Genomic DNA, 218,359 nt, shown 5'->3' with positions numbered 1-218,359 from the left:
TATTACAACCGGAACCGGAAGTAAGCGAGTCGAGCGGCATTGGTCATAGACATCGTAAATATTTTTGAGCCGCGTGCCTACAGTGATGCTAAGCTAATGGGGGCAACATGTTGGCGCATTCCATGTAGCTAAGCTAGTGGGGGCACCCTGCCAGCGCATTACGTGTTTGTGGACGGCACAGTCGAAAATCAGCCTGAACATTGTGCTGTGTACAGTTGCACACGTCGTACAATCACAACAAAGGAAATCTAAACTGGGAATAATCTTTCATAGGAAATGATATTTCTTTACTCTTTTTTTCAAAAGTGCTGGAATGCTTTGGGTGAACCAAATTAGTTTTTCAGAAAGCTAGATTATTGAAGTCTAGCTCGCTGGCAGTAAATTATGTCAAATTTGAGCCTTAACATATAATATTTCCATCACATTTATTTGCCTACTGCCAAAACAAACTGAAAATAGTCATAGATTGCTCATTTTTGACTAGTTTTAGTTAGCCCCCTACCGTTTGGCAGTGGGCAAATTTTCCCTACTACATATCCTCACTAGGGTCGCAGGCGTGCTGGAGCCTATCCCAGCTATCCTCGGGCGAGAGGCGGGGTACACCCTGAACTGGATGCCAGCCAATCGCAGTGCACATCTAAACAAACAACCATTCGCACTCACATTCACACCTACGGGCAACTTTAGAGTTTGTTTTGTCCATTGTTGCCCCCAGAGAAAGCATGCCAATCATCTGGAGGGATACAAAAATCTCACTATATGTATTTTATTTTTGGGTTGAAAAATGTCAATTTACTTTACTTTTTTATTTAAGTACATTTATAAGTGTCTAATTACACACAACCTTATGCAATTTAATTACAAAATTTATGTAACTGTAATCCATGATATTACTGGGAGAAAATGTGTAATATGTGTATTTTTCTCCGGGTACTCCGGTTTCCTCCCACGTCCCAAAAACACGCAGACTCTAAATTGCCCGTAGGTGTGAATGTGAGTGCGAATGTTTTTTTTGTTTCTATGTGCCCTGTGATCAGGTGGCGACCAGTTCAGGGTGTACCCGCCCAAAGACAGCTGGGATAGGCTCCAGCACACCCGCGTGAGGAGAAGCGGTTCGGAAAATGGATGGATGGATGTTTTGTTAGCAGTTTATTATTTGTGTAAAGAACAACTATGTGGTTGTTGCCAAAATAATGATCTATGGTTTTAATCTTTTTTGTTTCTTTCACGGAAACATCCAAGGGTTCTGTTGTTGCATTCATTCAAAATTGATAAAAGTAATCAAAATGTTATCAAATGTATTTAGTTGTTTTTTTTTAACTTTGACAAATTAATTGAAATAGTTACACTACTAACTAACGGGTAACTTATTGTAACATACTACATTTCAAAAGTCATCTACTCAACACTGTCTACAATGAACTACTTTCGTCCACATAGCAACAGCTAGTTCCCTAGCCACTGTTAGCATTGGCATTCTTTTTTTAATAATAAATACGTGTAGACCCTCACAATTTATATGATCGAATGAAGAGGTTACGTCGCCATACGAATGTGATTTAATGACACTGAAAACGTCAAAAAAAGGATTTTATCGCACATGTTCCAGAACGGAGGGGAGCAGCCATCTTGGAAGAGAGTCTCGAGCGCGTTATTAGGATTCCCACGTGGTTTCTAGGTAGGACACGCCCCACTGGAACATGATTAGCTGTGTTGCGGGAAGGGCAGGCTACACAAATGTAACGAGATCACCGTCCCAAATATGTATCACATTTGTACGGAATAAAAACAAAGACGTTTGTTATGGTTAGCTTTAAGGCTAGTGTTAGGGCTTAAGGTGGTTTAGGATGGGTTATGGTTAGGAGTAGGGTGGCTTACGTCTTAGTGTGAAACATTAACGTCGCTATTTCTTATCCAGTCTGGATGCGGTAGCGCGTGTTCTACAGGGATACAACAACCAATCATACAGCAGCGGCGCGTGTCCCCGAGCCAGTAATATTGGAGCAGGGCGTGTCCTCCCTGAGAAACTACGTAGGAATCCTAACACACGTCGCGAGCAGAGACAACGTAGATACGAAAACCGACGTGCCTACGGGGCGGCCATGTTGGGGAGGTCGAAGTTCCCATTCAAGGCAATGCATGGACACAAAGCATAAAAAAATAACGTAAAAGGAGCTCCCGATTCCCTTGTCGTAGTTGTACGACGTTTTACGCAAACGTTTGCAGCACAGTGTACCGGCATCCTTTGGTGTTTTGCTTTTCTTGCCGTCCACACACGTGGAACGCACTGACGACTTTGACATCCTTAGCATAGCGTCGCCGTCGGCACGGAGCTCCAAATGGGCGCGTTCAACCTTCAACTCACCACCGTGAGAGACAAGTCGCGAGACGTTCCGAATATCCGGTGTGAGCCGCCGAGCGAAAGAGGCGTTCCCACTATGACGACTTCCGTTTCCAGCAAATTCTCGGCTCGCCGAGACAACGCTCGCGCAGGGCCGTCCGGCAGAGACTTCTAGAAGCAACGTGTGTGCGACCACACCGGCGACCGGCGACGGCGAACGAGCGTTCTGTCCGTTTGATTTATTTGAGAAATGGCCAAGTGGGGCGAAGGAGACCCTCGCTGGATCGTGGAAGAGCGAGCAGACGCCACGAATGTCAACAACTGGCACTGGTGAGGCGCGAAGAAAGCGGGACGCTAGCGAGCTAGCCGGCTAATGCTAAGAGCACGAAAGGAAAAAAGAGGCTTCTGCGCCTGACGAGAGCTACTAATGTCTCCAGATTAATAGTGTGTGACACAACAGCATACGTAGTAAGGTGTTAATAATAGGAATTGATTTACACGAGTCCAACATTAGCAGACACATTTTTCAAAGACGAGTCTATCGTTTTTCTTAGGCAAAGAAAGAAAGAAAGAAAGAAAGCGGTGTAAATGCACCAATTTTTGGCCAAAGTCTAAATGCACACATAATATGGGTGTGACCGTTTTTGTTGAATCAGATGCAAACTTGAATTACTTCTTCAAAAAGCTGGTATCATTGGAAAAGTTGCCAACACAGAAATAGACAACGTACACTGATGAACTTCAAATAATTATAGGAAGAAAAGGGCCCAGGTTTACAAAAATAGTGGTCAAGGGTCAAACAGAGATTGCACATTGTGGCCAGGTGATGAAACTTGTAATGAATTATTTTTTTCTATGCAAGTTTCAATAATGAATTTTGATTGAAGACCATGATGATGAATTATCTGTGCACAACCATATCTGTGTGAGCACTACAGCAAATGCGAGCCCATTTTGACCATTTTTGTCCCTTGTTATGTCACCAAATGCTTTATTTGTCTTCATGTCACTAAGTGTAAAATTAGAATAATATACTGTAAGTATGAATGGAATACGAAACATTTATATATATAAAATTTTGTATGTTTTGTATGATCGATAATAGCCATAATAACAAAGGTAATAAGGTGTTAATAATAGATGTACTTTATTGGTATCATGAGCACATGTCATCACATGCAAACGTTAATTGAGCTGTCTTCAGTATTCAAATATGTCAGTCGGCATCAAACACCATCAATCCTGCCTGTTTGTCGGTTCTTTATGGCAACCACGCTGCATCGCCATGACGACTTGATGGAACAACTTCTTCTGGAATGTTCTGGCCCAATCCCCAAGAGTTGCTGCATTCCGGGAACCTGGGAACTTGCAGGTTCCAGATGTATTAAAAGTCACAACGCCAACAACTAGGGGCGCCCCAAAACACTGTACAAACATCTCCACGTGAAGGTAGAATGCATTCACAAGCTGAACTCGTTCTTGCTTTACGTTTAACTGGAACGCTCGAGGTGGGCTCCGAGCGAGATGTTTCTTCATCCCGAGCGGCCGTGAATGTAGCGTAAACCGCGCTCTACATTGGACTTGACACAATTGATCATTTCTCCTCAGGACGGAACGAGACGCCACGAGCTGGTCGTCGGACAAGTTAAAAAGTCTTCTGCTGGGCCTGCGGGTGGAGAACGACGAGGGAAGCTGCGAGGTGACCGAGGTGAGCAAGGTGGAGGGCGAAGCGTCCATCAACAACCGCAAAGGGAAACTCATCTTCTTCTACGAGTGGAACCTTAAAGCAACCTGGACAGGTCGGTCAGAGGCCCGAGACGTTGATCCAAAACGTTGTCAACTGGAGAAAATCTTCACTTTTGGACATTTTTGATTTGTTTGTTTTAACAGGAATGTCAAAAGCAGGAATCAAATACCAAGGATCCGTGGAGATTCCTAATCTGTCTGACGAGAACGATATGGACGATCTGGATGTAAGGCCGGGTTTACCGGGTCCGTGGGGAGTGCGTAGGGGTCAAGAGTGGTGACACTTATGTTGGCCTCCTATTTTTCTTGTAGATTAGCGTCTCGCTGAACAAAGACGAACCAGAGACACCGCTGGTCCACCTGATGAAGTCTAAAGGAGCCGAGAACATCCGCCAGGCGCTGGGAAACTACGTGGGTTTCTTGAAATCAGGTCAGACAAAGCCTTTCGAAATAAAGCCTTTACATGGCACAACTTTGCCGTCACTCGCTCCTTATCAACTGCTCGCAGATAGCGCTACAACTCGTGATTATGTTAATAATCGATTCATCTATTGATTAATTTGCCCCCCCCAATTAATCAAAGAATATATATATATATATATATATATATATATATATTTTTTTTCAAATTGACAGTGCAGAAAATGCACAAACATAAACATAAATGAATGATGTTTGCCAATGTCTTATTTTGATTCACTAGATAATCAGTCTGCTTTTTTCGGAGGACTGCAGAAATCTGAGAATATTTAATGTTGAGAGCTTGTAATTCAGAGAATTTGGACAATTTGAAGGTAGAACAAAGTCTCTGCACGCGTAATTGATGATCAAAGTAGTTGTCAATTAATTTGATAATGGGTTAATTGTTTTACCTCTACACTTAGTTTTACGCAAGTTGCCTTTTTAAAATCAAATCAAGACATCAACTTATTATGAAAAAGTTTTCAATTCGATTTCCCCAAAATAAGGCATAAAAATGAAGTGTTAAAAATGTGTCAAAATTAGCTGGTAAGACAAATACTACACAATAAATAATAGAATTTTGTTGATTACCATCAATGTCTATCTGCTACAAACCACATGACAGATGCTACAGATCGCCATCTGATGATGTTGCATTCGAGACTCCCCTTTAAAAAAAAATGGCTTTTGGGTCACTTGCTTCCTAGAAAGTATGCTTTGTTTACAATTCCAATGACGTTGGGACGTTGTTAAACATAAATAAAAACAAAATACAATGATTTGCAGATCATGCTCATCCTATATTTAATTGTAGTAGTCTTTCGCACACTTTTCACGCTAAACACCCAGCAGAGTGGGTGCATTTGCTACAAAGCAAGTTTTCAATGAGATTTCCCAAAATGACACTTACGACCCAAATCCCCTGTTTAAAGATCTTAAAATGTCACTTGGTGTCAAAATCGGCTGACTAAACAATGAATTTTGTGTCATTTGGTACTGATGAGAAGCCAAAATACTCCAAATCTCCAGTCTAATATTTCCAATCCAGACCCCCTTTAAAAACACCAACTTAAAGTTTTACATTGTCCGGCAGTCGCAGTCGCAGCTCAGCTTCACTTAACAGCTGTTAGCCTCATTTGGTTGCTCGGAGGCCGTGGAGACGGCTAACCGAAGCTAACGTTCAATGTCCGCAACTTTCATGCCTTGACGTGACTGAAGTCTTGCTGTCTCAGTGCAGATTGTGTTATTTTCCCGTGCGTGGTCAGAGTTCACTCAGGGGATGATCCTGCCGACGGCCAACGGTGTGGTGCAGCTGCAGTCCTCTCAGTCCAAAGCAAAGACGGACAAAACTCGGGTCGGCTACGTTAATCTCTACATCGTTGATGTCTTTGTGGGTAATCTGTACAAGAAGAGGCGCTAACTCCATTTTGTTTTTGTTTTTTTGGGGACAGATTTCGTCGTCGTCGTCGAGCAGCGCGGCGGCGGTCAACACGGGCGTGAAGATTCCCACGTGCAAGTTCACCATGACTGAAACGTTCCTCACCAGCCCGGCAGACCTCTACAGAGTCTTCGTCAACCAGGAGGTGAGCGACACGCTGAAGTTGGACCGCGTTTCAACAATTCTACTGATACATTTGGAACTTTTTCCATTTTCTTAATCATCAGTTACTCACTTATAAATAGTAGGAGGATGCCTTGAGTTACGAGTTTAAGTCGGTCCATGGCCTCGCTCGTAACGCCAATCTCTCGTTTATCGCTGGGTTTAGGTTCCGGAAAACCCTCACAGTAGATGAAATCCTCAAAGTAGCGACCAAGTATTTTTGTATTGGTTGTATAAATATAAAGGTTTCTCATATGCACTCAATGCCAATGAGGGATACTTTACAGAGGTGCAGGTATTCTATTAGTCCACTTGAGAGCGCCATCCACACACTCTAGATGAGTACATGGACACAAAAGGTGGCGTTACTCTGCTTGAGTGACATAAATGTCATTCCATGAGGACGTAATGGACCTGAATTATTTCCTGCTTCAAGCATTAGGCACTGTGCCTCACACTGACGGTCTTGGCGATGTAGGCAGCGCAAAGCTCCATGGGAAGTAGGCCTGGCATGTCCTGCTTCTTCCGCAAATTCTTTGCTATGCTCTTTTTAACCACAGTACTGTAGTTGGGGGAAATCAACCTAAACGTTGCTCTTTTCTTGCGTTTGTTCCGGTCCACATTGTTACGAGTGTGCGCATTAGCTAGATGTCGGACGAGCTTGGGATTTGTGAATTTATTCCCTAAAACTCTTGACTGTGGCTTGTGTATTAAACAGCGGCATTCCCGTCATGTTCACAGAATCACTGAGCAACATGGTGACTTAACAAAAGTGTGACTTGAGTTTACTTAGTAAGTTTTCTTTTTCTACAAAGTAAAAGAGCCCGTTTGTCCTTATGTGAGTCTTTTCTGCCACACTATCGTCAAATTGCTAACAATGCTAACTGTAGCAGAGATGTTCAGGTGAGTAACCGAACTACATCGCTCAATTAAAAAAAAAAAGAGCAATGCACTGAATTTGCAATAAGTGAAGTGCGACGTAGTGAGGGATTACTAGATATAAAATATCACCTCCCCCATTGAAATGAATAGAAATGCTATCGCGTTGCTAGTTTCCCTAGCCCGTCGATGCCGTTTCCCATTGTTTGTTAGCATTAAAGGGACACATAGCGTTGCTATTGTGCATTGCCTCCAAATGAATAGTGCACTCTAGACCCTCAGTTTTTCAAACACGTATTGTGACAACGGTAGCCGTCGTATATCAAATAACCTCAAACAACGCCTCTGCCTAAAAAAAAAAAAAAAAAAACGAATGGGGGGGGGAAAAGTTGTTGACTATATTGTCCAGGAGAAAGCTTGGCAACTTAAGTTTCAAGATGGCTGACCGTCATGGCGCTCCCCTAGTGGGTCACCACTCTTATGTATAAATAAAACTAAAATTGTATCGATTATTAGCAGAGGGCATCATAAACGCATCCATCTATGTTAGCCAATAAACAAGTGAAAATGTTACACAGCATCCCTTTAAGCTAGCGGACCTTCGGCTGGCCCGTTTGTTCATTTTACAATCAAATGTGTCCTTGAGCACAAACTGTTAACGGTATTGGCATCCACTGAAGTGTTAAGCTGATGTTTACGTGGTGGTGGTCGCCGCTGCAGATGACTCAGGCCTTCACGCACGCGCCGGCCACGGTGGCCGGAGAGAAGGGGGGGATGTTTCGACTGCTGGGCGGAAACGTTCTTGGCCAATTCACGGAGCTGGTGAGACGTGACATCTTCGCGAAGAACACAAAGCTTGTCTTATTGTTGTTATCATTCTGACGTTCTCGACTGTTTGTTGTAGGTGCGAGATCAGAAGATCGTGATGAAGTGGAGGTACAACAACTGGCCCTGTGGTACGTATGTCACCTGACACCAGAACTTTCACTGCTTCCTGGAAGTCAAAGGTTCCTGATAAATTGTACCGGCGGTCCAAACACACGATTGGTCGTCCAAAGTTCCTGAAATAAGTCCAAATGGCACAATAGTTCCACATGACGTTCCATGAACTATTACTTCTTGGTAATTGTAGTTCCTCGGGGTCAAAGTACTACCTGCCCCCAACAGGGACTTCTTTTGGCCTACAAAAACTACATTTAGACTCCTGTGGTCCAAGTCCTACAAAGGTTCCAGTAAAGATCCTATGGTTAACAATGAGCCATGTTACAGTTGCCCAACCCCCCATTTGCGGGGGATAGCTAACAGGCCAGACCGCCAATAGCGAAAATGCGCTGATGATTAACGCTAACCCAATATTAATTGCATTGGGGGGGGAAAACAATCTAATATTTTCCTCTGAGTTTTGTTTTTAACCCCTAAAAATATTTGAATAAGCAGGAATAAACCACCACTAAGCATTGTTCCCTGCCAACAAAAGGAAAAAAACAACCTGGCGGGAAATAAGAAACAAATGACCGCATAGCACCACGTTCGCCCAACTTTCCAGGAACTTCGTTTGTCGTACATTTAGTTTGTAAACGTCTTTTTGGTCGGGGTGTTGCTCATGATCTATTCTGCGGCTCTTGAAAAATGAGTCCAAATGCGTGGAACACGGCCGGCGGCGAATGAGTGACTGTCGTCTGTTTATTGATTGATCGGCGTCCGTCTCAGAGCACTACGCGACGGTGACGCTGACGTTCGTGGACCGCAGCAGCGAGACAGAACTGCGCGTGGACTGTCGCGGCGTTCCCGACGACGACGAGGACTGGACCAAGGACGGCTGGCGCAGGTTTTACTTCGAGGCCATCAAACAGACTTTCGGCTTCGGCGCGCGACTCTTCTGAGACCTCCTTTTTGTTTGTTGCTTTGCTTTTTGACTCATCATCATCATCATCATCATCACCACCACCACGATCGATGACATCTTGGCGTGAAGTCAGCGAGGACTGTTTGTTTGTGTCGTTCTCTTCCTTTAGTTTCGTCCCTCTTGAGTATTTGTTGTTCAGAGGAACCTCACAAGAAGCACTCGGCCAAATTGGCCTCCACTAATGCAGCGCCGGTGCACGTTCATCCTCAAAGCCTCGAGCGCGGCCAGTTCTGTAACGTCCCGGCATTCGCGAAGGCGTCGCGCGGGGAGCCAGCGTTGGCAAGCGGAAACGATGCCATCGCACAGAACAGTTCCACCGCGGGGTTGATCTATTTATACCTTTTCATGCCGACGACGTGATGTCAATAAACCAATCACTGCGTACGCTTTGTGTGCCTTTCATCTTAATTGACATTGGAGTGCCTCTTTTGCACACACCACAAGGTTTGCCGGTTTAAAAATGCCACTAGGTGCTTTACAAATTCAACTCTCCTCGGGTGTCCATGCGCAGCCATTGAAAGGGGGCCTGCGCACAACACTTTTGGTCCGGTCCCGAACCGAACCACTTCAAACATTCATTGATTTACATGAGGCCAGCATTAACAGACAGATCTTTTCAAGACAATTGCAGCAAATGCGCAGTGGAAATTGTCAAATGGGCTTTGAAATGTGAAGCATGTGCACGAGGCTACATTCTAAAACATTTGCGTTTTTGCGCGTGGGTGCAGCACGGCGGCAAAGTTTGACTCGTCATGAAACCAAAAGCTCGGACATAAACACCATGAAAGCCGACATCCTGATGATAATGCGTAATACAATATGAGAGTCGGGAGGAACGAATTTGAGCGTGAATTATTTACGCTAGAGCTGGAGGCGTCGCCTCTTCCACTTTCGCTCTTTTTTCAGGTGCTTTGGTCCCGCAAATCACATCAGTTCCACCTCGGTTGACGAGTTTAGGAATAAAAGAGTGGAAATGGTGTTCGTCAATCCCCTCACGTGTATGCTGGCCACACATTCAGACCTCTGTTGTCCCGTGCGCTCGGCGACGTGAATCTCGCCGCCGCATCCTTAAGGAAGCGGAAGAGCTTCTGCGACTCCATGCACCGCTTTCTACAAACACACACGTGGATTGGCGCTGACCCCAGTTGCCACGGTTACCTAACCCCGGCGACAAGATGCGCACGACTCACACGTGCGCGACGGACACGACGCCGCTGAGGTCGGCCTCGGTGATCGAGCGGGTTTCGGTGAGCAGAGACTTGAGGAACATCTCGAGAACTCGAGCTGGCCTTCGGTTCAGGACGTCAGCGCCTCAACAGTGTTCTTGTGCTCATTAATAATTCATACACTGGCAAGCCCCGAGGTCAAACACAATCCGCTATTCGTCCCCATAGGAAATGGAAATATGCTAGCCGAGGATAAAACAGTGGCCATTTCTTTGTTTTCCCTCCATTTTGCTTACGCTAAATATAATCAATAGTAGCAGTTGGGGATGTCCCGATCCGATTTTCAGCTGACCGGTACGGAGCGAAAAAGATGGCTTTTATTTCTTTTCCAAAGGTACAAAGATTTTGCCAAATAACAGTAATAGCGTCGTTTTATCTTCCACAATATTTGGACGGGAAATATGACTGGGGCCGGAGTCATTTTTGGACATCACGGACGGATGTGTGCTGGCCCTTCTGATTTAGAAAGCGGTGACCCCCGTTTTTAGCCCACAACGCCATCATAAAAGCTTGTTTCGTGTCACATATTCACATTATTAGCTGTCATCCAAGTATAGAAAGAAAACGCAAAAACGGATGATTTCTAGACTTCTTGGGTTCCATTGTAATTCATGCCGAAAGTGTTAAAACGCAGTCAAAGGACGCTAACATAAAGGATACAGATGATCACAGGCACCGCCATGGCAATCCTTCCCACCTCTGTGTTCTTCTGCATAATCTTTTTGATGCGAGCCTGACAACAAAAAAGACAACATTTAATTCATGTGACCACCACATATCACATGAATTATGATTCATACACAGGACCAGGCGTAAAAATGAATTATGCATACACGTGAATGAACCAAATAGCTTTTTTTTTTTCACTTTTGTTATTAGGCAACCTCAAATAAAAAGAAATAATGAATAAAAAAATAGCTTGTTCAATGTGTCTTGAATTATTATTTTTTATTTTTTATTAAGAATAAATGAATGTCATCAAAACTGCACAAATTGCAACTTCGATATCAGTATTATTTTAATAATGTATGATTATTGTTTTTTTCTTAAATAAGATTTCACAGTAATTTTTTTTCTTTGATTTGAAAAATGGGATTCAAAACACATTTTCTAAGACAAAAATATAAATAGCAAATGATGTTAGCGCATCCGCCTCACGGCTGTGAGGTTGCGGGGTTCAAATCCAGGCCCGGCCTGTGTGGAGTTTGTGCCTTGTTTTGTATTCGATTGGTTTTGAAGGAGCCGAAAGTACAAAAGTTCTCACCGCCTGCCACTTTAGGATAGCCAAGTGCTAACAAAACGATATATAACTTAAGGCCATTAAGTATATGTGTTAAACTGCTTTCAAACACTCATATTATTGATCAACTGGTGTGCAGTGTTAAACGATCACTTAACAACTGAACATAATGACTTGAGCGTATGATATAGTGTACAGTAAAAGTGTCATATTAGTCACTCATGGTAGAAGAGGCTAGTTCAAAGGTCATATTAATGAGTCGTCATCACTGCTAAAAGTACTTTTACACTTGTACATTTGTCACTTGCCAAGCAGCAGCATGTGGCCATCATCGTCTGCACTGTTCGCCATCTGGACTTTTCATTTCATTTGGATCACATGTCACGCACCCGGTAAGTACTTCGCTGGAATGTTTTTCCAGGGATTTAAAAAATAATAATAATGTTTGCTGCATTGTAAATGAAATATTGTGTGTGTGTGTGTGTGTGTGTGTGTGCAAGCTTTATAGAAGCAGAGGAGGCCATAAACCAGGTAAAGTGGACAGTTTCTGACTGTTTACTGAACTCCACTTTATTTATAAAGCGCTTTAAATACAGCCACAGCTGAAAACAACGTCTTGCACGCAAATAAGAGACAAACTTTTAGGAAATATAAACAATTCAAACATAAACAAAGAGAAAAACAGAGGCCGAGTCTTCAACTGGGTTGAAAGCCGGAGAATCAAAATGGATTTTAAAAGAGCTTTTTTTTTCAAACCCAAAAACTGTTGGCGACTGTTTACATCACAGGAAGTTGCTTTTTTTCAAGTGTGTCGCACACCTTTTGCCAAAAGTCAACCGGGATGGGCTGCAGCTCAGCCCTATCCATCCCAAATGGAGGTGTGCTTTTTCTTGCAGGAAGATTTCCTGCATCCTCCCTTCAGCTGCCCCGACGCGATGAGTCCCTCTCTCAGCGTTCCCACCTCAGGTCAGACACCGAAACATGACAAATGGAACAATTGTTAGTAACCGGCAACCTCCAATGTTAGTGGACTTCGTCAAAGCCGCTGACGTCAAAGTCATCGCCGCTCTAGGAGACTCGTTGACGGTGAGTTCAATGTCCTTTTGGGGGGGAAGAGTTTCAAAAAAGTGGTCGCTATCATTTCAAGTAGGGATGCTCGATAGCACTTTTTTCCCACACCGATGCCAGTACGTTTTTTTTGCCTTAAGTATCAGAATCAGAATCAGAATCATCTTCAGTGCGGGAAATGAATAGGGCATTCACTAAATATCCCAAAATAAGATGCTGACAAACACAGCAAGATGTTAGAGGAGCTGAATGGCTTAACCAGCATTGTGTCATCTTCTCTAGTAGTGGCTTGGGTGAAAACCAAAAACATTATAGCTTTCAAATACATGAGCGGCGTAGGCCAAATTATTGATCAAAAACGAGACAGGGGTGGTATTCCTAAAGGTGTAATATTACAAGACGAAAGACAGAATTGTCCAAGAACAAAGTCAACATTTTAAGGAGAAGATAAAGTATATGACAAAGTTTTGATGATATGGGAAAAACAACACCACAAGGTGTACAAGAATGAAGTCTCAATACTATGTGGAAAATAAAAAATCAGACTAAAGATTGAATACGCCAAGAATTTGTTTTTTATTAAACAACAATAAAATCTTTATTGCGTGAAACACATTTGCAATTTATGAGAATAAAGTCAAAATATAAGAAAAAATATGTAACTTGACAGTCAACCTGTTGCAAGCAAAAAAATTAAAATATATTGCACATAAAAGGTAAATAAAAATGCTATCTAAATAAAAGTTGAAAAACAAATAGTTCTTGAAGATTAAGCGCAAAAGTATTGAATTTCAAAGGTAAAAAAACCCAACTGAACTGCACTTGGGCAGCGATTCATTGGCGTAGCGCTAGAGGGAGCCCGCGCACCATCGCAGAGGTTCCCCTAATGATCGACACGCCCCATTTTCGATTTCCAGACGGGCATCGGCGCGAACGGCTCGAGCATTCTGTCCATTCCCTTCGAGTTCCGCCAACTTTCTTGGAGGTAAGCGCACATTTCGCTAGCTACACCAGCTCATTGCATTCACTTGGGTTCAAAACAAACCAAAAAATCCTGTTTTTATGAGTATTTTTTTTGACAGCTTTGTTTTTTTTAATATTCTTTTTCTGTTTGTCTGAGTATTTTTCTCAGTTTTTACTGTCTATTTCCCCCCCTGTTTTATGACAATTTTTTCCCGTTTTCTGACTAATTTTTTCTGGGTTTAAGACACTGGGAGATACCCCGGTCTTTGAGTCACATAGATGGTATTGTTATTAGTCATTAGGAAAAAAATGTCAGAAAAATAGGGGGGGGGGGCGGCGTAATTACTCAGAAAAACAGTTACAACATAAAACAGGGGGGGAAATTAGACAGAAAAATAATTAGCCAGAAAAACAGAAAACAATATTCCAAAAAAACAAAGCCCTCAAAAAAATGACTCAGAAAAACAGGATTTTTTTTTTTAAATCCAAGCAAATGCAATACGCTTCCGTACTTCAGTGATAATTCATCAATAAATGACAGCGGGATGTTTTCATTGTGGTCTCTCTGCAGCATCGGAGGATATGGAACTTATCCAAATGTCATCACCTTGGCAAGTATGTCACTTTGAAAAGCATTACAAACACATTTAAGGCTCAGGCTAACATGTGGTGAATACAAACCTAAATATTCATTGTTTTCTCTCTCTCGCTTTTAAGAGCTTAATGTATGTCACAAATGTGTTCTTTGTGGAAGAAATCTAAAAAGCTGTCCGGTGGTTAGCTTCCTTAAGTGACCTAGCTACTTAATCTGTCACATTGAAGACATTTTGAAAGTGTTCAACAAGAATCTTTTGGGCCCGTCGCCGTTCGCCACCTTTCACGGGCGGCCATCCACCGTCAACCAGACGGGCTTCAACTTCGCTGTGACGGGACACAACACGCTGCAAGTACATTTCGTTCATATACACTTGAGACTTGTTCGTTGGAAGTATAGTTAAAGATTTCACTGAAGCGTATTTGGGGGTTTTCTCTGGCAGGATTTGCTTGTTGCTAGGCCGAATTGACAGTTTGCCCTGTTTAAAAAATAAATAAATAAATGAATGAATAAATAATTAAATAAATAAGTGTGTGTGTGTGTGCTAGTGCATACTGTCAATTCTGCCTTGCAACAAGCAGCTGTACAACTGTTTCCACTGCAACACACACACACACACATATATATATATATATATATATATATATATATAAAATAAAATTCAACAAAAATATGAACAACTAAAATTACTATTGTATGTCAAAAATTTATAGTCACTGTATTTGGTGGTGTTTTTTTTAAATTTTTTAATTTATTTTTTATTTTTTTATAGAAGGCTTACTGTGAATAAGTGCCTAGCAAAAAACAGTTCATGATCCTGCCAGAAATACGAATGTTGTCCTTGAAAAGAGAAAATGGATACAATTAAAGGAATGTATATTTAGACATGAATATGTGTGTTTGTGTTTTCTCTGCACGGTAGGAACATGTCAGGTCAGATTCGACACATGATTAAAACCTTCAAGTCGTATCCGGTACGTCTCACATCTTCTATCTGATGGGTTGACAAATATTTTGAATTGTTTTGGAAGGGACTTGGTACTTTTCTTTCAGGGTCTGAGCTTCGACGAGGACTGGAAGGTGGTGACCGTGCTGATCGGCATGAACGACATCTGCGACTACTGCAAAAACAAGGCCAGAGGATCCATTTATTTGACGCTAATGCTCATTTGCTTTGTTGATTGTGTCCAGTCAAAGCGTCCAATCACGTTGCACCGATGTCATGGACCACGCTGCTCAAAGCCACTCGAGGGCACATTTGCAACATTTTCCTTAAATCATTGCGGGAATGGCAAAGGCTCTATTCATTTTATTTCGCCCATTTTTGCCGTTCAACGACATTCATTTCTCGATCGATTCAAACCATTCCAACTTCGAAATAGTCACAACATTCACGCCTCGCGGGCTTCTATTTTTCACATTACCCAAATTCCCACATTTTCCGTAATTGCACATTTTTCACCCCCAAATTTGCCATTCATTCCACATCATTGCCATTCCAAAATCAAAATGTTCATCTCACTCAGAACGTCTTAAAAACACATTTCAAAAAGTCCCACATTACCCAAATTGCATTAGTCCATGTTCAAATTTTCCCACATTAAGATGTATTCTACATGACTCCATCCTCCTTCAACATTTTTTGACCACTTCAGACCATTCCAAATTCCCCAAATTCCACATGAAATGTCCCACATTAAGACAAATTCTACATGATTCCATCTTCCTTCACAAGTTCTTGACAGATTCAAACTCCAAAATATTTTCCACATTCCAAAAATTCTCACATGAGCCTAATTTTCCACTCAAATAGTACATATTTCCACGGTAAAAAAATATTTTATATTATATTTATATTTATATTTTAGAAAATATTTTTCACATTCCTACCTTGGCCAAATTCCACATTCTCCCAGTAAAATTTCCGTTTTCCATATGAAAAAATGCCATATTTCAACATTTCTTGACTGCTTCTCACAAAATATTTCCCACATTGTGAAAACTTCAAAATGGCCCCTTTTCCATTTGATTCCATTCAGCATTTCCACGCAACTTGAGCAGAAATCGCGTCGTCCAGTTGTTGTTATGTTGCTTCTTCAGCGTTTCTGTCCGGTTGTGATGACTCTTGCGGGCCTTACCGAATGTCCTTATTTGGTATTTCAGCGTGATGACATCGTCTCAGCATTTACGCAACGTTTTACAGGTATACAGGTAGTTTTGCAAAAGACATGAAATTTATAATGCAGCATTTTAGAATGTGTTTCAAAAGTGGAATTTGTCCACAGACTCTCTTCTCCGCTGACAATTTCATCCGCTACATGACCGAAGCTCTCGACATGATGATGAACCAGGTCAGATTTTATGAAGAAAAATAATATTGAATGGTTAATAATCTTCTCCCCCGTGCATATTTGAAGACATTTTTTTTCTGTGGCGCAAATGAACGGAATTGCTCAGATCCTGTTGACCCGTTTGTTGCTAGGCAGAATTCCGAAGCCTCGGGTGCTTCGAAACTCTTGGGACAGTGAGACCTTGAACCTTCTTTTTTGCTGGAGCCGACTTGGTTTTGACACGGAAAGATGTTTCAGTATTTTATTTTCCGAGTTTTATTATATTGTATTATATTATATTACACCTCTGAGCGGCATGTTCATGTCTTCACAGGCAAAAACCCAAATGTGAGCATAGCACTATTTCTTGCCGGATAACGAATGTAATTGGCAACGGAAGAAATGTTTTGCGTGTCTGGCTTCATGCAGGTTACATCTCCAACTAGTGGAACTGTCGTCTTCGCAGGATCCGTCCGTCCCTCCGTTTTCGGAATATTCGGTGCTATTTATTGTTTAGGATAATCAAAGTAATAGGCCACAAAAACCCACTTGTCAGTCACATGTTCGAATGGTTTTTAGACAACTCTCAGGTTTCCATGGCGATTACACCTCTAACTAGTTAGTATATCGCATTGAAAATCCCAAGACCAAATCCTTATTGAATAATTCCAAGGGAAAATGGTCTAATATCCCTTATAGATCATGCACATTTAGACTTTGCAATTTCATGACGCCTTAACTATAAAAAAGTCCGGTTTCAATAGCGGCACGACTAACTAGTTTAAATGACGTCTTCGGTTGGAGCAGGAAGTCAGCGAGTCCAAAAACGACACTTTAAGGATTATGAAAGGAGTTTATTTTTAGCACGGCGCCATCGCCCGGATGCTCGAAGATGTCTGCTTATATGGGAGACGTCGTTGTGTTGCTCCAGATTCCGAGGACCATCGTGAACGTGGTGCAGATCCCCCCCATGAAGCCCCTCAGAGACGTCCACAAGCCCACGCTGGGCTGTCGGCTTCAAAGGTAACCGCTTTGTTCGACCGAGCGCTTCCCGTCCTCTGCTGGCGACACGGACGATGACGTGGCGCGCTCGTGTGACGGCAGGCGTTTCTGCTCGTGCCTCGTTCGGCCTGGAGAAAACTCTGCCGAGCTGAAGGAGCTGGTGGAGCTCAACGTCCTTTTCCAGGTCAACATCTCACCACATCACGTTCCGTCACTTAAAAACAAACAACGCCACGGTGAAAAAAAGTGCTGTGAAAGGGGCGACGCGAATCGCGCGTGTACGCGGAAGTCCACGTGACGTCGCGCTGGTCACAAGTTGTGGTCCGATGCTTCCAGACAAAGCTCCAGAAGCTTCTACAGGGCCAGCGCTTCTTCAAGCGGGACTTTGCCGTCATTCTGCAACCTTTCCTGGAGAAGGCGGGACCGCCAAGACTGCCTGTAGGTCACGCACGTACGCGCGCACGCTCGCACACACGCTTTGTGCCGCGTTTGAGTCTCTGATGCTCTTCGACAGGACGGCTCGGTGGACTCGAGCTTCTTCGCGGCCGACTGTTTCCACTTCACGGTCAAAGGTCACGAGGAGCTGGCCAAGGGACTGTGGAACAACATGGTGACCTCTCGCTTCAGCTGAAACGATATCCATTGCACATCACGATTTCGGTGTTAAAATCACAGATCTCAAAACAAAGTCTTTTGGTTTCTTTGCTGTTTCCATACATGTGTATATTAACATTGACTATTATTATGATTGCATATTTGTCACGTTACCCTCGAGCTGAATTGTCTTTTGCCTTCAGTTCCAGCCCGACGGCGAGAAGCAGATGATTGACAGCTTCTCCGAGCCAATTGAACTCATCTGCCCGCCAAAAGTAGGGATGCGCGTTGGATATTTTTGTCTCTGTGAAGGGAAAGGTCGCTTTTGAACATTTTTCTTTTTGTTCCAGGAACATCCTTACATTTACACCGGGCCTCGTGTCAAGAAGTCAGCCGCGCCCATCGTCAAAGCGTCAACGATGTCGCTCATCTTTATTTTGGTCCTTTTTAATTATTAACGTGAAGGCTAATTGTATAGAGACTCTAAATGATTATGAATATTAACACACTAAGTACATTTAAAAATTATTGCGCATTACGTAAGTCACTTTTTGATTTGCCATTTCATAAATGCTGCTAATGTTTTGTTTGGATTCACGTCCATTATGTATTGTGCATCGATTGTGCTTCTCGACCGATATCGAGGGTTCATTTTGTTGTTGTTCTAGCAAAAGCTCGATTTACACTCATCAAGAACTAAAATCCGAAATAAAAAATTTTAAAGTGCACATCATACATCAAAATTCAAAAATGGATATCGATTTTCAAGTATATGTTGACGCAGCTGTTCATCTGTTGCATATTAAATTAATCAACTGTATCTTTGAGCATTGCGGTGGCCTGATTAATTTAGTCCCCATCTTTTAATGTATTTAAGTTGGCTGGCATTCATTTTTCCACAAATAGTTATTGCTTTCTCCCTCAGCATGATCATAATGTGCTCCGAAATACATTTTACACACGTAAATGTGTTTTCAGTGGGTATTCGTATACGTTACGTCTATATGCCTTTTGTCTCTGTGGAAGAAGAAATTATTCTGTGCCAGTCACCGTTTACCAGCGGTTCTCAAACTGGGGTTTTTGCAGCAAAAAAAAAATCTAAATGTGACAAATCTATTCTACTGGTATCATGTAAAATGATAATAGTGCTACAAAATGCAGACTCGCAGACCCCCCCAAAAAAACACTGCACATGATCATTGTTTATGTTTTCCTTCTCTTATTTTGTACCATTCCAATTTTGTTAAGCATTACAATAACAATAAAGGTGATTCAATTTGAACTTCACTACATGACTTGAAGCACTATTTTGACGGTACTTCCACGACAATGAAAAGCTTTATTTAACCAGAAAATAAAAACTCTTCTTCAGGGGTGACCTGGCCAGCGAGGCTTAGCCCAATCACGCCACGATGACGCCACGCAGTCATAAAAGAAGACTATGCGCATAAAAGTAGCCAGAAGGCGACTTCCTTGGGCGTTGGTTTTTCTTCGGGAACTGCCGTCGCCATCTTCCCCAGCTGCGTCCACGTCGGCCCCTCCCTCGCGGCTTCTCGCTCTGTGCTTCCCCTGCAGGTGTTTCCTGTGCAGGTTTCGCTCATCGCAGTTGCGCTCGTGTAGCGTGCCACGTGACCTAATGACCTTAACCCGGCTGCGCTCTCACCTCATCCGCTGAATGGCCACCGTTTCTTGTTTGCCGCGTTCCCGCGGGTCAGTGTTGCTCCTTTTGTTTGAGCAGAAGATCCCAAGTACGAGGCGTGTGAGGCAGCGGTCGATTGAAGGTTTGCAGCGTATCGATGACGTCGTCGCTGGTCCGTTCCAGCCGTACGGTCTTAACATTGGAGTCAAAGATTTTCAGCTCGGTACGGAGCGAGACGTTTTTGGCCTTCCGGACGGATCCTTTTTAACATGAAAGTTGTTCTAGCTTTTTGTGGTCTTCTGTCCCGCCGTCCACAGAGATGCCGCTTCTTAGGCCCAAGTCCATCTGCAGTTGATTCCAGTGGTCGGGATTTGTGCTGCATCTGTTGGTGGGTGTGCGTGAGTGGTGCAATCTCATCCGCAAAGTTGAGCTCAAGTGTGGGTTGTTTCATGTTTCTTAGTATATGTACTTTTTTACGCCTGGTCCTGTTTTCCTGCCGCTTCTCCTCTCTCCTGGGGTTTAACTTAGACTTTTATGGCTGCAACACATTCCCAAAAAGCTGGGACAGGGTCATGTTTACCACTGTGTTACGTCACCTTTTCTTTTAACAACATTCAATAAACGTTTGGGAACTGAGGACACTAATTGTTGAAGCTTTGTAGGTGGAATTCTTTCCCATTCTTGCTCGATGTACAGCTTCAGCTGTTCAACAGTCCGGGGTCTCCGTTGTCGTATTTTACGCTTCATAATGCGCCACACATTTTCAATGGGAGACAGGTCTGGACTGCAGGCAGGCCAGTCTAGTACCTGCACTCTTTTACTACGAAGCCACGCTGTTGTAACACGTGCAGAATGTGGTTTGGCATTGTCTTGATGAAATAAGCAGGGGCGTCCGTGAAAGAGATGTCGCTTGGATGGCAGCATATATTTCTCCAAAACCTGTATGTACCTTTCAGCATTAATGGTGCCTTCACAGATGTGTAACTTACTCATGCCATTGGCACCAACACAGCCCCAAACCATCACAGATGCTGGCTTTTGAACTTTGCGTCCATAACAGTCCGGATGGTTCTTTTCCTCTTTGGCCCGGAGGACACGACGGCCACAATTTCCAAAAACAATTTGAAATGCGGACTCGTCGGACCGCAGAACACTTTTCCACTTTGCGTCGGTCCATCTTAGATGAGCTCGGTCCCAGAGAAGCCGGTGGCGTTTCTGGGTGTTGTTGATAAATGGCTTTTGCTTTGCATAGTAGAGTTTCAAGTTGCACTTACGGATGTAGCGCCGAACTGTATTTACTGACATTGGTTTTCTGAAGTGTTGCTGAGCTCTTGTGGTGATATCGTTTACACACTGATGTCGGTTTTTGATGCAGCGCCGCCCAAGGGGTCGAAGGTCACGGGCATTCAATGTCGGTTTTCGGCCTCACCGCTGACATGCAGTGATTTCTCCAGATTCTCTGAACCTTTTGATGATTATGGACCGTAGATGATGAAATTCCTAAATTCCTTGCAATTGTACATTGAGGAACATTGTCCTTAAACTGTTGAGCTATTTTCTCACGCACTTGTTTGCAAAGAGGTGAACCTCGCCCTATCTTTGCTTGTGAATTCAGGGAAGCAATCATGGCACCCACTTGTTCCCAATGAGCCTGTTCACCTGTGGGATGTTCCAAACACGTGTTTGATGAGCATTCCTCAACTTTCTCACTCTTTTTTTGCCACCTGTCCCAGATTTTTTGGAACGTGTTGCAGCCATAAAATTCTAAGTTAATGATTACTTGCTAAAAACAATCAAGTTTGTCAGTTTGAACATGAAATATCTTGTCTTTGTAGTGTATGCAATTAAATATAGGTTGCAAATCATTGCATTCTGTTTGCATTTATATTTAACACAACGTCCCAACGTCATTGGAATTGGCGTTGCACATCCCCAGACTACGTGTGAAATGTTGCCCAGTCGGCATCAGTTGCTACCCGGTCGACCTGGAAGTGGGATCCCCCACCCAGCTATGGTTCCTTTTTCAAAAGGGTTCTTCTTTTTCCCCAAGGGGAGTTTCTAGTTTTTTTTCTTCGGCCAGTTGGGGGTTTCGATCAGTTAGATGTTTGTTCTCTTTGCTCCTTAAGTGCGGGCCTTGACTTGACTTCGCATTGCCGCCTGCGGGGGGCAGCAGAGTGACTGTTTACAGCGGCCGTGGAGTTCGCAGCACACGCCGCACACGAGTGGCAGACACTGCTAGGAGGAGCTAGGGGGAGTAGTTGGTAGCTCCGTGCTGCCTGGTTGGTGGCGTGGACTTCACTCACTCGGGAACGCGTGGTACTTTCAAGCGCTTCCAAAGTTCTTACGCCAAGTCGAAGGCCGCGCAACCCCCAACTAAACGCCCGGCTGACGGAAACTTTGCACCCGCGGGGGCGAAAAGAGACTTTTCGGGGCTCGCGGGCGTGCGCGGCGTTGAGGCGAGAAAGCTAGCCTGCTCGGTGACTAACAGTTAGCGTCGACTTCGGCTAGGTGGCTAACACGTAGCCGCCTGGAGCCGCTTCGGCTAGCTGGCTAGCGAGCTAGCGAGCTATCGAGCTCCAGCCTCCCCCCACCCCCCAAAAGTTGTTTACCTCGACTTGCGGATGTGCCGGCCCCGCGAGCTTTTGTCCGCTGTTCTCTGGGACCCAAAGTTCACCCTGGACGAAAGCGCGGCGGCTGGAGGGAAACGAGCAGGATGTCGAGCGAGCTTGAAAGCGGCCGCCTCGACTCCAGTTTGACAGCGGCGGCGAGCTCCGCCGCTGGACCCGCGCGGCAGAACCAGAACCAGAACCCCTGCAACAATCCCGCGGAGGAAGGCGAAGCGAGCGACGCGGCCAAGAAAGTCGTGGAGGCTCCGCCGCCCAAAGTCAACGCGTGGACGCGGAGGACGACGGGCAGGGTGCCGCTCCACGGCGGCCACACGGCGGCCTCGCAAGACAGAGGTGAGCCGATTATTCGCCAGTGCCGCTCGCGTGCGCTGCTACTTTGACACTTGGAATAAGAAGAGGACGGCTTGAGATTGTCGGGGTTTGCATTGCAATGCGAGCGTGTCGACATTCGAGACCCCCCGCAGCACCACGTGTTGATTGCAGACAACTGCTAACTTGCAGTTAGCATGTAGCCTCTCCCCTGCCTGGAGAGGTGCCAGCCGGCGGTCGGGCCGGCGGGGGACCGGGCCAGGCGCCGAGGCTGGCACTCCAAAGTCACAAAGTCAAAGGCCATTTTGGCGTGATGAGTGACGATCGGTCGGCAAAGGTTTTCCAACGCCGCCGTTTTTCCGGTCTCGTTGTACTGAAATGAAAGAACAGAACAAATAATGCAAGTCACACGCGAAATCTTGGAATCGATCTATCAAGCTAAATGTATTGGAAACTTTTGAACGCACTCGTGGCATAGTTTTGACAATAGAAATCCATAAACATTATTCAAAGTAACTAGAGCTGTCAAAATGAGTCGACAACTACGTTGATAAGCAATCACACACTTCTTCACTTCAAATTGTCCAAATCCTCCTTATTTCAGCCCCTCAACAGTAAATACTCCGATTTCTGTCGTTCTCCATGAAAGCAGACTGATTGTCTTTTTGGGTTGAATCACAAGAGGACATTTGCAAACATGTGCTTTGAAGAATGATCAACGTTTTTGCCAATTTTCTGACATGTTACGGACCAAACCGGAAACTGAACCATCATTGATTTATGGGAAAAAAATTGCCGGTTAAATCTAATCTATGAAAATAATGGTTGCTTGCGGCCGTAGTATGAATAACCTGTAATTGACGTGTAGGTGAGCTTAAAGCAGTCTTAGAAGTGTCTGTCAAACTCGTCGCAATAATCGGTCCCGTGTTTCAAAAACGTTGAGGAGTACGACGTCACCCCCTCCGTGTGATCTTGCTTAATTGTTGTCCAATTGGTTTTGCTTCATCTTTAAATGATTTTGCATCCATGCATCATCTGAGCGGCTTCTCCCCACAAGGGTCGTGTTGCGTGCTGGCTGGCGCCTATCCCAGCTATCATCGGGCAGGAGGCGGGGTACACCCTGAACTGGTTGCCAGCCAATCGCAGGGCACGTACAAACAACCATTCGCACTCACATTCACACCTACGGGCAATTTAGAGTCTCCCAATTCGTGCATGTTTTTGGGATGTGGGAGGAAACCCACGCAGCGACGTGGAGAACATGCAAACTCCACACAGGCGGGGCCGGGGATTGAACCCCGGACCTCAGAACTGTGAGGCGGACGCTCTAACCAGTCGCTATTTGAAAGTCGCTGCCTTGTATAGTGCCCAGTGTAGCACGTATGCCGCTTCGTAGGGCTGTTGGAATGTGTACCCGCTGTCGTGAGCACGACTTATCCAGACTGAACAATGTCGTCCGCGAGCTCAAAATCCTTCTCTCGTAGGGAATGAGTGAGCGATGCCGCGCTCGGAATCATTCGCTCGTTCCCTACTCCCGAATCGCTACAAAGCGACTTTCAGTGCACAGTTTAAGAACTAACCAAAACAAAAAAACCAATCCCTTTATAGTGTTTAGCGAGTAGAGAATGAGTGAATGATTGTGAGCGACGAGACCGCGACTCATTCTGTATTCCCAAATAACTACAATGTGATTTTTAGTGAACTTTATAAAAAGGAAGTAAGGAATGAGTGAATAATTCCCAACACAGCCTGAATATTGTAGTGCAGACTTGTTGGGGCTGTGGCAAAAAGGGGCTTTGATTACAGTTCACATGAACAAGAAGTTTTGTTGCATAAACGATGCCGTTGTTTCCCTAAAATTGCTCAGTTAAAATGTATTTGTTCCTTTGTTTTTTGTTTGTTTGTTTTTCTTTTTTTTTTTTTTAAACCAATGGTTTAACAGAGCGGCCTCAGTGATGTCACGAGGATGTCGTGAAGGTACAATTTCTGCTTGCAAACCAGCTTGGGTTAAACAGGCAATTCTTTTCAATCTGTACATCAAACGAATGGCTAACTGTATTGGTTTGGTGCTAAATCGGTCAATCGGTTCTTTAATTAGTGATTGATTAAAAAAATGTGCCCCTCTGATCAGCCGGTCGTCTCTTCAGCCAAGCGATTTAAAAAGTCTACGGTAATCGGGTCTTTGTAGGTGGCCATTTTGTGTGTCGTTATGTCCATTCAGAGCATTTGTTGAATCCATATTGAATTGGGAGGGAAATATTGCGATGCATCGATTCATCGACATTTCTGCCCACAGATATTAAATACCGTAAAACAAACGGTAAATAAAATTTTGAATTTTAAAAGGTGTCGTGTAGGGCGGCAAAGATGAATCCAACAACTATTCATTTGATTGCAAAAACGGGTCAAAGCGAAATATTTGTTGTTGTCTTTCAGAATGCAAAATCCATTTTTATCCGATTCATCGGTGGGGCGATCGGTAGAATACTCGATTCTAAAAAGATTCGATAGCTACAGCCCTACGACAGCGTAATATAAATGCGACATTGCTAACTGCCTCACAATTGTAAAGTTACCAGTAAAACATAAACAATGACTTAGAAGCTGGTTATTTTTTTGCAGTGTAAAAAGGGTTAAGCACTTTTAACATCAATAAATCGGTCTTTATGAGTGTAAGCAATTCCTTCTTTTGCAATATGGGAAACCAAAACAAAGAAAAATCAAAACGCACACATTGTGTTATTCTTTTGCTCTCGGCGAGGTTCCAACAGGCAATTTTTGTGCAGTTTTTATAGGCGCGTTTCCCTCAAATAATGCGGGCAAAAATCTTGAGCCAAAGTTCCTCCAGTGCGTTTGACTGAAAGGTCGTCAGTCGAGCGACCGACGCGCACCCAAGTGTTTGTAAGGTTAGCTTCGCTATATTTGACCGCGGTGCCGACGGCGTCGCTTCTCGTTTACGCCCGGCCGGCCCTTTGGCCTTTTATCTCGTCGGCCGGAGTCTGACTGAGTCGGGCGATTGGGCCCCGCTTGCCCCGCACACGCTAAAGCCCCTCAACGAGCCGGTCAGAGGATGTTTGCACTCCCACGGCAGGACACTTTTTAGTTTTTCCTCCCAAATTGAGCAAAGCTGCTCTTTGGAAACGAGAGCATGTGTAACTTATTGATCGTCTGTCCGCAGATCAGCAGAACGCTCTGAAGGTCGTCCGAGCCAACAAACCCAGAACCAGAAAATCCAGCAAGGTAATGACGAGAACTTTTTATTTTTTTGTTTAATTTCCTTTTTTGTCGACAAAGTGATTTATCTTTTTTTTTTAGGAAACAATAGTTCTAAGGTGTTAAAAATGAAAAATAAAAAAATTGTTTGTCAAGTATAAAGTAGATTATTTTTGGTATGGATGAATAAATGCTGCTTTACAATTGCAATAACTCCTTTCATTGTTCATTTATTTATTTTTTTTTATTTTTTTTAATTATTTCGTAGACCCCCTCATATTCACACTTGGGCACCTGCGAATTCACGTAGTTTTTGGGAGAGGGGCAAATCCCTGAAAGCTTATTGATGGTATATCCCGCTTATTTAAGAATGTTTCTGGTTTACATTTGCAATTATAATGGGCGTAAATTTGCGGGGTTTTGCTATTGGCGATTGGGCTCGGACTCGATGCCCCATGAATAGTGGGCTCCACTGTCAACTGGATATCAAAATTAGAAACGAAACATGTCACAAAATATTGTGATCTAATACTGAGCCCATATCACCCACTTTTGGTGGTCGTATTAAGGTCATAAATCTGAGCAAAATGGCCTTAAATGCTCTCAATTTAGTCTTAAAGCTGCAGATGGCCTGCATTTGCCACGTGGTTCTTCCTAACTGGTTGGAATCAGTTAATTTCTAATGGACAATTAAGCAATGTATTGTAGTTGTGCGTGGGCGTGTTGGCTCAGAGTGAAAGCCTTCGTCCTTGTCCAAACTTTGAAAGTCCAAAGTGGACGTCGTGTAAATTCAGCAACTGGTGACCTCGTTCTGCTTCTTTTCTTTCTTTTTTTTTTTTTTTTTTTTTTTTCAGTCCGGAGACTTTGGCGACATCACAAACTGGCCGACGCCCGGTGAACTGGCCAAGGAGGTAACGTCAGTCGTCTCGCTCTTGTTTATTCGAAGAACGCCATAGACGTGTTCAGTTGATGAAAGGTTGTAAAACTTCAGAAAAAAGGAAGATGTTTCTACTGCAACACCAAAAGCACGTCCGTGATGGTGAAGAAATGAAGCAAAAATGCATTTTATGTCAACGTGCACAGTGAATTTCCTTCAGGGATTCAAATAAATATAAAAATAATCAAGCCGCAACATATGAAGTAGGTCACGTGATCACGATGGCAAAGTCTTCTCGCGTGTGTGTCCGGCAGCAACAAAACGTCGTCAACAACAACGTCGACGACAGCGGCGGCGACGCCGGCAACAAGCCCGCGCCGTCTCACCGGGACAAGGAGGAGAAGCGGGAGCGACCCGACGGGAAGCCCGACAGCCGCGGCGGCGGCGAGAGCAAAGAGAACCGCCGGACGCCCCGGCCTCGCGCCGAGCCGCCGCCGCCTCGCACCGAGCCGCCGCCGCCGCCCGACGAGGACGACGAGGCGAGACGCGACGTCAAGAGCGCCGGCCCCAAGAAGAGAGGAGGTGAGAGCGCCGACGCACGTTCGCGGGCGGGGGAAGCTCCTCTTTGTTGGATGAAGAAGGCGGCGTGCGTTCACATTCCGTCGTGCGTTCACATTAACACAAAATTAATTCAGATAAAAAAAAACTAATTTTCTATCACTAAAATGCATCATATTTTACAACTTTATCAAATTAATGTAATTTTACTTTTTTGATAAAATAACAATTGTAATTGGTGAAATACTTGGTGAAATGTAATTTTACTTTTTGTCTAAAATAAAAAATTTAATTGGGGGGTCTGACCAGGCAGCAGTGGATGTGGAGTGGGGAACATTCAGCATGTAGTCTGCCGCGGTCCGATGGTCACTAAGATGGCAAAAGGCGCCGCAGGGTAGTCGGTGGCCTTCGGGAAAGCGGTTCTGCCTCAGGACCTGGCCCGGCCCGGTCGGCCGGAGCAGAATCCTCCGCGACTCCGGGGGGAAGCGGTCCGGCAACAGCCGCAGATTCGGTTCTCGCCACTTAGGGGAGGAGAGAGGACAAGCGGCGAATCAGGATTTCGACGTTTCAGCTGAGGTAGAAGCACTAATCTCCGCGGGGCGGGTATTCCAGAGTACTGGAGCCCGAATAGAAAATGCTCGAGAGCCTGCGGACTTCTTTCTGGCTCTCGGGTGGCTACTTTGTGCACTTTTATTGACAGTTGAACTAAGACAAATATTAAATTATCGGACTCTGACTTTCTTTTAGAAGCCGTAATGCTCAGTATTGCCCAACTTTTGTAGCATTTGTAAACCTTCATATTGACCAATTGAGTTAGAGCGTCAAGCAGGTGTCAAGTTCTTAAGAAGTGAGTCACGACACGCAGTTCAACCATTCAATTGCACTTGAATTATACTTTGCGTTATGACAAGACGCCGATTGAGACGAGGAATCCAAAACATGTCGAGCGTTTGTAAAATGGCGGAAAAGGCCGCCGCCCCGTTGACGTTGATCCAAGATGGCATTTGTTTAGTGGCGTGTCAGCCGTGTGTGTTGCTGTGCAACCGTCGCTAGGCAACAAACGAAAGTGGGTGTCGCTGCCGCTGGATGACGCCGCCCGAGACGACGGCGGCGGCGGGACGCCCGGCGGGGCCCCCGCGCCCTCCGACGCGGAGCCCGGCGGCGACTCGCCCGACCCGACGTCGCCCCGCCACGCGCTGCGTAGCGACGACGACAACAACAACAGAGCGCACGACGGCGGCAGGAGTAAGTGGCTTTCTCACGCTTCGTCTCGCAATCGCTCCCGTCTGTCCGTTCTCCAAATCTTTGGCTTAACCGACCCCTTAACGGAGGAGACCTTTTTCCAAGGGGCCCCGCGTCATCTTAACACCAATTCAATAGAACTACAGTTCAGAGTTATGTTTGGCACTCAGCCGCAGTCAGCGAAAAGCTGCAATTTTGAGGGAGACCACATAGGAAAAACCTTTTCCTCCCTGCTTTAAACTCTCCTTTACACCATCAGGATTTTTGGGGCCGATCACCGATCAGCACGTTTATAAAAAAAAAAAAAAAAAAAAAACGATAACCGATCACAAGATGGAGCAATGTGTCTTTTTACATGACTTGTTCATTTATTGTATATATTTATGTACTGCATACAGTATCCATCCATCCATCCTTCCATTTTCTGTCCAGCTTATCCTCACAAGGGTTGCGGGCGCCGTCCCAGCTCAAATTTTTAAATGTCTTGTGCGGAGCCGATCGAGGACGTCGTTGATCGGATCGGCGACTTATGACACGAAAGCCGATCGGCATAAAATGCTAATTATCGGCCGATACCGATAACACCGATCGCATCGGCGTAAAGTCTACTTTAAACATATTGCAAACATAAGAAACACACTTGCTTAAAATGATGCAAGTACACTTTTTTAAGTATTCTTGGCCTGTTCTCGCTCTCACAGTTCTACAAATTTAATTTTTTTGAAATTTTGCTTCAACTTCATCTATTATCAAAATAGTTGTCGATTAATTTGAGAATCGATTAGTGGATGAATTGTTGCTCCTCAAATACAAGTATACACACCAAGAACAGCTCCTTAAGATACAGATATTAGTTGTTTATTTTGTTTGTTTTGTTTTTTTGCAGAGGATTAAGAATACATGCATATACAGTAATATACCACAATACCACTTGTTGCACCTCTATTATTTGTCACTGCTATAACATCAGAAATAATTAATAAAAGATATATTAAAGATGCAATATTAGGATATTTAAGTCAAAGAATAAGTTAGTCATATTTAAATGAATAACTATATTTAAAAAAAATAAGCCTTTTGTTCCCCCCCCTCCCAAAATGTATGTGATGGTCCATCACAAAATCTGAGCTTTTAATTGGTCCAAAGCTAAGATAGGGAGGAGTACGTCATTTATCAATTTAAAAAAAAAAATTTTGGGGGGGGGTGGGGGGGCCACACCAATCCCCATATGCATACTAATTTATAGAAAATCATTTTGCGCCCCCTCGCCCCGCCCAAAAAAATAACCACAATGCACGGTAATAAGGAATTGCTAATGATTTTGCTAAGCCCCAGCAGTCGGTTTGAGAAGCGCTGTCCTAACGAGCGCGCCATTAATACGCCCGCAAACGTGCGCTCCGCTCGGCAGGTTGGAGGAGGGAGCCCCGCGACCCGGGAGACGACGCGGCCGGCGCGAGGAGCGACCGCGGGGGCGTCCGAGGCCGGGGCAGAGGACGCGGACGCGGCAGAGGTCGCGGCAGAGGTGCGTGGCCGTGCGTCATGTGGAAAGGTTGCCCTTTTCTGTGGACTGGCACAGTGGCAACCGCAGTTGTGTACACATCCCGACACAAGGCTGCCATAAGTGCAATGGGTACGTTGAGGCGAGTGTGGGTGGTTTTAGGCACTATTTGTGGAGTGGTAGAGGGTGTATATATTTTTTTAGTATATGTTTTAATTGCGCTTTGGGTAAAACTGTCAGTGGGTGGTGTGGTTGGGTTTTTGGTAAGTGGGGTAGGGGCGTGGTGGGGGGGTGGGCTTAGGTGTTACGGGGGGCACCGCCCCTTTATGCGGGGATGGAGTGGGAGTGGGTGGGGGGGTATGGGTTTTTCTCGGGGGGCACGGGTGGGGGACAGGGGGAGCGCGGGAACTGGGGTGCAGGGGGAATGGGTTTTTTTTGTTTTGTTTGTTTTTGTTGTTGTTGTTGGCTTATGCCCCGGGGCAGGGGGTTCTTGGGGTGGGGCGGGGGGGGCGAGCGCCGGGCGGAGGGGGGCAGGAGGTGGGGGCAGGGCGCGGGGTTTGGGGGCGTGGGGTGTGGCGGGGAGGCACAATGGTTTGGGGGGGGGGACATGGGGTGGGAGGCAATGCGGGAGGGACAGGGAGTGTCGGGTTGGGAGGCAGGAATAGGGGTGGGTGTGGCACCGGTAGGGGGGCGGGGGTTGGTAGGAGTTGGGGATGGGGGGGGGGGGGGGAAGCGGGGGGGGACTGGGGGAGGGGGGAACAGGATGGGGCGGGGGGAGGGGAGGGGGCGGGCACAGACGGGTGGGGGTGGGCGGGGGGTGGAGTGGAGGAAAGGGAAGGGGGGGCAGGGGTACTGGGGTTGGGCGGGCTTAGTGTCAGGGGGTGGGGGTTAGGTGGGGGGGGGGGGGGGGAGGGCCACACGGGGGGGAATAGGGGACGTTGTGGGATGGGTGGTGGGAGGGGGGAAGGGGAGCCCCTGGGGGGGGGGGCTGGTGGTGACGGTGTTCGGGGATTTCATTTGTATTCTTTCTTCCTTTCCCCTGTTTTTCTTGTTCCAGTTTTATTTCTTTCATCGTTCCTTTTTATTTTGAATTCTTTTTGTTTTTTCTTTCCCCCCTCTTTTTCACTTTTCCTAATTGTCATTTTTATTTCTTTGTTCTTTTCGCCCATTTTTGTTTTTTATATTTTCCTTTTAATTTGTATATTCCCATTCCCCCCCCTCGCCCTTTTCTTTTGTGCTTTTTAAAAATTATCTTTTCTTTTTCCTTTTGCCTTTTGATAAGAGGACGCTCTTAAATGTCGGCCGTTGTCGTCACCGCTCCTTTCAGGTCGCTTCGAGTACTCGCAGGCTTACCGCGACGGAACGGACGGCTCGGACACGGCCGCCGAACGCGGCGGCGGCGGGATGGTTTACTACTACGACGACGGAAACAAAGTACAGATGTACACGGTGGACGAGAAGCTTCTCAAGGAGTACATCAAACGACAAATGTGAGTCGAGGACTCGTTTTTACTTTGTGTGTCTGCACACACTCTTTACTAAGTTTACATCACAACAAAAAATGTGCAATTATCGTAAAGGACGTTGCAAATCCTCAATCACTTATTGAGCGATACGGAGGATCGGTTCCATTTAAATCAACTAGAATATCCTCCACCAAGGAACCGTCATCATTAAGAGCCACAAAATGGAAATGAAAACATGATGTAATCACGGTGTCCGCCGATGCTTAAAGGTTTTCCAAAATAAAGGCCGGAATTATCATGAAGAATAACATTTCTTTGACTTCTGACTTTTGTGATCTTAAAAATGGCCACATATCAAATAAACACGATTGCTCTGCGTGTAGGGATGTAACAATTTCTAGATCTCACAGTTGTGTTTTATCACGGTGTTAATCTCAAGGCGGCACGATAATGATTGCGACATCGTGGGAATGAAAGGTCACGGTATTGCAAGAAGGTTGCCGGTACAGGCGGGGTAAAGAGGCAAAAGCAGGAGAACCCGAAACCTCTTTTTCTTGCTCTTCTTCTTCTTCTTGACTTGCCGAGAGTTGCTATGGTATTTTTTTTAATTTTGTTTATATAGTTTCTGTGCGTTTTCCCACAGGTTTTTATGAAAACGACAACTTCAAATCATGTTTACCGTGCACTTCTATCCCCGCCCATCCAATGTTTACATTCATATCCTCTGCCTCCCTCCCAACGCAGCCTTTCGGTCAGCCAATCGGTGTATTTTGGGTGACGTACCCGCATGGGTTAGGCGTCCAATCGGCTGCCTTTATACTCTGAGCGAGGAAGTGGAGCGCTGTCTTTTTTTTCTTGTTTCTTTCCCCCTTATTTATATTTTTTTCCTTTCCCTCATTGCCCCTTTTTCTTTTGTACACGGTTTCTTTTTCTTTTTTTCTTTGTATTTTTTTTTTTCTTTCCGTTTTCCCTTTGCCATTAATTTTCTTTTGGGCCTGTGAAAGGTGCTGTACACACAAAGTTGGACTTTTGTTTTATTTCTGGTGAATGTAATGTAACATCATGTACAATATGCGTTTTGTTGTTGCAGCGAGTACTACTTCAGCTTGCACAACCTGGAGCGAGACTTTTTTCTGAGGAGGAAAATGGACGCGCAGGGCTTCCTGCCCATCTCGCTCATCGCCAGCTTCCACCGCGTGCAAGCGCTCACTGCCGACGTGGGCCTCATCGCGGAGGTAGGAACGCTCGCGGCTTCCTGTCAGCGTTGCGCCGGCCGGCGGATCGGGTTGACGCATCGACGTGTTTCCAGGCCCTGAAGAACAGTAAGGAGGTGGAGCTGATGGACGACAGGGTCCGCTGCAGAACGGACCCCGAGCGCTGGCCCATCCCCGCGCCGCCGGCGGTGGGATCGCCCAGGACGGACTTCTCGCAGCTGGTCCACTGTCCCGAGTTTGTTCCTCGGCAGACCGTCGCCGTTGCAAACACCGGTCCGTGCTGAGCACCGGCTCTTGACTTATCTCTTTTCTTTTTTTTTTTTTTCGTGCCATTTAGTCCTTTTTCCCCTTTTCATTATTTTTATTATTTTTTTCCCTTTTCGTTTTTTTTTTCTGGTTTCCTTTTATGTTCATTTGTTTCTTTTACTTTGCTATTTTGACTTTTCACATTTTCCTTATTTTGTATTCATTTTTAATTTTCTTTTTTACCTTTTAATATTTACTGCTTTCATTTATCTGTTTGTTCTTTTCTTTTTTCCTTGCTATTTTCACCTTTGTACACTTTTTTCCCCCCAATTGTGCTCTTCTTTTCCTTTTCTTTTTTCACCTCCCCCTCTGCTTCTTTTTTCTCTCTCTTACCTTTTCTTTTATTCCTTTTCCCCCCATTTTAATTCCCCCTCCCTTTTGTTTTTGTTTTCCTTTTCATTCGTCCCTTCATTTTTCACCCAAAACAATAAATGTATAAGGCGCTAGTGGTGTAGGCCATTCAAACAAATATTTTCATATGCACTGCCAGTATAAATACTTAATCTCACATAATAGAAATCTTTGATCTTAAATGCAAATGTTACGGTATTGTCCTTTTATTATCATGCACACGTTTTGTTTTTGTTTGTTTTTTGGACTGGCCCCACGCACACACCGTCCCGTTTTAGGAAGTCTTTACGTACAACGAAGAATGTTTGTTAATGTGTGCGCAAAAAGTAAAAATCCAACTCAAGTGTTTGCGTTCGCAGCTTCATCGCCAGTCAAGGAGACCCCGACTGAATCCGCTGAGCCTCAAGACCCCGTCGAGGGGTCCCGACCTTCCAGCCGGGAGCAGGCCCCCCCTACCGACGCCCCAAAAGACGCCCCCGACGCCTGGATCCAGGTGGAGAAACGTCACCGACACGCCTCCGGGAAAACAAAGGTACGAAAACCGGGCTTGCGTGTTTATCTACTCGACTGCAGACGGAGGAGACCTTTTAGCAATGCTAGCTGTATAATGTGGGGCGGCAACGTGTCCCGGTCCACTGTAACGTAAACACGGTTCCACTTACTTGGCTAACGATGTGGCTGATGATGTGATTAAGGACCGCAGCGAGGCGCCGTACCCCCAACCCCGCCGGCACGCCGAAGCCCCCCCAGAGCCCGACCAGGAGGAGCTGGACTTCATGTTCGACGAGGAGATGGCCCAGATGGCGCCGCGCAAGAACCGCTTCACCGACTGGTCGGACGAGGAGGACTCGGACTACGAGCTGGACGACCGGGACGTCGACAAGATCCTGATCGTCACGCAGACGCCGCCCTACCTGCGCAAGCATCCCGGCGGCGACCGCACCGGCAACCACGAGTCGCGCGCCAAGCTGACCACCGACCTGGTCAAGGCCATCAACGACGGCCTCTACTACTACGAGCAGGACCTGTGGAAGGGAGAGGAGCAGACCGACTGCGCCAAGGTAACGTCTCAACGCCGTCACTACACCCGTGGTCCTCAACTGGTGCCAATATATTTCTTTAGAGCACGCAGTTTTGTGTAAGAGCTTCAAGCATTTTCTTCATTGAAACTGTTAATAAGGAAGTAAAACTTAACTCATTCACTCAACTCACGGAATATTGTGTTCAGTGACAAGAACAGCACGTCAAGCAGAACAGTGACTTTGATGCTAATATTTTTAGCTTTTGTGAAACCACAAACTATAAAACAAGACTGAGAGAGGGCTTTTGGTGGCAAAATAATCATTTATGTACAGTTATACACCTGTGAAATGCGGCGTGAGCCACGCTGACTCACCACGACTCGAGTTAAAAGTCGGACGTCATTCACTCCATCAAGTGCGTCATCTTTTCTCACAATGGCGACACACACGTTTGTCTAGGTACTGCAACCCAGACTCTGTTTATACTATACATATACAGGCTATGTTTGAGTGTGAGTGCCTAAACTAGTCCGATTTCCAACATGTTGGCATTTCTCCCTCTGACAATCGACAGGATATGCCGGAATTTGTACCCTAATCTTTATCTTCTACGCAAAAGCTCTGCTGAGCTCAAATGTAAAGTGCGCCGCCATCTACAGGGAGCTGTTAGTCATTACTACACTGGTTTACAAACTTGATATTCTCAGACCGACTGAGCAAGACCTAATTTTTTGTTGTTGATGGCAATGAGTGGTTGGATTCAGACAATGAGTTAAATGCACACAACAAAAAATTGTCTCATGGGGTCAAATTGTTCTCATGTATGAGTCAATGTAGTTACGAGCTTGGTCACAGAAGGATTTGAACTGGTGAGTCAAGGTACTACTGCACACTGTTTTTCAGACATCAATTGAGTTTTTGGGTGTCGCTATGTTGACTTGTTTTAAGAAGTCTCGCCAAGTCAAATGTTCCTGTTGGCAGGTGATTTAGTTTCAATGAAGTAATGCGGTCCTCAGTTCATGACTTTGTTTGCAGTGTAGGACACGTGGGAACTGTCACGCCTGAACACACACACACGCATGCACGCACGCCAAGGTCACTTTCTCTGCTGAAGTGTAACGTTCAAAGTCCCTCACACATCTGCTGTGTGTCACACACGCCAGTCATGTGACTTCTTATCAGCCTTCTTCGGCCCAATAACTGATTGATCGGACGATTAATTTAAAAAATATATAATGAATACACCTTTTTTTGGGTTCGCTTGGAACAATGAGGATATGAATTACAGGCAGACCTTTAAATCTATAAATGTTTTTGGGAATGTCATTATTTTTGTCTTAAGTTGTAATGTTGAATTTGGGAAGAAAATAAGTGATTTTTGCTAAAGTATAGCCCCAGCCTTTTTACAACATGTTAAAAAAAATAAAAATACATGAAAGGTTCCCTTCTGGTGTTCTCCAGCAGGAAGTGGAGAACTTCAAGAAGCTAAGCGTCATCAGCCAGGATGAGTTTGACACGCTCGCACCCAAAGCACCCGTGGACCCCAACCAGGAAGTGCCATCCTTGCCAGCTGCCGGTGACCTTCGTTGCAAAGCACTCTTGGTAAATTGTTGCCTTGAATTGACACTTAACGTTGTACATTTTCAGTGCCCAGCGAGACCGAAATGGCTCGCTCGTTGCCCAAAACGGTGCCAGAGTCGCCCTGCGCCCACCAACCCAGAACCCCGAGGACACCGCGCACCCCCGGGCGCCAGGACCCCACCAAGGCGCCGCGGTTTTACCCGGTGATGAAGGAGAGCGGCGCCGTGGACGGACAGGTGAGCTCGACGGTTAGGGACCAAGCCGTGATGCGAAAATTCTTACGCCGGTAATAGACCCTGTCAAACTTGTCTTTCAACATTAACCTGAAAAATAAAGATTCGATTCCATAGTTAACTTCTGTTGGCTTCAGCGTTGACGACTGACGTTAATGCCGATCTTCGTTTCTTAAGTTAGCTTCCAATGTTACCTCTGTTAGAGCTTAGCAAGACCAGCGTCAGGTTCCAACATAAACGCCAATATTAGTTGCCAACATTAGCATCTGACGTTAGTTTCCAAAGTTAGCTTCAAAATTAGCTTCCAACATTACATTTCCAAGTTAAGGCTGAATCTGCCTTAACTACTGATGTTGATGCTGATCTTAGTTTATTTGTTCACTTCCAGCCTTACCGCTAATGTTAACGCTAAGGAAGAACAATGTGCACTTCCAACATTAGATTCCGAAGTTAGCTTCTAACGTTACCACTAGACTTTACGCCGATTTGATCGGCCTTATTGGTATCGGCCGATAATTAGCATTTTATGCTGATCGGCTTTAATGTCATAATTCGCAGATCCGATCAATGACGTCATCGATCGGCTCCGCAAAAGACACTTACTCCGCGTCGCCATCGTGCACAGTAAATTTGAATCCAAAAGCTAGTTTATTTTTAGCCTTGTCGCGTGTCTTTTGACGAAGTCCTGTAAATATCTCACGATTGCACTATGTCAGACTACTGCAATAAAATCTTCTATTCCGATACCATTTTATTACGATCATTGGGTTTTATCTTGTCAACTCAAATGCGACCGGATACACTCGTTACTTCGGCGACGACAACAAGAGTGGATCGCGCCAACTTTGTATTTTAAGGACGCGTGTTGGTGGTCACCGGTGCTCAGGACAGGAGAGGACGTTCGTTTAAGGCTTGCTGGAGGTATGGTCACCCGCTTTTAATACGATACGGCTCGCAAGCAGGCAACAAAAACGTTACGTAGCCTATCAAGCTACTGCTAGCGCTAACGGTTGTACGTAAACACGCCGCCGTTCTGTCGAATCATGCTCTCAAGTTTCGGTGTGGGAGAAGTCATTTAAGTAAAAATAAAGTAGTAATTGAATTACAGTAAGTTAGCAGCCATTATTTCTGTCACGTTGTAATGTTAGTTTGACCTGACTGATTAGAATACACGATGTGATTAGAGCAGTGATTTCCAACCTTTATGGAGCCAATGCACATATTTTACAATTTGAAAAATCTCACGGAACACCAACAAACAAAAAGTGGATACATGAATGACTCTATTGACTTCCTGCCATCTAATAGAAGAGCGTTCAATTGTTCTGTCTCTCACTATGCCTCACTGGCATAAATAGACGAACAAAGAAATATCATTTTTTGAGCAATTAAGTACACAAGTATATGCAGTAAATGAACAGGTCATTTAAATTGACACATTCCTCCATCTTGTGATCGGCTATTGTTTTTTTAAACTCGGTGATCTGTGATCGGCCCCAAAAATCCTGATTGTGTAAAGCCTAGTTACCGCCAACGGTAGCTTCTTCAGTTAGAAACGTTAACCCGAACATTAGAGCTGAGGAAAATAGCAAATGGCTTCAAAATTAGCTTTCAATGTTCACCTCTGAAGTTGGCTTCCAAGATCGCATCTATCGTTAGAGAACGTTAAGGAAGCCCGACGTTAGAGCTATGGAAGAGCAACGTTGGCTTCCTACTTTAGCTCCAATGTTATCTTGGAACATTAGATTCTAAAGTTAGCTTCCAACGTTAGCTGTAACGATTGTACTCTAATGTGATGATTTTCTGGCCTCCAGATGCCCAGGAAGAAGAAGACCCGGCACAGTTCCAACCCGCCGCAGGAGGCGCACATCGGCTGGGTGATGGACTCGCGCGAGCACCGACTGCGTTCCGCCTCCATCAGGTATGTCGGACATTGTGTCTGGAGCTGATGGCGTCCTGTTAACCGATTTAATTGATTTGAGTTTTGTTTTAAAATCTTTTTTTGTGGTTTTAGTGTCTTCCATGGTAGTTCCTGCTAGTGCTACCAGCATAACTGGCAACAGAGTGGAGCTAGTTGACAAAAGCAGCAGCTTTTGCGACCACTTGCGAGACAATTTTTCCAAAAAGCGGCAAGTGACTGCTAAGGAATCGACAACATGAGCGGAATCAATTTGACATCGTTTTGTCTATGACAAGAAAGAAAACCGTCATGCTGTATATTGCTCAAGACACCGTGTCCATTCCATACGTTGCAAAAGCAGTCATTTAGTAGCGGTGCAACAAATAATCGATTAAGCAACATCTATAATTGATTATTAAATTAATCTTCAACTATTTTGATAATCGATTGATTGTTTAGAGACATTGTTTAACTTGAAATGGTCCAAATCGCAGGAATTTCAGCGCCTCAACAGTCAATATTCTCCGATTTTTGTAGTCCTCCAGGAAGTCGGACTTATTTTGTGTTGACTCAAAATAAGACATTTGCAAAAATCTGTTTTTACTTTCGAAAATAATGATGAACATTTTTGCAAATTAGATGACGTTACGGACCAAACCAGTTTGTTTTTTCTGCATTGACAATTGGATAATAAAGGGATGGCACCCAAAAGGTTTTTTTTTTGAATCCGATTCATCGATTACTTGAAGAAAATAATCAACAGATGAATCTATTTATTAAAATAATCGTTAGTTGCAATCCTAGTTGTATCTGTTCGAACTATGCAGTTTGATGGCTCATTTTATGTTAAATCATTGGAAACTCAAAATGTTGCTTTATTAAGGATCGTTTACATAGTTTTGAAAAAAAAAAAACAATTCTAAGAGGGTTATTTTATTTAGAGAGCACTTTTCATCCAAGGATATGCATCTCAAAGTGCATTCCAGGGAACCCTGGTTTATCTTTGGAGTTAGGTTCCAGGAGTGGCCGCGATAAGCGAATTTCCGCAAAGCAGCGACACCATATTGATTTAATTATTTAATGTGTATTTTGACCTTTTTTTGACCCTCTCTATCATATTAGTCATAGGATAATCATATCATAGGATATCACATTATTGCACACTACTTAGGAGTAACAGTTACAATTAAATAAAAAAAAAATAAAGATGGGTACTGTACTTACCACGAAAGAAGCTGCAGCCAAACTTGAGTGATGGTGATGAATTTACTGGGCAGTGATGATGATGATGATGACGACGACGACGTTTACTGCACAGCCAACGATACGTTATACGTCTCTTCAGACGGTCGTGCCGTTTCCTGGGGCACCTCTTCCGCGGTTTCCTCTGAAGGTGTAGCAGTAGGAGCAACTGGCTCTTTTTTGGGAGGCCGCAAAAAATCGGAAGTTGCTGCCGCTGCTTCTTTTTCTGAGCCAGGAGCATCTCGTAGGGGGCCGTGACGTCGTTCAGCAGACGTTGCAGAACTGAACTGAACATCGTCCCAATCCTTTGCCATGTTGGAGAGGTGCGGCCAGCCGTTCTAAAGTGAAGCCTTGATCGCTTTCTTGCTGCGTCGCCAGCTGACTTTGTTAACTCTTCCAAGTCTTCATCGGTCAGCGGCCGGGAGGGGCAATCTTGTCGTTCGTCGACGTCCTCTTCGGTCATATCCTTAAAGCCTTTGCAGCCAACTTCACAGCTTTCGCTACTGCCGAGTGATGGATCTCTTCAGGAGATTTTTCCAGAAAAAAGAAAACTGGTTTTGAATAATGTCACTTGTCTTTTCTATAGGTTAAGAGGAAAAAAATGGATTCCAAGTGTAAATCCGATTTTGCGAAATGATGAGCGATTGTATTTTCCCGCCATATGGCCCATTTTGAAATCAGCTGTAAAAGACGCTCTGTGGTCCCGGTTCCCTCAGCAGCTCCAACGCGTCGCCCTCGGAAGGCGCGCCGCTGACGGGGAGTTACGGCTGCACGCCGCAGTCGCTGCCCAACTTCTGGCACCCGTCGCATCAGCTGCTGCGGGACAACGGCTTCACGCAGCAGGGCTACCACAAGTACAGACGGCGATGCCTGAACGGTACCGGAAAGCAGAGCCAGAAACGCTCCGTCCTTTGCGTCACCTCTCGACGTGACGCGGCGTCCGTTTTGTGCTTGTCGTCAGAGCGTAAGCGACTGGGCGTCGGCCAATCGCAGGAGATGAACACCCTGTTCCGGTTCTGGTCCTTCTTCCTGAGGGACAACTTCAACAGGAAGATGTACGAGGAGTTCAAGCAGTTCGCGCTGGAGGACGCCAAAGACAACTACAGGTGAGGATGAGGATGCGGACCGTACTTGCTCAAGTGGAAGAGACGCCGTGGACGACGTGTCCGGGCCTCAACGGAACTTTGAGTAAGAAAATTACGGGCGGCGGCGACCGGATTTGTTGACGTTTGTCGAGACTGCCTTCCAGGTACGGCCTGGAGTGCCTGTTCCGGTACTACAGCTACGGCCTAGAGAAGAGGTTCCGCTTGGACCTGTTCGAGGACTTCCAGGAGGAGACGCTGAGGGACTTTGAGACAGGTAACGGACGCCCGTCCACCAGCTGACGCCATTGAACATTTTTTTAAAAAGAGAAAAAAGTCGGGATTTTGTTTTTCAGGGCGATTCCAATATTTGGCAGAAAATAATCTGATAACCCATTAATTGGCCAATTCGTTAAAAAAGTATGAATAAAATAACCTTAAACCTATAATCCTGAACTATTTTTTGTTCATTTTCACCCAAGCCACGACAAGAGATGATGACAAAATGCTGATTAAGCCTATCAGTTCGCTCCGCAGGGTGTCCGGGCTCCCCCTTAGAGAGAGGGTGAGAAGCTCGGTCATCCGGGAGGATCTCAAGAGTACAGCCGCTGCTCCTCCGCATCGAGAGGAGCCAGACGAGGCGGTGTGCCGGGCCCCCGAGGACGACCCGGGACACGCCGGAGAGACTACGTCTCTCGGCTGGCCCGGGAATGCCCCGGGATCCCCCCGGAAGAGCTGGATGAAGTGGCTGGGGAGAGGGAAGTCTGGGCGTCCCTGCTAAAGCTACTGCCCCCGCCACCCGACCTCGGATAAGCGCTAGAAAATGGATGGATGGATATTTAGTGACTATCCTACACATTCCCACGTTGGACCACGTGGTGGCGCTCTAAGATGACGTATTACGGGCTGGCACATATACTGAGCCACGGAGAAAACGTGCGAGGTTGGGAGGACGAGGTGGAGGCCGGAAAAGCATTTAGCCTGCGTCATGGCCAAGCCACGAAGGCTTTGTTGTAATACTGAATTCCAGCATTAGGGGGCGCCATAAATTGCAGATTATGGATTTAACACTGAAAACAACAGAGGGATTACAGGCAGAACATTTGACTGTTTTACAATCCTTTAGGATTTGTTTAATTTTACAACAGAAAGGGATGATTAAGTACCAAAAAAAAAAGCATTTACTGATCTTTAGATTTAGGGCTGAGAGGTCAGAGCGCCATCTAGTGGACAGACTGCACAAGGACATCGTTCTGCACGACTCTTTGACACTTAACAGCATTTACTGTTTCATGAGAAATTAAGAATATATCTGCATTTAATTGGGAAAACTCCGGGTGATTTTGAAAAGGGTTAAAATGATGAATGGGTCGGGCCCTAATAAGGAGTGTTAAATGGCTGGCTTTCTCCTGCAGGTCAGCTGTATGGACTGGAAAAGTTCTGGGCCTTCCTCAAGTACTCCAAGATGAAGAATCAGTCCATCGACCCCAAACTACAAGAGCACCTCTCCCAGTTCAAGAACCTGGAGGACTTCAGGGTGGTGGTGAGTGACAGGCAAACTGGAGACCAATCCAAAACCTCACGGGAAACCAGTTCGGTCCTTAATCCCTTGATCAGACTACAGGATTTTAGCCCCGATACTCGCCGGATTAGTTATCGCGGGCGATTTCCCAGATCGGGCCCAACATATTTTGTCGGGAACGACAAAACTACTTGGAGTGTGACATATTCCACGACCAGCGATTTGGCCCAACGATAGATAGCGCTATGACGCCAAAATGAAAGTCTAGCATGTTTGATTTTTTTGGGATATCTTCCGTGTAGTGTGACATATCAAGGACAACTCTCCGACAGCGCATCTCAGCGTCAAACAATAGGATTGCGTATAAGGGCGGGGCTTCGCCTCCCGTGGTTGCCATTGTCAACATTTATTCACGCGCACGAACCAATGTTTACCGAAGCTTGAGAGCATCATTGAACAGAACGCCGGCTTGTTTACTTATAAACGTTCATGCTAGCACTAGCTTGCTAGGCTACATAACATTATGTTGCCTGCTTGTGAGCTGTATTGTCTTAAAAGTATGTGAACATACCTCAAGCTCTTCTTGAATGGACAGCCCGCTCCAGAGCACCGGTGACGGCACCATGCGTTTCCTCTTTTTGTTCTCCCGCCCCCTCCCAACACAACACAACACAATACAATACATTAGGGCGATCCATTGTTGTTATCCTCGCCATGGTAACGGGTGTATCCGGCCGCGTCAACCGGTGACACGTTTTCTGGTTCCGCCTCTCGGACACCGTTCGATTTGACAAGATAAAGCCCAGTGATCGTAAAAGACGGGATACGGTGCTGTCGGAAGAAATATGTCGTGTTGCCACCGTCTGCGCGAGATACGGCAAGATTTGATGGCAGCAGTCTGATATAGTGCAATCGGGAAAGACCAAATTTGTCTTGTAGTCAGATCCAGGTATTAGGGACACTGAAAAACCCGTTGGGTCCTGGAAGACCTCGCTAGAAACCAGTCAGGTCTTGAAAGAACTTGTTGGAAAACAGTCAGGTCCTTATTTAAGACACGAGCAACCAAGGACCAGAAAGGTCCTTGAAGGCCACAGAGAAAAGCATTTGGGTATTTTCTGGCTGGTCAGTTCCTGGAAGGTCACACAACAAACCAGTCAGGTCCTGGAAGGTCACATTGGAAAAAAGTGACTGTTTGATGGCCAGCCAGGTCCCAAAATGTCGTTTTGGACACCAATGAGCTCCCGGAAGGCCACATCGGTTCTTTCTCTCCCTGTTTTATCGTCAGATGAGTGTAACGTGTGCGGTAAGAGTGGTAAGCCTGCATGACCCGTGTGCCCGCAGCCCCCCATGGGAGAGGAAGGAGGCCAGAGGAGACGCCAGTCGGCGGCGGGGGACGAGGGACGGCAGCGGCGGCGGCGGCATCCCTCCAACTCTACCTCAAAAGCGCCACCGACGCACCGCAAAGACGGAGGAGCCCACAAGAAGGCGGACGAGTCCAAAGCGGGGAAGAAGGACACGGAATGAAGATGGTGAACGTGCGCGCGTGTTCACCTGACATGTTTGTCGTTTGCGGCATTTCACTTCCAAGCCGGTGTCGGGATAGGCTACGCAAACGTTTACAACCTCAAATGCATTCCCTGCATTTGGATCGTCACCTTTGCCAAACTCGACCCTCGCTTGATCTGTAAACTACCAAGATGGCTGCCTTCCTGTGCCTTAATCTGCTCCGCCCAGTTTTAAGTCTTTTTTTCTTTTGTTTTCAAATTCCATCAGATTAAAAAAAAATCACAAAATAAGCATTTTAATTGTGACAATCAAGTCCTCACTTTTAATTCAAACATTTTATGCCACCTGCAAGCTTTAAAAAGTCCCTTTTGACATAATTTATTTTATTTCTGTTTTTATTGACTTGATTGATGGTGCTGTCATGCCTTTTCGCTTCTTGATTGATTAATTTCTGCTGGAGTGATGGGTTTGAGCTTTGCCACGTAAATAAAACTTTACTCTTTGTACTTTTTTGCTCAAAGTTTACTTGATATTGCGCTTGAGGCTTTTGGGTGCTTTTAGAGCACTTGAATTGCTTTTTATTTTACTTATTACTTCAATGGACTTCAAATGGAGGTTTTAGTTGAATGAAAAGAAAAAATGTAAATACTATAAAAAAAAATCTTTGGCTATTGAGGTATTTGGGGATTTTTAGGAAGTGCTTGATTGTAGTTTGTTTTTTGTGAGCATGTCTTTGGGGGGGGGGGGGGGGATAAAGTATTGCATGTTAGTACCTTGAAATGTACTTTAAAAAATGCCCAAAAAAATGAAATAAAAATGGATTGTATAAATGTACATTTACGATTCAGCTCGTTTGTGCGCCATTGTGTGTTTTTTCCTCAAACCCGATCGACTGAATTTTGTGCCAAAATCCTTCAACAAAACACAATTATGACTTAAGAATTGGATTTGATTCACATTTTTGTCACCAATAAAACGTTAACTGTTGTCAAAATACATTCGAATAGTGTTGGCGTGGACTCAAAAAAATAATAATAATAATTTGTTAAACGTCAATTTGACGATACGGGTAGCAAATGAGGACAAACAGGCGGCTGCAGAAGTGGGCGGGTGACGTGCTGCCTTCAAGACTCTCGTAAAACCGAATGCCGAGTGCGTTTAGCTGTGGCAACAAAACGCGTCCGAATTGTTAAATTTTTTTCATGGCCAATGTGTTTTAGTAGGAAAGTGCCCAATTTGTGACTGTGACGCTGTTATGTTTGGGAAAGAAATTTAGTTTCTATGTTGTTCCATCACTTCACACCTTTCACTCGATAATCATTTCCATCGCTCTAGTTCTAAATCTTGATATTTTAATATCTGTACAAGTCTTTTTCAAAAGTGAAGTGACGTAAGTACCTTAATAACAACGTTTTATCGGTAGAGTCTCCCTTGATTTGAATTTGAATGTAACAACTCGTGAATTTGTGTCCCAAACACCACATTTGTAAGAGAAATTGCATGTGATGGACAAATGCTGAATGAAATCATATGGAATGATACGAAATGACCGAGAATGAGCTGAACAGTTTGAAGTTGGAATCGGTCGAGAAAGGTGGAAGCAGGAGGGAATCTTTGTCTGCATTTGGGAAAATGAGGAAAATATTTTGCGAATAATGTTGATTTTGTATTAATGTGGAAAAGTAATAGAATTTGGGTCATGTGAGAAATAATTTGTCATTGGAATCAAGAAATGTTGAAGGGGGGGAACAATGTAGAATAGGAAAATGAAGAGAAATGATGGAGGAAAATGTGGGTGAAAAATGTGCAATTTGGCTGATGTGGGAATGCGTTTTGAAAAAGTTCTGAATGTGGAATGGGAATTGTGCGACACTATGTTTTGTTTGTTGAACGTCTCCTTGGAAATGAATGGGGAATTTGGGAGTGTAAAATGTGGGCATTTTTGAACGAGAAAACATGTTGAAGATGGAATGGTGTGGATGTGATGAAAAATGCGGAAGTAGTTAGAAGGACAATAACGACAATAACAAAATCATGCAAATGAAGATGCAATCACAACGTGTGAATGCTTTCAGCCCCAAAATGGCAATCGCCTGGCCGTCACTCCATTTTCCGACAGCCCCGAACGCAGCACCGGGCCAGGGGCGGATAGACGCGAAGCGTGCAGCATGGCGGACGATGGAGACAGCTCGAGCGCTCCACTCGACACCAGCGGCGGCCAGGAGGCGGCGGAGGAGTCCGGCGGCGTGGGGGGTGGGATGCTGCTGAACGCGGCCGTGGCGCTGGCCGTGCTGGCGGCGTGCGTGGCGCTCTACCGCCGCTGGGCCAGGCGGCTCGGCGAGGACGGCGCGGCCCGGGGCGGCGAGGCCTCGGTGTTGCCCAAGATGAGGCGGCGGGACTTGACGCTGGAGCAGCTGCGCGAGTACGACGGGCTCCGGAACCCCCGCATCCTCGTGGCCGTCAACATGAAGGTGTTCGACGTGACCAGCGGCAAGAAGTTCTACGGGAAAGGTGCGTCCGTGTCCCCAAGCAGACAATCGGGCGTAAATGAGCTCCGTGAATGGCAAGCTAGCCTCTCGCTTTCGGGGCGGGGGAGCTAGCAGCGCCGACACTTGAAAGCTCACGTTCTCGTTGCAACTCTCTAAAATGTACGCGATCGGACAGTTTACGTGGCAACAATTCGGCGTAACGGAGCTTCGTGAATTGCAAGCTAGCCTCTGGTTTCGTTTCGAATGGGCAATAGCTAGCTGCTAACTAGTTAGCACGACCACCGGCAGACTTTTCTTAACTCTCGTTTCAACACTTTCAAATGTACGACATTGGAGCGTTTACGTGGCAGCAATCGGGCGCAAAGTAGCTTCGCGAATTGGGAGCTATCCTCGTTTTTCTGCTCTGTTTTGAATTAGCTAGCTAGGAGCTAACTGGTTAGCACGACTTTTGTAATGTTCGCTCTTGTTTGGATGTCGGAGATTTGACAAGTTGGAGAGCGGAGGAGGAAGGCTGACGTAAGCACGTTCTTGGTGGTTTCCCCCAATCTTTCTTGAACAATATATCACACAACAAGATTATGATCTACATTATCTTTGTGGGCGTGCGCACTCGGAATCTGCTTGGAACCCTAACGCCCCCTTGACGGCTGACTTTGAAAGCCCCAAAACCTGCTACGAAACCAAACAGCAAACAAATTTGCTGGGAAAGCGTCTTGTGAAACCCTAACCCTGGCTAGAAACCCTACTTTCGACCCTTAACCCTGTCTTATTACCTTACTTTGAAACCTCAGACCTTGCATGAAACATGTGCCTTTAAACCCTATTTTGAAAACCTACTTTGAAACCTTAGCACTGACTTTGAAACAGTAAACTGTTCATGAAACCCTAACACTTGCCTTGAAACCCTATTTTTTAACCATAACCCTACAACTAACTTGAGTGATCTGGAAAACTTGTATTGAAATTGATGCATTTTTTTCCCCAACTTGTATCATTTATTGCGACTTGATTCTCTTCCCAAATGTTGTAACAGGTGCTCAATGTGGAATATGTGAAGCTTTTATTTGGTTTTCTTTTTCCCCTAAAAGAGCAAAGACAACTCGCAGCACAATGCGCTGCCTGCCTGCCGCAGTCAAAGCGTTCTGTTCCTTGTACTTTTTAATCTTATAAATCCCAAACACCGGAGCTGTTATACGTGTTCGTTCGGTATCTCGTCCACAAACGTTTTCTGGTTTTCATCTTAACTAAAGTGAGATGAAATAAAAAAAAAAAAAAAAAAAAAGTATGTGTTTATCTCTCTTGAATGAAAGCATGCAGCTGGAAAACATGTCAGTAAATGTTTATCTAAACACTTGCGGCACATCTAATCTGCACGCTGATAACAACACACTTCGTTGATACTGCGTGCGAGTGTGTGTGCGTGAGTGGCATGTGTGTGCAGGGTCGCGCGTGTGTTCGCAGCCTGTAACGATAAAGTATATCAGGGGTGGGGAAACTCAAATTCACAGCGGGCCAAAATAAAAAATTGTGACACAGTCGCTGGCCAAACTCAATATTGCTTGAAAATTGGCTGCGATCGCTTGACAGCTCCGCCCCTCTCTTCACCCGAGTGTCCGAGACATGCGGTCGCAAGTCCGATGACACGACCGCAAAGTCGTTGGTCGAACTGCGACCCAGGGTGTCCTGGTGCCAAGTGCGCGTGTATGTTGGAGTTCGTCCTGGACTCTCCGTGACAAGAACAGAAGTCCAATAACAGAACACCACACGGGTTCTGGTTTTGGGGGCGGTCCACCCGATCACACCCCTTCAGGTCTCACTGCCGTTGCCTACGTAAGCCCCTCCCGCAGGTGCTGAGCCCATGGGAAGGGGGACGCACGTCGGTGACCCGTGTCCGGGCAAGGGAAAACGAGGTCCATTGATGTTATTCATCATTGGGTGTCTTTTGAGCCGCGCTTTGTCTGTTCCCTCACGTAGGACCCGTTCCCCTCGGGTGACCCTGCCAGGGCCGTAAAGCCCTGGCAGGGTCTTTACGTCCCTGCCGTATCTTTTTGGGGAAGATAACTTAGATGTTTTCACTTGTTGTGATGATGCAACCCTCGTTTCGTTTTGAAGAGTGGACTGACCGATGAGTTGTTGTTGTTGTTGTTTTCCCGGCGTCAGAGGGTCCGTACGGGATCTTCGCGGGTCGCGACGCGTCCCGAGGCCTGGCCACCTTTTGCCTGGAGAAAGACGCCCTGCGGGATGAGTACGACGACCTGTCCGACCTCAGCGCCGTGCAGATGGAGAGCGTCCGCGAGTGGGAGATGCAGTTCATGGGTAAGACGTCCCATTTCACGGGACGGGCGCCGATAACACAAAGTTTTAGTAACGTGAAAGGCGCTTTGAGGTTTGAGTCCCATTCTAAAGATAGTTAACCACTCTTAATATTCAAAAATACAAACAATAAAATACCTTAATGCTTAACAGAAATGACGTTTTCTTCAATCATAAGTTCTTCATTGGAATACAAAACAAATAAAACATTTCAATAATAATTTTCTACATGCAATATGAATGTTTAGTGTGCATAAATTTTTTTGGGGTACAGTAATATTTCTTTCACCTAATGTAAATATTATTTTTGAATAATTTTCTTCCCTTAATTTGTAAAGAATTTTTCCTTAACAATTAAAATATTCTATTTTCTGTTAAATTTTAAGATTCTCTTGTTTGCTTTGTTTTTGCAATAATTAACGTACAATTTTTAAAAATATATATAATTGACGTTTCAAAAAACATTTTTATTCCTTATTAGTATTTTAAGTTATTTGGTGTTATTTAAATGTTCTTTTGTTTTTATGTATAACAAAAAATTTACAATTGTTCATATTGTTTTTTTCACATAAAATACCAATTTTATTTTGACCTTTGTACTCTTTACATTACTTTATTTTCATTTTCAACTCATTAAAATATTCCTTTGTTTTTTTAAATCTAATATACATTATCTATTTTAAATAGTTTTATTTTTATGTAATTTATTTCACTTTTGATGCTTTTTCCCTTGCATAGTTAAATAAATGTCTTGTTTTCCATATAATTTAAACGTTGAGTAATTAAAACGTTAATTTTTTAGTTTTTTTTTTTTTGTATCAGTATATTTCATTAGTTAGTGCACTCCGCTTTCCTCTCACATCCCCCAAAAAACATGCGTGCTAGGTTAAATTGCCCGTAGGTGTGAATGCGAGTGCGAATGGTTGTTTGTTTCTATGTGCCCTGCGATTGGCTGGCGACCGGTTCAGAGTTTACCCCGCCTCCCGCCCGAAGATGGCTGGGATTGGCTCCAGCACGCCCGCGACCCTCGTGTGGAGAAGCGGTACGGACAATGGATGAATATGTAGTTTAATAATTGACCTTGTTAAATTTGATATAACTCAAATGTAGTTATTTTTGGGGATATTTTCTGTATGTTTTGTTTGTTGATTTTTGGAACTGACATTGACATGCTGTTTTTTCATTTGATGAAAGTGTTGTTTTGTTGGGCTTGTGCCATCAGAGAAGTACGACTACGTGGGCCGGTTGCTGAAGCCGGGCGACGAGCCGTCGGAGTACACGGACGAGGAGGACGTCAAAGACATCAAGGAGCACCCCAAACACGACTGACTGCTTCCTTGCTTCCTTACTTCGTCCGTCCGTCCCCCAGCCCCCCAAAAAAACTCGGACCGGCCGCCGCCATCTCAGGCCCCCCGCTTCTTCTTCTGGACGGGCTCCAGGAAAACTTGTTGTTCTTGGTTTTACGATCTGGCTCACACGTGCACTCGCTTGTGACGGCCTCGGCAATCAAGCCGTCGGTCGATCGATCATTTCGCCGTCGGGCACAGGTGTGGCAGTACCAAAGGTGCGAGGCAGGGCGGCGCGCTCCTCTTGCTTGTAGTCCGTGCACTACCGGTCGATGTTCGTTAGCGTGCGGGGGAGGGGGCTTAGCTACATGTTTTGGAATCGGGGGGGGCTAATGGAAGGTGATTGGATTGGTGTTCCTAATCAAGCGACTCAGTTGTTTACAAGCCGGCTATAAGTCTGTGTCGTCCCCCCCGCCCCCCCAAAAAAAAAATCCTCTCGTGGACGGTCCCCTTTTCAAAAAGTAACGGCCCAAGTATTAGTCGTGCCTTATTTGCTTTGTCGTCCCAGGTGGAGTAGACCCCCTCGCCCCCCACCCAACTAAAATAAAAAAACAAGGCACACCAACTTGTAAATAACTAGCGCTTAGGACTCTTTCAGTCATTGTTGCTGCCATATTCATGTAGTCCATTTTTGTTTTTCTTCAGCCAAACCCCCCCCCCCCCCCCCCCCCCCCCCAATGTGGATGTTACTTTTGGGGAAGGTTGCAGACAGTGTACATAAGAAACAATAGCCATCATTCTATTCAAGCATGTGCAACACAACAGTGAGCCGAGCGGCCCCTTTTGTCACCGTGTCGTCGTGTATTTAAACGTCCGCTGAGTGTGTGCGCGTGTGTATGTGTGCGCGCGTGTGCGATAGTGTCTGCGCACACCAGGCAGGAAGGGATTTGTTCATGCATAATAAATGGTTTGGTTAGTAATTGATTCCTTGTCTGATGTTCTTTTGACCTCCCAAAGAAAAAGCACATTTGGTTTGTGAGAATGTTGTGTAACCACAAAGCAGGAAGTGGTCTGTCTGCTCTGTGCAATACAAGAAATTCATTCAATTAAAATCCGTTTCATTTGAGGAAACCAACACTGGGTGGCAGTATTAACTTCCTGTTCCCGCTCCAACTGTGTAGTTAGTTGTACTTTAGTTTCTACATGCACTGAAATGTCAGTTAAGAATTTTAAAACTCCCTGCCATAAAAATGTTTTAATAGATGGCCAACATTTGGAACAGATTAATTTAGAACGTCATTTAATTATGGGGTATGACTTCCAAGTCAGTAACATCAGAATTTTATTCAAAGGTTTTAAGATGGCCTGGCAGAGAACGCTTTACAATTCCAACTTTGGAGGTTCCCATTTTATGATCATGGAAACACTAAAAGAAATAAATTTGCTGTTGCTTGCATAATTGAAAACAAAGAGAAGTTGGAACAAAGTTGTGTGAAGTGGAAAGAAAGGAAGCTAAAGGTTGTTGCTAAGTTAGCACGTGAAACATGTTTTGTATTCAGTAGAATGATTAAACTCCAATACAAGCAAAAAAAACTATCAACAATATAATACAGGGCAGACATCGCCCCCGAGTGGAAAGGAATGGAACAGCAGCAGGTGCTGCTTTTTAAGACTTCTTGTACTCGATTCTTTCGACTTTGACGTCGTCTCCGATCAGCTGGTAGACGTACGTCACCACCGTGGACGCCTGGATGTCCATCAGCACGAACGACGGGATGATGTTGCTACACATAAAAGGAAATTATTTGGATCATGTTGATGGCGGGGGAAAAAACAATCTGCTTTCTACAAACGGACAACAAAAACTTGATCATGTTGTGCAGAGACATCCCAAAAAGACAAATTAAAAAATATATAATCTTGTCAAACGTTTTGCAACAGAGGCCACCAAAAAATGCTCCAGTCAAAATATGCTCATGTTGCTACATACTAGGGATGCACCACTTTTTTTCAGACCGATACCAGTTTATTCCCTTAAGTACTCACTGATACCACTATTACACGATAGAAATTTGCGAACAAAGAACTTTCTGACACGCTTGATTCGCCGGTGTTAAACCACCGCAATGTAGCGCCAACTAGTGGCGACGAGGACTTCGTCTGCCTGATATTTATTTTTGCCTAAAGTTTCAGCAGTGCCCGATACTTGCTATCGGTACTCGCCCATCCCTACTACAAATGGAGACGATAATAAAATGTGATGATGTTGCTACAGACTGAGAAAACTAAAATGTTATCATGTTTTCTCCAAACAGAGCTAAGACGGACACGTTTGTACCTTTCTAGCGCGCTGTAGGCTCCGGTGGCAGATCCGGGGTTGATGTAGAACTTGTTCTCGTTCTCGAAGGCCTCGAACTTGTGCGTGTGTCCCGAGATGAGGATGTCGACGTCCAGCTGCCGCTGCAGCAGCGCCAGGCTGGCCATGTCCCCCCACGGGATCACCTGGTGGCCGTGGATCAGGCCGATCTTGAACTGGCCCACCGTCACCACCTTCTGCTCCGGGTAGTTCAGGTTCTGCAAAGACGTGTGCGTACGGAAACCGTTTGGCAGGTACTTCGGGTTCTGGAAAGCATTTATTTGCTTGCCCCTTTCCACAGAACCCACGGCACTGTTGCGCTTTACTGCATTTAGATAATTAGCGGTGGTAAACTTTACTTCGACTGAATCGAATAGTTTTCATGCAGAACAGCGATGTGGGAAAATGTAACCTGAATGTGCGAAACCACACAGACGTGGCAATGTCCCACTTTGCTGGGTTCTGTGTGAAAGGCACAGCCTGATGAATGCCAGATCTTCGGTCTCTGATGTGGCAATTTTGCAGAAAGGTGCTGTAAAGTGTCAAAAGGGCTGGTTATACTACCTCAAAACCGTGACAATTTGTGACTTTAACCGCATCGGTACCTTTCACGCAGAACACTTGCACAAATGTTACCTGAATGCGCAAAACCGTGTCAGGTAGTCAGATCTTCAGTAACATCTGTGGTGTGCCAATTTTGCCGAAAGATTTGTGGGCCGACTGCAATTGTTCGTGACCTTTCACGCTGAACGGGTACATGAGAGAACAAAATTGACCCAAAATCTGAGTCCAACTGATAAATGACATGTTTATAGACACGTTGCTGTTGCGTACATTTTGAAGAAGTGAAAGGGGTTTGATACTACCTCAGAAGCCTGACAACTTGTGACTCCAACCGTACTGGTACCATTCACACAGAACACCGATGTGGGAAAATCCCACCTAAATGTGCAAAACCATGTCAGGCTGCTGAATGGCAAATCTTCAGTCACTTCTCTGATGTGGCAATTTTGCGGAAGGGTACGGTGAACGAGGTCTGATATTACCTCATTAGCCCGAAAATTAGTGGGCCGAGTGCAACTGTTTGGTACCTTTCATGCAGAACAGTGATGTGGGGGGGAAAGCATTTAACGGGCAGTGTGAACAAGTCACCTTTGAAATGTTAAGAGTTATGTTTAGCCGAGCTTTCTCGCCGTACCGACCTCGTCAAAGTCCCCGCGTACGATGTGGACGTCGCCGGCGAGCGTCTTCAGGTAGTCGTAGCTCTCCTTGGTGCACAGATTTCCCGTGCAGAGGATGTGTTGGATCTTTCCCGGCACCAGAAGCTTCTTGAACTTGGCCGGCAGCGTGTTGCAGCGGTGTGGGATGTGCAGGTCGCCTAACACCAGGACCAACTGCATGAAAAGGAGATGAAAGGGAAAAACATGAGCGGGCTCGGAATGGCTCCCTGATGCACACCCAGGTAGAAACACTTTTTTTTTTTCTTTTTTTTTTTTTTGAGTGAGTGAGTAAAAAGCCAAGTGAATTGACTGTCTGTACTACAACTAGTTTGTTAATTACGCCATTGTTACTTGTGTCTTTGATAGATGGCCAACAGGAGACCAGATGTTACATTTTTCAGGAAGTTTTCACACAAGCCCTGAAGACAAAAGCCCACACAAAACTTGATGGCTCCACACAGATGCGGTCTAAAGAAGCAATGGGAAACTTGTCTTTCCTCAAAGAGTGGCTTTTTACTTGAGAGGAAACCTGTATTTGTACATGTAAACATCCAGTTCCAGGAATTTGTAGTTCTTGGTATTTAAGTTCCAGAAACTGTTCTTTTTTGGGAGATGTAGTTCCTGAAACTTAAAGTTTCCAATTGCCGCTGCAGACCCCTTCCCAAAGTTCCTGGACCTCTCAAAGGTACGACGACTATTTGAGAAGACAAAGCTAATTAATTGGGGAAGCATATTTGCACAAAATGTTTCCCCAACAAATTTGTTGTCATCGCTGCCTCAGTTAGTGTATCGTGAGGAGGATAGCTGTGATGGTGTTTGGGAATGCGTAACGTCCAAAACATTGTGTTGTGCAGCCCCTCCAGACAGTTTTGCGTTAGCGCGCCAGGCGAGAACACGTGGCATCCACCCACGGCGGGGCGGAAAGGGAGGCACTTACCCGGTGAACAGCCTGGTTGATTGGAGACACGAAAGCGGGATGGAAGAAGTGTGGAATGTGCATCGCGGATAGAATGACACAAGGAAGGAATCATTATTACAACAGAAAACAAAAAAAAGGCGTGGAGGGGTTGGATAAAGAGAGAAAAAGGCAAACAGTTGAGACAAGAGGGGGGAAATTCAAATTAGAAATTAAATGTAAACGGGCAGACAAAATAAGTGAAAAATGTGATGTGATTCATTCAGTTGTTAATCGTTAGTGATTGTGGCATAACAGGGATCGACAAACTTTGTTTTTGTTTTTTTAAACAGACAAATGGCCAGCTCACAAAAGACCGATACTAGCACACGTATTCACATTACCGCGAGTACTTTGATGCATCGAATTTCAATGAACACAATGACATTGTCAACAGAGACCTTTCTTGCTGAAGCACGAGTCACCGATTTGTCAAACGGCTGCAGTATAGCGCCAACTACTGGTGAGGAGGATTCGTCAGTTTTGGGGGGTTTTTGTCTCAAGTATCAGTGGCTGGTGTCAGCAGTCTTCACGCGTATCCGATATCTGTCCTATACAGATACCTAGTATCGGTACTCACCTATCCCTAACTTTAATCTTACAATTTCATAAATACATACAATAAGATTATTTACCGAGATACGTGCATACAAATAAAAAAGTGAATAAATACATTTGAATGAACCTGAATAACAACATAACCGGCCATAGTCTGCACACGCGTATTGTCTAGTATTCATATGCGACACTCGAACACGTTAAATCCCAATTAGCAATCAAAATGAGCAGTTAATGAAGGAAATTATGACGTTAGATGACGTCAGTCTGCTGCATTTGCGTCTGTTAGCGTGTTAGCACAGCGAGCTATCCACTTCACCAACACGAAAAAGTCACGTTAGAGTCAATGTTGCGCCACGCACGCAAGACGTTGCGAGAAATACGAACACAAAGACCGCCTCGGTGGCTCACTTAAAGACCTAAAGTGTGTTTATGCCATTCATTTGGTCATTTTGTGCCACTAAAATGCAGAAGCTGTCATGTGATCAGCGAGCCATCTTGGACTACTTGAGGCGTCACCGCCGTTTTACACCCGCCGATAGCACAACGTCGCTCGCGGGTCGTCTACCAACAACGTGCCGGGGACGGTGTTCTAAAACGCCAGTGTCACTTGGCGAAACGGTGTCTTTTTGTGGGTTAGTTCGCACTCACCATCTTCAAATTCGCTGTTTATGCTAGTCAAATTGAGGCAGCGCCTACGTGCGTGCGTAAAGGCATGCGTCCGCGTCACGCCGTCAGCCAATGAGAAACAACAAAATAAGTGTTAATTATTCTTCTAGCGAGGGCGGTTGGCGCATTAACGCCACCTACTGGTATGGAGTGTTGATCACCTATGCCTACGAAGAAAAAAATTATATAAATACAATTAAATACACAAACTATCCATACTGTACAGCATAATAATAGTTTTTACTCATATTCTACTAGTCAGGCCTGATGTCTTTAAAAAAAAAACTGAATTTGGCGAGTTTTACTATTTTTCAACATTTCTACTACAGTACTTCCAAAAACAGGAAAGCACTGTGTTGTAGTGTATAGTTTCTACTTCTTTTTCGGCTATTTCAAAATAAAAATAGTTGAAAGAAAAGATAAGCTTATTCGTATGAGGATGGACTCAATTGTCTCCTGAATTTTGTCTACTTAGCATATAATATAATATATGTAAATTTCTATTTGTATCTTATGTTTACTTGTTCTTCAGCATTCGGAAATGAGTATTATTGTGGCAAACGTTGACGCCGGAAGTAGTGGCACATGCCGCGTAGGCAAGCGCACATAATTTGCTGGTTAAAGCGACTTGTGGAGCGAGTAGCGCTAGTTCCCAGAACATTCTAGAGGTAAGGTGCCAACTAGGGGTTCATCCATTATCCATCTCGGTTCCTCTTCACGCGATCGCAGTTAGACCGATTAAACACGCGGAGCTAAATGCATTTTTCATCAAAATATCTCCATGGAATCAGGGTCAAGTGCGTCTAGCTTCTAAACGACGTCACAGCTCTTCGCCTTGTTAGCATGTGGGTTGCGACTATTTCCTGGCAGTCGATTAGGGCTCCGGCTATTTCCTGGTACACGTTGGCCTATTTGGTGCCAAATGGTGGATGTATGTGAAGGTAATGTTACTGGGTTAATCGTTGATGGTTGCGAGTGGTATAATGTGGAAAAAATCGGGCCGGATGGGATGATGATGAAACACCTTCGACTGGCTTGCGTAAGCGTCATTCCTCCATTTCGAGGCTAACCGCTTCCACCGAGTTTCGGCCACATTTGAACACTGCAATCGGTGTTTTGAGGGGCTCTACGTCGTGGTTTTCCTTTAGTAAATAAAGTAACCTCAATAAAACGCAACGCATTCTGTTTTCCTTGGTGTTCAAAGGTCTCGACACGAGAGAGGACGTGTTCGGATACAGCGGCCCAAGACTTTCGCCTTTTTCATAGTCTTTCTGCGCATTTTTTATTTATATATATATATATATATAAATAAATAAAGAGCGAGAGAGGCCCCCCTCCTCCTTCCTCATCTTCCTCATCCTCCTCGTCGTCACACAGCACCCGAGAAGAAGCCTGCTGCCATCGATACAAGACCAGCGGCACTCATCGACATCGTTCACTGCGCCTCTTGGGACGATCAGCGTTGTGTTTATGTCTTTATTTTGCGAAAACGGTAAGTCGCTCAATGTTGGTTGTGTGCGTTGATAGTACCGCCGTAAGCGAGCGCGTGCGCCGGTTGAACGCGGAGCGCCATCAAAATGGCGCCTTCCAGTCACTGGTGTGCGTTGGCCGAATGACGCACTATGCGCCAAGCTAGCCGGGCTAAGGAGCTAAGCTAACTTTACACTTGTCCTTTATACAAGTAGGCCCATATTGTTCTCTATTTGATATGGTTCCAATTCTGTTGTTATAAGAGGGGAAAAAAACACTCGAAACAACTGCAGCTGTGCATGAAATATAAAAGACAATACATATAAGGGTAGGCATATCTAATCATCATCATAAAAAACAAAATTTGTCATTTCTAATTCAAATCTAAAAGCAAAAGAAAGGAGCGAGGCTAGCCAAAAAAAAAAGCCTAACCTGCCAGCTTCCTGAAATAGCTTCTGGGATCACCTCTAGTGTCGGAATTCATTTGCGTCCAAGTCAAAATAGATGCAAGACGTTCAAAACTCTTTAGGAATAGCCCCCGATGTCGCATTCGCCGAGGCCTGCCCGTTTGTGGCTCAATGGATGGATGGACGCGTGAGGGAAATCACATTGTCACAGCAGCCATATTCAACGTTACACCAACAGAAACGGGAGCAACCAACAAAGTCGAGAGAGAGAGAGAACAAATACAAAAGCAGCATTTGAGGTGGAGCCAATGAATGTTAACATCGAAGGAGGAAGAAAAGGAGACGGCCTGTCTGTGTTGCGCCCTAGCGAGTAATAAATAAGGACCGTATTGACAATCCCAATTGCAACAGCAGTAACTGTACAACTGGTGCAAAAAGGAAAGTATTGGAAGGCGTTCGGTTCCTAACAAGGGCTGGCCTTGTGTGGACTCGTTCCACTAACCCCTCCACGCTTTTGCGCTTGCACAATGAGCGCTCTTTACAAACATTTAACATTTCTTTTCAAAGCCACAGCGGGCATTCACACGTTTGTTTGTTTTTCCTCTTCTGGCCTAATCTGCCCGCGTGTCCGATGCGGGATCGCATAGTGTTTGTTCACTTGGGGTCAGCAGTTTCTTTTGGTGTGAGAGGAGAAGCGTTACCGCGATTCCAAAAGCCACCGAGGTCCCGTGTGCCCATTTAAGGGGGCGTTTGTGGACTCTCAAATGGGAATTGGGACATCTGCTCCAGTTACATTTTTCAATTTTGGCCAAGTCAATCCAGAAAGACCAAACCCAGAGAAATGCATCATGTCCTTTACATTTGACGGATTAAAAATGTCCAAATCTGCCGTTCAAAGGTCTTTAAAAAGCAACATGTGCCATAATGCGCCGATGGGCTTAGGAAGAATTCATTTGCAATTGTTTTTCATCTGAGGAGTCGTACTGCCATCCAAAATAAATTCTCACACAATTGAAAATCAGTGTTGCCAAATGTATCCGTTCAAAAAAGTATATTCAAGAAAATTAGCGCTCCAATCAAATCAATGATCCCGATCTCATTTCAGAACGTGGCAAGCCCAGATTGCAAACCCCTGACGAAATATCAGCATATTTTGTCAATGAGGCCTTTTAAAAACAAAAAAAAAGATTAGAATAATAATCATTTGACTTGATTCCTCTGAGAGTTTGAATGTACAAATGAAGGTAATTGACAATGTGTTTAGAACTAAAGTGCTGATGACAAAATAAAATGATTGAGCGTGAATCCGAAGGCCAATGTTAAACCTTCTCATTCTTGTCGTATCCTACCGCATTTATGGCAAACTAATTCAAGTGAAATGTAATGAAGGTTTTCAAACGAGTGACTAGTGAAAGCAGCCCTTTTCCCGCGAGTAACCGCTGGCCTGACTGGAGTTGTGTCCGTTTGTGTTTCAGAGCTGTTGCGCAGCCGTTGGAACCTGTGTGGTGGAAACTTAGCCTTCAAGCGGGGAGCTTGCGGCCACGGCGGCACGGCGTTTTTCATGTCAGAGACCGAGCGCGCTTGCAGTCGTTTATGTCATCCCCTCTTTTCCAGACAGAAGATCCCGGAAAGTCCCCAATCACGATCCTCTTATCTTGCCGATAGTAGCGCCGCCCGCGTCGTCCCGCCAACATGTCTGTCAACGTCAACCGCAGCGTGTTGGACCAGTTCTACCGCTACAAGATGCCCCGTCTGATCGCCAAGGTGCCGCGACCGGACCGCTGCCGTCGCCATTGTCCCCTCGCCCCCTCCCCTCGCCGTTACATTGAATGGCCGTGTTTGTTTTTTCTTCAGGTGGAAGGCAAAGGGAATGGAATCAAGACGGTCATTGTCAACATGGTCGATGTTGCAAAGGCGCTGAACAGGCCTCCAACATGTATGTGATTTTAGTTTTTTCCAGAAAAGGTCCATACCTCCAAATTTCCTAACATGAATTGACTCCGTTTAAAACAGTTCAACTGGCTCTACTGAAGACAATAGTCGTTGGCGTTTTCTTTTTCCAAATGGGACTTTTATTGCTTTTTTGGGGGGTTTGAACCACTTCAAATATTGAGGAAATTATCTCCATTGAAACTGGGATAAAGTCCCAAGTATTTCATTTGTACGTCCAATCATTTTTTTAACCTCTTATTTCGCATATATTAGTGAATGATGTGTGCGAATTCGTTTAATAGTTGTGCATATATGATGTCCATTTTAGTATTATACATAAAGCTAGATGTTGGCGATATGAAGAAGTGGCTGAATATAATGCGTTGTTTTTGTTTTCAACACGTATATTGGGTTTGGGAAGATGCGGCGTAAAGAACGTCAGGAAATTAGGCAATGGGGATTTTTGCAAATGTTTTTGTGTGCGAGGGTCAGCTTGACGAGCCGTGTTTCCGACACGATTGACCGCGGCGACGATCTCCCATTTTTCTCTTGAGCAGACCCGACCAAGTTTTTTGGCTGTGAACTCGGCGCTCAAACCCAGTTTGATACCAAAAACGACCGCTACATCGTCAACGGCTCGCACGAGGCCAACAAGCTGCAGGACATGCTGGACGGGTTCATCAGAAAGTTTGTGCTGTGCGCCGAGTGCGACAACCCAGAAACTGATCTGGTAAAGCGTTCGCCCGCAGCCGGCGCTCTGACCCCAATTTGAAAACATCCGAAACGTTTTCTTTCCCGTGCGCCCTCGCAGAACGTCAATCCCAAGAAGCAAACCATCGGCACCTCCTGCAAGGCGTGCGGGTACCGCGGCATGCTCGACACCAGACACAAACTCTGCACCTTCATTCTCAAAAACCCACCAGGTGAGGAGACCGTGTTCTTCACAATCACAGCGGAAGTTGCCGTATCGCCAAAGCTGCTGCTCTCACGCCAGAGGCCAGCGACAGCGGCTCTGCCACCGCCAAAAAGGAGAAGGAGAAGAAGAACCGCAAGAAGGACAAGGAGAACGGCTCTGGAAGCGGAGAGGCCGGAAACCAGGAGAACTTCGACGCTCCCGACGCCGTGGTGCGTTCGCCGTGCGCCGCTAGCGTTTGTATGCCCGCCGCTCACGCGCGCGTGCGTGCGTGCGTTTCAGGACGGAGATGACGACGACGAGGACTGGGGGGAGGAGACCACCAAGGAGGCCCAGAGGAGGCGAATGGAGGAGATCAGCGACCACGCCAAGAACATGACGCTCAGCGAAGACCTGGAGAAACCTCTGGAGGAGAGAGTCAACCTCTTCTACAACTTTGTCAAAGTCAGTTTGAAGTCGCGTCTTACTTAAAGCGGCCTGCGTACACATTCATCCAGCTGATAGAGATTTTTTGAAGTACAACTTAAAACACGTACAGTACGCGGTTTTCAATGCCCGAGGTAAGTTTTTGCGTATTCGGGCTCGGGCACCATCTCGTGTCGCAAGCTCGCCCAAAACGCGAACGGCCGCCGATCCTCTGGGCCGACATTTTGCCACGCGTTTGCGTTTGTTCGTCATCCTGACGGCCGTTGTCTCGTGTCCAGCAAAGGAAGGAGAGCGGCGCGGTGGACGCGGCCGACAAGGAGATCCTGGCCGAGGCCGAGCGTCTGGACGTGAAGGCCATGGGCCCGCTCATCCTCAGCGAGCTGCTCTTTGACGACAACATCCGCGAGCAGCTCAAGAAGTACAATCGACACTTCCTGCGGGTGCGTCTCCTCGCATTTTCCGGTCGTCTGCTGGGCCATGTGGCCGGAAAATAACATTTCAAATTCCATTTACAACTTTTTTTGCCCTGGTCCCCCCCTCCACTCCAACACTTATTGGCAATGTGCAAACTTGCAACTTATTTGTTTTAAAAGATAGGGTGCCACCTGAATAGCTGAACAACGTCCGATCTTTTGGTTGAGGGGTTGAACACGAAGTCTGTGCTTGTTGTTGCTTTCGTCAGGGTTTGCACTTCCCGTTCGCTGCCTCGCCAATGGCTAATTGAAACAGGATGTGGTGACGCGAATATTGCCCGCGTTCGCCACGCTGGTGAATCAACTTCGATGATTTTTATTTGTAATTTTTTTTATCGTCAGCGATAAAAAAACAAACTTCGATATACCGAATACACTCATTCGGTTCTTGGCTTCCGGGCCCCGAGGCAATATTTACTTTCACGAAATGGTCCGACACGTTTGCAGTTGTCGAGGAAACGTCCGGTTGGCGGCTTTTCTCCGACGTCCCGCCTTTTCTGACAATTGCGCTTAAAAATGACACCCGCCTTAGCGCCACGTTGGTCAGATCCAATTTTTATGAAGTCAGAAGCAGCCGGCCAAATGTTCTATGCAGGAAAAACCCTGAGCCCGTTAACTTCAATGCAGGTTTTTCCTTTGCGTCCTCAGTTCTGCCACAACAACAAGAAGGCCCAGAAGTACCTGCTGGGAGGCTTCGAGTGCGTGGTGAAGCTGCACCAAGTCCAGCTGCTGCAGAGAGTTCCCATCATCCTCAAAGACTTGTACGACGCAGACCTGCTGGATGAGGACGTCATCTTCGCCTGGGCTGAGAAGGTCCGGCTTACTTCAAACGTTTTCGCTTCGCGAGCCCAAAAACCTCAACGACGACTCGCTCGTAATCGGACGCGACTATCGTCGGTCGCACTAAATGCCGCGGGAGTTGCCCATTTTCAAGAAAGTCCACTTCCGATACATTTGCGGAAAAGAAAGTTGCTATCTCGAGGTTTGACAACTCCTCAACTTTCGCTATTTTGACAATCGATTCATCGTTATGACACCTTGTTGAACTTCAATTTGTCCAAAGCCGTTTGTTCTCCAATGATAGGACTGACTTGCCTTTTGTTAGTCAAAAAAAAGATTTTAACTTCCAACTTGATTCAAGAAAAATAGGAATCGTTATTGCTCGTGGAATTTCTTTATTGGCAGGTTGACGATGTATTGTCATTGTGTAAAACCCCCAAATGTCATTGATTTGGGGGACGATATGACACAATCCTATCAGAAATTTGCTGAGGTCGGGCGTCGGCGTAGTTTGTTTTATTGGCGCGCACGTTTTGGTGCCGGCGGTTTCCGGGCGGCGATTGTGCCCGGCGCCCGACCCGCTGACCGACGGGCTGCCTCTCGCGCAGGTTTCCAAAAAGTATGTCTCCAAGGAGCTGGCCAAAGAGATCCACGCCAAGGCGGCGCCCTTCATCAAGTGGCTGAAGGAGGCCGAGGAGGAGAGCGAGGGCAGCGACGAAGACGACCGCAACGTCGAGGTGATTGCTTCCGTTGAATTGAATGGGCCTCGCTTGTTGTTCCACCTAAATGTTGTTTTGGTGGCAGCCAAAATGAAGCCCTTCATCTTCCTCAGAAAGAAAAAAAAAAACACCTCAAAACTCTCAAACTACTTTTCATCAGAATAATAATTTCATAGTTTTTAATACATTAAAAAAAAAAGATTTGCTTTTGTAATTTTGCAGTATTTTCATTTTATGTCCACCAATGACTTTGCTTCTCACAAAATGTGTACAATGTAATTAACATTTCTTTTAGATGTTCATACCTACATTTTAGTTAAAAAAAATTATTCAAAGATTATTGCCTTTTTATAAAAAGTTTTTTACAAATTCTAAAACCGATTAGATGTTTTTATCTGAAGTCTTGCATTTATTTAAAGTTGTGAACTTAAATATTGAATTGGATTTAAAATGGATTTTAAAAAGACTTAAAAATTGGAAAATGGGTTGGGAAATGTGCAGTTTAATAAATGCTTAATTTAGAAATTCCAACACGGTGTAATACATTAAATGGATTTAAGCAATGTTTACATTGAAGCAGTTTCGAAAAGTATTAGATATTTTTGAGAACGGTAGCGCGGCTGTACAAGCCCCAACTGCCGACTCTCCGGTCATGTTTCACGAAGGAGTCTTCAATGGAGTTTCCGTCCACTTGTGTCGGCAGTGTACTGCTTCGCGGAAGGTTCTATTGATTTATTTATTGTAACATTTGTCCCCGCAATGTGGCCACAGGTGGTTTATTCCCCTTCGGCCCGCGAGCTCAAAGTGGAGGCGGTGAAAGCGGAAAAGCCGGAGAAGGAAGAGGAAGACATCGATATCGACGCCATCTGAGAATAATATTGATGATGCTTTCTTGTTTTTGAGGCTTTGACTCCCAATTTTGAAATGGCTGAACCCCCCTCCTCCTGACCACCCTGTAACCAACCACCTGACCCCCCCCACCAACCTCTTTCCCCCGCTTGGAGGCATGTTCACGTAAGCTAGCGCTAAACTAACCGGCTACACGTTGACGTCGGCGTGCGTCCGAGCCGTGACAAAACGCACCAGTGATGCTGTGCTCGTTGTGGGCGATTTTAATCATGCCTGTTTTTTGGGGATCATTGCAGTGCACTTTTTGTGGTCCCTCATATTTTTCCAATCAATAAAGAAAATGAATGTTTTGCTATCCATAACTACTGCTCGCACTCTTATTGTTCTACACCATGAATATGCAGTCATAGGAAAAAGCATTGCACCAAGATTTGTTTCCATTTCTTGTTCCTCTTAACATACGTGGTTTATTCCCCTTCGGCCAAATCAGTCTCCTTTTGGCGAAATTGTCCATTTACGTGAACCGTATAGCTCCGGGGAGGGCGGGGTTCGCCGTCGTTGAACACTGGCGGAAAGATCCATTCCACGCACACGGAATTGTGAGGGTTGCTCTGCGGCAGACTAATACGGGACCACATCGGCCTGAGGTTCCGCCTGTCACAGGAGTTGACGAGACCCCCCAAGGAAGTGGCAATGATTAGTAAGGGCGAAGTTAGAAAGGCATTAAAGAGGATGAAAAATGGAAAAGCAGTTGGTGCTGATGACATTGCTGTGGAGGTATGGAACCATCTAGGAGAGGTGGCTGTGGAGTTTTGGACCAGCTTGTTCAATAGAATTCTAGCGGGTGAGAAGATGCCTGAGGAATGGAGGAAAAGTGTGCTGGTGCCCATTTTTAAGAACAAGGGTGATGTGGAGAGCTGTGGGAACTAGAGAGGAATAAAGTTGATGAGCCACACAATGAAGTTATGGGAAAGAGTAGTGGAGGCTAGAAAGAAAGGAAAGAAGTGAGTATTTGCGAGCAACAGTATGGTTTCATGCCTAGAAAGGTCTCGAGCTGAGATGCTGGGGACCTGACTGGGACGCGTTTGCGGACTTCTGCTCCGAGACGGAGCCGACGTGGATGCAGAAAGTCTGGAACTTTGGTACGCATCCCAACGTTAAACGCCTAACGGTCTCTGTAGAGCGACTCGTTAGGCGGAATTTCTTGGAACCGAATGAGAGATCCGTCCCCGTCCGCCCTCCGCACACACCGACGACATTTGGACCGGACTCAACGACTAACTCGGCAGTTCGCGGCGTGTTCGCGCGGTCGGACGAGCGCAAGGTGACCTTTACCGACCGGGCCCCGAGAGATCTTCCCGTGCAAGATGCCCAAAGGCATTACCCACGTTCCCCAGTGCAGGAAAGGCCACTCCTCTTCTTTTAATAGAGTCTACTTCTCGTTTCAAATCATACAACAACCACAATGCCCAAAATGATAGACAATCAGCATAAATGCTAACAAAAATTATAGTAGCGCAAAAAATGACTTCCCGTAACTTCATGGTTTCTTTCAACCATCAACCCCTCCAATGTAGTATATTGCTGAGACGTTAAGTGAAGATATCATTTATCAGATATTTAATTTCTGACACAAATTCAACATTTTGTCATCTTGTCTCCAAAAGGACGACGCAATATAACAATGCCCCAAGTGTGTCAGAGACTCTGAAAACAAAAGACACTCATCCCAATCTACCAATTTTCAAATACTTAACATTGTACTTGTTTGTAACAAAAATAATTTGAAAAAAACAATCTTTTGCCCAAAATCGACGACGTCACATTGACTTTGACGCTTTACACTTGAAGTGGTGCAAATTCCCATCTTCTCGATTGGCGCGCGGACGCAACAGTTTTCACGCCGCTTCGCGCGGCTGCTGTCGCTTGGTCGGTAGGGGGCGACGCGGAGACGCCAAGACGAAGAAGAAGAAGCTGAAGAAGAAGAAGCTGACTTCCGCTTGAGTGAAGTGATGACGAGCGGATCGAGCAAGTGGCTGTGACGAAGACTCGCACGACGTCGGCGAGTGGGAGCGTTCCAGGTCAACTTGTCTTTTTCACTTTTGTTTTTGTTCAGTTGGGCTGTGTTCGCCTTGACTGCCGAGCGCAATACACGCGAGCTAGCTGCTTCCGTTAGCATCGGGTAGCTGCGTGCTGTGTTTGTTTGTCTGTCGACTAAGGTGTCAACAACAGCGACTGAAGTGTCACGATAAGACGGCCGAATACAGCGTTTGAGTGCGAATATCCGTTATTTGAAGGTAAATCGGTCGGATGCTAATTTATGCTTGCCGGTCAATAGGATTTTCCATTGACTGCGAACATTAAGCTGGCGATGTTCACGGTTACATTTCGATTAATCGCCCAGCTCGAGTCTGAGAATGAGCACGACGACTGCGAGCAAAATGATGAATGTCTTGGCACTGGTCTCTTCTTTTTAGGAAAGTGCATCATCAAACGTTTGTCGTCTTTTTTAGGAAATAACAAATGAGGACCAAAGCAACTGTAACAGTTTGAACAGGCTGTATTAATCAATTTTTGTAAATAAGTCACTTTGAAAAGGTTGCTCGCGTGCGGGGGTCCGTAGTATAGACAACAGATAGATTGGACGTCAAGTGGCGCTGCAGTTGCCGCGGTGATGTGCAAATGTCTTTAATTCCATTTTCATTAGGAAAAGTGCCGGAGCCCTCATCTTGTCGGCCGATCTTCTGACACGCTCAGTCGAGCGTCCGCCGCCACCCACACGTGACGTGAGTCTATCTGTCTGTCTGTTTTTCAGCCTTTATTGCCATGTTATTTATATTGACTAAATAGTTTTGGATCATTTCCAACGATTACACGTCCGTCTGTGTGTGTGTTTTCTGATCAGCGGCGGAAGCGTGTAAAGTGCAGCATCAAACGTCGCCATGGTGCTCGCCGATTTGGGCCGCAAAATCACGTCGGCGCTGAGGTCGCTCAGCAACGCCACCATCATCAATGAAGAGGTAACGTGCGACAGCACACCAACGTAGCGCCCTCAGCCGCCATCCAAACCGCTCCGCAGACGTCGTTTCGTTAAGGCCGGCTACACGCATGAAGACGGTCGGGCTCTTTTTGTCCCGATTTTGACCGTTTCCGTCCAAGGACAACAAACGTCAAAGTATTTAGTGTCTTACAAGATGAACCTAAAAGATGATCGTGTGGTCTGGGGTGCGTTGCGAGTGGATTTGTCCCAATAATAGGCTCAGAAAGGGGTCGAGGCCAACAAGCGTCAGTATTAAATGTGCTCAACATTTACCACGCAGCGACCGCGTTCAGAATCATTCACTCATTCCCTTCTCCACAATCACGACATGGGGATTTTCATTGGAGATTTTTGGAACTAACTCGATCTGCTATCTCAAAAAAATCACATTGTAGTGATTCAGGTTTCAAGGAGTCGTCAATCGAGCCATTCGCTCATTCCCGACTTGGGAATCACTCCAGTTGGATTTTTAGTCGACTTTTTCGGGAACTGTCTATGTCCATTCCATCAAATCCCGATACAGCAAGTAAGGAATGAGTGAATGATTGCATTTTTGTCTCGCACTAACACGAGCGTCTCCTCCCGCCAGGTCCTCAACTCCATGTTGAAGGAGGTGTGCGCCGCCCTCCTGGAGGCCGACGTCAACATCAAGCTGGTCAAGCAGCTGCGAGAGAATGTCAAGTGAGTGAGAAGTTTTAGGTATTTAGTTTATTTTCCCCCTAAGGCCAGGTACGCACAAGGATTTTTCAAATTCTAAAAGCTGATCTGTGGCAGAACCCATCCATGAAGATACTAAAATCAGGCATTTAATAGTTTTGGTTGTATTGTGTGTGGTGTGCTCCGATAATCTCAAGACCGAACGCCACATGCATCAAGATTCTGTTCTGCCGCCGATCTCAAATCCAAGACCGACATCTCTCGTGATCAAACGTGATCTAACAAAAGCCAAGGAGAAAGTATCGTTATGCTTGCCGACTATTTCCGAAGGAGGCGGCAGTCTCGTAGAATGGTGATTGTTAATTAAAAGGCACTTGTACAAAATATGTTTGGGTTTCTGGCCGGCTCAGTCAGGTGACGGGTTGCGTCCCGATTGGCCACATTCGTGTCACGATTCTCAGAGCCGTCGACGTTGCCCGCACACGGCAAGATTTTGGCCCTGACCCGTTTCGGACCCGATTATCGGGACCGGTCCGCTGTTGACACACACCAGACCAAAGGACCGTCTTATAAAACTTATTGTCGTCTGATGTTTGTCGTCCTGGAATGGGAAGGTGCGCACTCGGGACAAAAAGGGCGTACCGGGCCTTAGCTGCTGCTGGAGTTCCCCTTTGCTGACGCAAACTGCTCGCACTAACAAAACAGCCACCGAATGCATCCGACGAAAGCCTAGCTTCCCATTGGACTCGCGACTTTCTCGTCTTTGTCCCCGCAGGGCTGCCATCGACCTGGAGGAGATGGCGTCGGGTCTGAACAAGAGGAGGATGATACAGCACGCCGTCTTCAAGGAGCTGGTCAAGGTCAGAGTGGTACAAAAACAAGTCGTAGTAGGAGGAGGAGATGAAAAAAAACGCGTGTGGCGCGGTTTTGGTCGTTGTGTTGTCATAGCTGGTTGACCCCGGCGTGAAGGCGTGGACGCCTGTCAAAGGGAAGAACAACGTCATCATGTTTGTCGGCCTGCAGGGCAGCGGCAAAACCACAACCTGCTCAAAGGTGAAGCCTGACAACTGTCATTCATTCATAATAATAATAATGATAATGATGGACACAATCCAGATGGGTTATTGATGTCTGCCTCGCAGCTGGCGTATTACTACCAAAGAAAAGGCTGGAAGACGTGCCTCATCTGTGCCGACACATTCCGCGCCGGTAAACCACTCGACACCGCATCGTGTGACGTGCCGAATGACACGTGACCCTCACTGGGGGGCTTTCCTGTCCGCAGGCGCCTTCGATCAGCTCAAACAAAACGCCACCAAGGCCAGAATACCCTTCTACGGCAGGTGAGTCAGGCGGTCGGCTTCCCCCTTAGGCCTGTCCCCGCAATTACTATATCTACTTATCGCTCGCTAAATAAAATGGATATTTGAACTGGAAATCTACAACATGCTTCATGCTACAGTGCATTCGTAGTATACAGCCTGACCTCGTACAAACGACTCGGGATAATTTTGTGTCCAGCCGCGTCCCTCTGCCGGTCACTTCTTCATTTAACAGCATCTCAGTACGGCAACGTTGCAAACGATGTATTGTGCGGCGCTACTGCGTTGCGTTCAGTTACACAGAGATGGATCCCGTGGTGATCGCAGCGGAAGGCGTGGAGAAGTTCAAAGGCGAGAACTTTGAGATCATCATCGTGGACACCAGCGGACGCCACAAACAGGAGGACTCGCTGTTTGAGGAGATGCTGCAGGTCTCCAACGCCGTGGTGAGTACCCGAACGCAGCGCTCCGCCGCGCCCCCTCCGCCCCAACCGTCAGTCGGCCTCAGAGGCGTTTGCGTGCGTTTCCGCAGCAACCCGACAACGTCGTCTACGTGATGGACGCCTCCGTCGGTCAGGCCTGCGAGTCTCAGGCCAAAGCCTTCAAGGACAAAGTGGACGTGGCGTCGGTCATCGTCACCAAGCTGGACGGACACGCCAAAGGGGGAGGAGCTCTGAGCGCGTAAGCGGCTGCGCGCTCGTCACGTTTTATTCAATTTTATCGCTTATAGAAGATGCTCAGTTCCAGTTGAGACCCAAAAAATCTCAACTCCTGTTGTAAACGTAGCATTCACCAGACCGAGGTTTCTCAAACATTGCTTACATTTGCCAAGTCACACCACCGAACAACAATGTCGCAAGAAGTACATCTTCGCATGTCCAGAATCACAAGGTTTCAGCAAACTAAAAAAAAAAATAAAAATAATAACGCTGCATCGTTCGAGTTAGTATCATACCTTATATTGCCATCGTATACCGTTGCGCAACAACGTCGACACGACAGAAACCCAAGATCATGTTCGATCGCTAATTTAATATGCTAATTCGTAGATTACGTTGCCGGTAAAATCCGCGCTCGTACCGAACAAAAGCCTTCAATACCAGGGCCCGACCGATATGGATTTTTTTGAGACCAAAGCCGATTTCGGTAGCAAAAGAACATTGCGATAAACGATTCATCGGCCGATCCATTTTAAAAAATACATAATGAATCAAATAAAACTTCTTTTTGGATCCCTTACGGCTTACAGCAACAAATACATGAATTTCAGGCACATCATTTGACTGTTTGACAATACTTTGTCCTTTAGCATTTGTTTAGCTTGACAACAGAGAGGAATTTTCAAGTACACCAATGTCCCCAAAATGCATTCTGTGATGAATTTAATGATAGATTTCAACCAGAGATGAATGCAACATAATAAGTGAAGTTACTGATGCACGATGCAGTTGAAACTTAAATCCCATTTCTTCTACTCCATTCTTTTCTTTGCCATGAAGTGTTGACTTCCCCCAAAAATCCACACCCTTTCCAGATGTCAAAACGTCATCTTGAACAGAGTTGCGTTTTAAATGTGTGATATACAGACGTAGCGTTAAACTGAATCTTTTTGTGTGCATTTGTTTTGGTGATTATCAATTTTTGCATTATTCTGTATTTCCTGTAACATTGTCTGTTTAAATATCTTTGTCTTATGTTGTAATGTGGTCAAAAGAAAAACTCAACCAATTTTTGCAGATTTCAAACGGACCAATATCGGCCGATAAAATCAGCTGGGCGTTTAATCGGTCGGGCCATATACAATACTTGACAAAAGTATACTTGACTGACTCAGCAGTTAAATAGGCATAAATATATCTGCACGCGCTGACCTTCGCGGCTGACTAATTCCTTCTGCGCCGAAGCATTACGGTGATCCAATTTGAACCAAACAGGCTTACTCAAATCTATTCAACGTCACTATTTTCACTCGTTATTGTCCCCAAAAAAGAAAAAAAAAAAAACCCTCCAGACTTTCAATCTTGATAATACATTGCACTGTGGAAAAGTTGTGAAAAACAAACAAAGTAATATTTGGGGTGCGGGGGTTTGGGTGAAAAGTTTAAAACAATTGACCGTACACAGGAGTGCTTAGAACATCTTGTTGCATCAGAAAATCAGGGCTTATGTGCTATTTGATATTAACACCCCCCTTATTTGCAACACTTCATGGGAGTTAAGTTGCTCTCAAGCTATTTGGAACACTTTAAATTGGTTGATAATGCGTAAAAATAACAGACGACACTGGGGCGGATCAATCGTATCGATTTGTGGAAAGATCGGAAACTGACCGTAGTTGGACATACGGGGTTTCTGCACAACGGCGGCGATGAATTAATGACCGTCTTTCCTTATCATCATATTCAATATCATACTCACGCGCGGCATTTGCTGGATGAGGGAAAAGACGGCAAGTGGTTGACTATTGAGCTGTGAAAGTTGGTCAACGTAGACATGAGCGATATGCCTCCTTGGACGCCGTGAACAGGGAGGAACAGCGCTCGACATTCAATAAGTTTGGTCCGTTTTGGAGCGACGCCGCCATCTTCTGTAAGCTTTTTTTGTCCGATTGGGCGGCTGTTTCCTGTCAGAGTGGCGGCCACCCGGAGTCCTATCGTCTTCATCGGAACTGGCGAGCACATCGACGACTTGGAACCCTTCAAGACGCAGCCGTTCGTCAGCAAACTGCTCGGTATGCCATCATGCCGCCGCCAAGGTGGTTTAAAAGAAAGAAAGAAAAGAAAGCACGCTTCCCTTCTTACGACTTTGTCTTCCTGTCAGGCATGGGCGACATCGAGGGCCTGATCGACCGAGTCAACGAGCTGAAGCTGGACGACAACGAGGAGCTGATTGACAAGCTCAAACACGGTGAGATGCGTTCAGGTTCCGGCTGCGTGTTGTGTTCAGGTTCCTGCCGTCTGCTGCGCTCAATTTTCTGCTCTTGTTATGTAACAGTGCTACAAAACATGGCAGCCCAGGTGATGGCCATATTGTAATTTCTGTTTAATATTTCAATATTTCCCAGGTAGTGTTTTTTTTTTTTTTATTAATGCACGCAAATATTTTATTTTTCATACTTTTCCCAAATATGGTTCTTTCAGTTGTTTTGTCTGATACTTTAAATACATTTCTAATATTTTTGCCCAAATAGGTTGTATATTTTGACAAATCCAGTAATTTTCCTTTTTCTATAAAATTTTTCTGATACTTTTGTTTTCTCCAATCGTATTTTTTCAAATTGTTTTCTTATGTCTCCTCATATATTTTTCAAATTCATTACACTTATAGCGCTTTCCAATTGTGCACGTTATTCATTGACTCCACAGTCACACCCTGTGGCGGCAAGCTACTTGTGTAGCCATAGTCTGACAGAAGCCTGGCTGCCATTCTGCGCCTACGGCCCCTCCGACCACCAAACATCCAACCGCATTCTTTCGTAGGCAATGCGGGTTAAGACGACCAGTTATGGTGTAGTTATTTGGCTAATATTTTGTATTTTCTGCATAATATCGGCCTCATTTGTAGGTTTTCTTTTTTAACATATATATTGCAAAATATTTAAGTTTTGTGAATTTTTCTCTATATTTGTGTATTTTAATTTCTAACGAATGTGTCTGTTTTTAGCTAATATTCTTCTTTTTTGTTTTATTTTGTTCCATTTGTAGTAATGTTTTCATTTTTTCATGTCATATTTGAAATGTTTTCATCATTTTCCAAAGAAGAATGTTTGTTTGTATTTTTCATCAAATGCTGCGTCGTCTACGTGGTGCGTTCGGGTTGCTCCTCCCCCTGCTGCGTTGTGGCTTTGACGTGTGCCTTCTGACCCTCAGGCCAGTTCACGCTCAGAGACATGTACGAGCAGTTCCAGAACATCATGAAGATGGGACCCTTCGGACAGATCATGGTAACCCCCCGCTCACGGGACCCTCCGCTGCCATCTTGCGCTTCAACTAAATGTATGCGCGTGTGTAGGGTATGATTCCAGGCTTCGGAACGGACTTCATGAGTAAAGGAAACGAGCAGGAATCCATGGCCAGACTGAAGAAGCTCATGACCATCATGGACAGCATGAACGACCAAGGTAACGTACCGCGATCGGCGTGGAATTGCCAACCGGCTAAAGGTAAATGGGATTGTAAAATAGAAGTGGGATTCTTTCACGCCATCTGGCTGAAGGTACAGTGGAACCTCGCTAAGATGGACCCCGATATAACGGATTTCTGATCAAACGGACCGTCGGGACTGAACAATGTATCCAAAAACAGTTTCCATTTGTCACTTAAACTGCATCGGGACTGACGTATTTCCCGGGATCACAGATATACAATATGACTAGATCCTCCCGTGCCTACGTGGCGGCCATGTTGAATGTAGGCAATGTGACGATGGTTCTATCTATTGTCTATTGTACATAGAGCAGAGAGTGTCTCATTGCAGCAGTGTTAACTCTCTACAAAACTCTGGATTCTGGAACATGCTATTTCTGGTACAGATGCATGTTTTTTTTTTTGCAGCTGAACTCGAGGACGCAGGGCACTCGCCAACAAATTATGACGGGTTGGCTCTTCCTTGGTACAACCGCATGTCATTTTATTTTGGGGGGGGATCATGTGATATAACCTGTCCTTTTTCTATAACTTTACTGATGAACGTGTTGAACGCTATTGGCAGGGATACGTCAGTACATCCACCATATTGAATGTGTCAGTTCCAACAACGCCCCGGGTTTCCTAAAGTTCCGGGGAGCAAAGGCCGCACCCGGAGGCAACTTCCCAACATACCCTCTGTTGATATTTTGCGCGTTTGTTGTGTCGGTGCGACTATATGTTTATAAGGAGATCTGGGTGTGTGTATGTAGTGGGGATGTAAGCGTGTAGCCAGGAATTTCTATCATCGCCATGACGACTTGAGGTGGCCGCCCACTTTTGTGTGTGCGCGTCTTTCTGCTTGTAGAGTTGGACAGCAAAGACGGCGCCAAGCTGTTCAGCAAGCAGACCAACCGCATCCAGCGCGTCGCTCGCGGAGCGGGCGTGGCCACCCGGGACGTCCAAGAACTTCTGACCCAGTACACCAAGTTTGCCCAGATGGTCAAGAAGATGGGCGGCATCAAAGGCCTGTTCAAAGGTGACGCGTCAGTCACCGGCGCCTGCCGAGTTTGTCACGTGCGCGTCGTCGTCTTACGCGTGTCGTCTTTGTGTGCGCGGTCAGGAGGAGACATGTCCAAGAATGTCAACCCTTCTCAGATGGCCAAACTCAACCAGCAGATGGCCAAGATGATGGACCCCCGTGTGCTCCACCACATGGGTAACACTCACACACGTGCACGCAGACACACTCGGGGAAACGGCCTCCTCTTGGTGCACTCATCAAAATGGAATTAATTATATGACTTTGATCCAATAATTGAAAGACTTACTCCGCTATTACATTTTCAACAGGGTAACTTGTAATTGTAACAAAGTACATTTCCTCAGTCATCTTCCCAACACTGCTCAAAACAATATGGTGAGGAACAAAAGCATGTAAAGAGCAACGTTTAGCTTGATTTTCTACAGCTTACAGTACTGTTGTTGAAAAGAGCACTGCAAAGAACTCTGGAAGCAGGAGGATCTGCCGGCCCAAACTCCCATGATGCTTTGTGCTGCCTTCCCCGCCGGGACCGTCGATGCGGTGGATAGTGCCTAATGCTTTGGCCAGGAAATCGGCCATCTTTAGCATGTCCGCATGGGTTGAGGTTCATATCACTCAAGCCGAGCACACCTCCCTTTTGTGTCGAGTGAGTGGATGGCGACCAAGTGGACAAGTAGAATGCCTGCAAAACTCTAAAGTCTCCAATTGTAGACATTGAATTGCAGCTATGAAACTTTTAAATCGATATAAATACTGTCTTTGTTTCTCTCTCCCTTCTAGAAACTTTGTTCGGTTCGACAGATCAAGTCTGATTCTCAATAAACCTCAATTAGAATACTAAGAAACCACAGCGGAAGCTTAAAAACGCCACTGTGACGCAGTAAAACTGTTCCGGCATAAAAGGGATACATTTACCATTCTGCTTGACCTAATAGCCGAACAGGACAAAAATAAAATTAAAATAAATAATCTGTCACTACTTTGCCGATTTCGTCTTTTGCGGGGAGTTTGTGGATTGTAACCCCCGCAATAAACGAGGGCTTACTGTATGATGTGACTTGAAGGTTAACAGTTGTGACTTGCACTGATGTGACCTCTGATGGGCACGCACACATGCTGACCTTGCGGTTTGTGCACACAGGCGGCATGCAAGGCCTGCAGTCGATGATGCGCCAGTTCCAGCAGGGCGCGGCGGGAAACATGAAAGGCATGATGGGATTCAACAACATGTGAGCGACACGGAGCCGCAGGAAAACCCCCGCATGAGCTTCCTCTGGAGGGAGGAGCTCGCTTTTTTCCTTCTTTTTTTCCCCTGGATGAAGACGCTGCGTCCTGATTGGACGAGGCGGGACGATCGGCGCCCCAAACGAGCAAAAGTTTCTATTTGTCCATTTTTAATCAGAATCGCAGGTGATATGTGCTGAGTGATGTTATCACTCGTGAAACTTTTCAGAATTAAATATATACAGTTCACGTTCTGAGACTCTTGTTTGTATTGAATTATTCTATCGCCACATTTGATTTGTCGTGACATTTCCTCACCTTGCTCCAAAGATACACAAAAAATAAACACTGCATAAAAATGTAAGTAATCAGTCGCAGTTACTATTTTAGCTTTGATTGATTTTTATTTCATATAAACCAAGTTTGAATGTTGGAACAAACATGAGCGGTGTTAGCCACAACATTAGCTCTTGCTAGCTTAGCTGAGTTGAGCACGGCAGCGAGTTTCAGTGCTCATACACACTTTGACCGTTTATTACTATTTAATGATGATTTATGGAGACTTTGTGATTGATGTGAGAAATATAAACTATAGGCACTTTTAAACCTTTTTGGGGGGAGGGCATCAACTACGTGCAGATTTTGGAATAATTTTAAAACCAGACCGGGGTTATGTATCATGACGTCACAAAATCGCACCTGGCTCAGTGATCTTGTACTGACAGATGACTGGATCAACGAAGACGAATGTTTAAATAACTTGCAACGAATTTGACTTGTTGATAAGTCAACTTAAAACAACATTGACTATTTATAACTCTCCAATAATCCCATAGACTTTTGTCTTTATTTCTTTGGGATGATAGGATATTGCCAAACATAACAGTGCAGTGTCCATGTAATAAAATGGGTAAACGTTACAAAACAGATGAAAAGGACAAAATAGAAACATGCTATAGGGGTCAGGGGTAAAAATTAAAAAAGGTTAAAGATACCTCAAGTTTTTGATAGTTTTATTTTTAACACCAGATATTGTTTGATAGTTTTATTTTTAACACCAGATATTGACATTAAATACGGTTCGGTACTATATTACAGCAAAATAAAAGAAAGTCCCAAAAATTGTGTGTGTGTGTGTGGGGGGGGGGGGGCTAAAAACGGTGGGGAACGGTTTTTTCGTGACGTCACGTCCGACCCCTGAAAAAACGCCCTAGGGTGAAAATCTCTGTACAGGCAAGATTCCTCACTCTCACCTCCGAACGAAGAACAGTGAAGTTAAAATAACAACGAATTTGACATTTTGACGATAAATCCTATATTGTGTCACAGCGTATTACGTTTTTAAACGGTTATGGGCATCATTTTACGTTAAATTAAAGCGGTGGTGGTTGGGGTCCCGAATAGCGCTTGGAGCGAGCCCTCTCGGTCTGTTGCTGTCGCTGCAATCTGTGCCTTGACGTGGCGCCGCCGCCGCCATGTTGTTTTGCTTCGTTGTCAAGCACGCACACGCCATCGCAGCCTAAACTTCTTCACGCCCACAGCAGCCAACGGACTTCAGGCGTCGACGGCGAACACAGTCGAGCGGTGAGTGTGTTTTTGTCCAAGTGTGTCTGTTTTTGGTTCACAGCTCGCGACGCGAGTGAGCTAGCCGTTAGCATGCCGGCTGCTAACTCACCTGTCACGTCAGCCGGGGAACGTTTCCAAAGTGTCAGCTAAAAAGACGTTTCGGTTCTGAAAGGTGCCTGGAGATGAACGTGATTTCAATAATGTAGTAATGACACGTCTTGCCAATATGGTTGCCACCCGCCCCTTATTTGCCCAGTCAATGTTCAATACGGGAGGCGATTTGCTCCGTAGTTTCACCAATATCCAACACAAATGTCCGTCACACACTAACATGACAATAATGAGCAAAACAAACAGGAAATGCTGAGGGCGAGACACGCAAAGACCCCGCTCTGGTGGTGGGAACGTGGCAGCACAGAGAAAATATCAAATGAAATACAAATAGCGCAAACCGCCCCATTGCCTGTAGCCCCGCCGAGGTGTTCCTAATCAAGTGGCCATTCGGGCTGCCCGTCTCCTCTGCGCAGTGTGACCCCAAGGCTGCGTTGCCATGGCGACCTTCCCCGAGTACATCGCCCAGAACGAGGAGCGCGACGGCGTGCGCTTCAGCTGGAACGTGTGGCCGTCCAGCCGGCTGGAGGCCACGCGCATGGTGGTGCCCGTCGCCGCCCTTTTCACGCCCCTCAAGGAGAGACTCGACCTGCCGCCCATCCAGTACGAGCCGGTGCTGTGCAGCCGGGCCACCTGCCGCGCCGTGCTCAACCCGCTCTGGTACGCGCACGCGCACACGCAGCACCCCCACACACACTGTACTTGATATGAAGTAGTTAGTGTTGGTACAAAAAGTCCACACGCCCCCAGAAATAAACAACTGAAATAACGTGGCGACGAAATTGCGCACACCCCCTCTTATATCAGAGGGTGTGGCTGTGTTCGGAATGAACCAATCGCATTCAAAGCCATGTTAAGTCCGCAAACACCTGCCACTATTTAAGGTGCCGCTGATGGCCCCCAAATGGTGTTTTCGTAGGCTTTTTCTGCCATTTTTGTCGCCACATCTTCGAGCTTCCACAACAGCAGAGGGACGTCTTCCACTTGTGCTCGGTTTTCAGGGCAACTTTCAACTGTTTCCGACTGTTTCTGATCCAGCACGAACAGATTTCATGACGTCTGAGCTTTTGGCTGCAACCTGAAATTAGGCAAAGACGCTCACCTCCACGTTTTCGACTCAGGAAAAACCCCGCGAAGTCGTGTCGACCGGGCTTTCGGTCAAGTCACGTGATGTTCTTGTCTTGTAGCCAAGTGGACTACCGGGCCAAGCTGTGGGCGTGTAACTTCTGCTACCAGAGGAATCAGGTACCGCTCGGGTTCCGACGCGTGCTCGCCACGCTGCCGCCGCTCGGGATGGGCTTCACCCTCCCCCGTCTCTCTGCTCCTCGCAGTTCCCGCCTTCCTACTCGGGAATCTCAGAAGTCAACCAGCCGGCCGAGCTGCTGCCTCTGTTCTCCACCATCGAGTACGTGGTCCAGGTGAGCCGCACCAGAACCGACCCCTCGGCGACAGTAGTCGGAACCACCAGTCCGACGAGTTCTTCTGTGGACTTCGAAATACTTAGAAAGTATAGTAATAAGTCTTTGGTGCCCTGTAAGAGCCAACTCACACCAACATAACTTGCACAATAGAAATTCAAAAAAGAGAGAAGATGAGAAATAATCCATAGTCCCAAAAAGTCCACGGCACCCACCCTTGGGCACGCACGTACATGTGACGTCCAACAACTGTAATGCACATCCACGGCTGGATGTGGAAAAGACCTCAGTAAAAGTAAACACTAGGGTGCATCACAACCTCAACGTTTATTAGGGTTGAGCATCATTTGAATTGCAGCCATTCCCGATTCCGGTTCCTCATTTCGATTCCGGTTCCAAACGATTCACGATTCCGATTCTTTTAGGGGGCTGGGTCAAAAAAGTTTGCATGGTTTAATTAAAGGGTGTCCAAATTATGAACATCCATTTTCTTAGCAGCCCGCAGCATAGACTAAAATGAACATTTGATTCGGGGTTCTTTATAACCAGTATCAATATCAAACCTATTAACTAAATGGCAATGTGTCTGGAACTAACCCAATTGACTTAATACTCATTACTTAATGTTTCAGCTAAAAATGAAATTTAGCATTGTTAAAATCGTTATCTGGGACTGTTTTATCACGTCAAATGGTTTGTATGTGCAAGTTTCAACTTGACTTCCTGTTTTAAGCTTGACGCCTTTTATTTTGAAGGGTACACACGGGAATTCAGCATTTGGGCACGAAAAGTAACATCACGCAGCACCGGTGATTTCTTTGTTTAAATGCATGGAACCAAATTCTATAAAAAGCTGATTCCTTTCCTTACCCACCGATGAGGCACAAGGTTAGTGTTTGTGATACTGTGAGACGTTTATGTGGATTTTGTCCCAATTCATTGTGATGTAAAATTGCTACGGTGAAGTTTTAGCTCAATGTTAAGCTTTTTTTCCTGTCATCGGCGCTTACGTTAGTTTGAAGACTAAAATTTTGTTGTATACTGAAGACATTTGGGTTTCAGATCAAGAGATGAATACGAGACAAAAGGTTCAGAATTCCAGCTTTTATTTCATGGTATTTACATCTACAACCCCAATTCCAATGAAGTTGGGACGTTGTGTTAAACATAAATAAAAACAGAATACAGTGATTTACAAATCATACATCCATTTTCTACTGCTTATCCGAGGTCGGGTCGCGGGGGCAGTAGCTTCAGCAGGGACGCCCAGACTTCCCTCTCCCCAGCCGCTTCATCCATCTCTTCCGATGATTTACAAATCATGTTCAACCTATATTTAATTGCATCCACTACAAAGACAAGATATTTCATGTTCAAACTGATCAACTTGATTGTTTTGAGCAAATAATCATTAACTTGGACTTTTACGGCTGCAACACGTTCCCATAAAGCTGGGACAGGCTCATGTTTACCACTGTGTTGCGTCACCTTTTCTTTTACCAACATTCAATAAACGTTTGGGAACTGAGGACATGAATTGTTGAAGCTTTGTAGGTGGAATTCTTTCTCATTCTTGACCGTAGATGATGAAATCCCTCAATTCCTTGCAATTGTACGTTGAGGAACATTGTCCTTAAATTGTTGGACTATTTTCTCACGCACTTGTTCGCAAAGAGGCGAACCTCGCCCCATCTTTGCTTGTGAATGACTGAGCAATTCAGGGACGCAATCATGGCACCCACCTGTTCCCAATGAGCCTGTTCACCTGTGGGATGTTCCAAACACGTGTTTTGATGAGCATTCCTCAACTTTTTTGCCACCCGTCCCAGCTTTTTGGGAACGTGTTGCAGCCAGAAAATTCAAAGTTCATGAGTATTTGCTAAAAACAATCAGGTTTATCAGTTTGAACATGAATTATCTTGTCTTTGTAGTGTGTTCAATTAAATATAAGTTGAACATGATTTGCAAATCATTGTATTCTGTTTGTATATGTTTAACACATCGTCCCAACTTCATTGGAATTGAGGTTGTAGATGTGTGCACCTTTTTGTTTGAAGCCACCCAAAACAAAGGACTTGACCTTATCGTTCCAATACTTTTGGAGGGGACTGTAAAAAAAACAGTATGACGAGAAATAATCAATATAGGAAAATAAAAAGTCTACAGTTCCAATAACCATGCCCTATAACTAAGGCAGTTGTCACTCTCACCAGGTACTCATAATAACTGCCGTTGCATACAATAGAAATAAAAGACTAGAAAATACTTGAAATAATGCATCAAGTAAAAGAAATGGTCCGTGGCATGCTCAGCCTCATGCACACACAACATACTGCCATAAGATTATTATTGCATTATTGCAAGATTATCCCCTTTTGTCACTTTATTTATTCATGACAACCGCTACGCTGCCCACGAGAAATAAAGGGAAGGCTTTGAAATAATCCACAAAGTAACAAGTCTTATGTCACGGCGTGGGTGTCGGCCAGCGCGGCCCCCAGATGCCGCTGGTCTTCCTGTACGTGGTGGACACGTGCATGGAGGAGGAGGACCTGAAGGCCCTGAAGGAGTCTTTGCAGATGTCCTTGTCTTTGCTGCCCCCGACGGCCCTGGTGGGTCTGATCACCTTCGGCCGCATCGTCCACGTGCACGAGCTCGGCTGCGAGGGGATCTCCAAGAGTTACGTCTTCAAAGGGACCAAAGACCTCAGCGCCAAGCAGCTGCAGGTACGTGCGCGCCAGAAGAAGCGCCGCGGCTAGCGGGGTGATGCTAATCACTGACTTAACCAGATGTTGGTATTCATTTGGTACTAGCCTTCTTATGCTAATCATTGATATAAACAGATGATTCTAATTGGATGGTACTCAATAAATGACACGAACTGGTTGATGCTAACTATATAATGCTAATTATTGTTTGTGCTAGCTTGATGATGCAAACCCTCGATAGTAATCATTGAAGATACCAATCAGATGTTGCTAGTCATTGACGATAAGTGGCAAGCCGAAGCCAAAAGGACAAGATGATGATGCTAATCCTGCTAATCCTTGATGAGAATAATAGTTGAGGTACCGAGATGCAGCTGAGCTCTGACGCTCCGAAGGGAGAGGACCTTCTCCGTCGCTGGTCCCACGTGATTCAATGACACATCAGACAAGCCACTAAGTCTATTTTTAAAACTCGTTTTTATTCTCTTGCTTTCAACCTGGCATAAGACTCAGCATCTGTTTTAGTGCTTTTATAGTTTTTATGTTTGTTTCAGTTTTTGTTCATTTTAAATTGTTTTAATTTCATAAAGTTGGATACTTATCCGTGTACAGCACTTTGTTTTCAGCTGTGATTGTGTTTAAAGTGCTTTATAGATAAAGTTGAGTTGGGTTGAGATGACAACTAAGTGGTGCTAATCATTGATGCTAACTAGACAATGCTAATCACGTATGCTAACCAGATGATCAAAATCATTGATGCTAATCATTTCTGCTGACCAGATGATGCTAATCCTCGATGACAATCAGAAATGCGGATGCAAATCATTGATGGTAACCGGATGATCGAAATTATTGACGCTAACTAGATGTTCCTAGTCGTTGATGCTAACTGTCTTATTCTAATCATTGATGCTCATGAGATCATGATTCTAACCGGAGTATGCTTAATCGAGGACGGTAACTTGGTACCGATCAAATGATGCTACTCATTGATGTTAAGCAGATGCTACTAACATTAGTGCTTAACATGGGTGCTAACTATATGATACTCATCATTGATGCTAATCAGATGCCACCTACAGTAATCCTAAACAATAATACCAGCTATGTGATGCCCACCAGAAGATGCTCACCATTAATGGTACTCAAATGCTGCTAATCAGTGGAAGCTAAAGAGTTTCACACTCCACCTGTCGTCTACTAGCAGTGTTGAGTTCCTCACCTCACAGGTCCTCTGACATGGCTAATGCTACATGCCACGTGTGGTAACGTACTGTGCATTGTGGGTAACTTGCAGGAGATGCTGGGTCTGGCCAAACCTGTGGCCTCCTCCCAGGGACGAGGACCGCAAGCCCCCCAACAGCCGCAGTGCAACAGGTGCCTTCTGCCGGACCTTTACGCCAGCACCATGTGAGAACGAGACCGTCCCGGTTGTCCTAACGGTCCCTGTTGACCTTGCAGGTTCCTGCAGCCTGTCCAGAAGGTGGACATGAACTTGACTGACCTGCTGGGGGAGCTGCAGCGCGACTCCTGGCCTGTGGTCCAGGGCAAGAGGCCCCTGCGCTCCCTGGGCGTGGCCATGTCCATCGCTGTCGGCCTGCTGGAGGTGAGCGCCGCTCCCTCTCACTTCCTTTCATCTTCAAAGCGAGCTCTCATTGGCCGCTTTCCCCCGTTGTTGATGGGATGTAAGCTTTCCATGACGCCATTTTATTGACGTTCGTTGATGTTGACTGTGTGGATGAGGTGTGTTGACTTGTCTGATGAAATGTCATTTGTTGACATTGTGTTTCCCGCATGTGCGTGACCTGCAGGTTTCCTGGGCGGAACTTGTCCTGATAGTTGCCAAAATCTCTGTTGTTTGCTGTTTTTTTGACAGTAAGAGTAGTCGTGCTTTGCCGCCATCTGGTGACATCTTGGTGGTCAAGAACTATATTAGAGTGAGTTTAGGAGCTTCATTTCAAATCAAATGAAGGGTTCCATGAATGCGTGTATGAAACTTCCAGTGTTCAGTATCTCTAACAAGGCTAAGAACATCTGATTTAGACAAAAGTAGTGTTTTGCCACTATCTTGTGGCATCTTGGTGGCAAGGAAATATGTTGGTGAGTTGTGGAGCTTCATTTTGAATAAAGGAATGCTTTTGCTGCCATCTAGTAGCAAGGAACCATGTTGGCGTGAGTTTAGGAACTTCATTTCGACAAAAGTAGCGCATTGCCGCAATCTGGTGGCATCTTGGTGGCAAGGAACTATGAAGTGATTTGAGGACCTTCCTTTAGACGTAGTTGGTCGCTATGTACTGTAGTTGACTCTTGTTAACATTATGCATATGTTTGACTTTTAAAAAAAAATGTTTGCCCTTGTCGTGCCAGTGCACCTTCCCCAACACGGGCGCACGCATCATGACCTTCATCGGGGGTCCGGCCACGCAGGGTCCCGGCATGGTGGTGGGGGACGAGCTCAAGACCCCCATCAGGTCTTGGCACGACATTGAAAAAGACAACGCCAAGTTCATGAAGAAGGCCGCCAAGGTGAGACCGCAGGCGAGTTAGATTAGCATCGTCCACATCATGGATGACGCGTGTGTGCGTGCGTGCGTGTGTGTTAGCATTACGAGTCGCTGGCTAGCAGGGCATCCGCTAGCGGTCATGTGATGGACATCTACGCCTGTGCGCTAGACCAGACCGGACTTCTGGAGATGAAGTGTTGTGCCAACAACACGGGGTAAAAAACAACAACAACACACACACACAAATTACATCATAATTTTGCAAGTGAACCCTGTCAAATGCAATGAACCTTTACTCCACGTCAGTATTTTTTTTTACCATTGTAATTTGAATGTGAAAAACTTTAAAATATCCTAAATGAATAAGAAAAACAAACAAAGACTGTCTTTGCTAGCAAAAATTGCACATGAATAAAAATCACAACCAAAAACAACAAAATAGACCCTGTCTCTGATGAAAACGATCCCTCAAACCTAAAATGGTTGATTTCCTTTAATATGGCATCTTTCAGTCTGCGGCGAACTTGTGGGATTGCCATTTGTGATGGGTTTCCTCACAGGCGATTCCAATTTTGCAATGTAGCGAAGTACACTTTCTGTGGGCCAACACCGTTTGTGTTTATTTTGTCGTCCAAAAACGCCTCAGGAGTGTGTGTGTTTACTGTCGGGACGAAAACAAATTTGGCAGACTGGCTTGTCCTCACCTTGGGTTTCATTCAGTTTGAATTTTTACCAGTCCCTCTTTTAAAATAAATTGAACCTTTTTTTTTTTACTATCTTCCGATTTCAAAGCTAGTTATCCATTAAAACACATTGACTGCCATTTGTTGTGTATATGTAAGAATATGAGGCGATGATACGTTTATGGGTTCACAGTCAGAAAGGCCCACTGAGGGAAACTACGATGTGACTTGCGACAGAAATGAGTTTGACACCTGATTTATTGAGACAATATTGCTTCAGATGACAACCCAGATAAGTCCAAAATGATAAAGATGAAACTTTTTAAAAGTTCTTTATGTTCAAAAGTGTAACTATAAGTCGAACCTTTTCAAAATTTCAAATAAACTAATAGCTTGCACCACAAGGTGGCGCTTTGTGGTCATATTTGGAAAAATGTCTTGTTGAGACTAAGCCAGAATGGCACATGGCCAGAGAGAGCCAATCACAAGCCTAAGCTTTAGAAAGGAGGAAGTGATATGGAAAACAAAAAATCTGAGCTTTTGCGCCTATTTTTCCAACCGTAACTAAAACTGGAATCATGCAAATTTCCAGAAGCAACAGTAATATAATGACACATTTTATAATTAAATTAGGTAATCTCGTGCCATGTAATTAGTTCCTCTCCAACACTGATTGGTATGTGCGTGTGTGTAGCGGCTACATGGTGATGGCTGACTCGTTCAACACGTCGTTGTTCCAGCAAACCTTCCAGAGAGTTTTCTCCAAAGACGTTCAAGGCTCCTTCAAGATGGCCTTCGCCGCCATGCTAGAAGTCAAGGTACGCTAGTGGCGAGGCGCGACAAGACTTCCTCCATTTTAGCTCCTTCGTGGAACCTCGCCGCGTGATCCCCATTTAGGACAATTGAGGTGCTCCTTAAAGGGGAAAGAAATGCAAAAACATTTTGGGCAAGAATATGTTGTCTGTGCCCCCACCACTCTAAACACGGTATTGTGATTAATGATGTGCTTGCGGAATAAGAATTAAACTCATTTTTAGTACTTCGCCAACGCTCTTCAAAATAAAAGCCCCACCACTAATACTTTGGACATTAATGCCGTGTCAGGCTTTTATTTTGAAGTTCGCCCCTGCGGCGCGTTGGATTCCGGCACCAGCAGTCGCCGCCGCGGCCGGCTGGACCTCGGCTCCTCGGCTAGATGCTGTCCTGTCCGCAGTTTATATTGCCATCGTATACTGTTGCCACCGACATCAACACAACACCATCCCCAAATCATTATCAATCGGTAATTTAAGACGCAATAAAAAAAATCGCTAATTTATTACGCTGTCATTGATTAAATGGTAGAATACGGCGCTAGCTTGCCGGCGTCAGCAGCTAGCAGCCCGAGCGCCCGGTAGGCTAGCGACAGCCGGGGGTTTAATACGCAAATGGGATCTGCACACTTATCGTTGATGCTGACAGCCTGACACAGTTGCAGTTCCTACCGATCCATTTTTAACAAACTGGGCTAGCTCAAATGTAAGGCACGCAGCTAGCTGGCTCGTAGCTACATTAACTGTAACGTCACTTCCTCCCTTTTGCCAGAAGGAGGGGCGATGTTACGTCACATTCTCGCAACTTTTGTCCACGTAATGGTGTAAAAATGCTTCATAGATTTAAGTCAACAGCATCAGGTAAAGAAGTACAACAGGAAGTTTTGACATCCAGGGCTTAGTTCCCCTTTAATATGATCGCGGTCGAAGCATCGAGAGGAGCGAGGAGCTTCCAACGCTGACACGAAGGCAAATGATGTCGTGCCTGTGTTTTTTCTTTCAGACTTCCAGGGAGGTGAAAGTGTCCGGTGCCATCGGACCTTGCGTGTCCCTCAACGCCAAAGGACCCTGCGTATCCGAAAATGTACGTTGATCTTGTTTCTTGTTATTTTATCAATGAATTTGAACATATTTGTCAGAATGTCCAACACTCACCCAATCTTTACGCTACAAAAAAGGCAATCATAATTATTAGTCAAGCAGGCCATATAGAACCAACCAACACATTAACTTAAATACACTCAAAATGTACGCGTTGGTTGAATTCAAAAGAGCCCAGGTAAAGTACGAAATGCACAACAATTTACTTTGCCACAGTACTCAGAAGATGTTACAATCTGAGGGGAATGGGGGGGGGATTTAAAAATCGAAAAGTAATACAGACGTGTCTCTGTTAGAAGAGTTATCTTGACGAGTGACTGATACTGAACTGAAAACATGTACAGCAGCTCCCTTGTTCTCTTCAAAAAGAATATAAAAAGATATCAATCCGGTATAAACAAAACTTTGATGTTATTTTTGAATACCTTGAGTACATTTTAAATGAATAGCTTCCTATTTCATTATTCTTCTCAAAGTCAAATCTGTACTCTGGTTAAGGGGGAGGTACTGGTAAATTTACAGGTACATTGGTATCTACTGCTGCTGTCTACTAATGTTTTTGTTTTGTTTACATTTTGTTTTATTTTTTTGTTTATTTATAGCAACCAGTCTTGTGTGGAAATGTTTGTATAATCGTTCAATAAAAAGAAAAAAAGGTTTTCAAAAATCGTTTCTCCATGTTACCAACTTAGCCACCTGTTTGCTTTATTCAGCTACCATTCGTGCGATTATTTTTCAAAGAAATCCCACGGAGCAACAGACAACATGAGCGCAATCCTTTTCACCTTTCCAACCTGATAGTGCGCGTTGGTCTGTTGCCAAAGCAGCCATTTAGCCACACGATGGAAGCTTTTGACCCGAGCTCGGTGCTTCCAGGCTGCCTCACCTGGACAAAAGCGTCTGAGAGACGTTGACTAGGTGCGGTTTCACTGCTCCTTTTATGATATTAAATTGTTGAACTTTTTATATGTTCATTTATTAAGGATCATGTTGACGTGCGCGGTTTAACAAAAGGTCCAGTGACACTTAAAAGGAAGTATTTAGTTTCACATTATCTGTAAAAAAAAAATACAATATTTCTATTATTTTTGTGCAACTGGATCTAAGTTTAAGCAAATCCCAGGAAGGAAAAACTGCAAAAATAATCATTATAATTTTAAATAATGTCATTGTCTTTTATTTTTTCTATAAGTCAAATGAATAACTCAATTAAAATAGAAAATTCTTATATATAATATGTGTGTGTATTTATATAGTTTGAAGTTTTTTGACGTTGGCACGTTAGCTGATGTCGATGTTCTAATGTTTGTTGACTTTGCCGCAGGAGATCGGCAGCGGCGGAACGTGTCAGTGGAAGATGTGCGCGTTGGACCCCAGCACCACACTGGCGCTCTACTTTGAGGTGGTCAATCAGGTACACGCCGGCAACAACTTCCTGCTGTCAACAGACGCACGACACGTATAGCGGGTTTAAAAAGCCTACCAGAACAGCTGAACATTTTGGATGGGTTAATCGGAGGCACTTCAAACGGTGGGAGCCGTTGGGTGACTCACATTTGACATCCGTTTGAATGTGATCGTTTCATCTGAAGGCGCCCACATCTCCAGTTCCAAAAGGGTGTGCACACTTGTGCAAGCACTTTATCTCACTTGTTTATTGTAGTTCTGTTTCTAAAAGATGATTTTTTTTTTTTCAATTGACTTGTACAGGTCCCATAAATGGTGGGAAAAAGCATGGTGGATTTATCTTGGTCTCATTTTTGATATCACAAATATCTGGCATTTGAACAACTTTTCATACGCGCTGTCAAAAAAAAATAAAATCATTGTTGGTGTTGCGTGTGTTGTCAGCACAACGCTCCTATCCCTCAAGGCGGCCGTGGAGCTCTGCAGTTCGTCACGCAGTACCAGCACGCATCAGGACAGAGACGCATACGAGTGACCACCATCGCCAGGAAGTAAGACGCGCGCTGCACACACACACACACACGCACACACTGCACAGGAAGTTCCCAGTTACAATCATCACACTTAAAGGTCCCGTATTTTGCCAAACCAATTTTTGTAGTGTAAGAGATGTAATATTGTCTCTCTAGTGCCTCACTAAACATGTGCAATATGAATTGAAATGGTTCACGAGTTCCTGACGTTTTTCTGCCGAGAGGCCTGAAATCAGCTCGTTGGAATTGCTCAAGCTTATCGACGTCACTCGCCAAGATCTCCGCCTACCTCTCCGCGCCCGAGCCAGCGCTGTCGACACAACGAACACGTGTGCTCTCACCGATCAGAGGAAAGGGGGCAGTCTTAGCCAAATATGGACAAAGCATCCTTTTCTGAACACACACGTGACAAAACCAAGGTGTTTTTGGAAATGAAATTGACACTTTTATACTAAAGTCCATGTTAGAGATTGAGGTTGAAATAGCCAAAGTACGGGACCTTTAAATGTTACAGATCATCAAGCCAGTTTTCATATCTCTCCAAGACAAAGCAAGTAATATAAAATGCATCTTCTAAATGATGATTTTTTTTATTATTGTTTGGTTTTCCCGTAGCTTGTTTGTTCCTTGCTACTTTTCAAACTTTTCACTTCTTGTCATTAGTATAAAATAGCCAATCATTTATATTTTTCTTTGCTCAATGCACAATTTGTAAAGCCACCTTAAAAGTGACGAATCAGCGACGCTTGCGACAAGTATCGTTATCTCAAAGGGAGGGCGAAGAGAAAGGCGGGGACGCTATGCTAATTGCTAAGCTATCGAAAATAAGTGATTGGCTGATTCAGTACAGTTACAGTTGTCAATTAGCCAATGAAATCAAATGAAGGAAACCTATTTTAAGACTTATTTATCATTGTACAAATGCTTCACCTCAAAATGTCATTATTCTGCTACATTTTCATAATGACCGAGGGAGTCACAGAACGACACCAGAGGCACGTTATATAATAAATATAGTAAAATATATAAAATTTCATGGAAACAGTATATATGCTGTGATATAATATATTATTGCTATATTTAAAGAGCTAACGTTGGAAATGACCAAATCAGAAAAAAGAAGAACAAAAGAAGTAACGAAAGGAGCAGAATCCTTTTTCACGCCACTTGTAGCGCTTTCAAATCAAGTGTCACCACCACGCTCGTGTCGCAGCTGGGCGGACGCGCAGACGCAGATCCAGAGCATCGCCGCCTCCTTCGATCAAGAGGCGGCGGCCGTCTTGATGGCCAGGCTGGCGGTGTACCGCGCCGAGACGGAGGAGGGGCCGGACGTCCTCAGGTGGTTGGACCGGCAGCTCATCAGACTGGTGAGCGCTCCGTGACGATCGGTCGCTTTGCTTTCCGGCCCCGACGCGTCCGTGCCTTGGAAAAACAGCACCGCAAAAAAATTCAAATACAGTGGTGCCTTGACTGTTCTCATTGGAATGAATGGAAACGCCATTAGTTTCATCCAAAAACACTCAACACAATTTTTTAAATGTTTTTAATAAGAAAATTGGCCCTCTACAGTATTGTACATTATTAAAGCATACGAAAATAACAGAAGTAAATAGAATGTGAAGAAATACAGTCGGTGCATCATGATAATAGAATGTGCATTGTGCTTCTCTTGCTGGTGTGTGCGCCTTGGCCACCAGTGGCCAGTAAAATACGAATATGCAGAAAACGTGTAGAAGAGTTTCACAACAAAGAGAGTAAGTTGCAGTCATATTAGTTGTTTTTAGCAGAGGATGAAGAATATGTGCAAGTGAGTATCGTTATATTTCCCGCCTACATGTGTTGCTGCACTGTTTGCATTCAAATATTCATTGCACGAAGGGTAGCAACTGCCGCAACATTGATGCTAGTTCTGTTAGCTTGGCTATGGTGGTGTTCGTGTGTTAGCATTAAGCTAGCAAACTTGTGTCAATTGTGGATTGTTTAAGTTTAAATTTCAACTGGCAGTGACGACAAAGAGCTTGTTTTTTTTTTTTTACCCACAAATGACATTTCAGCCATTTGAATGAACCCACACACACACACACACACGTACACACACGTACGTACGTGTTCTACCTGCTCACTGGAAATCTTTTTTCTGCATTACTTGTTAAAAGTTGAAGGAAAGGGTGAGTGACTGTCCAATGCTCTCCCTTCAGTGTCAGAAGTTTGGCGATTACCACAAAGACGATCCCAACTCCTTCAGGTTTTCTGAGACGTTCTCGCTGTATCCTCAGGTGAGACGTGTCACGGCGCCCCCTTCTGGACCGCCTGAGTCCTGACACCACCTGTTCTGCGTTTCAGTTCATGTTCCACCTGAGGCGCTCGCCCTTCCTGCAGGTGTTCAACAACAGTCCGGATGAGAGCTCGTACTACCGACACCAGTTCAACCGGCACGAGCTGACGCAGGCGCTCATCATGATCCAGCCCGTCCTCTACTCATACTCCTTCCAGGGACCGCCAGAGGTCAGTCTCGTACGGACCGGGACGGCAATGGGCTCCGATCGCTGATCCTATTATTTAAGGAGAGGGAATGACCATTATGAAAAGATCATTTGAAAAAAGGTCCATAAAGGTATACAAAGTAGGTGGGCTCCGATCAGGGTTTCATGCTGCCGATTGTGATAGCAATCATCGATTGCCGATCACTGCCGATACCGTTCATATGGATTAGCTGGAAATCTTTCAACGTATTTATGCTAAGTGGCATTGGCTATTTGACCCCACATACTTTTTTGATTGACACTGAAATCACGATTCAGTAACACGATTATTTATTTACACTGTAGAGTTTCATTCGTTCTTAAACAAAATTGTTTGTGAAGCAAGATTCTGCTGTAACTGACAAGTGTTGAACAGGTTATTGAAGCAGTTGCCAAACGATTGACAAGTAATTGATGAGTTATGGATTTTATTTTGGGATGCAGCCGGTGTTGTTGGACAGCAGCAGCATTCTTCCAGATCGTATCCTGCTCATGGACACTTTCTTCCAGATCCTCATCTACCACGGAGAGGTACGCACACGCACACGCACACGCACACACACACGCACGCACACACGCAGTATGTTTCTGAGGGCGACCGTGGGTGCGCACGTCAGACGGTGGCCCAGTGGAGGAAGGCGGGCTACCAGGAGATGGCGGAGTACGAGAACTTCCGGCACCTTCTTCAGGCTCCGGTGGACGACGCCCAGGAGCTGCTGCACTCGCGCTTCCCCATGCCCAGATACATCGACACCGAGCACGGCGGCAGCCAGGTGGGGGCGCTATCGCACACGCTTGACGCTTGCGCAAAATGGTAACACTCGTAAGCGGTGTCGGGGACTAGTGAAATACATCATTGAATTACAAAAATTCACATAATTCTAATCCGTTACATTACTGGGACAAAATATGTTGTTAAATTCAAGTTGATATGGGAAATGTCCACGTCTACAATTTTTTTCATATCACTTCCTCCTTGTAAATCCGACGCTTGTGATTGGCTCTCTCTGGTCGTGTCGTTCTGCCGTAGTCACAAACGTGACATATTTTTCCAAATATGGCCTCCACACTCCAATCTATTAGTTGGGCTGAAATGTTGAAAAGGTTTGACTCAAAATGTATCGTTACATTTTGGAATACAAAAGAAAATAGACGAAGAGATTTTTGGACTTTTTTATGGAACATTCACATACCTGGTTTTTCATATGAAGCAATAGTCTACATTTTTTTATTACATATTTAATTTTCATCATGTTATGTTATCAATATATTATTTGTGTGAAGAAAAAATTTCAAAATAACAATCTATGGTTTTATGTTTTTTTTTTTGAGAAAACATCCAAGGGTTTCATTACTTTGAGAAAGTAGTTGAAATAGTTACATTACTATTACATTTCCAACAGCGTAACTTGTAATTGGAGGCAACTGCTGGTTGGTCAAGGTAGCACTGTATTTGTAAGACTTTTTTATTTGAAGGTTGAAGATGATGATGATGATGATGATGATTGTGATTGTCAGGCTCGCTTCCTGCTCTCCAAAGTCAACCCCTCCCAGACGCACAACAACATGTACGCCTGGGGGCAGGTGAGCCGTCAACACGACCACATTTGATCACGGATTGATTTGGGATTGACGTATTGCTGGACGTTCATTTTGCCGGCAGGAGTCGGGGGCGCCCATCCTGACGGACGACGTCAGCCTGCAGGTCTTCATGGACCACCTGAAGAAGCTCGCCGTGTCCAGCGCTGCCTAATGTGTGCGCGCGCGCGCACACACACACACACGTTCCATTGCGTGCGCTGCCTGAAGCAACAAGACTGATGTGTGCGACATCTTATTGTTTGATCGATGGTCACGTGATCACCTGTTATGAACAGTTAAAAGAAGCGGGCCATTTTGCCTCCATCTTGTTTCCATTTTCTTTGTTGTAATAAACGTTTTGGAACTCGCAACCGCTGGACTTTCGTGGGTTTTCATGGAGCTTCGTGAACCTTTTATAGACTTTCATGGACCTGTGTAGACCCGTTATGGACCATAATATACCTTCATGGACCTTTTTCTGGACCTTCTTGGTCCTTTTTCTCGACCTTGAAACTTTAAGAGCACTTTATGGACCATCCATAGGGTCCATTGTGGACATTAATATACATTTATGCATTATATATGTGTATGGAGCTTTCTTGGTTCTTTTTAGACCTTCATGGAGCCTTCTAGAGCTTTATGGAGCTTTTTTAGCCCACCATGGACCTTTTATGCAGCTTTATAAACCTTTAGAGACCCATCATGGACCATAATATATATTTATGGACCTTTTTCTAGACCTTTACAGCACTTTATGGACCGGATATAGATGTACATGAACCTTGATAGCTTTCTGGAGCTTCCTGTAACTTTCATAGAGCTTTATGCACCATTTATAGATCTTTTGTGGACCTTAATATACCTTTATGGACCCTTATATGAACCATAATGTGCCTTTATGGTCTTTTCTACTCGAGCCCTTTGTTGACATCAAGGACCTTTTTAAGTCCTCTATGGACCTTCATTGAACTTTAAGGGCCATGAGAGATCCATTATTGACCTTAATATAACTTTATAAACCTTTATGTACATTTCATATAGCTTTATGAACCTTCATGGGGCTTTTTCCAGCACAATAATGATCTTTTCTAGACCTTCATGAACCTTTCTACAAGTTCACGGACTTTAATAGAGCCTTATTGACCTTTCATACTTATTCTGAATCTTAATTTATAGGCCTTCACAGGCCCTTATAAAACTTTAATGACCTTTATAAACACATCATGGGCTCTTTTCAGTACCTTTATTGACCTATAGAGCTTAATGATGCTTTGGATCCCCGTTATGGACCGTAATCTACTTTATAGACCTTTTTTCTAGACCTTTATATTAGCGGTGCTCCGATCGATCGGCCACAGATCATCATCGGCCGATTTATGTGGAAAACGTTGATCGGTGCTGGTCTATCGATGCCTTTCATTCCCGATCACAAAAAGTGATCGCCCGCGGCTCGTACTTTGCAGCCTGCAGAGAATGTGTGCAGTGTAGCACAGGGCTGGGCAATTAATCCAAATTTGAGCGCGCAAGTTTAAGATGTTTACTGACACCCCAGTTGGAGTTTACAGTAAAACTAAACGGACAACAAAAATAATTACCCTCATTTTATATTAAAATACAAGACGCGTCGTTTTACAAATCGCCAGCTTATGCTAACAGTCAATGGAAAATCCTATTGATGGGCTAGCTAAAATTTGCATTTGATCATCAGAGGCATTTACCTTCAAATAATTATTTACCCACAAACTCTGTAGTAATACATAGACATATATATATTCTTTCTAATCTGTGAAAGTTAAAAACTTCAAGTGTTTTTTCAAGCTTACAGTAAACAAGTAGCTCCATGCAAGCATCGCACCACACTGCCCCTAAGAGGCCAATGCGCGCACAACAGGGACTGCAGATAGTCACTGACCCGTATAAAATGTTTTGTTTTTTTTCCCTGATTGACATGAAATCAGAATAAACTTCCCGTTTTAGGTCAACTTGGATTACCAAAAATATTTCTTTTTGTTGAATGTCTAAGGCCTATGTAGTTTTAATGGGGCCCACATCGTTAAATGCTTATCGGCTTCCCAGTGACGAGGACTGGCTACGTGCGGCTCGTGGTTTAGCAACATAAGTACGTCTGATGTCGTGGCTAACTACACACAAGTGTGGCTGCGAGATTTGGATACCGTTTAGCCGCATTATCTAAGCGGTGTCATGAGCCGGTGCCAACCCTGACTTGTCAGCTATTGATTCATTTGTCAATTGCTCGTCAATCCCACTTCAAGCATTATCGGCACAATGATGAGAACGGGTGCGACGATAAACGAGGTCGAGCGATCAGCGATCGGAGGCCATTGCCGTCCCGGTCCGTACGAGACTGACCTCTGGCGGTCCCTGGAAGGAGTACGAGTAGAGGACGGGCTGGATCATGATGAGCGCCTGCGTCAGCTCGTGCCGGTTGAACTGGTGTCGGTAGTACGAGCTCTCATCCGGACTGTTGTTGAACACCTGCAGGAAGGGCGAGCGTCTCAGGTGGAACATGAACTGAAACGCAGAACAGGTGGTGTCAGGACTCAGGGGGTCCAGAAGGGGGCGCCGTGACACGTCTCACCTGAGGATACAGCGAGAACGTCTCAGAAAACCTGAAGGAGTTGGGATCGTCTTTGTGGTAATCGCCAAACTTCTGACACTGAAGGGAGAGCATTGGACAGTCACTCACCCTTTCCTTCAACTTTTAACAAGTAATGCAGAAAAAAGATTTCCAGTGAGCAGGTAGAACACGTACGTACTTGTGTGTGTGTGTGTGTGTGTGTGTTCGTGTTCAAATGGCTGAAATGTCATTTGTGGGTAAAAAAAAAAAAACAAGCTCTTTGTCATCACTGCCAGTTGAAGTTTAAACTTAAACAATCCACAATTGACACAAGTTTGCTAGCTTAATGCTAACACACGAACACCACCATAGCCAAGCTAACAGAACTAGCATCAATGTTGCGGCAGTTGCTACCCTTCGTGCAATGAATATTTGAATGCAAACAGTGCAGCAACACATGTAGGCGGGAAATATAACGATACTCACTTGCACATATTCTTCATCCTCTGCTAAAAACAACTAATATGACTGCAACTTACTCTCTTTGTTGTGAAACTCTTCTACACGTTTTCTGCGTGTTCGTATTTTACTGGCCACTGGTGGCCAAGGCGCACACACCAGCAAGAGAAGCACAATGCACATTCTATTATCATGATGCACCGACTGTATTTCTTCACATTCTATTTACTTCTGTTATTTTCGTATGCTTTAATAATGTACAATACTGTAGAGGGCCAATTTTCTTTTATAGCGCTTCTTTACTTAATTCCCCCCACAAAAAAACAAGACCAACAACAAACTCTGGCATCATACTGGCTATAGATCTTGTGTCGATAGGTAGACTTATGAGCTAGTGTATCAAGATAGAGAAAAGTAGATAGACAAGTATAGATTGACAAACTTGGAGCTGGCAAAACTAGATGGACAAACGTGTCCGTTGATAGAGCAGTGGAAGCTGACACTCAGAAAGGTGTAGAAAAACATAGCGCCCCGCCATAATCAAATCTGCAGCGTTACTATGACGACACTCCAAAGCGACCTTCGGCTTCCTGCTATTCTTTCGACTCTTCCTCCGGGAAACAGGAAGCATCTGCGTTGCCATAACAACAGTTGGACGTGTGAGTAGAATGTCAGTGAGTCGCGCGCGCGCGCACACGTACTTGCTGTCAGGGGTTCAAGGATTTTCATGGAGTCATTAAGATCAATTAGAGACGAGCAAGATCATCTACATCCTTCCTGTGTGTGTGTGTGTGTGTGTGTTTGTTTGTAAAGAAGCGCTTTGATTGGTTGGCATCAGCATTGGGGAAATGGCAACAAAATCCGCAATGTCTTGCCCCCGACTGACTTCACGCCACCCCTGAAGAAAAAAAAACCGATTTTGGGAAAGTAGCTCTCCGTATCAAGACACCGCACACTTCCTGTCCCGGCAGGAAGCGGGGGCACGGAGGGGCGGGGGGGGGCGTTCGGCGCTGAGGGCGAGGTCGCCAGTCGCCGTGAGACAACGACCGAGACACAAGCAAGAAAAGGAACACAATTCCAAGGTAACAATTTTCTCCTTTTCTTACAAATATAATGCAAACACAGCTGATCTGTTCCAGGGTCAAACCGTCCACAGGCAACGTTAAGTGAACCGCCGCTTCACTTTTCGCTTACCTCAGCTCTCGCGGTCAAAGTACAAATAGCGCGATGTCATTAGCGCTCTATGCTGATTAGCGTGTGTGTACCTGTGAGACGTTAGCTAGCACGTGTTATGGTAGCATTTAGAAAGAAATTCCCCTAAGTGCTAACATGAGTAAGATGGCATCCTGAGTATAAAAAGCGCCGAGGCACACTGACAAGAATTTGAAGTTACGTGCTAGCATAAAGCTAACAAGGTAGCGGTAAATTTAGACAAACATTTAGCATGACTCATTGGGTGCTGTGTGTCTCTATGTCTACCCTGTGCGCTACAAGGTAAGCTAATGTGGTTTTTACCTCCACAGGTCAGTGGGAGGACTCAGACATGTTTCCGCCGCCACGTCACCGCTGTCTTCATCTTCTGTTGGCATTCACCCTCACGCTGACGTCCGCCGCCCCCGCTTCGGGCCCGCGCTACATGCCGCATCACACCGCGGCCCCCTTTGAGCAAGCGCAAGAGGCGTGCCGCCCCCACGGCCTGGCCTCCTTCGCCACGGCCCGGGACCTGGCCCGAGTTCTCGGGGTTATCGCAGAGTCTCCATCGGGAGTGCCGCCCGCTGGGTCACCCGCCTTCTGGGTGGGGCTGAAGAAGGCCAAAAACCAGTGTGTGGTCCCCTCACTACCCCTCAGAGGCTTCAAGTGGACCCGCGGGGGCGAGGAGGCGACGGAGACCTTCTGGGCCCAGGAGCCAGAACAGACCTGTACCTCGGTTCTGTGTGCAGGACTGGTCGCCAAGTTGGACGGGTCCACAGTCACCAGCTGGGGTCTGGTACCACTCAGCTGCAAGACCAGGAACCACTTCATATGCAACCTTGAGTCAGAGGATGGAGGACCTGCTGGACCTGAATCGGCAGAACCTGAGCTGTTAGGACCTAAACCTGCTGAACCAAAATTTGCTGGACCTGAACCAACGCAACCTGAACCCACTGGATTTGAACCTGCGGGACCTCAACCTGCGGGAGCTCAACCTGCGGGAGCTCAACCTGCGGGAACTCAACCTGCGGGAACTCAACCTGCGGGAACTCAACCTGTGGAACCGGAATCTGCTGAACCTGAACCAGAAGGACCGGAACTGTCCGAGCAAAAGCCTGAACTACCAGTGCCACCGACACTTGAACCTGCTGGACCCGAATCTGCTAGACCTGAACCTGCTGAACCTGAACTAAGGGAACCCGCTGAGCAGGACCCCGACGTCGGTCGAGAATCTGTGTCTGACTCGTGCCCCCACCCCGTGGTGGCCGGAGCACGCTTCCTCAGTCTAGACCCCGACAACAGCAGTAGGATCCAAGTGGACTGCTGGTCCAAAGTGCGTCTGGATTTGCACTGCCGGAGCGGGGCCGGCGGGTGGCGTCTGCCGGGGGGTGCACCCGCTAACCTGAGCTCCGTGTGCACCCCGTGCGGAACCGGGTACCGTAAGGACGCGTCGGGGGACTGCGCGGACGTGGACGAGTGCTCTGGTGCGCACGGGTGCCCCCACAGCTGCGTGAACACGGCGGGCTCGTTCGCGTGCGTATGCGTCGCCGACCCCGCGGGGGCCGAGGACGGGGCGGCCTGCGAGCCCACCGACAACCGCACCCCCGGACCCTTCTCGGGGGCCCTGGTGCCGGCCCTGGTCGGGGTGGCGGTGGCGCTGGTGGTTCTGCTGGTCGTCGCCTTAGTGACGCTCAAGTGCTGCCTGAGGAGGCGGAGCAAGAAGAAGGAGGAGGTGGAGCAAAGACCCACATGAGTGATGATGTCATCAACTTATTCATGACATCATGATGATGTCACAGTGTTTTTTTTTCCCGCAATGAAATGATTGCGCACATACGCACGTAACACACACACATGCACAAATACACAAACACACTTGCTAACATGCGGACATAAAAGAAACTGACACGCGCAGAGGACACGTACACGCGCTCAGACATGCGCGCGTGCGCACGCACGCTGCTGGCTTGCAGAAGACAAAAAGAAGAGGACGGCTCCCCCTGGTGGTAGCAGTAGGGACGTGTGCTGAAGCGTTCTGGGTAATGTAGTGCGCAGTCACATGCGCGCCGCAGTTCCTACGTTGGCCAGCAGGTGGCAGCCTCGTCGTCGTCATCTTCATGCACACGGCGGGTCAAGGCCACGAATTAATCAGGGGGCGTGGCTTTGAGTAGCTTCGCGTATGTGTGTGTCACGTGACCGTCCACAAAATGATTGACAGCTGATTAGCTTGTTAATGACGAAAACCTTTTCATATTTTCATAATTTTCATGATCGTATTGTTGACGTTTGGTCATATTTAGTAATTATTTGTTTATATCACGTTTATTTTTTTAAATATACTTTTGTCAGAAGAAAGCACAAATGTACATTGAAAACATTAACCATCTCTTTTTTTAATTTAATAGTTAAACCATTTTTAGTTTTTTCTTCCTTCAAATGAAAAGTTGACAAATGAAGTCAAACCAGCCGTCGCTTCTTCTTCTTGTCGCGTGTTCAAAATATTGGCCCTGTTTTTATTCCGCCAATAAATCCTCCTCCTGGTTTGTGTTCGTCAATCAAGTTTTTTTGAAGACGTCGCCATTTTCCAACAGAACCGTTTCCTTATTTGCATAATTGCGTATTTTGTGTCGTTTTTGCGCTTGTTTTTCACGAAAAGGTGTTTCTTAATCACGCGTGAATGAAAGTTGTCACTCCGATTCTTCTTATTATTATGGGATGGACGATCTCAGGCGCGCGTGGAGGAGGAAGAGGAGGAGGGGGGGGCAGGAGGGGGGCTGGACCTCGGTCTTCCTCTTCCTCACGAGGACATGGTCTCGCTCCTCTTCTGGCCACCTCACCTCACTGACTCGGACCGGCACCGGGAGCGGCACCGGGAGCGGAACCGGGAGCGGCGGCGGCGGCGGAGATGCTGAGCTCGGTGAAGATGGAGGGTCAGGAGGCTCCGGACTGGACTTGCTTCTACAGCGACGAGGTGCAGCACGAAGCGATGACGCGGCGCGCGCGTTCCACTTGCTCGTTTTCCTTTTTTCAAGACATTTCGCCAACACGCGCAATTACGCACAACAAAAGTTTCCAACTCCGCGCAAATATTTCGTAGCGAGGAAAAATAAACTTTGGAATCAGCAAGATGATTTGTTTTTCTAAATTTCCTTTCATTTTCATCACATTCTTGTCATTGTTATCTTATTATTATTATTATTATTAATTGTTGTGTACTCGGCGGCGGCGTCCATGAGATGAAAGAACAAAAGCGTGACTAAAAAGTGAAAATGTCTTTAAATGTCAAACGAAAACGTGTAATGGAAATCAATCACCTTCACAAGACATCATTTATAATAATAACGGTGATGATGACGACGACATAATATTGAAGACAAAAGAATCGCAGGATTTTGTTTCTTGGCTGTTAATTCAACTGACGTTGTTGGGTTATAAAAATCGGAGTTTTATTCAAATGTGGAAGGAGAACAAATGATTGAACGCACGTTTTTAATCAACAAGATTTTCGATCAATTCTGGAGAAACAAATGAAAAGGAGCGCAATTCAATACAAATGGAAAATCACGCGGTGCATTTGAACAATTAAAAAGTCCTTTTTAAATTGATCGCGATTGTTTCGTCCGCACGTGTGACTCAAACATTTTTCAGTGCGGCTCAGATTTTACAACATGTAAATAGAAATAGGCGGGAAAAGCATTTATACGCAACACACTCAAATTAGTCAAGCAAAGTTCACAGAGCAAAATTCGGTTGTGAATAATAATTAATGATTAATTATTAAAATCAACTCGAATCAAAAGTCATTCGAAGGACAATTTACACACACACAAAATCAACATTGGGGGAAAAAAAATACAAAATGAAATATGAATAGCGTTTAAAAAAATACACACTAAAAACAAGTCTATAGAAAATACACAAAATCAGCAGTGTTCGAAAATCCCACACAAAATTAAGCTTTTTAATAACATCAATAGTTCAAAATCACACACACACACAAAAAAACTCAACCGTGCCAAAATCAAAGAGTGTTTATAGTTTAAAAGTCACATTCAAAATCAAGAGTGCAAAAGGAGCAGCGTGGGAAAATCATCGGTGTCAAAATAGCAAACATTAAAAATGAACTCTTGAAAATATAGCACTTTAAAAAATGAAGAATGCTTTAAAGAGCCCGCAAAAAAAATAAAAAAATAAAATTCGAGTTCGAAAATAATGCATTAATTGAAGATTCTAAATTGCCCGTAGGTGTGAACGCCAGCGCGAATGGCGGTTTGTTTCTCTGTGCCCTGCGATTGGCTGGCGACCGGTTCAGGGTGTCGCCGGGGTGGGCGCCAGCAGCCCGCGACCCGCGTGAGGAGGAGCGGGACGGAAGATGAACGAATGAATGGAGATAGAAAATCCAAAACGAAATCAAAAACAACGTTTGAAAAGTTATCGAGCACGTGGAAATTGGCCTCACGGGGGCGCCAACACAAACTGCACAACAATTGCTTTCAAAACCCTCCCAACACGCGCACGCAAATAATGTTCCTAATTGATCTTGTTGTTCTAAACTACACAGGGGAAAAAATCATTTGAAGGAAGCTAACGGAACATCGGTCGCACATGATGCAAATGAGTTGAACTATCTCAATTTTATGACGTGATTCATTTTTAGAAGAGCGGAAATTACGTCAGTTTGGCACATTTGACTCTTGTGCAACTGAAGAGGAATTTATATATTTTTTTTGTTTAGTTCATACGCAGTATTGTTCATTATCGATTTTTTCCCAAACAATTTTTGTCGTCTGATGTTGAAAAATCTTCATTGATGGCAATCAGGCCACATTTGTTTTGATCCCCTTGGACGCACAAGTGTTATGATTATTTTTCGTAATTATTCATTATGATTCATATCAACAAGATGTATGAATTTGTCCTTTTGATCACATTTCGATACGACTTTCCCAAATAGAAAGGACCTGATCGCATTTACAAATACAATGGGAAGATGGTTAGAGCGTCAGCCTCACAGTTCAATCCCCGGCCCCGCCTGTGTGGACTTTGCATGTTCTCCCCGTGCCTGCGTGGCTTTTCTCCAGGCACTCCGGTTTCCTCCCACATCCCAAAAACATCCATTAATTGGTGACTCTAAATTGCCCGTAGGTGTAACTGTGAGTGCGAATGGTTGTTTGTTTGTATGTGCCCTGCGATTGGCTGGCAACCAGTTCAGGGTGTACCCCGCCTCCTGCCCGATGACAGCTGGGATAGGCTCCTAGTGAGGAGAAGCAGCTCAGAAGATGGATGGATGGACGGGAATAACTGGAGCAAATATGAATATGACTAAAAATAACAATGATAATAATAATGATCTGAATGATTATTTATTTTATTATTATTATTTTTTTTTTCTTGATCAGTGAACGCAACTTGTCAGAACTGCTCCTTCCGTGACGTCATCACGTCCCAGGCTGTCAATCAATCACATCACGGCAATCCATCGATGACATTCATTCTATCCAAATCAAAACTGTAACGCAAAAGCCTCAACTTGGCTTGAAATCCAAACGCCCCTGCTTGAAACCCTAATTTGGAACGTTACTACAAAACTCTAACCTCGGCCTGAAACCTTCATTTGGAATTCTAACCCGAGCTCAATCAATCACGTTTGTGTCACTCGATCAAAATCCTGACTTAAAACCCCTAACCTTGGCTTCAAACCCTTCTAAAGCAAGGTCTAAAAACCTCACTTGGAACCCTAGACGAGATTTCAAACCCTAATCTTGCTTTTAAACCAGAATTTAAAACGTCAGTGTCAATCAATCAATCAATCAATCAATCAATCAATTCGAGATCAGCGAGCACCAATAGCGGTCTTACTTCAAGGTATCGGCTACTCGTGAAGGCCGCCGATATCAGCCGCAGATACAGAGGGCAAAAAAAGAAATCTGACAGGGAGCAAGTCCTCCTCGCCAGTAGTTGGCGCTACACTGCGGCGGTTAACCGTAACGTGCAGCAGAAAGAAAGAAAGAAAGAAAGGGAGGCCCTTGTTCACAATTATGTCATTTACCATTGTTTTAATTGAACTTTTATTGATCAAAAGTACGAGCGGTATCTGTACTCGCTATTCGTATCGATAAGTACTCAAGAGTGATTAGTCGCGCTCGTATCGGTCTGAAAAAAGTGATATCAAACCTCCATAATTACGTCCACGTCAGTTAAGCACTCATCCATTTATTCAGTTCATTCGTCGCATTACAGTAGTTGTAGTGCGCGTTGCACACGATGAAAAAGGGTTCAACTGACACATGACAAGAAAAAAACGTCACTTTACCGTAGTCGAATCGTCCGCAACCAAAAATGAAGTTTGTTTTTTCCTTGTCGTACCCGACTGGTGTGACTTGCTTGTACTCGCTGTCGTGCAGGTGTACTCCCCGATGGCGGCGGGCCTGGGGATGGGTTCGGTGGCGGGCTACATGTCGGGCGGCGGCGGGGCGGGGGCGGCGGCCTCCTTCAACGTGGCTTACGGCGGGCCCAGCATAAGCCCCGCCCCCGTATCCGGGATGGGCGTGTCCTGCCTAAGTACCGGCGGGATGGGCGGAGCCATGAGCCCGTGCGGCGGCAGCGGCGGGGCCCAGGCGGCGCAACACCATCATCATCATCATCATCACGCGTACGGCGCCGTCAGTCCCGGAACCCAGTACGGCGGCGGCGGGGGCCCGAGCCTGAACCGAGGCCGCGAGGCCAAGCCGCTGAGACGCAGCTACCCGCACGCCAAGCCGCCGTACTCGTACATCTCGCTCATCACCATGGCCATCCAGCAGGCGCCCGGGAAAATGCTCACCCTCAGCGAGATCTACCAGTGGATCATGGAGCTGTTCCCCTTCTACCGGAACAACCAGCAACGCTGGCAGAACTCCATCCGACACTCGCTGTCCTTCAACGACTGCTTCGTCAAAGTGTCCCGCTCGCCCGACAAACCCGGCAAAGGCTCCTACTGGACGCTGCACCCCGACTCCGGGAACATGTTCGAGAACGGCTGCTATCTGCGCCGCCAGAAGCGCTTCAAGTGCGACAGGAAGAGCCCGGCGGAGGGCGGGAAAGAGCGCGGGGCCGGGGGCTCGCACTACGCCGACGGCCTCAAACCTCCGGGACTCGCCGTGGCGTCCCCGCCGCCCTCGTCCGGCCGCCGCTCGCCGCCCGGCCCCGAGGGCGCCAAATTAGCGGGCCCCCAGCTGCTTTCGTCCCTGTGCCTGCCCCCGCACGGCATGGAGCTGAAGGGGGACGCCCACTACGCTTTCGACCACCCCTTCTCCATCAACAACCTTATGTCATCCCCCGAGCACCACAAACTGGACCTGAGGGCCTACGACCCCCTGCAGTACTCAAGCTACGGCGCCGGCAGGGGCGGCGACCCGCTGGAGGGACCCTACTACCAGGGAGCCTGCGCCAGGGCGCTGCTCAACACCTCGTAGGGCAATCCGGTGCCGGAAAATTTGCCGGTCGACTTCGAACCCCCACCCTGCATCGGTACCTCCCACACAGGACAGCGAGCTGTGAAAAAAGATGGGGAAAATGTTGGGGGAAAGGGGCCAACTGGCGAGCAACGAAAAAAAATCCCCCACCCCTTCCTCCTCACATTCCAGGACTTTCCCAACCTTCAGTCAGGCTCGGGACCCGATATGACGGGGGCGGCGGCGGAGTGTCCCCACGTGAGCGCCCTTAAGCCTCCGGACTGACGGACACTTCCCTGCCGCCCTCGTCCAGTCCACCCGGCGCTCGCCATCTGGCCCTGAGGGCGCCGCCGAGTTGCCCCCCTGACATTGAGCCTCGAACCGCCCCTTCTCCATCAACGACCTCATGTCGTCCGCGAGCTCCACAAACGGGAGCTGAGGGCCTACGATGTCCCAGCGGGGCGGGCGACCGGTTGCCACCGCCTCGCATGTGACAAACTTCTCACTCGCTCCTTTCACACCGTCTCACGAGCGTAACGGCACAGCTGTGACATTGGCCCGACCGGCTGTTGCGGCTTCACGCCTTCAGATAATTCCGTGCGTCAGCCTCCGGGAAAAAAAATATTCAACCCAAAAACGGGGTGTCGCCAGCAAGTCTCATTTGCCGAGCCGGCTTTCATTTGCCCTGTCCGTAGTGTACGTTCACATAGCTGTTGCGGCTTCCCGCAATGAGATCATTAGACGCGTGGGGGTGCGGCCGGTGAGTGTCAGTGGTTCAACGTCACTCGCCGCTCACGCCTTCCCGCCAATTAGACGCCAGAAAATCTGTGGCCCCTCTGAACCCTCCTGTTCTGTGGCGGGTCAAATTGAAAACTTCCCCCCACCCACAAATTGTTTTTAAAATGTTCAAGAAAATGTTTTTAATATGATGGCCCCATTCTTGTCTTCTTTTTATAGTAAATGTGTTATGATGAGTTTTATTTACATAAGACATCAAATGTAGGGCCAAACTAATTTATACACTTTTTTAAAGGAAATATTTTACAACTCATTTCATATATATATAAAATTGTATCATGTTTCTGAGAATAGACTAGCGCTCTCAATATTAAAAGGGGTCAATTTGACCCACAACATAACAGGAGGGTCGCAAACAGGACGGAAAGATCTTGCTGTACTTAGTTTAAGTCAGTTTTGAAAGACCCACACAGGCACCGGGAGAACACGCAAACTCAGACGGATTTGAACCCGCAGCCGCACAACGGCGAGGCAGATGTGCTAACCGGTCTTGTGCCGTGCCGCCAAAGTGAAGCTGTTTCCACTGGAAATAAGATCAATTCACTTGGATTTGGATTGTGATGAGCTGAGAAACTTGTCAATTTTCTTACCTGGTTAAACAAAGGAAATTCGTTCCCAAAGTTTGGGGAAAATGTTGGGAAACGGCAGGAAAACAGTGGGGGCCAGGGGTTGCAGGGGGGAGGGGGGCAAGCACACAATTTTCAGACATTTCCCAACCTTTCTCCTCGGCTCGCTGTGGAACGTCAACATGAAAATGGTGGCAAAAATTCGGGAAATTCAATCAATAGGAAACATTTTGGGAAAAGGCACATTTTTTATTCTGTTTTTAAAAAAAAGGGTCATTTTTATGCAGTATGCAATGGGCTACAAAACTTCCCCAAAAGGTTCAAAGGTCAGCCTTTCTGATGTAAAAAAAAAAAATGTGCATGACATTTGAAAAGGTGAAAGGTGAAGAGGTTGCTGTGGACTGAGCAGGGGTCGCGACCGCTGCGCACGATGACGACGACGATGGCTCAACAACGTGAAGATCAAATAGTGTGCATGACGTTGACAAAAAAAACAATTCCAGCAGAAAATAAAAAGCAGGTTTGTGTGTTTTATGCATGTTTTAACTTATTCTTTCCAAAATAAATCATCCAAGCTTGAAATCATTGATTTATGACATCATCAATACAAGACCAATGAGGTCATCCATTGAGAAAACCTTCAATCATTATACGACTTTTTTTGTCATTAGGCCAACTGAAAATGTTCACACACACATTATACATATATATATATATATATGGTGCATATACACAATGGAGTATGTAGCATACTCTATATACACACTTTCCATACAGAGGATGGATGGATGCATTTACACACAAACACATTTCGGTGGCACTCAAAAAGATTCCATCCACACTGTGAATAACATTTATTTGTATAAAGTAGACATTTACTTGACTATAATATAAATGAATACAATGTACTACAATATGGTATAATTACATTAGTTGTGCTGAGCTACTTGAAATTATTTTCGGTTCTGTGGAAATAATACAAAATGAATTACATTTGAATTAAAGGACCACGAAATATTTACACATCCGCACTTCTCCTTGAATTTGACTCGATAACATTTATGGGGTTTATTTAGACTTTAATTCAATTTGTCAAACATTAACAAATAAAGAACCCCAAAAATTACGTTTATGGAATTGTTTTATTTTCTATTTAAAATGTTGAAATGGTCTTTTATGGGGGGGGGAATGCAATTGCGAATTTGCCATTTTTATTAGTTTTTATTCGCAAGAATATTCTGGGATGTCGACTTGTAATTGTTTTCATAATCATAAAAAAAAAAAAAAAAGAAAAGAAATCGTATTCCTAATAAGTGGTGCAGATGGAAAGCGAAGGTACAAGTGTGGACTAATAAATGGATGGATGGTTGGGGGGGGTGGGGGCTGCGGCGATTGTCTGAGGGGGCTGCGGCCTTAAAAGCGAGCATATGGTCCCGTCGGGGCCCGGGCGGCGGCCCCCGGCGTCGTTTAAGAAAAGGCCGCATGCACCTTCTGGACGCAAACTTTGAAGGAGCCGCCGAGGGCGGGCGGGGGTGGGGGGTCCCCGGGGGGGCTTTGATGGGGACTGGAATGAATGTCGTGCAATAAGACAACAATCGCAGCATTGTGAACAAACCCCAAAAGAGCAAAGAAACCTTTCACAATAAAAGAGCCTCCTTTCGCAATAACACGCACACACATATATTTGAAACCGTAACGCAGGCTTCAAACCCGAAGTTCAAATCTTATCTTTTGATAGATGAGAGGCTTGAAACCCTAATTTGAAATCTTCACCCTGACTTGAAATCCAAATTGAAAACTAAGCAAACAACGTTCAAAGCCCGAAACCTGGCTTGAGTTCAAACCCTAACCTTATCTTGAAACTGTAATTTAAAACCTTCTACTGGTTTTAAACCTCAGTGTGAAAAAGGAATTAAATAAAAACCATAAATGGTCATGTTTGAATTTTTAACGCTTTTTTAAAAGCTTCACCGAGGTTTGAAACGGTAACGCAGGCTTCAAATCCTAATTTCAAACCCTAAACTGGGTTTCAAACTCTGCTTAGAAACCTTAACCCTTTTTTCAACTGGAACCCCAATTTTGAAACCCTGACCTTTGCTTTACAGCCTCATTTGAAACCTTATCCCCTTTTTTAACCCCTTTACCTAGTCTTGAAACCCTATTTTGAAACCCTACCCTTGGCTTCAAAGCCTAATTTAAAATGCTGACCCACGTTTGAAACCTTAACCCTTCCTTGAAACCCTAACTCTGGCTTGAAACGCACGCAAGTACGTTCACGCGCGGGTGGCGGCCGTCCAAAGTGCGCGTGAACAAAGGTGGTCTTTGTTGTCAACAAGCAGATTAGGGGTGCGGCGGGATTAGGAGCGTGGGGACACCCAAGTTGAGCGCGAGCTGGCCAGCATCGCCATGGAGACCACAAAAAATGGCGGGGTGGGGGTCCATTTTCTTTTTCTTCACAACCCAGAGTTTTATTACGACGGAATCAAAATGTTGATGAACAACATTAGTCACATGATGATGATGATGATCACGGTGACAAAAGATGACATCGTCGGATCGAGCGTCTCCAACCCATCAGACGACGGCGCGCAGACTCCCCGCGCCCACTTTTTTCCTCAAAACGTCCACCAGACGCTCCAACCTGAAACACAACATTGGCAAACTCAAATTCTAATCAGCTCCGTTTGATTTCCTCCACGCCACTGCATCGATTTAGACGCGCACATACACCGTCAAATTCGTATACTTCTGCATAGTTTCCCAACTAACGGCTGTTAAAGATCATCCAACAAGGTAACTACCAGGTGAAGATAACCCAAGTAAACAGAAAAAGCTGATTTTATTTATGAAAGGAAAACAAACAAAAGTGAGCTAATGCTGTGAAAAAGTATTGGGCGCGCTTCTCAAATTCTTCGATTTTTGCATAGTTTCACCACTTTCATGTCAAAGATCATCCGACAAATGTAAATATCAGACCAATATTATAACCCAAGTGGATTTAAAATGCTCTTTTTAAATGATTACATTTAGCTTTTTAAGTTCACTTGGGTTATAATATTGGTCTGATATTAACATTTGTCGGATGATCTTAAAGCGTAAAGTGGGAAAAGTTTCAAACCGGAAGAAATTGGTTTTTTTTTTCGTTTTTGAATAGAAGTACATGTATGCTAATAGTTGAGTGCATGAGGTGATGAAGTTGGCGAAAGTTGTAATAAGGAGAAGATTCCAGCACTCATCCCCCTGCCCCCTCCCGAGCAAACACTCGTCTCGATTCAGCGAGTCGCCTCCTTTGGCAGTGGCCCCGCCCCCCCGCTGGCAGCCAAATTAGAGCAGAAAGCCTCGGGTTTGAGCCCGGACGACTTAATCTGTTTTCATCTCCGTCTCATCCCTTCATCTTGGGCCCGATGAGACGGCAAGTCTCGTTACGCCGGCGGCGGGCGAGGTCGCGTGCGCACCGAAGCTCGGCGACGTCGCTCTGAATATTAACGGCGACCTTCGCATCGATAAAGCCGCGGGCGCGAAAGTAAGCGCACCCCCGCGATCGGCCGTGCGGACGGGCGCCATCGGTGTTTGACGCCGCGTTCGCAGAATGTCGCGCTTGATGGGAAGAGTTAAGGAAGAGCGACGACGTTGTGGAAGCTAAACTTTTTAAAGGGTTGTTGAGTCCAGGACGAAGATACCTGCGCCCTCTCTCGCGGGCGTCTCGCTCCGCCTCCCGGCAGCGCAGAAGCTCCGCCTCCATACGAAGCTTGTCCTCGCTCAGCTGCTGCAGCTGAGCCAGAAGGGGCGGAGTCCGGGGCTGCCCATCAACACGGTGCGGAGCCTTCACGATCTGCTGGGTGCTAAAAGAAGGCAAGTCGATGCGTCTCACTGCGCCCCCTACGGGTCCGTGCGTTACGATCGCATTACAACGCGTGACGTGATGAGCGTCTGACCTGCGATTGGCTCGCAGCATCTGTAGCTCCGCCTCCGGCCGCTTCCCGTCAGGCGAGGCCGCGTCTCGCTCCCGCCGAAGTCGGATCGGCTCTTCCTGAGCGGACAAAAGCCAGACAATCGGCCAATCGGGCTTCATTCGCGCGCGTGCCGTCGCTTTCGATCGGCTTACTCGGCTCGTCCGGAAGGTTCCGCGGACCTCGGCGAAGGCGTCGAACGTCGACGGCGAGCAAACAACGGAAGGTCGCTTTGGAAAAGGATTGGACGAAGGCTAGATTACGAGACTCATGACTTGTGCGCGCAATCGAGCGGCGTTCGACTTCTACATCCGCAACGCTCCGGTTTGCACGCACGCTCGCTCATTAATTCGAGGCTTGGTGTGCTAGCTTTCCTAGCTTCTTGTTTCCTGACACCTAATCCCTTGTCTCCCATTTCCTAGCCTCTTCTTTGCTGTTTTCTGGCCTCCAGTTTCACGTATTCCAAATCTCATTTCCTGTTTCCTCACCTTTTGTTTCCTGGTGTCTGCTAGCCACTTGCGCACTGGCTCCTCTCCTCCCGTCTGTTATTTGCAAATCTGGTTTCCTGTCTCCTGGCCGCCGGGTTCGCATTTCCTGCTTCTTCGCATCTAGTTTGCCACCTTCGGGTTCGCTCTCCCAGCCTCTCGTTCCCGGTTTCCTCTTTCCCCGTCTCCAGTTTCCCATTTGCGAGCGTCTCGTTCTCCGAGGAGGTGGCCCGGCCTCCAGTCGGGATGACAGAGACGCCCCCCTCCCTCCAACCACGCTAATGACCCCCGCGCCCCCGAGAGGAAGGAAACGGAGGGTCAGTGCGCGTCTTCTCCAGCAGAGTCAGACGAGCGTCTTCAAACGACGAGCCGCTCATTAACGGGACTAATATGTAAACGAGGCCATCGGCGCGCCGGCGAGCCGACCTTTAACGTGACGGCTGAAGGTCGCGCGGCGGATGAGGAAGAAACCGCGGCGACCCGACGCCACCTTCGGCGTGAGCCCGTCCTGACAAACTCACGCAAAGCACAAGATCGATAACCCGCTTAAACGGCCGCAAGAGGCCAATTAAACAACTGACAATGAAACAAACAGTCGACTTTGACAAACAACTGAAAGAAGGACTTAACGGACAGACAAAACAGACTTAAACAATCTCCAACCGAGATTAAATAATAGTTGTTGGCTTTCAGAAAATAACGGACTCAATCAACAAATGACACTCGCTGCCGATGGAACGTCAGCTGTTAAATGAATCGCTAATCCCGCCCCTCGTTAAGCGCTACATTTCCAACAACGCGTCATATATTTCGCCAGCCGAAGAGCCGAGCGCTCCCGGCCAAAAGACGACATCGGTCGCGTGCGAAGATGACGACGACGACGAAGAAGACTGTCGTGAGTGTGTACCTCGTTCGCCGTCCGCTCACTCTCCCGCGTGACTTCCTGTCGCAGACGTCGACACTGCAAATCAAACGGTAATGACGTGTTAGTTACACGTTAGTGACACACTGAGGTGGGGATTTTTAACTCCCACACTTGACCCACAAATGACTTCAACTACTTCATGAACATCAATTGAACCTAAACAATCAATGTTGGTAAATGAAAACTACACATGAATGCTCAAACTAAACGACCCACTTTGACAAAAGCCGAAAGAGTTGACTTCAAGGAGCCCCCGATAAAAAATGTCTCAACCAGTTATTCCCAACCAGTCTGTTGCGGGAAATGATCCAATTTCACTTAATTGACCTGAAAATGATTTTGTCTGAATTACAAATGATGTCTTTCTGTTCAGCCATCTATGCCAGCAACGTATAGTGACAAGCTACCGCCACAGATCGGCATTATTATAGTATACGGCTACATCTTAATAAATGACAATATGTTGAACGAGATGCCACACCTAAATCGATTGTGCAACAGAAGGTACAGACGTGAGCGATTGTTCTCCAATTTGAAGGAGCGGAATTGTCCCGTTTGCATTTTCCAGCGAATATGTCACACCTGCGGGCCTCTGTGGGCATCTGTGGGCATCTGCGGGCATCTGCGGGCTCTTCCACTTCCACTTCTTGGACTCTTCCCATTGAGTCATTTGGAACCAACCATTTCCAAGAAGGATCGAAACAATTGAATTTCACTCAAACAAAGGACTTGGAAAACAGCCAGCGGATCGGCGCCGACCGGCGGGGAATGGAACTGGCAACCCTGCAGCAGCTGCCCACATTTAATAAGCTTGTAATGACCTGACATTAGCTCAATAAAGGCGTGCCGCCCCCTTCCCGGCGGCCCTCCGCCCCCCTCTTTTCTAATATTTCCCACAAGTCTCGGCAGCGGCGTCAGATAATCCCTGAGAGATGAGGAGAGGGAGCGAGGGACGGCGAGCAGCGGGGGGGAGGAGAGGAATCCTCTCGCATGGAGTGTTCTCGCTCTTCTCCGCCGGGGATTACGCCCGCTTTGAAACATATTTGAGGCGCCGGGGCGGCATTAAGGTGTTACTGTGGAGGGTGGTGTTAACGCCGAGGGGCGGGGTGTTAAAAGACGCCGCGCGGCCGACACCGGCGGGACTTAACGCCGCGCTGGAGCCGGATGCCGGCGGGTTAATGGCGGCGGCACGGATGGAGATGGAGGTTCACGTCACGCCGAGAAATATTAGAAAAAAAAAAACAACAACAAAAGATTAGTTGTGTGCGCCGCTCACAAGTCGCACGCTTTGGAAGAAAAGTTCCGTCGGGCAGAGTCAGCGACCGATCATTTATTGCGAGCGACGACCACAAAATCCACAACCCGGTACAACGGACAAACCAGCAATTTAATCCAAATTGGAGAAACGACTGAACTCGACCATCAACTTCCATGACTTAAAGAAACATGGACTAAAAGAAATGATTGCAGTTTTTCAATGAGTTGGGGTGACTCCAATCAGCTGCAGCAAATGACTTAAACGATCGACTAAAACAACAGACTTCGATGAAGGATTTTAACAAATACCTTGGACAAACCAAAAGCTCATTCCAAGAAGTTTATAAACGGCTTGCACGAACAACTTCACGACAACAACAAACGAAATTAAAAAACGACTTAAACACGACTAGGATAGACGCCGTCGAGAATGACTTACCATAATTTCAAGCCCCAAAGTTGACCTCAAAATTCTGGAAAACCCTTCAACCTATGTACAATACATTTTTACAATGCATGATTGTGCTTCTACCCATATGATCAAAACGAAGTATTATCTGTATTTTGTTAGTTTTTTTTTATAAAGAATTATTCTAAAGTTAAGCACATCATTAGAATACGTAATACTTTGTTTTTATTTACTTGCTCTTCTTTTGAAATTCACAGACCTACTTTTATTCATTAAATGAGAAAACACACAGTTGTGCTCATATGTTTGATAACCCGGGGAGAATTTGTAAGATGGGTACAATTCTTCAAAGAAAACTAGAAGGGCCAGGCGAAACACATTTAGTTTTAGTTTAATGGGAAGTGTAGGCTACACCTTTTTCATAACCTCTAGGTGGCGCTGGCACATTAGAATGAAAGTGTACACCTTTTTCATAACGTCTAGGTGGCGCTGGCATATTAGAATGAAAGTGTACACCTTTCTCATAACCTCGAGGTGGCGGTGGCATATTGACATGAACGTGTACCTCTTTTTCATAACCTCTAGATGGCGGCATACATTTATAAAATGGGAAAGTTTTCCCCCCCTCCCAGTTTCCCCTATACCTATGTATAATGCGCACCTTTGATTTTTGACATTTTTGGGGCAAAATAAATTGCGCACGAGAAATAACGGTAATCAATTTCAACAACTGACTTGACCAAACAACTTAATCGACCGAAACGAATGTTTTTAGACAACTTCATTGAACTGCTTCAAAAGAACGACTTAATCAACTGCAACAAATGACTTCCAAAAAGTTTGTGCGTGCAAAAACGAGTGCAAACCTGATTGCTCGCGCAAAAAGATGTGGAAGCTGAACTTAACACATTCACTGCCATTGACGGCTTTAAAAGTCAAATATCCAAGTTAACTGGGAAGGCTGGCAGTGAATGAGTTAATAACCGGCGGGCACACTGGGATCGCGTCCGCCAAAGGCGCCAAATTGCCGCGCAGTCCATCTTGCGGGTTCTGGGAGGAGGACTGATTATAGATGATAGGTCAGGGGTCAGCAACCTTTTTGAAACTGAAAGCTACTTCTGGAGCACTTAATTAATGCAAAAGGTTAACCGTTTGATACACACTTCCTCAAATTATCTTTAGTATAAGTATAAGTTATTACGCCTCCCTGGTGAGGTGTTTCGGGCACGTCCCACCGGGAGGAGACGACTCAGGACACGCTGGAGAGACTATGTCTTTCGGCTGGGCCGGGAACGCATCAGGATCCCCCCGGAAGAGCTGGATGAAGTGGCTGGGGAGAGGGAAGTCTGGGCGTCCCTGCTAAAGCTACTGCCCCCGCGACCCGACCTCAGATAGATGGTAGAAAATGGATGGATGGACTAATAATTAATGACATTTCTTTATGTGAAGACACTGATCATGGTGTTTTTTCCCCCCAAAATTAGAATTAGACAGCAAAAAAAAAATAATCAATATGCAAAACTTTATTTCTATGTGTGCCAGTGTTAACATTTTCAAATGAGCACTTGTACAACATTCCTAGAACATCGCAATTTCCCATCACCAGTGAGCTATTTTTAGCACAGGCCTGTGGGCTACTCATTGGTTCTTTGCGGGCTCCTCTACTCATCTAAACATTTTTGAAATGCCAGAAACAAAAATGGTCCTGACATATTGTCTATTCAGCAATATTATTTTGGATCTTCTGAATGATGTTAAGGCAGGGGGCACCAACACGAAGCCCATGGGCACCAGGTAGCCCCCCCCCAATGTGGTCACGAGTAGCCCGCGGGCCTGTTCTAAACATAGCTCACCAATAATGGGACATTGTGACTTCCTAGGAAAGTTGCAGAAGTGATGCTTTGAAAATATGGCTATTGCACAGTAGCTGGTTTCACTAAAATTATCGGAGTGATAGATTTCTTTTCTGAAACTCAGTAATACGTTTGTTTTTCCATCTTTATTTTGCACTTGTGGTGCTTTCCCAAATGTTCCACGGTGAAACCCATCAGGGCTATTTAAGGGCCAAACATTTTAAATATGGCGGTCGCCTCCACTTTTACACGCCGACAAGAGCACGCGCAACCTGCTAGCGTGAACACGCAATTTAGCGCCCGCTATTTGGGATCTTAGAAATAAATCCATCCCTGAATCGATTCAATGGATTCAAATCGACTTTACTGACAAATACTGATTAGCCTGCTTGTTTCCACATTTTCAATAAAAAGCTTAAAACAAAAGATCTTCTGTTATTAGTCATTCATGTGTTCAGAGGACAAAGTAGACGCACACACGCAGAGAGTCAACATCTATCCGCAGCGCTTTAGTTGTTTTATGCAAATATTTGCCATAACGACGAGCCACAGCGCAGGCTGAGCGACAAACACAAATACGCAAAGAGACTCGTAAGCAAACAAAGATGTCAAAAGCGGGCCAGACCTCGGCGAGCGAGGCGTCTCGCTCATCCATGACGGCCTTCATCTCCTCCGCGGCGATGTCGCGACGGCGCCGCATCACCAAGCGTACGCGTTCGACCAGGGCCGAGCCGAACCGAGCCACTTCTTGCGCGGAGGCAGAGTCACAAACGCGCTGAACAAGTTCCTCCACTTCCTGGACAGCAACAAAACGCATGATCACAAGTCGTGCAATTTCCCTCAGAATGAAACGTTTTTGTTTTTTTTTGTTTTTTTTTTACCAAGTCACCGTCTCCAAGTGGCAACTTGTCAGTCGAGTCCCACCTAGACACACACAGAAGATGGTTAGGAGACGGACGTATGATGAGATGGTGGTCATGAGAGGTGTGGTTATTCAGTTCTTTTGGGTTTTTGCTGGACTGCAACAAAGGGCTAAACCAACGAAAATGAATGACTTAGTTAGACAAACAGCTGCAAAGAACAACTTAACAATTGGACGAGACCTGGAGGCAGAATTACAACATGCTGGAGGTTCTTCTGTTCTTACTGGTTCTTGATGCATCTTCTTGAATCTTGGTTGTTGTTGTACATTTCTGTACGTGCCTGTGTGGGTTCTTGCTGAATCCTGTAGGTTGGTTCTTGTCAGTTTTGCTGGTGCCTGTGGATTGGTTCTTGTAGGATTGTGTTGGTTTTTGCAGGTTCACGGTGTCTTTTTGCTGCATGTTCTTGGATCTTTGTGGTTCTTTTATGTTTTATGTACGTATGTTTTAGTTCTCGCTGGCTGCTGTGGATTGGTTCTCGTAGGGTTGCGTTGGTTGTTGAAGGCCTCCTTGAAGTGCTGCAGTAACAGTCACGAGACCTGAAGGTCCACAGTACAAGATCGCTCCGCCTGGCGGGCCACTGAGGAACAGCATCAACGCCAGCAGAGGAAAAGAGCAAACGTGGCCTGCGTGCCTGGCCACCCGGTGTCCTCATTGCAACAGACTTTTCCGTCATTGCTCTGCAAGGCACAAGTCAGTCTCAAGTCCCGAGGCAAGTCGCAAGACCTACACTTTTGAGTTTCGTTCTGTTAATATATACAACATTTCGATTGAATGAATATGTATATATTATATACAACATTTATATATATTCAATGTATTTTAAAATCCATATTTATTTATCAAAACAAAATTGATAAACAAGTAGATTGAACCTTTCGAAGAAAACTAGGGGGCTGATCAAAATGTTTGGCCCTTCCAAGCCAATCCTCAATGGGGGCGGGACTTAGTTCACTGCCCCTTCAGCCAGTTATTCTATGAAAATGCTGCCTTACTTTTTCTCAACTTGATTTCCGAAGTGTCACAAAGGAGAATTTGCGCCCAGTAGCGCTGCAATTAGCAATCCAGTATTCTAACTGGCAGAATCAAGTATAAGGATGAAATATATATTTGCTTGGTTAAAGAGCAATTATGAATACACAGGAGAAAATGACACACTTCACTTAATAATGAACGACCAATTGGTTTCCTCTTGTAGACAATCAACAGTATTTTTCTTCGACTCATATTGCGCATATAGCAGGAAACTGCATTTTCTCGTCTACAAACATTTCGAGTAAAGCAATTTCAAACACAAATATAAAAACGTAAGGCATTCATTTAGTAAAAAAAGAGGAACAAGTTTGCCATCTTCTAAGTTCTTGTTGTTTTCTGTAGGTTGACTCTTGTTTGATCGTGGTGGTTTTTGTAAGGTTTGTGTTGTGGATTTTGGTGGTGGTTGTTGGATCTTGTAAGTTCATTTGGTTCTTACACTGTATGGTACTGTTGGTTGTTATTTCATTCTATATCGTTTTTGTAGGGTTGTCTATGTTTATGTCTTTTTTTTCTTGTAGGTTCTTGCTGGCCTTTTTTGGTTCTGTAGGACCTTGGTGGTTTCTTGTGTGTTGGTTTCATTGGGTTCTTGCACATGTGTGGTGGTCCTTGCAGCTTCGTTTCTTTGTTTTATGTTGGTTCTTTTAGATTCATCTTGGACCTCGATCATTTTTTTTAAATTTTTTTTTAAGGTTCTTGGAGGCTCTTGAATATTGTCAGTGGTTCACATAGGTTCTCGGTGGTTCCGCCGGTGGATGCGAAGGTGCTAAGATTACGATCCAATGTCCTCCTCCAGGGAAGTTCTTCATTGAGGCTGGCGCTATTTTGCTGTAATAAACTGTAATAAGATGGCCAACGCGGCGCCGCTCTGCGGGGAACAGCAGGTAATGAAAGACCAGCCGCCTCCAATAAAGCTCTTCTAACACCGCGCTTACAGCTCGGCAGCTCGCCTCACGCCGCACGCACACGCGCATGCACTCAGCCGCCACCATTACTCGGATCAAGCGTGCGAGCAACAATTAAATCCTCATTTTGGAAAAGTTTCTGTGCGTCAAATTGTGGAGTAACAATTTGACAGAAACACTTTTTATAGACATCGCACAATTATCAGCAAAGTACACAGACACACGCACACACATTAAAAGATACTGTATACACACAGACACACACACATAGCCCTGACAGATGGAACATGATCGTCCATATTCGCTCCCTCATAAAAAGGATTGCGGCCGCCATATCAATCACCCCTCATCCTGGGCTGGGGGGAATTTCGCGTGTGTGTTCAGGATTGTGTGTGCGGCGGGGTTACGCGTGTGTGTGTGATGGGGGGTTCAATCTTTAATTAGGTTTGCGTGTCTATTTGGCAGCTCGTCGGCTGACGAGAGCTCATTTCACAGCTTTTGAACAAGAATTGGCCGCGGCACACACTTGTCACAAAATAAACAAATAAGACAATTCTGAATATTAACGTGGCAAATATACTTTTTTTTTTTTTTTAACCCGCCAAGTTTTTGGTTTTTTTAATATCTGATATGGGACTATTACTTTGAAAAGCATTTTACTTTGAAGGGCACCCCTATCAATCACAGGACTGAGACACACAAGCAAGCTAAAGTCTCCAAGCTAACAATGCTAAGCAGCATTTATTTATCTGACGCTTTTATTTGTTACTATGTTGATTCATTGTCTTAATCACTGATTCTCATATAGCAACTTGGATTTGTGATCTTTTATTCTGAAACCCATTTTTTATTTTGACGAGCATCCAGCGGAAACAATGTGATTAGCAACACTGGATTTTAATGAGCTGTCAATCACAGGACTGATACACATTATCTCTAGAACCGAAATACAGTTGCTACATGTACTGTGCGCGTGTTTGGGCGGACCAGATATCTGACTTTTATTTTGACAACGATTTTATTTTGAAGGGAATATGCTAGGAACATTTCTGTGATTCGTTGCACTGCACCAAATCACAGAACTGACACTTTCGCTTTATCCCAAGAACATATGTATTATTATGTGTGTGTGTGTGTGTGTGTGTGTGTGTGCGGGCATCCAAAACGGGGCTTTTATTTTGAACGTGTGCACTGCATAAACTCAAAATCTTACCAAAAATCTCATTTCTAATCAAAAGGATCTGATTACACTTCAAATAAAACTCATCACTCTTAAATTAAGATTTTGTTTTTAGACATTTTTCACTTGTTTCAAGCAAAACTTCACTTGAAATAAGTAGAGAAAATTCTTTGTAATCAGATAAAAAAAAAGACTTACTCCAGTGACACTTTTGATTACTTATTTCAAGTGAAAATTAGCCTGAAATAAGTGAGAAGTTCTTCTTTGAATTGTAATCAGATGAGTTTTGACTAGAAATAAGAACTGTTCTTTGTAAAATGAGGAGTTGCTGCAGCGTGCGTGTCACGCTCGACTAAACACCACCTGTCAATCGCAGGACCGACACAGTGTGCGTGTGCGCATTTACTCGGCGGCCCGCTGCAGTCGAGCGACGTGTCGTAAGGCCTCATCTCGCTCCTGATTGGCCAACAGGACTCGTGACATCATAGCCTCGTCTCTGTCCTTGCGAGCGCTCAACAACTCGTCCAAGAACTCTGCAGAGACACGAAACAACAATTTCAGTGAGGACGATGTGAGGACCAGAGCATTCGTTGGGGTGGGGGCGATCACCTGAAGATCTCTCCCAGGCTTTGGCCTCGTTTGTGTTGACCATCAGCTCCACCTCCTTCCTCTGTAGCTCCTCCTCCTTCAGGCACAGCCGGTCGAGCAGCTGAAATGAAAGTCAGGTGTTCAGGGATGCGCAGTCGGCTTTTCATGCACGGAGAGTCATTTGGAAGCGGAGTTGGGGGGTTCGTGGATGCACATGTTCATCTATGTGGAGTCAGGTGTTCATGGATGTGGCGGCAGGATGCAGAATTGTGTGCCTGTGAAGTCGGGTGTCCGTGGACTTCGCACAGTCAGGTGTTCATAGACGCCGAATTTTCATGGATGTGGACTCAGGAGTTTATGTGGAGTACAGGTTTTTGTGTACAGTATGTGGGGTCATGTGTTCAGAGACGTACTGTAAGTGTTCATGGACGTCAAGTATTGTGTTCGTGGACACAGTCAGGTGTGCGACGAGCGGTGTGTTCACAGCCACGGGGTCAGGCGGTTATGTCCACGGCATCGTTCGGTGTTCGCGGACGCAGATTCAGATGTTCCCCTTCGCGTTTGCGGACTCTCGAGTCATCGGATGTTCATAGATGGGTATTCATGTATGTACAGTCAGGTGTTACATAGGATACACGCAGTCGGGTGCTAATGCAAGCAGAGTCGTCGGGTGTTCGTTTACGTGGAGTCAGGCGTTGGCGGACGTGGCGACGGCGGCGTGTCAGATGAGTGTGGACCTTTCAAACCTTCTCGTTGGCGTCTCTCAGTGCATCCAACTCTCGGAGTAACAGAGACACCTTGTCGTCTTCTACGTACAGGGGCGGGGCTTGACCGCAGGTTGCCGTACGACCAACGGCGACGTCCCGACGGCCGCTGGAAGACACGACTGGATGAGTCAGCTGACCACACGGACGAGAATACATCATTTCCCATGATACGCTTGTCCCTGTTAGCGGCCTGGTAGCGCTTGACCTTTGTCTTTTCATCCTGTTAGCGCCCAGTAAGCGGTTGCTTGTAGCCTGTTAGCGTCGTGCTAGCGCTCGACCTGTTAGCGCCATATTAGCGTCCTGTAAGTGCTTGACCTGTGCGCTCGGGTCCTGTTAGCGACCCGTGTGCTTGCTGTCAGTTCTTGTAGGTTTGTGTAGGTTTTTAGGTGGTTCTTGTTGGACCTTGGTGGTTCTTCTTTGACTTCAGTGCCTCTTGTTGGTTTGTGTTTGTCCTTGGTGGTTCTTGTACGCTTGTGTTGGTTGGTTTTTCCGTTCTTGAAGGCTGTTTTTGGTAGTTGATTGTTCTTGTACACTCATGACAGCTCTTTTTGGTTCTTGTACGTTTGTGTTCTGTTCTTGATGGTTGTTGTAGGTCCTTGTAGGTCGCTGTTGGTTCATCTGGGTTCTTACAGGTTTACGTTACATCTTGGCCCATCTAGATTCTCGATGGTTCTTGCAGGTTTGTTTTTGTCATGTGCTCCCGTTAGCACTCGACCTACGTGCTGGCATCTTGCTAGCATCATGTTAGCGCTTGACCCGCACACCGTCATCCTTGGTAGACGCGAGGTGGCACGTTGGCAGTAGTGAGTCGTCTTTAATAAAAGCGCCAGCATCAATGTTCTCATATCACCTTAAAGGTCAGGCTGCTGCTTCTTGCCATAATGAAGCGGGTAAATAACATGGCCGCCATGCTAATTGAGTGTTTCTAATATCAAGTGTGTCTAATCTAACTTTTACTTCTCCTATTTTCGGTGTGCGGCTCATCAACTCTCTTATTTAATAGGTCACGACAACGCCAGAAGGAAGAAAGTTTAATCAAACGTCTAATAAGCGCGGCAGGATTGTTCAATATGAACGTGTCGCTCTTGTGATTGCGACTGTGTTATTGTTTGGATTGGGAGGGACCTTTCCCATGATCCATCTTTCTCCTCCAGACAGATTAGCGTCTTGTTAGCACTTGACCTGCATGCTTGTGTCCTGATAGCGCCTCGTTAGCATCTGTGTTAATGCTTAAGCTGTGGATTTGTGGCCTGTTAGCATCTTCTTGATTACCCTTGGATATAATACCATTCCATTAAATTACCCTTAACTCGCAATTAATTTCCATAATTCCCATGGAAAGTTAGCAATTTGGAATATTTTCTAAATTCTGAATTTCCCATGGATTTTTTGTAAGACAAAATGTATTGTATTTTTACACATAAATACCCATGCAAATGTTGCACCCTCATACACATACAAAAATAACAAATAAAAATCAAAGCAGCATATATTCATATTTAAGACTTTTACATTTGCTACTTGGTCAGTGTGCTTTGTTTCATGTTCCAAAAAGGACATGAGTACCAAATAAACAACCTGTTCCTGTTTGTCTCCGACAATACATGTCAGCCTCTCCGAGTCGCTCATGGAAATTTACTGGGAATGTACATTATTCCCCTTTGCGACCTTGGTCCTGTTTGCGCTTGACCAACCTCCTGGTGTCCTGTTAGCACCCTGTTAGCGGTTGACCTTTGGGTTTGCTCACCTGCTGACATCGAGTCCTCCTGGTGTCGGATCGCCAGGACCCTCCCAGGTCTCAGGACCAGGTAGAGAATGTCCACTGTCCGTCTCCATGTCCGCGACGCCTGCCGACGTTCTGGACGACGCCGGGCAAGATGTCCTTCCTTGGGCTAGAAGGGGAACGGTGCTAGAACTGGGAACCTGAAGGACTGGGACACAAACAGGGGCGAGATGGAGCAAAATTCTGAGAAGGTTCTGGAAAAAGTTTCCTTACCCACTAGCCCGTCAGATGTTTCCGCACCGGAATTGTGGACAGGGCTCAGTGGACGCTGGCCAGGTGAAGGAAGTCGCCGTCGCAGTTCCGCGTTCACTTGAGGGTTATCTGACAACGTGGACAATTATTATGATTTGAATATACTATACTACTATGGATTCATGTCATTACTATTACACTGTGACAATTTATTTAGAAGTTTCATGTCAGGTCAGAACAGGAACAACCAGTCAGATCGGGGTAGCAATTGTGCGTCAGTTCATTGACCACTCCGGTCCAGTCTCTGATCCTAGTCTTGTCTCTGGTCAAAGTCCTCAGTCTGATCCTGTTTTTGTTTCCCTGGATCAAATTCTCACTCTGCTCTTTGTTTATTACAACTTGTCAATCTGGACCTGCTTTTGTCTCCGGTTGTAGGCCTCAGTTTGGTCTTGTCGCTGATTCTAGTCCCGTCTCTAGTCATAAGGTCTCAGTCTGGTCTTGCTCTGTACACTGGTCCAAATTTGCCCTCAGTCTTTACTACAAGCTGTCAATCCGGTCCTGGTTTTATCTCTGGTCCAAGTCCTTAGTCAGACACTGATTTTGTCCCAGATACTAGTCTTGCACTACAGACATGCTGATAACATTCAGGCTAAGAACAGGCAAGAACCGGTTTGAGAAGGAGGGGCTGCCCAGCGAAGGAAGAAGGAACTATTATCTGAAACGTATGCTAACTCGACTTCCGGCTCCCACGAGAGAAGGAAGAGAGTCCAGCGTCTTCTACTCGACCATAGCTACTTGTTGTATAATTATTAAAAGACAAGTTTATTTCATCAGGGTTTTATTTGGGGACAAGATCACCAACCAAACCAGGAAGAAGAAATTCCTTCTTCCTTTTTTCCTTTCTCGAGGCAGTCTGGGGAATTTGCGGGCCTCGTTTAGAAATTCCTTACAATACCCAGGGCCAAATTTTCACTCTGGTCTCAGTCTCGTCTTTGGTCCAAGTGCTCAGTCTGGTCGTAGTCTTTTCTCTGATTCAAGACATATGTGAACTTGGTCTTGTCCCTGGTCCAAGTTTCATTCTGGTCTGGTCTTCGGGGCATGTCGTCAGTGTGGTTATAGTCTCGTCGTCTCTTACACAAGTCCTCTGTCTGAGCTCGTAGTTGAAGGTCTCACTCTGATCGTGGTCTTGAGTCCGGGCCTATCTTCTGTCTGAAACTGCTCTAGTTCCTGGTCAAAGTTTTCACTCTGGTCTTGTACCTGGTTCTGGCTTTGTCTCTGGTGCTGGTCTTATCTGCGGTTGTGGTAGTGAGATTGACGGTGGTAGTGGAGGGGTCTGGGTTGTGGACTTTTAAGTCACTTTGAAAGTGTCCGTGCGGTGTGTGCGGGTTTGTGATTAATGTGAACAGTTTCCTCGGGCTCACCAAGGATGTTTAAATCCTTCTAAATGAGCGTTCACGCTTCGCACCCGCTTTGAAGTCTCGTCAAAGATGGGAAAATGTGCGGAAAAAAGGGGAAACGCAAAGGCCAATCGGGGGTCCAATCTCCGTGAGCCAATGAGGAGGCGGCGGGGTTGCCGCCCCCTCCCCCCCTCCTGGCGTAATAGAAACTAAAGTCCATTAATTTTTTAAGCTTGATTAATATATTTTGTGCGGCGGCGGTGGCGGAGCAGGAAGTTTGCTGTGTTTTCCAGCTGACTGCATGAATATTAATGACGGTGTGGAGCTGATTAAATAAGCTTCAGCTCAAATCCAACACAATCCAGCTCTGATCTTTCCTGCCGTGCCGCCGCTGCCCGGAATTTCCATACCGACAGGACCAAGAACAACGCACACAAACACGCACGAGCACGTGCCGCAGACGTCTTTCGGCGTTTGCTTCTGTCTGACCGTCGTCTCACTCAACGCAAATAAAGCATCGCAGATTATCGATTCCCGATCGGCTACACGATGCAACTTAATGCCCGATTGACAGCGCACACAACACACTTACGTAGAACACACGACGCTTGTAAGAAACATTATTGTAAGCCACTGTAACATTATGCAGTTTAAACATTAATGCTGCGTTTAATATAGGGGTGGGGGGGGGGAGGCTACTTAGATAACGATTCAGTTAAACTCTTTTGCACATAAAAAGTTAAATAAAATGTGCAGCTATATAAATGCTTAAAAAGACTGTTCTTAAAGACGAAATGCAAATGTATTGCACAACTGAACTGTACTTGCGCAGTGTTTCTGCCGCACACCACTCGAGGGAGCCCACACTTTAAGAAGAACTGCACAGTTATTAGATGTGATGTCGAGCAGAACGCTCACATAGGACGCGGCGTACTAGAAAACCGGCATGCATTAGAACACACGACCAGTGTACATGCTTATACACAACATAACGTGCTAGGACACAACCGCACATTGAACGTGACATTCAAATGAAATTTGAATGATCTAAAAAGGGACAATGCACATTCGTGAACACCAGTGCAGGACTCGTGTAAATGAGCATACAGCTCATTTACATTTGCAGCCCTTTGGCAGGTGACTACAAACACAGACAGGACATATCAACAAAGACAGAAGAAGAAAATCATTCATAAATTCACACTTTCCACATTAAAACAGCAAGTGCCTAACTTATAAAGTGGAAGTGAGAAAGTGCTTTTAATATATTTAAAGTGTTACAGTTTCTAATAATTATTTACAAGTTAAATTTGCAGACACGCTTACATGCGTACTCAGAATGTTTAAATACAACATGACAAAGAGATTTGAGTAGTAACAGGTTGTGTAGGTATAAAAACATTTAGAGTATATAAATATACACAAGAGCACAGACACACTTCAACACATGCCCAAAATTCAGTCCCTTCAAATACGAAACGGGCATCCTTCTCTCCAACACAACAAATACAATGCAAGCGTGTGTGTGTGTGTGTGTGTGTGTGTGTGCACGCGCGGTGGACCACCCAGCATGCAGATTAAAAGCTTCCCGAGCCCCCAATTCACTCTCAGCCTTTTCATTAGATTGTAGCGTGCTTTGATCAATACGTGTGGTTATTGACAAGCGTCATAAAGTTATGTGTGGATGTACTTCCTACTAAATCAAGGTCAGTGAAAACAACGTTGTTGCCACGGAAACTAATCGTCACGATTGGCAGGAAAAAGATGTTTCTGACTAACAGCGCGCAAGAAGTCAACAATTCAACAAGTGAGAGGTTTGATCCAAATCAATTCCGAATGTAAAAATAAGCTTCAGCTTTGTCTTATTTTGAGGAGTTTCTCTGGTTTCCTGCAGTGTTTGCTGCTGATGTTACGACGCACAGCGCCACTTAGTGGACGAACTCACTCACTACTGCACCATTCAAGCAGGGGCGTCAAAATCATTTTGGTCGCGGTCCACGTTGTTGCTACGGTTTCCCTCCGAGGGTCGTTATGACCACGAAACTATATATGTAAATGTTTCGTCACTCGATCATAGTAATATATACACACAACAAAATGACAGATAAAATCAGAAGTCAAGGATAATAGTTTTCAAGTTACTGTAAAAAGGGGTCCGGTAATAGCAGCAAAAGCAAAGCAAGGCAAATTTATTTATATAGCGCATTTCATACACACGGTAACTCAATGTGCTTTACATGATTAAAAGCATTTAAAAACAAAGAAAAACAACAGCTTATAAACATTGAAAAAACAAAGAGTAAATAAATACATAGATTGTTTTTGTTAAATGCTTGCAACATCTCAATGCTATTATTTGACATATTACGATGTGAAATTTTGGTACCGATTTTAGCAAAGAATTACAGAATTGACGCATATGATTTGCTTTCGCTGGCCACGTCAAATGATGCGGCGGACCGGATGTGGCCCCCGGACTGCGAGTTTGCCATTCCTGCTGTTTGGTTTGATTAGAGCCACTTGATACTCTTTTCATCCAAGAGGTGCCGCTTGAGGATTCAAACGCATTTTTTGTTTTAACAGTATTTGATTTCATATCTTTGCAAATGATTAACTTGTCTTTTGTGTTAATGTTGTTTACTTGCTCACTCTGTAGCATGTACATTGAGTAACTACTGTATTAATGAATCATGTGTAACCACTACATTGATGTACTATACTAATCTATTATTTGTACTGTTTTAAATGTGGACCCCAGAAAGATTAGCAAAGTGCTATGTCACAAGCTAACGGAGACGTCGGCAGCTGTTTGAGAACGTCATTGATATTTTCCCCAAAATACTGTGCCAACAACACTAAAAATAGTCAAAACCCAAAGTAATTTAGCATATGATCAGCAGCACTGGCTGAAATTGCGATCATCCAGTGATTTTGAGTTTGAAATATGACTGTTGCCGCCAAGCTAACTAAGATAGCTAGCTTTAAACAACAAAGGCGGCGTGCGCTCGAGCCGTCTCATTTCCTGGGTCAAAGCACATCGTCAGATTTACTTCATAAACTTCACAGAAAACAAGAACAATAATAGCAAATCACGTCCGTATAGTTTTCTGTCTGAATCCTATAAACGTGTGATTTTCGACACACTAACGTAACGTAGATAACGTGAATGACACCTCAGTCCACGAGAACCTGAAAAGTATTCCTGCAGACGCCATTGCCTCCGATTAAAGAGGTCGTTGCAGTTTTGTACGTTTGTACATGTGTTGCAGTTGTGTACATCAATTGCTGTTGTAGTTGTGTACCTGTTTACATGTTGTATACCTTTTTGTTGTGTTGTGTACACAAGTTTAAGTTTTGTACCCGTGTACATTAGTAGCTGTGTTGTCGTCGTGTACTTGTGTACATCAATTGCCGTGTAGTAGTCGTGTCCATGTCTTTGTGTGTAGTAGTTGTGTAGAGGTGTTGTTGTGTTGTAGTTGTGTACCTGTGTACATGTCCACCAGAGAGTCTCTGAGCTCTTGGCTTGGCGTCCATGTTGACTCTCCAGAACTCTCTGGAAAAAGGAAAATTCAAAAACCCAAAAAACAGATATGTGCAACATAATGTGAACTCCAGATATTAACAGGGGCGGACTTACCATTTGGAAAACACATCTCATAAAAACGGATTCATAGTTTTCTTCACTTTATAGCAATTACTTTTGATTTGTAATACTAAAATTCACAGTCACATAAAAAATATCATCATCATCAAAACGCTCACTCTTTGATGTGTTTGAGTCCTTCACCCTCCCTTCTCACGCAATGGATTAGTCCAGAGTTCGGCAACCTTTGTGGGACGGAGTGCCAGTTTGAAATTTTCTTCTAAACAAGTGTTCCATTACCAAGTTTAGCGGCGAACCGATCGTCAGTGCGGAGGGGGAGTGCCGATTGAAGTTTTTCAGCCCCAAAACCAAATCGAAGAGAGGGGAGAGCGCGGTTCCGCCGTCTCAGATGGCGGGCCGCCGGCGGAGTGGCCGCGACCGCGGTGCCTAAAATATACAGTAGTGTTTTTCTAGGTTGTCCGGGTGACCGATGTCCACCTGCTGCGGGACAAGCCTACCTAGCACTGAGGAATCACTCCGCCGGCCCCTCTCCCGAGGTGCTTTCTCACCGCGACGCCGAACAGCACAAACTTTCCCTGCATTGCTACGCCGCGCGGGACACGGCACGCCCCCTCAGGTCCATCACCCCAGGTCCTAAAGTCTTCCTACTACACAATGAATGGGAAAGTCATCGGCAGCTGAACACCCACCGTGCCAGTGTTTATGCCAGAGTCCCACCTGTGGCACACGTACCAAAGGTTGCCGACGCCTGGACTACTCCATCGTAATACAGCGCGCGCAGACTTGGTTCGGGAAGCGGGTAGTGATAATCAAAACAGACTTTGTGTGGAAAATGAAGCAGAGTGAGGTCGGGTGCCACCCTTCACGGCCGATACGAACAACCTGGCGCTCACGCCTGAAATTAGCATTTAGCAACCTGCTAATGGCAGTGAATAATGACCGAATGAGTGACTGATGGCGACCGGCAAAATGTCTTACTGACAGCGCAGCTGCAGCTGGAGACGTTCCGCACCGCCCGTCGGACGTCCGCCCGCTGCTTTGCGGTGAAACGCCGTTGCCACGGCAACACACCGGCTGAAATATTGATGAGCTGGCCGGACGGGCTGTCAATCGCGCTAGCGATTTTGGCTCACGGGCTGACGGCGTGAAAGAGGCGAGGAAAAGACGCTTTCTTTTTCGTGTGTTTATTCATTCATTTGTCAGACGATCGGTCACCGTGCTGGTCATCCAGCAGTTTGCGGAGCAAGTCCTCATCCAATCGGTGTTTCATGACGAAGCGACCGTTCAGGTGGAAGACGGGAATGTCCCACTTGTACTTGTCCCGCCACGCTCGGTTCTCCGGGCGACCGATGTCCACCTGCTGCAGGACAAACTGACACGTAGCAGGCGACAGATGTCAGCGACCACTCACTCATGCATTCCTTCAGAAGAATTTGCGACCGCTCACTTTGTGTTTGAGGGGCTCCAGCGCTTCTTTTGCTTTGTCGCACAGAGGGCACGGATCCTAAAACCAAAACGTAGCGCTTAGCGTTCTTTACTAGTGAATAAACGACATTAGCAATGTTAGCAAGCACCATGCTAAAATTCAAAATGAAGCCCAAATGTTGTTTGTTTTTTAAACTTGTCAGACTAGCAACAACATGCTGCAATGCCGAAATAAATTGTTCGCATTAGCATGTCTCTGGATAGTAATACACTGTTAGCATTAGCGTGTTGCCAGTGCATAATGAAACGTTAGTATTAGCAAGTTTCTTGCGCATTACCTTGGTGAACAGAGTGATAACCAGAAAAAGGGGGAGCTGTGAGCATTAGCATGTGTGTTACCTTAGTGACTAGCGAGACCACAGTCAAAGAGGAGGTGTTAGCAGCAACATGACAAGATTTGCCCAAAAAAAACGTCCGTCAGAAAGCCGAGTCAGCTTGGAACGGCCACCTCGACCAAAGTACAATGCACAAAGAATTTGGAAAAATCGCATGATGGTTTCCGGAGAAATTAGGTTTTTCGCCTTTAGAAAATATGATCCAAAAACGCCTTCAAATTTGAGTAAAACCGTATAATTTGATTATTTTTCAATATATCTCCTCGACTCTTTCATTTAGTCTGCTATTCGGGGATCCCCTTGTCCGAATGATTTTATTATTTTTCAATTCCACAAAGATGGCAGCCACTTGACACGTTGCTAGTGTTAGCATTAACATGTACGTTACCTTGATGTAAAGAATAACCGAAGGGAAACGGGGTGCTGTTAGCAATAGCATGTGTGAGTTACCGTGATGAACAGTGACAACGGGTAAGAGGAGGAATTGTTAGCATTAGCATAAATGTTATCTTGGTAAAGCGTGACAACATAAGTTCCCCGTTTGACTGTTGGCAATAGCAAGTGCGAGTTACATTGGGCATAATACATTCGTAGAAACATTCTTACTTTGCGCAAAACCAACGCCGGATTCATGACGTGCGCACCGGCCAGTTTAATTAGTGCATCAGAACTCATTTTAAATGACGAGCTTGTGCCCGCCGAGCTGCAAACTGCATAAAGCGTGAGCCGCGTTTCCCTATAAAAGGACATCCGTCGGGCGCATCGATGGCTATGTCCACATTGCGGATCAATTCCGATTTGACGTATCTGATTTTTTTTACGTCAGCGTGAACAGTACAATTTAGATTTTTTCCAAATCCGACGCAGGCCTCTTTCATTTGTGGATATAAATCAGATACGTGTCTGACGTCAGCGCAATACGGAGGTGTAGGTCGCGCTCATCAGACCCATAAGTCATTAAAAGGCAACAATTGTTCAACAAAACAGACACACCCAAAAACAAAAAAAGGCAACGGCGGACGAAGGAGCAGAAAACAGTCAGTGGTGAAAAGAAAATGCTTTACGCTTGCACAGAATCCTTGAACTTGCCACCCCAATTTTTTTTTCTTTTTTTTTAAAAATTGAAAATGAAAAAAATTGGGGGGAAAAAAGGAAACAAATCTGCAGATATGTGTATCCGCGGTTGCCGAAGCGCAAGTACGCGGGTCCACTGTACGTACACGTACAGCACATACTTGAAGGGTTAAAGTGACGAGACGTGTCCATTTCACGCTCATTTAGGACATTTACCGGGTTTCACTTATTATCATTACAGATTTTAGAAATGACCGTAGTTTCAATACGTTGTGCAACTGGAGTAAAAGATGTCAAAGATGTGTTTAACCATTTTTAAAAAGCTGATCATTATTTGTGTGTACGCATGGTCTGAGGAGTTTCTAATTTTTTTCGCAGTCGGCACCAATTCAAGTACGAACACATTAATGAATCACAGATTTTTACGTCAAATGTGCGAACGCACAATTTAAACACAAATTTGTGCTAATGCACGGTTAGTGAATGAGCCCCACTGTGAATGAGAACAAGACAGACAGGTAAAGAGGGTGTTAGCATTAGCATTAGTTTGGTGTACAGTGTGAGGACCAGAAATAAGGAGTGGGTCTGTTAGCATTAGCATTTGTGTTATCTTGGTGAAGAGTAACAACAAGTAAAAGGGTTAGCTGTTATGATTAGCATGTGTGTGTTACCTTGTGTATAAGAAAACAGGTAAGAGTGTGTTAGCATTAGCGTTACCATGGTGATCAAGGTGAGAACAGGTAAAAAGGGCGGTGTGCTAGCATTAGCATGCACATTACCTTGGTGTACAGAGTGAGAACAGGTAAGGTGTTGCGACAGTAGCGCCTGACATATGACACGGGCGTGACACGCGACACGCGTCGCAGCACAAGTGTTAGCATCTGAGAAGAGAAACAAGACAAAATGGTTGCCAACCTGAGCGGGTCACGTGATCTTCGCTCACAGCAGCTGACCAATTACAGAACAGGAGAGCCCAAATAAGTATTTTGACTTCCAGTCTTCGTGTCATGATGACATCATTGCCTAAGCTCCTCCCATTGATGACATCAGCGCAGTAACATGTCAACCAAGTATCCCAGCATGCATTGTGGCACACTGTTCTTTAGGGCTGCAACTAACAATTATTTTAAGAATCGACTCATTTGTCGATTAATTTTTTTGATTAATCAGATAGAAAACATTTTATAATTTCCATCCCTTAATTCAAAAAGTGCACCTTATTTTAATTTGACATGAATTGATTATAATTCAGTTACTGTTTTGTTCCATAACGTGTGCAAAAACATTGATCACTGTCCTCCAAAGTAAAAGCAGATGTTTGCAAATGCCTTATTTTGAAAAAACAAAGATAATCTGCTTTCATGGAGGACGACAGAAATCAGAATATTTAATGTGGAGGGGCTGAACTTCTGAGAATTTGGACAATTTTAAATAGGGATGTCCCCATCCGAACACACAATCGAAAATCGGGGTCGATCATGTGATCTTCAGCTGATCGAGATCGGGTGAAAAAGATTAGTTTTACTCATTTTCTGACATTTCGAATGTCACAAAGTGACAAACTGATCCAGAAGTTCAAGATCATGTTTTATATTAAGCAATGCAACTTGTTCACAAAGAGGTGAACCTCGCCCCATCTTTGCTTGTGAATGACTGAGCAATTGAGGGAAGCTCCTTTTCTAGCCAATCATGGCACCCACCTGTTCCCAATGAGCCTGTTCACCTGTGGGATGTTCCAAACACGTGTTTCATGAGCATTCCTCAACTTTCTCAGTCTTTTTTGCCACCTGTCCCAGCCATAAAATTCTAAGTTAATGATTATTTGCTAAAAACAATAACGTTTACCAGTTTGAACATGAAATATATTGTCTTTGTAATGTATTCAATTAAATATAGGTTGAACATGATTTGCAAATCATTGTATTCTGTTTTTATTTGTTTCACAGAACGTCCCAACTTCATTGGAATTGGGCTGTATTTATACATTGAATGTTCTTGATGTTTCTTTCAGCCAGCACGGTGGGCGACTGTTTAGCACATCTGCCTCACAGCTCTGGGGACCTGGGATCAAATCCCGGCCGCCCGTCATATATCAATTTTTTTTTAAATGATCATGAAGTCGCTAAACATCGTACAGTAAAGCGTCCTCGAATCCTGAATAAAAACCAAAATGTCGCCTCATGGCTCTTGTGTCATTCGTTGTTATTAGCTTGTGTGCTAACTGTCGAAGTTCATTCAACTCACCGAGTAAAGAGGCGGCGAACGACACAATTCTTCACACTTTTTGTCTTCAATCCCACAAACGAAGAACAGAAGTTTGTTGACAGTTTGGAGAAGCACAAGTGAGAACGTTTACAGCCACGACTCAACTACATACTGTAATTTCCATTCGTGGCTTTCCTTCTTCTACTGCTGCTGTTGCTTCCCTATTGTTTTTTGGGTGCTTTACGCGCATGGCCGCCACCTGCTGGACTGGAGTGCGCACCACAATAGAGTTTCCCTCTGCAGACTTTTTCACTGATTGTTGAGCGTTTTCTTTAGTATGCAAATGTTTGAATTCCAATTTTCAATTAATTTTTATTGCATGTTTCCATATAATATTAATTATTCATGACTTTTGTAATTCTGATTTCGCTTGCCTCTAATTCCAACATTTTTTCACAGGAGTTAATTTCCATGTTTCATTAGTTGAATTCCATGATTTCATTTGACTTGAGTTCCACGTTTCAATGGTTTTACTTCAGTATTCGAATATGACCTAATTTTATGACTTTTAATTTCTTGTTTTCATAAGTGTTGTCCATGTTTTTTTAAATCTTAATTCAATGTTTCCATGATTTAAATTCCATGTTTCAATTACATCTCAATGCGTGCTTCCATGATTTTAATTTGGACTTTCAAGTCCATCTTTTGTTTGACTGAAATCCCGTGATTTAAATAAATTCCCATGTCTGTTTTAAGAATTTTTATTCCATGTTCAAGTGTAATTATAAATCCACATTACAATAATTTCAATGAAATCAACTATTTTAATGCTCCAATGACTTTTCATTGTATTCTTTTCATGATTTTATTCAATATCATTTTGAATCAATGTGCCGCTATTTTAATCCGCTATATGAGGATCGTCTCATGACCGAACCTGGAAAAAAAACCGGTGGGCGTCCTATATCGGATTCGGTCATTTTAATTCCACGTTACAAAGATTTTAACTGCATGCTCCAGTGTGACCTTAATTCCATGTTTCCATGAATTCCATATTGTCGTGAGGTAGATTGAACAATGTAAAAAGGAACGTAAGTGGAAATAAAAGATGGAATTGCACGCCGTTAAACACATGGTAGAAAAGAGGCAATAAGGGAATGCGTCGTAGGGAACTTTCTTTATTCCTGTCGAACACAACAACAAAAACAACACCTGCAAGTCTTTCTTTTTTGGGGGACTCGTGTGAAAAGTCCACACAGGAACAAACGTCCAGACGTCCGACATCCACGTCGCCGCGACTCCGTGACGCGTGGCGAACGACGCTTCCGCGCTCCTCGGCTCCTGGCGTGAATTTCCCGGCATGCCTTGCCAAACGGGAAGTCAAGCTCGATGCACAGCATCAGTCACGCGACGGCCTCGCCCCGCGGCACAAGAGTCTTCGCCGGGGTTACGTCGCATGTCGCGCACACAAGCAGCCAATCGGAAGAAGGAAGACGCGCCCTCCCGCCATCGGTCGTCTGGAACGGACTCCTCCCCCATCGCCGAGCGGGCGCGGCCGAGTCACACGGCACACAGTCACGGATCAGGAAGGTCAGAAGTATCCACGGTAACCTAACAACAATCAAAATATCGTACAGTGGATATCCAAAGTCTACACACCCCTGTTCAATTGCCAGTTTTTTTGTGATATAAAAAAAACAAGACTGAGATAAAAAAAAATAAAAATAAAATATATATATATATATATATATATATATATATATATATATATATATTTGAGAGGCTAAGTAAAAATAAGGTTGCACAAGTGTGCACAGCCTCTTATAAACCGGGATGAGGCCGAGTTCACATTTCAAGTCATCGGAGTCCATTTCAAGAGCCTCTGATGAACCTCAAAGTTCAGACATTCGAGTATTTGCTCATGTCTTGATATCGCAAAAACCTGTACGTATCACGTAGGGCCGCACAATATCCCAAAAATATCGACGTCGCGATAATGGGACGTGCAATATTGCAATATATCGTGACGCTCTAACATGGACTTAGTGTAATAGTGTCAATTTCATTTCCAAAAACAGCTTGGTTTTGTCATCCGCGGATCCAGAAAAGGCCCCTCTGAGAGCTACCTCTGTTTGACCCAGTATTGTATCCGCTTTGTCCATATTTGGCTAAGACCGCCCTCTTCCTCTGATTGGTTGCCTCCATCTTGTGAGCGCACACGTGTTTGTTATGTCGACAGCGCTGGCTCGGGAGCGGAGAGGTAGGCGGAGATCTGCACTAGTGACGTCGATAAGCTCGAGAAAGTCCAACGAGCAGATTTCAGGCTTCTCGGCACAAAAACGTCTGCGACTCAGGAATGCGGAGACCATTTGAATTCATATGTCACATGTTTACCAAGGCACCATAGAGACAACATCCATCCATCCATTTTCTGAGCCGCTTCTCCTCACTAGGGTCGCGGGCGTGCTGGAGCCTATCCCAGCTGTCATCGGGCAGGAGGCGGGGCACACCTTGAACTGGTTGCCAGCCAATCGCAGGGCAAATACAAACAAACAACCATTCGCACTCACAGTCACACCTACGGGCAATTCAGAGTCTCCAATTAATGCATGTTTTTGGGATGTGCGAGGAAACCGGAGTGCCCGGAGAAAACCCACGCAGGCACGGGGAGAACATGCAAACTCCACACAGGCGGGGCCAGGGATTGAACCCGGGTCCTCAGAACTGTGAGGCCCATAGAGACAACATTACATCCCAAATACTAGAGAAGTTGATTTGGTAAAATATGGCAGATTGAAATGCGCATCGCCATCCGCCCACCTACACACACACCTCCTATTGGCTAGAGCGGACCCACAGGCGCACAGTGAGTATCGAAATCGCAACATTCAACACCTGTATCGCACATCGCATGTTTTTCCAATATCGTGCAGATGTGTATAATTTTTTTTTCCACGGCTCGGAGGGATATTGGTGTTACGAAGCGGGCGAGGCGGTGCGATGTCATCGCCCAAAGCGCGCGTGCGGGACCTTGATGAAGATGGTGTCGTCCTTGATGTAGCTGGCCGACTCCAGGACGCTCTGCGAGACGAAGAGCGGACACCCGGAGGCGATGTTCATCTCTGCGGCGGGACGGCGGAAGCTGCTGCTGTTGGGGTCCGGCTTGAAGGCGTCGCCCAGGTGCTTGCGCGCCGGACCCTGGTCCATCAGCATCAGGGTCACCTGACACACACGCCACAGGAAGACTTCAGTCAACGGAGATGCCACATCTTATATTGTGCACGGCTCTCAAACTCGAGGCCCGAACTGAGAATTGTGCGTAAGCCCGGGTCATTTTTCGTAAAAATGCTCATAAACCAAATCGAATGCTATTAAATGATATGGAATATTTTGGAATGATATGGAGCGACGTGGAATGAGCTGAACAGTTTGCAGTTGGAACGGAGAAATGTGGAAACTGCGGGTAGACAGACGGATGCATAGAAATGCGGAATTTCAGGCTTTTTTCTCAGAAAACCTAGGATGCTGTCGACTTTCACACAGCAAAGTCAATTCCGTTTGAGAAGATTTGCTCATTTGTCGCTATCTCACGGTTCGGTGTCAGGGTCCACACGCACACGCATTTTGAGTTAGCGCTACCTTCTGTTTGAACGGCCACGGCAGCAGCGCGTCGTACTCGCCGCGCATGACGACGAAGAAGAGCGACAGGTGCGTGCCCTTGCCCATGCCGTCTCCGTTCAGGTAGACGCGGGCGCACATCTTGTAGCCGAAGTATCCCGTGTAGAAAGGCTGCGAGTAGAGCGACAGAGTCTTGGCCGCCACCGCTTCCTGTTTCCGACGCTTATAGTCGCGGATCTTCCAGATCAGCGTGCCGTTGTAGCTGGCCGTCTCCAGAACCTGGAAGCGGAGGTCCATGTCGGCCAGCCGGATGTCGTGGACGCTCAGCATGTCGCCGTGACGATTCTGCTGAGTCTCCAGTGAGGCTGCGCACACGCACACGCCGTATGACACTTTTTGCAGCTCTAGTTTCCAAGTGCGAATTCCCGGCACTGACCGAGGGTGAGCGTTCCGGTTCCGGAGCGTCCTCCTTGCTCCAGAGCGCCCAGCCTGGCGCGGACGGCGTCCAGGGACAGACGGACCTTGTCCAGCTCGTCCCGCAGCGACGCCAGAGAACGAAGCTCCAGCTCCGCCTCCAGAAGCTTCTCGGAGTGAGCGCTCATCACCTTCTGCAAAGATCGGGGACAGGGCGTGAACAAAAACAAAAAGCAGCATCTCTCATAAAGTTCACGCAAAATTGAAATGAATAAATAAACAGGAGGATGTAAATCAGTATTGATGGAGCCATAGGTCTACTTCTTCTACATTCGAGAATAGTTCGAGCAGATGGCAGAGATGTCAAAAGTACTTCGGTGAAAGTACAGAAAACAACTGTGGTGAAAGTAAAACCACTGAAGCCACTCCTTTCCTTCGGCAAAAATACAAACTTATAAATGTACTTAAGTCAAAAAGTAAAAAGTAACACGGACATTTTCCAACCCAATAATACATCCAGAGTTTTGTATCTCTCCAGTTAATTAAACTAAAATAAAAGACAAAAGACAAGCATTTATATTACTATTGAAATCCCATGAATAGTTGAAAATAATAATACAAAAAGCTAGATTTGTTTCAAACACATTTGCTGCCAACAATTTGGGGGGCGAGGGATGACTACGACTAAAATGATGACTATTTTCAGTTTTCTTTTTTTTTTTTTTTTTTTTTTTTTACAGTTTTGTTTTGGCAGAAATGTGCTGGAAATATTATATGTCAATTCTCAAACGTGGCGGCACGTTGGGCGACCGGTTAGCACATCTGCCTCACAGTTGTGAGGTTGAGGGTTCAAATACGGCCTCGCCTGTGTGGCGTTTGCATGTTCTCCCCGTGCCTGCGCGGGTTTTCTACGGCGACTCCACTTTCCTCCCACATCCCAGAAACGTGCATGTTAGGTTCATTAAAGACGAAATTGAATGTGAGTGCGAATGGTCGTTTGTTTGTTTGTTTGTTTCTATGTGGCCTGCGATTGGAAGTTCGGACTTCCCTTGTTGTGTTTGTACAACGTGTGTGCAACCGTACGCACCACAATGTGTAACAGCGCAGGCATCCTAGTTATTTTGGTTTCGACCGTGCCATCCACAAACATGGAATGCGCCGACGCTAAGCTAGTAGGGGCAAAGCGTCGGCGCATTCCATGTTTGTGGATGGCACGGTCAAACCCAAAATAACTAGGAGACACGCGGCTCAAAGAGGAGTGTCGTACCTACGATGTCTATGAACTTGACTCGCTTACTTCCGGTTTCTCACCATCTTGCTTTTTATGTCGCATCGTCGCTAACTAAAACGTTTTAAAAGTAACAAGCTCATTTTTAAAATGTATGGAGTAGAAAGTACAGCTATTGCTCTGTTCTCGTTGTTAAAAAAGCTGTTTTAAGTCAGTTAGTCTCCTAATACAATAAATAGTTGTAATAATGTGAATGTTAATAAAGCTTATGCACGTTGCTCCGCCCTCTGCAGCTTTTGTTGTGGCGTAACTATTTTTTTATCATCTTGCACCAGGAGTGAACGTGTTATCCGGGCACACGACCTCTCTAGCGTTTCAGTACGTTGTTGCGCTAGTTGGTTTTCGTGCCGAAATAACTCCGTAAAGCTGCAGTGTTAAAACTAAACACTAGGGTGCGTCACAGTAATACATGCATTACTAAAAAAACAAGCAAACCTTAGGAAATAATAATACTGACCATACTTAATTAGAAATACACATTAGGAGTTGATCAGCACTAACATTTACAGCATATAAATATATCAATGGATAGAAAGTCATGCATTATGCATAGGAGGAAGGGTTTGCCTGATTTTTGGAGTCAATTTTGCGGGTATGCGTTATACTTCAGAGCGTATTATACACAAGAAATAACGGTAGTTCTTTGTAGATCTGCTACACAGATATGTGGCAATAATTCCACGTATTCTAGCGCTACTAGATGAAGATTGCAGTTACAGTTGATGAGAGCTCGACTTTTAAATTCAGTAGATGTAGATTTATGGAGATGGATGTAGTTCTTCGAGCTCTATTAGAGCCTAAATTAGTACTTTGAGTAAATGGAGAGATAAAGTTACTTGTAGAGCTGCTGTAGGCAGATCCGCAGCTAGAGTAGTTGGAGGCATAAATCAACTTATTCTAACTCTACTACACTTGCGAAGATCTACTTGCAGATCTACTAGACGTAGATTAGTAGTTGGAGCAGCTGGAGAGACCGATCTCGGTGTTGTAGCGCTACTTGATAGAGTGCGAGTGCGTGCGCAAGTGCGCCAACCTGCATGGAGGCCACCTTCTGCTCCATGTGTCTGTGCTTGTCCCTCAGCTCGCTGTTCTGCTTCTCAGCCTCGCAAAGACGAGAACTCACGAGAGGAACAGATTTGTACTTGTCCAACAGCTCGCACTTCACCTCCTCGACCTACACGTGCAAACGCACACACGCACGCTCGCAACATTATGCACGCGTTATGAAGATTCCTCCACAGTAAAGATAAAGATGATGAAGAGGATGACGCAGATGAAGACGCGACCTTGCTCTCCAGGGAGACGTTCTTGAGCATCATCATCCTCAGGTGCTCGGCGGCACAAGCGGCCTCGTGTTGTCGGACCTCCGGACTCAGCGCCTGCGCACACTTTTGATTGACAGCAGGCCGGGAAGGCAAGACAAGATGGCGGCGGAGGTGGCGTTACCTTGTAGGCGCAGCCGTAGCGCTGGAAGGGGCAGCTGACCTGAGCTTTAGGACACTCGTGCTGGTGACTGGTCAGCTGTAAAACACACGTACACATCAGTACACGCGCACATACGCGTCCAGAGGCGGGACGAAGACCACGCCACTGAAGATTACTCTCAAACTGAACATAAAACAAAGACAATTAAATGTCACGTATTCAACCGAAAACGTCTTTACAAATGTCTGCGAGCTTAATGCTAACACACAATTAAAAATCCCATTGACAGGTTAACGGAAAGTAGCATTGATGGCGCAGCAATTATAAACTATTAAACAATTTATAGTTAAACACAAGTGCGAGCAACAAATGCAGACAAAACGTACGACACTACAGGCGTACATTCTTTATCCTCTGTGAAAACCAACTGATATTATTGCAGCTTAGCGACGTTCTTTTGCGTTCATCATCAAATCCATGTATGGTATGTCAGTGTGTTATACTGCCACCTGGTGGTCAAGGTGTGCACAGTAGGCAAAGCAGCACATTGTCCATTGAACTGTGCGAAGTGTGTAATTCTTTACGATCCATGCATTTTCCGTACCCTTCGTGCTGGCGCCTACGCCAGCCGACTCTGGGCGAGAGGCGGGGTACACCCTGAACTGGTCGCCAGCCAATCGCAGGGCACATAGAAACAAACAACCACTCGCACGCGCATTCACAACTACGGGCAATTTAGGGTCTTCAGACAACCTCGCACGCGTGTTTTTGGGATGAGGGAGGAAACCGGAGTGCCCGGAGAAAAGCCACGCAGGCACAGGGAGGACATGCAAAGTACACACAGGCGGGGCCGGGATTTGAACCCACAACCTCAGAACTGTGAGGCGGATGTGCTACCCAGTTGGCCACTGTAATTCTTTACATTACATTTATGTTATTACAAGGGCTGCAACATTTTAACAATCAATTAATCTGTCAATTAATCTCTGAATTAGATTTAAAAAAAACAAGCATTTTTTAATTTCCATTGCAAGAACAACACGACATTATTTCCAAATGTCCAAACATAAATTGATTGTGATTCAGCAAAAATTTTGATCATTATTTTCCAAAGTAAAAGCAGATTTTTATTTTTATTTTATTTTGAAGAAACACAAAAGACCATCGGCCTGCTTTCGTGGAGGACGAAAGAAATCAGAGAAGATTTACTGTTAGAGGCCGAACTCACGATTTGGACAAATTGAAGTTAAACAATGCTCTAAACAATTAATCGATGATCAAAATAATTGTCAATTTATTCTATTAATCAATCAGTTATCGATTAATGGATTAATTTTTGCATTTCTAGTTATAACTGTACATTTTCATAAAGACCAATATTGTAGCGTGCTATTTTGCGCGTTTAAAACCAAGTTACAATATTTTGGTGTTTTCTGGGACGGTGGAAGGGATTAACGTGATTTTGATGTTTCAAAGTGGAAAAATGAGACGGGACACGAGTGAGCGTTTTGCGGTACAAGCGCAGTCGCGGAACAACTTCGACAAGTCGGAAGTCCAGGCGCCATTGAACTCCCTTCACGCGGTGGCCTCATACGTTTTTTCAGCCGCAGTCTCGTGTAAGTTTCATCCAAGCGAGTCCCAAGTTGTTAAATTGGCGACTTAAGTGTGACTGGAGTCAAGTGATGTGGGCGCAGTCCCCGCCTCTGGTGTACACCCAAACTCGCATCGAGCGAGGTCACGTGAGGACTTTTGTTACCTCGCTCCGGGGCAGCGACGAGAAGGAGCAAAGGTTTGGACACGACACCGGGAAGGCGGGACACACCGTCTCCTTGTGCTTCTAAAACACACACACGCACACACTCGGTTAGTGATTAGCATCGCACACGGCTCTACTGTGATGTCATCATCCTTTCATGTCCAACCAAGGAAGTTATGACGCGACAAGATGTAAAAGTACAGTAAATGATCCGAAGAATTATGAAGAAGTGATACATCGCAGCTGTTTTAGATCTTTGGATGTCTGGGGGAGTTATGGACATTCTTGACCGCATGTGCATGTACACCAACACTTTTAACTTAAATCATCTATGAGCCATTTATTTTTAAGGGTAATGTTATAAGATCAGTTTGAAATTACATTCAAATGTCTGCTGTATGTTAGCAAAATGTAGTAAAAAAGCAGCCAAAAATTGCCCCCCCCCCCCACCCTCAACCCCCCTCCCCAAACATTTTTTAAAAATCAGAGGGGACAAAAACAGCTTGGCCAAAAACAGTAGTATAACAACATGGCCAAAATTCTCCCAAAAATTGTATTAAAAAAAAACCTGCAGCAAAAAAAAGGTAACCAAAATGTTTAAAAAAAAAAATTACCTGGCAAAAAAATCATGGTCAAAAATAGACCAAAATAAAACATGGAAAGAAATTGCCCAAAATTAGTACACAAAAAAACATTCCGTACAGAAAAATAGTAAAGAAATATTGGCCCAAATTTGAAATAAATAAATGGCAAAAAAAAAAAAAAAAAGTGTTTGGTGATGACATTTTGTTGAATATTTACGCTTTGTATTACGGCGATCTCTCGCATATTCGCAGTTCGCATTTACTTCCATTCAGCATATTGTAGCGTCGCGATTGGGTGGGTGTGTCTCAGTTACTCGCACTTCTCGGGATGGCGGCATCACCCTGTGATCCCGAGCCATCCTGAGCTGTGACCCCACAGCTATGACGTCGCCGGCGCTTACCTGCAGGTCCGTGAGCGGCATCTTGGCGAGACAAAAGTCGCAGGCGGTCTCTCTGTGTTTACACTTCCGGCCGAGGTGCTCCGGGATGTCCTTCCTCATCATCCTCTCCTTGCACTTGCCCAGCGGGCACGGCACCTCGAAGAAGGGGCACACGTTCAGGTGCTCCTATGGGCGACAAGGTTGGCGCGCGGTGAGCCGGGTGCGCCACCGCGGTAACGGCGGAGGATGGCGCCGGGCTCACGGGCATTTGCTGCAGACTCATCTGCTCCTGGCAGCCTTTGGCTTCGGCGCGACAGTACACCTTCAACGCCAGGATTTCCCGATGGCAGCAAACGTCTCGGAAGATCTGAAACCAATGCGTCGATCGGCGTCCAATTATTGATCGATATTGATGAGTCGTCATCGATTCACGCGTCTGTGCGCTCACCTTGTTGCTGAACAGCGGCTCCATGTCGGCCGGACACACCGGGTTGGGACGGCTGCGTCGTGCGTACGCACACGCGCGGGCATACACAAACACGCGTGCACACGAAAAGACATACACAAACACGTATGGATCAACACACACACAGACATACATAAACAAACGCACACACAAATGTGCCCGCACACAAACATGTGACACACACACACACAAACATTTGAATACAAACACACACACAAACATTTCAACACAAACTCACACAGGCAAATACAAACACACACACAAACATGTACAGATGAACCCAGACACGTGACCATACACAGTGAACACGCACACACAGACACATATACAAACACGTACATACACACGCGCGCGCACACATCCCCACACACGCAGACAAACTTTAATAGGAGCTATTATGTGCGCGGAAGTACGCGCGTGCGTGCGTGTGCGAGTGTACGACCTGAGTATGTGCGCAATGCAGCTCTGGCAGAAGCGATGTCCGCACTCGGTCTGCCTGGGCTGACACAGGACCAGCCGGCACGACTCGCAGCGATATTTCTCCTCGGGGACGTCCACGAAGCGATCCGTGAAGCCGCCGTCCTGCGGCAGGAAGCCCGCCGCCGCACCTGAACGCAACACGGGCGCCGCGCTCGTCGTCAGACGCAAGCAATAGCATCGTCGACACGCGTAGATTGGTATCAGATACACAATGATGTCATAGGTAAATATTGACATCACAGATACAAAAATGAAATTGTTGATGCATATTGATATATGTGCACACTGATATCAGAGATACCATAGCTTGATATCACAGATACACACAATATCAAGGACACGCAATCATACCGCAGATATTCGAGATTGTTATCATGTGTACGCAAATATATCAGCGATAGAGACTAATATCGTACGTACACATCGATATCATCTACACACTGATATAAATTTACATTGATGCACAATATCATAGATACATTATGTTATCAGATACTAACATCACAGATATACCGTGGACACTGCAATCACAAATACATTATCTGCAGCAATACACATTGATACCATATGTGCACACGGATATCAAAGGTAAAAACTGAGACACTATGAGATCATACGCAAACACCGCTAAAGATAGATTGATAGCATAGATACACTGATAGAGATACATGCGGACATATTTAAACACCATTACAGCCATAGACGCACACTAATATCACAGACTGATATAGATACACGCAGGCTGATAACATAACGTGCACGTTGATATCATACGCACGCAATATTATAGACGCATACATTTACAGATATTAGGGGTGTAACAATTAGTTTGACCAACGATTCGATTCGTATCGCGATTCGGCTAAAACGAAGCACTGCGAGGTTTTCATGAGGAAATTAATAATACACAGAGAGGTCAATAAATGAACAAAGCGCCTCTTTGGAGCACAAACAGCATCCGCTAGGTGACACTGAATGACGTGCTTAAATCCAGTGCGGATTTCCTAGAATCGATACGATTACCTTCTCGTGTGATCCGGAAGGCTAACTTGCTGAGCACAGATCGATCGCAGGAATATAAATATAGATACATACCATGATTCCATGTGTACACAATATCATAAATACTTTGATATCGTCGCTACAGAATGGTATCCTTTGATAACGTACACACACACTGAAATTACATCGCTATCGTAGATATAAACTACTATGAAAAACGGCGCGCTCACCTTGCGAAGAGTCGCCCGGAGGCCAGGGATTGGCCGGCCGGTTTGGGGGGGGGCCGACGGGAGGTGCGGCGGACAGGGGCGGAACGAGGGAGGGCGCCACCTGCTGGAGGGGAAGCTGCACCTCCCTCCCTTCAACGCTGCGTCCGGCTGACATGACCTGACACACAATCGGTCAGGGTTAAAAATGCGGCCTGTGACTTAAGCGTCTCAGGTTCGATCCCCGACCAGCAATTAAACCTTACTAGTAAACTACTGTGCCCAAACTAGTAACACTGCTAGGCCCGACAAGTAGGCATACGTCATGAACTATGGAACAAATAGCCAAAGCGCTTTCAAGCTACAGCTCCATGTACTAGTACACTCTTTGTCTTCACGAAGAAGAGCATTTAGGACACGAGTAGAACCGTCTTACTACTAAGCTACTAGTTTTGCTCGTAGTAGGTCTAATAATAAAATTTTGAGGGAGTTGACTTTTGTGAAAAAAATGCACAAAATGAGTTGGTTTGCACTTAATGTTGGTTTGCTGTTCAGCAGTTTTGTGGCATCTTTGAGTGATCATTTTGATGTAAGAGAAACCTTTGCACTAATCGCAATATGCAGTTCTTTTTTGATTGCTTCAAAACCTTTGTTGTTGAAGACTAGATCTTTTATACAGGCATCAAAATACTGTCAAGCTTCAGGTCAATTGGTTCAATAAAAAACAGACACATGCACATATTCTGAGCATACTTAAAATGCCATTTTTGTCATACATGTGTGCCCCCTGGTAGCTCTGACGACAAATTGTGGCCCCCCTCCATCATTTCAGTTGCCCATCCCTGTACTAGAAGGCGAACATTGGCACCAGCAGTGAGTTGGGGACACACACACATTACTAGTAAGACATTGTCGTTCCACTAGTGCGCTGAATTATGGTCAGACTAGTGAGCACAAAGAACATACTAGTATATGGATTTTGAGATGGACATGAAGGATATGGAATAAATGCGCCAACGGCTTTCTAGCTTTCTTTCATTCCATAGTGCGGCTTATTTCACTTTCGCTCTGAGTTCGATTGATCGCGTCTTAGCGGGCTTGTGTTTACTGGCTGCTGCTGATGCTAACACGGTTAGCATCTGGAGCTTCTCCTCCCAATTCAAGCCAATTGCACATGAAAAACACACACACGCAGAATTCATAGTCCACGGACTTAACAGTTACGTCTCATTTTTAAATTCAAATAAAAGGGGATAACAGACTCTCGGAGCTCCGAGCCGCTTGTGTGCCGACTCACATGAATCACCTCAGGCGCTCCTCGGCGCCTCTCTGCGGGACTCGAACCGCCGACCCGCGGCTGGCTTCCTCATGGTCCACCTCCGAGGCTTCCTCTCCTCTCCTCTCCTCGCCCACGCCCACGCCGGGGATAGCAACCGGGGGAAGCGGACGGTACAGCGCTCCGGTAACGGCGTCGGGGGTACTGCGGCGAGGTACGGCGCTCGGGTCACCAGTGGAAACCCCCTCCGCCTCCGCCGCTTCCGCCCAGGAAATCCCCCGCCGCTGCCGCCTCCAGGGGGCGCCGTCCACCTTTCAATTGCTCGCTTCGCTCTCCCAGACGCTTTTCTTTGCGCCCCTTTTCATTTTTACCTGTCTCCATGTAATTTGTGCTTATAAAGAATGTTCACATTGTTTTCCTTTTTCATTTACATTGTGTTTTTTTAAAAAACATTTTTATTATTAAAAAAAGCTTATACCTATCGCCTGGAGGTGATGTCATCAGGAGCCGTTGTGATTGGCTGCAAACTTCATCACTTTGCAAGCTGCTCTTCAGGTTGATTTAATAAAGAGCAGGCACTTTGGTCTATAAAAAGTATTTAGAAAATGAGGTAACGGATGACATCGCTCTTCCGCGTACATACAAAGTCATCATCATAATTGTTCTCCATTTTTGACAATACTCTTATTGTTTCTGGACTATACGTCGCCAACAGCAGACGTGATTGGGTGCAAACGTCATCCTTGAGCAATAGTGCCATAAAACTACGGCAGGTCCTTTTAGTGTTGAAAAACGAATTTGCAAACCAAGTAACCATGGTAACAGATGGTATGACATCATCAGGAGACGTTCTGATTGGCTGCCATTTTTTTAAAGGCGAGCTGCTTTGGTGTCAATTTAATATAACTATGGCAGATGCTTATCAATTGATATATAAAAAAATATTTGGAAAGCCGACCTCAGTCTACCCATGCAAGAGGTGACATCATGACATGAGGAAACATTCTGATTGGCTGAAAACAATTAGTGAAGATGCGAGGTGCTTTCCAGGTCGATTGAGTTCATAAACAAGGTTCAGGTTCTTTCAGTTAATAAACATCATTTTGCAAACCGGGTAACCATGGTAACAGATCGCATAACACCAACAGGAGACGTTTTAATTGGCTGCAAATATTTAAAAAAGATTTGGTACCTTCAGAATAATTTCATAAAAACGTGGCAGGTTCTTACAAACACAAGCAAATCAACTTCAGGTTACCATGACAACTGATGCCACATGAGATGTTCTAATTGGCAGCAGTTAGCATTTAAAAATTAGCTGCTTTCAGATGGATTTAATCAAATAGTCAAAATTATTAATAAGTCAACCAGGAAACCATGGCAACAGATGACATCAGCAGATATTCTGATTTGCTGCAAAACCATGTAAAAACAAAAAACAAAAGGCAAGCTGCTTTCAGATTGATTTAATAAAACTATGGCAGGTCCTTTTACTTTATAAAAATGTATTTTTCCATGGCAACAGATGACATCAGCGGCTCTTCACATGAAAAAAGAAAAGAAAAAAGAAAACGTAAGGGGGCGGAGTCAGACATCCGCACACACTCAAGAGGACCGGGGTTCACTGGGGTCAGAGGTCCCCAGGGGGCAGAGTCAGGTGGTCGTCTGTTGAGCACAGAGAGTGAAGTGAGCGAAGCGACGAAGTCGCATATGTGAGCTTTTCGTTTAGACGCTTTGGCGTCATCTTGGTAGCAAGGAACTATGTTGAAGTGTGCTGAGGAGCTTAAGTGAGACAAAGGTAGTGCGTTCCTGCCATCTTGTGGTATTTTGGTGTCAAGGAACTATGTTGAAATGAGATCGAGTTCCTTAAGACAAAAGTGGCGCCTCGTGGCATGCATAGGCAGTGATGGCGGTAACGCGTTTTGAATTTTGAATAACGAGCAATGTAATGCGTTACTGTATCCAGGAAAGTAATTCAATTATATAGTTCCTTCATCAAACCAATACCAGTTACAATTGAGTCAACAATGGCTCTATGACAATTATTCATTTGTAGAAAAAGACTTGGGAGAACTAGCAGCCCATCTGTCCAAAGGTATTTGAACGATGAGGCAGACCGCTTGCTTTCAAACATTCTGAGGAAAAAGTTTAACACGCCGCCCCGCTGACGGAAGCAAGCGCTTCTCACCCCGTCGATCACCCCGCAGCTGCGTAAACTTGTCACCGAGAACCAAAAATTCCGATGGCGGGAGCAAGTCCGTGTGTCGTTGGGGGACGGTACCAGGAAAAGCTACAAGTGTAGAATGCAAACCAAATGAGTACCGTTGGCCGCAATCACGCTTTTCAAACAACATTGCGCGCAGTCCTGTGCGTTTCCCCCACGCCCAACATCTAAGCGCCTCTCTCTCTCACCTTGACACGCATGCACGCGCACACACACACACACACACACACACAGTTGCCTTCATGGACCCCCCACATAATCAGGAAACCACAGAACTCGAACAATATGCAGGGTTGCTACAGTGTGTCTGTCTATCAGTTAAGCGTCTATAAAGAAGGGTACTTGAGAATGGAGTGCTTGTTTCTATGTTTATGTGCTTACTGTATTTGGCATGTGGAGTCTGCAGTAAGTTGCTCATTTAATGTGACTTCAAGTTGACTAATATTTCAGTTATCGGTTCATGTTGATGACGTCATTTTGTAACCTGTGTGGCATATATTATTACCAAGTAATGGCTACGCTTAAGCTAATGCTCCTTTTGTACTGTGGATAAGTGATATTCCTGCCACTTGGCAGCTGATGAAAGTCAGTAAAAAAAGTTACTTGTAATCTTACTCAGTTACTTTTGAAATCAAGTAATCAGTAAAGTAACTTACTTACTTGTTCAAGGTAACACTGGCTATAGGCAATTACAAACCCTCGTAGGGGGGCATAAATGATTCACCGATTTTTGCTACAGTGGGGGTTGACTATGAAGTCAAACTCAAGTAGAGTCCGCCTACCCGCTGCGTCGTCCTCGGGCGGCCCCGCCGCCTCCATCTTGTCGTCGTCGGGCACGGCTCCGCCCTCCACGCCGTTCTCCGCCTCCCACTCCTGCAGCACCTGGTCCAGGTTGAAGCGGCGCCGGTAGTTGACCAGGAAGTTCTTCACCTGCACCACCGACTTGTTGCCAATCACGTCCGAGATGGCCTGGAAGTCCCGCCCGTATTTCCTAATGGCTGTCCATCACACACGCGGGACAATGAGAGACCGGTGACCCATTTCCTCCTCCCCATGTAGTGATTAGGAAATGAGCGAATGACTCTGAACGCATTTAAGGATTTTAATGTAGTATATAGTGGACCTACTGGACTCTATGGATGGAACGATTAATCGAAACTTCCTTAACTACTATATAGTTGTTGTTTTTTTTTTTTTTTTTACAGTGGACTATATAGTTGAGTCATCGGTCAAACTAAAAATAGTTTTGAAACACTACCCGGTGCTGCCTAAAGGTGCAACAACTAATCGATTATTAAATGAATCGACAACTATTTTGATCATCGATGAATCATTTAGAGACCTTGTTGAACTTAAAATTGTCCAATTCCTGGGAATTTCAGCCTCTCAAGAGTACATATTCTCAGATTTCTGCAGTCCTCCAGGAAAGCAGACTGATTTTTTCAAAACAAGACATTCGCAAACCTCTGCTTATACTTTGGAAAACAACTATCAACATTTTTGCCAATTGTTTTGACGTTACGGACCAAACCTGGAACTTAATTAGGGCTACAACTAACGATTATTTTATTACTCAATTAATCAGTGGATTATTTTTTCAATTAATCGATGAATCGGATTAAAAACATTTGGTTGTCTGCATCTGATGAATGCAACTCATAAAGTAACTTGTAATCTAATTTAGTTACTTCCCAAATCAAGTAACTTGTAATCTAACTTGGGGATAGGGAGGGATTCCATAACAGCCCGTGTGTGTGTGTGTGTCTGTGTGTGTCTGTGTGTGTGTGAGACGAAGGGACTTACCTTGAACGGCCAGAAGCTGCTCGTCTGAACTCCAACGCCCGTTCACTTTACAGCTCACCTGTGACACGCACGCGCACACACACACGCACGCGCGCGCACACACACACACGTTTGTATGTGCCCTGCGATTGGCTGGCGACCAGTTCAGGGTGTACCCTGCCTCCCGCCCGAAGATAGCTGGGATAGACAAAATGTCCCAGACAAACGGCTGTGGTGTCCTTGAGCAAGACACCGATACCCCGAAGTGTTCCCCGGGCGCTTCAGCTACCCGCTGCGCCAGTGTGTTCCACTAACAAGTGTATGTGTGTGTGTGTGTGTGTTCCCCGTGATGGGTAAAACGCAGAGAACTCATTTTGTATGCGTGTTCATGACAATAAAGCTAATTCTTCTCTTCTTTATCTTCATCATTACTTGCAAGTTTGCAAATTGTATTCCCTTTGAATAATGTTGAGATATTTTGTTGTTGTCAAACCCTTTTGTAAAAACAGTATTTGAACAAACTATTTGACTATTGTATTCAAAATGAGTTATCCATCAATGTGTTGCGTACTATGTATATCATAATATGAAGAGGCATTTGTACATGGTATGGCTTCACAGGCACGCGGCCCTCCGAGGCAAACCAGAACTACAATTTGGCCCGTGACAAGATTGAGTTTGACACAACATGTAGCAGTTTGGCACATAGTGAACAACTCTTGAAAAAAGAGGCCTCAAGCTGTTTAATGGCACGCCCACTTCAAGTTTACATCAAACTAACCAATGTTGTAACCAATTTAACCAAACCACATAACTTTGCCTTACAAAAGTCCACTAGCTCCATGCTCACACACAATGGAAAACGACATCAGCAGGCTAATGAAACTAGCATCAATTTCACTGTCACATTTGTTGGAACACAAACAGTGCAGCAACACATGGAGACAGACAATACAACCCTCCTTGCAGGCATACAGTATATTCTTTATACTCGGCAAAAAAGGCACCTAATTTGGAGGGTCGTCGCTGTGGTTACTTCATTTTGTTAAATAATCATTGTCGTTATCTACTTTTTCAATACGGTGGTTACCTCAGGTTGTCTGAACTGGTCCACTCCAGAGTCCAGTTTCTCCTTCAGAGCACTGTTGGACTGCTTGATGCTCTGGACCTGAAGCACACATATTTGCACATTTACACACACGCGCGCGCACACACACACACCACGACACAATAGGTAGGACGTGGCAACCTGTCGCTTGGCGGCGGTCAGTTGAGTGTCCAGCTGCCGCAGGACGCCGTGAGCGCATGAGGTGGACAGCGAGACCACATCCTCCTGCTTCAGGAACATTCCTCTGGGGGGGCGGGTCTTGGCCCGGTGGGCGCCTTTGACGCCTGACGCCTGACAGGACGAGTTCATTTTATGTAAACACTTGCCCACGAGGAATGCAACCATGCCAATCACATGCAAAGCGCCACCACTGGCCTGGAGGTGAATCGATTCACAGGATTTGCTGAATCGATATTCAATTGCAGGTGGGTGGGGGGAAGAATTGCAATGCATTGAAGAATCGATATTTCTACCCACCCCTCAAGAGGAGCGGGCAGTTTTTTATTTTAGTGCCGAGGTTGTGGACGCGAGGGAATTATTGATGGGAACGTCAAGCTAAGGCTTCATTGATTCCGAACCTCCACCTCATCACACGGACTCGAGGTTAGCGGACTGCTGAAACGCTCAGAAAAGTCATTAGCCTACGGGTTTAACACTCTGCGCTTTGAATGTTTACATGTTTTGTGTGATCGGTAAAACTTTTTGTATGGTAGTGGTTTAAGCAGACTGTTTGTGTATTGTTGTGACTCAGGTGAATTATTTTATTTTATGCAGAAATCTAGTCTAACCTTCCAAAGAGTTCCCATTTTCTTGCAACTGTGTCTGTGTGTAAGGTGGTGGATGTTTGTGTGTTCTTACTTTGAGTCCAGCAGCAGCTTTCACCTCCGGCCGCTCAATTCCAGAACTCGGCTAAATGACGGGAGAAAAGAAGTCACGTATGAAACGCACGAACGATAACGACACGTGAAGACGACGTAATCATTGCCGACCTCCTTGCTGTCTTCTTTAACGTGATTGGACTCGTAATCACTGGGGGGATTTTCTTGACTTTCGTCGTCACTGCAACGCGCACACAGTTTACAGCCGTCGGTCATCTTCCACGCGCGGGATCAAACCTTTCCCGTCGCTCACCTGTCGTCTCTCTCCCTCTTGACTTTCCGGCTCTGCCTCTCCATCAGGCTGCTCCTGTTCCGGCTTTTCTTCCACGAGTAGTAAAAGCGGACCAGGCTGGCCATGGACTTGTCGGGTAGCTGAAATCAAACAGGAAGCGGAAAGACGGTCGAGCGGTCACGTGGCTCTCGCTCCGCTACGCCGGACAAAAAAACGTGTTGATTGAGGGCAGCTCGCCGACCATCTGCTGGATGCGGTGGAAGCTCTTCCCGTGAAAGCTGAAGGCCTGCTCGAACAGGACGCGGTCCTCCACCGTCCACTCGTCGGGAAACGGCGTGAAGTTGGGGAGGTCGGCCAGCGACTTCTCCACGTCGTGCTGGTGCCAGAACAGCATCCCCAGGGCCTACAAACAGCACAACAGTCAAGAAGGTGACAACAGTCAATAATACAGTATATCACAAAACACGTGACAGTCAGTAACACAGCTTGGAGTAAAATGACAGTGAGTAACATAACATTGGGTAAAATGTCAGCCAGTAACGTAACAGTGAGTGGCAGTCAGTAACATGAGCGTCATGAAGTAAAGTCGGACTCAGTAACACAACAGGAAAGTAACATTCACTCAAATCCAAGTGAGCAATATAACAGTGAGTCAAGTTTCAGCCAGCAACAAAGCGGTGCAGTCAGTCAGTAACAGGAAGCTCACTCAGGCCACAGTAGTACAGAGCTGTCAAATGTTTCGGAGCGTCCGGATTTAAATATACAATATGTTATACACGATAAGTGTCCCGTGGTAATGCTCTTGACGAAATTTTTATAATATGGAAATTCAGGAAAAAATGTGGCCATATTGTTCTGGGAGTTCATTTCTACAGGTTGGCAGCTCTGGTAATGTAACAGTGAACAAATTAGCAGTGAGTAACATAAGTCACTAAAGTGTCGCTCAGTAACACAATAGCTAGCAACATACAGTATACAGTAAGACAGCCAATAATCAAAGATGAACCTGTTCCATGTTGTATCCGTGTTTGTCTTTTGCGATGGTGATGTATTCATCCACTGAAAGAAACAAAAACTCATTTAAGTTGGACTCACACCGTTACAACCGTTGCCTCTCAATTACAACCACACGATCTTGACGTGTTACTTTTAAACTACAACTCACACTGGACCGTGTTATGGGTGTCCACCTTTTCATTACAACTCTTACTTCCGGTTACAACACACACTCACCATGTTATGCCTCTGACATCTTAATTACAACTGTACCAATGTTACAGTGCCAGTTAATTGCTGCGACAAAGTAAAGGCTAACAACTGAGTGTTCCCCCCTAGGTTGACTATTCACTCGTGGCGGTCGGTAGGGCGGCGGCGTGGTGTTCGATAAGTGCAATACAATAATAACGATACAATAATTTAGCACATATCCACACAGACGTATATATCGGGGCTGTCTACGTGGGAGTCAAAAAAATAAGCGATGCAAGTCTTACATTGACTCTGCTGAACAGTGTTGCTGGGACTCCACACCAACATGCCCACACTGTGGGACAGCTGACATGCCTTCGCCACCTCTGCAAACACACACACACACACCATTTTCCCCATTGAAATGAACTGAAATGCCATTGACTCCCGCAAAGCACAATTTTCGGGGGCCACTAAGCTTTTAGTAGATAAAAATAGCACCGTAGTCCTAAATGTACCATGTACCCAGCCACTGCCAGTCCCAAGGAGGAAACAAATGGGCGGGCTGTGTCAGGGAGAGCATCACATGTAAACACTGTGCCAGACAAATCATGCGAGTGACGCCGTGAGGTGACCCCTCATTGGGCAAGTCGAAAGTCGCGACAACTAAATGTACAACGTAAATCTGTTATTGGATAGTAATAAATGTTACCATTGTATTTATTAGTACTAGATGTTAGCATGTTGAGTTTAATGACTACTACCATTTCTGTAAATTGCTAGCATGCACAGTTCTTTTCCCATGTGCGATGTCACGTCAGTTTGTGCTAGCGCGTTACTGTATTTAAACTAGTATGCTAGCTAACACTACTGACGAGCCTTAGGTGAAGGTGGTTTGTTTGTGTCGGATAATTTAACTACTGAATACAGTTGTTTATGTAACAAGGGGTTACGAGTGTGGACATGCTAGCTAAATGGCGTTGATGCTTTATGATCCTCTCCATTTTAAGCGCTTTGCCGCTATCTATGCACAATACAGATGGGCCGATTACCATGTTGAAAGTCTACCACGGTTTTGAAAAGTCAAGGTTTCAATTAACGCAACACTGTCAATTACGAGACGACTGTCACGCGCTAAACAATCAGCCGGCCTGCCTTTCTTTCCTCCTTCCCATCTGAGCAGAGGGGGCAGGGGCGGCATTGCGCACACACATGCGACAGCAGAGAGGTTTACGTAAGTCGAACGCGCTGATAAGGAAACAAGTGACACCAGCAGGAAAAGGAGACGATTCAATTTTATTGACAATACAAATTCTGGTAATTTTTTTTAAACGAAGGCACCGGTGTGCCTAATGGAATTGTTGCTAACAGTCCCCTCTGAGAGACTCCTCTCCAAAACAGGGCAGATCTTTTCCGGACAGACAGAAGAAACCGGATCAGCTCCTCAAAGCTTGAGGTGCTTCTCAATGACAATCGGAACTGTAGACTAGTTTATCTGGATGCTAATTTTGTTTCTTTTGTTTGTACAACCCCAATTCCAATGAAGTTGGGACGTTGTGTTACACATAAAAAATAACAGAATACAATGATTTGCAAATCATGTTCAACCTATATTTAATTGGATACACTACAAAGACAAGATATTTCATGTTCAAACTGATCAACTTGATTGTTTTTAGCAAATAATCATTAACTTAGACTTTTACGGCTGCAACACATTCCCAAAAAGCTGGGACAGTTTACCACTGTGTTACGTCACCTTTTCTTTTAACAACATTCAATAAACGTTTGGGAACTGAGGACACTAATTGTTGAAGGCTTTGCATAGTAGAGTTTCAAGTTGCACTTCCGGATGTAGCGCCGAACTGTATTTCCTGACATTGGTTTTCTGAAGTGTTCCTGAGCCCACGCGGTGATATCCTTTACACATCGATGTCGGTTTTTGATGCAGCGCCGCCCGAGGGATCGAAGGTCACGGGCATTCAATGTCGGTTTTCGGCCTCGCCGCTTACATGCAGTGATTTCTCTAGATTCTCTGAACCTTTTGATGATGTTATGGACCGTAGATGATGAAATCCCTAAATTCCATGCAATTGTACGTTGAGGAACATTGTCCTTAAACTGTTGGACTATTTTCTCGCGCACTTGTTCGCAAAGAGGCGAACCTCGCCCCATCTTTGCTTGTGAATGACTGAGCAATTCAGGGAAGCAATCCTGGCACCCACCTGTTCCCAATGAGCCTGTTCACCTGTGGGATGTTCTAAACACGTTTGACGAGCATTCTTTTTTTGCCACCTGTCCCAGCTTTTTGGGAACGTGTTGCAGCCATAAAAGTCTAAGTTAATGATTATTTGCTAAAAACAATCACATTTATCAGTTTGAACATGAAATATCTTGTCTTTGTAGTGTATTCAATTAAATATAAATTGAACATGATTTGCAAATCCTTTTATTCTGTTTTTATTTATGTTTAACACAACGTCCCAACTTCATTGGAATTGGGGTTGTACATAATTTAACTTAGATTTTCTTCTGTTTTGTAGTCCAGTTTTTTCACTACAAATTTCTATGGTAGAAAAAAAAATTAAAAGTCTAAAACAGTTTAATTGTAAATACTTATTTGTTTTTCTATTTTATATATTTTCCTTAGGCACCGGGTAGCCCCCAAGGAACACGAGTAGCCAGCGGGTCAGTTCTAAAAATAGCTCACCACTGATGGAGCACTGTGATTTACTAAGTGTTATTTATTTATTTATTTAACCTTAACATGGAACATGTTTATGAAATGTATCACATATTCTATATTGTTTTTAAAAATAAAATTGTGTTCAATGGAAAAAAAAAAGTTGTTTTTATTGCCCCACATCTTTCAAAATAAAAGATTTTAAAGCTGGAATTTAAATACCGTGATACCGCGGTATTTTTGCTCAAGGTTATCGTACAGTAATTATCTGATACCGTCCCATACCAAATACACAATTACATTACATACAACTGTATATATTAGTACTAGCTGTACTGTTTAGTACTGGACAAGGATTAGTTGTAGATGCAGTGTTATGACGTTAGCATATTCATTAGCAAGTCACGTGCAACGTTAGCGTTAGACTAGTGGTATTTACTATTTATTTTAACAGCTGGGCTGCGTTATCTGTTTTTTTTGGTGTGTTTTTTTTTGCAACGATTATACATTAGTTGTTTCTGTACAGTAGTTAGGTAACTATTATGAACTGTTACGACGAATTGTTTTCGAAGTGTGCGTGAGTTGTTCGAGGCTATCCCATGCAACTGTTACTTTCTTACCCGGGTCAAAGTCCGGAACCACGGCTTGATACTGTGATCCGACCCGCATCCCCCCTCCACCTGTATTCCCCCCAAAACATAAAGATAGACAGTTCAAAATGAGGCAAACGTGAGGGAGTTTTTGTTTGTTTTCGGGCCGGGGCTGGGACCGAGGCTACCCACCGTGCTCCTCGTCACTACTGGAGCCAGAACTTCCATCTTCCCAGCAGCCCCGGCCGCTGCTTCCATTACCGGACACACTCTTCCCGCCGATGCTCATCGCCGCTCCGGGGCCGCGACCTCGCCTCTTGCCGGCCACCGGCGCCGCCGCCTCCGCGTTCCTGTCGAGCATGGGCGCCATGGGCCGAACGCGACCGACGCGAAGCGGGTTCGACTGGAAGAAGAGGGCCGACAATAACGCCAACTTCTTCGGGCCTCACCACAACAGGAAGGCTAAAAAAAAGAAAAAAGAAAAAGTCAGCTAAAACTAACTGGAGGAAAGTCGGGCCGGAAGTAGACGAAGAAGAAGCAGTAGAAGTCGTAGAAGACAAATTTAGACTCAAGAAATGCACATGAAAGCCTTGTTTCAGTTTACGAATAATGGAGATGTTGAAGAAAATATATTTTTGTTTGTTCTGGCCTCGCGACGACAGTAAGGCTAAAAAAGTGGGCTAACTAGAAGCAAGAGGCGGAAGTTGGGACCGGAAGCAGACGAAGAATTAGTAGAAGAAGAAGTTGTAGTGGGACAAATAGTAGTAGTAGTAGTGTAGATTATGACAAATCGAAAAAGAATCGCGTAATCACTTATTTTATTAAAGCCCTGTCTTCCAGTTATTCAGGAAAGCGCTTTCTGTTTAGTACCTATAAAACACTAATTGATATTGAATAAGAAATGATCCTGTTTCTGCATCTTACAGTAGCTATCATAAAGACTTAAAACTTCTCTACCAGGCAAATTTCATATTCACAAATCCACTGAAGTCATCTAGGCCAATTATTCACTTGTTTTACATTGAACTAAACATTTTGTATAACTCACTAAAATATGAGAAAGGCCATGACAATCGCCCGCGTTCTAGAGAAAATTGTAAAAACTATTTCATTAAAACTTATAACAAGTGATATATACTTTCTTATCATTTATTTTCTATCTTTTGTCTCTCACTCAAAAGTGTATCCCTCACTTTTTTCTGTAGTGCAGGTTTACAGTTGTTGTTTTTTGTTTCTGTCTGGACAATAATGATAGTCTTGCATTTATTGAAGCTATTTTTTATATGATCACATTGAACGCTTTCTGTTGTCTTGATATAATAACCCACTGTAGCACAAGAGGTGGCGGTAATGCACATTTTAAACACTAGATGTCACCCGATAATAAACGAAACACGAGAAAAAGCAGAAGACGACGGCGAAGAAAGTTGACGTTGGTTACGAGGTGAGTTATTTTTTTTAATCTATAATTTTAAAAAACTGATCAAACAACAGCTGTAAAGACGTAAAGTAACGCATAATAGTGAATGAAAATTTCAACCATTGAATGGCATCGTTAATTTACGATGATTAACACGTACAGGTAGTAAGGTGTTTGCGTAATGTCCATCGTAAAAGAACGGCACACGCGCCTCCGTGTCCTGGTGACGTCCATGTTGTAGTCTGACCATGCAGCTCATCATTCATGTCGAGGTGTAACAATGTTCGCTATGCCTGCAATGCGCACTTAGCGCCGCCCCCCCTCTTAAGCCCCCAAACAAACATCCTCACATGGACGCACCAGGGGTGGTGGGTGTGGGTGGGGGTGGGGGTGGGGGTGGTCAGCCAAAGGGGGTGGACTGCCTGTGGACTATAAATGGCCCTAAGCTGCAGGGGTGGCAGCTGGAGTGACACGGCCGCCAAAGAGGCTGACAACGCAGTCCTGAGGTTTATTCCCAAAAGTGTTGTGGCGCTGTCATGCCGTGGCTGCTCTCGTCCCCGCCGCATCTCCCGAACCCGTCCCCGTCTCAGCGCCACTGCGAACGCACCGCCTTCGCCTTCTACTGCGCCGTGCGGGACCAACTTCCGGCATGGCTGCTGGAGGACATGCGCAGCATGGAGGTGTTCCTGTGGGACGACGGTCACCCGCGCTCCTTCTCGCCCGCTGATGCGCTCGTGTACGCGCTGGTGCACGACCACAGAGACTACGCACGCTACCTCCTCCGTACCTTCTCGGTCAAGGCAGTACACGTATCCCAATGCGGCGTGTGCCGAAGTAGCGGGGCGGCGCACCTGCACATGGCGGTACGCTACAACCGGAGTGCCATCCTGGGTTTGATGGTGGACGCGCTGGAGGCCTCAGCGCCCGAGGGATGGCGGCGGGAGTATCTGAACAGCTGCGGGGGCTGCACGCACGGGGACGGAGGGAAGACAGCAGTGCAGCTGGCTGTGGAACTCTCGCGGGCAGACTGTCTGCTGCTTCTGCTGGTGCACGGAGCGCGGCCGCACGCTTTGGACGCAGCGCTGGTGCGACTGGCCAGTTCCGGTGTGACTGAGCGGCGCGATGCCCGGCGCTGCCTGGACCTTCTGCTGCTCTTTGCGCCGGAACCGGTGGCTCTATGTCGCCTGCGGGACGAACCGCAGCGCTGGCTAAGCCTCCTGGGATGGGATGCGTTTGCCTGGTTGAGCGGTCTGGCCCCACCGCCACTTCTGCTCCAGGCACTCAGGACTTTAGCCCAGTCCGTCCCGAGTCAAATAAACCAGTTGCCCGCTTTCCTGCAGCCCCACAGTGAGCTGAGACTGGACTTTCCGTTTCTGTCGAAAGAGACTGACACATGATGGTGTTTGTGATGATGTCAACGGTCTCGTGATCCTTGACTTCGGACCATGACCCCATGGACCATACAGTACATTTTTGTGTTTTATTGTGTAATAAAGTGCAGACACTCAACTGACACTTGACTCAGCAGCTTCTGTGTTTATTACGTTTATGGGTGAGTTTCCAACCGATCACTTTCTGTTCCTATGAAAACAGACTAAAAGATGTTTGTGATGACGCAAACAGTCTTGTGATCCTTGAGTCTGAATCATGAGGCCGTGTACATTGTTGTGTTTCGATTGTGTAATAAAGTCAAGGACACTCAAGAGATTCTATACTCATCAGCTTCTGAGTTTAATTCGTTCGTGGGTAAGTCTTCAACCAATCAACACATAGCAGAACGACATCACTTCCCAGGTTCCGGGTCTGACCCAACACTCAAAACATCCGGTGTCCGTTAAAGTGGATATACTTCTAAAGAGTCCGGTCGAGTCCTCTTGAATCTATCAAAGCTTGCTAGAGTATCCGTGGTTAGTCAAGGCTGCTGAAGTCACAGTGTAGTCTATTAGAGTCCATCATGGGAGGTTCGCCCAGGCGGGAGCTAAGAGTTCTTGAACCTAGTGGCACTAGAGTTCATGAGAGTTCTTCAGAGTCTATTGAAGTCCAGAGCGTCTGCGTGAGTCCAGGTGAGTCTAACAAAGTCTACCAGAATGCAGTCAAGGTCAAACAAGTCATCTTAAGTTAGCATGTGCGTATGTAGTCCAGTAGAACCTCAAGTCCATCACAATCCACCAGCGCCCACAGTGTCCACCAGAGAGTAGAGTATATGTACATACATAGTCCACTGGGGTAGGTCAGAGGGGGCTTGCTCAGGTGGAATACTCCCTATTCCCCCAAGTTTTCTTCAACCCCAATCCACTGGAGTCCAGGTGAGTCTATCAAGTGGATTCAAGGTAAGTTGAAATCTGCATAAGTGTACTGTAGACAGTTGATCATAGGTGGAAGATGGATTCATTGTTCGCCTGAGAGTTCCCAGTGGCACTAGAGATCTTTTGAGTCCATCACTCCATTGGTGTCCAGAGCATTTGGGAGAGTCCAGGCAAATCTTAGTCCCCCAGAGTGTGGCGTGAGGATGTACACGTATGTACTTTACTAGAGTACAACAGGGGGTACTTGCTCAGGAGGAGAATTTCCTGTACCCCCAAGAGTGTTTCCACCATCACTTAAATCCCTTAAAAACACCGTCATACTCCTCCTAGCTGTACTGTACAGTCCTTTGATCTTCGACACCCGTTAGACCCGTTTGGAAACAGTTTGAGTGAGTTCAAGCCATCTGTCAGCCTTAAAGTGCATTCTCGTAACGTTAAAGAAAGTCACACTTCCGCCAGGAAGGGATGTCACCTGCCAGGTCCAGGGTCATTTCATGGGAAGGTGTTAAAAGAAGTTTCAGCTATCTTACAGAAGTCCGCAACGGACGGCATCAGAGGAGCTCCCACTCGTCATCAACATCGTCGCCGGCGTTTTTCCCGGAAGGGGCGGGGTGACAGGGTGTTTGTGGGAGGAGCTTTGTCATCCGACGGGACAGTCCGCCAATCGCAGTCACCGCCCAAAGGTCGTCGTCTGGAGTGACTGCGGGGACAGAGAAAAACTGCAGAAGACCACCTAGTCGAAACTATGGGTGGAAAATGCCTGGTACATTTGCATTAGCAGTTAACATGGGGAATTTTGGAACTATTCCAAATTGGAAACTTTCCATGGGAATGAATAGTAATGAAGTGGGAACTGAGGGTAATTTAATGGAGTCACATGCGAGCGAATTATACAATGAATCCCTGCATATTTGCGGTTTGGCAATCACAACTTCGCCTATTGAATCAGAATCCGAATCCTCTTTATTGCCAGGTATGTCAAAGGGGAACCTATCCTTCGGCACTTGCTGGAAAAACTACTCTCGTCACTGTTTTTGTGCTCAGGCCAACTGGGGCGAACTAGTCTCACCAGTCAACCAGTGGGCGTTTCCTGGGATCTTCTTCCAGTAGTCTCCAGCCGGGTTTCTATCAGAGACGCCGTAACGTCGGGCCAAATCTCCATTGACACATCGGACCCAAACTGTCCGACAACTCAGAACCAGCTGACTGACGCTCAGACCTGAAGGACGGACAGAGAGACATAGCTGGGGCGAGGACAGACAACAGACACAGACTCATAGTTGAGGTGAAGACAAACAAACCTGGTACCAGGTCCCAATTTGTCCCAACAGGCATCTCATCACTAAGTCCCGTCCTGACAAAGACGGCGCCTCTGTTGTCCAATGCCCACAGAAGACGATCGTTTGGACTTGTCTCAATACTGACCAGCTGGACTCCAACAGGCTGCAAGGAACACGATGCCACCATCATCTTGACAAGCGGTTGTTGATGTGTGTTACGATGACCACAGGTCCTATGAATGTGTTGCATGGACAGGAGGTTCTGAATTTGTAGATGTGTGTTGCCGTGATCCCTGGTCTTGTGTATGTAATACCTCGATTGGTAATTCTAGATGTGTGGTTTTACATTTGCGTTAACTGCTCAGGTGGTTCTCTGTGTGTTATCTTGTTAGTTGGTTCTGGACAGGTGATCTAGATGTGTGTTACGTGGTCAGGTGGTTCTAAATAGGTGTTACCTAGATAGGTGGTTCTATATCTGTGCTTTTTGGTCAGGTGGTTCTAGATGTATACCTGGATGGATGTTTGTAGATACCCCAAGACTGCTGGTTCTAAGTATATGTTACCTGGTCAGGTGGTTCTATGTGGATCCAAGCGGGAAGCATCATGTTGGGGTTCAGCGGTTGGGTTCCAACTCGGAAGTAGACCAGTCCTCGACTGTCCAGAGCCCAAACGTTCTGGCTGCCGCAGCTGACGCTCACCAAACGTACACTTCCTGTCTCAAAAAAACACAACATAAATATGTATTCGTATACTGTAAATACAGCACGTGCGGTACCTAGCTGAAGATGTGAATCTGGAGTTCAAGGCTAAGGTGGAATATGAGTGCGATGAGAGCATCTTGACTTTCAGAGCAGATTCCAGGTCAGTCTGTTTTTGGGAGAACAGACTCACATTTCACTGCCGCCCCACTAACCTTTGACGACGCGACACTCGCCAATCAGCTTAGGTTGCTCGAAATGGTAACAACAACAACAACAACAACAACAAATGTCCACTTCACCTCACAACAATTCATAAATGGGTAGGGAAAAAAAAAAAAAACAATGTGCATTTGTTAGCTCGCAACAGCAATGTTAGCATGTAACAGGAAGGTATTGTTTAATGCTTAAACAAAACCAAATAAATGACAATTAAGCAATATCACACATGAGCGAGTGATGTTGTACTCACCAACCTTTTTGAAAGTGAGAACTACCGGTACTTCTTGGTACCGATTAATGTGAACGAAAGGCTACTAGTTCGTTATACACTTCTGAGGCTGCTTCAGGTTCAACTACATGGCAATTGCAATACTAACACTGCAAATGATTATTTTTGCAATAGATTAAATCCACTATCATTTTCCCCCACAAATTGATTATGATTTGGTTACTGGTTAGGTCCGTAACATGTCAGAAAATGTGAAGCTTTGTTTTCCAGAGTAACGCAAATGTGTGCAAATGTCTTATTTTGATAAAACAAACAAGATAATCAGTCGGCTTTCATGAAGAACTACAAAAATGAGAGAATATTTACTGTTGAGAGGCTGAAATCAGAATATTTGGACAATTTTAAGTTAAACACAATGGCTCTAAACAATTAGTCGATTATCAAACAAGTTGTCAATTAATTTAATAATCGATTAGTTGTTGATTAATTGCTTAATTGTTACACCCCTATACATAACAGTCTAACGTTAACCCGTAACATTAGCTAATGTTACATAATGGGCGTATCAGCAAGCGTTTCACTTAATTGGTCTGAAAATTGTTTACATTTTGGTGGTGTGCGGTGACAGTTTTCTGACGTAAAATATGTGGCTTGGCTCAATAACGGTTGGGAAACACTAAACTAGATTATGTCTCTGGTCAGAGACATATCAGCAAATGTTAAGAGTTTACGGCCGTGTCAAATCACGTCCGATATCGGATGGTCTGGCGGCTGAAAGCTGACCCTGCGTCACTGTCGCAGTCTTGGGGCGGCATAATCAAGCGGGCGGGACGCGTGACTTGGAGTCATGCGCTTGCTAATAGCAAGGAGGACAAGGACCACGACTAAAAACAGATCTGATGGAGCTCGTTACGCAACATTCAGCTGTCGGTGTGACACGGGGGGGAGCAGGTGTGTGTGTGTGTGTGTGTGTGAATTGCCCACGTGATTTTTATTGACATTAAAGAAGTTGAAGAAAAGACGACGAGACATAAAACACATAGACAAGCGCTTTGCCAAATTCTGCCTGGCAACAAGTGACCAAACATGTCCATTCACTTATGCCTGGATCAGACTACAAGACAAATTTGGTCTTTCCCGATTGCACTATGTACGACTACTGCCATCAAATCTTGCCGTATCTCGGGCAGACAGCGGCAACACGACACGACATGTATTCCAATACCACCGTATCCCGTCTTTTACGATCACCGGGCTTTATCTAGTCAAATCAAACACTGTTAGCGAGGCGGAACCAGAAAACGTGTCAACGTGACTGGATACACCCGTTACTATGGTGACGACAACAACAATGGCTTGTGCCAATGTATCGTGTGTGTGGGGAGAAAGAACAAAATGAGGAAAAAGGTGTGGTGGTCATCACCGGTGCTTGGGACAGGACGTTACATGAAGGATTGCTTGAGGCATGTTCACATACCTTTAATACGATACGGCTTGCAAGCAGGCAACAAAACCTTATGTAGCTTAGCAAGCTAGTGCTAGCACTAACAGTTGTATGTCAGCTTAAGTAAACATTGGTTTGTGCCCGTGAATAAATAGAATAGCAAGCACAGGAGGCAATTAGCATTCCTTTTGGTTGACGTCAAGGTGCGCTGTCGGAGAGTTGTCGTTGATAGGTCACGCTGCACGGAAGATATCCAAAAAAATCAAACATGCTAGACTTTTCATTTTGGTGTTGTAGGGCCAAATCGTTGGTTGTGGATGATGTCACACAACAAAGAGGTTTTGTAGTTCCTGATAAAATACGTTGGGCCCGATCTGAGAAATCGCCCACGATAGCTAATCGGGCCAGTATCAGGGCTAAAGTCCTGGAGTCTGATCTAGGCATAAGACAAACACATCATGCAAAAATCTGTCCTGTCCCGTTAGCTCAGTGCTGTCAAACTTATTTTCGTTGAAGGCTACATTGTTGGTGCGGTATCCCTCACATGGTCGTTATTGACTGCGAAAACATAAATGTTTCATCACCTCATCATAGTTTTAAATATACACAATGAACTGATGGTGAATTAGTTTTGAAATCAGAAGTCAATGACAACAGTTTGTTCAGATATTGTTCAAGTTACTGTAAAAAGGTGCTTGCAATTTTGCGTTGTCTCTTGCGTTATTATTTATTGCATATGCTGATTTGAAATTTTGGTACAGATTTGAGCAAGAATCATGGAAGTTGATGCAAGATTTGTTTTCGCGGGCCATATAAAATGACGCGGCGGGCCGGCTCCGGCCCCAGCGCCTTGAGTTGCTGGCCGCACATGGCAGGCGTGAACCTGCCATCTACTGCCGTAAAGTCCGCGTGAGCGCATCGGGATGGCGAAACGTACCGAGCTGACTGAGGTCCAGCGACGTCCAATGGAGGCCGGCGGGACAGGACGGAGACAGGGTGCGAATGGAAACCCGGCCGTGGGAGTCCAGTCCCCACAGGGCGTCGCGGCAAGCCGAAACCTGGGTCAGCTCCACCTGAGCGGGTGGGAGAAAACCAGGAAGGTATCATGAGGACACTCGAAAATAAGCAGCAGAACAGCAGGAGACCAACGCAGAAAATCATCGGGCAAAGATGAGTATGTGAGTGCAAACGGGACAGACCTCCGGTGGCAGGGTGACTGTGGACGGGCGAAGTTCTCCATCCTGGTCCCACACGCAGAAGAGATCCTTCTTGCTCTGAGCCAACCACAGGAAGGCACCTGAAACACACCTGCTGTCAGCGTGATGGTGGTGGTCTGTGTGTGTGACGGGCGGTGCCTGTCTTCGTGTGTTCGTGTAGTGCTGCGTGTGTGTCTGGTGGTGTGAATTGTATATATGTCTGTTGGTGTGTTGCTGTGTGTGATTGTGTGTGTGTGAGGGAGAGAGAGAGTGTTGGTGGGATGTGTTGTTGACTGAGGAGTGAATAATGCAATAAATTGTAAAGCATTTTTGAGTGCCTAGAAAAGTGTATTTAAAAAAAATGTGTGTGTGTTGCGTCCAAGAGCATTACCCTCTTTGTGGGGCACGCACGAAGAGGTAATGGAGCTCCACCTGGTGGCCGCCACGGTGCCTCTGGGGACCAGGTTCTGCCAGAACGTTCCCACCAGGCTGCCCCGGGCCAAGTGCAGCCGGTTATGTCCGGACGCCACCCACACGCCGCCTGTGTTGGCGCTGAGCAAGCTGGGCTGGCGTTGCGAGTACTGAGACAGGAAGGCCACCACCCGCTCCACTGGCGCCTTGGTTACCGTGGCGACGCTTTGGGTGGCGTTCAGGAGCGTCTGGAACAAGCTGCCTTGATCGAACACCACGTAGTCCGAAATGCTGACCTGAGGGGGACGGCGTTATATAGCGTCACATACCGACACACGCGCGCGTGGACGTGACGTACCTGCCACCAGTGGTCATCGTCCCCCTGCGGCCGTTCCGAGGACACTCCGGTTCTGAAGAAGAGTCTCCCGCTGACGTCCAGCGCCCAGGCTGTGCCGCCTTCCCCCAGCGTGACGCACATGAGCTCCACGCCCTGAGCCTCACTGTCACATCACGTCACGGCAGACAAAAGGCAACACGCCGTTTACATGCCATCACGTCCTCTCTCTCTATCTATATATCTATATAGATATATATCTATATATATATATAGATATATATATCTATATATATATAGGGTGAACATGCAAACTCCACACATGCGGGGCCAGGGATTGAACCCGGGTCCTCAGAACTGTGAGGCTGACGCTCTAACCAGTCTTCCACCGTGTGTGTGTGTGTCTCTCTCTCTCTATCTATATATATATATATATATATATATATATATATATATATATATATATATATATATATATATATATATATATATATATATATATATATATATATATATGAACAGCAAGGTCAATTCCTTTGTTTTCTGTTGTATACTGAAGACATTTGGGTTTCAGATCAAAAGATGAATATGAGACAAACCAATACTTTTTCACGGCACTGTATATAGTAATACAGTATTAGTAAGATAGTGCTGCTGCAGTAATATCCAGTAGTAATAAGAGTAGCATTAATTACAGAGGTAACAGAGTATTATTAAGGTGCAACATTAGTAATGCTGTAATATTCTGGTGGCATTACAACAGCAATAGTAATATGCCACTAATAGTAGCAGAGTATTGTTAAGGTAGCGTAGCGTATTCATAGAGTATTCAGGTCGAGCTTGAGTCGTAGTATTGCGGCAGCGGTACACACACCGTTACCTGACGGTGTCGTACTTCCAGGCGTCTCCCAGGCAACAGAAGCTGTCGAGTCCTTCCCTGTAGAACAGAGCGTTGTGCTCGCTCAGGGCCCAGGCCACGCCCCCTCGCACACACACCTGACTGAACACGCAAGGTGCGTCCACCTTCGCCGAGCGGGCGCACGGACGCTCGGCGCTCAGACCTGACACGCGCATGCACGTGCACACACAGAGGGGGAAACACACGTTAGGAAAAAGGTCCTTTAAAAGGTGAATTAAGTCGCCCAGGTCACCAAATGCCTTTGGCCACTGAACGCCGCGGGACAGACAGGTAGTTACCCGTCTGTGAGTACAGATCTCCGTTGGTCCTGATGATCCAGGCCGAGTCGTCGCTGAGGGCCACGAAGGCCGTCTGCTCCGCCGCCTTGTACCAGTGACGCTTGCCTCGTGCCGACACTTTGGCGCACGCGTACGCCGTCATGCTCTTCTGCTCCACCTTCCACAGCAGGTTACCTAGCGACATGCCACATCGCTACGCTTAGCGTGCCGCTAACACGCGGCACTGTGGACAGCTCACCTGAGGGAGAGAGCGCCACCTGGTGGATGTTGTCCTCGAAGCGCTGCCACTGGAGGCTGCTTTCAGGCAGAGGACTGCAGTAGAGTCCGCCTTTGAAGTCCAAACACCACACATGCCTCCCACACACAAACAACATTATTACGCACACACACACACACACACATTCACATGCAAGCGCACACACTTGTCAGTCACATGAAGACTCAGTATTCCACATCCAGGTCCAGAGTACCCCATCCAGCTTTCGGCCAACTAGGAAGAAAAATAGACGAGTCTGTAAGGTGCTGATAAAGTTTCTGACTAGATTGATTATGGAGAGTTGGGGGTGTGGGGCCTCCCCCTGTGCCACCCCTTTATCCTGCGGCAACTACCGTACATAAACCATGAGGTCGGCAACTAAGTTAGACCTCGGGCCAATTTGTTTTTTTGACAATTTCATTGTGGGGCTAAAATTACATTTTCTTCAAGCAATCCCTGTTTTTCCTACTATGAAAAACGTTTTCCCCCGTCATTTATACAATTATACCATGTCCAAATCTTAATTTAAAGAATTTATTAATTCATAATAAATGAATTTGCTTATAGGCTGTTATTCATTCTTGGTATATGTAATTTGAAGACGGTCCCTAACACATATGGTAAGCCAAATACAGACTTTTTTTTGTTTTTTGTTACACAGTTTCTGAAATTATCCTCCACATACCACACGTGATATAGTTGAAAATGTAGTTATGAGGACGAGCATGCGAGGACTGAATGTTTGGCGAATATCAAACGTCCAGCTAACTTTCTCTGGCTCATTCCTGACCACACCGAGAACAAAATAATAATAATCTCTCTCACCTCGGGATGGTTGTGGGCGGGGGGCGCGAACTCCTGTTGTCCAGGCGAGACACTGCCTGGCTCACTACCCGTCCCGTCCCTTCCAGATGATTTGTAAGGCTCACCTGCTCAGCTTCGCGCCCACGTCCGTCCCGAGCGTCCCGCTGCAACGCTTCATCGGCCGCTTGGCATTGACTGGCGCCGCGTTGTTCCACATTGCCGCCATCCACATGGGCCAGACTCTGGCGGTAGATGTCGCTCTCCTCGTCATCGCTAGACACGCTCGGCTTCTTGAGTCCAGAATCTGAGGTCTCGTCCATCACGCCGGTGGGTGGTGCCGAGTCGTCCTCCTGCACATTGTAAAGGAAAATTGTTAAGGGCTTTTCACACTGCACTCGCTCAGTGTGAATGGCGCCCGCGTCAAAGAGAAAACAACGACAGCAAATCCCATATTTGGAAGTGGCGATATAACAGCCTCAAAGGAAGTCGGAAGGCTATCCCTCCTGAAGTATGTCATTTTTGGAAAAGAAAGCCCGAAATGTGCTTATTTTAAGGAGGAGGATGTGACGCAGCAGCAAAAAAAAAACAATTTCCCCATACTAATTTCACGGCAGCATCTCGGAGTTTAACTCGTCCGTGAGCTTTCTAGTTCCAGGAAGAGCACTTCGTGGCGTATTTCAGGCTGAGCAGGGAGCTTTGAAAGGAAGTTTGAAAACCCGCAGAGACGCTTCGGTATATTATTTTGCTATTGGCCCAAAGTTGGGGTAAGTGGTACATCGCAAATATTATGACTTGCTCCATTTCCAGCTTGCCGTTTACAGTACAAGGCCACCAAAATTGCACTCAGAAATCACTCCACCGCCCCCGCTCCCATTGGAGGAGCTTTCTGAAGTCAACGCGTCGGCGCTCCGGAATAGAACATTTTACTATCCGCGACGCTGAGCGCCACACGCCCTCCGGATTGACATGACACACCGCGTCGCCTCAAAACGCACTTACCCCCCGGGGCCCCCTCAGCACACACACAACGAATGTGAACGTCGAGGGTGTCAGACGCCTCCAAGCGCAGTGTGAAAAGGCCTTTTGTAGCCGAGATTCTCAAAAGTGCGGTAGACATCAAACCCCGTCCTCGGGACAGTGATGGTACAGGAAGTCCGCATATTGTTTACCTCATCCCCCTCCACTTGCATCGGAGGGTCCCGCTCCTCTTTTGGCCGCCGCTTCTGTCCGTCATGCTGCATGTAGGAGAAGGTGCACTCCAGGAGCACGTCCACATCCGGGGTGAGGGGCACCGCCTCCTTCTCCGGACCCTGTGGGGTCAGGCGACTGGGGAGAAGCTGGCGTAAGACCGTGCTGATGTCAACAGGAAGTGCAGACCACTGATGTTCAACTACACACCCGGAATCCTCTCTCTCCTGATCTTCAGCCTTCTTCTCATTTCCGTCCCTGACCTCCATCGGAGTGTCCTGTTTTGGAAGCTCTAACCCCGCAAGGGACGCGCCGCTGCCTCCGTGGCTGCAGCCGCCGTCTCGGACTACAAACGTGGACTCCGAGCAACTGCTCTCGGACAGACGATTCCCACTGCCGCTGTCTGCCAAAGGAAAACAAAGAGTCACCAGCCCCTTTCACACATCTAGGCTAGGGGGGGTTGAAGTCCCAAATGTTCAAAAGTTCAGTAATGCCTGAGACTCATCGGCCACGCCGCTGTCACGATGATGTTGCTGCGCATCTAATTATCTGATTTTGGGATAGACCGATTATCCGGCATTTTAACTCATATCAGCATCATCCTATAAGAGATCAATTTAAGCTTCAGGGAACTATTTATTTATTTAAATTTCTAGTTAACATTATAAGAGATGCTGTGGACCTTGGCAACTCTCTGAACTTCATATTTTTGTTTTAACTTAAAAAATAAATAAATGAAAAGCTTAACATTTCAGTTATATTGAAATATGGGATAACTTGACTTACTGTAGAAAACTTTACGTATTTGTTGGAGTTTTCATTTAACTTTATAGGACATGCTGCTGAGCTCTGCAATTTTTGTTAGAATTTTAACAAAGATGCCAATGGACCATACACACGGCGATAAAGTTTCCTGTGTTGTTGTTTCAAGTCGATATTGAATCTTTTTCGAATCGATTATCCAAGAAATATTTTGTCACTTCTGTATGTGGTACAGCAACGATTGTTTTCCTAAGTGCTTTATGAACAAAGTTGAGTTGAGTGTCTCAAAGCCGTGCAAGTCTTTAAGTACACGCGCACGTACGACTGCGTATGGCTTGTTAAATGAGAAATCAATTATACATGTAATACGTCATTCATAGTAAGTTTTGGTAATTCCAGCAGACAGCGAGTATATTTTGAACAGTTTGATGCTGTGATAGCTATCGCTATGCATTGACTAGCAACCGGAGGTTAGCTTGCAGCCTTGTCCCAAACGCGGAAGTAGCGTGTGCTTGGAGTCCATTGTCTAAGATAAGAAAAAGTGTTGGTATTTTATTTTTATTCATTTTGATGGCAATTGGACTTTACGCCAATCTGATCGGTATCAGACGATAATTAGCATTTTATGCTGATCGGCTTTCGTGTCATAATTCGCCGATCGATGCACAAGACATTTAACTCCGCGTCTCCGTCGCGTATGAATCCAAAAGCTAGTTTAGCCTTTTCACGTGTCTTGTGGCGCAGTACTGTACCTATCTGACGGCCAATAAATTTTTTTCAATCTTGTCGGTGAAAAAATCACGTCGTCGGTGCGGGACTATTTTGCGGTGTCTCAGACAAATGACATGTACGTTCTTTGCAGTCGTGGGGAACGTCATGGAAATGCTTCTACGCAACTCGTTTGTTCGAGCACCTGAAGAATGTACACAAGGAGGAGCGTGCCGCGTTCAAGCAACGCAGCGTGAAAAGAAAAAAAAAGGAAAAGCCAAACGGACACAAACTCTGGACAACACCCGTCCATATAGCCGTGACAGTGAGAAAGTTAGAGTAAGCATGTCATTAACAGTATTTGTTAAGTAATTTTATGACAGTAAGTTAGCACCCATTATTTCTGTCATGTTGTAATGTTGATTTGACCTAAACTTGTGTCAGTGGCCAATCCTTGAATCCCCCCTAGAGGTCATTGATGTTTTTGTCTAAAATGCTAGAGAATCATTTTGAAGGTACAGTACTCAAAATACAGTACACAAGTAGAAAACAATAAATGAACAAGCCATGTAAATAGACACATTGCTCCAACTTGTGATCGAATATCGTTATTTTAAACTCAAAAATCCTGATCGTGTAAAGCAAATGAATATCGCCTCCAAATATCATTTATCGGGCTCCTGACTACTAATAATCGGTATCGTATCATCTTGAAAAAAATATCTGTATCTGTAATCTGAAAGGGCGGCACAGTGACCGACCGGTTAGAGCGTCTGCCTCACAGTTCTGGGAACCGGGGTTCAATCCCCGGCCCCGCCTGTGTGGAGTTTGCATGTTCTCCCAGTGCCTGCGTGGCTTTTTTCCTCCCACATCCCCAAAACATGCATGGTAGGTTAATTGAAGTCTCTAAATTGCCCGTAGGTGTGAATGTGAGTGCGGAGGGTTGTTTGTTTGTATGTGCCCTGCGATTGGCTGGCAACCAGTTCAGGGTGTAGCTGGGATAGGCTCCAGCACGCCCGCCACCCGCGTGAGGAGAAGCGGCTCAGTAATGGATGGATGTAATCTGAAAGGGCAAAAGGCGCAACGGCTGTCACTGATAACAGCCTTTGCGCTGAAAGCAATTGTCAGATGCCGATGTCACCACGCATCTAATTATCTGAATATGTAAAGCAGCAACAGGGGAATGCGAAATAATGACGCCACTACCTTTATGCCTCTACTGCGTCAATTTGCCATGACAGCTGTGTGAAAGCAGCTAAGGATTCACTTGGAGTTCTGACAGTGGCCACGCATCTAATCGTCTGAATGCGCGAAGCCGCAACGCCTGTGGCAACCAGTGTATTTGTCACAGTGTGTGTATGCGTGTGTGCTCGCCTTGTCGTTGCCTCTTCTTCTTCTTCACCTTAACGGCTTTCACCACCAGCTCCTGCCACACCTCCTCCTGCCCCAAGGGGGCGCTGTAGCGGCGGGAGTCTGCGTCGCTGGAGGCGTTTCCACGGAGACTGTCCCAGGAAGTGACGGAGCTGCTGCGGCTCCGCGAGCAGCTGCTCAGGATGCCGCCGCCCTGACGAAAACATGACCGCACAGGACGCTTCACTGGATAGACAGGGATTGCCGTATATACACAAATAGTGGCCTCTGCTCAAATTACCTGGTATCTGTAAAGCAGAAGTTTACAGAACCAGTACCAGTGATGTATTGTATTAGAAGCAGTGAAGTATCAGATGAAAAAGCACCTGTATCATTTACTTAATGTCACACCTCAAATAGATGCCTCGTTACTTCCTGCTGACTAGACATGGCATCTGTAAAGCTGACATTTACAGTATCAGTAAATTATCGGTAGTAGCGGTATCAGTAGCAGTGACGTACAAGTGCCAGCAGGAGTAGGTGCGCCAATCACTTGATTAAATAAACAGCGCACCGCAAACACATGCTTGATGTAAAGCTGACATTTACAGTAGCAGTATCAGCAGTGTCAGTATCACTAGTAATATTGTCGTATCAGTAGCAGTAGCAGTGACGTATCGGTATATAAAGGCGGTATCGTAGTATCAGTATCACTGTCGTACCACAGTTATTGTTACTACTGCCTGGAGGCCCAATGTGGCATCTGTAAAGCCGATGTTTACAGTGCCAGCATCTGTCGTATCTGTAGTATCGGTATCAGTATCAGGGGCAGTGAAGTAAGGGGAAAAGAGTAAGAATTGACACCTGCTAGGGAATATTCTCAATAGCACGGTGGACGACTGGTTAGCACATCTGCCTCAGAGTTGTGAGGTTGCGGGTTCAAATCCGGCCCCGCCTGTGTGGGTTTTCTCCGGGTACTCCGGTTTCCTCCCACATCCCAAAAACAGGCGCGGCAAGTTAATTGCAGGCGCTAAATTGCCCGTAGGTGTGCATGTGAGTGCCCTGTGATTGGCTGGCAACCGGTTCAGGGTGTACCCCGCCTCTCGCCCGAAGATAGCTGGGATAGGCTCCAGCTCGCCTGTGACCAGCGTCAGAAGAAGCGCTACAGAAAAAGGATGGATAGTTGTAGCTGTTCCTAATGTTTTGTCCCGCTCATGTACGTGTGTACCTAATGAAGTGGTCAAAATAATCAACTTGTGATTACCTCGTCCTTCTCCTGCGCTTCCTCAGCTTCCTCCTCTTCCTCTTCCCCCTCCTCAGCGCACCTCCCGCCCCCCTCGCCGGCCCCGCCCTCCACAACGACGGCCAGGGTCCTGATCGGCTGAGCCGTCTCCACGCAACCCGTCGGCGCAATGACGGCGGCTTGCGACGTCAACGGCGAGGACAGATGCACGGGGAAGCGAGGCGCGGAAGGGGAGACGCCACACGCTCCCTCCGGACTGTCGGACAGTCGGATGAGATCTCGGTCTCCCTTCAGCACGAAGATCTCGTTGTCGCAGCAGGACAGCGACACGATATCCCCGCTGCTCTCCAACGCGCCCACCAGCTCCTGAACGCACCGTCAAAAGTCAAGCGGTCAGCTGTTTGGTGTACGCCGCGCGAGTGCTTTTGCCGCCCTGCCAAGTTAGGAACACGAACACGTTGGCACCTGGCTAACGCAGTCCAGCACGTAGACGCTGTATTCGTTCCAGCTGAGGATCCAACCCTCCTTCAGGAAGCAGCTGAGCAGACCCAGCTGACGCTCGGCCGGACGGTACGCCCCTACCGGACCGGGACGAGGGAATATCTCAAAGTGGGGAATCTGACAAACAAACCAGGAGGACACGCCAAGAGTCAACAGAGGACCCATACCAGTACTCGTGACTACGGCAGTGGCAGTGGCAGTAGCAGTAGCAGTTTCAGTATTTGTTTGGCAGTAGTAGTAAAATACCAGTACCGATATCAGGAGGATATCGGTATCAGTAGAATTATCGTAGCATAGTAGAAGTGTCAGTATCAGTAGAGGTAAATTACTACAAAAGTAAGTACCTGAGTGTTGAAGATGGCTTTGAGCAGTCTGGTGTCAACCACGTGACCCGAGACATCGGACCTCCAGAGTCTGAGTCCTGGTCGGGCGGCGAACACTTGAAGGTCGCTCTGCTTGCAAAGAGCCGGCAGGAAGCAGGCTCCGAACCTGCCGCTGCTGTCACACACACATTTGCTGTCCCCTCAAAATAACTCAACACACAAACATTCATGTCGAAACACTGGCAACAAAAGCGAGTACATCCTTAATGTCTGGATCAGACTACAAGACAAATGTGGTCACTGCCATGAAAATCTTATCAACCCACTGGCAACACTACACAACATTTATTACAAGACCACTCTATCCCATCTTTTACAATTACTGGGCTTTATCTTGTCAAATCAAACATTGTCAGGGAGTCGGAACCAAAAAAACCTTTCACCAGCCGTGATGCCGGTAACTCCAAAATGGCCGCCATTTTGCGTAACGAGCGATGTAATGCGTTACTGTGTCCAGGAGAGTAATCAGTAATTTCATCAACCCAATAATTGTTACAATTGAGTCAACGATGACTCTTGACAATTATTCATTTGTAGACACACACTTGGAGAAGTAGCAGCGCATTTGTACAAAAGTATTTTAATGATTAGGCAGACCGCTTCCTTTCAAACATTCTGAGGAAAAGGACTGCGAGCTCGTTGTTTAAAGCGGTAAAGAAAATGGATGGATGGTTCATGTTGATGACGTCATTCTGTAACCTGTGTGACATATATTATTACCAAGAAATGCCTACGGTTAAGCTAATGCTCTTTTTGTACTGTTGATGAGTGATATTCCTGCCACTTAGCGGCTGATGAAAGTAATTAAAAAGTTACTTTTGAAATCAAGGAATCAGTAAAGTAACTAAGTTACTCGTAAGATCAAGTAATCTATAAAGTTACTTTTTCAAAGTAACTGTGGCAACACTGGTCTCTGGTCAACGCAACCGGATACACCTGTTACCATGGCGACGATAGCAAGATGTATTGTATTGTGTTGGGGGGACAAAAAGAGGAAAAACGTCACCGGTGCTTGGGAGAGGACTTTTTGGGCTGTCCATTCAAGAAGAGCTTGAGGTATCTTCACGTACTTTTAATACAATACGGCTTGCAAGCTGGCACCAAAACATTATGTTGCCTCGCAAGCTAGTGCTAGCACTAACTTTTGTACGTAAACAAGCCGGTGCCCTAAAGCTTCGGTAACCATTGGTTCGCGCGCACGAATAAATGTTGACAACGGCGAGCAAGGGAGGCGAGGCGCCGGTCGCAGTCGCAATCCAACTGGTCGACGTCCAGGTGCTGTCGGAGACTTGTCATTCAAATGTCACACTACACAGAAGGTACCCCAAAAATCCAACATGCTAGACTTTTCATTTTGGCGTCTTAGGGCCAAATCGTTGATTGTGGATTACGTCACACAACAAAGAAGTTTTGTCGTTGCCGACAATATATGTTGGGCCCGATCTGGGAAATCGGCCGTGATAGTTAATCGGGTCAATATCAGGGCTAAAATTCTGTAAGTCTGATCCACATACCACGGATTTCATTTATGGTACGTGATTTACTCCCACCTCTGGTACAGGTATAAACACGTACACGCACACGCATGTGCACCTTCACTGTTCACACGTGACACTCACCTCTTCCTGGGCTTGGTGCCAAGCTGCTGGACCTGCTGCGTGTGCGTGAAGTACAGCAGCGAGCGTTGCTGCGTGGACACCAGCAGAAGCTGGTGACTGTAGTCCAGCTGGACCACGCCGCCGGGTTCCTCCAACAGTAGCGTGGGCGTGCACGTACCCTGAAAACACACACACGCGCACACACACACAGTCAGGCTGGTGTGGCGGCACCTGGCACAAGTGGGAATAGGTCATTGGTCGCCCATGCCGGGCGGATTCCTTACATCTCCAAAACCATTACTTTTCAGGGAATCAAGAAAACGCCATCTTGCTTGAGTTAGCAAACAGCGCATCATTCAAGTTGGTATTATACCTTATATCGCTATCATATACCGTTATACAATCAGTGATGTCATTGATAAAAATCCCCAGCATCTGGCCAATGCCAGCCATCCACCTCAAACTCTGTGTTCACGCAACCCACCGACCAGACAAAAAGCCTTTAATACTTCACAAAAGCAAACGACTGTGGTTACATCATCTTCTCAAACTTCTTCTCAAAGGCGAGCAATTAGTGATGCAGTAAAAAAAAAAAAAAAAAAAAAAAAAAAAAAAAAAAAAAACAGCTGACTAAGCAGTTTAATAGGCAGAAATGAATCCTTTGTGGCTGACCAGTTCCTTCTTCACCGAAGCGTTTTGGGCAAAACAAGCTAACTCAAATGCATCTAACCTTACAATTTTGAATTGTTCGTTATTGTCTAGAAAACATCCAGACTTTCAGTCTTAAGGCAACACAATGCTGCACAGCTCCCGCGCAGAGGGAAGAGCCAGTTTCTCAGAATTGTTCGAGAGTTAATAGACTTGTTATCAAGCTATTTTTCAACCCTTTAAATTGGTTAATAATAATGAGTAAAAATAACACAGAACATGGGAATAGACCAATAGTATCCATCAATCCATCCATTTTCCGTACCACTTATCCTCACGCGCGTCGCGGGCCTACTGGAGCCTATCCCAGCTATCTTCGGGCGAGAGGCGGGGTACACCCTGAACTGGTCGCCAGCCAATCGCAAGGCACATAGAAAAAAAACAGGCATTCGCACCCACATACACACCTACGGGCAATTTAGCATTTTCAATTAACCCACCACGAATCTTTTTGGGATGTGGGAGGAAACCAAAGTACCTGGAGAAAACCCACGCAGGCACGGGGAGAACATGCAAACACCACACAGGCGGGGCTGGGATTTGAATCCCGGTCCTCAGAACTGTGAGGCAGATGTGCTAACCAGTCGTCCACCGTGCCGCCCCAATAGTATCCATTTGTGAAAAAATATTCAATTGACCATATGTATTTGGACATACGAGGTTTCTGTTGGACAGCAAAGCTGTGCACCTGTGGCTAGAAGACAAAGCATGGAGAGTCTCTGTTGTTGAAATCCGCGGGCGCATTCCGTAAATGGGCTGACTGATCATTGCCAACAGCCTCTTGAAATATGCAAACAGTTCCCTTTATTGTCACCAGTTTCTGCTTTGTGGCAATCCACATCGTCTTAAGACAATCACGCCATGTTATTGTGGTCCAATAAAACTACTGTACTGTATATGGTATGTAGAGCATCAAAACCAAATACAGGGTCACAGTTTTTCTGTTGCAGCGCCTCGGTTGATGTGTGCTGCTCAAATTTTTTCACAATGGGCCACGTCAATGGCACTGGGCCACGTCGTTCGGTCTGCGGCGGGCCGAAGTCGAGACTCATGAATACCAAGTCAAAGCCAATTTGAGTCTTTCCTAAGTTTTAGCCAAGCGAGTCGTTGTTGACTTAAGTCTGAGTCGAGTCGTGTCGCTGGAGTCCCCCACCTCTGCCACCTGGTGGTAATGTGGCGGAATTGCGGTGTCACCTGATCCAGGTCCAGAGCGGAGAAGACCACGCGTCCTTTGTCGTCCCCGGAGAAAAGCTTCATGCCGTTGGTGCTCCATGCCAAAGACGTGACCGTGCCTTTGTGGAGGCCCACCACGTCGAAGCGTCGCAGCTAAACGCACACGCACACAAAATTGAAAGCAAAAATTATGTAAAACATTACTCTTGCCAGTAAGTTTATTGCACGCAAAATGAAAAGGAAGTGAAAAGATTCGTATTATTATTTTTAAAAAATCTCAATCTTTCAGCCTTTCCTATGTGAATACTTTGAGATTTCCTTAGTCCGCCATGAAAGCAGACAAGTAAAACAAAACAAGACAGTAATGGACAAAAAGTCTACACAAACCTGCTCAAAGGGCAGATTTTTGTGATGTTAAAAAAACTTTCCACCATTAATTTGACTTACAACCTGTACAACACAATTGAGAGGGAAACTACAAATAAACAACTCAGGTAATGTTGCAAATACCAGTGAGTGTTAGAACAAAACCTTTAGACTTCTGCTAGAAAGCAAAAATAAAATGTCAGGAAAAGCCTGCTAGAAAAACTGCAATTTATTTGGGGTTCATTTGAGGCACTCAAATGGTGACAGGTGTGTGCTGACTCCCATTCAACATGAGTTTGAATATGATTGGTTCATTCTGAACACGACCATATCCCAGTTTTAAGAGGGTGTGCACACTTACACAACCACATTATTTCAGACATTGATTTTTACATACCCTCTTGAACATAATTTCTCCCCCAATTGAGTTGCACAAGTTACAGGTCACATTAATGGTGGTAAAAGTTTTGAAATGACTTATCTTGGTTTCATTCTTTGGTTTAAAAATACAAAAAACGGGCATTTGAACAAGGGTGCGTAAACTTTTTAAATCCAATGTAAGTTTGTAATTAGCAAAACTATTTTCCGACATGTTTGGAATTAAACTCTAACCCAGAAGTCATTCCCAAACTTAAAAAGCTGCTGAAAATTCGCTACTTGAAATCTGAAAATCTTCTGAGGCCCACCAAAACTTGACATCACAAATGTGACCAACACTTGAGACTCGGATCAATAATTCCCGAATATATACAGCGGTTTCCGGAACCACGTTTTATAAACACTGCATTTGCAAAAAAAAGCAATGAGCACCAATTCAGAGCAGAAACCATGAATCGGGTGTTTCTAGCATTGAAAGAGCTGGCGAGCAAGACGACGTGGCGTAGCTTGAGGTGAAACAACTCGCAACAACAACAACTACTCACCTGCTTGTTGCGACCCGGTAGCGGCGACACGAGCTGGAAGACGGCCACGCGGCCCGACGCCGTTCCCGCGGCGACCAGGTCGTCAAAGCAGCTCAACAGCTTCACGGCGGTGATGGCGTCGCACTTTCCCTGAACACACACGCATTCAGTGACCTCTTAAGAGACCTCCGAAGATTGAAGAATAACAAGAGCGCCACCTCCAGGCTGTATTTGTTCATGTGCGCCAGGCGACGGCAGTAGAGGTACAACATGCCGATGCTGCTGCCCACCGCCACAAAGTCGCGGCTGCTATCCACCGCCGTCAGGTAGACCACCACCGAGCGGAAGCCGCGTTGAACCTGCAGATACATACACACTTGTTTTTTCTACTTGCAATGCTGCTGCTGTTTACGTCTGCATAAATTGTTGGTTTTATTATATACTGTGAATACAGCACACTGTCGGCAACCCCGGACGTCCAAATACATTCAATGGCATATTTTTTCATATTACCGATACTTTTGGTCTGTCCCCACTTCCAGTTATTTTTACACATGACCAAACAATTTAAAGTGCTGAATAGCAACTAATAATTACTTTAATACTCGATTAATCTGCAAAAAAATATAAAAAAAGATTAACAGGCAAAAAAACAACAACTAATTTTTTTATTTCCACCCCTTTATTAAACAAAATGACATTATTTGAAATTGACAGTGCAAAAAGGGTGCAAGCATAAACTGACTATGCGTGGGGCTGTAGTGCTGCACCCTGTGAGGGAAGGACAGGACAAGGTAGGACAGGACAAGGACAGGAGAAGAAGCTTGCAGGACAAGGGTCGTTGGTGGTCACAGAAATAACTTCAATCTCACAAAAGTAATAATATATAAACATTTTATGAAAACTAACCAATGAAAATCAGACATTGCTTTGGAATTGTGATTCAACAGAATTATTTTAAAAAACAAACTCACGAAACAGAAATTAGGTTTGAAAATAGCTTGAAAACAAATCTCAACTGTCTGATAAGTGTAAAACCTCGCCTCTTCCTCACTTTGCGGGAGCTGTGCGGCATTATGTCGCCTCAAGAATGAAGTCTGAATGTTTTTAGACAACAACAAATGAAGATATTTAGGTTAGATACATTTGAGCAGGCCTATTTTGTTACGAGATGTTCTTGTGCAACATATTCGACCATTTTATTCAACAACAGCGTAATAAATGTATATATTATATATTATAATATACAATATCCAGTGGCCGAATATTCTTGCTGTGGTTCATGTTCACTTTTATATATACGGTATAGCTTCTTTATTATATACTGCTTATTCAATATCATATATAGACTTTACTGATGCATTTGTAGCTTTTTTTACGACATACAATGCTTCTGACTATTCTTGCTACTGTTCACGCGGACTTCTGCATAGCGCGTCTTTTTTATAAACTGTTTATACGGTATATATAGAGTATTGATACGTGTCATTTTGTTACATACATACAATGCTGCTATTTTTGCTGCTGCTCACATTTACTTCTGTATATATCGCATCATGATAATCAACATGCATAGTTTTTGCAACATACAATGCTGCTGACTATTTTTGTTGTTGTTCTCATTCACTTCTGTACAAATAAATGTCTATTTATTCATGTAAACCACTCTGCTCATTGTCTGACACTATTAACATGCACATAGATATTTTACTTTTGCCGGGATGGCGTTCAGCAGGTCCTGCAGTGGGCAAAATTCCCTCAGGGTGGACGGCTGGCTCGCCATGTTGCCTTTCTGCTGAGGAAGAAGATTTCTTGTCCAAATGAGTGCAAAAGTGATTTTAACAAGTGTTCCATAAACGCCAGTTGGCTTTTGGTAACATACCTACGTCAACACTATTACATTATGTCACCACTTTTAGAAAGTCGATGCTTGCCAATGGAATCCAAGACAAAGACAGAACGAGAGCTTATTTAAAATTGATTAAACACACACGCAGATACACACACACACACACACAGTTGTTGTTTTGAGCTAGCTACCCACGCCATGCTAAGCTAACAGCCGAGTATTGGCACGGCGGGCTCATATTAATAGCACCGGGACACAATGCCCCACTCACGGGGTAATGTCGTGTGGAACAAGTCGTTTGGTTGTGCGTCCAGATGTTATTCATCCCAGCAGCAGTTGGATGGTAAACAGAGGCGACATCGCCCTGTCATACTGGCAGACGTCATCAAAGATCGTCCGTCGGCTGCTACCGCCATCGCGTCATGAGGGTTCCCACGCAGTTTCTAGGCAGGACACGCCCCACTGCAACATGATATGCATCACATTTGTACCAAGTAAAATCGAAGTTTATGATGGTGAGGATTATGGCTATGGTTGGGGCGGTTTAGGATGGCTTAAGGTTAGCATTAGGGTGGGTTAGGGTTAGTGGGATACATGAACGCCGCCACAATTAAGTCGAATATTTTCACATCTTAAACGCAGTAGGGCGTGTTCTAAGGGATACAACAGCCAATCATAGTGCAGCAATGCGTGTCCTGGAGCCAGTAATATTGGAGTAGGGTGTGTCCTGTCGGGAGGGTATGTGGGAATCCTAATAACGCTATCCGATTTGTGACGCCATCATTGTGCGTTTTATTGTTTTTTTTTAAATTATTGTTTAGGGTTTTTTTTTCAGTTTAAATTTATTCGAAGTAATTTTTTTGAGCCCACGAATCAACATTTTAAACGGGTCATGTGTTTTTTCGTGCAATTATTTCCACTTTCCACCGAGCTCAAATGACGTCGAACGAATTGAATGAAAGTAGGGACGAGTGAAAAACCCGGAAAGTGGAATTCACGACGTATTCAAAAATAAAAAGGTAAACAAGCAGAAGTACAAATACTTCTGTAAAAGTACTGATTCAACTCCTTTACTTGAATAAAAGTACAGACTCTGAAATGTAAAAAAGTAAAGACTTCCTTAAAAGCGTTTTACGAACTTGCCAAAACAAAACCCTGGAAAGTCACAAAGTACAAATACTTTATCTACAGTACTTAAAAATTCTGTAAGGTGTATTTTTTTCCAATTATTTTCATTGCTATTTTAACATTTTCTGTTTACGTTGTTTAGATAGCATAGATTAGAATGCGCCAAGACTAGGTAGGTACTGCAACTATCAAAAAGGGTTTAGTTTATAATTGACCTTAAAAATTCCTTTCTACTTTTTGTTAAGTACATTTCAGAGTCTGGACTTTTTTAAGTTTTACTTGACTAAAGGAATAGAATCAGTATTTTAATTAATAATTCGCTACCCACTGGAAAAAAAACCCAAAACATTTAATTTATGCCACTGCTGTAAATAAAAGTCTACTTTGATTTCAAATCGCGTTCAGTGTGTCACGCGCATCGCGAGTTCGTTCCACGAATCCATTCCGGACAATCCGCCTCCCGCCTGGAGCAGCTAGGCGAAGGCTAAGCTAGGCTAGCTGAAAACTCCTCCAAGGTTCCGTCATCCGCTCCCCGCTTTTCTCCTCTGCTGTTCATGTTGTTCTTCACAGCAGGGGACATTTCACTTGCAAACGCGCACATATTGTACACGAGCGTCGATTTATTTGGCTACATCGCGGTACGATTGCATTTACTTTGAGGCACCGACTGGTTCCCTGTTAGCCGCTCAGCTAGCAGCAGCCGCGCAGCCAAAATGGCGGACAACGAGGATGAGAGCGCGTCAGGGAGAACAATAACAGCGACCGAACCTTCGCGCTCCCCGGCCCAGAACCACGCCGCGGACTCCACGCAGCCTGAGGACGCTATCCCGCCGGAGCCAGTCGCCCCCGGCACCGAACCGGCTGAGTGTACGCCAGACGCGACGCCCGGAGAGCGCGGGGAAAGCTCGCCCGCGGTGTCCGGCGAACAGAGCGACCATACCGCGGAGCAGAACCAGGCAGTGTCCGCCGAGTCTCAGCTGGTGGACTTTTTACAGACTGAACAAAGCATTCTGGTGGGCACCGAGTTCTCGACTTTGGGCGCAGACATGAGCAATACCACCATAATCTACGTGCAACCGGACGGCAGCCTGATGGAGGGGTCCGGGCTGACCCCCGAGGAGCAACAGGCTCTGCTGGAGCAGCTCAGCAAGCAGCAAGTTGTCCAGGTTTCGGACAGCGAGGCCGCCCAGCTGCTCCAGCAGAGCCAGGCCGTCAAAAGCAGCCCCATCCACAGTGCGGCTCTTAACCCCAGTCAGCTGCAGCAGGTCATCAGCCAGGTGAGCAACAAGTCCCAGCAGCAGCAGCAGGTCCACGTCCAGGCCCAGGTCCAGGCCCAGGCCCAGGCCCAGACCCCACAGCCGCCGGCCAAACAGATAGTCCAGGTCCAGACCCCGCAGCAGGCGGCCAAACAGATAGTTCAGATCCATGCACCGCAGCAGGCGGCCAAACAGCTAGTCCAGGTACACAGCCCGCAACAGGTGGTGAAGCAGCTAGTCCAGGTCCAGAACGCCTCACAGCAGCTGAAGAGCGTTGCCCAGCAGTTTGCTTTGCAGACCAGCGGCAGCAGTGCAAGCACAGTCCACTTGACCCATTCCAAGGTAAGAACATGACACAAATAGTCAGACAAGATACATACAACTACGCATTATCCTTAGCAACCGTTTTACCACGAGGTCAAACGTACTTCTGTGTGGAAGAAGACACATTTCCATTAGCAAATAAACCCTTCTATGACATTTGACTAAGGCAGAATCATTGAGAAAATGGGGGGAAATGGCTTGAATGATGCCTTCATGTTTGAACGTGTGAAGTGCCAGTCGAAAAAAAGACATAAGACGTTACGTGAGGTAAATTGCTCGGAAGGGAGACTGAATTGGGGGCCGTCATTAAAATTGCAACCTGTCAGTCGATTCCAAAACAGATGCGAAAATTCGGACATAGATAACATGATCCTTGTGGGATCAGTTAATTGACTTTTCTGTCGCTCGGATGAATGGCGCAGAAAAGCTCTTCATAGTCAAATGAATAGCGTGCTATAGAGCTGATGTTAGCTAGCAGGCTAGCTGTTGTGTTTTGTTAAATGACTCCAAGACAACCCAGGCAAACCATTTTCTACAGCCGCTGGCCTGAGCTCACATCAGTTAACTGGACACTCCTTCGACGACGCCCACGTCACGCGCCAGGCCAGGCCACGGTCTTTTTTAAGCCATACACATTCAATGTCACAGATGTTATGTGTGGAACGTGAGGATGGCGACCCCAAGTGGACAAGAATGAAACCTGGACCTCACGCACATTTTGTTGGTGAATAATGAAAAATCTAGTTTTATCCCATTACTCGATTAATTGATAGAATATTTGCAAAAATAATCCATTCTAAAAATATTCAATAGCTGCCTTCCGCAAAGCCATATTTTATCTCTTTTTTTCTGACCTCGTCTCTGTATTTGCCATGATAGCTTTTATTCTGTACTGAATTTTCTGCCATTGTGATTTTGATTTCAAGTTTTGGTTTTATCCATGTTTTTATGTCTGAAACATTTTTATTTTAGTAATGGTTTAAGTGATGTCTCTGTATGCGTGAGCAGCCAAACCACTGCAACCAAATATACCCTCGGGTACAAATAAAGTTACCTGAACTAACCCAGTGATGGAGGTTTGGTTCTCAGTGTGTCCGTTTAGAAATGGCTACTACTCCGCTAGGCAGTTTTGCGGTCTTCTCTGTACAACTATTTATGAGATCCACTTGCTTTATCCTCTTTACCCACAGGTTCCACTTGACTCATTTAGATTTTTTTTTAAACAAACTCCAAACAGAACAACTTTTGGTCATTGTTTCAGTTCAGGTAGTCACTCGTGTTCTGCCACCCAGAAGTACCCTGGCACCAATTTAGAAATATACGTGTAATTCTTGTACAGATGTTCAAATATGCACATTGTTATAAAGACCCAAAGCTAAGTACATGTTCTCCCGGAAGGTTTTCGGAATGTGATTTTTCCTTTTCTGCCCACAGTCGGAACCGGTCAGGATCCAGATTCAGGCTCCTCCCAAACAGGAAGTGAAGCTTTGCCCCGCCCCCCAGCAGCACAACAATCAGACTGTCAATCAACCGCAGGTGACGCTGTCGACCAACGGCAGCACTCAGATCATTCACATCCAGCCTATGGTGGCTCAGCAGGGCCAACAGTTGTTCTTGCAGCAGAACTTGGGTGACGGCCCCATCCAGCTGCTCCTCCAGAGCCCCGCCCCCGTGGTGGGATCTCTGCTTCCTTTGGTCCACAAGCTGCCAGCCCCCGCGTCCGCCCCCGTCGCCATTACCTCCGCCGCCGGCAAGACGCCGCCCACTCCGACCATCACCACCACCGTTAAAGCGGGAAGCGTGTCGCTCTTCAAGACCCCCGCCAACGGCACCGCATCACCCCCCAGTAAGACTCCGGTCAAATCAGCTGCCACACCTGTAGCAGGCTCACCGGCGGCGGCTGACCCCCCTGCGAGGTCCGCCCCCCCTGCGGCCAAGGATCGAGACAAAGAAAAAGAGAAGGTAAGGAAGCAGAAGAAGATGAAAGAGAAGAAGGCGGTCAAGGTGCAGACTAGGTCGGGTAGAGTCTCCAGACCGCCCAAGTACAAAGCCAAAGACTACAAGTTCATCAAGACCGAGGACCTGGCCGAGAGCCACCAGTCCGACTCTGATGACTACTCGGACATGAGCATGGAGGACGAGGACAGGAAGGATGCCGCCGGAGACACGGACACCACGCTGGCCTACAGCCACAAGTCCAGGTCCCACCCGTGCCAGACCTGCGACAAGGCCTACATTGGACCGGGAGGACTCAACCGCCACTACAAGCTCAACCCCAGCCATGGAGAGCCTGTGCCGGTCTGCGAAGCGGTGCCACAAACCGACGCCGACGACGGACAATCGCAAACGGTCGTCACTGAGACGGCAGACGCGACCGTGACGGATGTCGTCAAGGAAGACGAAACGGAGGGAAAACCTGCTGCCATGGTAACTGACAAAATATGACGCTCATTAATTTACTGAGAATTTGTTTTGTTCCATTAGTGCTACATGCTAATTAGCACTACATGCTCTGCAAGTACATGATATGAATGGTCGTTCTGTTCTGTACATGCTAAGCTAGCTGACTCGCCTGTTACCTCTGCTTGCTATTTCTGTGTATCTGTGCATGTTCATTAGCGCTACATGCTGATTAGTTTTGTGTCTGAAATAGTAATTTGCTGCCTCAACTTTTCCTCTGCATGCTGGTTAGCTCTATGTGCTATTTTGCGCTACATCCTAATTAACTGTATTCTGTTACTGTTCTGTCCATAACCTCTGTATGATAATTAGCTTGACATGCTAACCAACTGGTCAGTCTGTTGACTGTTCAGTTACCTCTGTCTGCCAATTAGCTTTACATGGTAATTAACTGGTAATTCTACTACAAGTACCGCTGCATGCTGATTAGGGTTATATGCGATTTAACTCATTCTGTTGCTTTTAATGCTAATTAATGTGCTACAGGCTAATTAATTAATCATTGTGTTAGCGCTATATTTTAATGTAAACAATGGTCCGTCACCGCTACATGCTGTTAAGCACTACGTCGTAATTAATTGATCGTTCTATTACGTCTTCATGCTAATTAGTTGTTAATTATCTCTACATGCTAATTAGTAGGGATCTTTCACGAGTACCCGATACATTGAAATAAGGCCGGTATCGGCCCGATACCCGGTGTCGGTACTCACCCGTCCCTACTAATTAGCCGACTGTCTTGTTGTCTCAGGAGTCGGGCCCAGCGGCTGCTGGAGGATTCCGGGGCGTCCACCACCGGGGTCCGGGCAGGCCCCGTGGCAGAGGACGAGGAAGGGGGCGCGGGCGGGGCCGGGGCCGGTCCCTGGGGTTGCCACCCAAGGTAAAATACTTTAAGAAGTTGAGGGGAAAAGAAAAAAAAACTATATGTCTTACAAGTTGACGTGTGCTTAAGTTCGTTCAGGTGTCGGGCGGCCTCATGGGTCGGCGAGGGCGCCGCGGACGGCCCCCTAAGGTGGGTGGCGGCACTGCGAGCGCCGAGCAGCAGGTGGAGAGGAGACGGGAGCGACTGCAAGAGGTTTGGTTGTTCGTTTGTTTCGAGTCAGCGCCTTTGATGCGTTTCCATGACGACCGCATTTTCTCCAGCTGGTGGATCAGTGTGAGGATGAGGAGCTGATGGACATTGTTCTCCCTCGTCTCACCAAAGTTTTAAGTGTATGGGAGATGCTCCTGGCCAAGGTACAACCACACATGCCCGCACTAGATTTACGGTACATACTATAAATAACACAAATAAAACATCATAAAAAAGAGAATGTAAAGAAATAAACAGTTTTCATAAAGTGGTATTAAGCCGAAAGTCTCACACACAGTTGTGCATTCATGGTATGTGCCTTTAAAAGAGGGCGTGGCCTAATGAGTGACGTCAGGAGGCTGGAGTTAGTCTGGTTGACCATTTACCGCACGGTTAGTTCAAGAATTATCTTCTACTGATCTCAAATCCAAAGCGATGTAACGCCGCCGTCTACGGGGATCTGTTAGTCATTCCAGTGCTTTACAAACCGGAATTTCACAGACAAACTCTTCCATGCCTATACGTTGAAAAGAAACGCATTTAATACATCTGTCGGTTGACAGTAAACGGTCGGATTCCTGTTGATGAATATAAATGTCCACGACAGTGAATGAGTTAAATGGCTAAATGTTGCATCAATGACTGGTTGTGACTTCTTTTTTTTTTTCTTCGCACTTCACTCGAGCGGTGGCTTATCTGAAGCTCGCGCCTAATAAAAATGTTGGCTTGCAGCACAACAAAAGGCAGAATCTTGAAAATGCAGACTTGTCAAGTCATTTAGAGTCTCATAAATATGGAGTTTGTCAGGTTGAATCTTTCATAAGTTTTAGCCAAAACAAGTCCCACATCCTAAAATTGTGACATTGTCCCTCAAAGGGTGTTTATTTTGTGTGGTCAGGTTGTGTTGGAAGAAGGCAAAAATGGTGTCTTTGTTTCCAGGTGGAGCGCACCGGTCCGCCTCGTACTCACTTTCCAGATATTTACCGCGAGTTCGAGTCACTGCAGGCGCAAGTGAGACAGGCCGCGCATGATTACATCATAACGCCACTAGGCGGAGCCACACCCCTGGAAATCAGGAACATAGAGGTGAGAACATCTGGAGTCTTCTACTGAAGTGTCTCAAGCTCGTTTGTCTTTGAGGAGCTGGAAAAGTTTTACGTCACAAGATGAAATTTGTCTACAATGAGTAGACCCAGAAAAACATTTGGAAAAGACACAGGAAGTCGGCCACTGAATATGAAAAGAGCTTTAGAAAATTCAGACCCCAAAGTCAGTTTGGATTTGGCAATGTGAAATTTGATAGGCATCTTCCATGATAAGAGCCACAAAAAGGTCTCCAAAAGCCATGCCCGAAAAGACGGGAAGTGGGCCATTTTGGTTTAATGCGGCCATTAAAAGCTCCTTTTGGACATTTCTAAAAATCTCAAGAAGCCATGCTCGAAAAGACACAGAAAGTTTGGCATTTTGTACATTTCCGGGGCTCGTCTGTGATGCTGCTGCTGATTGCTTTCAGGTGGCGCGGTCTCTTGGCATCCTTGACGAGGTGAACCGGATGAAGGTTGTCCCCGGCGCATCTCCAGTGTCCAGCGTGAGCAACAAAAGTAGCCGTTACATGGAGGTAAACTCCCAAACTCCTCGTATCCGAACCCCACTTGGTCCTGCTCAGCCCATAAACTCTAAATTTGCCCTTCCAGAACTCCAAGATGCTGCCTCCATCCAAGCGCTTCAAGATGGAGAACAGCGTTCCTCTGCAGCACAACGGCATCGAGAGAACGGGTACGTCGATACGAGAGGGTGGCGAACCTTCACTAAGATCCGAGTATTGACCTCTGACCTTGTAACACACTAGTTGTGGTCGCCGCCACCCCCGTGGTGACCTCCGTGGCCCCCGTGACGCCAACGTCAACGCCCTGCGCCGCCTCCACGACGCCAACATCGACGCCCTGCGCCGCCTCCACGACGCCAACGTCGCTGATTCCCAGTGAAGCCAAACTGTGAGTGAAGCTTTCAAAGAAAGGCAGAAAAATGTGTCAAACATTAAAAATGATGTAAATATGCTACATTCGAGGTGTATAGAACGTTGAAGTAGACGTGGCATGATTTTTGTCCACAATTGAAGAGTTCCAACGTGCCTTTAATAAAAGGTCTGACATTCTTGTGACCAAATCCACAAAGGATTAAAGCACACTTTAACATCCATCCACTGCTGGAAATGACTCGATTTGGGGGTGGTGGTTGGTTCTCATGCCCAAGTTGAATATGGCTCTCATTACCATGACAACCGGAGGAGGAGCTAGGGTGTCGGGCTATGAAGCAAGGGCTCCTCAGTTTTGGCTAGAAAAAAGAAATTTATCCAATGTATCTTTTACTTTCTCAACTCAACTTTATAGAACACTTGAAAAATAACAACAGCTGCATGCAAAGTGCTGCTGTACATGATGTAAAACTCAAACATGTAAAGTCAGTCAATCATAGAAAGTTTCACTGCAAGGTAACTAAGTGAACTGATGGTGGGCGGATGTTGTGAAATTCGCTGCCGCCATCTCAACGGGTGGCCTTGAGGCACTCCGCCACTAGGTGGCAATAGCGAACTTCACAACATTCGGCCACCTCCAGTTTTTAAAGTACAACAGAAAGTCTTTATTGCTTGTATTTTGTTTTTTTGTGTGTGCAGGTATTTTATTTCAATTCTATTTCGTTATTACTGTATGTTTTTATACAATACAAGACTGTACAGTGCTATTTTTCTTATTGAAAAGATTGGTGTTTGGGGGATGGAACAAATTAATAGCATTAATAGAAAATCGACACGCCCCCATTTCTTGGCGTGACGTCAGTAGCAGAGCTGGAGACCAAATCCACTGCAGAGCCCGTGTGGACAAAGGAATGTACTGTACTATCAAGTGGCAGTATTTAGTCGTATTTTTTAAATATCATCGCAGAATCCTGTCACCTCCAAAATGACAACTTAAATAAAATAATTTAATTGAATTAAAAAAAAAACCATTTTGTTCAAGTTAGTAAATGGACTGCACTTACGGAGCCTCCAAAAGAATTGGAACGGCAAGGTCGATTCCTTTGTTTTTGAAACATTACGGTTTCAAATCAAAATATTAATATGAGACAAAAGTTCAGAATTCCAGCTTTTACTTCATGATATTTCCATCTAGATGCGTAAAACAACTCAGGACCGAGTACCTTTTGTTTGAAGTCACCCACAAGTGAGCAAAAGTATTGGAACAGACATTATTGAATTAATTAATTAATTAAGGTGAATAACATTTAATATTTGGTGGCATAACCCTTACTTGCAATAACTGCATCAAGCCTGCGACCCATTGACTTCACCAGACTGTTGCGTTCTTCATTTGAAATGCTTTTCCAGGCCTTTACTGCAGCCTCTTTCATTTCTTGTTTGTTTCTGGGGGTTTCTCCCTTCAGTCTCTTCTTCAGGAGGTAAAATGCATGCTCTATTGGGTTAAGGTTCGGTGATTGACTTGACCTTCCACTTTTTCCCCCTGATGAAGTCCTTTGTTGTGTTGGCAGTGTGTTTTGGGTCATTGTCTTGTTGCATGATGAAGCTTCTCCCGATTAGTTTGGATGCATTTTTATGTAAGATTCCAAATTGATTCTGCTGCTACCATCACGAGTTACATCATCAATAAAGACTAGACTTTACACCGATCTGATTGGTATCGGCCGCTAATTTTCATTTCATGCTTTGTCATAATTCGCCGATCCGATCAATGACGTCATCGATCGGCTCCGCAAAAGACATTTACTCCACGTCGCCGTCGTGTACAGTATATTAGAATCCAAAAGCTAGTTTATTTTTAGCCTTGTTGCGTGTTATTAAAAAAAAAAAATATATATATGTTGGCGGTGTGGGACGGACAGACACTTAATGCCTGGATCAGACTACAAGACAAATTTGGTCTTCCACGATTGCATTATGTCAGACTACTGCAATAAAATCGTGTATTCTGATACCACCGCATCGTTTTTTTACGATCACTGGACTTCATCTTGTCAACTCAAATGCGAGCGGATACACTCGTTACCGTGGCGACGACAACAATAATGGATCGCGCCATATGTTTGTAAGAACAAAATGGGGAAAAACGTGTGTTGGTGGTCACCGGTGCTCGGAAGAGGACTTTAATTCAAGGATTGCTTGAGGTATGTTCACGTACTTTTAATACGATGCGGCTTGCAAGCTGGCAACAGTGGATTGTGATACCTTAACCCCTGCCCTGTGGAGGTTGGCAGTGATGTCACTGACTGTTGTCTTTGGGTGTTTCTTCAAAGTCATCAACTGCTGTCGATACCTTTGGCCGACCTGTTCGATGTTCCTCCGTACACCAGTGTTTTTTTTCTTTTTCAGGACATTCCAAATTGTTGTATTGGCTACGCCCAATGTTTGTGCAATAGCGCTGATTGATTTTCCCTCTTCTCTCTGCTTCAAAATGGTTTGCTTTTCTCGCATAGACAGCTCTCTGGTCTTCATATTTGCTTAACAGCAAATGCAGTTTTCACAGGTGAAAGCCAAAAACAAGCACTATCTAATGTTTAAACAATCAATCTAAAAGGCAACTCGAAACACCCATCAGTCACATGTTCCAATACTTTTGCTCACTTGAAAAGTGGGTGGCTTCAAACAAAAGGTGCTCTGTCCTGAGTTGTTTAACACACCTAGATGGAAATACCATCAAATAAAAGCTGGAATTCTGAACTTTTGTCTCATATTCATCTTCAAACCCAAATGTCTTCAGCATACAACAAAAAGTACTTTATCTGCACTATCACAATGTGCAAAGCTCTTTACAAAGCCTCACACTCCCCCATTCACACACACACACACATACACTAATGGGCGGCTGCTGCCAGGCCCACTGGGACCAAATCAGGGTTCAGTGAGTAGTAATGTACCTTATATTGCTGTCATATACCGTTGCACACTCACATCAACACAACAGCACCCCAAATTGTTTGATCGCTAACACGCAAATTCTTTAAAATTGATTATGCTGTCATTGATTAAAATGGTACGAACACAGCCAGTCCGCTGCGTTCACACGACGCCACTGAGGGTCCATTAACTAAGCCATTAACTTCTCAAAAGCAAACGCTTGTGTTGCGTCATCTTCCCAAACTCTTTTTCAAAGGTCTTATGCTGCATTCCAGAAAGGAACTTGAAAAAAATATATATATAATTTCTTCGCACAGGGCGGCACGGTGAACGACTGGTTAGCACATCTGCCTCACAGTTCTGAGGACCCGGGTTCAAATCCGGCCTCGCCTGTGGAGTTTGCATGTTCTCCCCGTTTGAGTGGCGTTCCAGTGCACTTTTCCTGGTCGGAGGTCGGGAAAACTCTTGACTTCCCACTTTTCTGGAATGCAGCATTAGAGCCATGAGCGACGCAATCAATACAATTGACCATGTATTAGGCGGAAATGAATCTGCACGCACGCACTTACCTCTGTGCTGCTCACGCGGCATCCTCCCTTCCGCAACGAAACATTATAGCGATTGCGCTTCACAAAACAAGCCTACTCAAATGTATCTAACCGTACTATTTGCACTGGTTGTCTTAAAAACATCCAGACTTTGACAAAGGGGACAATTACGCCACATACCTTGCTTCTGTAGAATGAGGAAATGGGTGTTTTACAACACTTCTCAGACATTTTGAGCGTTCAAGAGCACTGATACATGTTCTCAAGCAATTTTCGTCACTTTAAATGGGTTAATGTTGCGTAAAAATGACAGACAAAGTGGGGAGTCGGGGACAGACCAATAGTATGGATTTGTGAAGCAATAAGGAAATGCATTCGTCTTCCGTCGCGGACGCCAGCAGGCTCACGCAAGTTTGTGACTTAAATGTGGGCAGGCCAAAATCAAATATGTCATTAGAAAACATGCCTAAAATTACTACTGAGTTAATTTGGGGGGAACTTTTTTCTGCGGACATCATTTTTCAGTGCGGAATTGTGGAATAAGTGCCAATTTTCACAGTATTACAGAGATCCTAGCCAGGTCACGCCACATCTGTAGTCATGAGTGTTTCTTCCTCCAGCTTCACTAGCCCCGCCCAGCCTCCTCCAGCCGCCACCCCCATGGAGGTGACCACAGCTGAGCAGCAGGTGGCGGATGCCCCGCCGCCACCCGAAGGTCCGGCCCCGAGCGATCAGGCCAAAGAACCTGAGAAGCTTCAGGAGACGTGCCTCGTGCAGGAGGGCCAGGAGATCTACATTGAGACGGACGGCCTGAGCGACGCGGACGGCATCGTCATTGTCAACGGGCCGGACGGGACCACCATGCACATCCAAACTCCGCAGGGGGTCCCCATGGAGGCGGTGCAGGCCCTGCTGGGCATCGACGCGGCCGACCCCAGCAAAGCCAGCTGAACGGCTCAGCGAGGACTTTTTTATGGAACTTTTGGGGGGGAAAGCAGCTCAACAGCCAGTCGTGGACTTTATGGAAGGTTTTGTAACAATTTGTTCCTAAAGGGTCCGTAACAAGGCCAACGAAACAGCCAATCGTAGACTTTGTCACGGAACCTTCTGGAAGAAAGCAGCTGAACGGCCAATCACGGACTTTCTTATGGAAGGCTCTGTAACAAAGTCTGCGATTGGCCGGTCCGCTTGCAGCCTTTAGTTACAGAACTTTCCAGAACATAAGCGAGCTGACCACCTGACTGGCCAACCGCGGACTTTGGTCCGGAAGGTTCTGAAACAAGACCAGCGAAACCGCTAATCGCAGACTGGGCGAAAGAGCAAAACAATCTGAACGGCCCATCGTGGAGTTCGTCACGGAACCTTCCGGAACAAAGCAGCTGAACGGCCAATCGCAGAGGTTGTCATGGAAGGTTCTGCAACAAAGTCCGTGATTGGCCGGTCAGCTTGCTCGCTTCCGTGACAAAGCAAGCCAAATTGCGGACTTTGTTCGGGAACCTTGTGGCACTCTCCTTTTAGTTCCTATTTATTTCTTACAGCCGGGTCTTCTCCACGTTCTTGCGATCCAAACATTCTTCTGAACACGACGCTGGATGGATTGATTGATTTTTAAGAGCTTGTTGTAAATGTTTTTTTTTCATATTTGCGTTGTTAATATGTAGATAAACGTGAGAAACAAAGCTGCACTATTTTTATTACTTTTTCGATAACGTTCGTGTACGCCTGGCGGCCGTCCGTCCGTCCGTCCTGTTTCTTGTTTTCACAATAAAAGCCATTGTCAAACAGGAAGGTGTCGCTGGCCCGTCTCCAGCAGGACCGCCTCCAGCGCCAGGCGGGCGCGGGCCGGTACCAGCGGCTGGTGGAGCCAGCACGACAGGTACACCAGGCTGAGGTCAGAGTTCACGCTGTGAGCCACTTCCCGGAGGAGGACGCGCTTGAGACGCAGCTCCGACGTGAACGACTGCAGCAGGATGGCGCAGGACGATGCTGGAAAACAACAGTCAACGTTTGTGCCCCTTTCACACGGCAGGCAGCATTTAACTTTCACACAGCATTCCCACAAAAAAAACCTGTCAACTTTTCAAAACTTCTTTTTCTACAGCTACCATCACGCCTCTCTGCAACATGTACCTTTTTACACGGCAACATTTCTTAAATCTATAACCCCTTTCCACAACATCTGCCTTTCTCTGGCCCCTTTCACACATTCTTTTCACAACAATTGCATTTCAGTACACACTTTAAATGCTGCCTTTTGCTGAATTTACCTCCCAGTAGCCCCTTTAACACTGCATTCTGCAAGATTTTACATTTCTATAGCCCCTTTGCACAACATGTGTCTTTCTGTAGCCCCTTTTACGTTGCTTTTCTGCAACATCTGTAGACCGTTTCATGACAACTTTCTGTAAGGTTACATTTCTACATTTACCTTTCTATAACCCCTTTCACACTGACTTTCTACAAGATGTATCTTTGTGTAGCTCCTTTCATGTCACCTTTCCATAGAGCCTTTCACACAGTTTTACATTTACTCCACTTTACACTGCCTTTCTGCAATTTTCTTTTCTATAGCCCCTTTCACATATTTCCACAGTTAGCTTTCTGTAGCGCCTTTGGCACCATCAAACTGCAACATTTACCTTTCTACAGTCCATTCCACAACATTTACTTTTCTAGAACCTTTTCCACACCGTCTTCCTGCATATTTACCTTTGGGTAGACACTAACAGTGCCTTTCTGCTACATTTAACTTTCCGTATTTCCTTTCCACGTTTACCTTTCTGTAACCCCTTTCACACCGCCTTCCTGCATTGTTACATATTTTCACAGTTTCTACAACATTAACCTTTCAGTAGACACTTTACCACTGCCCTTCTGCAACCTGTGAATCTGCCCGTTAGGATCCACTTTCAAGTCATCACCTGCAAGTGTGCTTTTGCGGAAAGGCTGTGTGAAAGGGGCTCGATACTATGCGGGTTATTCATCTCGTTGAAATGTCCGTAAGAGTCGGCAGCTCAAAGCCTCACCAAAGTCTTTGGCGTTCCAGCTGTGGAAGAGCGGAACCTTCCTGCCTTGGGGCCCAAACTGAAATTCCTCCAAATCCACCAGGCCTCGCTGGGACGCCATCAGACGCTCCATCTTCGCCACAATGGCCGCCTGACAGGAAGTTCCACATTTGACCAACGCACAGCGACGACAAACAGTTGGCGTGTTCTGTGGAATTCCAACATTTTTGTCACCATTTTGTCCACGACATCCTCCAGTTTTTCACATTCTTCCTGAAGTCCCGAATTTCCGACCACGAGATCCCGGGAAGATCCTTCTGCCTCACCACTGCACAGAAAGTAGCGAGAGAGGCGCTAGCGTTGTGTGTATGTATATAGATATACAGTATAGACAGACAAAATATAGTCTAAATTCTTAAATGTATTTATTTTTTTTGTTCAGTACACACATTGAACTACTCGGTATGTGCAGTGGACCAACTCAAGCAACTTAATAAATACATTTTAAAAAGTGAGTTTTGAACATAACAAATACATAAAGTATAGCCACATGACATTCATGCTAATAGAATGTTAACACTAAGCACATTCCAGATTGCCGCTTAATAATATTCTCATGTAAGGAGGGGGGGTTGCTCTGTTTGAGCGCACGGTAAACAATACATTGACATTGTTATTTAATATTTTAAATATTTAGAGTGTGTCTAAATGTAGGCAAGCGTCCGTGCAGCTACGTAGTTGGTGGTGACACCATTCAGCGAGGCGGCTTTATGTACAGTGCCGTGAAAACGGTTTCAAATTCTCACTTCTTTTTTGCATCGGTAAACTGTTCAAAGTTATCTAGTCGAAAGCAATGGCCCCCTAAACCTGAGAACTGGTTGGACCATCCTCAGCAGCAACAACTGAAATCAAGCGTTTTCTACAACTGGCAATGAGTCTTTCACATCTCTGTGGAGATATGTTGGCCCACTCTTGCAGAATTGTTTGAATTCAGCAAAAAATGCAGTTCTTTAGAAGTTGTCCCAAGTTCCTTTTGTGGCCTGCTGGAAGAGTCATCGCTGTTCTCTTGGGCTAATCTTTGTAGGCTGGCCACTCCTGGGAAGTTTCACCACTGTTCCGTGTTCTCTCCATGTGAGGATAATGGCTCTGCCTATGGTTCGCTGGAATCCTAAAGCTTGAGAAACGGCTTTTGTAACCCTTTCCTGACCGATAGATGTCAATGACTTTATTTCTCGACGGTTCTGGAATTTCTTTGGAACGTGTCATTTTGTTGCAGCTTTTTTCGAGCTTTTGGCCGAATTCATTTTGTCAGGACAGATTCTGTTGAAGTGATTTCTTGCTTGATCAAGTCCGGCGGTAATCAGGCTTGGATGTGGTCCGTGAAAGTGAACTCAGCTTTCCAAAATATGTAATTAGCCACAATTAATTCATGATTTAACAAGGGCTGTCATTACTTTTTCAGACATGACCGGGTAGCTTTGAATATATTTCTTTTTTCCCTTTATAAATACAATCACTGTTTAAAAACTCCATTTTATGTTTACAAGGGTTATCTTTGTCTGACATTTACATTTGTTTGATGATCTTAAGCATTAAAGTGGCGAAACCTTGCGAATTTGACAAGGGGGCAGATACTTTTTCCACAGCACTGTATATTAGGTTTTGCAGACTTATTTCGAAGTATGTATGAGCAAACTGTTTTCACATCGGGTTTCCTTGTCTGAAAGCCTGCACAAGTTTCGGGGACAAAGATGTCGCTCCTTCTACGTGGCTGTGCTGCGGAGGGCCGAGAGAATCCGCCAGTCTCTTATAGCCACTCGAGACCTTTACGAAAATGACCCCGAAAAGTTACATTATGTAATATAAAAACAAAGCTATTACGGTTCCTTTTGACAAAATGTTCGCACCTTTGGATTATTTTGTCACTTATCACAAACTGATCTTTTTCACCCTGAAAATCACGTGATCGAACACGGTTTTTCATCACGTGATCTGATTGGGATGTCTCTATTTAGCATTGCCAATATACGCCACAAGATGGCAGCAAAACATTTGTTTTCTATTTGACAGGCCGAAGGTTTTGGCCTGACTAAATAAAGCTCTTTCGTTCACTACAACATAGTTACTTTGCACCGAGACGTCGATTTTTAAACTACACAGCCTTTGACCCGAGCACGAAAATTGCGACTTTGCGAACATGTGGGCCAACAATATTTAAATTCAAGGACAAAGACAGACCGGAAGAGTCATAGAAAGGCATTTTAGTGGACGTCATTGGATAGTAAAGCCGAAATTTCAAAAGTATTTTGCTTTTTCTTTAGCTTGTGGTGTCCATGCCAACGTGATTGTTAGTTATCTGAGCCAACAGGAAGTGTTCACACCTGCTTCTCCTGGCGTTGACGATGTTTCCCGCGACGACGAAGCCTTCGTCGTTGAGCTTCTCCCAGCGCAGCATCAAGTTGTGCCAGTCGGCGGCGTTGTCCTTCAGTTTGCGCGCGCTTCCTGTTACGGCCGAGCACTTCCTGTTCACGTTGGTGACGTCGCCTGATGGTGCAGACAGACACGTCGCGTGCTGCGTTAACATGTTGTGTCATATTGGAATCATTTTGTAAATATTTAAAAAAAAAAAAAAAAAAAAGGCTCGTCTATCGCTAATAAATAGTTGAATACAAACAAAGTGAAAGAAGTGACTTAAATTTTGACATAAATACTATCTGCTAACCATTACATGACAAAATTTAAAAGGGAGATTGAAAAATGAAATTGCTCTTTTTGTGGAAACCGCCCAGAAAACATTTCAACACCTTGTGGATCTGCTCACTCGCTGACATTTTAGAAAGCATTTAGTGAATTTGTCATCATGCTACTTCACAAACACTTTTGTTTGAAATGGGAAAATATTGTGTTGTAACATTTTATAAACACAAAATATGGCAGAAACATACTTTTATACACTTTCACAAGGATAATGTTGATTTCCGACATCAAACTTCTACTTTATACAGTATTTCATACCCAGGGGGATCCATATCACAGAGTAAAGAAAAACAATTTAATCGACAAACAAGAAAAGAAATAACAACAATAATTAAAAAAACAACACTGATTACAGGTTACTCTAGTCACAAAATGGCTCTTCTTCTTTTCCTTTGGGCTTGTCCCGTTAGGGGTGGCCACAGCGCGTCATCCTTTTCCACGGAAGCCTATCTCCTGCATCCTCCTCTCCAACACCAACTGCCCTCATGTCTTCCTTCACAACATCCTTCAACCTTCTCTTTGGTCTTCCTCTCGCTCTCTTGCCTGGCAGCTCCATCCTCATCATCCTTCTACCAATATACTCACTCTCTCTCTCCTCTGGACGTGTCCAAATCATCCGAGTTTGCTCTCCCTAACTTTGTCTCCAAAACATCTCACCTTGGCTGTCCCTCTGATGAGCTCATTTCTAATTTTATCCAACCGGGTCACTCTTAGAGCGAACCTCTACATCTTCCATTTGCTCTGTTTCTCGTCGTCTCTAATCTGTCTATCATGGCTGGCCTCACCACTGTCTTATAAACTTTCATCCTAGCAGAGACTCTTCTGTCACATAACACCTTCCTCCACCCGTTCCAATCTGCTTGGACCCGTTTCTTCACTTCCTGACCACACTCTCCATTGCTCTGGACGGTTGACCCCAAGTATTTCAAGTCCTCCACCCTTGCCATCTCGTCTCCCTGTAGCCTCACTCTTCCCCCACCACCCCTCTCATTCATGCACATATATTCTGTTTTACTTCAGCTAATCTTCATTCCTCTCCTTTCCAGTGCATGCCTCCATCTTTCTAACTGTTCCTCCTCCACCTGTTCCCTGTTTTCACTGCAGATCACAATGTCATCAGATTATTGCACTACTCGTCACTTTAAACCGCATACACTCCTTGAAGTCTCAGCGCCCTTTGCACAATAGTCATTGCACCGGATTATTGCAATATTAGTCATTCGAACTGCTCTAAGTGCTAGAGGACTCTGCATCTTTTTGCACAATTGTTTTTTGTCAATGTCTTTATGTCTCCAAAGTGTTCTGTAAATTGACTGTCTGTTGTACTAGAGCGGCTCCAACTACCGGAGACAAATTCCTTGTATGTTTTGGACATACTTGGCAAATAAAGATGATTCTGATTCTGATCTGCAAACATCACGGTCCACGGGGATTCCAGTCTCATCTGTCAGCCTATCCATCACCACTGCAAACAGGAAGGGGCTCAGGGCTGATCCCTGATGCAGTCCCACTTCCACCTTCAACTCCTCTGTCACACCTAAAGCACACCTCACCACTGTTCTGCTGCCCTCATACATGTCCTGTACTATTCTCACATACTTCTCTGCCACTCCAGACTGTCATCTGTTTTCTCTAGATCAAAAAAAACCACAATGTAGCTCCTTCTGACCTTCTCTGTACTTCTCCATCAACATCCTCAAGGCAAATAATGCATCTGTGGCACTTTTTCTAGGCATGAAACCATACTGTTGCTCGCAAATACTCACCTCTGTCCTGAGTCTAGCCTGCACTACTCTTTCCCATAACTTCATTGTGTGGCTCATCAACTTTATTCCTCTCTAGTTCCCACAGCACTGCACATCACCCTTGTTCTTAAAAATGGGCACCAGCACACTTTTCCTCCATTCCTCAGGCATCTTCTCACCCGCTAGAATTCTGTTGAACAAGCTGGTCAAAAAAATCTGATTCAGAAATTAGTGTTAGATAAAAATAATTACAACTAAATTACAATATCCCCTCACTTAAACACACATCTGTGCACTCATACGTGATGATGTATTTTATTTTATTTTTTTTACCTTCCATGTGTTTAAAATTTCTCCAGACGCTGTAGGACGACTACCGGGATTCTTCTTCGTTGGTGATATTCTGAGCGTCCAAGTGCCGTTACCGCCACCTGTTGGCACAAACGCTTGGGTCAACGCTTTGTGGTTATCTTGCATTCATTCAGTTTTGTCAGCTCCTAAACCAGCATTTTCTCAAATCGGGTACGGCTCACGTACTCCAGAAAACCTTCCATTATTTGGGCTAATTTTAATTAGTTTAACTTCCAGTTAGTCAATCGTGTAGTTTAAATATTAGGCGATAGTTTTGGTCCACAGTTGTAGAATAAACACGAAAGACAAGCTCGACTTTGTCCACACAAGCTAAACTGAAAACCCACTTCTTAAGAACCGCTTTTGTGAAAAATTTGCCGTTTTATTTTTTCCCCAATTCTGTTTTTACCCTAGAATGTTTTAATTTTATTTTTAAAGCGTCTTTGATTACCCTTTAAAGTGCTCAGTAAAATACATTGATTCATTTCATTTGAACGCCATGTTTGTAGTCGTCTTCGGGTGTTTTTCCACTGCGCATGCTCAACGGCGTCGGTGGTTTTTGTGACAGAACTATAGCGCCGCTTACAGACGGACATATGTACTACATCGTTTCGGTTTTTTTCCCCCCCTTCAACTTTATGCTATGCAAACCAGTCTAACATTACAATTCAATAAACATCCCGCAAGGAAATCTTCAAAATTCAAAAACGACATACAAAAAACGTTAACAACACTACATATAACAAGATGTCGAAAATTCAATAAAAGTGAGCTCTAATCAGAAGAAAAAAAAAACAATGTCGTAACGTTAAGGCCTATCCGGTTTTGACCCATTTCAATGTTTTTTTTTATTTTTTTTGGGGGGGGGGGCGGTCGTTGCTTCATTCATACAAACTTAATATAGCGGGTGACATTTCGTGAATCTGCATTTATGGCTAAATTCTTTAGTAACAATAGTCAGGGTGTTACACAGTAATCCTAATTCGTTTATTGCGGGGTTGGCTTCCGCACCACCCCGCAATAAATCAAATCCGCAAGTCGCAACTACATACACTATTATTATTATTTATACATGCTTCATGAACCTCCCCACACTATTAACCGCTACCATATTCTTAGAAACACTATATAATCTTAAACACCTATGCCCATAAATACTATGTACATTTTATTAATTGTAACATGTTTTAATGCATTTTTAGTTTCGTGACAGACTAGGAAGTATTAACCACCCAAAATTCCACAATACAGCAAATTACGCACAATAGAATATGCAGAAAAAATACAAAGCACTGCAGCTGCAATAGATGAACCACAATATTTCCAAAGGTTTTATTAGTCCATATCTAAAGTCCCTGTATCCCAGTTTGGGTCATTTGTTGCAATTTTGAGATATTCGTTGTTGAAATGCTTTCTAAAATCCCATCCAAAACTACATGCTGGAAAGTCTGGGTGGATGGTAGTTTTCCCGATCTGAGCGTCTTGGCAACAATACAATCACACTCCTTTCATCGTGCCGTTCTTATTTATGCACTTGTTTGCCATGTCCTGCAGCACATTTTTATTCTGTTTGCCCGTTGAGGGGAATGTGCACGTGGGCCCGGAAGCTCTAAACAAATTGCCCACACCGGGATCAATAGTTGTCTGAATCGGAATTGAACGCGCCAACACGCTTCTTCGGTCGGCCTATAGAAACGAGCGATGGGCTCTTAAAGGCACAGCTACAGTTCTGTGGGTACTAAATGTGATGACTTTTTGTCATTTGTGGTAGTTTGAAATCACTTAAGTCACTTACAAGAGTGTTTTTTATTCACGTAAATGTTTGATACATGGCATCAACCTTTCATTTTAGATTCTTCTAAAATGTCACAAAGAACAAATATATTTTCAAAGGCATTATTTACAATTCAAACAGCAAAGGTAAAAAAAAAACAAAAAAAAACCCAACGGTCTCGGTCCTGCAATGGGCGGAGGTTGTGAGCGTCACTCCGAAGCATCGTCATCTTTGGCTTTCTTCTTTTTCTTCTTTTTGCCACTTTCAAGCTGCAAACACGAAAAATCGACATTTGATTGTGGCCAGTCGATTTTTCATTTTCAACAATAGAGCCGAAAGGGACAGAATAATATTGATATCTTTAAAGAGCTCACGTTGGGGGAGGGAATTAAATCCACACCACAAACATTTGTCGCCAAGTAAAAAAAGGCAAAAATAAAAATAAAAAAATGCATTTTTTGACTAACCTCTCCTTGTGCCTCTGCTGTCGCTTCGTCCATCTTCGCGCGTTTCTCCTTTTTCTTCTTTTTCTTCTCTTTGGGAGTCTCATCTGTGGCCGGCGTGGAGGGCGTGGCTTCCACCTCGCTGTCAGCGGCCTCCCTCTTCCTCTGTACAACGATGAAAAAAGCTGAGCGAGAGCACCTCCCGCAGGCTGGGAGGCTTAATGGAACGTCGGCGAGGGACTCACCTTGGCTGGCGTGACGCTCGCATCTGCCTCCTTGGCAGCGACACTTTGGGGTCAGGAAATACAAAAAATATATATTTACACGGCTGGTAGCATATAAAAAGTCTACACACCCCTGCTCAAATGTCAGGTTTGTGATATAAAAATGACAAATCACAAACATTCCACCATTAACGTAACCTTTACAACTAATCATTTTTAATCTCCACATTTCTAAATTCCTCTCATTGAATGAATAAGATACCCGACTCAAAAGAAATTTTTGCAAGGGGAGTTTATTATAAAAAAAAAAAAAGCGCCTATAATTAGGGACCTCCCACCATTTGGAGTCCCCCCAATTAACTGCAAATAAAGCTGTTCAAGTAGGCTTTTTATGTCATTTTCATCCATCAACACGCCATTTTTATGACTTGGGGAAATCTACATTTGATAGGATACAAACTGTCTTGACAAAGTAAATCTACAAATTGGAAATTTAGTGTTAGTTCTGCTCTACAAGACTTCAGTAAAATCACAAATTGCAACTTAAAAAAGCCAACTTTTTCTTTGAGTGACATTTTTATCCATAACTTTTCCTCTAAAATATATAATTCAACTCTAATAGGCAATAGAAAAAAAACTAACAGGTTTTATTGATGAAAGTGTATTATATCAAGAATTTGTATTGGTTTTTCCCCCCCCCAGTGAGTTGTAAATCTTTTTCCGCTCTAAAATACAACCCCTATTAAAGTATGATTTTCTGAGTAAAATAACTTTTTGAAAACTTTGTTTAATTGAAAAACAAAATTTAAGATATTCAGAAAAGATTGTTAATAGACACTGATATGTCAAAATGCTTCTAATTCCGTTTTCTTTCATTGTTGCCCCACCGTTCCAGAATTCTGACCACATTTTGTGCTCCGAGCAGCCGCGGGCAGAGCCCAGAAGCTCCTCGGAGAGTCACTGTAGCAGAGCGACTCCCTGGAAGAGGACGGTGCACCTCAACCACGGATAACCCTCTGCGGCGCCACCGGACCGCCGCGAGCCCGCCGCTCACCTGTAGTCCACGTAGTCCATCCTCCAAGCGTCGGGCGTGCTCCCGTTGGGTTTTCCGTGCTTGTCCAGAAGTCCTTTCTGGATCATCATCTTCTTCTGACTCGCCTGATGGACAAAAATAAGACTGTCAACTATGTAGTTCACGATATAAAAATCCGAATGTAGTGATCAGGGAGTCGGAATGAGTGAAAGATTCCGAACGCAGTCGCTGCGTTTGTTAATTATTCTCTCATTCCCTGCAAAGAGATTTTCAGTGGACAATTTTGGGGCTAACAAGATCTGCCATTTGAATCCCATTGTAGTGATTCCAGAGTCAAGAATGAATGAATGATTCCTATCATTTGATCAATAACAGTACAGACGAGGCCCACTGAATTTCACTTTGCAAATCAATTTGACTGAGAGCGCTTGAATCATTGGCGGTTAGCATACAAATGGTAATTGTTTAAAAAAAAATCATGCACTCTGAACCCTGCGGCCTATGTAACGATGCGGCTAAAATATATATTTTCCCCCCCGCAAACAGCGATCAGGGGGCGCAATAAGTGCAAAAACAAGACAGGCCCAACTTGTTTAAACGCACAACAAAAACTTGCTCGAACGTAATGCTTAAAACATGACAGTTTCCCATAATGCTCTAGGGTTTGGGCATGCGCAGATGCCTCCAGCGTTTAGAAGACAACGACGCTAGTTTTTGCTGCGCTCGAAGCAAAACATTTATTTTTTATTTTTCACACCCTCATCATGGAAAGTACAAGAAAAGCATATGATGCAGCTTTTGAGTTGAAAGCCATCGATCTGTCAATCCAGGAGGGAAATCGAGCTGGCTGTACGTAAGCTCGGCGTTGGAGATGGCAGCGTGAAGAACTAAAGCAATGCCAAAAGACAACAAAGGCTTTCAGGTCATAAGAGCAGACGGCCTGAACTTGAAAATGTTCGAGGACTGGGTGAACACAGAGAGCAAGACGGACGGCCGAGGTGTAGCCACTGTGCAGGTCCGACTGAAAGCTAATCAATAAATAAATACAATTTGTATTGAAGGTTTTCAAGGTGGACCGCCGTGGTGTTTTCGATTCCTGAGACAAAAAGGTTTGTCCATCAGGGCGCGGACGACCGCCTGTCAGCAACTCCCCCCTGACTCAGAGGAAAAAGTCGCAAACTTCCACAAATTCATCGCAACAAAAATAGCCGAGGATTCCATCGGACCAGGCGACATAAATATGGATGAAGAGCCTTTGACGTTCGACCTGCCTCTAACTCCAACTGTTAACAAGACAGGAGCGTGGAACCAACTGGCCACGAGAGAACGCACTTCACGTGTTTTGAGCTGCAACGCATCCGGACAAAAGCTTCCACCAATCGTGATTTTTAAGCGGACGACTATGCCAAAAGAAAAACTCCCAAAAGGCGTAGTCGTTAAACAAAAAGGGTAATGAGTGAATGGCTGGCGGAGTGTTACAGTAGGCGCCCGGGAGGATTTTTTCACCGGAAAAAAAGCATTGCTTGTTTTGGACAGTATGAGGGCCCATGTAACAGATTCTGTGAAAACTGCTATCAAGAGATCAAACGAGTCCAGATGTGATTCCTGGAGGTACAAAGTTTTTGCCGCCACCGGACATCAGTGTGAATCGACACTCCGAGGTGAGCGGGAGGCTTGGACGACCAGCGGTGAGAAATCTTTCACAAAAACTTATCCTTTTCTGAGGTCTGCCAGTGGATCTTAAAAGCGAAGGAGCAGTGTGAAGGAATCTACGATCACCAACGGACTTCGAAAGGCTTGGACTGCTACGTGAGGAGAACAGCACAACTTCAGCGGCAACTGTGTCTCGAGATGAAGATGACATGGAGAGCGACAGAGAGACTGAAATGGTGTGACGGAGACGTTCTGAGGCTCCTCAACTCGGACACTGAAGACGACGACTTCAGTGGTTTCAGGGAAAAGGGGGATGAAGAAAATGACTTTTCTGTTATGTTAGAGCCGTTTTGCAGGCACTGTTTGGAAACAATTTACAAAATCTCCGTGTAAATATCTAATTTCACAACATGTATATACCCGCGGCATATAGTCCGGTGCGGCTAATATGTAAAAAAATTAAAATTCTACACAAAGTGGGCGCGGCTTATAATCCGATGCGCTCTATAGGCCGGAAAAAAATACGGTACTTTAAAGAGGTCTGTAGATTGCGGGTGCGGTACCTTGGGTCCGAGCCCCCACTTGCGAGGGTACGTGTCTCGCTCCATGATGACTCGTTTAATCTTGGCCACCACGCCGTGGTCGCACGTGGAGATGACCGCCGTCGTCATCAGGGCCATGGCTGACGCACACAAAACAGTAATTAGTCTAGAATAAAAATTGCTACACTTTGCTTGGCAAATATGACAAGTGAAATATTTCCTTCTAGGGAGAAAAACAAACAAAAAAAATCCCCCCAGTAAATACAATGTAAGCAAATCTCACTCAAAAAGTAATGTACGACTTTCATTAGTTTCTCAAAATACACATTTTACATCAACATTTACCTTGTCTTGCTATACTTAAGTTTCTCCCCTCAAAAAACTTCACACATTCACTTTCTCCAAAAAAAAAAAGTAAAATAAAAAATATGTTTTGCTACTCTTACAAATTTCTTTAGGGGGAAGGTTTTTAAAATATTCCCAAATACAGTTTGCAAACATTTCTCAAAAAGAATTAAAGGTTTTGACATTTTTCTCCCTGCGAAAAAAAACTTCCGCACCAAAAAATTCAGTAAAAACAACTTCAGATATGACTTGACAAAAACATTTATGACCATAACTTATGATCTAAATATAAAATGTTCTTAAGTTTATCAAAATACACAATTACAACAGTGTTCTGCAAACTTTTTTCCCTGCCCAAAATAAATTGGATGTGATGAAAAAGGTCAAAGATCAAACTTGTGAGCCATCAGACAAGGGTGATAGATAGCAGGTCACCACGGCCCGAAGGCTCCTGAATCTATACGCGTCATCATGTGGCCTCCTACGCGGACATGCTACACGCGCGCGGACAACGCGGCGGCACCTGTGCAGATGGCTTCTCCCTTGGTGGTGATGACGACGATGTCCTGGTTGACTTCGATGCCGTCCTCGTAGCGCAGGACGCCCGGCAACATGATCTTGGCGCCGTAGCAGATGGCGTTGACCTGAAGACGAGCGGGCGCAAAAGTCAGCGCGGGCGGCGGCGCAACGGGGGATGGAGGGGGCGCGACTCACCGCGCTGTCCTTCATCACCAAACGTTTGTATGACACCAGAAGTTTCTCCAGAGGGAAGACGACGCGCCGCAGGTATGACTCATCTTTGTTGTGATCAAACTGCCACTGCGCGTCCAGGATGTCGTGCATCGTCACGAGGTTGTCCTAAGCGGGGGGGAACATTCAACCAAAGGTACAATATTTATCGGCAAAATTTACAAAACTGCAAAGAAAAACTGGCAAACTAAAAAAATTTACATTCAAATGTACACAGTCAAAAATAGGTTTTCCGGAAAAATACAAGTTATTGCAAAAACGTATACAACCCATTTAAAAATTGGGGAGCCAAAAATAAAATAAAAAAGCAAAACATACTTGTCCAATATGACTTCCATTCCATATCCAAAAATGTAATGTGCAGTATACACCATTCAAAACAGGCCACAATTTTAAATAGTCCGAATCCACCTTTGTTTCTTTGAAAAATACAAAACTCAAATGCAGCGATTGTCAAAGTATGCGACATGGGCTCCCTCTCGTACATAGTACGCCACTAATCAATGAAATGTTCAAACTGCATAATGGCAGTGCTTTCATTTGTTTGTTTTTAATAAAGTACAGTATATTTGGTAAGTGCACTTCAGTTGCATTTAACTTTGAAGTCCAACTCAATTGCATTCAAACTCTTAGTTTGTTGTAAAACAGATGCAATTTAACTTTGACGTTCAATACATTTGAATGGTGGCAATTTTTGAGGTGGTACTTTGTGTACAAAGTTAGAGAATGGGTTCGTTTCAAAGTGTCGCTGTCAGCAGTGAGACTTTACGAATAAAATTTCAGCTGCGCTTTTGCTGTTCCAAAGTTTAATTGGCAGTGCGACACCGCCGGTCGCACTGAACTCAACACTTTGGTGGGAGGACACCCGGCCGTCTTCTCGCGCGACACCCACCTTCTCCCCCATGACCCCGGAGCGGACCCTCCGGAGTTCCTGCATCTGGCCCCCGACCCCCAGCACCAGGCCCAGGTGTACGCACAGGGTCCTGATGTAGGTGCCCGCCTCGCAGCTCACCCAGAAGATTCCTGAAAGACGCCATAGTCAACTCCGAGCCTCCGACCTCTGCGACATGCGCCCGGCTGACCTTACCGAGCCTTCTGTCGGCATCGTATTCCACCAATTTGCTTTCGTAGACTGTTCGCACTCGCAGCTGGCGCTTGACGGCGGCGATGAGCGGCGGGCGCTGGAACAGGGCACCCGTCAGAGTCTCCAATGCCTAAAAACAAAAGACCAGACACCTCCAAATGTGAGAACAAAAACAAAAAAAGTCAAAACTCCAAATGGAAAGGCTCCAACGAGTAATTACGAAAAAGTCTAAGCGAAATTTATGCCTCGAAGCTTTCCATGGATCATTTCTTCCAAACGGTGTAATCTCCGACTCCCACGTCACTCACCGGTCAAGGTCCCGCCTTTTCAAGTCACATGCTACAGTGTACAACCCGAGGATGGCGGCCCCACGTGGAAAACAATACTACCTGCACCTCACACGCATGGTTTGCAATCACTATTTTTGTGATTAATCGATGATGACCCGTAGAATAATAATCAGTTGTAAAACCACAAACCCCCACGTACTCGGGGTTTGGCATTTGCAGCTTTTGGGGACCCTAACCCCCATAATTGAGAAACCCCTGCCTACTTCTGACATTTGTTCCTCAATCCAGCGCTTAAATTTTCTTGGCCCGATCCCTCGCTTGCTCGTGTTTTTTCTCGCTTATTTGCGCTATTCTGACCTGATCCCTTGCTTTGCTGACCTTTTTCATGGCAATTATTGCAGCTTTTTAATCACAGATTTTGGCTATTCATCTCAGGCCCGGTGGACATTTTTATCTGCGACTGGTGGGGTGGGGTCCACTGCATTTCATAGCTGCTTTAAAATCCACTTAGTGACTATGCAGTTGAGTGGAAAATCAACTTTTTGGGCGAGATGGGGAAGTCTCAGCGGCACCTTAAAGCGATTCTGACAATCAGTGACTTTTCGTACCTATATTGAGTACTTTTATCATCGCTCTTATTTCCAAGTAAAACTCTTTGTATCAGGAGAAATAAAGCAAATTCAAGAAGGTTGGGGGGAGAGAGCGAGAGAGAAACATTTTTCAAGAAACAAAAAAATAAACCAACTCAAGTTAGAAATCAGATTTGTGGCGATTCACACCAAAACCCAAAATAACGTCATGACCAGACTATTTCAAAGCCATCTTCAGAACAAAGCTCTTCGTGTGGGCGTAGAGTGGCACCCGGTGGCCATTAAGTAGCAAAGCACGACTTACTCTAGCCAGCACGTGCTCGCTTTCGATGGCGTTGTGCAGCCGAACGATCCCCACATACTCTTTGCCTGCAACACACGGCAGAGCGGAGAGAGTGGGCGAGGCTGCTGATTTTTTGGGGCGCGCCCAGAGGGCTCGGCGAGGTCCGACCCGCCGGGATCGACCTCCCGCGCCCCGCCGACGGAAAATCCCGCCGCCCCGCCGTACCTGCGCTCTGCTGGGATTTGACCAATCGCGTGGCTCGGTCCACGCACACGATGAGGCAGCCGGTGACTTTGGGGTCCAGGGTGCCGCTGTGGCCCGTCTTCTCCACACGCAGAATGCGGCGGATCCACGCCACCACCTCGTGAGACGAAGGGTTGGCCGGCTTGTCCAGGTTGATGAAGCCTGATCTGCGGGGGGAACGGCAAAGGAGCTCGCGTTAAGACGCCCTTTCACCTTTATGTGGTGGGCCAATTTAATTACATATTTTTTCATAAACGTATCGTGCCGCAAACGGCCCCCAGGCTGAATTGTGGACACCCTGGAATACGTCTCTCCAATCATGTGAAATGAACTGCAAACAGACAGTCATTTCCATCCACATTTAGCAAGCAAGTAGCGCAACAGTCACTACAGCAGGAGTCCTCTAAAATGTCTACTTTTAATGTTTGCATCAGTCACAACAGCCACTGAAAAGCGGCTCCTGTCTGCTATCCAAAAGTTGTTTCCTTGCATCTCGTAGCATGCAATCACCCCAGAGGACGCGTCACCAAAAGTTGACTTGAAACTTTCACATCAGTTACGACAGCCATTCAAAACTTTTCTCCTCCCGTCGTAGCATGCACGTCACATCAGCTGCTACAGCGAGGTGCCCTGAAAAGTCAACTGCGCGTTTCAATTCGGTCAGCGTACGGGACGACAACAACAGCGCCCCCTGTAGTGACTGGCGCGCACCTTCCCGTCTCACCTGATGTAGTCCTGGAGGTTCCTCTTGAGCGGGTTGCTCCCGTTGGGCAGCGGCGTGTAGTGTGCCGTGCGCACGTTCAGCTTGTCGAAGTTCTACAGGAAACGCGCATCGTTACTTCCCAGACGCCGGGGCGACCGACCGAGGACACGCAGGGGCAGCGCGATCAGATCGAAAAGCGAATCTCTGAGGCGACCCGCCCGGCCCCCGTCACCGCGCCGTCTAAGCCCGCGTCTCAGCAGAACGCCGAAACGCGCGCATTGACGGCAGCGGAGAGGCCCCGCCCCCGGAACGGGAGCGGGGCGCAGGGCCGGGTCGGACCGCCGCTCAGCGAATGGATAAACGGGTTCATCACGTCACGCGGGCGAGGGGGGAGGCGAATGCGGGCGCACGCTCACCTTGAGGAGGAGGGGCCACTGAGACGTGTCCAGCACGGGCACTTTGCTTTCGGGTCGGATGAGGAAGTCACCGCTCTGCTGGATCTCCTGCGGGAAGACGGTCGGGCAGCTCGTTATTTCGGGGGCATCCGCAAACGAGCCGATTGCCTCCCGGGGGCGCCCTTTCGTAGAGCGCCCATTCGTAGAGCGCTCTTTCAGTGTTGCGAGCAGCGACATGAAATCATTTCATCCCAAAATTCAACCTGGTTGTAATCCGTTGCATTCTTGATAGGGAAGGTGTCATCAAATGAGTTTCTTTTGGAAAGTTGCATGATTATTTGGTACATTTGAAACACATTTTCATGTCACTTCCTCCTCAAGCTTGTGATTGGCTCTCTGGTCATTCTGCTCAAATCTAAACATTTTTCCAAATATGACCTTGAAGTGCCACCTTCTGGTGCAATCTATTAGTTTGTCTGAGATTTGTAATTGAAGGTATAAAGATAAACTTTTGAACACAAAACCAAATTGACTTTTGAGCACCTTAATCTTTATAATTATTATGAAGCGCTATTGTTTAAATTGTGCACATTTGTCATTAGGTCCATCATCTTTTCCACATGCTGTACCCAAAAATCAAATTAATGTCATCGTGTTTTATGATTAGTTTATAACTTGTGTAAAGAACAAATGTGATTAATTCCCAAATAATGATCTATAGTTTGGATCCACTTTTTCAAGGAAACATCCAAAGGCCCTGTTGATTCAAACTAAGTCATCATGGAAATAGTTGCACTGTTACATTTACAACTGGGTCACTTGTAATTATAACAAAGGCCATTAGCAAAGTCATCTTTATATAAAAGCTAAAAACAATTCTTTTGAAACTCACCCCGACATCCTCAGCCATTTTCTTGGCCTTCTTCTTCTTCTTTGCGGAATCTGCGAACAACGAAGAAGCGCGTATGAGAAACTCTCCCAGGCAAGAATTGCTCGAGTGACCAAGTGTGGTACCAAGTGTGGCCACCCCCGGCGCTACGCAAAAGAATCGCTAGAAAGTTGGACAACCACCGAAGTTGACAATTAAATCCATTAAATTTGTTTCTTAAACCTCCTTACCGAAATGGTCGACTATTTGGTCGCGGGTGTGCTGGAGCCTATCCCGGCTATCTTCGGGCGAGAGGCGGGGTACACCCTGAACCCGACGTCAGCCAATCGCAGGGCACACAGAAACAAACAACCATCCACACCTACGGGCTAATTTGAGTTTTCAATTAACCTTCCACGCATGTTTTTGGGATGAGGGAAGAAACTGGAGTACCCGGAGAAAACCCTCGCAGGCACAGGGAGAATATTACAGGACCCTAGCAATAAAAGTTCAGTGGGATAATCATTTGCAAAATTGTGTATTTTAGCAAAAAGCGAATTTGCGCCAAACTAGCTTTGTGAAAAACCACGTTGGTTTTTGTGCCGATCAGACTCACTGGTGCCGGATGCTAATATTTGCCAGCACGACCAAACAATTGCACAATTGTAAGAAGCTTAACCTGGACAAAATGTCATGAGATCGGGTGCTACAAAAATGTGATTTGTCAGAAAGAAAGGAAATTAAGCAACACTAATCAAAATGATCACCATAATACCAAAATGCCTGACTACTTGTTTAGTTGACTGTTTTTAATTCCCCGCACAAAATGAAAACCCTTTATGCGAGACAGCTTCTTTTCTTTAGTGATTTGTGTCGTCACGATGACCACGTGTGCCAGGATATCGTTAATCGTACGCACTTGACCCAGATACAACTTTATTTCCTAAATCTCGAGATGGCACCACAGAGCATTTTACGGGATTTTGCAAGTTAGCGAAACTTGATTTCCCGCCCACAATGGAAATTTGAAACGTACTAAAACTCTATGGGGGGAATCGCACGAGTTAATCACTACTAACAAAAGTATCATTGAGGTCAATGTATGCAGTACTTAAAGCGCATATATTGAGACCTTAATATTGACCAATTGTTTTACTGACTTTAGAGGAGCCCACGTGGCCTTTCGTGCCGGCTAGCAAGTGGTGGCTAACAGAATGCGAACAATGCTAATGTTAGCGTTCAGCTAACGCTAACGCGCTAACAGCATGTGGAGCGCCCAAAGGCCCGCCGAGCTACAAAACCCAAAATTGGGGCTTATATCCGGAATTCGACGACCAAGAAGAACAAGTAGTAGTAATAGAAGACGACGAACAAGTGCGAATGTTCATAATATAGATATAAAATAAATAAAAAACAAAAAACTTTTACGGGTTCCTACTCGTGTGGTCCACACGTGGTTTCCCCAAAGTACCATCGACGACCACCATTACGTCTGAATATTTAAATAGTTATACTTACACTGCAGACCTTATTAAGAGATTGTCTTTTTCATTGAAGAAATGTCTTAAAAAGCTCTCCGTGGCTAATTTGGACAGTCCCCGTGGCTACGTATTACGTCACCACGACTATTTGTTTTTTCCCCTCTTACAAAGGTGTTATTTCAGGGAAGAAAAAAAAAACATCCATAACAAACTTCGATTTGACTAGCCTCCCCCCCAAAAAAATCAAGTGTTTGCAGGAGCGCGTCGACTTCACTCACCGTCGACGTCCGCCATCTTGTTCCGACTGGTTGCCTTGTCCCTCCTCTGGCTGCGCCTCTTCTCTTTCCGGGTCCTCTTCTTCTTCGTTGCAATTCTTCTTCATAAAGATGTCTTTCTGCCACTTGTGGACATCCTGCGCTACTACAGCACAGACTTCCTGGGCACCCACTGTTCCGTTGCTCTCCGCCTGCATGGCATGACTAAATAAATCATCCATCCATCCATTATCTGAGCCGCTTCTCCTCACTAGGGTCGCGGGCATGCTGGAGCCTATCCCAGCTGTCATCGGGCAGGAGGCGGGGTACACCCTGAACTGGTTGCCAGCCAATCACAGGGAACATCGAAACAAACAACCATTCGCACTCACAGTCATGCCTACGGGCAATTTAGAGTCTCCAATTAATGCATGTTTTTGGGATGTGGGAGGAAACCGGAGTGCCCGGAGAAAACCCACGCAGGCACGGGGAGAACATGCAAACTCCACACAGGCGGGGACGGGGATTGAACCCCGCACCTCAGAACTGTGAGGCTGACGCTCTAACCAGTCGGCCACCGTGCCGCCCTAAATAAATCAATAAATAATAATATTCATTTATAAATACATGCAAAAAATAATGAATACATACATGAATATTTCAAAGACACTCTACAACTAAACATATATTTAAGAATAAATCTTAATTTTTTTTATCAAAGTGTTTTAAAAATAACACAATTCTGGTCAATCAAGTAATCAATGGTGATGGACTACGTTCAAATGACTCCGAATTTCGGAAGAAAAAAACAAAATCAAGCTGTGTGTTTGCTAAGTTTGTCGATGCTATTCCCTGTGGAATTTTGCGTCTCTTGAAAGGGCGGAAAGAGCCAATTGTCTTGGCCAAATCTGGACCCTGCGAGGTCTCCATCCATGACAAATCTCATCGCAATGTTCGCTCCTCTTTTGAGAGTGACATTATCACATGTTCTGTTGCTTACGAGTCTGCTTTTGTTGACATTTTATACTGGGAAAGGATATGGACTCTTCCATACACATTTCTTTTCAAATGATACATAGGTCCTATCCTGCCAACAGTATGTTCTTAACTTTGACAAAGACATTTGTGAAACGTCCCCCGGAATAGTGGCCCAGTGCCCCCGCGTATTCGCGGTTCGGCCACTGCGGATTCGCAGATGTTTTTGGATTCACTCAGTGTAAAAACGAGCGGTTCAATCAGAATCAGACTCAGAATCAGAATCAGAATCAGAATCAGAATCATCTTTATTTGGCAATGAACCATGATTATATCATGATAAGCACTCATGATATTAGCACGGCATAAAGTGGAGGCAAGTGCACATTATGTCAGCAGATGGCGCTATTAGTCCAGTTTCTAACAGGCCCAATCCTGACCCTAACCCCCCGACCCCAACCCAGCAAAACAGTGCGTTTCCATGGTAACACAAAATAAATAAATCATCATTTCTCGGATGTTTGAGTGTTTAGTTAATTAAAAGCTCACTCCTCGGCTGAGAGTCTCAATGTGCTCCAAGAGCCATCTTGGTGCTATGTTCATTATGATTATCCTTATTATGGGATGCCCTCATTTCATTTCACCCAGACTGCATTTAAAAACTATTTAGTAATATTTACTTTGCTCAATATAACAATGAGTATTTTTACAATCACGGTTGTCATTGCGGCAGACCGGTTATCACGTCCGCCTGACAGTTGTGAGGTTGCGGGTTGAAATCCGGCCCGGCCTGTGTGGAGTTTGCATGTTCTCCACTTTCCTCCCACTTCCCCAAAACATGCATGTGAGGTTCATTAAAGACCCTAAATTGCCCGTAGGTGTGAATGCGAGTGCCAATGGTTGTTTTTGTTTCCACGTGCCCCGCGATTGGCTGGCCAGCGGTTCAGGCGGCACCGCGCCTCTCGCCCGGAGTCGGCCGGCACGGGCGCCGGGTGGAAAATGGATGGATGGGTTGTCAAGCAAGTCTGCCTTTACAAAGGATGTTCATGTGTTCATTTAAGTAGACGTATTCATAAAATGGGATGAAAAGCACTATTACATCCACATACTGAGCGACAAGCATTTCAAGTATTTTGACGCGTAGCGAGAATCGGTGCATCATGGGAGTAAATAAAAATTCAAAGTGACACACACACTTGTCAGCGTGCTTGCGTGCGCGCATGCGAGCGAAAACGCCAGCCGTCCGCCTGTCACGACGCGTGCCGGGCGCCCGCAGGCCCGCAGGCCCGCAGGCCCGCAGGCCCGCAGGCCGCGTTTTACCAGACGGGGCCGTGAAACGCGAGGACGCGGCGCCGGCCGCCGTGTCGGACCGCGCCTCAAGATCGCACTTTTTTCACACAAAACCATGATTTTCTTTCATTATTACGTCATCAACATTGACAAAGTAATAAGTGACGTGTTAAACCCTAATTAAGCGCTTTCATTTGCGGCACGACTTGGTGCACTTTGGCGCAATGTTATTTTTGACCTCGTTTCTCGTGAACTTTGAAGTCAAACGATCTCATTAAGATGAAAAATATTCACCCGAAAACTATCGCCCATCGATACGTCTACCAAGTTCGGAGACGATCAGATGAAACTTTCCAGAGAATCTACCTGTTTTCGTATTTGACTCCTTTGACCTTCAGTTTTGAGGTTGACCTTTAAGCTTTGACACGTCCGAAGGTTGAAACCCCCAACGGTTTTGGTGCTGATTTGTATGTGTGAGAGCGAACAAGCTCTGCCGTGACTTCTTGTTTTGGAACTAAAAAGTCGGAATTGTAACAATGCAAATTCCCACTGACGACCTCATTGATGTTTTCGTTTTCGTATTCACACAGCAGGGTGAAAGGATCTGAGGGGGCTCTGATGGGGTCCTGAACACGCGGACAGAACAACAGAATTGCCGGAACCGTTCCGGTCACGGCGACGGGGTCGGGGGTCGGGTCTGACGGGGGCCCACCGAGATCTCATCGGAACTCCGGGCACGCTTCGCAGCTCTCGAATCTTTCGGGAGAGGAGACTTGAGGCGGAGGATCCCAAAGCAGACAGAAGGTTCGATAATGAGGTTTTGCCCACGGGGGTCAAAAGGCGGGAATCAACGGGCAAAACTCGCGACTCAGAAAAACAGCAGCTCGTCAATATTTTGAACGTCTCTCACAATGACAGTTTGATCATTTGGACTCTTTGGACTCCGAATGCAGAGAATCAAGTGGGGAACTCAGAGTGTTCCCATTGTCATCCAAACGCAACAATCCACTTTCAGTGTGTGTCTCGACTTTCGCCGGCCGACGTTCGCCGGCGTCACCTCCGAAGGGAGCAAATCGCCGAGCTGGTAGGAGTTCCAAAGGAGGCCCGGGTGTCGACACGCGCCACGTGGACATTTAGCGCAAGTGGCGCTGAGCTGCGCTGCCTAGTGGTGAAGTCGCGGAATTACAGTTCAACAAAACAAATCTGAAATGCAAGATGTGGAGTCTTGTCGCAAACAAAGACCACACGCAAATATTCAGACGCGCTCATTCGGAGCTTTTTCTTTGGTTTTTTTTCCAAGCGCCATCTGTGCGTGAAAGCCTCCATTGTTCCCGCCGCGTCACCGTGGCAACAGCAGAACACGGCACAGACAACGCGAGAGGCCAATGAAGATGTTTTCATGACAATGCGCATTGTGTGCTACTTTTAAACGAGATGCACGACGCGAGGTCCCGAGTTTGCGGAGGCTTCGGATGCGCCTGTAGGGGGCGCCGCGGAGGACGCGTGAAAGGGATGGGCGGGACAAAGGGGGCGCTTTCCCTCCACAACTCACCGCCTGGCAAACGACGACAGCGCCGGCTCCACTCCAGCCGCGAAAATACTTTAGTAGTTAGGAATGCAATCATTTGCACGCGTTCTTATATTTTCACCCGACATCGACATCAACAACAGAAAAACATCTGCGTATGACTTGAAAACACGAAACAATAAACACCTTTTCACGGCGTCAGTCAAAAAGTGAGCATTCCGACTTGGCCGCTTCCAACCGAAATGGACGACTTCCTGTGGCTTTTTTGGGGCACGGCCACTTGAGGCGACAAGCCTATCGAATTGCATGTCGCTGCGTCAAACTGAGCTCGGGGGCCACATTTTCGAAACATTCAAAGGACTCTTGGAAAATGACCCAAATTACCCCACAACGGTCACGTCGAAACAAAATGGCTGACGTCCTGCTTCTTTTTGCGGATAGCTTCTTGAGACGTCTTTGTGGGTCTGCTCGTCACAGTCAAGCCTACTCAAATTTCACGTTGCTGAGTGAAAGTGGCTCTGAGGGCTGAATTGTCCTCAAATTTCACTTTAGAAATAGAAAAAGAGAAGCAGCTGCATGTATTTACATGCGCGCGTGTGTGTGTGTGTGTCAGGAGCATCTGCTAACACACACGCCAGATGGCGTAAGTGTGTGCTCGCGTGTAAGCGAAGCGTGTGGAGGCACGTGATCCTCCTCCTCCTCCAAGACAGATGTGCCAGCCTCACACCAAAGCGACCTTTGAACTCAGCTGCAGACACACACACACACACACACACTTCACAAGTATGCCAGGATTTGCAATTTGTTGTGGAACGCACACACACACACACTAACAAAGCCTCTCAGGAAAACCAAAAATAATGCAGATAACGATGAAAATCCACTGGCTCCATCTTGGAGCGAAAGGTACGTTTACGTGACAACAAAACTTTCATGAACGGACAACTTTCATGAACGTTGTCGGGACACGAAGAAGGAAAAGACGGAGCGGGGGGGAAAAGGAAAGTCATGTTGAAAATACAAAACGGAAACATTCGAGCGAGGAAAAGTCTTATTTCATTGCATCAAATTAAAAAGTTGTAAAACTGAGGGAAAAAATACATTTTTAAGAAAACTGTGCACTTTTTTGAAGATGTTAGAATTCATAGAGAAGTCAGTCGTATTTGTATTACGTATAAGTTAGGATTTTTTTCTAGATAAAATGTATTATCAAGAAAAAAAGTTGAGTACAAGTAATATTTTTCAAGAAAATAGTCATTTGTAGAGATAATAAATCATATGTAATTGTGAAAAAAACATTTTTTTCAAGACAAAAGGTCCGTTTTTTAAAATACAAAACACATAACACGACAAGAAAAATGGCACAAAAATTGAAATGAATAAAATATTTACCAAGATTAAAGTTGAAATTTAACAAGAAAAAAGATCCCATTTTCACCAGTTAATTTGAATCTGAATCGCTGTTTAAAAATAAATAAATAAATAAATTCCCCCAGAAAATGCGACTTTATTTTTGAAAGATTATGATTTTTTAAATTTGTTTTAAATTTGAAGATTTAAAAAAAGTCTCAGAAAATATGGCTTCATTAAAAATATTTTTTTTTGAAAAAGTGTAATTTTTCGAATTGAGGCTGAAAGGGGTTTGGTCGTGTCAACAAAAGCCAAAATGAGAGCATTTTTCAAATCCCCTTTCAGGTCAAACTGCCACAGCCGAGCCACTAGGTGGCAGTGTGTGGCGTCTTCTCCCATTGACAGAAAAAGCGAATTTACTCAACTTAAAGAAGATCTTGTTCCTTTTGGTAGCTTTTCCAAATGAAGATGCAACAATTACGCTGAAAATGCTCTGTGATAGAACATCAAAAATGTATTTGGTGTGTAAAGTCACTTTTATCAATGTTACAAAGCTCTGAAATATATCGATGTGAATATTCAATGAGCCTGTAGGAAGAAAAGAGAATTAGCCCGATGAAAGCTTGTCCTAATGATCGTCACCATCATCATATTGTGTCTTTATCGTCGTGAGCCCGAGGGATCAAATCGGGACGATCACAGCGCATCTTTGTTCATCAGAACAGCGCAGGCAGCCCAAGTACGTCGGGCACGCCGCAAGCTAACACGCTATTGCTCTCGCGACGCTCGTTAGCGGGAAAGCGACGGCATTCGGCGGCAAATGAAATCTCTGTGCAAAGATTCGCTGTTGGTGGAATCATAAAACATAAGAATGGAAACGTACTTTTAATCTAACCCCAACGCAAAGCCGTACTGCGACAAAGTTCGGAATAGAACAAAATCCTGACGGGAAAGTAAGAATCTCTGCTTGTTAATTTTGGTGATAGGTGCTAGCAGATCGCAACACATTGTTAGCATCTCTGTGATCTTCATTACGTTGTTTTCCTCGACATAAATGTCTTGAAACCTAAAGCTAAAATGAGCACGAACCCTATCCATCATTATTATTCATAATAGCAGCGGTGGTAGTCGTAGTAATTGTCAGGTGCGTCACACCCTTTGGGAATGCGGGTGCTAACACACCCCCACACACACACACTTCTTCAACACCCACACTCTGTGTCCAATATTATCTTTTGTATATGCCACAGGCCACTAAAAAATGGACAGTGGGCCACAAAAGGACCTCAGGTCGTAGTTTGGACACCACTGCGCTGACCCTAACCCTTAACCCATACCGCCCTTTTGAAATGTCCTCAACGTCTGCTAGCACGCACGCACACACGCACGACTGCCGCCTTTGCCTCCCTGCGTGAGCTAACGAGCGTTTGAGTCACGTCTGCATTGTGCGCGCGTGCCCGGATGAGGACGCGGCTGGCTTATGAATCAACGCCAAACGAGGCTCACTCGGCAAAATAAACCAGCACGCCGCAACAAAAAACTAAAGTCAGTTCCGGCGAGAGTTGAAATCTCAAACGCTGGCAAAACGTCCAGGCGGTCCTCGCACAAACGTTTGGCAGGCGGCAGCCGTCGTTTGCGACATTCGCCTCGCTCGTCTACTTCCTGTTAGCGTGCGCGCGCGTCCCTTTAGCGCGTCTTCAATCAGTGTGGTTCC

At 45.4% G+C, this 218,359-nt stretch overlaps 20 protein-coding genes and 2 non-coding genes across 54 annotated transcripts; 11 read left to right on the top strand and 11 right to left on the bottom strand.

Annotated features, from left to right (window-relative positions):
- The first annotated feature begins 2,357 nt into the window (after positions 1-2,357).
- Positions 2,358-9,318, top strand: ahsa1b (AHA1, activator of heat shock protein ATPase homolog 1b). Of its 3 annotated transcripts, XM_061795494.1 has the most exons (10): positions 2,399-2,671; positions 3,680-3,790; positions 3,950-4,140; positions 4,232-4,314; positions 4,400-4,517; positions 5,815-5,903; positions 6,001-6,132; positions 7,749-7,850; positions 7,933-7,984; positions 8,739-9,318. In XM_061795494.1, exons 4-10 carry the CDS (start codon positions 4,234-4,236, stop codon positions 8,909-8,911), a joined length of 747 nt encoding a protein of 248 aa, XP_061651478.1. In that variant the 5' UTR covers positions 2,399-2,671; positions 3,680-3,790; positions 3,950-4,140; positions 4,232-4,233; the 3' UTR covers positions 8,912-9,318. The 3 variants fall into 3 exon arrangements, with proteins under 3 accessions (XP_061651477.1, XP_061651476.1, XP_061651478.1); XM_061795492.1 differs by lacking the exon at positions 3,680-3,790 and having other exon boundaries at positions 2,390-2,671; XM_061795493.1 differs by lacking the exons at positions 3,680-3,790; positions 7,749-7,850 and having other exon boundaries at positions 2,358-2,671.
- LOC133488222 (dr1-associated corepressor-like) lies at positions 8,954-11,516 on the bottom strand. Its single transcript, XM_061795847.1, has 4 exons — positions 11,511-11,516; positions 10,821-10,893; positions 10,125-10,218; positions 8,954-10,044 (listed from the first exon to the last, which is right to left on the bottom strand). Exons 1-4 carry the CDS (start codon positions 11,514-11,516, stop codon positions 9,927-9,929), a joined length of 291 nt encoding a protein of 96 aa, XP_061651831.1. The 3' UTR covers positions 8,954-9,926.
- A 189-nt stretch (positions 11,517-11,705) lies between these two features.
- Positions 11,706-19,239, top strand: LOC133487563 (phospholipase B1, membrane-associated-like). The gene is made up of 16 exons (XM_061794324.1): positions 11,706-11,792; positions 11,901-11,931; positions 12,297-12,366; positions 12,428-12,486; positions 13,386-13,453; positions 14,003-14,046; positions 14,254-14,374; positions 14,949-15,000; positions 15,080-15,160; positions 16,312-16,377; positions 17,288-17,379; positions 17,461-17,542; positions 17,695-17,796; positions 17,873-17,968; positions 18,156-18,227; positions 18,303-19,239. The coding sequence occupies exons 1-16, from the start codon at positions 11,779-11,781 to the stop codon at positions 18,408-18,410; spliced, it is 1,158 nt and encodes a 385-aa protein (XP_061650308.1). The 5' UTR covers positions 11,706-11,778; the 3' UTR covers positions 18,411-19,239.
- A 2,504-nt stretch (positions 19,240-21,743) lies between these two features.
- larp1b (La ribonucleoprotein 1B) lies at positions 21,744-44,174 on the top strand. 4 transcript variants are annotated; one of them, XM_061794312.1, is made up of 19 exons: positions 21,744-22,551; positions 25,706-25,767; positions 26,595-26,651; positions 26,932-27,199; positions 28,229-28,420; positions 29,826-29,939; positions 31,243-31,405; positions 32,472-32,616; positions 32,691-32,868; positions 33,612-33,784; positions 33,948-34,313; positions 35,736-35,850; positions 35,922-36,091; positions 37,903-38,009; positions 39,947-40,107; positions 40,192-40,336; positions 40,480-40,589; positions 41,728-41,855; positions 43,176-44,174. In XM_061794312.1, the coding sequence occupies exons 1-19, from the start codon at positions 22,305-22,307 to the stop codon at positions 43,356-43,358; spliced, it is 3,084 nt and encodes a 1,027-aa protein (XP_061650296.1). In that variant the 5' UTR covers positions 21,744-22,304; the 3' UTR covers positions 43,359-44,174. The 4 variants fall into 4 exon arrangements, with proteins under 4 accessions (XP_061650296.1, XP_061650297.1, XP_061650299.1 ...); XM_061794313.1 differs by having other exon boundaries at positions 21,745-22,551; positions 35,739-35,850; XM_061794315.1 differs by lacking the exon at positions 28,229-28,420 and having other exon boundaries at positions 21,748-22,551.
- A 1,293-nt stretch (positions 44,175-45,467) lies between these two features.
- Positions 45,468-50,412, top strand: pgrmc2 (progesterone receptor membrane component 2). The gene is made up of 3 exons (XM_061794327.1): positions 45,468-45,851; positions 47,990-48,145; positions 49,365-50,412. The coding sequence occupies exons 1-3, from the start codon at positions 45,509-45,511 to the stop codon at positions 49,469-49,471; spliced, it is 606 nt and encodes a 201-aa protein (XP_061650311.1). The 5' UTR covers positions 45,468-45,508; the 3' UTR covers positions 49,472-50,412.
- A 341-nt stretch (positions 50,413-50,753) lies between these two features.
- vps29 (VPS29 retromer complex component) lies at positions 50,754-55,323 on the bottom strand. 2 transcript variants are annotated; one of them, XM_061794326.1, is made up of 4 exons: positions 55,169-55,323; positions 52,987-53,178; positions 51,767-52,002; positions 50,754-51,212 (listed from the first exon to the last, which is right to left on the bottom strand). In XM_061794326.1, exons 1-4 carry the CDS (start codon positions 55,169-55,171, stop codon positions 51,095-51,097), a joined length of 549 nt encoding a protein of 182 aa, XP_061650310.1. In that variant the 5' UTR covers positions 55,172-55,323; the 3' UTR covers positions 50,754-51,094. The 2 variants fall into 2 exon arrangements, with proteins under 2 accessions (XP_061650310.1, XP_061650309.1); XM_061794325.1 differs by lacking the exon at positions 55,169-55,323 and adding an exon at positions 53,942-55,148.
- Positions 55,324-55,744: 421 nt separating this feature from the next.
- eif5 (eukaryotic translation initiation factor 5) lies at positions 55,745-63,517 on the top strand. 2 transcript variants are annotated; one of them, XM_061794321.1, is made up of 12 exons: positions 55,745-55,854; positions 56,391-56,678; positions 58,539-58,827; positions 58,918-58,999; positions 59,553-59,725; positions 59,807-59,918; positions 59,990-60,120; positions 60,191-60,352; positions 60,613-60,774; positions 61,456-61,620; positions 62,196-62,324; positions 63,078-63,517. In XM_061794321.1, the coding sequence occupies exons 3-12, from the start codon at positions 58,756-58,758 to the stop codon at positions 63,174-63,176; spliced, it is 1,287 nt and encodes a 428-aa protein (XP_061650305.1). In that variant the 5' UTR covers positions 55,745-55,854; positions 56,391-56,678; positions 58,539-58,755; the 3' UTR covers positions 63,177-63,517. The 2 variants fall into 2 exon arrangements, with proteins under 2 accessions (XP_061650305.1, XP_061650306.1); XM_061794322.1 differs by lacking the exon at positions 55,745-55,854 and adding an exon at positions 55,877-56,127.
- Positions 63,518-65,080: 1,563 nt separating this feature from the next.
- srp54 (signal recognition particle 54) lies at positions 65,081-74,821 on the top strand. 2 transcript variants are annotated; one of them, XM_061794319.1, is made up of 17 exons: positions 65,081-65,236; positions 65,863-65,941; positions 66,061-66,175; positions 66,785-66,876; positions 67,628-67,712; positions 67,801-67,905; positions 67,995-68,061; positions 68,138-68,195; positions 68,470-68,620; positions 68,707-68,855; positions 70,805-70,905; positions 70,995-71,081; positions 72,044-72,117; positions 72,186-72,294; positions 73,167-73,337; positions 73,422-73,517; positions 74,485-74,821. In XM_061794319.1, exons 3-17 carry the CDS (start codon positions 66,098-66,100, stop codon positions 74,574-74,576), a joined length of 1,515 nt encoding a protein of 504 aa, XP_061650303.1. In that variant the 5' UTR covers positions 65,081-65,236; positions 65,863-65,941; positions 66,061-66,097; the 3' UTR covers positions 74,577-74,821. The 2 variants fall into 2 exon arrangements, with proteins under 2 accessions (XP_061650303.1, XP_061650304.1); XM_061794320.1 differs by lacking the exon at positions 65,081-65,236 and adding an exon at positions 65,265-65,452.
- Positions 74,822-75,788: 967 nt separating this feature from the next.
- Positions 75,789-91,884, top strand: LOC133487560 (protein transport protein Sec23A). 2 transcript variants are annotated; one of them, XM_061794318.1, is made up of 20 exons: positions 75,792-76,151; positions 76,661-76,904; positions 77,432-77,489; positions 77,576-77,662; positions 80,152-80,388; positions 81,668-81,747; positions 81,832-81,976; positions 82,738-82,896; positions 82,974-83,089; positions 84,252-84,375; positions 85,373-85,453; positions 86,795-86,884; positions 87,322-87,428; positions 88,624-88,777; positions 89,609-89,686; positions 89,754-89,915; positions 90,377-90,463; positions 90,550-90,705; positions 91,451-91,516; positions 91,596-91,884. In XM_061794318.1, the coding sequence occupies exons 2-20, from the start codon at positions 76,684-76,686 to the stop codon at positions 91,683-91,685; spliced, it is 2,298 nt and encodes a 765-aa protein (XP_061650302.1). In that variant the 5' UTR covers positions 75,792-76,151; positions 76,661-76,683; the 3' UTR covers positions 91,686-91,884. The 2 variants fall into 2 exon arrangements, with proteins under 2 accessions (XP_061650301.1, XP_061650302.1); XM_061794317.1 differs by having other exon boundaries at positions 75,789-76,151; positions 90,377-90,705.
- A 1,927-nt stretch (positions 91,885-93,811) lies between these two features.
- Positions 93,812-94,269, bottom strand: LOC133488173 (protein transport protein Sec23A-like). The gene is made up of 2 exons (XM_061795741.1): positions 94,113-94,269; positions 93,812-94,045 (listed from the first exon to the last, which is right to left on the bottom strand). The coding sequence occupies exons 1-2, from the start codon at positions 94,203-94,205 to the stop codon at positions 93,839-93,841; spliced, it is 300 nt and encodes a 99-aa protein (XP_061651725.1). The 5' UTR covers positions 94,206-94,269; the 3' UTR covers positions 93,812-93,838.
- Positions 94,270-95,303: 1,034 nt separating this feature from the next.
- Positions 95,304-98,284, top strand: clec14a (C-type lectin domain containing 14A). Its single transcript, XM_061795738.1, has 2 exons — positions 95,304-95,632; positions 96,074-98,284. Exon 2 carries the CDS (start codon positions 96,094-96,096, stop codon positions 97,492-97,494), a length of 1,401 nt encoding a protein of 466 aa, XP_061651722.1. The 5' UTR covers positions 95,304-95,632; positions 96,074-96,093; the 3' UTR covers positions 97,495-98,284.
- A 144-nt stretch (positions 98,285-98,428) lies between these two features.
- Positions 98,429-104,615, top strand: LOC133488172 (forkhead box protein A1-A-like). The gene is made up of 2 exons (XM_061795740.1): positions 98,429-98,712; positions 102,146-104,615. The coding sequence occupies exons 1-2, from the start codon at positions 98,647-98,649 to the stop codon at positions 103,193-103,195; spliced, it is 1,116 nt and encodes a 371-aa protein (XP_061651724.1). The 5' UTR covers positions 98,429-98,646; the 3' UTR covers positions 103,196-104,615.
- A 151-nt stretch (positions 104,616-104,766) lies between these two features.
- On the bottom strand, positions 104,767-131,132 carry mipol1 (mirror-image polydactyly 1). Of its 13 annotated transcripts, none has more exons than XM_061795301.1 (17): positions 130,924-131,131; positions 129,595-129,627; positions 127,233-127,289; positions 127,001-127,157; positions 125,666-125,734; positions 120,806-120,913; positions 120,557-120,740; positions 118,789-118,915; positions 118,064-118,163; positions 117,861-117,987; positions 114,299-114,341; positions 114,043-114,213; positions 109,881-109,934; positions 108,644-108,718; positions 108,474-108,568; positions 108,219-108,380; positions 104,767-107,179 (listed from the first exon to the last, which is right to left on the bottom strand). In XM_061795301.1, the coding sequence occupies exons 4-17, from the start codon at positions 127,053-127,055 to the stop codon at positions 107,113-107,115; spliced, it is 1,437 nt and encodes a 478-aa protein (XP_061651285.1). In that variant the 5' UTR covers positions 127,056-127,157; positions 127,233-127,289; positions 129,595-129,627; positions 130,924-131,131; the 3' UTR covers positions 104,767-107,112. The 13 variants fall into 13 exon arrangements, with proteins under 13 accessions (XP_061651285.1, XP_061651283.1, XP_061651282.1 ...); XM_061795299.1 differs by lacking the exon at positions 129,595-129,627 and adding an exon at positions 129,459-129,560 and having other exon boundaries at positions 120,833-120,913; positions 130,924-131,129; XM_061795298.1 differs by lacking the exon at positions 129,595-129,627 and adding an exon at positions 129,459-129,560 and having other exon boundaries at positions 130,924-131,128.
- Positions 131,133-132,046: 914 nt separating this feature from the next.
- Positions 132,047-144,062, bottom strand: traf3 (TNF receptor-associated factor 3). Its single transcript, XM_061795297.1, has 14 exons — positions 143,801-144,062; positions 142,528-142,684; positions 141,258-141,423; positions 140,798-140,849; positions 140,612-140,716; positions 140,371-140,535; positions 139,386-139,466; positions 137,651-137,725; positions 137,491-137,583; positions 137,238-137,378; positions 134,939-135,110; positions 134,524-134,867; positions 133,915-134,106; positions 132,047-132,495 (listed from the first exon to the last, which is right to left on the bottom strand). The coding sequence occupies exons 2-14, from the start codon at positions 142,679-142,681 to the stop codon at positions 132,460-132,462; spliced, it is 1,776 nt and encodes a 591-aa protein (XP_061651281.1). The 5' UTR covers positions 142,682-142,684; positions 143,801-144,062; the 3' UTR covers positions 132,047-132,459.
- Positions 144,063-145,230: 1,168 nt separating this feature from the next.
- Positions 145,231-154,834, bottom strand: rcor1 (REST corepressor 1). The gene is made up of 13 exons (XM_061795311.1): positions 154,657-154,834; positions 154,495-154,554; positions 151,497-151,577; positions 151,010-151,062; positions 150,245-150,406; positions 150,025-150,143; positions 149,883-149,952; positions 149,752-149,802; positions 149,035-149,184; positions 148,876-148,953; positions 147,807-147,864; positions 146,786-147,001; positions 145,231-145,444 (listed from the first exon to the last, which is right to left on the bottom strand). Exons 1-13 carry the CDS (start codon positions 154,832-154,834, stop codon positions 145,410-145,412), a joined length of 1,311 nt encoding a protein of 436 aa, XP_061651295.1. The 3' UTR covers positions 145,231-145,409.
- On the bottom strand, positions 154,786-179,428 carry tecpr2 (tectonin beta-propeller repeat containing 2). 10 transcript variants are annotated; one of them, XM_061795289.1, is made up of 26 exons: positions 179,264-179,423; positions 178,855-178,938; positions 177,362-177,502; positions 177,165-177,293; positions 175,897-176,028; positions 174,016-174,173; positions 172,358-172,511; positions 171,978-172,130; positions 171,534-171,878; positions 170,294-170,483; positions 167,660-167,852; positions 167,431-167,587; positions 166,387-166,611; positions 165,624-165,691; positions 165,440-165,555; positions 165,202-165,375; positions 164,885-165,065; positions 164,029-164,170; positions 163,651-163,966; positions 163,263-163,360; positions 163,001-163,136; positions 160,034-160,182; positions 159,492-159,633; positions 159,260-159,409; positions 158,721-158,890; positions 154,786-154,926 (listed from the first exon to the last, which is right to left on the bottom strand). In XM_061795289.1, the coding sequence occupies exons 1-25, from the start codon at positions 179,315-179,317 to the stop codon at positions 158,742-158,744; spliced, it is 3,936 nt and encodes a 1,311-aa protein (XP_061651273.1). In that variant the 5' UTR covers positions 179,318-179,423; the 3' UTR covers positions 154,786-154,926; positions 158,721-158,741. The 10 variants fall into 10 exon arrangements, 8 of the variants coding, with proteins under 8 accessions (XP_061651273.1, XP_061651278.1, XP_061651277.1 ...); XM_061795294.1 differs by lacking the exon at positions 154,786-154,926 and adding an exon at positions 179,026-179,072 and having other exon boundaries at positions 157,592-158,890; positions 178,855-178,935; positions 179,264-179,358; XM_061795293.1 differs by lacking the exon at positions 154,786-154,926 and adding an exon at positions 179,026-179,072 and having other exon boundaries at positions 157,592-158,890; positions 179,264-179,357.
- On the top strand, positions 156,286-157,399 carry ankrd9 (ankyrin repeat domain 9). Its single transcript, XM_061795312.1, has one exon. The coding sequence runs from the start codon at positions 156,421-156,423 to the stop codon at positions 157,279-157,281; it is 861 nt and encodes a 286-aa protein (XP_061651296.1). The 5' UTR covers positions 156,286-156,420; the 3' UTR covers positions 157,282-157,399.
- A 1,102-nt stretch (positions 179,429-180,530) lies between the features above and the next one.
- On the top strand, positions 180,531-192,473 carry znf839 (zinc finger protein 839). The gene is made up of 10 exons (XM_061795439.1): positions 180,531-181,718; positions 183,135-184,127; positions 184,912-185,040; positions 185,113-185,235; positions 185,304-185,396; positions 186,172-186,318; positions 186,746-186,850; positions 186,927-187,008; positions 187,082-187,226; positions 191,310-192,473. Exons 1-10 carry the CDS (start codon positions 180,834-180,836, stop codon positions 191,638-191,640), a joined length of 3,033 nt encoding a protein of 1,010 aa, XP_061651423.1. The 5' UTR covers positions 180,531-180,833; the 3' UTR covers positions 191,641-192,473.
- On the bottom strand, positions 192,365-198,630 carry cinp (cyclin dependent kinase 2 interacting protein). Its single transcript, XM_061795440.1, has 5 exons — positions 198,530-198,630; positions 196,076-196,238; positions 193,929-194,022; positions 193,716-193,845; positions 192,365-192,675 (listed from the first exon to the last, which is right to left on the bottom strand). The coding sequence occupies exons 1-5, from the start codon at positions 198,534-198,536 to the stop codon at positions 192,467-192,469; spliced, it is 603 nt and encodes a 200-aa protein (XP_061651424.1). The 5' UTR covers positions 198,537-198,630; the 3' UTR covers positions 192,365-192,466.
- A 1,704-nt stretch (positions 198,631-200,334) lies between these two features.
- Positions 200,335-211,663, bottom strand: dkc1 (dyskeratosis congenita 1, dyskerin). Of its 3 annotated transcripts, none has more exons than XM_061795114.1 (15): positions 211,527-211,656; positions 209,792-209,841; positions 208,921-209,007; positions 208,526-208,617; positions 207,784-207,968; positions 207,580-207,644; positions 206,399-206,525; positions 206,204-206,334; positions 205,276-205,419; positions 205,085-205,205; positions 204,238-204,356; positions 202,043-202,146; positions 201,010-201,052; positions 200,789-200,929; positions 200,335-200,590 (listed from the first exon to the last, which is right to left on the bottom strand). In XM_061795114.1, the coding sequence occupies exons 1-15, from the start codon at positions 211,540-211,542 to the stop codon at positions 200,531-200,533; spliced, it is 1,485 nt and encodes a 494-aa protein (XP_061651098.1). In that variant the 5' UTR covers positions 211,543-211,656; the 3' UTR covers positions 200,335-200,530. The 3 variants fall into 3 exon arrangements, with proteins under 3 accessions (XP_061651098.1, XP_061651099.1, XP_061651100.1); XM_061795115.1 differs by lacking the exon at positions 211,527-211,656 and adding an exon at positions 211,286-211,465; XM_061795116.1 differs by lacking the exons at positions 200,335-200,590; positions 200,789-200,929; positions 201,010-201,052 and having other exon boundaries at positions 202,039-202,146; positions 211,527-211,663.
- Positions 204,963-205,039, bottom strand: LOC133488395 (small nucleolar RNA SNORD83). The gene has a single exon (XR_009791653.1). It is a non-coding gene; the product is annotated as a small nucleolar RNA SNORD83 (small nucleolar RNA).
- LOC133488398 (small nucleolar RNA SNORD17) lies at positions 208,685-208,882 on the bottom strand. Its single transcript, XR_009791656.1, has one exon. It is a non-coding gene; the product is annotated as a small nucleolar RNA SNORD17 (small nucleolar RNA).
- Positions 211,664-218,359: the final 6,696 nt, after the last annotated feature.

This window comes from Phyllopteryx taeniolatus, chromosome 13 (genome assembly GCF_024500385.1).
Source record: "Phyllopteryx taeniolatus isolate TA_2022b chromosome 13, UOR_Ptae_1.2, whole genome shotgun sequence".
NCBI lineage: Eukaryota > Metazoa > Chordata > Actinopteri > Syngnathiformes > Syngnathidae > Phyllopteryx > Phyllopteryx taeniolatus.
The sequence above is the reverse complement of the archived record's forward strand: the minus strand, read 5'-3'. Positions and strand labels throughout refer to the sequence as shown.

Coding starts and splice junctions, on each gene's coding strand:
- LOC133488222 (XM_061795847.1), bottom strand. Junction 10,219..10,820: donor GGCGGTGCCTGTGATCATCT/GTATCCTTTATG, acceptor ACCGAAGGCCAG/CTCGAGTTCTCGAGATGTTC. Junction 10,045..10,124: donor GTCGTGTCCGTCGCGCACGT/GTGAGTCGTGCG, acceptor GTGTGTTTGTAG/AAAGCGGTGCATGGAGTCGC.
- vps29 (XM_061794325.1), bottom strand. CDS start 54,004: ATGCACATTCCACACTTCTTCCATCCCGCTTTCGTGTCTCCAATCAAC. Junction 53,179..53,941: donor TCAACCAGGCTGTTCACCGG/GTAAGTGCCTCC, acceptor CTTTTCATGCAG/TTGGTCCTGGTGTTAGGCGA. Junction 52,003..52,986: donor TACGCGGGGACTTTGACGAG/GTCGGTACGGCG, acceptor ACGTCTTTGCAG/AACCTGAACTACCCGGAGCA.
- rcor1 (XM_061795311.1), bottom strand. CDS start 154,834: ATGGCGCCCATGCTCGACAGGAACGCGGAGGCGGCGGCGCCGGTGGCC. Junction 151,578..154,494: donor GGTTCCGGACTTTGACCCGG/GTAAGAAAGTAA, acceptor GTGTGTTTGCAG/AGGTGGCGAAGGCATGTCAG. Junction 147,865..148,875: donor ACCAGTTCAGACAACCTGAG/GTAACCACCGTA, acceptor TGCGTGTCACAG/GTGAGCTGTAAAGTGAACGG.
- dkc1 (XM_061795114.1), bottom strand. Junction 202,147..204,237: donor AGTGGGGGCTCGGACCCAAG/GTACCGCACCCG, acceptor TTTGTCCATCAG/GCGAGTCAGAAGAAGATGAT. Junction 200,591..200,788: donor CAGCAGAGGCACAAGGAGAG/GTTAGTCAAAAA, acceptor TCGTGTTTGCAG/CTTGAAAGTGGCAAAAAGAA.
- ankrd9 (XM_061795312.1), top strand. CDS start 156,421: ATGCCGTGGCTGCTCTCGTCCCCGCCGCATCTCCCGAACCCGTCCCCG.
- tecpr2 (XM_061795289.1), bottom strand. CDS start 179,317: ATGAATAACATCTGGACGCACAACCAAACGACTTGTTCCACACGACAT. Junction 171,879..171,977: donor TGCTGGACTGCGTTAGCCAG/GTGCCAACGTGT, acceptor CGGTGCGTTCAG/GAGCTGGTGGGCGCGTTGGA. Junction 160,183..163,000: donor GCTGGACCTCAGTCAGCTCG/GTACGTTTCGCC, acceptor TTTTTGAGACAG/GAAGTGTACGTTTGGTGAGC.
- traf3 (XM_061795297.1), bottom strand. CDS start 142,681: ATGTCAGCCGGACGCAGCGTTGAAGGGAGGGAGGTGCAGCTTCCCCTC. Junction 140,850..141,257: donor TGCATTGCGCACATACTCAG/GTCGTACACTCG, acceptor CGCACGACGCAG/CCGTCCCAACCCGGTGTGTC. Junction 137,726..139,385: donor CGTCGCTGCCCCGGAGCGAG/GTAACAAAAGTC, acceptor TGTGTTTTACAG/CTGACCAGTCACCAGCACGA.
- LOC133487563 (XM_061794324.1), top strand. Junction 11,932..12,296: donor CAGAGGAGGCCATAAACCAG/GTAAAGTGGACA, acceptor TTTTTCTTGCAG/GAAGATTTCCTGCATCCTCC. Junction 12,487..13,385: donor CTCTAGGAGACTCGTTGACG/GTGAGTTCAATG, acceptor TTCGATTTCCAG/ACGGGCATCGGCGCGAACGG.
- LOC133487560 (XM_061794317.1), top strand. CDS start 76,684: ATGGCGACCTTCCCCGAGTACATCGCCCAGAACGAGGAGCGCGACGGC. Junction 76,905..77,431: donor GCCGTGCTCAACCCGCTCTG/GTACGCGCACGC, acceptor CTTGTCTTGTAG/CCAAGTGGACTACCGGGCCA. Junction 82,897..82,973: donor TCATGAAGAAGGCCGCCAAG/GTGAGACCGCAG, acceptor CGTGTGTGTTAG/CATTACGAGTCGCTGGCTAG.
- LOC133488172 (XM_061795740.1), top strand. CDS start 98,647: ATGCTGAGCTCGGTGAAGATGGAGGGTCAGGAGGCTCCGGACTGGACT. Junction 98,713..102,145: donor CTTGCTTCTACAGCGACGAG/GTGCAGCACGAA, acceptor GCTGTCGTGCAG/GTGTACTCCCCGATGGCGGC.
- mipol1 (XM_061795298.1), bottom strand. CDS start 129,560: ATGCTAACACTTGTGCTGCGACGCGTGTCGCGTGTCACGCCCGTGTCA. Junction 118,164..118,788: donor TGAGAGACGCCAACGAGAAG/GTTTGAAAGGTC, acceptor CTTTCATTTCAG/CTGCTCGACCGGCTGTGCCT. Junction 109,935..114,042: donor GAGACGCCTCGCTCGCCGAG/GTCTGGCCCGCT, acceptor TTTGATTTGCAG/TGTCGACGTCTGCGACAGGA.
- larp1b (XM_061794312.1), top strand. CDS start 22,305: ATGTCGAGCGAGCTTGAAAGCGGCCGCCTCGACTCCAGTTTGACAGCG. Junction 33,785..33,947: donor ACGCCTCCGGGAAAACAAAG/GTACGAAAACCG, acceptor GATGTGATTAAG/GACCGCAGCGAGGCGCCGTA. Junction 38,010..39,946: donor CTGCGTTCCGCCTCCATCAG/GTATGTCGGACA, acceptor CGGTTCCCTCAG/CAGCTCCAACGCGTCGCCCT.
- clec14a (XM_061795738.1), top strand. CDS start 96,094: ATGTTTCCGCCGCCACGTCACCGCTGTCTTCATCTTCTGTTGGCATTC.
- LOC133488173 (XM_061795741.1), bottom strand. CDS start 94,205: ATGCTCTCCCTTCAGTGTCAGAAGTTTGGCGATTACCACAAAGACGAT. Junction 94,046..94,112: donor CGTTCTCGCTGTATCCTCAG/GTGAGACGTGTC, acceptor TCTGCGTTTCAG/TTCATGTTCCACCTGAGACG.
- ahsa1b (XM_061795492.1), top strand. CDS start 2,592: ATGGCCAAGTGGGGCGAAGGAGACCCTCGCTGGATCGTGGAAGAGCGA. Junction 4,141..4,231: donor CCTTAAAGCAACCTGGACAG/GTCGGTCAGAGG, acceptor TTGTTTTAACAG/GAATGTCAAAAGCAGGAATC. Junction 6,133..7,748: donor GAGTCTTCGTCAACCAGGAG/GTGAGCGACACG, acceptor TCGCCGCTGCAG/ATGACTCAGGCCTTCACGCA.
- srp54 (XM_061794319.1), top strand. CDS start 66,098: ATGGTGCTCGCCGATTTGGGCCGCAAAATCACGTCGGCGCTGAGGTCG. Junction 68,196..68,469: donor AGAATACCCTTCTACGGCAG/GTGAGTCAGGCG, acceptor CGTTGCGTTCAG/TTACACAGAGATGGATCCCG. Junction 73,338..73,421: donor CATCAAAGGCCTGTTCAAAG/GTGACGCGTCAG, acceptor GTGCGCGGTCAG/GAGGAGACATGTCCAAGAAT.
- znf839 (XM_061795439.1), top strand. CDS start 180,834: ATGGCGGACAACGAGGATGAGAGCGCGTCAGGGAGAACAATAACAGCG. Junction 185,397..186,171: donor GGGAGATGCTCCTGGCCAAG/GTACAACCACAC, acceptor CTTTGTTTCCAG/GTGGAGCGCACCGGTCCGCC. Junction 186,851..186,926: donor AAAGTAGCCGTTACATGGAG/GTAAACTCCCAA, acceptor TTGCCCTTCCAG/AACTCCAAGATGCTGCCTCC.
- pgrmc2 (XM_061794327.1), top strand. CDS start 45,509: ATGGCGGACGATGGAGACAGCTCGAGCGCTCCACTCGACACCAGCGGC. Junction 45,852..47,989: donor CAAGAAGTTCTACGGGAAAG/GTGCGTCCGTGT, acceptor TCCCGGCGTCAG/AGGGTCCGTACGGGATCTTC. Junction 48,146..49,364: donor GTGGGAGATGCAGTTCATGG/GTAAGACGTCCC, acceptor TTGTGCCATCAG/AGAAGTACGACTACGTGGGC.
- eif5 (XM_061794321.1), top strand. CDS start 58,756: ATGTCTGTCAACGTCAACCGCAGCGTGTTGGACCAGTTCTACCGCTAC. Junction 59,000..59,552: donor GCTGAACAGGCCTCCAACAT/GTATGTGATTTT, acceptor TCTCTTGAGCAG/ACCCGACCAAGTTTTTTGGC. Junction 61,621..62,195: donor TCTTCGCCTGGGCTGAGAAG/GTCCGGCTTACT, acceptor CCTCTCGCGCAG/GTTTCCAAAAAGTATGTCTC.
- cinp (XM_061795440.1), bottom strand. Junction 194,023..196,075: donor GTCAACGCCAGGAGAAGCAG/GTGTGAACACTT, acceptor CTTTCTGTGCAG/TGGTGAGGCAGAAGGATCTT. Junction 193,846..193,928: donor AGGATGTCGTGGACAAAATG/GTGACAAAAATG, acceptor ACTTCCTGTCAG/GCGGCCATTGTGGCGAAGAT.